This window comes from Schistocerca piceifrons, chromosome 2 (assembly GCF_021461385.2).
Source record: "Schistocerca piceifrons isolate TAMUIC-IGC-003096 chromosome 2, iqSchPice1.1, whole genome shotgun sequence".
Taxonomy (NCBI): domain Eukaryota; kingdom Metazoa; phylum Arthropoda; class Insecta; order Orthoptera; family Acrididae; genus Schistocerca; species Schistocerca piceifrons.
Genome location: NC_060139.1, coordinates 1,009,079,657 through 1,009,352,428, shown reverse-complemented (window position 1 = coordinate 1,009,352,428; position 272,772 = coordinate 1,009,079,657). Strand labels below are relative to the sequence as shown.

Here is a 272,772-nt window from a genome sequence, read left to right as displayed (position 1 = left end):
CTCCTTCATATTTGAAGACCACATACTGGCCTACAGTATGGACAACTTCGCCAAATTCTTGACCTCTCATCTTCGGCATGGTTACTAATTGGGTGTCATCCACTTCAAAAACTATGGGCGATGGTGACCTGATCTGAGATCTCCGACAATCCTCATCTTCTCGGTAGCATCAACTTAATGAACCACTCACTAAATGTTTTGCAGTCAAAATACCCACTAGGGCTATGTGAGTAAAGGCATCCAATCAGCCGATTTTCTGCCCATGTAGACCATAAATGTATTGATTTGTAAACAACGAATGGAGGGAAAAATTTTCCCTTAGCATTTGCAGCAATCATTACAGATGCGCTGAGTTACAAATGTTTTCTGAATATTTTGAACCTCTTTTCGTAAGAACTTTCTTTTTCCGAGGATCGTTGGTGAGATTGGTTTCATCGAAATTCTATATATTATTTGTTGATACATCTTTCAGTTCACTATGCAAATGTTCAATAGTTTCTTATCAGCGTCATCTCTACTCCTTTTAATGATGGTTGCAAAGCATACAGAAAGTTCAGGGTGCCATTTGATGAAACCCAAGAGCCATTCATGACCTGGAAAATTTTCTTTGGATCTAGAAACTAATAGTCCCTGTCTGGAGAGGTATGATTTCACAATCGTTTGGAATTCCATTGGTGTGACAGGAAACCCAAATTCTATATATTCTGCAAAATTATTAATTATGGTTCTTCTTGCGATATTAAAAATTTTTCAGCTTTCCTCTGTGATATCTCCTGCCTCCTAATGGCTTGTAGCTATTTATCCAGTGTGTCTGGGGTGTAATTACAGTATCGTCTATTTCTGACAATTCTGTTGTACTTCCATGGCATTTTCACCCATCTGAAAGAGATCACAAATATTGTTCACTGCCAGGAGTACACTACGCTGGTAAATTAAGACTCAAATGTTTGAATGTATGTAAGAAGTACACCCTGGTGATACTTGGCTCCACTTCCGTTGTGGTGTTTCCTCAAAATAAGGAATTCCATAACGTAAAAAAGCAAACTGACTATGACACAAACAATACTCCATTAAATGCAAAAGTGGACATTCTGAGTAACTAAATTAATAGTGACTGACCTGCAATGTGACCAGTCAACTACATGCAAAAGAAACATTTTTCCAGCTTGATTTTTTGCACACTTCAGCATATCTTTCCTTAAATACTTGCGAATAATTCAAAATGACCGACAATGTAACAGGCAAGCAAAGCTGCCAACCTGAAAGTGCTTCCATAGAAGAAAAAATTCACAAATATACATCAAGTTGGGCAGCATGTATGAACCAACAAATCTTTTTTTCAAATGAAGCAAAGTTTTACCCTATAGAGCAAAGTAACCCCAAATGATGGTAGTCTTTTACATAGAACAATGTTAACAGGACTTTGCAAAGTTAAACATTGTATATATCACTGTAGGATGGTAAATGGAGCTTTCTCTATGACACTGTATACTTTATTAATTTGAATTACATAGCAGTTTGGAAATACACTTCCACTTCAAAGAATATGCATCACATATCTGCAATGACTAGTAAGAGATCTACAAAATGCATGTCAATTTCACAACATTATCACAAGTTGTAACACATATTTTACGTTAACTGCCTGAACATATTATTGCCAGGCAGTTAAAATTGCTTTACAGATTCCACAGAATTGTCATACATGGCAGGACTCATCGTAAAATAATTTATAAAAACTTTTGAGTCTGTAGTTCTGATTTCAGCTTGTAAATAGTCGTGTGACCAACCAGTCACTCTTCTTTTCCAACATCTCTTGGAACAATTACATCTTTTTCGTTGTTTTCTGTTGCTTACAAGCTATAATTAATATACCTGCAGCACAAATTTTCTTTTAGATGTTCAACATCCTAACCTCATAAAAATGTTCTGAAAACTGACAATTTTTGTCAGTATTATTGATGGTATGTGGTCCCTTAATATATTGAAGCTTTGGTTAGATAACTAAGGGGATTGTAAAAGTGAACGTTGTGGTGGCAATCTTGCCAAATAATAGTGTATACGTAGTTATATAATTTTGAGAACTTATAAAGTGTACTCAAAGTCCCTGAAACAATAAGTGCTGCACAACGGAAATTACGTTCTACCGATGCACGTCATTTACATCGTAATAATACACTATTACTCTTCAATTCACAGCTAAAGTGTTTCATAAAGGGTTCACAAAATCGCTTCAAATCTTGACCGTTGCACTCAAATGCAAAGCTCAAGAGAAACGAACACCAAAATCTTTATGTGCGATTTCTGATTTCTCTTATGTTATTACAGTCATAATATCATCCTCCTGGAGCAGAAAGATGATGGTTTGAAAAGTCGTGGAAAAAACGTACCTCAGTGAAAAAGCGTTTGTTTTTATATTGCGCCCCAGCTCGTCCTTCTGCTCCCTCCCTCCTTCAAAATGAAGGAAAAAAAGAAAAGCATCCGTGACACCCTCTCTACTCATTCGCTATACTATAAAATCAACTTTCTTTCAACCTCTTCGATGTCCTCCATCAATCCTGACAGGTAATGATTGCACAGTGCTAACAATATTCCAGAAGAAGTCGAACAACCACAGCGCTGGCAGTCTTCTTAGTAGACTTCTTGGATCTTCTAAGAGTTGTGTCAATAACCCAATATTTGTTTCACCTTCGCCACAAAATATGCTGTTTCCCAGTCACATTGTTTATATTTGTAGCCCCTAGGACTTTCGTTGGATCTATAGCCTTAAATTTGTTTTACTTATCTTTTTATCGGAGCTTGACGAAACGTTCTCAGTCATAATTTGGAGAACCTTACGCATTTTATTGTTTAGGGTCAGCTGTCACGTTTTACACCATGAAGACATATCTTTAACATCATTCTGCAATTTGCTTTGCTGTTTTAAGGAGTTTGCTAGACAGCAACATTACCTGCCACAAATCTAAGACAAATGTTCTGATTGTCTGCTAAATATTGTATATATATTAGAAATAGTAGAAGGTCTACATCAGTTTACTCGCAGAATCACACTCATCACTTCCTTTTCACTAGGTGGCGTCCCATCAGGTACTACAAACTGTCACCTTTCAGACAGGAAATTACGAATCCAGTCGAACAATTGAGACGATAGTCCATGGGAAAGCAGTGTGGATGGAAGCCGCTTTGAGGGATAATATCAAAAGCCTTCTTGGAACTTTGTGAATACAGAATCAATTTGGGAGCCCGTGAAAGCAGTACATTGAATGAATAAAAAGTGCCAACCATGTCTCACAAGAGTAATACTTTCCAAATCCGTACTCGTTTGCTGCGCATAGGTAATATATTTTTGGGAGTTTCTTAACGTTGAAACAAAGTATTTGGTCACACATCCTGTTACACGTTGGTGTCAACGAAATGGATCTGTAACCCAGTGGATTACGTTTATTGTCTATCGTATGTATTGTGGTGGTCTGTGCAATTTTCCATTCTTCTCCCTCACCACAAATACTAGAATATTCCTCATGACATCGTAAGAAAATTAATTAAACCGTTGCATCGTGGATGCACAAGATGCACTCCTAAATTGATAGTCCACGCAAGAAAAACGTTACCTGCAGAAACATATTCTTCTTGCTACGACTATGGTAGGGTCGTGACAACATAGTGGAACATGTCTGGTGTTGCTTTGATAGTTTTCTTACTTCCAGGAATGACAGAGAATTATCTTGCAAGATTCACTTGATAAATATGTGGTATTCCGATCAAAATTCTGAATGAATTCCACTTTGGTGTGTGATCTACTTCTCAAATATATGTTTACAGACAGGAGAGATTACTTTTACACAGGCTAAAACTAAACTCATTGTCTACACTGCGAATTATCCGTTTTGGCCATCAGAAGGACAATGAGAAGACAGTGAACGTTGCGGTTGTCCCTTGCACTATGAAAATGTCGACGCACTGCAAAGAGCAAGAGGCAATAAATGTGTGTGTGTGAATTCCTAAGGGACCAAACTGCTGAGGTCATCGGTCCCTAGACGTACACACTACGTAAACTAACTTAAACTAACTTACGCTAAGAACAACACACACACACACACACACACACACACACACACACACACACACACACACACCCATGTTCGAGGACTCGAATCTCAGGTGGGAGGGGCCGCGCAGTCTGTGACATGGCGCCTCAGTCCAGTGCTCGAGTAACATTTCACCTCCTCTGTGACAGAGCTACAAACAGCAATATCGTATTCAGAACGACGTCTTTAAAAATTTTGTCAATATAAGACGTCTCGCTGTGTAGATCTAGAGGTAAGAAACACAAAATACTGAAAATATACAAATCTGTTAACGAAGTCGTATCACTGACCATAATAATAAATCACACAAATATCCATAACGCTTGTTTGTCTTCCTGAATGTGATGGTTAATTTATCCCACAACGATCGTACTTGAAACGATACAACTTGACTTTGTCGATAGCACTCACTCCATATAGGGCACAGATGTATCGAATGGCCTCCACTACTTTCACCCTTTTATTAAACACAAACAGAGCACAATGTCACAAATGTTGGGTTTTACTCCATTTTAGACTCCGTTTTCTAATGCATAAACAATCCTTCTCATAACATCAAAAACGAGAAATACAGTATTAAGTTGTCATGACATGATCTATACCACAAACTTGAACAGAATAAGATCGTGGTTAAATACGCTTATAGCAGCATGCCATACAAAATCGCTATTAAGTATGCTGAGACATAGTATTATATCATACATAATGCTATACTTCCTAATTCGAGTGCATAGGCTCTACGCGCTTTGCATCGCTATCACTTGGGCAGATGCCGGTCTGCATCAAGTGGCCATTGACAGATGGTGCTGAAATTGGTCTTACCATAACAGACTTCCACGAGCCTTTTCACAAATATGTTTCTGAAAGATTTTTCTATTACTGGCTGGTTAGAACATGAACGAAACTGTTGCTGTTGCTCTTAGCAGACAGATGTAATATGGCTTAAAAAAGATGGGTCTCATATCACAGCTTTGTGTTTGCACTGCATGACATTGACTACTTGACCACGAATAAGTTATTCACAACAAAAGCTCAAGTGGAAGTTAACATTTCTCGTACCATGTGCCACATACCCCATCATGACAAAATATGTGATGCTAACACATATGTAATTTGGTGGTTGGTTGGACTGAGGTTAGCTAGTAATGGCTACGGTGTGGGTTCGATTCCCACTGGGGGTACCAGTTTTGAACAGTCACAAACATACCCTATTTACGTCAGGTAACGCCAAGTAAAGTACGCAGGACTGTACCATGGTTCCAAATTAACATTAAACATGTCCATTCGCTACTGACAGAAACAGAGTTGCCTTTGTTTTGGCTGTCAGAGGCGGAAGTCACTGCTTGCGGATATTCTGTCTCTATTATGGCTCCTTACACTAGTAATAGTAATGTTCTTTTAGTTCATGAACCAATCTTCATGTAAGATCATAGGATCTTCATCTCCAATTTTAAGTGACCCTGAGATTTCGAAAATATTGACATTTGACTGGGGTTTGAGCTCCGATTTCAATTTCTATCTGGAACTGAACCCTTCGATATGATACTCTTCATCACTTCATTGTTTCCTCATGATGCCAAACGCCTCCTACTCTCTATGGAGAGAATTTGACAGTTTGCAAGCTGTCGCTTACTTTAATCAAAAATGTATGTCTGAGTGAAGCTACTCATGTACCACCACATAAAATAAAAACAATGAGTAGTAGAGGAAATATAACTGAGAGCAGTTTACAAAATAATGACAAATTTTAGTAATCCTTTTATAGCTAAAACGACCTAATATGTCTTACACAAAAAATGGCAAGCGAAGATCAGGAAAGGGATTGTGTTTAATTGGCAAAGCATACACTGGGTGGAAGCTATACAAACTCTCCCCTAAATTTATTCCTTTTTCAACGCAGTCTGACATTGTTTTCACGAATCCATTGTGAGACCCAACTCTGTTCAAGTGGAATCAATTACTATCAACTATATCACAAACTGTGGTTCACCTGAGAACAGGGAGCTGTGAATCTTATTTAACAACCCTACACTGGAGCAGCAGAAAACAGTGGGCTGTGGATGATGAGCAGTCACTGCAGCAGCTGCAATGTTCCGTTATGTCCACTAAAATATGTGAACCAAGCAGTTTGACGTTATGATTATCGGAATGCGGGAAACTTCCCTTTCAGAGCCCTGAAACCCCAGCAGATTTCAGTGTGAGGTGCACCTCTTCACTGATCTGCACAAACCAGTTTGACTCACATGCATGACAGTGGGTGCTGGAATGTCAAACCTCTGACAACCAACTCAGGACGAATAAGTTCACCCTCTTAGTCCACCATAACATACTTTCCGCAAGTCTCACCCACTAGCGAAAGACTTGATGTTCTCCGCTATGATAGGACCAGCAGACGTAGTGCCAAAAGAATCATAACCACTTTCTCCCAAGCCTCAGTACAGGAGCTGAATTAGCAAAACGAAACCGTCCCCACATTGCACAAATCAATCGAACTATCATCTACTCATTGAATCTCTCCTATTGACTATTCTGTTGGCCTGGCAACCAATCCAGACACAGCACTGGGGTTCGCACGCTGGGGGAGCTAACCTATACTTCCAATATCCTAAGAGAAGCCAATCATTGACTCCTAATCTCCCCTGTCTGAAAAAAGAATGTTTTAGGCTAGGGAGGCGTCTTCTTCATTGTAAGTATGGCCATACTGGACAACAGTCCCACATGTACAGTTGATCTAATCTTTCTCGGATGACCGTTTCCCATTTCTGAAAGAAGTCTGTTAAGCTTCCCAGACAGTCGTTCCTGTGAAATTTATGTTCTTGCCGCCCACTAAAAGAGCCAGATGACTTCTTGGCTTCAGGTGGGGCAGGGAGGTGGGAGGCTTACAGTCCTACCTCCACTAGACATGTGTGCCAGCCACTCTGCCCATATCGTCCCAGCTTCTGATATGAGAATGCATGTAATTTTATGACCTTCCCACCACTTACACAAAAGCTCAGTTTACAGCAGTCTCTTAAACGTCTTCTTCCACTAACTTGCAGCCATCCAGCTGTCCTCCAGGACATGCTGGCGCCTGACCCAAGTAAAATGTTTTGCAAACCAGCGCCCTTCTGTCTGACCCTAAGCGGGAGGAGAGAGCTTCTGCCAGAAGTTGCTCTGCAGATATGAAAGACTGAACACTGTTTCCCAGAATCACTCAGATGGCAATGTTGCTGTGCTCAGTATTTATGGCCTCCAGATCATCTTGTTGTCTGTTCTTGATCACCTCCACTACAGCGCCCTGGTTACAAGCTCTCTAGTGGTTACACATACAGTTCAAAAATTGGTTCAAATGGCTCTGAGCACTATGGGACTTAACATCTGAGGTCACCAGACCCCTAGAACTTAGAACTACTTAAACCTAACTAACCTAAGGACATCACACACATCCAAGTCCAAGGCAGGATGCGAACCTGCGACCCTAGCGGTCGCGCGGTTCCAGACTGAAGCACTTAGAACCACTCGGCTACACCGATCGGCTAGATATACAGTTACAAGAACATATTGTCCACAATTTCCTCATGAAGAAAACGTCATTAACGACGTCTAGCAAATGTAGTGCCAGGGAATACCGAGATCATACCCTAAAACATGAAAGTTAATCTGACTGACAATGTTAAAGTGAATTACCCAATAATTTCTGGATGGGGAGTGTCACACTTCAACAAAGAAGTTAGTGTGACATGGATAGAAGATACTATGACACTTTAACTGAGTCTTTGAGAACGATGTGCCTGACCATGAAACTTTGCCAGATAAAAACCAAAAATATCACACCCTGTCTTGATCTCATTCAATTGGGGGTCATAAACACAATCATTGCTGCATGCCTGCAAAAGTTATGTGATAAGTTGTGTGTTAGAATTGTTCCTGTGGACCCTCAGGTCTTTCACATTCACCCATAACTTTAAATACAATGATCGAAGGGCTACAACTTCATGTAGATATGTAAGTAAACCATTCACACTGAAGCCAAGGTCAGGGATGACTGGTTTCCCTAACCACAATACAATATCTTTGAGCACTGGGCATTCTCTGCCTCAGAAATATTGTTACCCTTACCAAGCATTCACAATGATTCAATGCTCCATAGTGTAACTGGGTAACCACTTTTGATGCTAGTCAGTTGTCAGGATGAGCATTACTACAAAGGGCATTTGATTCTAAAGCATTATGTCAGGGTGAAAAACACTAAATAAATTACTTTTTCTCTCTTAACAACATGTGGGCAGGGTGGGTTCTTCCTTGGCTTGGGTATGAGGTAGAATGAAATAGCATTTTTACATAAGATAACTTTTATTGAAAGATTTGAACAATGCTTTCCTTACTGGATTGTTCTGGCTGGGAGAGCAGCAGCTGTGTCGTTTGCGAAGCCTTCTGCTGCGTGAGCGGCGGCGTCTGATTATGCCTGGTGGTGTATATCTCGTGTCGCTGTTTCGCCCAGTTGACTGGAGACGCGCATCGTGAGGTGGCCCATTTCATTATTGAGAACGAAGTCGTGAATGAGATGGTGATACCTTGAATGTGGCGTCCCATTGTTTCTCTTCTCTATGCGGCCGCGTGTGTCAGTGTTGTGCGTCGGCCAAGGGAGCGGCGCGGCGGGCGAAGGCCAGTGTCCCAGACTCAAACAATGGACTCCAGCTTGCCTGTCTTCGGCTGTCAGATCTTCATCACCAGCTCACGGGTGACTGTTGATGTGAGGTCGTCTCCTTCCCGTCCTCACGAGTCACCCGAGTACGTAAAAATCAGTCTTCAAATGCCTTCTAGCTTCTGTCTCCTGGCAGCGAGGCTGCTGCTTGCTATTCCATTACAGCGGCGGATTTGGTGCTTCTGTGTACGATGTAGTCTCTTCCTGCATGACGGTCTTCATCGCCGACTGAACTGTACTGGAACTGCGTCTCGTGTATTTATTTACTTCAGTTCACTGGAGGTGAACGACTTCACGGTCATTGCCTCTTCTGTTACGTTGATAAGCTTCTCGAAGAATCTTCTTAACGTCAGTCATTGGCTCTTGGGATGTAGGGGAGGGCCTTTGATCACATGTGACAATTGAGAAACACATGAGCCGGTCGGGCGATGCCCTGACGGCTGAATCGACAGCTTCTGCTTATGTGGGGAGGGCGATGGCTTCTCCTGAACGTGCTGACTTGCAAGCGCTGGTCGTTGCCATTGCTGCTCTGCCCGCTGTTTGCCAGTGTGTAACTCTTGTAAACTAAACTAAGTTTTTCATTTATTTTCCAGTTTCTATTCACTTCACATTGATTTCACTAATTTATTTACCTATCTTAAGTACCACTCAACAATAGAAACAAATAACATGACAGATTCTATTCAAGCATTCAGCAAATCTAGGCAAATCAAGCGTTTGCTCCTGCAATATGTATCATCTCTTAACTTTATTTCATAATAAGATGTCTTCCTGTTCGTTTAGTACAAAGTTGTGTGTCAGAATTGTTCCTGTGGACCCTCAGGGCTTTCACATTCACCCCAGACTCTAAATACTATGATCGAAGGGCTAAAACTCCATGTAGATATGTAAGTAACCCATTCACTCTGAAGCCAAGGTCAGGGATGAATTGTTTCCCTAACCACAATACAATATCTTTGAGCACTGGGCATTATCTGCCTCAGAAATTTTGTTACCCTTACCAAGCATTCACAATGATTCAATCCTCCATAGAAACATATAACATGACAGATTCTATTCAAGCATTCAGCAAATCTAGGCAAATCAAATGTTTGCTCTTGTGATATGTGTCATCCGTTAACTTTATTTCATAATAAGGTGTCTTCCTGTTCTTGTAGTAGAAAGTTGTAAACTGCGTTAACACAAAATAAGTAATATGTAAATGACATGTGAAGCATTTTGAGACTCTTCACAAATGACAAAGACAAGATAAAAACATTGGTCAGCTTCAAAGAGAGGTTTCCCTATTAGTATATTTGTTGTGTGTCATCTTTTGTCAATCTCACAATTTACATGAGAGTGACTGTGTACCCCAGTACATAACTGAAAAGGTGTTGTCCCTCATAGGACACACAATAGGAAAGAAATGTGAAAAATCACATGTAACCCAATAAAATAAACACACCAAGGCACATAAAATAAGAATAAAAACCAGAAACATATCTTAAGTGTCCTACTGCTCCCTTCTGAAGAGTCTTTGGGGAGTCCATTAGTCTTACAAATAAACACAGCACTACACTCATGAGGTATGTATTAAGTTGGACAAAGAGCTATGGTGGGTGAGTTTGTGTTAAGAGAAGAGCTACTCCTTTACTTAATATCATCAGTGGTGGCAATGGTATCTGTGATAGGACCTGTCTCCTATCTGTGGCAACAGTCAAGAGATAAGCAGCACCATTGCCTTCAGGTTGGCTCACTCAAGACTTATGAGTCAAACAGTGGTGGCCTCAGGTGGTAGCATGACGTCAGGGGTGAGCGTCCATTACCTGCTGGCTGCAGGCGAGGCTCCACTGCTAATGCTTTGGACCACAGTGCCGGGAATTCCTTTCCCTATCCGTTGGCATATGTGAGAGGGAGAAGCAGGACTCCATGCGCGCCTCTATCGCCTGTGAGCCACCCCACTGTAGTAAAACCAACCAGCTTCCTGTCCTGTCATCTCGGGGTGAGAGCGGTGATGGGTGGCCTGTAGCTGACAGTTTTTGGTGTGGCTATGAGGTGACATCACACCAGCAGCTGTGTCCATTATAGCTCTCCCATCAGGCGAGGTTACACTACACTGTGCCATCCCCATCAGCCGTGTTGCAACAAGCACCGCATGCTCAACACTCGGCCAATGCTGGCGATGGGCCTGCATCTCACTCACCATTTGGAATGTCATTGTCCTCTGCACAATCCTTAGGGCATATTTTAGTGCTGTGTTTTTAAAATGAATGTTTACAAAAACACATACAAATAAAATCATAACAAAATTATGAACTGTTTGTACTTGAAACTTTACAATATGATTAATGCAAGAATTGAAACGTACCTTATTGCTTTCTTTTATAGATGAAAGATTATTTATCACAGTGATACAGAACACACGCTCTGACATGCTTGGGATCAAGCCACACAGCCTTCAGACCTGTAAACTACTCGTAAATTACAGAAATAATGCACCACAAACAAGTCGTAAATTACAGAAATAATTCAGTACACATCATACAGACCTGCAAACAACTCGTAAATAATGCAATAAATTTATGTCCAGAGAGCCAAACAACTCGTACATAGTCAAAATAGTAATCTATCTAAATACACTGCAAACACGCTTGCTAATCATAAAATGTCCAAATCATGCATCAGTCTTTATTTAAACAATTTGAGGCACTACCGCCATCCAGTGTGTTCGCCATGAGACCCAGAGTCAAAGTGAACTAGTACACAGTACAACCACCAGAGGGCGCTGTCGTCCATTCAGTGATGTGATCGAAGATGGCGCGGGGCAAATGGAGGGAGACAGTGTGTTTGCCATGAGGTCCGGGCCTAGTACTCAGTACCGCCACCAGAGAGCACTGTTATGCCTTTCATCTGTTCGACTGCTTTCTCTCTCACGAGTCTAACAGGATATGCATGATGTGTCTAGCCCTCACACACGTATAGTGATGCCACAGCTTCTAGCCCGCACTCGCATACTGACGTCACAGATCATGCAATAGAAATCTGCTCCACAGCCCGCGATTCTAACAGGACATACGTGATGTGTAGCTTACACATCGCCGCGAAAAGCGCGCATCTAACAAGGTTCTCAATGTTACACTAAATTCACATCACTGCGTAAAAATAAGAATCGTGTCGAATTTTCGGAAATTCTATAGTGTCCCACAAATACTCAACGTTCGCTTTATTTATGCCTCAGCTTTCTGCATAGAAAAAAATTCCTTCCCTAACATAAGCTGTTTACCAAAATAGCCTAGAATTTCGCCTTTTCCACTCTATACCATTCCTAAATACTAAAAAATATTCTCTATTTTACCATCTCAAGACTTTCTAAATGATTTGCTTCAGCTTTGACGAAGCTAAGGTAAACGTAAGAAACACTAGTCTTAATACCAGCAACCTAGAATTACCTGCATATAGCATTCACCTCGTAAAATCACTAAGCTTGTGGACTTCGAGTGGGATGCAATAAAAACTCCTCCCTTCCTTGATCAAGAATATATATAATTGCATTCTCTGCAGATGAGCTCGTAATATACACATAATGACTCCAAATGAAGGGCTGAATTCAATATCATCCAGTGTGTGTTCCAAAAAGCATCTTCACTCGTAGTATGAATTCTTTCATGGAAAATCTATAAATTATCATAGACTCAGTTCTCCTCGAGATTCTGGAAGCATCTGGCTAGTTCAGCTTTCAGTCACTAGGACTGCTAGTGAGCCCACCCCCCACCCCCAAAATGATCAACACCCATTGGTTCACACTGAGATCACATGATACTACATCATCACATCTATTTAAGGAATCACTCTCCAACAGTGTTTCTCACTCGTCCTTAGTTCGTCTCATCGTTTGTTAGTGTGTGTGTGTGTGTGTGTGTGTGTGTGTGTGTGTGTGTGTGTGTGTGTGTGTGTCTGTGTTCGCTATTTCTTTTATCACCACAAGATAAAGAGAGTTAACTGCATCAACACCTCAGAATGTAGTGGGAACAGACTTAGAGTCCAGGATACGGGACTGCCAAGTGAGTAAATAATTTCAATTTTGAGTGTTAACTTTCATGTTTATGTTAAATTCGTCTTATCAATTCTGTCTCCTTGTTACAGTGAAACTCGCGGATTTTGTCCTCGAGTGTGAGGAGCAGGCTGGACTGCAACAGGCTCTGGAAGTCCAGCCTCCTGTATTCGGTGCACAGTCAGAATTGCTTTGTGAGTGTAATTTTAATTATAATTTGTTCTTATTCTATAATAGACATTCAAATTTTTTTCTTATTTCATACTTCTTTTTTTCTAGATCACCTGAAACAAATTCATATTCAGCTGGAGGCAGAGCTGGGTGCTGTTCCACGTAGCATTGCTGCAGTAGATAATTGTTTTCAGCCCCCAGCTGTAAATAACCGAGAACAGCACACACGTAAGTATAGAGAAAAATATCCATGTGTGATCTTTCAGTGGAAATCGGCATTCAAAATAAATAAAATTATCTCTCTCCTGCTACAGGAACAGCTCTAGACAGATTTGCTGGACAGGCAGCTGGAGGCTGTTCATCAGCGGATGCAGAAACAGCCTCCAGGAAATAATGAGATGGCGAAGCAGCATACTTGTAAGTAAAAAAAAATATTATCTATCTCTAACAGTAGTGCTAGTAGTAGTAGTAGTAGTAGTAGTAGTAGTAGTATAGTGTGGGCTTTCGAAATGTGATGGCCCTCATCTACGTAACCTCAGACTCAGAGTTGAAATATTAAAAGTTTTGACTGATTTCGTTGTCTAGGGGCTGGGATACGTAGTAGCCACATTACAAGCCATATACTGCTGAGACTACAGTATACAATATGAATATACACTTGAATCAAATGGTCGAGGATTCCTATCACTCGGCAATTGCGAATTTTGAATGTGACATAGAAATTCATAAACGAAAGATTGCAATTAAATAAAATGTGCAGGTACTTTTTAACGATTTTAAATGATGGGTACAATAGCAGAAGCACCTTTAAGAATGCCATTTATTACTGTAAAACACTTACTGGTGTCGATGGTCCAGCAACTAAATAAAATATAAGTTGAATAACAGGGAAACAATAGATTCCTACTTCTCGTAATTCGTTATGAACAACAACATAGCTCGCAAGAAGCCACGGAAATCTCACAAGTGTACAAGTCGGCAATACAAAATATTTCTATCTCCTGCAACCACACGCAAACTCCTCCACTCTCCAAGTATTTCCTGCGACCGGCAATCACACCTCCCATTCAGTACTCCCCTGTGTCCTGTCCCACTCTCCTGCGTGTCCTGTGTGTCACGATGCTCCTCCCCAACTTCAATACAGTATCCCCATTAACGAGCACTGTGATTGGCTCGAGCACTCACGCCATTTCTCCAAGCCAACGCACACTCACAAACGTATTGAAACATGTACAAAATACAGGATTTACATTCAAATATCTTGAAATTAAACAAATAGTCCTATGGCTGGACCATAAACACGCTCTAACATACACTATTAAATACATGAGCAAATTAAATAAACATATATCAAAGGAATAGAAACAAAAGCATGCCAGTAGGCTAATGTCTCTGTGCTTTCTAAGACACAGTAAATATTTGACGAATTTCTTCATGAATAGTATATATCTGATATAAACAAAGACATAGTCGAATAAATATATAAGCATGCTGCTACCGTTTTTTCGTGTAACTGTGGAGTAATTATGGCCTGACGTGATCAGTAGTAACAAGCCACTTTGAACTCGAGTAACTTATGTACTATTCAAGTTACATGCCTGTAATTCATACCAATTTAGGTTTACACTAATAGCTTTCTAAAGACATGTCGATCGACAAAATCGGCTGAACCGTTTAGATTTTGGAAATTCGTTGCTGGGTGTTACGTGTATAATTTACAGTCAGATACTAAACTTTAAACTAATAAAGATACTGAAAATCTGATTACACCATCAGAAGCATTGTGCAAATAATGGTAACGTACATGTTTCTTTTTGAGGTATTATGATTCCTCTAGCTATTATTAATTTATACATGAACTGTGAAATGTCTGCCATTATGGTTTCACAAAGTCCGCCATCTTTGGCATTCCTGGCTTACAAAGCTCCTTCATAGACACAAAGCACCTTCCACGACACAGCATTAACATGGTATTCCTGGCCATGTGGTCGGCCTAGACCACACACTGAGGCTATCCCTCTTGCTCCGGGTAACATACGGCACCATGTGCTCACTGACGATCCCCAGCTCGCCGAGTGGCCCATGCAGCCATGGCAACTCTGAACTTAGAATATTTTCTGGGTGCCACAACTCTCCCGTTACCTCACAATAGAAATTTTTTTTCTCTAACAAATCGCTTTATATATCATGTTTGTTGGTGTTGTCCTAGGCGAGGACCGACAAGATTGATCATATCTGTCCCTCCTTTACAATAATTATGATGATTTTTTTGAGGGTGCGATCATATCTCTCCCTCCTCTACAATAATTATGATAATTTTTTGAGGGTGTGATGGAGTCACCTGAGGAAGTGTTTATGCCCCAGAGCCAGAGCGAAAAAGGTAATTACTCACTCTGCTTACAACCATGTGATCGTCAGAGTTCATTCTTTCATTGTGCCAGCAGTGGTAAACAATGTACTTAACTATTATTTATCTTATCTCTACTTGATCTTCTACAGCGTTGCGAGCATACCGGTGGTGGCTAAATCGTCCTTATCATCAAAGCTGCGCCCAGAAAGGCACACATTGGCTATAATGGCGCCTCTAGTCGCCATACGGGAAGCACGCGCCGCAGCTGCCACAGCCGCCACCGTCGCCGCTGCCCCAGTTCCCGAACCTGCCCCGGGCTGCTCTCACTGGGAAGCGGCCGCCGCAGCCACCTCCACCACCACGGCCCCCTCTGCCGCTGCCCCGGCCGCTACATCATCATTCTGGCCCCCACGGGCTGCCCTCTTGCAGTGGCTTGATTCAGCAGCGTCTCCTCCTGCACTGTCACGGAGGTAAAGAATGCATGCCAGTCCTCATCGCCAACTCCATCAAATAGTTCTACTTATAGTATTAGTAATAGAGTGGCTAATGGCAGTTCCCTCCTCCATCCTTTTAGTGAAGGACATCAGGTTAGTGATACTATGCAACAGTTACAGTACTTGTTGATTGCTGACACCTTTGAGGAGCGACAACCCCGCTGGAGGGTACCGCAATCCTTTTGGATTTCTAAGCACGTGCCTTCATGTCGTGCAAACAGAGCTCCTCAAGATATACCTCCATTAAATGCAGTGCAGTGGTTTCCATTGAATTATCGCACCCCTCCAAAGGGGAGTCTGGTGTTGAAGAGACGAGTGTTCATTATCTTGGAGGGAAAATGGTATGATAACGCAGAGCCCATCAATCGCATAGTGGTTTCGTAAATCCACCTTGAGTACTATATTGGACCGGTTTTCTGAGATGGAAGTGAGAGGCTCAGCTAAGGCACTCAGCAGAATTGTACACCTAGACAGCCACATACATGTCTATGATCCAGTAAATGTAGGGTCTAGCTATATGAAGCTCCCTAAAGATATAGCTAATAAGCAGGCATGCATTAATGTTGAAAATAGAAAGTATCAGGCTTGTTTTCCATGGTCAATTCTGGCTTTCAAAAGAAAGTACAATTACAGAGATCATCTTGAGCATCCAAGTACATACCATGTAGTTGATAATATTCATTCATATTATAACTTTGATGGTATAGAGTTCCCCATCAAGATCCAGGATATACCTAAATTTGAGGTGCAGAATACTGACGTATCGGTTCATGTTTATAGCCTGGAGATGGAAAGTAAGTCAGATGAGCAAGACAAGCATATTGTTGTTGGCCCCCTCCATTTCTCAAAATTTGCCAGTGAGTGTGATCTGCATGTAAACATGCTGCTCTTCTATGAAGGTGATAATTATCAATATCTTTGGATCAAAGACATGTCCTGACTCCTTTCATCCCAACTATTAACAAATTGTCATATCAAACACATTTGCTTAAGGTGCCTGAATTATTTCTTCTCAGACAAGTTATTAGCTGCGCATCTAGTAGACTGCACTTCCAAGGATCTCGTACGTGTTATTATGCCTGCTGAGGACAACAAATTCTTAAAGTTTAACACTGCTCACCGCCAAGAGCAATGCCCGTTTGTAGTGTACACTGACTTTGAATGCCTCCTTGCTCCTGTGACCCACTGTAAAGGTGACCCTACAGCCTCACACACAACCTTTACAGAGGAACATGTATCATATGTGGCAGCATATCAAATTGTATCGTCATATGATTCAATTCTTAACCAATACAATTCTTATGTCGGGGATGGCCCTGTGGTTTGGTTGCTCACTGAGCTCGAAAAATTTTCATGGGAGGTTGATAAGCTTTACAGCAGCAACGTTGCCATGACCAAATTGGAGAATAAAAATTTGTATAATAAAGTGTCTGAATGTCATATTTGTGGGCTGCCTTTAGACAGAAAAGTGGGAAATGCTCGTAGGGACCACTGTCATCTTACAGGTAAGTTCTGTGGCGCAGCTCAAAATGCATGCAATTTGAAGTACCAGCTACCTAGACACATACCCGTTTTCTTCCACAATTTAAGTAGGTATGACGCTCACTTTCTAGTTGAGCACATGGCTCATTTCGGTTTGGAGAACAATCAGGTCAATGTCCTACCTGAGAGTGCCGAGAAGTATATTTCATTCACCAAATGAATGACGCTAAGAATTATGCTCTGCTTCCTTGGTGCACTACGTTTTGTGCAGGCGCCACTCCAGAAACTCGTTGAAACTCTACCTCATGCGGATATGCATATATCTCGAGCTGCATTTCCCCATCAGGAAAAGTTTCAACTTGCGACTAGGAAGGCGGTTTTCCCATACGAGTGTGTAGATAGTATCGCGAAACTCAACAAAACCAGGCTACCTGACATAACTGCATTCTCCAGCAAGCTCACAGGCAATGCCATAACGGATGCAGAGTATGAGCATGCCGTGAATGTCTGGTGGGAATTCAGTATTTCCACTTTAGGAGAGTACGCACGGCTTTACATGGACACAGACGTGTGCTTGCTTGTGGACGTTTTCGAGAAATTCCAGACTCTAACGAACTGTAGCATCGAATTATTGACCGATTCTGACATACTTCTTTTCTTTGAGCGAAGGATCCATGGGGGATTTTGCCAATGTATTCATAGGCACGCAAAGGCAAATAACCTGCTGATGGATGACAGGTTCAACACATATGTTGATTCTAGTTATATAATGTACCTCAACGTGAATAACTTATACTGGCATGCCATGCAGCAATCACTGCCGATTGGCGAGTTTCGATGGGTGCCTGAAGACGAATGCAAGGGATTAGGTGGAAAAATCATGGGGGCTATGGCAGATGATTCTGATGTGGGGTATGGGGTAGAGGCAGAACTCATGTACCCTATTAGTTTGCATGATGTGCATACTGATTTGCCACTGTGTCCAGAGCAACTAGTTCCGTGAGGAGGCTCCACACCAAAACTGATGTCAATGTTGGGGGATAAGTGGAGATACATTATTCATTACTGTAACCTCCAACAATGCCTCAGCTTGGGTATGGAGCTGGTTAGAATCACCCTGGCTATCTCCTCCAAGCAGTCCCCCTGGTTGAAGGAGTATATTGATTTGAATACGAGACAGAGAGCTTCCGCATTGTGTGACATTGAGAAAGATTTTTATAAATCAATGAATAATTCAGTTTTCGGTAAAACAATGGAGAATTTGAGGGGTCGACGTGAAATTTTGATTAGAACCGAATGGGATGGGCGTTATGGCGTAAGAAAATGCATTGCCTGACCAAATGTTAAGCAGGTCACCATATGCAATACGAACTTTGTTGCTGTGGAGATGGCGAAGACTGCAGTAGAGTTTATGAAAACTACTTATGTGGGGATGGGCATACTAGACCCATCCAAACTCTGCATGTACCACTTTCATTATGAGTTTGTGAAAATTCATTTTGCAGATCCTGAATTATATGGATACAGATAGCTTCATCTATTGGGTGAAGAACTGTGATCCATATGAAGTAATTAGGTGCCACGGCAATGAATTCGACACTTCCTCATACACGCCCGATAATCCTTATGGTATTGTTCCACAGAACAAGAAGGTTATTGGACTTATGAAGGACGAGTCGAATAGATTTCTGTTTGTGGAGTTTGTAGGTCTACGCTTAAAAATGTATGTGTATCACACATTGGAATGGGGCCTACAAAGGTGGGCTAAGGGTGTGCGTCATATGGCATCGAGAGCCCACTCTATTGAAGACTGTTTGCGGTGCCTGTACAGTGGTTTTCACGGTGCTGCGCCACAACCACTGCATATGGTATAACAGACCAGTATTCGATCGAGAGGACACAAGGTGTACACTGTGCTACAGTCTGAAATCGGTTGGTCACCTCATGACGAAAAAATAGTCATTTGTGATGATGGGATTGAAACTCGCCCCTATTCACACTACTCACTTGTAGCGAGAGAAGGGGTTGGGGACTCTGAGTGATAGTGAGAGAGAGAGAAAGAGAGAGAGAGTAGTAGCATGACCCTTTTATCATAGTGTAATTTATTTTGTGTGTGTGTGTGTGTGTGTGTGTGTGTGTGTGCGCGCGCGCATGTGTGTTGTGTAAATTTTTTTGTGTACTATGTATGCATGTGTATATGTATATAATAGAAGGAAACATTCCACATGGGGAAAAAAAATATATCTAAAAAGAAAATGATGTGACTTACTATACGAAAGTGCTGGCACATCGATAGACACACAAACAAACACAAACATACACACAAAATTCTAGCTTTCGCAACCTTGCCTCGTCAGGAAAGAGGGAAAGAGAGGGAAAGACGAAAGGATTTGGGTTTTAAGGGAGAGGGTAAGGAGTCATTAAAACCCAAATCCTTTCGTCTTTCCCTCTCCTTCCCTCTTTCGTGACGAGGCAACTGTTGGTTGTGTATATGTATATGTATATATATAAAGAGAGAATGTGTGGAAAAGAAATATATGTTTATATATGCACACCATGTATGTGAAGGAAAGAAAAACGCATAAACAAAAAAGTTAAAAAACCGAAAAATTAGAAAAAATTATATATTGATTTATTTGCTGATACACAATGTATGTGTAGGCTCTAAATAGAATAACTTTTAAGTTTTTGACCTGCCACTAGCCATCCAAGTCAGAATAGTTTTTAAGTGTATATGTAGCTGACAGTTCATCAGAACAGTTATTATAAAAAAAACCTTTGCTATTGTGGACTGCTGAAATTAGATTCTAAGCATGTGCAGTCCATCAGAATTATTGTAAAGGCTATGCTACTTGGGCTGTCGAATTTAGTCACAGTAGTAAAGAAAGTATCTCTGCTTTAGTTTTTAGCATAGATGTATTAAAAAAAATATATATTTCTGACCTGTGTTACTGTTGTAGCATGTAAGTTAAAAGTATTTCTGCATGGAATAGAAGAGTCAATTTGTACCTCAAGCAAACTATATTACATCTCAAGAATACTATATTGTACCTCAAGAATACTATACTGTATTTGTGCGAAATGAGTACAGCAAGGAAAAAATTAGTTACCATACATCTTTGTTGTTATTTACAAAAAATAAACCCTATTCCTTTTACATTATGTATATATATGTATATAAAGGTTGTGCTTGTCTCAAATGACATTAGTTTAACATGGGAGATAACAACATATATACACTCCTGGAAATGGAAAAAAGAACACATTGACACCGGTGTGTCAGACCCACCATACTTGCTCCGGACACTGCGAGAGGGCTGTACAAGCAATGATCACACGCACGGCACAGCGGACACACCAGGAACCGCGGTGTTGGCCGTCGAATGGCGCTAGCTGCGCAGCATTTGTGCACCGCCGCCGTCAGTGTCAGCCAGTTTGCCGTGGCATACGGAGCTCCATCGCAGTCTTTAATACTGGTAGCATGCCGCGACAGCGTGGACGTGAACCGTATGTGCAGTTGACGGACTTTGAGCGAGGGCGTATAGTGGGCATGCGGGAGGCCAGGTGGACGTACCGCCGAATTGCTCAACACGTGGGGCGTGAGGTCTCCACAGTACATCGATGTTGTCGCCAGTGGTCGGCGGAAGGTGCACGTGCCCGTCGACCTGGGACCGGACCGCAGCGACGCACGGATGCACGCCAAGACCGTAGGATCCTACGCAGTGCCGTAGGGGACCGCACCGCCACTTCCCAGCAAATTAGGGACACTGTTGCTCCTGGGGTATCGGTGAGGACCATTCGCAACCGTCTCCATGAAGCTGGGCTACGGTCCCGCACACCGTTAGGCCGTCTTCCGCTCACGCCCCAACATCGTGCAGCCCGCCTCCAGTGGTGTCGCGACAGGCGTGAATGGAGGGACGAATGGAGACGTGTCGTCTTCAGCGATGAGAGTCGCTTCTGCCTTGGTACCAATGATGGTCGTATGCGTGTTTGGCGCCGTGCAGATGAACGCCACAATCAGGACTGCATACGACCGAGGCACACAGGGCCAACACCCGGCATCATGGTGTGGGGAGCGATCTCCTACACTGGCCGTACACCACTGGTGATCGTCGAGGGGACACTGAATAGTGCACGGTACATCCAAACCGTCATCGAACCCATCGTTCTACCATTCCTAGACCGGCAAGGGATCTTGCTGTTCCAACAGGACAATGCACGTCCGCATGTATCCCGTGCCACCCAACGTGCTCTAGAAGGTGTAAGTCAACTACCCTGGCCAGCAAGATCTCCGGATCTGTCCCCCATTGAGCATGTTTGGGACTGGATGAAGCGTCGTCTCACGCGGTCTGCACGTCCAGCACGAACGCTGGTCCAACTGAGGCGCCAGGTGGAAATGGCATGGCAAGCTGTTCCACAGGACTACATCCAGCATCTCTAGGATCGTCTCCATGGGAGAATAGCAGCCTGCATTGCTGCGAAAGGTGGATATACACTGTACTAGTGCCGACATTGTGCATGCTCTGTTGCCTGTGTCTATGTGCCTGTGGTTCTGTCAGTGTGATCATGTGATGTATCTGACCCCAGGAATGTGTCAATAAAGTTTCCCCTTCCTGGGACAATGAATTCACGGTGTTCTTATTTCAATTTCCAGGAGTGTAGAATGCTTACATGGAATTATGCCTATCATGCAGCACGAATTGGGTTATGGGAGCAGGAGGCACGTGAACATGTCCACTTCCAGAGATATATAGCAGACATGTCTAAAATTATATCTCCTGTGCTTGAAGAAAAGCACAGACATAGCATGTGGTTAAAAAACTGTACATTGTCACAGTGGTAACAGGGTTGAGAAAGAAGAACACAGACATTGTGATGTAAAAATTCATTCATTTCTCATCCAACTTAAAAGTAATCTTACATTTTCATAAGCAGATACAGCAACACTTTTTTCATACATGGTCTTGAGTCAATGTAGAGATGGACACCCTTAGAATTCCAGGTCTTGAATAGCAGCAAACTTAAAGATTCGGCACATCCATGAGATCTCCTTCCCCTTCATGTAGACTATGGTATCCGTGTGATCGAATAATTTAAACGCACATCTTTATCGGGTATGCCAGGATCATCCCAGTGAATTCTATGGTAGAAATGTGTTAACCACTTAGCACTCTTCCATGTATTAGCACACCTCACACACTTGAAAGACCTTCGTGATGCAGTGTTTGCTGAGAATGTCTCTATTATTCCAGCATCCTGTATGTGCTCTACAAATGCAACATTTTTAAATATGAACTGTCTATGCTCACCAACATAGAAACCCTGAGCGTTCGCAATGATGTTCACACCTTGAGACGCCATTGTGAAATACTCTAGGTGTCGTGCAGCACCTATTCATTGGTGAGCGGACAGTAGTTGATCACACAGTCATGTAGAACTAGAGCATATGCGGCAGTGTGTTCTGGGAAATTTGTCGGTGATTCAAATTCAATTCGTACATCTATAGGTCCAGACATAATTATCTCATTCTTTTTCGAGCAGTCTATTACGATGATCGGTGAAAGCTCCTTGAGTAGACATCCTCCGCCCTCTCCTTCGGCAATATCCTAGTAAGAAGCACGAAACCTTGCATACGTGTCATACGCTAGACTGTATACATTTTGATTCCACTGAAGATGTAAATTGTCATATGGTTAGAATTCTGGATTGAGGTAGACTTTGGCATTAGCTTACTTGCAGTTGTCAAACACAGTGGAATCATTTGCTATATTACCTCTTCTATCAGTCTGAAACCCAAGTATGATTAATCTAGGTGTCTCTAGATGGGAGGAGGTTTTAATAGCCCATGTTTTTCTGCTAGCAGTCGGTAACATTGAGTATGCGAAAACCTCCCATGAGCGAAATGTCAGCAACAGAAATGTACCGGAATTCAGGACTTTTAAAAGCTTCAAACACTCCTCGTCTGATACACTGATGCTTGGTATTTTCCATATTATCTTGCTGATTGTGATCACATTCTCCTCTTGAGCTCCTTGAATGTATGAGTTATTGTCCATCGCACTCTGTACCAGTATGAGTTCCTGTTTAGCGTTCGTAATAATCTGCCTCATGTCCTCAAAGTGTCCCATAAGCACTTTTAGAGGTATGCATGCAGTAAATCGCATGTACTCTGCAACTGTTCTATCCTCTGGATCGTCTATGAACCATCCCACATTTTCTAAACTATGTAAATCTGCGGGTGATGCAGAGACATATGTTTTAAGGGTTGATGTTATGCTGACATTGCATCTCAGACCCATGGAGTTCATAGCGTATCTCTTGGAACGGGAATGCTGAAGCGTTACATGTAAACTTGGATCTGACTGTATCACTCCTGTTGGTTTTCTATAATGACCCGTCTAGATATATGAAACTCTTGCATGGGAGCTTGAGTGCATCTTGGTGCTGGATGACAATCCTAATTACGTGATTCTTGTTAAATGTGGTTGAAGCATAAGGTTTATGAGAGAAGTATTCCTGATGTATAATCCTCTCATCTTACTCTGCCGGCCTGGTTATATTGAGTGAGGACGTCATTGCGTGGTTTCAAGACAAATGATTTGACAAACTCGTAGTTTGCACGACTTATCACTTTGCTCTTCGGTAGCTAAGAGACATGCTGTGGATTGGGTGCACTTGTTTTATACCGTACGAACATCATGCCTTTGATGTAATCGTACAATGATTTCCTCACCATGAAAGTCAATAAGTTGGTTATTCTGGTCCACAATACGCAGCTCCAAATAGTCCAATGTCTGAGCTGTCACTGAAAGGTACATTGCATTGGCAGGGGTCTCAACAATCTTATACCCCGTTGCAGATGAGGGGAAGAATCCGTAAATAGTGTGAATCAGACTAGCGTTGAAAAAGGAGTTCGTTGCAATGTTACACCTGACTCGGATTGTGCTGACGGGAAGTATGTCCACAGTCTGATCTGATTTGTAAAATTTACTTGGATCCTTCTTCAAAACCTGTCCTTTTGTGAAACCCAGCAGACGCGCTATTGAACCTTTCTGTTTAAAGTCAATCGTTGCATTTACAGTCCTTATTTCAGGTTTAAGTGTATTGTTGTTTGCACATAGTTCAATACCTTTTCCAGACTGTTTTAAGACTTTGTTTAAATCGTCGATATCGTATGAACCTGGTTCTATTTCCACAATATCTTTTTCACCATTAATATCTAGGTGTAGTTTGTTGTTAGTCTCAGTGACACTTGGGGTGCTGTTGTATGTCTCGAGTCCAATCAATGCAGTACTCCATTCACCAAATCTCAAATGAATTGGCTGGAAGTAAGTTGCACGCTATACAGATGATTGTTCTTTTAACATCAAAGTATACGACATTGCATCTGAACCTCAACTGATGAAGGAATGTTTAAAACTCCTCCTTATATAGCGTGCTTCTTCTTTGTAAATGTCAAGAGAAAGCATGATGCATAGATGCCCACAGAGGTATGTATTAAAGTCCTGATAGCGCCGATAATTATAGAACACACGTCTTCTGTGTGTGAAGTATCGTTGTAATTATTCTGGTGGTTGCAGGTCATCAAATGAATCGAAATAGTGGATGGTATCCGCATTTTTCATAACATATGATACCCAGTGGGTGCTGGGGCCTCCAGCAACATCTAAATTCACAATGCCACATTCACCAGTTTTCCACATAGTCTTTGGCAAAGTACCCCACATTAACAACCACAGAATCTTGGTATGTTGAATTTGCTTCTAACAAACTCAGGAATATCAGTATTTGTGAGTGATCGATCTGGTAGGACCGCTAATGGGCTTTTTTATGAATAGATCAAGCCCTTTCCTGTACTGTTTCAAGTATAGTCCTTTTCCAATGGCTGCGGCTTCCATCATGCAGTTATGTCTTCTTGCCTCTTCTAACTATGCTTGGGAGTTTTACGAGTTCTTGATCGTTCAACCGATAGCTGCAGCACCAACAGCGAGTGACCCTAACGCCGAGAGTGTGGAGAGGGCCGGGATGAGGAATGGAAGAAAACCACCAGATGTCTTGGGTATTGGCAGAACTCGAGGTGCTTTAACCGATCGTCTTCTTCTTCCTGCATCTTTATGCTTCATTGCATTTTTAGCCACATACACCGCTCCCAGGATACAGTTCTTCAAGCAGCTCTGCTTCCCGCCCTTGTCCTTCTTCTTGTTTAGTGCACAACGTGCAGCAGTCATAACTCACTTGAAATTCATCACTCCTAGACCCAACTTAATTTTTCCTTGCACGGTTTTATCAACTGCAAATGCTGAGATGCGTTGACCTATACCAATATCCTTTCTTCTCCGTATTGCCTTAGCCTTATTAGATAAAATCCTATCTGCAATGTGACAACTTGATAGGCCTTTACTTGCAGCATATGCAATGTCATGTTCCATACACGCTTCGTAGAGCAGATTAACCCCCGTAGCACCTTGTGCCAAGCGTTTCTGAAGCTTTGTCCCAGGTCCACAGTAGTTATACCCAGGGATGTTTAATTCCACTGTCAGTTTGTCTAGAATACCACCACCTCCTTTAATGCGTCTCCTAGCACGCATGTTATGCTACTGCAGTGGTTGTGAACTATGCACCCCTATTATATAGCAAATCGTCAGTATCAATCCAACTGTTTAGTGTAGCGGGAAAACCAAACCATTTGAGTAGTGCTTTATTTCCACGACATCTTATGACTTTCTCCACAAGAAAAACATCCGGTTCTGAGCTTTTCTGTAACTCCTCGGTGTAGAAGCAACGTGTAATTTGTTCACCTTTACTATCCTTCAATATATAAGTTCTAGGATTCGTTCTTTGCACCTTTGAAACTGTAAATACCACTGTTGACCAGTTCGGTAGGTATGATTTTTCAAATGCCATCTTATGTTTTGAGATACGTACCAAATCACCTACATTAAATTTCTGTCTGCGTGGATCCAGCATTTTAATGCGATAGTACGCCGTGTGCATGAGTCCATTATCAGGAACATCGATTGGTCTCATTTTTATTGTGGTATGTTTGGTTCGATTATACTGAGCAATTATTTCTGGGAGGATATCTGTCGATTTGTATGAGCCACAAAGGTTAAAGCAAATCCACATCCGACCTTTTATTGTTCTGTCCAGACTATCCACGATACTTCCCTCAGGTGAGTGAATGTTGGGAAGTGATGTATTCCATACTGCTGCATCGCGGTCTTGAAATACGTATTGTAAAACTCTCCGCCATGATCGGTTTGGAGGTTGTCTGGGCATCGATTAGTCCCTATCTGAAGCAAACACTCAAAAACATCCACGACATTTCTATCTGTTTTTGTTTTAACAGGTAATGCCTAAGCAAATTTGGAGTATGTATCAATAACCATTAAAATATATATGAATCCATTATTCTCATGTGAATATTCCCTCATATCTCCAAGATCAGCTTGCCATAAGTCATCCAAACCTTAAATCATAACATGGCTACGAGGGCATAGAGCGCATAGTGCGCTTTTGAATGACTTTATTGTGTCATTGGATTTGTTGATGAGCAGTCCTTGGCACCTCACTGGCAGTTTCATGTAGCAGTGTCCCATTATCTCCTTATCACTGTATGGTTGGTCCACGTAATGGTTCTTGTCGACAAGCATCTCCAAAAACTTTACCGGACTGTGGTACCCGATGCTTTGTACTCATTCCCTAATAATTTCCTGTTTCATGCTTTTTTGGGTGTCCTCTGACCAGTAGGTCCCTAGAAAAGCCTCTCTGAGTTCCCTGTGCCCTTCTGCCAGACCCTAAGTAGGGGGGAGGAGAGAGCTTCTGCCAGAAGGCCCTCTGCAGATAAGAACGACTGAACACTGATTCACATAATCACTCACATGGCGAGGTTGCTGGACTCAGTTTTTATAGCCCCCAGTTCATCTCACTCCCTGTTCTTGTTCACTTCCACTATAGTGCTTTGGGTACATGCTCTCTACAGGTTACACATACAGTTCACAAGAGCATTCTGCCCACAATTTCCTCATGTAGAAAAATTAATTAATAGCATGTAACAAATGCAGTACCAGGGAACAACGAGATCATGCAATAAAATATGGAAGTTAATCTGACTGACAAAGTTGTCAAAGTGAAAGAGTGATGTGCCACCTCTTATGTTGGCACCTCTTTGTGTGAGGTCAACAATGACCATATGTATAGTGTTGGAGTCCTAGGCAGCACCGAACTATTCGTACTTTACCTCTCGCTGAACATGTGCACATCTCACTACTAATGAAGTAAGAACAAATATTTCATGTCTGTTTTTAGTTATAAGGCGATAATGAAACGTGAATCCATGCCAGGCAAAAGTCATTTGTGTATCTAACATCTGATTGTGCTTAGTTAGCAATTCATATAGGTACTGGGTTCCAGTTCCTGTCCCTCACCACAACTTTACTTCATGGCTTTTACACTTCTGAATTTTTCTGCATTACATAACTTTATGGTTACTTCTCAGGGGCGATATAATCTTCGTAGGGTTCCCTGTACGCTGCTAAACATATCACCATTTATTTTCAGGTCTGGACATTAGGCCTTGTAAACTGATATTGGTGAAAACTTCGATATTTTGCGTCTCTTTATGCCTTGTCGAGTCTCGATCAGATATGAAACTTTGTTTGGTTAACAGTGGGTTCAAATTCAGCTCGCGAACAAAGCCTTATCATGTGACAAGACCTCTGAAATTTCGCTTAATGAAGTTTAATTTAGAAGCATTAGGGGTTGTCTCATCTCTAGTAATGTGTTTTTTAATATTTGTGGTATTGTGGTACTAGTTTTCATCTGAACTGACTGCCATAGTGAGCAGTGTTCTCTAGTGGCCTCTTGTGGTAACCAATGTGCATCGTCAAATGACTGTACGTCACAGTGTTTCGGCGTTTTGAGGACCTGCGAGAGAGCTAAGTTGTGTAAATTGTGTTCAGCAGTGGTCCACTTTTTTTGCTGTCAAGTGTACATTGTAGATGTGAATGTGCCCTCCTCCCCCTGCATCTTTTGCATTGTATCTGATTTCTCTCATTGTTCTCCTAGGTGCCCAAATCGAAGACAGTCGAAACTTTGATTAACTGAAGGGATGTACAGTGATATCTCACATCTTGAACCAAGGAAAGACACATATTGTGGGACATTTTGGGAATCAAAAGTTAATACACGGTAATAGTTTCACTGCATTTTCTTTGTTTTCCTTGAAGATCTTTTTTGACATTCTTGTTGCATTAATGACTTTTATTGGGGAAGATATCTCATCTAAAATTTCTTCTTCTGATATGTCTGTACGAATATCTTGTGTTAATCCCTGTTTGAAAATCATTTGTGACTGAATTGATGGAGTCATATTTTTGGATGTCGTATTTTTGGATATTTTTGGATTTTGGAGACTTCATTAAAAATTTTTGCTGTATCTCGGTTCCTAGTTTTGATTTTTGTTGAGTTCTAGCTGCTGAAAGTTGACGATTAGACCTTTCCTTTCTGGAAACGTAGAGTAAATCATTTTCCCTATTGGCATAGTATGATTTCAGCTAACATTATCTGTCACACTTGCAATATAGACTGTATAAGGCCTAATGCCTTTTCCTCTATATAGCTGAGATTTTCTTAAATGTTGGTTGGTACTACTCACCTGGGTGCAGTCCAAATTATAGACAATTTAGTACCAGAAATGTAAGTGCTGAGGCTGTGTGCTTATCTGAGATCGTCTTTTCAGGTTCTGCTTGCTGTTTTCTGGTTCTAACAATATCATGAATGTCCATAATAAAATGCTCATCATGTAAGGCCTGTACAATATCGTTAAGAGTCACTAATGTTTCCAGATTGTCAGAGAAATCCCGCTGTTCTCCCTCTCCATAATCTCTAAATCAATAGTGGAGTAGTCACTACAGTCTATTAGTGTTTGAGGAGTAGTCACTACAGTCTTTTAGAGAGTAAAATATAAGTTTTTTGTTTATTTTTGCTTTTAAATTCCTGGCACACTTGGAGTTTTTTCAGGTGTTGTTTTATTCTTATTAGGATTATGCTTATCTTAAAATAGTTACTGATTTTAAGATAGATTATTTTTACTTCCTTGGTTATGGACTAAATATTCTTGTATTCTCAACAGAAGATTCTACATGTATATAGAACTTCTCTGAAGCTATTTACTCCCAATAAGTTTCCTTTCCTATGAAAATTCGTAAAGTGTTTGCTCCTTGTATGAGAGTTTGTTTTTTGTACAACAGCCAGGCTTGATCTAGCCTCATGCAACTTATACTCTCGGATGGCAGATACAGCAGCTACCCAACATTTGTTCTGTTGATTAGAGCTGTTTACCCTATGGAGGTATCAGTCTTTTGCAATTTCACTGTCACTGGCAACATTGTATGTATGTTTAATTTTTTTATTTGGATTTTCATGTTATCTAGAGTTAAACTGTCAATATCTATCTGGTCTTTGATATTTTCGATTAATCTCCACATGTGCTCCATCATCTTTTCACCTTCCTTAGCTCTTCCTAATGGCATTCCTTTACTTCAGATTTGAATCCCTTCAATGAACTTCCAGACTCTTCAATTAATACTTCCACTCTCTTATTTATGCACCGCTGTACATCTTGAATTCTATATTCGATTTCCTACTGATACATACTCTTAAAATTACCTAGTTCCTTAACGAATTCGTCTATTTTATGATACATTTCTTCCTTCTCTTTCATAGACCCTTTAACAAGTGTTTTTCATCCTCCTGCATTGTCCTCCATTTCTCCCCAAACTCCTCACTAATTTTTTTCTGTTGTTATTTCTGTATTATTCACTGCTAAACTCTCATCTAATATTGTCTATGTAATCTGGTAAATATCCGACCTATCCCCCTGACACTTACATGTTCTAAATTCCAGTGATTAACTTATTCTAACAAATCTCCATTTTCACAATAAATTTAATTATTTTTTCTATTTTCCAATATTTATTCTTTCAGCACGTTTTTGGCAATGAAGACCTTCTTTCTTAAAGATGAGTTACACCAGGACATTTTTCCATGTGACATTACTGGAAAATAAGCAAAATATGTCAACTTACTGATTTCTCTCTCCCCAAAATTTGTATGATTTTAAGTGAAAATGTGGCTGAACTAAGTTGTTACCCCTAGAGGTGCAGAACTGAAAATGACATGTATTTGTCAAATTAAAGGTGAAACCATTCTCAGAAAATCAGTCAATGATAATTTTGAGAACTTTGTTCACCATTTCTTCCATTTCTGTATGTATACTGAGAGTGATTACAATACCGGTGTCATCTGCAAAAATAACTAATTCTGCTTGTTGTACATTAGACTGTAGATAATTTACACACATACGAAACTGTAGTGGACCCAAGATTGATCCTTCAGGAACCTCATACATGATTTCTCCAAGTCAGAATTATGTCCCTGGATTCTGTTGGTTGATTTACTACTAAGTATAACTTTTTGCATTCTTTTGGTTAGATATGGCTTGATCCATTGTTTGGCTATACCAGCAACTCCATAAAACTTCAATTTATCTAGGAGTATACTATGATCCACACAATCAAATGCCTTGGATACGTCACAGAAAATACCTACTGGTGCTATTTTGTTATTTAATACTTGTAATATCTGCTGTGTGAACATGTAATGGCATTCTCAGTAGAGCAATCATTCTGAAACCCAAACTGTTATTTGCTTATGATATTATTATTGCCAAGATGAGATACTATTCTAGAATACATCACCTTCTCAAAAATTTTGGAAAATAATGTCAGAGGTGAAATAGGTCAGTAGTTACTGATGTCTCTCTTATCACATTTCTTAAAGGTGGGTTTATCAATAGCATATTTTGTCTCTCTGGAAAAATGTCTTGAGTTAATGATACATTACATATTTCAGACAATACCAGAATAATTATATGGGAACAGATCTTTAGTACTCTATTGGACACATCATCAAAACCAGAAGAGCTTTCGTTCTTGAGAGAATGTATGACCCTACTAATTTCCAGAGTAGAAGTTGTTGGTACGTTCATATTATGTAATTTTATGAGGGTTACTTCTTCAACATATTGCTGTATCTTTCTCTTGAACTGTTGGCCCCTATGAGTTCTACTATGCTTAAGAAATGGTTATTAAATATATTTGCTACCTATGACTAGTCATTTAAACCCTTCCATTCAATTCAATAGTAATGTTAATCTCTTCTGTTGTCAATTGTCCTGCCTCTTGCTTCACTATATTCCATATTGCCTTAACTCTGTTGCCAGACATACTGATTTCTGACATGTGCATGTTTCTTGATTTCAATAACCTTTCCTAGTAATTTTGAGTAGGTTTTGTAGTGCACAACTGCTGCAGGTTCTCTACTTGTTCTTGCCAAAAGAGACATTTCCCTTTCTTTTCATAAGATACTTTAATCCCCTTAGTGATCCATGGTTTTTTACATGGCTAGTTAATGCCCCTTCTGATTACATTATGCAGAAAGCTATTTTCAAATACTTAGATGATTTTATCATGGAATAGATTAAATTTTATATTGACATTTGGTTCTTTATAAATTTCATCCCATATTGTTTCTTGTAAACTAATCTTAAAAACATTTGCCCTGTAGTAATTAATAATTCCAACTGACTTCCTCTGAGGTGTATCCACAGTGTAAGACACTATGTCATTTATCCTGACTAACTGTGCATCATGATCAGAGAGAGAGTATTAGTTACTGGGTAAACAGATATTTTCTTGCTTTGTGCCTCATCGAAGAAAACGTTATCAATTAGGGACCTTTATCCAACTGTGTTGGAAAGTTAACTACTGAGAGCAAATTGTACGATCCAAATAAGGTTTCCAGATCATTTTCCCTATTAGAATCCTTTAGAAAATCTGCATTGAAGTCACCACAGACTATTAACTGTTTGCTGATGTTTGGCAGTAAGCACTGTAAGGAATCCAGGTTTCTCATAAATAACTGAACATTTCCTAGTGGGAATCGATAAACTGTTACAGTTAAAAGTGAACTGTTTATCAGCATTAATTCACAAGCACGCACTTCTATGTGCTGATTACTACAAAATGTACCTGTGACAATGCATTTGAGCTTGCGTTCTGTCTTAATATATGCAACAACTCCTCCTTTTCCCACATTAGTTCTGCATGAGTAAGCTGTTAGAGTGTAATCTTTTATATGCAACTTATCTAACCCTGTGGTTCTGTGGCGTTGAGACAGGCACAGGATGTCTATGTTTTCCTCTAAATTTTGCAAGCAGACAGGAAGGTCTTTTGCCTTATTACTCAATCCTCTAATATTTTGGTGGAATAAGCTAACCTTACTTTTCTGTGCAATCATATGGGGCTCTTCTTTTATAGTGACTTCTTTCAAAACAGGGTGCCTGAAACTTGATTCTAACCTAAATAAGGTGTTCCTCTGACACCAGTAACCACAGGGATCTTGCATTGTATGATGGTGTCCCCCTGTACATTTCCTGCAAGAACTTCAGCCAACATATTATTCAAAGTACTGACAATATAAGCAAGTTCTTAGTTACAGAAGTTGAAGCATCTCAAATTCTAGACTTCAAGAACCGATGGACGAAACACTATAAGTAAGGTCACATTTTATGAAGAAACAAGAAGGACACATAGAACTTTGCAATCAACACTCTGTTCCACCTTGTTTACTAGCTTGAAAGGTGTGAATATATCAAAGATTCCATTAACACAAACGGATTAATGAATCACACATTCTTCATGGCATCTAAGAAATGATCTTTTCCTCCACCACCATCATTGGCATATCCTTCAAGAACAGTTAGGTCCCAGCGAAAAAGAATTGCAAGAGTTGAAGAAGATGAAGCAATATATTCCACATGAATGTAAGACATTTTATGAAGAACTTTTTAATTGGCCAACAGATAATAATGGTGCAAAAAGAGATTGAAAAATTCCAATTTAATTGTATATTTTTGTAATTCACTCCTATATTTTGCTTCTTTGTGTGTGATTCTGAATCACTTACAGTGTAATCGAATGTTGTAATGTTGTTAATTATCAACTATGTTTCTCCTTATTCTTAAGCCAATCTCTTTTAAATGGGTGGATTTTTCCGTTTTTAAAACTCTAACTACTATTAGGTATTACATATAGTAAGAAGTTTCTGTGAAAGCCGATAAATCTTCACTAAAACTAGCATTAATAAGGTTCAGTATCATATAGTTTCAGATAGTTTGCTTCTAAAACAGTTTTCTTTAATTTCCCACTAATTTATGTTTCTTGATGTACACCCTTTAATAAAACGATTCAAGTGCAGCACCTTGCTCTGTGACTGCTGCAACTCGGGGGGTGGGCTAGCTTGTGGCTCAACACCACTATCTGCAATGGCTCTGAATCAATATGTTGGCCATGAAACTATGTCTCCAAGTTCGCCCCAGATGTACGATTATCTCGACCCTCTTTTTCCGACCAAACTGTCCTCTTCTACTGTTCTTGTGGCTTTATAATAACTTGTTCTTCATCTTCTTGATTGCCTCTTGAATCTTTTTCTCCATCATGGGTTCCTTCTTCCCAATGTATCTTCGTTTCCCCAAAACTCTCTCGTTTTATTTTTAATTTGTGCCCAATACTCGAAGCCTTTTGTATTATTGAAACCGATGTGTGCCACACTTGCAGCCTGGTAGTGGACTCCATATGATTTCTTTTCATATTGTAGAACTGTTTATCGTTCAATCAAAGTTGTTATATGGTATAGTACTGTTGATTTTGATTGCTGTTACTACCAAAGGTAGCAAATTGCTGTTGCTTCAGAAGTGCAATAGTCTCTGACTCACTAACTACATTATTTTCAGGTAACTGCAAACTGTTATTTTCAAATTTATATCACCACATTCTAACATACCTTTCACAACACTCCATCTCGTTTTTGTTACCCTCAGCAATAGCAACAATCCAAGTGGACAGCAAGTGGCACTCCTGAATATGATATTGGATGAGTGCGAGTACTAACATTCCTATTAATTTTTTAAATAAATTTTACGATAAAAAGTATAGGTAGTGCCATAAAAATCGACAATAACTGTAAAATGACACCACATTTATAATTATTTAGTTTCCTAAGGATCCTGGATGGTATGAAGCGGTACAGTACAGCACTGTTTATTTACGACTGTCTTGTAACAAATAGACATTTACTGAAAACTGTCGTTTTCCTTTAATAACAACTAATTGCTAGACAATGCCAGGACACCTGAACTTTAGGGGAAAAACATCGTATACCAATCCAACAATACAAAGTTTTGTTTGCAACACTTTCAGCTAAATCAGTGAATGTGGAATGTAGGAAACCTAAAGGGAAAGTAATACCTACTTTTTTATATTGCCAAATAAGCCAAGACAACTGCAATGTAAAGGAAAATCACACACATGTGATAATCAATCGTGAAAAGCAATAAAATCATTTCCCAACACGGAAGAAGCCAATGCCATAATTGTTGTTAAATTTGAGGTGCAAACATCAAGAATATCAACACATTGGCTTTTTAAGCAAAAGTTCTTACATTTAAAAATTTCGTGTATTATAAAGTCGAGTGAAGTGTAAAGATGAGTGAATCTGTAGCCTTCATAAAAAATTTTCTAAGTGTCAAGAAAAGTACATACAGTCACTACACCCTCTGGTGGGAAAGTTGTTATAACACACAAAAGAAATATATGCTTGTTGTGCATGAGATATGTGTTTGTATTCTCTTGCTTTGAGCGGAATTGGCTGCAAACGTATTCGAAAGTATATATTTATAAATCAGTTGTAACCTGAATCATTGATCAGTGTGATTTGATAGCTTTTTACAAGTATTCCACGATAATTCACAGCTCTTAGTAAAGTAACAACACACAGAACACAAAAATATAACAACTATTTTGTTAATTAAGTAGAAAATAATTAAATACAAGGATTATCCTTTCGATGCATGTGTGTGTCTACTTCCTCACCGCTTGGAGTGCTAGTGTTGCTCCAGCTGTCAAATGGTAATAACTTTCCCACCAGAGGGTCTCGTAACTGTATGTATTAGACTGTGGTATCACTCTAATCACTCTCTGAATGAGAAATCCAGTCACTCTGCACAGACAATCATGTTGCTATCGTTTCCGTACATGCCAGTATTAACAGCTAAAATTACCAAATCGTCATATCCCCAAAACCAAAGATAAAGAAATTGCTTCCGTTTAGCATTGTAGTAGACTTTAGAACAGTACAATCATTTCATGGAATGGGCTACTAAAACAGTATTCCAAATATCTTCAATTAAGTACTTGCAAAATAATTAATCACACAAACACATCTATATTGTCTTCAATATTTCAAACATATTTATTTTTTGATGCAACATGCATATGACTACTTCATTGTGAAAATATTCAATGCGCATGATTAAGTAAGCATGGGGAATTAGGAACTGATACAAAACTTTAATAACATATTCATTTTTCTCATGGCAACAGTGGTATTCAGCGAAGTTTTAACTAGATTAAGGATATCTTCTTGCATAGTCTGGCTTTTCATGTGGTTGCAGACTTGTAAATCTCTCCAGCAAAACTGCACCTGAAAAGCCCCTTCTCCTCTCTCAAGTCACTGTGTAGATCACGAAACATCGAAAAAATCACACAATGTGTTGGTTGGTTGTGGGGGAAGAGACCAAACAGCGAGGTCATCGGTCTCATCGGAGTAGGGAAGGACAGGGAAGGAAGTCGGCCGTGCCCTTTCAGAAGAACCATCCCCGCATTTGCCTGGAGCGATTTAGGGAAATCACGGAAAACCTAAATCAGGATGGCCGGACGCGGGATTGAACCATCGTCCTCCCGAATGCGAGTCCAGTGTGCTAACCACTGCGCCACCTCGCTCGGTTCACACAATGTGTGTGTGTGTGTGTGTGTGTGTGTATGTATATATATATATATATATATATATATATATATATATATAAACACATTACAATATTAACAATGATAATTATTTATTAAAAAAGGAAAACATAATAGGGCACTGTACCATGCCTTGATGGAATAGCAAAACACTTGGTGAGTCAGCTTTCCAGATGAAAGAGTTCAAAGTACGATTGGGTTATGTACCTGGATACGACAACAGACGACGATATGAATGCTGATTTGGATCCTGCCAAGCCGAGGCTTGCTTCCCTGTTGCTACTCGTAAATGTAGCCAAAACCAGTAAAACAACCCTGTAACAGCGAGCGAGCTGTGTCACCAATGGAGCAGCTAGCAAAAAGTAATTAATCAAACACCGATGTGCAGGGCTTTCAGAAAGCGAAACACATATTAAAATCGGTTCACCTGCAGGCAGTCAAATCGCTTCAGACGAAGAACCCCTTTGCAGCAGAGGTTGAGGAAGATACCATGGTCACTTGGGAGGCGCCAACTGCACCACAGAAAGTCGTATAAGGGCTTAAAACACAGACACCGCCACCGCTAGTAATACAGTGCAACAGGAACTATCTCGCTTTATTACACAAAATTAACAACCTCTTTGCCAGACATGCCTTCCAAGTCTAGCCTTCAGGAAAGGGTCTTTACAGGATAGCATACGTTCAACAGTCTAATATCATAGAATAGCGGAATACTGTTTACAGAAGAAACGACCGTTTCACACCTACACAATGATTCCAGTAAAACTACTGATGCCTGTACTGTGGGATCTTCCACCTCAATATGGCCCCACAGTACGGTCAAAACGTTCTTGTCCAGTTTAGTTTTTCCACCTCAATATGGCCCCACATTACAGTCAAAACGTTCTTGCCCAGTTTAGTTTTTCCATCCAGATATTCATCTGAATCAAGTCTCCCGTCCCAACCAATGGACTCAACAGAACACTGTACAAAATCATCTATCTTGCAGCCTGTTGTGTGAAGATCGAAGACCGTCACGCCAAACTTGGATAAAGCAAGTGCCTTTGGTGCCAGTGTGTGCGATACTGCACCTTCCCAGCAAGTGCAATGATCCTCGCCAATGCACAGACTGCACTCTGAAAAAAGTAACTGACACACCGACGTATTTTGATTATGATGGCTCCCATGTTTCAAAGCAGCAAGGGATGTGAAGCATTCGAGTGCTGTGCTATAAAGCAGAGAGTGGTTATCACCACCCCTCAAAAGAATAGGTTGGTTCTACAGGTATGTCCTGGGATACGTTTCGTGGCAACATTAACTGAAAGAAGATCTTGGCATTATAGACACACACAGAGATGTCAGCAATACAGCAATGAACCAACTACACAGAGCCAGGTGCTAGCTCAGAACTGAGCGCCACTCCCTCCATCTCAATACCATGCAGACCAACAGCTGTGGGATGAGTGGCTGATCTGACACTAACTTCAGCAGCTCCATCAATGCCAACAAGGATGTGCCAATCATCAATGAAACACCATGGAGTAGTGTCTAAACATCCCGGTGAAACTACCTGTCTGATGTAGACTGCTAACGCAGTGACAACAATGCTCTTGGGCCTTGTCTGAGAGCTGAAAAAGCTCCTGAAACAGCTCAACACTTCCATAGAGCACGCCACTGAGACAGCCACAGCAGCCTGGCCATGGCTGTTAACCAGTGAGGATTCGTCGCTTGCACATGGAATATCAGCGTCATTCACAAGTGACACGGTGATTTCTGACAGTTTATCTACAAGCAAGCAATAGGCATCTGTCTGCAGACAGAAACATATCTAAAGGCACTGTCAAACACTACATAGCAAATTACTGATATTATCACTCTGACAATTGAACAGTAGGTGGCGGCATGACTACCTACCTGCGTACAATGATTCATCACCACCAGCTGCAGTTACCACCAGTCTAAACAGTGGAGGTTAAGAGGCTAACGTTTGACACAGTCAGTTTTATTTGATTTCATTTGTTTTTTATTGTTGTAGAGACCTCAGAGATCATCACAGGCATTACGAAAGTCAATATTACACAGTATAAATGTTACACAAATAATTACAAAAACAAGAAAAATATTACACAATGTAATTATTACCCAAGTAATTATAGTACCTTCACACAAATACAAAACAGAGGAACTTCTGGTACAAATTGATATTGCATAGTAAATTAAGCCAATTACAGACTTACACAGATATAGAAGCATATACAAACTGATCACATAAAGTGTAGTCATACAATATTCTTTGCCTCTCTTAACAATTCATCAGTTTCATAAATGCTGAGCTCAAGAAGAAATTCTTACACTTTTTTTGAGTTGTTGAATTGTAACATCCCTGTTACGTTGGGGTATGGCATTAAAAAATTTATGGACTTGTATAGGAACCCCTTTTGTGTATTTTTTATAGTTACATTGGAAAGAAACTATGTCCTACTTGTTTCTTGTGTTACAATTATGTCGCATGTCATACTGTTGATAACTGGAATAGTTTTTCTTAATATGCATTACGCACTGTAGTGTAAATATTGATGATAGGGTCATAATCTGTAATTTTTTAAAGCTTGGCCTACAGTGAGCTGTGGGTGCCAAGCTACATATCAGTCTTATTGCCTTCTTTTGTAGTTTGAAGACATTAGCTGCCTTTCTTTGGTGTCCCCACAATATTGTGCTGTAGGAAGTGTGACTGTGTATTAAAGCAAAATAAACCACTTCAAGTACTGGCACATTTAGACATAGACGAAGGTTCCTTAGAGCAAATGACCAAAACAGGTTCATTGCTAACAGCTCGCCACACCTGAGGGACTATAAAGCTGGTCAACTCAAACATCCTGTTATGGCTCCCTGGTAGTAGTTTCCCAAAGAGAGATTTTAATGGCAAGTATTTGGTCTGTCACTCCATGGTCACCAAACCAGCAGGAGGCGTCTGTTATGGGTGGTTGAGGTACAATAGGTGAAAGGCATTGGACCATACATCGATCATCTTCCTTCCAGCGCCAGGACGACTGCCTGACATCATCGACTTTGGTATCTGTGAGGGACTACCAAGGTTAGTGTATGTAAGCATGAAGGATGTGTTATCTTTATACCATATTCCCATCATGTCTGATCTTGCCACCAACTTCACCCTCCACCCACCAACATGGTATTAGCATGTGTAGCTTTAGCTGGGATGTATATTGCACATGACTGGAAGAGACACTAGAATAGATGACAGATCCTGATGTGCTAGTCGCAGTCAATGTTTTGATGATGTCAAAAAATGTTGACAAATTTTTCGACAATATTCAATATTCGGCTACAAGACAAACTGGAAGTTCCTGATCACTACAAACTCACAACAGTCTTTTCAACATTAGGCCATGAGTAAAAATAACAGTTTGGAGGAAAAGAAAACAATAACTAAGTAGTACACAATTTATTTTTACTTCCAGTGAGTGCATGATCATTTCAGTTTTTGTGGCAACACTATGAAGCTTTAATCTATATATTCTACGACTGCTGATCTGTTTCTTTCCCAGGAAGATTTTTACGGAATTTGTAAACTGTTTTGAGCTTTCTTCACTTAGATCAAGAAGGGGGCTCTCACAATTATATCTGCAGTCAAAAAATTTCGTGATTACATTCACGGACGTAAATTTATCCTCCTCATAGGCCAAAACCCTTCAGTGGCTACATTTAGACTGGAAAATACTGTTCCTACATGGATAGCTCAACATCACAACTCGGGGTACTTCATCTGTCGAATTAAGACAATGAAATTTTATTAATTTCCACAGCACAACACATCAACAGAGATTTAATTTCACATCTGCCAACAGGACAAGACAGAAAGCTTGGCTCATCAGCTGTCATTTGTTTTTCAGTGTATGTCAACACTCAAGACACTGCAGGAAATTTCACAATAAACTCAACTTTAGTTGCAAAACGTATGCCTTAGATCCTGTTTTGATAAGATCAATCAGCATACTCAGACAGAGTGAGCTAACGATAAGAGGTTACTTGATCAACCTGAGATTAAGTCGTATTGGAATATGAGACATGCACAGGTGTCATTCTAGTACATTCAGAATCAGGCAAGACACGATTAATTACTTCTGCAATGCATAAATCTAAAGTAACACAAACGCTACATCAATGTCATTGGAGCATTTTTTGTACCAAATACAATTTTGCAAAGCACTATTACTGGAACAATATTGATAAAAACATTGAAATGATGGTGATTAAATGGAACATATGTCAAAAATACCAATCAGCTCCATCTCAACAATATTTTCCATGGCCGCACGCATCAGAGCCCTGGTCATGTCTGCATATTGGTTTTGTACGACCATTTTTCGGAAGCTAGTGGCTCATCCTCGTAGATGCTTGCTCTAAAACTGAGCTCCTCCGGAACAGGCCCTGAAAGCTCAACGGTACCGACCACCCACACTGTTATCTTAAGCCCACAGGAATCACTGGATGTGTATATGGAGGGGCACACAACGCTCAACCGACCGTATGTCAGTTTGCTAGACCGAAGCCGCTACTTCTCAATCAAGTGATGCTTGCTCTAAATTTTAATTTTTGGTATAAATGTCACTGATATGTGCAATAACACTCAGGCTTAGCATAGTGTCTTCTCTATTGTAGGACTGACGAAATATATTGTCACTGACAACGGCACACATTTTGCCTCTCAAGAATTGATGCTTTTTTTGTGAATTGAACTGCATTTCACACTTCAGGACTGCAGTGTCAGCTCTGTTCAGTAACTGCAAAATCTAAGCCATTTATTACTTTAAGATAGCCTCTTATGGAGGAACATCCAACATAAAACATATCCAAATCGTTATGGAACATTTCCAATGTATCATGAAAACGAAGCAAAAGGATAAAAATAAGGACAAAGAGGATGCAAAAGCACAAAGTAAACTATCGGTAATATAATCAAAATATCCACGGGTGTACTGCCGGTCTACAGTGTCCAACGGGCACAATATTTCGGCGGTCATACACATCACCATCATCAGGTGAACTGACGTACTGAGCTCCTGTGAACGTGCCGGTACGGAGATCCGTACGCTATGGCTGCTCAGGGGGAACTGAGTTCGGTCGCGGCGACGGCCGATTTAAATACCCTCCGCCCGCGGCGCACTCCCTCCGCCGTCCGCGCCCCGGTCGCGCGGTGGAACAGATTGCGACAGCGTCTGAGATGACGTCGGTGTGATGGCTCTGTCCGCCGTGATCGTCACAACTATACGTTTGCTCGATTTACTCTTGATTAACCCAGTCGCTGGTTCCCAAGCCTTGCTAAGATTATAGCCACAGTCACGGTTTATGAGGTCGTCATTGGTGCGAATTTCAATGGCCTCTCTAACAACGCTGTCCCAGTATCTCGACGTCTGTACCAGAATCAGAATCCTCGTGCGTTCATACTCCGTAGCGTGATTTTCCGACAAACAATGTTCAGCGACCGCCGACTTGCTCGGATACATCAGGCGAGTATGCCTCTGGTGTTCACGGCATCGATCCTCGACGGTACGCATCGTCTGACCAATATGCGGCTTGCCACATTGACACGGAATCTGGTACACGCCGGCCTTCCTTAAACCGAGATCATCTTTGGCGCTCCCCACCAGTGCACGAGTTTTATTCGGAGGACAAAACACAGTTCCGACCCGATGTTTCTTCAAAATGCGGGCGATGTTCCCCGAGAGTGCGCCTGTATATGGAATAAACGCAGGGCCTACCTCCTCCCTCGTGATTTCATCCATCTCCACAGGTTGTGCTGTAGTGGTTGGGCGGAGAGCACGTTGAATCTGCCACTCTGAGTACCCATTTTTTCGAAATACAATTCTCAGATGTTCCAATTCCCGGGTTAGACTCTCTGCGTCAGAGATAGTGCGCGCCCTATGTACTAGAGTTTTAAGTACCTCATTCCACTGTGAAGGCTGGTGGCAGCTGTCTGCGTGCAAATACAGATCAGTGTGCGTTGTCTTCCGATACACCCCATGACCTAGGGTGCCGTCAGCCCTTCTCTTGACCAAGACGTCAAGGAAAGGTAATTTACCCTCCGTTTCAGTCTCCATAGTGAATTTGATGTTGGGGTGTATGGAGTTTAGATGTGTAAGGAAGTCAAGGAGTTTATCCATTCCATGTGGCCAGATGACGAACGTGTCGTCCACGTAACGGAAAAAGCAAGTAGGTTTCCATTCGGATGACGACACGGCTTCCTCCTCGAAGTTCTCCATGTACAAATTCGCTACCACCGGTGAGAATGGGCTACCCATGGCGACATGTATGATCGCCGAAATATTGTGCCCGTTGGACACTGTAGACCGGCAGTACATCCGTGGATATTTTGATTATCAAATACTCCGGGAGAAACTCAAGTATCGGTAATATAATATGAGTGAGTGAAGCGAAAATTTGTTAACGTCTGATGTTAGCAGACGACAGTACAGTCCCGCCCGAACCAACGTAAAAGTCGAAATTTTCTTACCACTCCGTTCTTATTTGAATGCTGCCATCTGAAAGGCATTGAGGAATGTTTTGGCGGTTTGTTCCGTATGATTCTGTTCTCCCAACTGTGAATCGACCTTTAGCTGGAAGCTGTATCTTGGTGTATTCTATTTAGAATTAACAAGAAAGTAACAAATTAATTGCTGAGATTAGTTTTCCCTTCTGTATGTAAGTGTATGAGAACAGGACATTTTAATTTTTGATGAATACAACCTGAATGTCGTCTGCATTTTGCACTTTTTGACTCACTCAGCGATAATGTAGATCAGGTAACTCAAATGTCCAGAGATAATAACACATACGCCAAGCTGTAGAGCCACGTTGGAAGGGTTGATGACTGAATTGTAAACTTTGTGGTGACAGTAGTGAAACATTGTTTATGTAAGTTTGTGGTTGTTGTTTCTGCTCACCGGTCATTTGTGCTTTCCACACAGAACCAAAATACATTAAAATAGACATCCAGCCTACCTGCTATGTCATGTCTTTAAACTGTCACAGACATCCCATTAAATAGGACTAATTCGCTGTATCTTGCACAACGTGGTAACATGACGTTATTTACGTAAATCTGTAACAGTATATTGTTTCAGAAACCCCAAAAAAAATGAAGATAAAAGAGTTAGACCGCACAGTAAACATATCATGGTCACCGGCATCGCATCATCCAATACTGTTGGCTGCCGGGACGGCAGCACAGCAGTTAGATGCATCATTCAGTACGTCTGCAGCAATGGAAATTTATTCACTAAATTTAGGGGAGCTCGGCCTGGACATGGAGTTAAGAGCATCAGCACCAAGCGATTACAGGTTAGTAAACTGTGCCGAAAAGGGCTGCATAAGTGAGGCTCTGGAAACAAGTACCGAAATTAGCAAAATACTTTATCTTGTCAATCCGATGGGAGTTCTTTTGACGTGTGGTTTTTCCTTATGCATTAGATATGAATGAAATTAGTAAACAAACGCACAGTTATACCAAACTCCTTTTATAGGACATGAAAGTACTCTGCGCATTAGTGCCTCCAAAATAAAAACAGAATGCACTGTAGTGCAGGGTAATACACAGATATTATTCCACCTGTTTCTTCTTACTTGTAATGTAGGAGAAATAATAAATATATTTCATTTTTCACTCTATTGCATGTAGTTAAGCAGCTGTCAAAATTGTTGGAGAGAATTGTCAGTTTAGATAATTCATGTTTGTATTTGATTTTACTCTAATGCTTATCAAATTTCAAACTTTGAAGTTGTAACCACTGGTGTAGTATTATAGCAAGAAATATTCTTGAACCTCAAAAACTATTGCAGTGATTGCCTCAAGAGCTTTTGGTAGTGCAAGTAACAGGGAAATACGGAAGCGTCCGATCCCACCCGTCTGCTTTGACCCATGATGTCACAAATATGGCGGAAACAAAAACAAACACACACACTTTCCACAAGAAGCCTAATGACACTAACGGGACAAGCGCGGGAAATGGGATGTTTTGGGTGGGGGCAAACTAAATATAAACAAATTTAGACGCCTTGCGTAGCTACAACGTGTAAGTGAAGAGAGCCATGCATGAATACCCACCCACCTCCCCAGGGGTCGTAACCCCTGCAACCCATAGAAGATAAAGATGCTTCAGTAGCTGATTAGTGTTTTTTGTCTTTTTTTAAAAAAAAAATCTCACGGGATACAACGAACAGATCAGAAAGATAAATATAATAAACTAAAACAGAAATTCGAGGAAACAGATAATTAAAATAAGTAATAAGTGTTTTTAAATTTAAAAAAATCTCACGAGATAGAACAAACAGATCAGAAAAGTAAATAAAATAAGATAAAACAGAACTGGAGACAGCCACACTCAAACCAAACTCCGCACCGTCATGACGTCACACACGACAACACCCTTACGTCACAGGTCAAAGCCGACGCGTTGGATCGGACACTTCTGTCGACCCAGTAACAGTAACTGATTTCTGCAGTGGAGTATTAAGAGTGATTTTGTGTTGCATGGTCTGGCATGTATTTTGGAGTTGGTAGGAGCCCTGGCTAATGTCACATAGGAAGTTTGCTCATTCACAAGCAGTTTGAAGTTTACTGATACTTATTCATTTAAAACAGTGGACCTCTCATCACAAGCATTAACTTTGTCTGATACCAGTTAACCATGTCTTTAACTGGCGATATGATTTTCTCACGTGTTGCAAAATCAGTGTCTACTTATTACTATGCTTCACACACATATAAGAGCACCTTTTTTGTTCTCTCGAATTCTGGTTGGACCCTAGCAACCTCCCCTCGACATATTTCCTTATTGTATGACTTATATCTTTATGACAAAACCAGCTGTAAAACTGTGCCAACAAACACTTTTTCCCATTATCTAGTATAGCTCAGTCACTAGTGAGATGTTCATCAAACTGAGAAATACCTATAAGACTGTCTATGTAATGTATCACCCAACATGTAATTGCTGTCAAGGTTTCTAGCGTCATAACACCCACGTAGCTTAGGATGAGTGGACACAGTGTGTGTACTGGCAAATGTATATATCTTGCCAAGGCACATGTCATGAAACCCAAAAACAGCTTCGCAAGTGAATGCAGCCCACGTTGTATCAAATTAATTCCTTTTTCGTAGCTACCTTCAAGTCTTCCTCATTTGCCTCATCTTGCTGCTCCTATTTGCTTTAAGCTAAGTTCAAGCTACATAGCTTCCTCAAACCCTGCTATTTGTTTCTTAGAGCCTGTGATTCTTGTTTTTGAGATTATTTTGCTTTTTATGGATCATTCAGCTTTACATCTGTTCTGGTAACTTTTGACATTCATTTCGACTTACTGACTGTTCTTACACTTATAATTTGTGTGATTTTCAAAAATCCATACATTGTAGGTTTTTTATATTAGTTATTTAAATTTCTAGTTTATCCTGTCTACCTTGACTCAGGATCTATTTGACTGCTTTACTTAATGATGCCTGAAAAATTTCCATTTCATTTAGATGTGTTTGGGTTTAAAAAAAATAGTACCTTTGTTAGCTGTTGTTGGTGAATGTCTGCTACTACTTGAGAATTAAAACATCATTTTTTCTCTTGATGTTATGTAGTCTCAGATTGGAACTCCTTCTCTGTATATTGTTCTTTTATAATTTGTTATTTTCAGATTTCACAAAATTACCTGGAGCTCATGCGGTGTGGGACCAGACAGAGAAACTGGTGTCATTGTTGGTGGTTGTGATGGAGGGCGTCTACAACTCTATAGTGCTTCCAAATTATTATCTGGAGAAGATGGACTCATTGTTTCTCAGGAAAAGCATACTGGACCTGTGAGGGCATTAGATTTCAACCCGTACCAGGTATGAAATATATACAGAAAGTGAATGTGCACGCGCGCACACACACACACACACACACACACACACACACACACACACACACAGGGATAATGGTTTGGTGCATATTTGATACTTTATTTATGCCTTTTATGTTGTTAATGTCAGGCCGAATTCAGCAGAAAATATTTATTTCTTTCTCATTACAACCAAAGTATTTTTCAAATTGGAATGTTATTTGCGCATTCTTGCAAAGTTTCGAGAACCAATGTTAAATGAAGCAATATTTTGAAAAGGATCGTTGCTACTCACAATATAATGGAGTTGCTGAGTCGCAGATCGGCACAACAAAAAGACTGTCAGAAAATGAGCTTTCGGCTGACAAGGCCCTAGTCGAAAATAGACAACATACACACTCACGCAGATCCGACTTGTACACACATAATCACAGTCTCTGCTTTTTGAAGCCAGATTGTTTGACTGTCTGGCTTCAGTGGTTACAGGTGGTTTTTTAACAAAGATCTTGTTGGCCGGAAGCTCATTTTTTGACAATCTTTTTTTTTTTCTGCCTGTCTGCGACGAAACGTCTTCACTATATGGTGAGTAACAACCACCCTGTCCATAATATTGTTACATTCCATCGTGGGTTTTCCATTGTTTGATATTAAGTGAGAAGCATGCAATGAAGCTACATCCTTGTGATGATTAATGTAAATGGAATCAAATTAATGACCAAGATCAAGTTTCCAACAACATTTCTTGACATGGAAACAGACATAATACAAGATATTACTACAGATAAACTAATGACTATGTCAGGAGATGACCAATACTGAACGTGGGCAGAGAAGTCGCCTGAGCAATATTGTTTTGAGACAGACTGCCATACACAACAGTGACTATTATTGAGTTATGTCGTAGCTTAGCAACAGGCCTTTTAGACATCCAAATTATTAATATTTACGTACTTTTTGGGGAAACACCAATCAGGTATACAAGGAATTTCGTACCACAGAAATAGCAGGACTTGAGAGCTACTGTGCCATTGATTGTGGCACTGCAGCAGGATCATTCACTGCTATCAGTCTCTCTGCATGTTCTCTGGCATTCACACACACCATTCAGTGGGAAGTGGTAGATTACTCCACCAAATGATGACTTCTTCGTCTTGATTCACCTGCCAGGCAGTGTGTCTCGGGTGCTAGTCAACTGTAGAGACCTCACAGTCTTGGGTAATGAAAATGAATTGTCACTGAATCATTAGGGACAGCAAAAAGAGATTGTAGCGACAGTTACCAACCACCATAAACCATTCCACAGAAAGTACACCAATAAGGGAGACCATCAGGAGGATTTCTGGGAGAGGAGGAAGGTGCCTAGTGGCTGCTGAAATGGGGAATGACAGTCTTCAGACCAGTCCACGAGACATTGCTTAGAAATGGCAACCTATTCTGCCAGTTTTTCCGTCACCAGTCAGGATGCAGCTTCCTGATGCTGCAGAGTGGTTGCTGGAAGGAGAAGCTGGAATTTTAGTTTCACCACTGATTAAGAATACAACTGTCTCTTCTCCCTGTGGGAGCTGGATTTTGCGTTATCTGCAGCTTGTGACTTGTCACCTGGTCATGAAGGGGTCCATTATGGTGTGCTACGGAACCTCATAGGGCAGAATAGACACCGTCCTAGCCCTCTTTTTACCTTGTTTGGGCAATAGAACCACTTTACTGACTCATTGTGAGAGGCAGTTTTACTTCCATTTTTCAAACGTGGAATTTACTGTAGACACCTGAGTAGATACTGTGCTATTGCCCTCACCGGCTGCTTCAGAAAGAACTTGGGGTGGAAAGTCAACTGCTGCCATATCTGGATCCTAGAATCCAGGTAGCTCCTTAATCACTTTCAGTATGGGTTCAGGAGATATTGCTCCACCTTTGATAAACTGATCATCCTGGAAGCAGCTATACAAGTTTTCCTGTGCCAGCATTGGCTAATGTGTAAATTTTTTAACATCAAGAAGGCATATGACACTACATGGGATCGTATTATCCTCGGGCAGCTCCATGAATCGGGTTTTTGATGTCTTCCAATCTTTATATGGTTCTTTCTCTCATCATGCTATTTTTGATACCATGTCAATACCGTCCTTTGATTGCTTTGAGCAGGAGTGGTGTCTCTCACGGTAGTGCTTTAAGTGTGACTGTCTTTGCCATCACTGTTAATGGCGTCACATTAGTTGCTAAACGTCATGTCCAGTTTTCTTTTTTTATTGACAACTTCTCTGTCTTTTGTTCCTCCTTGAACCTTGCAAGAGCTTGTCAGTTGCAACTTGACTGTTATATGGTTAGAGGAATGGGCAGAGGAGGGGTTTTAATTTTTCAACCAAAAAACCTGTGTGCATTCTTTTCAACCATTCACGTTCTGTTTTAAACTTTCTTCAGTTGCGGGCCAGGGAACTGTCTTATTCTTAAAGAAACAGTGTGATTTCTTGACCTCACATTTGACTCACAAATTACATGGATGCCACATCTTAAGGACCTGAAAAGTTCCCTAAAGTACTCAGTACATTATAATGTCTTAGCCACAAATTTTGGGAGATAACTGAACATGTCTGTCCTGTTTTACAGGGCCTTCATGCAATCTTGCCTTGATTATTGGTGTATGGGACTGCACAACACTCTTATTTAAAAATTTTGGACGTTGTACACAATGAAGCAATTTAGTTAACCATTGGGGCTTTTCAAACAGGTCCTTTACTGGACCTTTGCGCTGAGGCTAGTGAGCTGCAGCTTCACATCAGGTGACAACTCCTTATTGCATGACAATCGTATAAAATATTGTTCACGCGATACGCACTTGCACATCATACTGTTGCCCAGCCACCAACGCAAAGACTTTTCCATAAGCGGCAACGAGCTATTAGGCTCTGTGGGATTTGGGGAAGGATTGCCATTTAGTGATGCATGTGATTGGTTTCAAAGTTTTATGCCAAGGCTGTAGCAGATCGCCACCTCGAATTTTACAGATGCCCAGAATTATTTTACACTTGACAAATTATGAGGGGTATTGGACTCCAGATGTTATGTTTCAATCTCTTGTTTTTTTCTTTTTTTAATAATTTTAGATAGGCATCACAGTTTGACGACTGTGTAAACTGATGGTTCCAAGCAGGGGAGGCCCCTAGGCTGTTCAATAGTATAGTGCCGTGACCCAGTCTTTGCACAGAAAATTACTAATCTTTAGCAAAAGTAAGGAGAAGTAGTATGGGAGTCCAGTATGGGAGTCACTGCAGAGTATTGCATTAACAGCCATTGGTTGATAGCCACCAGTGTGGTGACTTGTGGATCACAGTAACAGACGTACCAGTGGATCGTGAAACAAGAACAGCAGCCCTCAGTGGTTGTTAGCGCGACATAGTGATAACTGTGTGGCAAGTGGGGCGGTGTCTCCACACCAGGGAAAGTATCTTGTTATGGCAACATGGCTGTGTGTTACGTTTTAGTGAAACAAGTGGTGTCCAGATGTAAATAAATGAACCTGAACATTAAGGCAAAGTGCACTTCTTGTCGCCAGAAACCAACAGCACCACCATCACATCAGACACCAGACAGTGTGTCTTCTAGGATCCAACAGTAGCAGCCATGGGCTTGAGACCAAGCTGGACCTGCTGTCTATGCTGAGTCCTTCATGGGACTTGGTTCCACACCCCCACTGATCTGCTGTCTGTGCCTGCCACCTCTGACGCAGATTTCCTAGTGGGACTTGGCACCACAGTGCGAGCTGCCATCTGACTCCTCTCCAAAGGCCACGGGTTGAGCAGCTTGCACACTCCACATGTGTCTTCATGGCCACATATGGAGCCAAGGAGCTGTTTCCAGAGTGGACGCCACTACAGCATAACAAGTAGCACCACTGGCATCAACAGCAGTGGTCTCCAAAGGCTGCTGGCTCAGCTTCTCTGTGCAGAAACTGCCGCTCACTCATCAGCCACAGCCAGGGACAAGGAGGAGAAATGTGGCTGCCTCACTACATCATGTACTGAAGTAATTAAGTCATTTGTGGCTGGTAGCAGTGTTTGCCCTGTGCTCCATGGCTTGTTGCCACCACTGACTCATCCCGTAGTTGACACAGCACTCTTTGGGATGGTGTCGGGTGCTGACATTGCCACAATCAGCAGCAGAGGGGATGCTGCCCACACGGTGTGACTTTCAAGCCTGACTCTGCAGTATCATCATCTTGGGTCAGCGAGACCACTTTGTCCTTGTGTAGAGACTGTCATTGGGTTACAGTTGAGGGGGTGTGATTATACGAGAGCTGCCTTTGTTAAACTGGATGAACCAATGGATTTGTTGCAGTTTAGGGGTAATGTTAGGGATGAATGGCTGGTGTCTGAGAGTTGTATTCAGTGTAATTTATTTGGGCATTCTGTCCCTTGTAGTGAATTGTTTTACTTGTAATCGTTTTGGGCACACAGCTAGGCAAGGTTGAGAGTCAAGGTGGCTCATGATTAGACAGAAAAAGTGGATTAATAGATTACTCTGTGATTACGTGCTCTATCTATGTTATTGTAGTTATTTTCCCATGTTTTTCTGGATCATAAAAATGAGTAGATTTGAGGCAATGGCAAAATCAGACACACAAGATGTCACCAGGGATGAGACCGTAGAATCATAATGAATCAGCTAGCTCAAATGAGGGCAGATGGGGTAACTTTATGTAGTGATTTGGCAGAAAAATGTGGTGATGCGGGCATTTTGAAATTGCAAAACTTAGGAGCAGATCCCCTTCTCTGGCAGGACATCAAAGGATGTATTAGCATTTGTTGAGGATCTCCACTCATCGGCTGAAAGAGGTGATTGGTCAGATAAACAATTATTGCAAGTTGCAAATTTATGTTTAATGAGGGAGATGAATTTATTAGCTGAGACGCACAGAAGCATTACGCAAAGTGGAAATTTTTGATCAGCTGTGGTAGGAGTTGGAACAACAGTATAGGAAGCAAAACAGTGCACAGCTTTTCTGTGGGGTAGGTGGATATGGTGTCGAGAAGGCCTAATGAGGCAGTGGAATACTTTGTCCGTAGAATTAGGAAAATGAATGTGCACATTTATGAATTGTCACAGAATGAGGACGTGAACAAAGTGGTACTGCAAGAAGCCAAAAATGGGCACTTGATGCACTTCTAAGGGGCTTAGCACAAGAAATGTTGAGGAGGTGTGCACAGGGTCACCTAAATATTTCCGTGCAGAGGTTAAATCGAGGATGGAGTAGGTGGAAATTGATAGGTTAGTGGGAGGTGAGGGATTGAAGGTGTGTTTGTTTAAAATGTGAAGTGTTGTGGCCAAAAGGTGCATGTGCAGAGGCAGTGGTAACAGCCACAAAGAAGTGATGGAGGTTACCAGAAATTTAATGGGAACGGTAGCAGAAGTGGTTTAGGCCGTTGACAGAGAAAAGAGATGGTAGTAGTAGAGATAGTCCAGGGAGTAGGAAGTGTCCGTTAAACTTAAGAGATAATCTCAGGGCTGCTGACAGGAGTTCCCAGTGAAAGTAAATGAGGGCTATAGGGTGATCCATGGGTTAGACTTTCTGCATCAACATCGTGCCACACTTGACCTTCGACGACGTATAATGGAGGACATTCTGTCAGGGGAAGCTGCCGTCAATGTTGATCTGCTGCAGGGAGCTTCTAGTATACGAGGCAATCCAGTTAAACCAGGAATAATGAAATTAAGGTCAATTCACATTATTGTGCGTCAGGAGGCACTGGAAAGTCGCTGTGGGTGAATGTGGAACCTAACTTACCAGTTTATGCATATTGGTACCCAAGAAGGATAATGAGGTATTGGATAAAGCATGTTGTTTAATAAAGCAAAGTATTGTATGCATACGGGACAGGGACAGAGGCAATGTAGTACCTTTCAATATAGACAATTTTGGTGCTGAGAAAGTGAAGCTATTGAAAACGAACATTGTTGGTCATGTTGAAGATTCCAGATGAGGAAGATTGCCACACAGAGAGTATAGGCCATGGGAGGGCACAGGATGCTACTAGAACTGCATTTTGAGAAAACTTGAAGCATTTGTAGGATGGAAGACATGTTGCTGGAGTTTAGAGATCGTATTATTTCTGCAAGGACCACTGCCTGCTTCACCAAGACTATATGGAGTGCCATGGTCCCTGTAGTTTGCATTGGAGGAATTTATAAATCGAAAATTGGCCAGTGGGGTAATAGAGGAAAATAAAAGACAGTGGAGGGTAGAAAATGCTGTCATGCCCAAAAGGCCTGTGTATGACACTAGGAAGTATTGCTTTTGTTGTAATTACCATGTCTTAATTAGTAAGACTGTGACAGATGCTTGCCCGATTCCAGACATCATGGAGATGATAGATAACATAGGGCAATGTTGATACTTCTCAACTTGAAGAGTGGACACCATCAATTAGAAATTGTTCAAGAGGGTAGGCCGAAAACAGCGTTTTCTGCACCTTAGGTTCATCACCAATACAGAAGGATGCATTTTGGGTTGCAGAGTGCACTGGCAACATTCCAACGGTTATTTTATGGGGTGCTGAGAGGTTTGAAACCACAGCAGTGTCTAGTGTGTCTTGACGACTAGGCTTTCCAAGGGATATGCAAGCTTATAGAGAGTGTCTGAGGGAAGTATTCAGTAGGCTAAGAGCAGACCTTTTGTCACTCAGCATAGAAAAATATCACTTTGCACTGGGCCATGTCATTAGTAAGAATGGTGTGAGGATGGATCTTAGGTTAGTGCAACAGTGCAAGATTTTCTGCTGCCACAGTCAACCAAGGAATTCAATCTTTTCTTGATCTTACAAATTGTTATAGGAATTTTTTTGAGTGGATTTGCAGATATTCCACATTGGTTAAACAAAAGTGTTAGTTTTGTATGGTCAGAAGTGTTGTGTTGTATTTTTGATACAACCACAGGAGGAGATATTACTCATTGCCTCCCTTGACTAGATATAGCATGCTGAGGGAAACATTATGACAGGAGAACCCTGAAACACAGATAATGATTAGTGACAAGAACATACACATTTATTGATGAATACTCAACTTTGTACTTATCAGCTCAGGCAGCAGATCCTGAAATTCAACTGCTATTCCAGAAGCTAAGGCTGGATAGTAAACTAGAATGTTCACTGAAGATGAGCTGGTGTGGACTCACTTGAAGCAGACAATGCGGTACAAAGTACACAAGTAGAAGGTGGTCTTCTCAGTAGTGGAGCTGACTTGGAACTGCCCGCTCTACTGTGACGCTGTCGCATATCAGCACTGCTTTGAGTTCTTGGTGTAGCAATCACTGGCCTATACACTGTCTCTGGAGTGGGTTGCCAACCTGTCGGAGTCTGTGGTGCTGCCTGGTGGTGTGTGCTGTGTGTACACCACCACAAGAAGAATGCCAGGAAGCATTTGTCAAATTGAAGAAGGTATTGACTTAGTCCACTATTGATGTTTCCAGATTTTCAAAAGGAGTTCATATTGTCATACAGTATGTCGAATCCTGCTCCTCGGTGTGTTTTAAATCAAGAAGTGGGTATCAGGAACATTCTGTTGCTTTTGCATCGAGGCAGCTGAGCAGAGTGGAGAGGCATTATCCCACAATGGAGAGAGAGATGCTTAGCTTGGTGTATGGAATAACATATTTTCAATGTTACCTGTGTGGTGGATAATTCAAGGTAGTAATGGACCATGCTGCTTTGAAGTGGTTATTAGGTTTGAAGCCCCATGCAGTAGATTGAGAAGTCACCAAGGAGTGCAGGAAGCTACTCAGGGCATATGCTCAGGAGGTAATCAGACTGGTACCAGCAGTTGGCATACCATGTGAAGCCAGGAGGGTAAAGAGGGGATGGATATCTGCAGGGGGCAAGATACTGAAACCTTTATTTGTGACGGTGGATGCAAGTGATGTGAACATATTGAATGAAACTACAGAAGCTGTGAAAGAATTGGCCAGGGTAAATAGAGCTACAGCAGAGTGACATTCCATGCAAATTACATAAAGGGTTAGAGTTAACCTTCGGGGAAGGCTTCCCAAAGAAGGGCCCAAGGGACTGGGTCTTCTCAATATGGAAGGTCAGTGTAGCACAGTGACCCAGTCTTTGGACAGAAAATTACAAGTCTTCAGCAAAAGTAAGGTGAAGCAATGTGGAAGCCACCATAGAGTGTTACATTAACAGCCATGGGTTGGCAGCCACCTGTGTGACATGTAACTGATGCACCAGTGAATTGTAAAGCAAGGGCAGCAGATCTCAGCAGTAAATGTGCCTCTCAGTGGCAAACGTGTAGCAAGTCGGGTGGTGTCACCACACCAGGGTGAGTATCTTATTATGGCAACATGACTGGGTGCCGGATTTTGGTGAAACAAATGGGCCCTAGAGGTGTATAAATAAGTCAGGATTTTAAGGCAGGGAGCATTTCTTGTCACTGGAAGCCTACAGCACCACCACACTGCCACAGCAACACCCATCAGAGAGATGACAGTGTTCCGCTAGCAGAGGCATGGGTTCGAGTCCAGGCTGCACCTGCTGTCCGTTCTAAATACTTCACAGAGCCCTGCTGGTCCGCAATCCTTCTGTGCTGCTATTGACGCTGAATTCTTAGTGGGACATAGTGCCATAGTTCAGCTGCCATCCAACGCCTTTCTGAAGGCTGCAGGTTGAAACCTACCCATAGCAGACTCCATAAGTGCCACTGCGACTGCCTGGAGAGTCAAGGAACTGTTTCCCAAGTGGAACACCATCGCAGCACATGTGGTGCCACTCAACCACCCTGGTCTCCAAAGGCTGCCAACCTCAGCAACTGGGGGCACTAGCTGCTGCCTGTTAATCAGCCACAGCCAGGGACAGTGAGGAGAGGCTTGCCTGGCTCACTTCGTCATGTACTGAAGTCATTAAAAGTAATTGGTAACTCTATGTGATCTTTCCCCAGCTTGTACTACCGCTGAATCATCCCCCAGTGTGCACATTGCTCTTAAATAGTGTTCTCTGATCATGTCTTCAGGGTATATGTTCTATCCAAGTTCTGCCACGTAGCTGTGCAGCTCAGTCGTGTAGCCGGAATCATACTTGTACTTGAAAATTATGAGAGACATACTTTTTGTGATGGCGTGACATCTCTGAAGGTTCAGTATGTTGGAATTGTCTTTTTTTTTTCAAAACTGCTACCGTGTCTACCAGTAGGAGACTGGGGTTGAGAAATCCATACCAGCATGCATGGCAATATGACTGAAATGGACAACCAAGATACTAAGTGAAGGCTGAGCAGCAATGCAGAAATGATCATCCAAATGTATAAACTTTCAGATTTAAGGTCGCCAGTTTGTTTTGATCCAGAATAGAAAATGTACAGGTCTGTATCTACTACATAGATGCAAGCTACAAAGGAGAAGATGCATAATGGCAGTCCTCTGCAAGGTTCTGTCATCAATTAATAAAAGGTGCAACAAAACATCCTGTGGCAAATAAATATCTCCACACACTTTGGTCACAAGCTTGGAGAAATATCTGGGCAGAAATTCTGCGTATAAATGTTGGAGCTTTTTGGATAGACATCACACTGAAATGGACCTAACTCTTGCTAACAAATATAAAATTAAACTGGTCCCCTCAGCTTTATGTGAAATGTGTAGTTTTGAAAGTGATCATCATTTTGAATTGCGTAAGAAATAACTCTGTCAACGTGAGGACTGCCGTGAATATTATAAATGTCAACAAAGTTTTGCAACCAGATTTGAAACTTTTTCCTGGACACTAACCACAATGTCTTTGCTTTATTTGTCAGTCATTTGATATTTTTCTTGGAAATCTTACGGGACTTGACGTAAAGGAATATATTGATCTTACATCTTTGCAACACTGGAGTCTCAGATCTTGTCTAAGAGCCAGATATGGACAATTATTGCACAGTTATTTGTGTGAGACTTCGAGACAGGTTAAGAACTGAAAATGATGAGCTTGCAGTGAAATGATTAACACCATCACCCAATGAAACAAGACAATTGGGAAAATCCTCTTGTGAAACAGCAAAGGAAATATACTTACAATGTAGACTGTGTTTAGACCACACATAACAATTCAGTAAAGACAAAAGCAGTATATTTTTAATATTGATTTTGTTCTTTCTTTAATTTCGGAAAGTGAAGAAAATAATATGAGTTGTATTTTATCTGTCTCCTTTACTTCCTTCATCTCTGGCAATGTTAATGTGAAAAGTGTCGTGGTGCCCCATGGCTTGGAATCTATGTTAAACTGTAGGTCCACGTATAAGTGGCTGGATAGGACACTGAGTGCAAAAGGCTAAGTACTTAAAAACGAATGGACTATTTTTAATATATTGTGATGTCATAAGAGAATAAGGACTACTAAAATTACAAAATATCTGATTGTTTACTTTTTTGCAATTTCAGGGAAATCTTTTGGCCACAGGAGCAGCGGAATCTGAGATATATGTGTGGGATCTCAATAACATGGGAACACCTATGAGTCCTGGAGCAAAGGCACAACCATCAGATGATGTTGTGTGGATTGCATGGAACAGACAAGGTGAATTCATCTTTAGAGGGTTTCAAATTATTTTGCCAAGGTCTCTCTCCCTCCCTTCTTCCCCCTTCCTCCCCCCCACTCATCTGCCCCCCCCCCCCCTCTCTCTCTCTCTCTCTCTCTCTCTCTCTCTCTCTCTCTCTCTCTCTCTCTCTCTCTTTTGTGCGACGGATCTCGACTGTAGGGTCAGTGGCTGTGAAGCAGGTAGTTGCTGTTTTTAAGAATTAGAGAACAGTTTAACAGGGTTTTGGTGGTTTTGCACCACAGAATAGAACATGACATTGTGCATGAGCAGCTTGGTTCAGATGCTGGAGCTCCACAATTTGGACTGATGGGTTGCACAAACTCTCTCTAAACATCCGAAGCAGTAACTACTGGCCAGATCTTTAAGGAAGTAAACAATCTAAACACCATTAAAATCCCAAAAGCCATTGCCTGTACTTTGCCTATTGACATGTAAAGTTTCAGCGTGGCTATACTCTGTTCATCATAAGAATAAACCTGATGTAAAGATTACGCCACATATTCTTCTGTGTTTGCTAGAGTCTCATTGAATTTCGTTTCGTGTGGAGCAGAAGCCAAGCTGTGCTCAGTACGATCATAAGGACACGTTTTACGCTGTATTATAAGCACATAGACTGAGCAGTAATGCGGGACACCGGCTTTACTCGTGCAGTTAACTTGGACAACACTGACCGGCCACTTGTCCGACTAACCTGCAACGATGAGAGCAGTTACAGTTCAGACCTAGAAAGGGATGAGCAAAGAGTATAGCTCCGAATGTCATTTAATTTTTAAAGAGAATGAAACAATATTCAGCAACACTCCAGCACTACTGTACCCTTCTTAGGCGACCAGACAGAAAGCATAAAATGCTCTCATTCTCACCTAACATAGTATACTAATTACAAAAAAGAGTGATGAAAATTCCTAACTTGAACACAGGGTAATTTTTCTGGGCAACTGTGTTTGATGCAAAAGCATACTGGAGGGATTTCACCATAATTTTGAATACTGAAGCCACTGAAGGTATTAATCACTGTCAGTCGTCTGTTGATGTCTTAGTTCCTTCCTCATCTGAATACGAGAAATACATTTCAGTTCTGCACTTGTCATCTGCTGCATTGATAATGAGCTGATCAACAACAGAATCTGTGAAGACCTGCAGGCACCATATTTCCTCCTCTTCTTGTACGATGTGCTTTTCTATATCCCACCAGGGTTCAGCAGTGACAAGTGAACAAGCGGCGTGAGTTAGTTCCAGTATGTCTGGCACCTTAACTGTCTTCTTATTTCTCATGTCAAATCCCGTAACTTGACTCCAGATCAGTTCTGTTGGGTTCATATTGTGATGGTACAGTGAAAAATGTGAAAATACAGGATTTGTATGGTGTGCTCGATGCTGTGAAAATGATTGTTTTTCATATTTCTATGACACTTATCACTCTGGTTCATATGAGACCACATCTGCGGTATAAAATAATGGACATAGTCCAAATAAAAAATACTTGGTTTTTCATTTTTGCTATAAAAAATTAAATTATGTTTTCTTAATTTAAGCAACCTTTGTTAACAATCTTTCAAAAAATATCGATAATTAAGAATTTATATTTGAAATGAAAACAGGAATTTTGCTTGCAATATGTAATTATAAACAAGAAGACTTGCATTATTCATTAAATAAATGATGATGAATTTTAAAACTATAAAATGTAGTTATTAAAAAAGAAGAAAAAAGGACTAGGGCGAGACTTGAACCAGTGGCCCATGAACTGCACTAAGTTATCATTCTCCTGTGTTACCAATTCCACTATATATCCAACACGTACAGGGTGTTTCAAAAATGACCGGTATATTTGAAACGGGAATAAAAACTAAACGAGCAGCGATAGAAATACACCGTTTGTTGCAATATGCTTGGGACAACAGTACATTTTCAGGCAGACAAACTTTCGAAATTACAGTAGTTACAATTTTCAACAACAGATGGCGCTGCGGTCTGGGAAACTCTATAGTACGATATTTTCCACATATCCACCATGCGTAGCAATAATATGGCGTAGTCTCTGAATGAAATTACCCGAAACCTTTGACAACGTGTCTGGCGGAATGGCTTCACATGCAGATGAGATGTACTGCTTCAGCTGTTCAATTGTTTCTGGATTCTGGCGGTACACCTGGTCTTTCAAGTGTCCCCACAGAAAGAAGTCACAGGGGTTCATGTCTGGCGAATAGGGAGGCCAATCCACGCCGCCTCCTGTATGTTTCGGATAGCCCACACGATCATCGAAATATTCATTCAGGAAATTAAAGACGTCGGCCGTGCGATGTGGCCGGGCACCATCTTGCATAAACCACGAGGTGTTCGCAGTGTCGTCTAAGGCAGTTTTTACCGCCACAAATTCACGAAGAATGTCCAGATAGCATGATGCAGTAATCGTTTCGGATCTGAAAAATGGGCCAATGATTCCTTTGGAAGAAATGGCGGCCCAGACCAGTACTTTTTGAGGATGCAGGGACGATGGGACTGCAACATGAGGCTTTTCGGTTCCCATATGCGCCAGTTCTGTTTATTGACGAAGCCGTCCAGGTAAAAATAAGCTTCGTCAGTAAACCAAATGCTGCCACATGCATATCGCCGTCATCAATCCTGTGCACTATATCGTTAGCGAATGTCTCTCGTGCAGCAATGGTAGCGGCGCTGAGGGGTTGCCGCGTTTGAATTTTGTATGGATAGAGGTGTAAACTCTGGCGCATGAGACGATACGTGGACGTTGGCGTCATTTGGACCGCAGCTGCAACACGGCGAACGGAAACCCGAGGCCGCTGTTGGATCACCTGCTGCACTAGCTCCGCGTTGCCCTCTGTGGTTGCCGTACGCGGTCGCCTTACCTTTCCAGCACGTTCATCCGTCACGTTCCCAGTCCGTTGAAATTTTTCAAACAGATCCTTTGTTGTATCGCTTTTCGGTCCTTTGGTTACATTAAACCTCCGTTGAAAACTTCGTCTTGTTGCAACAACACTGTGTTCTAGGCGGTGGAATTCCAACACCAGAAAAATCCTCTGTTCTAAGGAATAAACCATGTTGTCTACAGCACACTTGCACGTTGTGAACAGCACACGCTTACAGCAGAAAGACGACGTACAGTATGGCGCACCCACAGACTGCGTTGTCTTCTATATCTTTCACATCACTTGCAGCGCCATCTGTTGTTAAAAATTGTAACTACTGTAATTTCGAAAGTTTGTCTGCCTGAAAATGTACTGTTGTCCCAAGCATATTGCAACAAACGGTGTATTTCTATCGCTGCTCGTTTAGTTTTTATTGCCGTTTCAAATATACCGGTCATTTTTGAAACACCCTGTATTTGTTTATCAAATTTAGCAAATACAGTGCCTTGGGAAACTTCAGTGCCTATATTTTCCTGTAAATTAATGAAAAATTAAGAACAACCTATTTCTTGGGCACTTTTTAACCACATTTCACAAGCATGGTTCACTACAGAACAGGAAGCAGCCTCAGCCATTTTCATACTTCGTATTAACAGCACAACAGTCAGAGCATAACAGTACAGAGACTGTGACTGTAAATAATTTTTTAAAATAAAAACTACATAGCTACAGTGTGATTAAGAAAAACATTGATGGCTATTAATACATTAGAATATCCGAAACTTCCATGTAACATAACTTAGTAGTAAGATCTCTAATACGTGAGTAGGACCTACTTCCAAGAGCGTAACAAAACCAGTATGCATATGTCATGGCTTCTGACCAGTCATTGCGTTTGTGTTTGTTTACATCAGGTTTATTCTTATGATTAACAGAGTATAGACACTACTCCTCTTTGAAACTGCCTGGATGAATAAAACAGTGTGTTGAACTGGACCTAAACCTGAATTCTTTCCTTCTTTGGGCAATGCTCCTCCCGTCTCAGCTATCCGGGCATGACTCACGGCCCAACCTCTATTTTAATATGCCAGTAATTTTCAAAACAGCACACACACCACTGCAGAGTGAAATATTCATTATACTCATCTTTTGTTCACTTTTATTTCAACTCAGTTCTGTTAAGGTGCAGGTAGGTTGCACTACAGGTGTCAGTATCCTGCCCAAACTTTTTCCCTTACTTGCCTTTGGTTGCCAGAAGTCTTTAAAGATCTGATGCATTGAGTCTTTTCACCATCACTCAGCAGTTTGTTGATAAAAGAAGCATTTTTTAAAAATATTTCATCTTTTTTAGTAGTTCGTCAACTTCTTGTTGAATTTGTACTATTGGCAAGCAATGATAATCTTCAGTCAGACACCATGTTGTTTCTGTGTTGAGATTCTGTGATGATGACTTGCATTTACATGGCGTGTGGGTGTGCATGTGTGTATCTAGTCAAACCATGGCAAGGAAATTCCCTCTCTATCGTAATGACCTTGGCAGTTTTATTTTCCTTGCATGTGACTAATTGTCAAGTTCAGTTTGTGTGGTTCGCTTAACAGTTGAATTACAATTGGTGGGGATACATACCAGAAGTGCTAGCACTACATTTTACCTTCATAATGGATTGTAAGAGATTATCTGTAAAATCTAAAGAAAACTTTTTGGATTGTAAGAGATTATCTGTAAAATCTAAAGAAAACTTTTTCATTCTTTCTGAAGCGCAGTCATCAGCTCCATAACACTAGCTTAAGGATCACATTTACATAGTGTGTGGAAAATTTTGTAACAGTTCTGTTAAAATTGAGATTCTATTTGCAGTATGTCATTGAACACATTGTACTGTGGTGTAGTGGCTGTTCTGACTTTGGTGCTGCTACGATGTAGTATAGGCAGAAAGAGCTGTCATAAATTAATTGAGTAGACTTTGCACTGCAGCTGGTGTAGTGTAAGACACTGGAAAGGATAAATGTATTAGGAAAAGGTTGATTTGTTAACATTACTTTAAATTTTGAATTACCAGTCGCACAAAACACACTATCATATATAATAAGAAAAAATCTGTAATATTCTAATGTTGTTTATTAATGATTTTTATTTCTGAATTTTTTATGAAGGTCAGTTTCACATGGCTTTGGTCACATTAAGTCAGCTATGGATATGAGCCCATTAATTTTAGTGAGGGTATTTACACGTGGCAGTGGTCTGATTGATGTACCATAAGCCATTGTACAGTGCCTGTCCAGAAATTTTTGTGGAAGTTTGTCTATTGTGAATTGATTGTTAGCTTTCTAGAAACAGCAGTTACTGTTGTATCTGGAGAGTAGGGTGGGTGGTGGAGTGATACAAGTCCCCTGTTGGCCAGAAACTGCTGCTGCCAAAGAAAGGCAGAGAGTGGCTGGGCGTTGTCGTGGAGCCGGGTCCAGCTGCCTTGTTTGGTGTACTGGGAAGTGTACCCACTTGGTCCACCTAACTGCTAATTTCCACTTCCTTTGGTATCATTCACCCCAGACTATTGCACGACAGTCCAAGGACGAAAGTTTCTTCACTTTTTGTACATTGTCTGGGGTGCATGCAGTTGCAAGCCGGCACTTCGAGTGGAAAGTGGAAAGGGGGGGGGGGGGGGGGGAGGGGGGTTGTCTTCCATGGTGTCCCGCCCTTCTCGAAAGTGTTTACACCACTCATAGACATGCTTCAAGGTGACAGCAGATTCTTTGTAACTGTTGGCAGCATTTCAATCCTCTTTTATCGATTTTACAGTTTTGAAGCAGAACAACATATTTGTTTGCTGATCCATTTTGGTTTAGACCACGTGCACTAAACCTTCACTCTACAGTATACTGTTTACACACAAGAAGCACACTTCCAGTGCCGCTTGGTGACTTGTTCAGCCATGTTTTGACCTGTCCACTGCAGAATTTGGCATTGATGCATTCTTATGACTGAGACCAACATGACGTCATTCACTGAACTTTCTGGACAGAGGTTGTTGTTGCAATTGGCAGTCAGCTGCATGTGAGGTCTTCCATAACTATGGCCTGAGTGTCATTCATCACAATTGTTCTGGCTGAAGTTAAATTTTGTGTGGCATGACCGTAATAGCTGTTGGCATCAGTCATTTTTAGGGCCACCTTTCTTAATGGCTGCTAGCAGATACAAGCCTGTCTTCAGCATAAAAAAGGCATCAGTCTTATTTGTTGGTCTTCCTTGGTGGTTGTTGAGGAAGAATTTTCTGTTAATGGTTGCTGTGTGACGATATCCGTGTACCTGTTTATGTATTTAGCTAATCCCCAATCAATTACTTTTTACCTATATCCTCAATTAATTTAAAACAAATATACATCAAACTGTTCAAAATGTCGTCATCCTATTTTGATCGTTCTGATTAGTTTGATCAATGTACAAGTTATCAAGTAAATTCCTTTATGTATTGTGTAAGTTTGTGTGATATACAGACTCAGTCATATTCAGACATCAGTCATATTTTGAATAAACATGTTTGTTCCAGTGCAGCACATATTGGCATCTACGTTCACTCAGCGGTGTGTCGTCTGGGATTTGCGCAAAAATGAACCCATTATTAAACTTAGTGACACAACTTCTCGTGTAAGTATATGGCAGGACAGCTGAAACACAAAGAACATATTTTTGTTTTAAAATTATAACCTCAGAAGTACAACTGAATAGTGCAATCATTTCATCTCTAATGTGAGTTAGCAATTACGATACAGTATAGTTATGCTGTTGGATGACAAGAAGCTGCAGAAATGAATAACATTTTTTCTTTGGCTTTACTTTGGCTCATGAATTATTTGGGAAATTATATAGACAGAACAGTGCGTATAAATTGGAAGATTGCAGGTTTGAATTTGAGTAGTGTAGTTGGTGTTACATCTGTGCACGTGTCAAAGTAGATTATTGTGTTAACAGTAAAAAATAAAAAAGAACTATGCAATTGCAAACAAAGATTATTTTCAGGAACACAGTATTTGGAAACAGTAGGATAGTAGACCACTGATACAAGGTGAACATTAATAAAACTGACAAACTGCAGGGATGGGTTCCTGACTGGAAATGGAGACAAAAAGATCCTAAGAATATGTGTCTGGAAATGGACGGTGTGTGTGCAACAGCAACAAATTGTCCCAGAACACTGTATGTAGCTGCAATGCTTCCACATCACAACAGATGTTCAAAGTGGCCTCCATGGGATTGCTTGTGACAGGGATAGTAGCAGTTATCATACAGGATACATGTAATTGTACTCTGACTTCCACCATGTTGGTGGGTCACTTGCCTGGAGCTTGTACTGAGGTTTGTCTGAATATCCTGCAGAACCTGGTCCTCAAAATCTGATGTAAGCACAGTCCACTGCCTCCCTTCACATTCATCTCACTGAAAGGATCCGAGAGCATGCAAACTCACGAAAGGGGTTTGGAATGTTGTGTGATGTTGGTGTTTGTGACTGTACTTGTTTTGGTACGGCCATACAGCCTCTTGATTGTTTTCATCTGCATTGCCACACATCAACACCACCTTGGCCTGTTCCCAACATGAATACTGGCTCATTCTGCTGTTCAAAGTACGCTGCATCAATCTCACGCCCAGCACCGCACAAGGAACACATGGCATGTGGTCAGAGGAACTGTCAGTGCCATACACTGTGCCAATGATGACTTTCAGGACACATGTTCATAGAACCTTTTTTCCTCCATTTCCAGTCAGGAATCCGTCCCAGTGGTTTGTTGGTTTTATGAATGTTCACCCTGTATTTCAAGAGTGACTTACTTGCACTAGTGTTGGGTGATGAATCATGTCATTTTAGTTTCATGGATAGATAGTAATTATTGATCTTGTGATGCATTTCACTCCAAATGATCCTGTTTTGTATTTACACTTTTTTCCTTTCAGAGCAAAGATGTGATAAGGCATGCTAAGAAAGTACTTGTTATCTTTACCTTTTTTTGGTCAGTCACCAGAACTGAATTCCCGGAGTTGGTTTTTGTACGCTTATAGTTCTCACACTAGAAATTTATCATGGGCTGGCATGACATCTTCGCGGTATATTTTTCCTCTATTCCTCTGCTCTCCCTCCCCTCTCTCCCTCCCTTCTCTCTCTCTACCCTCCCCCTCCCTTTCCTCTCTCCCCCCTCCCCCTCCCTTTCCTCTCTCCCCCCTCCCTTTCTTCTGTCCCCCTCCCCTCCCTCTCTCCCCTCCCCCTACCCCCTCTCTCTCCATCCCCTCTCTCTCCATCCCCTCTCTCTCCCTCCCCTCTCTCTCCCTCCCCCCTCTCTCCCTCCCCCCTCTCTCCCTCCCCCCTCTCTCCCTCCCCTCTCCCTCCCTCCCCTCTCCCTCCCACCCCTCTCCCTCCCACCCCTCTCCCTCCCTCCCCTCTCCCTCCCTCCCCTCTCCCTCCCTCCCCTCTCCCTCCCTCCCCTCTCCCTCCCTCTCCCCTCTCTCTCCCCCTCCCCTCTCTCTCCCCCTCCCCTCTCTCTCCCCCTCCCCTCTCTCTCCCCCTCCCCTCTCTCTCCCCCTCCCCTCTCTCTCCCCCTCCCCTCTCTCTCCCCCTCCCCTCTCTCTCCCCCTCCCCTCTCTCTCCCCCTCCCCTCTCTCTCCCCCTCCCCTCTCTCTCCCCCTCCCCTCTCTCTCCCCCTCCCCTCTCTCTCCCCCTCCCCCCTCTCTCTCCCCCTTCCCCCTCTCTCCCCCTCCCCTCTCTCCCCCTCCCCTCTCTCCCCCTCCCCTCTCTCTCCCCCTCCCCTCTCTCTCCCCCTCCCCTCTCTCTCCCCCTCCCCTCTCTCTCTCTCTCCCTCCCCTCCCCTCCCCTCCCCTCTCTCCCTCCCCTCTCCTCTCCCTCCCCTCTCCTCTCCCTCCCCTCTCCTCTCCCTCCCCTCCCCTCCCCTCTCCCTCCCCTCTCCCTCCCCTCTCCCTCCCCTCCCTCCCCTCCCTCCCCTCTCCCTCCTCTCCCTCCCTCCCCTCTCCTCTCCCTCCCTCCCCTCTCCTCTCCCTCCCTCCCCTCTCCTCTCCCTCCCTCCCCTCTCCCTCCCGCCCCTCCCCTCTCTCTCCCCTCCCCTCTCCCCCTCTCCCTCCCCTCCTTCTCCCTCCCCTCCTTCTCCCTCCCCTCCTTCTCCCTCCCCTCCCCCTCCCTCGCCTTCCCTTCCTCTCCTTCTCTTCTCCCCCCTCTCCCCCTTCCTCTCCTTCCCTCCTCTCCCCTTCCCCCTCCCTTTTCTCTCCATCCCCTTCCCCCTCCCTTTTCTCTCCATCCCCTTCCCCCTCCCTTTTCTCTCCATCCCCTTCCCCCTCCCTTTTCTCTCCATCCCCTTCCCCCTCCCTTTTCTCTCCATCCCCTTCCCCCTCCCTTTTCTCTCCATCCCCTTCCCCCTCCCTTCTCTCTCCCTCCCTCCCCTTCTCCCGTCCCCTCTCTCCCTTCCCACTCCCCTCTCTCCCTTCCTTCCCACTCCCCTCTCTCCCTTCCCCCCTCCCCCACCTGGTCATGGTATTGCCAGTTTGTTTAGTGATGTATGAAAACTGTGTACTCCTTAAAGCATATGTTTCATGCTTGTCCTTCTGTACATATGAGTACTAGGACATTATGCATTTTCTGTTGTATTGATTTAACCCTTTCCACTCCACCATTGAGTGGTGTTCGGCACAATATTTGTAGCTCTCACATGTTTCATTCTCGAATCTGACTGTAATATGCATCAACGATGCATGTACTGCCATCTAGGGAAGTCTGTGTTAATTCAGTGTTGAACTGAGCATTTGTTTCGAGTTTAGGGTTGTAATTATTACATTAAAGTCAGTAGGTGTGAAATGGCTAGTTCTTTATGCCAAATCCTTTCTAAGGAAGAGATTGGAGAACTTTTAGAGAAATCTCTAAGTGACAGTGAAAGAGAGAATGATTTTGATGATGACAGCGATTAATTTGTAAACAGTTCAAGTGAAATGATAATGGAAAAAGTCCACTGTGAAGTGTTTCAAAAAAATTATGTGATAAAAAGTTTTGTATTGTAAACCTTATATAGTTGAACGAAAGTGCAATTTTTGTTTTAATATATACCCGAATTGTTGGTCAGTGGCGTCATTGTTTCCCCAAAGAGACTAGCACAAATCTGTGTGATGCGCTCACCACTTGGGTGGAGGCTGTTGAAATAAGAATGTATGGAGACGTCCTGTGTCTGCATTACAAAGTGCAAGGGTTAAGCCCAAGTTAAAATCCAGCATGGTACAGTAATGCAATTTATTTGTTTAATGTGTTATTTGGTTCACAGAAAGGTGGGTTATAATCTTGTGACAGATGAAATAGACTTTCTTGTGCACAGGCCCACCATCTTCCCCTACTACTTTTGGTTGCTGTTTCCCTTCTAGAATGAAACTGTTGGACATGCATATTAGTAACAGTAACAAATACAAATACAAAATTTATTTAATTACTTTCGTGCAATCCAAACTTCCATGAAGAATTAGTTCTTGTACCGAATTTTGGCCCACATTCAACAAATGTTTCCCATCTTCAGTGTACCTTTCTCTTAACTAATTGTGAGAAATGTACCACACTCTTTCTTACGATAACCATTTGACATCGGCTTTTCATATCCGAGTTCGGAATATGCGTGTTTCTCAATCTTTTGTAGTCATTGGGGGAGGCATTAATAATCCAACACTGAATTAGGGTGACAAGTTTGTAAGTGGTGGGTGTGATAAGCTGCTCCAGAACAATACTAAATACATTCTCCAAAAGCTACTTAGCACAAATAGTTTGGAAGCCCACTCATGACAGAAATATAATACATCTAATGGCAACAAATAGACATGACCTCTTAGAGAATGTCCATTTTGAAATGAGTATCAGCGACTACAAGGTGGTTGCAGCAACACAATTAACAAAGTACAGAGGATATCTAAAACAAGTGGCAAGATTTACGTGTTCAGCAAACTGTATTAACAGCCAGTTGGCAGTTGTATCATATCTCAAAGGGGAACTTGAAACATTTAGCTCTGGACTGGAGACAGTAGAGGATCTGTGACTCAATCTTAGTGGGAGGCATACTCTATGGTAGTCTTCATAAAGAAACTTCTTAAGAAACAGCATCTGTTGCAAAATGGGTGAGATACAAAGCATTGGGGCTGTATAGATGCTTAGTGAAGCAGCTACCGCAGCAGAATTGTATAAAAAGGGCTCCTATAAAACCAAAAGAGTTTCTGGCCATATCTAAAAACAGTTAGTGGCTCCAAAATTTTGAGCCTATACATTTATGCATGAACATTTTTTGATCACAATTTCCAACAACTTTAAAATATTTTTTTAAATGTGCGACACACACATTTTATTACAGTTAACCAGTTTTGGGATTATCCCATTATCATGGTGTAAAAGATCAATTATTAATCACTTGCCACAACACTTACCAGTGTTCTTGTCCCATCTAAACTGCAGAACATGAGAATGCAACTGGTATCTGTGCACAAAAGGTGATCCAGTTAGAAACCACAGTTGCAATTGGGTTGTAACTGTGATTTCTGATTGGATACAGCACCTTTTTTGCACAAATGGCTGTATTTGGATACATGTTCTGCAGTTTAAATGAGACAGGAATTATATGGATTGCTATATTGATAAATACTATGATGTGAGATTAACGACTGTTGTTTTCTTGTGGGGTAATACCAAAACTAGAAATTGAAATAAGACAATTAAACGGCTGTGTGTCATACATTAAAAAAAAAAAAAAAAAGAGAGAGAGAGAGAGAGAGAGAGAGAGAGAGAGAGAGAGAGAGAGAGAAGAAATTTCATAGAGGACTCATGCATTCATGCAAGCACATCCTCTTTTCTGATGAAGGCTTTGGCTAAAAGCTTAATGTGTAACAATCTTTTAATTGTACATGTTTTCAACTCGATGTGTCATCGTGACAGAAGTTAGCAATATATCCTTTACATAATTATTGATATTCCTGAAGACAGATTGTGTAAATGTTTGTAACACAACATTTATTTGTAGGTCAGGTGGAAAGTTGTAGCCTGGCATCCTGATGTTGCTACACAAATGTGTCTGGCTTCTGAAGATGACCAGACTCCAGTCATACAGCTGTGGGATCTTCGATTTGCTACTTCACCTTTAAAGGTCATGCAGAATCATCAGAGGTATTATTGCCTTCAGTAATTAATTTTTACATGTAAAAACCAAAAAATAACAAAGCTGTGCGTAAAGAACTAAAAAGAAATTGCCAAGCAAGGTGATACGCTACTTTACTTGTATCTGAGAATTCAGTTGTTCATATCCCTGTCTATCAGATATAGGTTTCTGTTGGCTTCTGTAAATCATTAACGGTTCCTTTGAAAACAATACAGCCTAGTTCTTTCCATTAAAAGAGTGTGTACTCTATCTGTAAAAACAAACAGTCATCTATATAGCGCATCCTGCAGTGGAGAGATTGTAGATGAACATAACATAAATGTGCTCTTTTATTTATTTTTTAATGTTAGTAATCTTGGTTTTTTTTTCAGTAATTTGGGTGTAGGAAGTGATGTTGCTGGTGGAATTCGAGGTACGAAAATAGAGGAACATTTGCAGACTATAGAATACCCTTGAAGAATGCGTAGGTAGAGTAAGGTTTCCCAAACTTTAGTCTGACAGAACAATTTGAGGATCCTGGTGGTTTGATGGAACACCTTGTTAATTTGAAGATTAACAAATAAAAAAACTTGTTTTATTCATTGCCAACTTCAATTTTACATCATAAGTAATAACACAGATATCATTAAAAAAATTTAAAAAATTACTATCTCAAAATATCAGAAACAATAATTAACATGTTATTAACAGCTTCTTTCACAGGACACTTATTCACACAGTTTGGGAAACCATGAGTTGGAGAACTGGCAGTAAAATGAAAATAAAGCATAAAGAGCTGTAGCAACAAATAAAATAAAGTCGCCACCTTCTAGGCACAAGAAAAAAATTTTTATCGTACATTTATTTGACGAGATCAGTGCCTTGAATGCTAATAAAATATTAATTGAGTGAGCGCAGTATTAGCATTGTTATTTGTTTTTGTGCAAGATGCATTCAGCAACGTGTTCTTGAGCAATTTTAGTTATGTATCAGCAGTTTAGTACTATTTTGAGAGTCAAATGACATTCTTACATCAGACTTCTGAAAAACCATACTGCTTTCTCCAGATGATAATAACATGACCACCAGCAACAGTCTGTATTTTTTCCAATGTGAGACTATTTTGAGTGCCAACAGTGTATCTTTGTTATCACCTTGAATTTCATTTGCTGTTTCTTTGTGTATTTACAGAGAACTAGGTGTTCAAAGTTTCTTTCATGTATGATTTGCTGCTGTTATTGTGGTGGTCTTCTGAGTGAAGACTGATTTGTTTCAGGTCTCCTCACTACTCTGTCCTGTGCAAGTCCCTTCATTTCTTTGTAACTACTGCAACCTACATCTATTTGAACCTGCTAACTTCATTAATTCCTGTCAGCCGATCCCTTCTTCTGTCCAAGTTATGCCATAAATTTCTTTTTGCTCCTGATTTGTTTCAGTAGCTCCATATTAGTTACTCAATCTACTCATCTAATCTACAGCATTCTTCTGTAACACCACATTTCAAAAACTTCTATTTTCTTCTTGTCTGAACTGCTCATAATTAACATTTCCCATTTGTACAAGGCTACACTACATACAAATATCGTCAGAAAATACATAACACTTAAATTAGTATTACACGTTTTATATTCCTCTTTTCCAGAAATACATTTCTGGAAAAATTAAATCATCTGTACTTTAGCCATCCTCATTTATTTTGCTGTCCAGATATCAGAACTTGTCTACTACTTTTAGTATCTCATTTCCTAATCCAATTCCTTCACTATCACCTGATTTAATTCAACTGCATTCCATGGCTTTTAGTGATATTCGTCATATAATCTCTTTTCAAGACACTGTTGTTCAACACAATTGCTCTTCCAAGTCCTTTGCTGTCGCTGACGCAATTACAATGTCATGGACAAACCATGCAGTTTTTATTTCCTTTCCCTGAACTTCTTCCTCTGAAATTTCTTCTTGTTTTCCATTACTTCTTGCTCAGTGTACAGATTAAAAACATAAGGAGTAGGCTACAACCATGCCTCACTCACTTTTCAATCACTGCTTCCCTTTCATATTCCTTCGATTCTTACAACCACAGTGTGGCCTTTTTAAAACCTATAAATAACTTTTTCTCCCCATATTTTATACCTGCAACCTTCAGAATTTCAAAGAGTCTATTCCAATCAATTTTCTCAGTTAACAACCCACATCTCTTTGAATATATTACTCGGGCTTTCAGTGACTTGCTCTGCCATTGTCATCAGGAGTATAAAACACTGACTGCCAGGAATGGCCCCCCCCTACAGGCCTGGGGCTTAAAATAGGCCCGAGGTATTTCTGCCTGTTGTAAGAGGCGACTAAAAGGAGTCTCACACATTTCGGCCTTTTTGATGGTCCCCTGTAGGGTTCGACCTCCATTTTTCAAAATCTTCCCGAAGAGCAAGCCAATTGGGGGAGGGTGCCTTGCATGGTGCATCGTGTCCATCATGCACCGAGACCTATCGCATCCTTCGTCGACATGGATCTGCACTTCTGCTCATTCTTCAACTGGGTGCACATTTTCCCATCAACTGTGCAGTATCTTTTCTTTGCTGATGATGATAATGGACTTGTTTGCTTGGTTGCACCTGATATTCAGCACGGTAGCCAGTCCATTGTGGTGGGGCCACCATGTACCCTGTTGGTTGTAGCCCCCTGACCACACAGGGATCGCTCTGCTGATGTTTGTGCGTTACTCCCCATGTATGCCAAGGGGTAGATGCCCATCCCCCTGGGGCATCGGGACTCCCAGCAATGGCCATCCTGCCAGGTGGTCTTTGCTGGGCCTGGCTAGCGCCTGTGGGGAGGGTCCCTGGTCAAAGTGGGTGGCATCAGGGTGGATGACACGCAATGAAGCATAGTACTTCATCTCTTGCTGGTGGTCAAACACCAGCAGTCTCTAAGCGTTCATGGGCTCAATTCAATGCACAGAAGAACGACTCCAAATTGTTCACCTCCCTTGCCACACCATGGGAGGATCGTTAGGCCAAGGATGGCAGCGGCTCTTATTCGCCTCGGTACCTTGTATGTTTGAGAGCTGATGGGAATCTTTCATGACGATGAAGCATCAGTTTTTTGTTGAGCGTTTAGAGGACAAGTTTGGGGAGGTGGAGGGCTTGTCCAAAATGAGATCTGGGTCAGTCTTGATCAAAACAGCATCCTCTGCCCAGTCACGGGTGTTATTCGCTTGTTAGAAGCTGGAGGATGTTTCTGTAACCATCATGCCCCATAAGAGCTGAAATATGGTCCGGGGTATCATATTTCACAGGGGCCTTCTTTTGCAGTCCGACAATGGGCTGCGCACCAATTTAGAATGGTGAGGTGTAAATTTCGTTCAGCGTGTCCACCAGGGTCCGAGGGATAATCAGGTTGCCACCGGTGCCTTCATCTTGGCCTTTGAGGGTGATACATTGCCTGAGAAGGTCAAGGTGATGGTCCACTGCTGTAAAACCTATATCCCTCACCCAATGCAGTGCTTTAAATGTTGGAAGTTCAGTCATATCTCTTCCCACAGTACTTACAGGATCACATGTCGAGATTGCGGACGCCCATCGTATTCCAATATTCCGTGTGCCCCTCCTCCGATCTGTGTCAGCTGTGGAGAGCACCATTCGCCTTGCTTGCCAGACTGCAGGATTCTCCAAAAAGAAAGGAAAATCATGGAGTACAAGACCCTGGACTGACTGACCTACACTGAGGCTAAGAGGAAATTTGAACGTCTACATCCTGTACGCATGACATTGTCTTACGCTGCCTCTAAAACAGTTCTAGCCCCATCAGCTCTGCCAACCCCAGTCACCTCTCAGAGCCAGAAGACTACAACTGCTCCCTTGATGGGGGGGGGGGGGGGGGGGGACTTCCCTCTCTGTTGCTCCTGCACCACCTACTACAGGAGCAACATCCCCCCAACCATCGGCGACGTCCATACCCACTTCTAAGCTCTAGAAGCATACAACTTCTTTAGCTGCTCTCGCTAGGAAGGGGTCCCTTGGGTCACTCCCTTCCCAGGTTTCTGCTAGTGGGAAAGATGACACCCGCCAGTGGCTGAAGAGCCCAAAAGCAGCTAGTCGCAGAGCTTCACACTTATCCTCGGTCCTGGAGACTGAATCAATGAAGTCCTCCCAGCCAGGGGAACCCAAGGAACTGTGAGAGAAATCCAAAAGAAGGTCCCCAAGACCAAGGGAAGTACAGTGGCACCCACACCACCGCTACTTCCAAGCTCTGTGTCTGCAGATGTGGTGGAGATTCTGGCATCCGCTGAGGACCTAGATCTCGCTGGACCCTCAAACACAATGGATATAAACTGCTCAGACAAGAAGTCGGTGGCAGCAGGTGACCCTGAGGTGTAAACTGCCTCATTGAATGTTCCATACCTTCCAAGTCTCATGATGATGTCGTCCTCCAGTGGAATTGTGGTGGTTTTTTCCACCTCCTGGGTGAGCTATGGCAACTGTTAAGCTTTACAACTGCTTTCTGCACTCTCTCCAGGAAACCTGGTTCCCGGCAGTGCAGACCCCTGCCTTCCGCGGCTATAAGGGATACTACAGGAACCATAGCGACTGTAATTGAGTGTCAGGTGGAGTTTGTGTTTATGTCCTAAACTCGGCCTGTAGTGAACCTGTGCCCCCTTCAAACACTTCTTGAAGCTGTGGCTGTCAGAATGATGGTGCAGTAAATAACTGTCTGCAATGTAAATCTTCCTCCAGATGGTGTAGTATCCCTGAATGTATCAACTGCATTGATTGATCAACTTCCTGAATCTTTCCTACTTTTGGGAGGTTTTAACACCCATAACCCCTTGTGGGGTGGCACCATGCTTACTGGCCGAGGCACAGATGTCGAAACTTTACTGTCTCAGTTCGACCTCTGCCTCTTGAATACGGGGGCCACCATACGTTTCAGTGTGGCTGGAGGTAGTTACTTGGCCATTGATTTATCCATTTGCAGCCCAGGACTTCTCCCATCTATCCACTCGAGAGCACATGACAACCTCTGTGGTAGTGACCACTTCCCCATCTTCCTGTCACTGCCCCGGCATCAAGCCCACGGATGCCTGCCGAGATGGGCTTTAAACAAGGTTGACCAGGAAACTTTCACATCTGCTATCACTGTTGAATCTCCTCCACACTGGAACATCGATGTGATGGTTGAGCAGGTGACTACAACAATTGTTTCTGTGGCAGAAAACACGATCCCTCGCTCTTTAAGGTGCCTCTGGTAGAAGACTGTCCCTTGGTGGTCGCCAGAAGTCGCTGAAGCAATTAAGGAGCATCGGCAAGCTCTTCAGCAGCATAAGCGGCACCCTTCCCTGAAGCACCTCATAGCCTTTAAACAGCTTCGTGCTTGCGTTCACCAACTTATCAAATGACGGGAGCAGGAGTGTTGGTCAAGATATATCTTGACCATTGGGTGCCATACGTCACCTTCCCAAGTCTGGGCAATGATGAAACATGTTTTCAGGTACCAGACCCCAACAGGTGTCCCCAGTGTTAAAATAAATGGTGTTTTATCTACCGACGCAAAAGCGATTGCCGAGCACTTTGCTGGGCACTATGCTTGAGCCTCTGCGTCGGAGATTTACCCCGCAGCCTTTTGGACTCTCAAATGGCGACTGGAAGGGAAAGCTCTCTCATTTACCACACACCACAGTGAATCCTATAACGCCCCATGTACAGAGTGGGAACTCCTCAGTGCCCTTGCACATTGCCCCGACACAGCTCCTGGACCAGATCGGATCCACAGTCAGATGATTAAACATCTCTCATCTGACTACAAGCGACATCTCCTCGTCATTTACAACCGAATCTGGTGTGATTGCGTCTTTCCATCGTAATGTTGGGAGAGCACCATCATTCCGGTGCTCAGACCCGGTAAAAACCCACTTGATGTGGATAGCTATTGGCTCATCAGCCTCACCAACGTTGTCTGTAAGCTGCTGGAACTTATGGTGTGTTGGCTGTTGGGTTGGGTCCTGGAGTCACGTGGCCTACTGGCTTCCACCAGGGTTGTTCTACCACTGATAATCTTTTGTCCCTAGAGTCTGCCATCCGCACAGCCTTTTTCAGACACCAACACCTGGTTGCTGTCTTTTTCGATTTACGAAAAACATATGATACGACCTGGCAACACCATATACTTGCCACGTTATACAAGTGGGGTCTCCGAGGCCCACTCCCGATTTTTATTCAGAATTTCCTGTTGCTTTATACTTCCTGTGTCCAAGTTGGTGCCTCCCATAGTTCCCCCCATACCCAGGAGAATGGGGTCCCATTGGGCTCTGTATTGAGTGTCTCTCTCTTTTTAGTGGCCATTAATGCTCTAGCAGCAGCTGTAGGGCTGTCCATCTCACCTTCTCTGTATGCATATGACTTGTGCATTTCATACTGCTCCACTGTACTGGTGTTGCTGAGCAGCACCTACAGGGAGCCATCCACAAGGCGCAGTCATGGGCTCTAGTCCATGGTTTCCAGTTTTGGGCACTTCTACACTTCTGTCGGTGTTGTACCATTCATCCAGAACCAGAACTTTATCTTAATGTCGATCCACTCACTGTAGTGTAGACATATCGATTCTTAGGACTGGTTTTCGACGCTGGATTGACTTGGCTTCCTCACCTTTGTCAGCTTAAGTGGAAGTGCTTTCAGCACCTCAATACCCTCCGCTGCCTGAGCAACACCAACTGGGGTGCAGATCGCTCTACGCTGCTACAGCTCTACAGAGCCCTTGCTCAATCCTACCTTCACCATGGGAGTCTGGTAATGGTTCAGCGGTGCCCTCAGCGTAGCGTTTACTCGACCCAGTGCACCACTGTGGTATTCGCCTAGCGACAGGAGCTTTTAGGACGAGTTCGGTGACCAGTGTCCTTGTGGGAACCAGAGTGCCTTCATTGCAGGTTTGGTGTGCACAACTGCTGGCCAGTTATGTAGCACACATTTGTAGTTCTCCTGCACATCTGAATCACTGTCTCCTTTTCCCAACCACAGCAGTTCATCTCCCGCATCAGTGGCCCAGATCAGGGTTTCCAATTGCAGTTTGTGTCCAATCCTTTCTTTCTGAACTGCAATCCTTGCGTTTACCACCTATACTTGAGGTCCATTCACGTACACCTCCATGGTGTACATTTAAGCTGCAGCTTTGGCTGAGCCTTTCACATGGCCCTAAGGACTCAGTTAATCCCGCAGCTCTCCGCTGCCACTTCCTCTCGATTCTTGACAAGTACCAAGGCCACGAAGTGGTTTACACTGATGGCTCGATGGCTGATGCTCACGTTGGCTTCGCGTATGTCCATGGAGGACATATTGAACAGCATTCCTTGCCCGATGGCTGCAATGTTTTCACTGCCGAGCTGGTGGCTATATCTCGTGCTCTTGAGCACATCCGTTCATGCCCTGGGGAGTCATTTCTTCTGTGTACTGTCTCCTTGAGCAGCCTACAAGCTCTCGACCAATGCTACCCTCATCATCCTTTGATAACAACCATCCAGGAGTCCATCTATGCCATGGAATGGTCCGATTGTTCAGTGGTGTTCGTCTGGAATCCATGTCACATGGGAATCCCAGGCAATGAACTTGCCAACAGGCTGGCCAAACAGGCTACGCAGAAACCGCTTATGGAGATTGGCTTCTCGGCAACTGACTTGCATTCAGTACGACGCCGCGAGGTTTTGCGGCTTTGGGAGACAAAATGGCATAACCTCAGCATGCACAACAAATTGCGTGCCATTAAGGAGACTATGAATGTGTGGCAATCCTCCGTGCGGGCCTCTCGCAGGGACTCTGTGGTTCTCTGCCGGCTCCCGCTTTGGGTACGCTTGGGTGACATACGGCTACCTCCTGCACCATGATGACCCACCTCAGTGTCGGTGCGGCACCCGGCTGCCCTTCTTTGGCTGCCCTGCAATGGACTCTTCAGTTACTGGACTCGTTGCCATTAATTTTAGCTGACAATGCCTCATCGGCTAATTTAGTTTTACGTTTTATACGCAACAGTGGGTTTTATCTTTCTATATAAGTTTTAGAGTGTGTCCTTTGTCCTTTTGTGTTCTCCACTCTAATGCTTTTAGGGTGGATGTTTTAATGTGTCCCATAGTGGCTGGCATTTCCTTTTTATCTTCTTGGTCAGCCTGCCACAGTCATCTGCTCTCTTGTTTTTATACCTTCTACCTGTGTCTTGCTTCTCTCTATGGTTTTATTTTCCTGTTTTTGTCCATAGTAGTGTTCGTTGTCCTTCTGTCGTACTTCTCATTCTTCCTTTCTCTTGTTATTGTGCTGTATGTCTCCTTTCTTTTCTTCTTTTCATTGTGTAATTATTTTAATGGGAACAAGGGACTGATGATCTTGCAGTTTGGTCCCTTCCCCCCATCTTTTAAACCAACCAACCAGTGCCTGGACTAGCATGGTATTCTGCTTATGTAGCTGCAATAGCAGCATCTGGAACCTTCTAGGGAGGGTCAAAGTGATCCATATGGGGAAGACGAATTGGGTAGCTTGTAACAACTTTGGTCTGCTGTGGGACAAGTGACATCTGGTGCCTTGGGCTGACAGCACATTTTAAACTGTCACTCATGTCTCCCTGCAAGTGTCAAGCACCCATCTACAGGTCTGAATGTGATCCTAACCCCTCTTTATGTCATCCTTTTTTTTTTTTGTTGAAAGTGTGAGGTGACACCCATAGCAAGTGAATATGCTTGTCCATAGTCCCTTTGCATTTTAATGACTCTAAGGGATCAGACCAATGACCTTGCTGTCTGGTCTCCTTCCCCAAGCAACCCAATTCTGGGGCATCAAATTATTATTTTCAGGCCATCATTTGACCTTTGGTTTTGCATTGATTGATCTGCCCTCCCACCCCTCCTTATGTTTCTAAAATACTCTTGGCTTGAAAAAGTCTTTTTACCTTTATCTTTAAACCTTTTTCTTTTTTCTGTTTAAACTTTTTATAAAATTCATTTTTTACAGAATTGCAATTTTAATAGAAGAGCTCAACTTCTAGTTTCATGTCTTCAAAACATATGCTTTTTCTATGCTAGAGAAATTTTTATTCCTTATCTCATGTGTATATGAACATAAAATAAATTGTTAAAATTCATTCTGTTATATATGTTCATCTAATGGGCATTTTAAATAAATGTACAGTTACTATTACCATATTTCAGAGTTAGATTTGGTTAGCAAAGTAAAACTGAATACCTCAGAACAGTTTAGCTGAATAAGGAGAATCACTCTGGTTGAATGTGTGCTGGTGTCAAAACGAGGATTTATGGGTAAAAGTAATCTAGACAGAGATTGCTGATTTTGGACAACTGTATTTGTTGAGTTATTATTAATACTATCATTAACCAACTCGCTAGATGTAAATTAGAAGCTCTGTAAGATATGCGTGTGTGCATAGGCATCAACTGTTTAACTGCCCCGTCCCTGTTGCATGCAATGGCAGTGGAACCCCAACACTAACATGATCCCCTACTCTGCTGCACATCCGGGGGGATGTCGGTTCAAATCACCATCTGACCATCCAGATTTAGGTTTTCTTTGATTTCCGTAAATCGCTGAAGGCAAATGCTGCGATGGTTCCTCTGACTGAGCATGCACAATTTTCTTTCCTATCCTGAGCTTCTGTACTGTCTGTAATGACTTTGATGTCAACAGGACATTAAACACTAATCTTTCTTCCTCCCTCTGCTGTGACTTCAACTCAGGTAAGGGGCAAGTTATTTTGTGTGCACTAGTGAATTCTAATTTCTCCACTGTTTATCTGGATTACAATTGATAAATACATGACACTTTCAGCACTATTTGTTGTACAAGTGTCCATTTAATTAGAAATATACATTTATTGGTTTATACACAATAAAAACCATTCCTAGTGTATTTGGGTGTGGCATGGTGTTCACTTTGTAATGCCTCATAAAACTTAACTGTCATATTCACACGGATAGTTGTTATAAGTGGGACAGTCTAAGAATTATCAGCATAATGTAGAAAGGGCAGGAATGTGGCAAATATCTTTGAAACGAATGACTATTACATAGTGCAGTATTAAACTACAGCAATTTACTTGTACTTTTTTATCATAGTGTCGAGGTTTATATAACGAACAGGAAAATTTGCTTTACGGGATGTGGTGAAGTCCCTTGCCTGTAACGTTTCGGCACAACAGGTACAGGACATGTGTCTCAACATCAGTTTTTAATCTCTCATTTTCGATGATTGTGAAGTGACTTGCTGAATTTAAGCAAGGTCTTACCTGCTGAAGGTTGTGTGTCCTCAGGGTATCCGGAAACCTGTATGACCAATGAGATTATAACAAAAATTCGGTCTTGATTTCTTTGCCTGGAGGGAACTTTTTGTACATCAGTCATGGATCAGTTACAGTGACAGTATTTTGTAAAAATCATAATATGTATAACATGGGATATTGAATTGATCCTGATTATGACCAGTACACTAAAATTTGAATTTAATCTTTATCTTTAATTATTTTCATCTCCATATCAGATGATTTTTCCTAATTTAAGCTAGAGGTGCAGTAAATATGACTTCGGTCTGGCAGAATGTAAATAATTTAGGAGTGCGGGTCACTGATTAGCAGAAGTGTTATCATTGACAGGCACACACCAAAGAGACAGAAAGTTGCTAGCTTTCGAGCAAATCTCCCGATTGTTTCAATTTCATTTTAGTCGTAAGTCATAACTGTTTATTTTTTATGCATTTTTGAAAGTGCTTCTGAGTTTCCAGAAACCACTTATGCTTAGCTTTCTGAATCATATTGCAATGTTTCTAAGAAGCTGAGGGCTTCCAGTATGCGTAGATGTTAGTAACTATAAGCATGTAATTTTCTTTTTCAGAGGAGTGTTGTCAATTGCGTGGTGTGCTCAGGACCCTGATCTGCTTGTTAGCTGCGGCAAAGACAATCGCATATTGTGCTGGAATCCAAACAGCACCCTTCCAGTAGGTATTACATTTGAGCTGCTGCTTTTTTGTGTATATTAGCTGCTTGTACAAAGAAATTTGTTAAATTTTCAGAAAACAGAATAACAGAAGTTCTAGAATTATAATATATGTAGGAAGTCTCATTGTTTTGTAAATAATTTTCACTTAAAATGTTTGCAAATATGTTATTTCTCTTCTCATTCATCGTTGTCATTGACACTAGTTTGCATGTATATAGCGTGCTGTCTACCTAAACTTTCCTTGAATCTCCATCAGCATGCAGTTGTCCATGTGATTTCTGTTCTTATACTGATCAATCATCTATAGTAGGCACCTCAAACATTTTAGCCTAAGGGTCACACTGGCTCTTCCACTAAGTCTCAAGGGCGAAGCTACAGTCTAAATTTTCTGGAACCTTTTAGTGAGGTCAATGTGACCTACGTTACATTCTAGGGATATTTTACACCCATCTTCAAAACTCTTCCAGTTCAGTTCCTTAAGAGTCCCTGTGACTCACTCTCATGGATGAAAGAAACCTGTGACGATTGGTGCTGCCCTTTCCTGTGTACTGTCAATATCCCCCATTAGTCCTACTTGGTATGATCTGTAAGCAATCTCATTTGTAAACTGATTGCACTTGGCCTGTATTATACCAGTAAACCAAAGTCTACCACCTGCTTTACCCACAATTGAACCTATGTGATCATTCCATTTCACATACCTACAAATACCAAGGTATTTGTATGAGTGGGCTGATTCCAATGATGACTCATTGATATTACTTCATTATAGGTAGCTGCATCATCTACAACAGTCTGAGGTTACTATTTCCAACGAGGTCATTAAAACACAACATGAACACCAAGGGTCCCAGCACACTTCCCCGAAGTTATTTCTACAACTGACAATGACTGTCCATCCAAGATTACATGCTGCATCCTCTCTACCAAAAAGTCCTTGATCCAGTCACAAATTTCACTTAATACCACATACAATCATGCTTTTGACAAAAAGTGTAGGTATGTTACTGAGTCAAATGCCCTTTTTAAACAAAGAAAAACTACTTCTACCTGACTGCTTGATCCAAAGCTTGCAGTGTGTCGCGAGGAAAGTGGGAATTGGGGTTCACATGATTGATGTTTTCAAAATCCATGCTGGTTGGCATTGAGGAGATCATTCTGTTAAAGATATCTCATCATGTTTGACTTATCGTTTAGCTAGTTTACTCAAAATATATACCTTTCTGCTTGTTTTAGTTGTCATTCGTACTTTGGTAATCATTGTTGCCACAACCACGTAATGGTCCCTGATATCAATTTAGATGTGGACAGCCTCAGAGAGGTCAGGTGTGTGTGTTTCCATTAGGTTCAGTATATTTCCATGTTGAGGGGGGTTCATAACTATCTGTTGGCGATTGTTTCAAGAGAAAGGCATATAGTAATGTTTCACAAGATGTCTTATCGTGCCCCTCCCCCCCCCCCCCCCCCCCTCCACCACCACCACCACTAACAAAACGGTAATTTTCCCGGTTAATATTTGGATGATTAAAGTCTCCACCAATAATTACATTATGATTGGGGAATTTACATCCAAGCCAGGAGATGAGTCTGGTGGACGATAGGAGGATCCAGTTATCATTTCACCCCACCCCTGATACCGAGTCTTGCACAAACAGTCTCACATACAGCTTAAATTTCTACCTCAGTGTGTTTTAATTTCTTGTCTACTGTGACAAATACACCATCTCCATTTCCCATTAGCTTATCCTTTCAATACACATGTAAATTTCCCCTAAAAATCTCACGTCAGGGGCTGGAAAAAAAAGTTTTTTGTCCATAATTCCACTCCTATGTGATATATCAAGGTTAATTAGCATTGAAATCATCCAGTCAGGTGGCTGCACATGCAAATTCAAGCAGCTTGCCAGATAAATTAATGTCAGTTGTTCTCGTAGTGTAGACGATACTGCATGAGACTGCTCAGCCTTTGGCTCAGGTTTGGTTCTTACTGCTGTCCCATGTCCAAATTTTGTATTGCTATCTTGTTTAGTTTTAGGAAACCAAATGAAGAACTCATTTTGCGACACCATCTCTGGTGGGCCACTTGAATTTGTGCATTCAATGAATTGGTTGGCTAACTTCAATTAATTAATTAATTAAAGTCAGTCATAAATGGTGCAAATTATTGAAATTTTTTGTCAGTAAACCTACCCTTCAACACCCATAAAAGTTTTTTCAAAGTGTATCTGGTGTGTGTGTGTGTGTGTGTGTGTGTGTGTGTGTGTGTGTGTGTGTAACTCCTCCCAAAAATCTGGATTGATTTCAGTCAAATTTTGCAAGCAAACAACACCCTTCATAAGTATCAGCACTGTGTGGATTAGAATCGGCTAGCTGCCATGGGAGCAGGGTTATGGGAAAAATGATTCTTTTTCAGCCCCTGATATGTAGCTGCCTTCCACAACAGGAATGTTGTATAAGAGCAGTATCAGCCTGACATAACAATCTGCTTTGCAAGGCAACCTGTGAATAAGGGGAGCAAGAAATGGTTTCTCCAGCCCACAGTGTGTAGGCCGCCCTGCACGGTAGGTGTGTTGTGGGGGCAGTATCAGTGTGTTTTACTGACCTGTTTTGCAGGGACTGTATGTGTGGATGGACATAGTTGGGGAGGGTTGAGATGGATGGAGGAGGAGGAGGAGGAGGAGGAGGAGGTGGATATGGAGAGGGGTAGCAGGAGGTTACAGACAGAGAGGGGGAAAGAGGGGAGGGTAAAGAGAAGGGGAAAGAGGGGAGGGTAAAGAGAGGGATGGAGGTGTAGGTTAGAGAGGGTGATGGAGGAGATAACGGGCAGCAAGAGGGGGGAGGAGAAGTAGATAGAGTGGGGAGAAGGGGATGGACAGAGAGGGGGGATAGGAGGAGATGGCAGATAGAGGGGAGAGGGGGAGATGCAGGGGCAGGTGAATATTGTTTGGAAGAGGAAGAGGGGCCAGAGGAGATGGATAGATAGAGGCAGGAAGGCGAGAAAGAGAGAAAGATGGAGAAGAAAGCGGTGAACACAAAGAGGGGGAGGAGGAGATGTGTACAATATGTGTGTTAAATGTGTATGGGGGAAAAGCTTTGGAGAAAAGGCTAGTATACCACAGAGTGACCCATGAAGTGGTTTACACTGTTTGAACTTTAATAACTCGAACAAAAGTTACAAAATTTTAAGTCGCATAGATGGTCATGGTATTACTGATGATGTTTTACTGTTAAATATGTTCAAAATTTCCTCCATCGGCAGCAACGCAGCTCTGTAACACTGCAGTACAGATCAACACACATGTATTACACATGGTGCTGGGATGAATTCACAGGCAGTCGCAATCACCTCTTATTTCATCCAGCATACATTACTTTGTCTCTTACATGTTGTCCTTCAGAATTCCCCCCAGAGAGAAGTCTAACAGCATTAGATCGGGAAATCTTGGTGGAGACTCAACACTTCCTCCTTGGCCAATCCAACTCTCAATAAATATGTCGTCCAATTATTGCCTCAGCTTGGCACAGTTGGTGAACATCAAGTACAATTTGTTGCTGCTACATGGTAAGGTACTTTACACCTGTCACTATTTCTTAAAAAAAGAATGGCCTTGAAAGTTCTCTGACAGACACACCACACCACACCACACCACACCACATTGACAACCCAGTTTGGTTAATGTAGGGATTCTCTCTTGCCCAACACAGACAGTTATTGCAATTGATGGTTCAATTCAGTTTAAATGTCACCTCATCAGACCAAACAATGACATCAGTCAGGTATTCATTAAGACCAAACCATTCAGAAAACTCGACATGCCTATTCGCATTGTTCTCATTCATTGCATGAAACAACTTAGGAAAATAGGGTTAGCACTTTGCTTGCTTGAAAGGGTGGTCAACATTTGATTTACTTACACCCGATTCATGAGCAGCTTTCTGTATGGACTACTTTTGGGATTTTGTGAAAGTGTGTACTGCTGCACCTGCCACTGTTTTGTCCAATACTTATTTTTTTTGCCACACTGTTGCTTCTTCAGATTGTGTATACTTCCTTCACTTTCAAATTTGTTGCATAATTTCGTTATTGTTACACGTGACAATGCCATTGTCTCTGCACTTCTTTCATGTTTATACATTTCCAGTAACACTTTAAAATCCACTTTCTTTGCTCCAAGAACAAATTTCCAGCCATGTTGTTGTTTATGTGTAGTTACTGGCAACTGAAAAGAAAAGTAAATGAATGGCTACTGACACTAGTCATGGGAGCCCCATTTAATCAAAATAAAGGTGATAAATGATTTTTCAGCCACTACCATGGATGCTGCCCTGCACGACAGGTGTTTTATGTGCGAATAGTATCAGCCTGCCGTATTGACCTGATTTGCAGGGGAAAATATATTTTTCAAGCTCCTGATGTGTAGGCTGCCATGTGCAACAGGTGTGTTGGTGTATATTTGGCCTACCATATCAATGTTTTGCAGGGGTTTCACATTACGGTTGGGTATGGCTGAGAAGAGAGGGAGTGTGAGGAGATGGATTGCGGGAGAGGAGAATTATGTAACAGAGAAAGGGGAAGGAGGAGATACACAGAGATAGGGACAAGGAGGGTGCGGCCAGAGATAGGAGGAGGAGGGGAAGATGTACAGAGAGAGGAGGGAGGAAGAGATTGTCAGAGAGGGGGGCAGAGGCACACTGTGTGGGCAATATTAGTGTGTCGTGCAATAGGTGCCCATATGGATTGGTCTGGTTCAGGAGATGGAGGGCATGAGAGAAAATGTATAGTGTGAGATGGTGGAGGATGAGGTGGACAAGGGGAGTGTAAAGGAGGGTGGGATGGACAGAGAGGGGGCCAGAGGAAATAGACAGAGAGAGAGGGATGAGAAGGACAGGAAGGACAGAGAGAGAGGGGAGGGTGGGGGGGTTGCAGATGAGATGTGAGTAGGAAGTGGAGAGGAGGTTGATGGTCAGAGAGAGAGAGAGAGAGAGAGAGAGAGAGAGAGAGAGAGGGGGGGGGGGGAGGAAGATTGATCAGAGAGTGTGGGCTGAAGTGATGGACAAAGAGAGGAGGCAAGAAGAGATGGATGAAGAGAGGTGATGGAGTAGTAAATGGACAGAGAAGAGAGGGAAGAAGAAGATTCTCAGAGAGGGGGAGGAGGAGATAAACAGAGAGTAGAGGGAATAGGAGTGGGAGGTGTAGGAGGCAGTTGGGAGATGGAGAGGGGTAGTGAGCAGATGGAAAAGGAAGAGGTGGGAAGAAGAGATGGAGATAGAGAAGGGGGAGGAAGAGATGTGTACAATATATGAGCTGTTCGCATTCACAACTGATGCTGCAAGTAAAAGGCTAGTAGCCCATGAATATTGTCCTCTGGTAGGTAACTCATTGAAATGGTGACTGCTAGCATGTTTTGGCACAGTTGTCAGCCTGCATTACTTATGGACTATTGATAGTGAGTAAGACAGTCGAAACCAGTATAAGCACTAAACAACTTTGCGAGTGTCGACTGAAATAAACTTAATTTTATTGAAAATTTCTCTGTGGTTATATCAGTAATTATTCTTTTGAGTTTTACATATGACAAGTAAGTTTCCTTAGTATCTGTGCTATACAGCATATTGATACTGCAACATAATGAAATTAACATCAGACTAAATATTGTGAACTGCTACATCCAGATTTTTAGATCATCATTGCTCATTTCTCTGCTGTTTGTGGATAGGCTAAATGGCATTTTCAGACATTATGATATTCTGTCTTTCACCTTCATATTTATCTTGCTGTTTCCTGATAATATCTGTAGTCGACCTTGTGTAATTTCATGTAGCTGGTTTCTCAACTAAACTCCATGTCCACTTGTCAGCAATCATTATGCAGTTTTGGAATTGATTGGGATTTATGTATGAATTTTTCCATTTTTATACAGCTCCTAATATGTCCATTCGATTTATTCTTAATGAGATACTAAATGTATTATTATCAGTAGTAATAGGAGTGATGTGTCTTTGCTGATATACAGCAGATCTGCTTCAAAATCTGTGTTTACTTGGTTTTTCAGAGTGGTGAGGTAGTGTGTGACATAGCAACAACAAACCAGTGGCACTTTGATGTTTCATGGTGTCCGAGGAATCCGGCACTAATTGCAAGCTCTAGTTTTGATGGACATGTAAGTGTGTACTCACTCACTGGAGGTACACAGCAAGCGCAAACCAGCACCAAGGTTAGTAAATGTTACTCATGTAGAGGCAAATTTGAACCTACCTTATTCAAAAGGGAATGAATACATCTGACACAGTTAAACCCCCTCTGCGGGTCCGGGGATTAGAATAGGCCCGAGGTATTCCTGCTTGTCGTAAGAGGCGAGTAAAAGGAGTCCCACCCCCTCAAGGGGGTCGTTAGTGCCTGCGTCCGGAGACGGACGGTTCCACGACCTCTATTTGCGGTCATTTTGCTTTTTCACTTCTCGTTTCTTCCTTCCTTTGGTTGGTTCCTTTCTTTGCTCTTCTCCACCTCACTGTCTTCCTTACTCTTTCCCTTGTCTTCTTCTCATTGCCTTCTTCTCCTTGCCTTCTCATTGCCTTCTTCTTCCTGCCTTCTCTGGTCTCCGCCTCGGCGTTTGAGACAGTCTGTCCTCTCTCTCTTCTTTTTCCTCTTCTTCCTTCCTCCCTGTGCGTGCCTGAAGGCCGACCCACGCGTTCGCACGCGTAGCCGGTGACGGGGTAACGCGTAATTCCCCGCGCTGGGTAGACATGTAAGGCACGCACGTACCCCCTGGTAAAGGCCAGGCCCAGGGAGGGGTGATCGCCTGAGCTGATACCTTCTGACCATGCCGATTGGTCCCTCCGTCTGTTTCTCGGGAGGTGTGACCTGAGGTGTAAACATTCACCCAAGGCGGGAGTGCCCTCTGAGAGGGTCCCCACAAGGAAGGAGCGCGCCATCGGAGACGCTGGCAATCATGGGGGATTCCTCCGCAAGGGATTTCACTCCATCTCTCTCGACTTCTGCCCAAAAACGGAAACATGACCAGCCACCAGTGACAAAAGTACTACCACCTGCCCCACAGTTCCTCGTCGTTTCTCGATCTGAAGACGGAAAGGATTTTTCCTCTGTCAACCCTTTCGTTATCCAGAAGGGCGTAGATGCCATAGCCGGATCTTTAAAATCTTGTACCAGGTTGCGTAACGGTACCTTATTACTAGAAACTGAGAGCGCCTTTCAGGCACAAAAACTGCTTCGGGCCACACTCCTGTACACGTTCCCTGTCCGGGTGGAGGCTCACCGAACTTTGAATTCGTCTCGTGGTGTAGTCTATACTAGCTCCCTCGACGGATTGACTGACGAGGAGATTCAATCTTTCCTCGCTGAGCAGGGCGTGACGGCTGTCCATAGGGTCATGAAAAAGGTCAACAATGACCTTGTACCGACCCGGACACTTTTCTTGACCTTCGATAGTGTTAAGCTGCCATCGCGCATCAAGGCGGGCTACGAGGTTATTTCTGTTCGCCCCTATGTCCCGACACCTACGCGCTGCTACCAGTGTCAGCGTTTCAATCACACTCGACAGTCTTGTTCCAATGCAGCTAAATGTGTCACTTGTGGCAGGGATGCCCATGAGGGTGACTGTCCACCTCCGTCTCCTCGTTGTGTGAACTGTCAGGGTGACCATGCCGCATCCTCCCGCGACTGTCCTGTCTATAAGGAAGAACGCTGTATCCAAGAAATTCGGGTCAAAGAGAAAGTGTCCACCTTGGCTGCTCGCAAGCTATTGGCTAGTAGGAAGCCCACGCTGCTCCCAGCGGGGAAATACAGTACTGTCCTCGCCTCTCCTCAGACTACCAGGGAGGTGGCAACCCAGACTTGCGATCTGACCTTCAGCACCACGGTCGTCCGTTCGGCCAGTGCTAAGATCGCGCGGTCGACGTCTCCTCTTCATCCCATCACCCCACAGACACCAGCCCCTTCATCAGCTTCTGCTAAGACGAAGACCCAGAAGTCTGATGCACGGGCCTTCAAGAAGGAACTGTCCCATGCAGACTTCCTACGTACCTTGACCACCCAGCCTTCGACCGGTACTTCCACCAAACGTCCTTCCAAGAAGGCTCATAGGAAGCACAGTTCTCCTTCTCCGCCACGGCGCATTTCTTCTCCTGCGCCACCCAGCAGTTGCCGCCCCAGGCCGTCATCCGTTTCGCCTGGCCGCACCGCTGGTAGCCGAACATCTGGCCGTTCACCGGCGGAGGAAGCTCCCCCTCCCGGCCATCTTCCCAAGATGGCCGATGAACCTATAGACCCAATGGACGATGACTGTCCGCCTACTGATAGCGGCGGCAGTGCTCGCTCGAAGCCAGGCCCTCAGCGGCCTTCGAGGTGACCCCTTCTTTCATCTTCCTTTTCTTCTTACGATGGCACTTATTCACTGGCATATTCGCAGCATTCGCTCCAACCGAGAGGACTTGAAGTTGCTGCTCTGCTTGCACCGTCCGCTCGTCGTAGCCCTCCAGGAAACGAAGCTATGCCCATGCAATCAAATTGTCTTGGCACACTACACCTCTGTGTGTTTTGACCTACCCCCTGTGGTAGGTATCCCGTCTCATGGAGGGGTTATGTTGCTGGTCCGGGATGATATTTACTACGATCCCATCACGTTGCACACCGGCCTGCAGGCAGTTGCCATCCGCATTACTCTCCCCACTTTTACATTTTCCATTTGTACCGTTTACACTCCATCGTCATCTGCCGTTACCAGGGCAGACATGATGCAACTTATTGCTCAGCTACCTGCACCATTTTTGTTAACTGGCGACTTCAATGCCCACCATCCCCTTTGGGGCTCTCCAGCATCCTGCCCGAGGGGCTCCCTGTTAGCTGACCTTTTCAACCAGCTCAATCTTGTCTGCCTCAATACTGGCGCCCCTACTTTTCTTTCGGACACATCTCACACCTATTCCCATTTAGACCTCTCTATATGTACTCCCCAACTTGCACGCCGGTTTGAGTGGTATGCACTTTCTGATACACATTCGAGCGACCACTTCCCATGTGTTATCCATCTCCTGCAGCATACCCCCTCTCCGTGCTCATCTAGTTGGACCATCTCCAAAGCAGACTGGGGGCTCTTCTCTTCCAGGGCGACCTTTCAGGATCAAACCTTCACAAGCTGCGATCGTCAGGTCGCACACCTCACGGAAGTCATTCTCGCTGCTGCTGAATATTCCATCCCTCACCCTACTTCTTCTCCACGTCGTGTACCGGTCCCCTGGTGGACCGCAGCATGTAGACGCTTTACGTGCTCGTCGACGTGCTTTACGCACCTTTAAACGCCACACTACAGTGGCGAATTGTATCAATTATAAACGATTACGTGCACAGTGTCGTCGTATTATTAAAGAAAGCGAGAAAGCCAGCTGGGCTGCTTTCACAAGCACCTTCAACAGTTTTACTCCTTCTTCTGTTGTCTGGGGTAGCCTGCGCCGGCTATCTGGCACTAAGGTCCACTCACCAGTTTCTGGCTTGACGGTCGCGAATGACGTCCTTGTGGCCCCTGAGGATGTCTCCAATGCCTTCGGCCGCTTTTTCGCCGAGGTTTCGAGCTCCGCTCATTACCACCCTGCCTTCCTCCCCCGCAAACAGGCAGAGGAGGCTAGGCCACCTAACTTCCGCTCCTCGAATCGTGAAAGTTATAATGCCCCATTCACCATGCGGGAACTTGAAAACGCACTTGGCCGATCACGGTCCTCCGCTCCAGGGCCTGATTCTATTCATATTCAGATGCTGAAGAACCTTTCTCCTGCGGGTAAAGGTTTTCTTCTTCGTACTTACAATCGCATCTGGATTGAGGGACATGTTCCCGCATGCTGGCGCGAGTCTATTGTTGTCCCGATTGCTAAGCCGGGGAAGGACAAGCACTTGCCTTCCAGTTATCGACCCATCTCGCTTACCAGCTGTGTCTGTAAAGTGATGGAGCGAATGGTTAACTCTCAATTGGTTTGGCTGCTCGAGTCTCGACGCCTAATTACCAATGTACAATGTGGATTTCGTAGGCGCCGCTCTGCTGTTGACCATCTGGTTACCTTGTCGACCTTCATTATGAATAACTTCTTGCAGAAGCGCCCGACCGCGGCTGTGTTCTTTGATTTGGAGAAGGCTTACTACACCTGTTGGAGGGCGGGCATTCTCCGCACCATGCATACATGGGGCCTTCGCGGTCGCCTCTCTCTTTTTATTCGTTCCTTTTTAATGGATCGACAGTTCAGGGTACGTGTGGGTTCTGTCCTGTCAGACACCTTTCGCCAGGAGAATGGGGTGCCACAGGGCTCAGTTTTGAGTGTCGCTCTCTTCGCCATCACGATCAATCCAATAATGGATTGCCTCCCAGCTGATGTATCAGGCTCCCTTTTCGTGGACGATTTTACCATCTATTGCAGCGCGCAGTGTACACGTGTCCTGGAGCGCTGTCTTCAGCATTCTCTTGACCGTCTTTACTCCTGGAGTGTCGCCAATGGCTTCCGTTTTTCTGCCGAGAAGACGGTCTGTATTAACTTCTGGCGCTACAAAGAGTTTCTCCCACCGTCCTTACGACTCGGTCCCGTTGCTCTCCCAATCGTGGAGACAACAAAATTTTTAGGTCTTACATTGGACAGGAAACTTAGCTGGTCTCCACATGTGTCATATTTGGCTGCCCGTTGTACCCGTTCTTTAAATGTCCTCCGTGTTCTTAGTGGTATGTCGTGGGGAGCGGATCGAACCGTCCTGCTTCGTCTATATCGGTCGATCGTCTGCTCAAGCTGGATTATGGGAGCTTCGTATACTCCACTGCACGGCCATCCATCTTACGCTGCCTCAACTCCATACAACATCGGGGTTTACGACTTGCGATCGGAGCGTTTTGTACTAGTCCCGTGGAGAGTCTTCATGCTGACGCTGGTGAATTGCCACTCACCTACCGGCGCGATATACTGCTTTGTCGGTATGCCTGTCGGCTACTGTCAATGCCCGACCACCCGTCTTATCGTTCCTTTTTTGACGACTCTCTCGACCGTCAATACGGGTTGTATGTCTCTGCCCTGCTACCCCCTGGAGTTCGCTTTCGTCGCCTCCTTCAACACCTTAATTTTTCACTCCCTGCAACCTTTCGAGTGGGCGAGAGCCACACGCCACCTTGGCTCCAGGCTCAGGTCCGCGTTCACCTTGACCTCAGCTTGCTCCCAAAAGAGGTTACCCCCGGTTCGGTCTACCACTCCCGTTTTGTTGAACTTCGTTCGAAGTTCATCAATATGACCTTCATTTATACAGATGGCTCAATGACCAATGACGGGGTCGGGTGTTCTTTTATTGTCGGGGCACAAAGTTTCAAATACCGGCTCCATGGCCATTGTTCGGTCTTCACAGCTGAGCTCTTTGCCCTCTACCAGGCTGTTCTTTACATCTGCTGCCACCGACATTCTGCTTATGTCATCTGCTCCGATTCCCTGAGCGCCATCCAGAGCCTCAGTGATCCGTATCCGGTTCACCCTTTCGTGCACCGGATCCAACGCTCTCTTCAGCAGCTGGTGGACGTCGGTTCTCCGGTTAGCTTTATGTGGGTCCCTGGCCATGTCGGTATCCCTGGGAACGAAGCTGCAGATGCCGCGGCCAAGGCTGCGGTCCTCCAGCCTCGGACATCTTTTTGTTGTGTCCCTTCATCGGATTGTAGCAGGGTAATTTGTCAGCGCATTTTATCGCTGTGGCATGCCGATTGGGCTGCACTTACAGACAAGAAGCTTCGGGCCTTGAAACCTCTTCCCGCGGCTTGGACGTCCTCCTCCCGCCCTTCTCGGCGGGAGGAGGCCGTTTTGGCCCGGTTACGCATTGGACACTGCCGGTTCAGCCATTGCCATCTGCTGACGGCTGCACCGGCGCCGTTCTGCCCATGTGGGCAATTGCTGATGGTCCGCCACATTTTAATGTCCTGTCCGGATTTTAACACACTGCGTCTAGATCTTAACCTGCCATGTACTCTAGATGCCATTTTAGTGGATGACCCACGAGCAGCTGCTCGCGTTCTTCGTTTTATCAATTTGACAAACCTCTCTAAGGACATTAGATGATGCTGTTTTTTAATCCTATGCCTGTCAGTCTGTCTTTTATCGTGTTTTCCCTTTTAGTTGTTGTTTTAAACTTGTGCCTTGCGGTGCATTCTTAACGTAGTCAGGGCGCTAATGACCATTGAAGTTGTGCGCCCTAAAACCACAAAAAAAAAAAAAACACACAGTTAAATATAAGAGACAAACCATTTTTTAAATGTACTGTTATGGGTAAGCTAAGGCAGTCTTCCAACTCTCATAATTACAGAAAAAAATGCCTGACTGATTTTGAAGGTTGTCTGTAGTGGCTTTGTGTAGCACTGAGAAATTACATTTATAAAGCTGTGTATTCTCTTACAGATAGCAGACTCATTTCCAGGGATGGACGCATATGTTCAGGCGCCAGTGCCAGCTCAGCAGCAAGTCACTGTTGACTTACGAAAACCGCCAAAATGGCTGAGAAGACCTGTGGGTGCTTCTTTTGGGGTAAGTCATATGGATAGATCACCATTTGTAATTGATTTCATCATTAAATTCTGTGTGTGGTATGGTTCTTCTCCAGGATACTCTGACCACAGCTAGCCACTTAATGAGATAATATATCAAGCTCTCCCTGATGTTGTATATGAGCTACAAACACTCCCTTGTATTTCATTTACCAATTTTGCTCAGTTTTTGAAATGATTTATCCATTATGAATACTGCAGCCATAAAATATGGATTTATGATCTTTCTGGCCAAGTTGTAAACTTTATCGTGAACTGTGACTATTTTGTGCACTATATTCATTATCAAGTGATAGGCATATGCATTCATGAGAAGGAATAACTCTTCTTGTCATTCATAAAATGGCCAAAGTAATGGCTCTGGTACATTACACTTATTAGAAAGTAAGGAGAAAACCAAATTATCCTTTACATAAAATTACACCAACATTTTTACAGAGAGACGTATGTCAAATAGACAGGCACTGTTCAGACATCTAGGAGAAAGAATTCAAGAAAACAGATACACAAAGAGAAAGAGAGTATGGAATATGACTGTGAAAATGGAATGCTTTTACCCAAGTGAATGCCTGTTACTGAAGTGTACATTAGGTAAACTAGGAATGTTAAAGAGAAGAATCACATGGAAACTTTTAGGTCCAACATGAAGCAAAGAAGCCGCAAAATTAAGGAGGAATTGCAAAATGTCAAAATACAAACCAACAAGGAAAAGAAGACTGACATAGTATTTGTGCGAATATAGGCAGCACTTTTTTTCGTAAATTTTGGCTCGAAAAATTATGGGACGACGTATAATAGATTTTTCCCCTTTCAGATCATAAATTGTCAATTGCAAAATAACATGTTCACCTATCTTGTGGGTTGAAATTAATACCATTGCAAGTTACTGTAGTTATTTTTATAAACCATCAAAGACATATGAAGAAAATAGCAGAAAAACCTGTATATTGTTTGCAAATTCAGTAACTATCCTTGAAAAAAGAAACCACTGCGGCAGTGCTTTTCAGCATCACATGTATGCTTTTCAGTGCCACATGTATGTATTTGCCCACTATACTCTGCTACTTAGTTTACTGCTGTTTGGCATATCAAAATAGACCAGTGGTGCTTCGTCTGAATTCCCTATTTCGAGATATAAATAACTTCTGCATCAAAGCTCACCACATAACACTGGAAAGATAAGAAAATATTTTTGTAACCTTGAGGCAGGTTTTGCGCAGTTGTAGTTCTGCAATGAACAGATAGGTCATTTTGGTGCATAAAGTGTCAGACCCATCCATCCAAAACTTTAAATACCATTGGTGAAATGTTTATTGTACTGGTATGTGCTATTTTGGAGCCTTCATTTTGAATCATTTCAGTTGTGGCAGCATACCCATATTTCCTGTTTTGAACTACAGAATCAAGCAAATTCTTTTTTTTTCGCACCTGGGTACTTGCAGTTTTGCCCTCGCAATGTACACCAACTTTTTGAACTATTTAGTGTATCTCTTCAGTTGTATACCACTGACAAATGTTTTGGTCATCTACATGAAATCTACATTCAGCTTCCTATTTCCCATGCCCCTTTGCATAATTCATAGCTGATAACTTGAAGTTGCTCAATTGTTAAGTTGGGTGCCAACATAATTTAGTGTCTGCATCATGTACTTAGTAGTAATACCTTGTAATTGGAGGTCAATGTAGTAGTATGGCATAAATTTGAGATTTACTTTTTACTGTAATCTTGTGTCAAAAGTTTAGATATGGCCTACATTTGTACACAGCCTATTTTGTACATGATAAATGCAAACAGGCCAAGGAAAGAGAATCTCTGGGAAAGTAAATTGACAACAAACTGGATCTGAGAAGTTAAAAGAAATGTATATCCAACACACAAGCAGAATAAGAAGTGGCAGAAAGAGAGGTTTTTAGTAGGGCCCTAAGGCAGAAGCACTAATAGAAAAAGTGTCAAATAGTCAAAAGTAAGAAAAAAGTGACTTAGTGTAAAGACAAAACAATGCTCTAGGGAAAGTAAACAGCAAATGAGAATGAATGGAAATTGTAACAGGGTCCGTTCTCGGAAAAGGATAAGGTTGGGGTGGGATTGCGGGGGGAGGGGGGGGGGGGGGGGGGCAGGAGATGTGGCCAAAAGGGCAAGAGTCATATCACCTTTATTTGTCAAAATGTAACACTGCTGACCACGCATATCCCACCAACAGCATGCTATGGATCTGAACTCTTGGTTTTGTATTTGGAATGTTAAACAGGCACCAACTAGCAGACTGTCAGCTATGTAAGAATGGCATGTCTTCTGTTTTCCTAACGGCTTTCTTAATTGATTTCCAGCTATTTTTTGTTTCCGTACTTGCTACTATTGGAATGTAGTACCTCATTTGTGACCTTTTTGAAATTATTTGCAGATCGGATGCATGCCATCATTAGTACCTTTTTTTAAAGTTTGTGATATGTTTTGAATTGATTGAAATCAAATGTGAATCAGCGTAACATGTGATTGTGCTTTCTATTTAAAGCTGTTCTCAGCACTCAATTTGAAAAGCCACAATGCTTTATTGGTGATGGTATGCCTTTGCCTTCCTTCAGTATTTGAACTGGCTGATGTAAGGCATGTTGCAAATATACAAATCATTGCCACATTACCAGAGGTATAAAAAAATCCAGAAGTCCCTAGGACCAACAAAGGATAACAACTGAGTAATATCTTCATTTCAGAATGAAGTTTCAACAAGCTTCTTGCTTTTCATCTGACCTAATGTCTGGATCTTGTTGGATGCTGCTATTTATCTGGTTTGGGTTTTATCTTCCTTCTCTCAGAATCACACTAGAAGGGCCAATGGTAAAAACTCTGAAGTGGAAGTTCCAAATGGTAGAGGATTGGCCACATGTCATGCACTCTTTATTTTTACTGCTTCTGTGATTAGAGAATCCCAGAAAGCCCTGGCACAATAGAGCATCTTTGTGTCTCGGAAGTTGAATGTCTGTTTCTTGAAGATGCTATGCTCCACTGTCACCAACTTGTGTACGTAGACAATGCAGAAATGCGTCACATGCTCTCCAAGCCTCTGTGAGCCTCAGTGTTGAGTTGGCCTACGAGTGTACATCTGTACTTTGGATATGTTGTCTGATATTTACCCATGTAGCGACTAAACATCACTTGGCTACTATTTTTTATAGCCAGTTGCTGTTCCTATACTCTAGTGTTATACCAGTATGCCTTGATTTCCAAGGGCAAGTTCTTCCAGAGTATAACCATCTCTTATCTTTTCCCACTGCTTCATTTTTTTCTCACATGATTGTGAGTTTGTATTCTCCTTCTATCTATTTTTCTTCTTCTTTCATTTTACTTTTCATCCACCCAGACTGAATGTCGATGATTTCCCAAATATCTTACAGTGAATTCTGGGATGATTCCATTGAGAACAAGCCTACTGGGTCTTCGATTCTCGCGCAGTGTTAGTTGGTGCTCTGTCTTTAATGGTTTTATCCTCGATGGAACTTTCATTCTACTTCTAGTAATACTATATACATGTCTTATACTTCTGTATCTGTGTAGGAGGGTTTGATTGTGTAAATTTCAATGACTTCTTTTCTTTTTGTTTTGGCCTACTAGGGACCATGGGGTTCATCTTAACTCTCAGCTAGGGTTTTCTGCTTTTCCTTGGCCTTCATCTTCTGGCTGTGAGCCTGCTTCCTCTCATCAGTCCCCTTAGGCCTGGTGGTGCGTGTACACTTCTTGCTTGAGAGAGACAGTGGGAAGACTACCTGCAGGATGGCCTGCCAGTATTGAGTTTGGTTCTCAGTTTTTTTAATGGGATGTGCAGTTCCTCTAAGTCCGATTTAACAGAAACGGTGCACTTGGCTTTGGACGCTGTCCCCCTACTTGTCACTGTGAGGGTCCTGTTGGTGAACCTGGATGATTCAGGTGGGTCATGTGCTCACAGAAGGTCAGCCGCCTTTTCCTCATACATGTGACTATGTTTTCCTGATCTTCGTAGAGCTCGTTATTTTGCCTGATTCTGTAGGTACCGTCTTCCTCTCTTATGGGTTCTAGTATTCTCCTCAGGATCTTCCTCTCTTTAAGTTATAGTTTCCTGAGTGGGCCCTTTCGATTCATCGAGAGAGGCACTCAGAGGCATAGAGTACAGAGGGTTTTATTATTGAATTGTGGTGCTTCAGCTTTATGTTCTTGGATAGGTACTTGGAGGTATAGATGTTCTTACAGGAATGACAGGCCCCCTCTAACTTAGTGCACCTGGCTTCTATGGTCTCACTTGCTGAGATCCATTCTCCCAAGTACTTGACTGCAGGAACTTTACAGATAGTATTGTTTCCTAGTGGGATTGTAGAAGCAGCCTCCTTGATATTGGTGATGAGCTCAGTCTTCTGTATGTTGACCCTCAAGCCGGTTTTTGCTACAATACTGTAGAATAGCCTCGTCCATGCTGTTGGTCAATAGTGTGACATCATCAGCAAAATTTGAATTATTGTTATGTCATTTGGCCCATTTTCTTCAATCTTTATCATTGTTTCCTCCATCTTCTTAGTCTTAATTTTCTTTTCACACATTTTTATCCATTATGGTTAGAGAACACCACAGCTGTTTTCATGAATTACATGGTAGGAAATCCAGCAACAGGCCACAACTTTTTTTGGAAATGATTTTACTGTACCATTACTAGTTCCAGGTCTGAGCCCATTGTCAGATGGTAGTGTTGATTTCTTGGCAAGGCTTACATTGTGTCCTAAAGTGTAACCAAGTTTTATTGATTACATAATTTACAAATGGTTTTACATTGTATATAAGCTCTGTACAGTGAACTTGTACTTAATTCATGAAAATCTCTCCTTTACATCTACTGAGTGGGGTAGTGCAGTGTTTAGCACACTGGACTCGCATTTCGGATGACGATGGTTCAAACCCGTATCCAGCCCTCCTGATTTAGGTTTTCCGTGGTTTCCCAAAATTGCTAAAGGCAAATGCCTGGATGGTTTCTTTGAAAGGGCACGGATAATTTCCTTCTCCTTCCTTCCCTGATCTATGACTGTGCTCCATATCCTTTACATGTTATGTAAGAGATAAGTTTGATTCTCAGTTTTGATCCATGCTAATCCATGAGATAAACTAAATATAAAAGAAGAGCTACCTTTGTTTACATTGGCTGGTGATTTGATGTGCCAAAGAATGTATGTGTACAGATACGGTAAACTTAAGGACCTACTGCAAAGATAGTTATTTGTAGTAAGATCATTTTAAAGCCATACGCTTAATTTTTTAAGTTTGAAAGCTGCTGGTAATGGCCACTGAAGAATATTTTCTCCATAATTTTTTTTTCTGTCACTTCAAATTATGAGTGGTTTGAAATTTTGGAGGTACATTTTGTTTCTTTATTCTTGTTGATCATTCAGGACATGGTCAGGTTTACAGTGAGTGTGGTTGTAATTTCTAATTATTCTAACAAATCAATTTGTACTCCTTTTTCTGCAAAATGTAATATTTCTAAGTATTCTTCAATGCTCATCTCTGTGTTTTCTGTGTTTGACCAAGTAAGCAGTGAAGGTTGATTTATTTGGGTTGTTGAGCTTGAGAGCATCGACATGTTCTCAGTATTATACATTGAAACTCCTACCAGTTTGGCCAGTCTAAAATTTGACTGGTTTGATGCAGCTCTCCATGCTACTCTATCCTGTGCAAGCTTCTTCATCTCCCAGTACTTACTGCAACCTACATCCTTCTGAATCTGCTTAGTGTATTCATCTCTTGGTCTCCCTCTACGATTTTTACCCTCCACGCTGCCCTAAAATGCTAAATATGTGATCCCTTGATGACTCAGAACATGTTCTATCAACCAGTCCCTTCTTCTTGTCAAGTTGTGCCACAAACTCCTCTTTTCCCCAATTCTATTCAATACCTCCTCATTAGTTATGTGATCTACCCATCTAAACTTCAGCTTTCTTCTGTAGCACCACATTTCGAAAGCTTCCATTCTCTTCTTGTCCAAAAAATTTATCATCCATGTTTCACTTCCATACATTGCTACACTCCATACAAATACTTTCAGAAATGACTTCCTGACACTTAAATCTATACTCAATGTTAACAAATTTTTCTTCTTCAGAAACACTTTCCTTGCCATTGCCAGTCTACATTTTATATCCTCTCTACTTCGACCATCATCAGTTACTTTATTCCCCAAATAGCAAAACTCCTTTACTACTTTAAGTGTCTCATTTCCTAATCTAATTCCCTCAGCATCACCCGACTTAATTCGACTACATTCCATTACCCTTGTTTTGCTTTTGTTGGTGCTCATCTTATATCCTCCTTTCAAGACACTGTCCATTCCGTTCAACTGCTCTTCCAAGTCCTTTGCTGTCTCTGACAGAATTACAATGTCATCAGCAAACCTCAAAAGTTTTTATTTCTTCTCTATGGATTTTAATTCGTACTCCGAATTTTCCTTTTGTTTCCTTTACTGCTTGCTCAATATACAGATTGAATAACATCGGGGAGAGGCTACAACCCTGTCTCACTCCCTTCCCAACCACTGCTTCCCTTTCATGCCCCTCGACTCTTATAACTGCCATCTGGTTTCTGTACAAATTGTAAATGGCCTTTAGCTCCCTGTATTTCACCCCTGCCACCTGCAGAATTTGATAGAGAGTAGTCCAGTCAACATTGTCAAAAGCTTTCTCTAAGTCTACAAATGCTAGAAATGTAGGTTTGCCTGTCCTTAATCTATTTTCTAAGATAAGTCATAGGGTCAGTATTGCCTCACGTGTTCCAACATTTCTACGGAATCCAAACTGACCTTCCCCGAGGTCGGCTTCTACCAGTTTTTCCATTTGTCTGTAAAGAATTCGTGTTAGTATTCTGTAGCTGTGACTTATTAAACTGATATTTCGGTAATTTTCACATCTGTCAACAACTGCTTTCGTTGGGATTGGAATTATTATATTCTTCTTGAAGTCTGATGGTATTTCGCCTGTCTCATACATCCTACTCACCAGATACATCTTGTCAGGACTGGCTCTCCCATGGCTGTCAGTAGTTCTAATGGAATGTTGTGTACTCCCGGGGCCTTGCTTCGACTTAGGTCTTTCAATGCTCTGTCAAACTCTTAGCGCAGTATCATATCTCCCATTTCATCTTCATCCTCTTCCATTTCCATAATATTGTCCTCAAGTACATCGCCCTTGTATAGACCCTCTATATACTCCTTCCACCTTTCTGCTTTCTCTTCTTTGCTTCGAACTGGGTTTCCATCTGAGCTCTTGATATTCATACAAGTGGTTCTCTTTTCTCCAAAGGTCTCTTTAATTTTCCTGTAGGCGGTATCTGTCTTACCCCTGGTGAGATAAGCCTCTACATCCTTAAATTTGTCCTCTAGCCATCCCTGCCTAGCCAATTTGCACTTCATGTCAATCTCATTTTTGAGACATTTGTATTCCTTTTTGCCTGCTTCATTTACTGCATTTTTATATTTTCTCCTTTCATCAATTAAATTCAATATCTCTTCTGTTACCCAAGGATTTCTACTAGCCCTCATCTTTTTACCTACTTGATCCCTTGCTGCCTTCACTATTTCATCCCTCAGAGCTATCCATCCTTCTTCTACTGTACTTCTTTCCCACATTCCTGTCAGTTGTTCCCTTATGCTCTCCCTGGAACTCTGTACAACCTCTGGTTTAGTCAGTTTATCCAGGTCCCACCTCCTTAAATTCCCACCTTTGTGCAGTTTCTTCAGCTTTAATCTACAGTTCATAACCAATAGATTGTGGGCAGAGTCCATATCTGCCCCTGGAAATGTCTTACAATTTAAAACCTGGTTCCTAAATCTCTGTCTTACCATTATATAATCTATCTGATACCTTCTAGTATCTCCAGGATTCTTCCATGTATACAACCTTCTTTTATGATTCTTATACAGTGCCTAACCACCATAATTCTCACCCTTATTCTCACTCTGTAGCTGAGATGTAGGGAAGGATGTGAGTTGTTGATATCAATGAATTGTGGCATAGTGTGTTTGCTGTTGTATTGGAAATCACCCTTAAGATTTCAGGCAAGGTATTAGATTAGCATTGTAATGTAGAATGTCAGTCCCCAGACCCGCCTAGGGGACAGTGCAGTAGGCAATGGCTATTTTTTCTGGAATTATTGCCAAAGCAATTCAACATCTAACAGTCCATCAGTGCCAGGTGGGAATGGAGCAGGGCACCTGAGACTTTGGCTCAGCATGGCCCAAGCATACAACTCTTACTCCTTCATGCTGGAGGTGGATTCTGCGTTGTCAGCACACAACATACAGTTATAGCAAGACTTTTTAGAACATGGTAAGGCACCTCATGACAGAATTTAAGAAAAATTCTAGTTACCTTCATTTAACCATATCAGTTGCCCAACTCTGGGAAGAAACCATCACAAAACTGAAGCAAGATCTTAGTGTTAACTTCAGTAGCTTTGTTGGGATGATACTGAAGCAAATAGTGAACTGCTACCATGTATAGATCCTGTAAGTGTTGGAGGATCAATGCAAAAAATGTGAATGAAGTAATTAAAGTAGGGAAGCTGAAATGTGCCTATAAATCAGTTTCGCATTTCTCTGAAAGTAGATGAATAAAATGCAGTGGAGTCCAAAATGAATATGGAATAGTATGAGAGTCATTCAGTAAATTCATATAAAAAGATAGAAAAACTGATTATTTTGGGATTTTTTAAAAAAATTTCAACATAAACTCATTTTAACTCTGTACAATTTTCCAAGCATTGTCGCAACTTCTTTAAGCCATCTGCAAAAGTAGGATCTTGTAAGGTCTGCAAAATAGGCATATGTGGGCAGTGACCTCTCGGTTCAACGTGACTGCCATCAAAACTGTACAGCTGTGCACTGGGACATTGTCATGATGGAAGATGATGATTTTCTTTTTCAAATGGGGATGGTTTAACCCCAACCTTTGCAATAATGATGCACTAAACTCTCCAGTTATTATTTGTTCCTTTTTCAAGTAATTGACATGGATGATTCTGTGTGCATCCCTCTGAACTGTGGCCATCACCTTGCTTGATCAATTTCCCCATCTTTGCTTTCATCGGAGCCTGTTTGCCTCCAAAAACCCACTGTTTTGATTCTACCTTTGTCTTTGGAGTATAGTAGTGTATCCATATTTTGTCCACAGTTACATACTGACATAGAAACTTGGCAGGATTGTGATGGAAAAGTTTCAAAAAACCCTCAGCGTGGAAAGCACGGTTGTATTTAATCTCCACTGAGAGCTAATATTGCACTCATCTTGCTGAGATTTTTCTCACACCAAATTTTTCTGTGCAGATTTGAAAACTCTGTACCTTGCCATAGGCCTGTGGCCTTAACTATTTCGTGCACTTTGATTTGTTGATCAGGCAAAACCATATTGTAGAGGTTGTCAACTGTTTTGGGGCTGGTAACTTCCACTGTATGTCCTGAACAATGTTCATCTTTTGTGAATGTGCGGCCACATTTAAACTCATCCATGTAATTGTAAATAGTTACAAACACAGGAGCTGATGTGCCGTGAACTTCATCCAACTCAGTTTTGACCTCTTTCAATGTTAATTCTTGTAAATAGAAATGTTTAATTACTGCTTGAAACTCACTTTTTCCATGTTGAGAAATAAACACTAGCTTGTTGCTTCAATTGATAGGAACAATGAAACTAAGTGATGGATACGGCTTCAACTTCATTTGCCCTGAAGCAACAGATGATGCTTATTACCACCAAATCATTTCGATACTGTGAGTGGCGTCTCTTGGATGTTCTAAGGTCTTATTGAACTACTCTTGTATTATATGAGCAGAAAGATGCAGTACAAAGATGACAATAATACTTTGAAAATCGATATGCAGGAAATAATGAAGATCTACTGCTGGAGAACACTGAGGAAGTTGATCTGGAAGAAGAGGGAGATTATAACTTGCGCAAAGAGTGTGACCTTGCAGTCATGGACGGTTAAAATCTGGGAAAGCTACTGGGGTTGATTATATACCAGCAGAAATCTTGAAGGCTACTGGAAAACAGCTACATGGAGAACTGTTCCAACTCATACAAGTTGTATAAAACCAGGAAGCTCCCAATATAATTTAAAAAAAGTTCTTACAGTGCCAGTACCAAAGAAGGCATCTGCAAATAAATGTGCATGTAATACAGCCATGTTTGGTAACTCACACCTCCAAGATCTTGACATCTATCATTCTAGGGAGGACTGAAGCCATGATAGATGCAGTATCATCATGGACAACCAGTTTGGCTTTAGAAGAGGTGTAGACACATGAGAACCAATACCTGCCTTATTATTAATTCTTTAGCAAAGACTAAAGAAGGCTAAAGATACAGGGCTGTTCATTTTCTCCTGTCTCGTTCAATGGATTCATTCAGAGGGAAACAGCTGAAGTTACCATCTGCATAGACAAATATCTTGGAAAAGACATAATAAAGATGTTTGTTTCGGGTGTGCTTCTGTAAGGAAGAAAGGAGGAGATCGAGGAGGAGGAGAATAAATGTGTACCCCTCATATCTTTTAGAGAGATCATGAGGTTTCGTCTGCTCTTGGTAACTGAACCTAGCAAGAAGCACTTAAACAGACTTTGTTGTTCAAATATCCCGTGATAAATGCCTTTCTTTTAATCTGAAGTTTGCCTGAGATGCTATTAGTCATTTTAACCTTGGATGGCTTATTGAATGGTTCTTCTGAACACATCCTCCTCCTCATTGTACAGGCTTTGCTTGTTCAGTTGTGAGTTTACAAGCTGATTTGCAGATTTATTGTGAGTTTTAAGTTGGGAGCAGTGACAAGCTGCAGTTATTGATTTCAGAATCTGATTCTGAATTTATCCCTCCTGAACACTGAGATGAGATGAAATGGCCTTCATCAGACTCTCCATAGGTAATTGCCATCTCATTTTTCTCGAGTAGAGGACCCACCATTGAGTGGTGTTTCTCGCACACACATTTCATAAGGCCAGATTTTAAATGATTCTTTTTTTCTTTTGTGGTGAGGGCAATTGCAAAACCTACCTCTTCAGTAAAATTTGTTATGTGGTTAATATCTGAGCAAATGTAGAGAAGTACCACACCTGATGAGTATTGAAACATTTTGCTGTGACTTGTTCTATGCTATATTACACTGCACTATGTAGTGAATGACATAAAATAGAGTAGCAGGCTACGTATGGTGCTCAGTGTGAAAATGTCATCTGTCTGAGATGTGGTTTTCTTCACTAGTACTGTATCAAGGAGAATATTTATCTTGCTGATAACACACACAGTCATGAGCAACTACACAGCAATTTCTGTCTGCAGAAAACATATCTAAATGTGGTTTCATTTTTGACACCATGAAAATAAGTGATTGATTTGTTAGCTGAAGCCTGCTGCCATGCCCGAGCGGTTTAGGTGCGTCAGTCTGGAACCGTGCGACTGCTACTGTCGCAGGTCGAATCCTGCCTCATGCATGAATATGTGTGGTATCCTTAGGTTAGTTAGGTTTAAGTATTTCTAAGTTCTAGGGGACTGATGACCTCAGCTGTTAAGTCCCATAGTGCTCAGAGCCATTTGAACCTTTTTTTTGGGGGCAGCTGAAGAATGTGATTATTTTCTTCATAATTTGTTGTAGTACAAATGACAAATGAAAGAACTATAATGTGCCCTATACTAAGTGTTATTTGCTGTGTACTCCCTAGGAATTTAGCTATCAGGCAGTGTTGACCATACTTACCAAATTTGTGAATGACAAATCAAGAATTACTTTAAGATAACTGAAAATAGACATTTGATACTTTACTTAAGTTGTACATAGATAACCATGTATGAGTAAAATAGAAAAAAATTATTGTTTTTGGTGCACTTCTGTTTCAGTTTGGAGGTAAATTGGTTACATTTGCAAATGAAGCTCTTCCAGCCCAGCAGCAACAGCAGCAGCCAGTTCAACAGTCACGTGTTGTGTACCTGTGCCGGGTGGTGACAGAGCCAGAGATTGTAGCTCGTTCCAACCAGTTGGAGGCTGCTCTGCAGTATGGGCAATTTGTGGACTACTGTAGGACCAAAGTGGCCAGCAGCAGCACGGCACATGAGAGGGCTGTGTGGAGCTTCCTTCGGGCTAGTTTTGAGAGCAACCCAAGGGCCGAGTTTCTCGACTTACTCGGTTTCAGGCCGGATGAACTTAATGTTAAGGTTTCTGTTATATTTTGACTCCATTGATATTCCATCAAGGAAAGCATTTTCTAACATATATATTTACCATTGCTTTTGAATTAACATTAGAAAACATGGAAGCATGTGCCCCTGCATGCTGTGATGCTGTGTGAAATTAGAGGCATTAAGGAAACATCGACATTTCACCAAATGTATTTGTAGTTAAATGTTTTGTAAATGTTTTTAATACCAATTTTATCCTTATTTTGGAAGTTACTTTCGTGCATAATTTTTTAAAAATTTGTTTCTATTTTGAATATGCTAATGCTGTACTAATTGTTGATTTTGTTAGTTCACTCCTTGTTATTTTATATTTGAAAATCAAAAATAGTTTGCAGCGACAACAATATGATCAGTACTTGTAAATTAAATGTGACACAGTGGGGTAGAGACAGTGTCAGTAAGGAACTGTCCTTATTGACATGAAATGTTGTAAATCATGACTGTACAGTAGGAAGAGGTTATCAGTGTAAAGCAGTTTGGCAGAAGTGGTAAAAATACAGAAGTTAGTGTGAAACTACAGTTTTTCCATTCAAATGATTTATCCCACATATTGGGCTACATTTGTAAAGCATGATACAAAATAAGTCAGAGGAAAAAAGGCACCTGTGCAGATTGTCATTGCTGCATTTTTAGATGGTTCTTCAGGACCCCATGTTTAACTGACGGGTGGTATTCATTTCTTTATTCTACTCAGGTACGTTAATTGAAAGAAGGTGATATGGCACACGGGTTAGCTGTGTAGTTTGTCATCAGATAGTCTATTTCGAATCCTCATCTGGCTGTCCTGAATTAGGTTTGCTAGAACATTCAAAATCGAGGACGACTTTCTTAGGAGACCACAGATAGCTTCTCTATCGTTCTATCTCACTAGCCTTCATCAAATTATTTAAAAACTGTAATTTAAGGCATCCATTTCAGTTCCTCATCAATATTCACAGCCAAAGATTTTGAACATTCCATTTTAGTTACTATGTTTGCCAACCTTATTTTCTGCTGTTTCTGATTAACGAGGAGGAGCCGGCCGGACCTTACAACCCATCAGTTTTGAGCATTTGTGAGATACTAGTTTATGAGCCCTCAAAAGTTGCCCCTGTGAAAATGTTTAGGTTACAATGCCTGTGCCATTACATGCAATCAATTTTGGATCAGATGGAATTGTTAGAACACACAACAATTAGGAAATTTTATTTATACCTATCAGATCTGCAATCTAATAGTTTCTAAGAAATCAAAGAATTGGTCATTTTAATGTCACAAATGTACATCATTAGAAAAGCCCACACTAACTGTTGTGGTTGGCAAGTGGTATGAGGCCTGCATTTAAATGTATAGGTAACACTCAGAGCACACAACTATGATCACACTTTTTACAATATTTTTTTATTGTTAGGCAAGAGGATATAAACTGTTGTGAAAGTTATAGATCAGCGTAGGCATCTGTGAACTTTTATGAGACATGTTTGATCATCTGTACATATTGTATTTTTTGTATTCTATATGTTTTTTCTCACAACATATATTACTCTTTTTTTAAGATGAAAAAATGACCAGAAATGTTACACAATTAAAATCTTTTTATTGTATTTTTTCAGTTTAGCTATCTAAATTGTATAACTTGAGGCTTCCGAAATGCAATGAAAAAGATGATCTCTGTATATCCTCATAGGGACTACTCCTAGTTTATGTACATTACACAGCTGCCATAGATATTTCTTTTTCTCTCTTTCTGACAACAAAATATGTTTCATATAGTGTTATAGCACATGTGGTATGTGTCAAAATCAACCACGAAGAGAAAGGTGTTCATGAAGGTAAACCATAATTGGCATAAAATATGTGCATGCAGGAAAATTGCTTTCAGTTAGAACGCTTGGTGTTAAGAATTTCTCAGCCTTCTGTGCTTTTATGATGAAATTTAACAAAATCGAGTTAAGAGATATATGAGCACTTGTTCATCTTCACTACTGTGGAGCACATCTCTTCTAACTGAACAAATGCTCATAGCTCTTAAGGTGTGCAAGGTAAATAAATAAATAAATAAATAAATAAATAAATTCTCTTGCCAAAGAGTTAAAAATATTGACAAAACTGTGTCCGAACCTGTATTGTGTGTGATCTGAACATGGCCCTTGTAGCACATGCCCATCTTCTCAGAATGGGATATCCTTATCATGTTTGTTTGCAACAGTTCAGAATATTTTACAGAATGCAATTAATCTCACACACACACACACACACACACACACACACACACACACACACACACACGATTTGTCCGAATGTGAGCTGTCTATTTTCATTCTGTTTTGTATGCCTGTCAACGTCTTTATGCGTCTATTATTCAGCGAGCTGCTATCCTCACTCCCGAATGATGTACGTGCTATCAGAACTTTCCATACCATATTTGTATTTTACAGAATGTTACTTCAGAAATTGTCAAATCAATATTTACTAAAACAGATGGGAAATGCATACCATAACTTTGACAGAAAAAATTGGTTTCTTATGGTAATTGAAATTCCTGGTGGACTGTGAATAATTTAAAGAATAAAGATAACAGCTCACTAAATAGCATATGTGTTGAGTTGGCAAAAGGCTCATAGCTTTTGGCCATATGTATACCATATAGCTCGAAAAAAAATTTGTCCAAAAGCTAGCAAAGTTCTTGGTCTTGTTGATGTGCTTTCAGATGACTCAGTGCCTTTGCTATTTGGCAAGTTGTTATTATTCTTAAATTATTTAAATTGTTTGCTTATATTTACTCACTAAATGTAGGAGTCTAGACCCATTTATCTGCTTTTGAATGACGTTCTTGTAATCCATTTTCCTGCATCTTCCGAAATTGCACAAGTGTAATGATTTTGACATAATTACACTATTTTAATCACATTAGGTTGCATTTGTACCTTGTAATGATACCTAACTGTATTTATGGTTCTTCAAGCTTCTAGACTTCTTTGAATGTGGCATGAAATACCTTTCTTCTGTAAATAATGAGACAAATGCTTATTCCACCTATTCTATTTAACAACTAAGAAGTTATTTTTAGAATTCTGAAATACACACAGTTTATTTTAATAGGCCACCAGGACTGTTTTTAGTTGTATTATAAGTCCATACAAACAATGTGCATGTACGTTTGCAACTGCTTAGACAAAGGTGCTGAAAATAATTATTTTGTTGCAGCTTAGCAAATTTGGAAAACCTGCTAATGCAAGATCCAGCCCGATGCTTGATGGCTTGAATGACAGGATGGCAGCTCTTGGACGAGAAGTAAGTATAATGCAACTTTGTTTGTTAGATGAAAACTGGATTTCATTAAGGTCTTCTTCATAGTTATTCTTCAGTAGCATGTAAATAGTGTGCTGGACCAGGACTCGAACTCGGAACCTATACCTTTTGCGGGCGAGTACACTACTGACTGAGCTACCCAAGAATGGCTCAAAACCTGTCCTCATGGCTTTACTTCCACCAGCACCTCATCTCCTGCAAGTTTTGCAGAAGGGCTTGTATGAAGTTTGGAAGGTGGAACTAGCACTCTGAGAAGAAAGGATATTGCAGAGACATGGCTTCGCCACAGCCTGGGCAGTGTTTCCTGAATGAAATTTTCACTCTGCAGTGGAGTGTGCACTGACGTGAAACTTCTTGGTGGATTAACACTGTGTGCTGGACTGAAACTTGAACTCGGGATCTTTGCCTTTCACGGGCAAGTGCTTTACCAACTGAGCTTTCCAAGCACGATTCATACCCCGTCCTCACAGCTTTACTTCTGCCAGTACCTCATCTCCTACCTTTGCAACTTTCACTTGCACACAAAAGGCATTGGTCCCAAGTTCGAGTCTTGGTCCGGCACACAGTTTTAATCTGACAGGAAGTTTAATATCAGTGCACACTCTGCTGCAGAGTTGAAAATTTCATTCCAGTAGCATGTAAATATTTTACTCTTTTCAGTGTTAAGTGTAGTAAGTTGTATAATCAACAGTGAAATGATACCAAGTAGAGGAGTCACTTAACAGTCAGTCACATTTAAAGTACCGTACATTGAAAAGTAAACTAAGCTTAGACTAGACATCAGCGTCGTACTTGCACGATATTTCAGTAGCGTAACTTGTTACCATCATCAGGTGCAACCTGAGACTACTACTCGAGTGGATCTTCTGGAGCATTGCCATTCTCTTTTCCATCCACTGCAGTCCTGGGTGTTCCCTTTGTGGTCCGCGCCTGCCAGACACTCTCCTGGGTGTTCCATCTTCGTTCTGGTGCATTTGGAATCCTGTCTGTGGTACCAGGCATTCCCCCTGTCGTCCTCTCCCACTCACTGTGATCTGCTGGAGCGTTACCATTCCATTTTCGGTCCACTGCAGTTTGAGATGTTCCCTCTGCTGTCCGCGCCTGTCGGTCCTGACCCTGGGTGTTCCATCTTCGGTCTGGTGCACCTGGAACTCTGTATGGGGATCGTTCTCCATGTTCACACCTTCAGTTCTTCTATTTGTGGAGTGCTGTAGCTGTCCTCGTTGCTTCTTCAGCAATTCCAGAGCAGGATCCCAGGCTCTACGTAGCTGGTACCCTGCGTCATGGTTCATGAGATTATCGGTCACTTTTATCTATATTGACTCCTTTATAACACTGTCCCAAAATCTGGGCGTCTGTGCTAGATACTTGGTTTCTTCATAATTCATGGCATGACGTAGTTCTAGGCAGTTTTCAGCAATGACTAATTTTGTTGCCTGTCTTAATTGGGTGTGCCTCTGATGATGTTCCTTGCACTTGATATCTACTGTTCTTGTTGTCTAGCCAATGTAGGACATGCCACATTGGCAAAGTATATTATAAATCCCTTGTTTCCGTAAACCCATGCCGTCCTTGACATTCCCCACCACAAAGAGAACACCCAGGACTGCAGCGGATGGAAAAGGGAACGGCAATGCTCCAGAAGACCACAGCGAGCGTGCGCGGACCTCAGAGGGAGTGCCTGGTGAAGGGGGAAGGCCACAGGCATAAATACTGGACCAGGTCCACTCGAGTGATAGTCTCAGGTCGCACCTGATGAAGGTAATGAGTTACGCTACCGAAATATCATGCAAGTACGATGCTGATATCCGGTAGAACACCCGACAACCCAAGATGTCGTTAGATTGCTGGGAAAGCCTGAAGAATTACAAGCTTAGACTAGCTAAGTTGACTTTTAAATGTGCCTGTCTGCTGCACAAAGCCTCCTCTATGTAGTGATAGCACTCCATTTCATTTTTGTTATTCCATCTGGGGTTTTCCGTTCTAAGGGGTAATGGGATTCATGTAGATAAAAGATAATTAATAATAAACTGCAATTACGTTAAAGTGGTTCATAATCTGTGCTGACTGGTGTGACCTGTTTACTCTGGCGAGTTCACTTTCTCATTAGACTTGTAATTGACTAAATCTTTATTTCTTTCTTTTTTACTTTCTATCGCATCTTGCATATTAATGTACTTCGTCCAAATTTGTGTTTCTAATGATTATCATATGTCTGTGAGCATTTACTTTCAGTTCAGCATATTTACAGGTGTTCTTTAGAGAAAACAATATATTTGGAAATGAAACTACATTGAGAGAAGATGATAAACTTGTGTCCTATGTTCAAAACAACCACTAAATATATTTAATGAAATCTTGGCTGTAAGTTATGTTTGAATGGTCTTTGTAATAAGGGTTGTTTGTATGAGAGTAAAAGTAATATTAACAATATTTTTGATAGAAGAGGAGTGTCTACTTCATCTACTGGCAAAATGTGTGAAACTGGAACAGGGCACCAACAAAAAAAAAAAAAAAAATTTTGGAGATAGGTATAGTAAGGCAACGGTCAGTTGACTCAGTTAAGTAAGGAGCTTCTTGGTGTCATAAGAGAGGTAGGCTATGATCTGTTTCAGATCGCCACACAATTGGAAAATCATGCGGGAAAATTTAGTGATGAAAATAATACCGGGAGGCACCATATCAACAATGTACAAAGTGATAAACTGGACAATAACAACCAACTCCAAGCTTTACTCTATACAGTTAAAACTGCTAACTGCATGTGTAAATTGCAATTTGGAGTACACAATCAAACAATGTTTTGAGTGCCCGAAATTTGTTGCAGTGTGACACACAGCAGTGGACAGGATTCGAATAATCAATAGAATGGACATACACAGTATACAAGTTTCTAATGCTATAACACCCAAATGGGAACTGTTTCCCAAAGCAAAGTGACACATGATGACATGGAGCATGATATAGGCAATTTTGGACTTAAAATTAATGGGTAGCTTACACTATCTGGCATACTTATGGGGTGAACATGCGAAAGTAACTTGTCATCCTAAATACAGCCTTATGTATGCAAATTTTCTCAAGATTCTCGTATATAAAGCTTGTGATAATATTTTGACATAAAACCTCATATAAAAAAAGAAATTTAATGTGAGTTATACAAAAGTGCCATCAATATAAGAAATAACTCAGTGGACAATTCTTGCAGATTTCCATACAAAAGACTGAAATGTGAACCTTTTGTAACCTATGTAATTATTCTTAAAATGAATTTGTTTTCTGTTGTTATGAGAAACTTAAATGGGGGGGGGGGGGGGGTCGGAGAGAGAGAGAGAGAGAGAGAGAGAGAGAGAGAGAGAGAGAGAGAGAGAGAGAGAGGGGGGGGGGGGAGAACAGTCAACACTTCATTGTCTAATTTCATGGTGAGTCAAAACTTCATAATTTTCTGGAACCACTGAACTCATTGTCTGTTGTGAGCAAAATGATATTTGTCCATAACCCATACTACGTTTGTTGATGTTGATCTGATGGAGATATGTACACTTTGTACACTATGTACTCATCACATAAGTCCACTAAATAAACAGCACTAGCTGTACTTTTGAGAAATGCTGCCTCCACAGTGTTAATTTGTTCCCCCCATGTAACCTTAGACTTAACACTAAATGTGTACTCTGATTCAGATGCTTTCAATAAGTTTACTTTCACTTTCCTTATACCCTTTCTGTACTGAAACTTCCTAGATGACTTGAGTGAGTCTTATTGTGAAATAACAGATACATTACATGAAATCATTCTATCAGCTAGAGAAATAGTATTCTGGGATCTACTCAATCTTTGTAATCCCTTTGACATTGCTTTGAACTCTCCTTCATGTAGATAGTCCCACTTTAAAACCCACCTTAATCATTTTCCCAGATCCATGTGCTTCAGTCCCTCCATTTGCAAAACTACGCAGTTAATTCTTTATTGAGGCGGGCTATAACTCACTTAATCCAGGTGCTAACAGCATCATTACAGGATGAAAATAATCCCAGTCCATTCACTGTATCTCCATGTTTCAGTGTGAGTTATCCACAGTTTGGTAAAAAGATGGCCCCCTCTATTTCAACAAAACAAAGCTTACTTCAACCTTTTTGTAGACACTAATCACATCCAACTTGGGGAAACAAACTTGTGCTCTCTGTTGCTGTAAAATGAGAGTTCACAAGTGAATTATGCACTGAAGAGCCAAAGAAACTGGTATACCTGTGCCTAATATCGTATAGGGCCCCTGCGAGTTTGCAGGCATTGTGGCATGGGCTCGACTAATGTCTGAAGCATTGCTGGGGGTAACTGACACCATGAATCCTGCAGGGCTGTCCATAAATCTGTAAGAATATGAGGGGGTGGAAATCTCTTCTAAAAAGCGGGCTGCAAGGCATCCCAGATATGCTCAATAATGTTCATGTCTGGGGAGTCTGGTGGTCATCGGAAGTGTTTACTCAGAAGAGTGTTCCTAGAGCCACTCTGTAGAAACTCTGGACGTGTGAGTTGTTGCATTGTTCTGCTGGAATTGCTGAAGTCCGTCAGAATACACAATGGACATGGATGGGTGCAGGTGATCAGACAGGATGCTTCCATACGTGTCACCTGTCAGAGTTGTATTTGGACGTATTGAGAGTCCCATATCACTCCAACTGCACATGCCCCACACCATTACAGAACATTCACCAGCTTGAACACTCCCCTGCTGACATGCAGGTTCTATGGGTTCATAAGTTTGTCTCCATGCTCATACACATCCTTCCACTTGATACAATTTGAAACGAGATTGTTCTGACCAGGCGAAATGTTTCCAGTCATCAACAGTCCAATGTCAGTGTTGCCTGGCCCAAGCGAGACATACAGCTTTGTTTCATGCAGTCATCAAGGGTACATGAGTAGGCCTTTGGCTCCGAAAGCCCATATTGATGAGGTTTCGCTGAGTGATTCGCACGCTGACACTTGTTGATGGCCCAGCACTGAAATCTGCAGCAATTTGCAGAAGGGTCACATTTCTGTCATGTTGAACAATTCTCTTCAATTGTCGTTGGTCCGTTCTTGCAGGATATTTTTCTGGGCACAGTAATGTCGGAGATTTGATGTTTTACCGGATTCCTGATATTCACAGTACACTCGTGAAATGGTCATGCGGGAAAATCCCCACTTCATTGTGACCTCAGAGATGCTGTATCCCATCCCTCATGCGCTGAGTATAACACCAGGTTCAAACTTACTCAAATCTTGATGATCTGCTGTTGTAGTGGCAGTTCCTGACCTAACAACTGCGCGAGACACTTGTTATCTTATATAGGCATTGCCAACTGCTGTGCTGTATTCTGCCTGTTTACATATGTCTGTATTTGAATATGCATGCCTACATCAGTTTCTTTGGTGCTTCAGTGTAAATACAAAGTGTATTAGTTATGACCACTGATCACTTATCAAGTTTTTGAAAGGCTCACAGAATGTTATAGTAACATCAGTAAGGTTTCAGGGTCTTGTAAGAGCCAGTTTGTGGCTGTGCAGTGGAGTACCAGGCTGCAGCAATTTAATATTGGCATCTTTGCTTGGACCATTTAAGATGATACACTGCATTAATAGCATTCCTAGAGTAGATTTATGTACTTGGGGCCTCAGCAGTTTGTTTGATGTTTTCAAATAGTAATTAAATAGATCCATTCGCTGTGATTACTGTAGCAGTTTGAATGCATTTTTAGAATGGTACTCTACCTGATGCTGAGGGATTGGAGGAAACTCAAGCAAATGGTTTGGTAAGAAAAAGTTTGTGTCAATTTTCAACAGTTTTTGAGTCATATTTATCACTTCCTTCATTGTAACTGGTTATCTTGCACTCAACCTTTTTAAATATTGTAAATAATGCTGCAAGGCTATTTTTTGTAGTTTAAATCTGGTACCAGTTTTTGTAGCTTTAAAGATTTGGTAGTGTTGTGATTTGCTGCTGTTGGCTGCATGAAACCCTGTAGAGTCTCTTTCTGTGTAGAAGCAATCGATCATATCAAACATATACTCACAAACCTAACAGATGAGAGAGAATTATTGTACATACATACTTCATATGGAGATATTCTCACAGCTATAGGAGCCTTTAGAAAAGAAAGGGGATTATGCCATGTGACTTAGTGACTGCACAAATCTTAAATTTAAGATCAATAGCCGTATTATCGGTATAGAATCAGTATTTGAGCAGTAGATAGTTCTTTCATACCTCGTGATACGAAGTCAAAAAGTTATTGGATGTATTATTGGAATGTGTACCATGACCCCTTGATTTAGGTGCACATTAATTGGTACTGATTACTGAAAGACATGGATATTCTAACTATTTAGTGTTATCATCATACATAATGAATCTATCATACGTCTCATGAGAAAGTGTCCAGAGCAAGTTCAATATCTACTGGGATCTATAAGGAGAGTTCAAAAAGAAACGAGCCAGAGGCATAATTACACAAACCAGTACATTTACATCTACATCTACATGATTACTCTGCAATTCACATTTAAGTGCTTGGCAGAGGGTGCATCGAACCACAATCATACTATCTCCCTACCATTCCACTCCCGAACAGCGCGCGGGAAAAACGAACACCTAAACCTTTCTGTTCGACCTCTGATTTCTCTTATTTTATTTTGATGATCATTCCTACCTATGTAGGTTGGGCTCAACAAAATATTTTCACATTCGGAAGAGAAAGTTGGTGACTGAAATTTCGTAAATAGATCTCGCCGCGACGAAAAATGTCTTCGCTTCAATGACTTCCATCCCAACTCGCGTATCATATCTGCCACACTCTCTCCCCTATTACGTGATAATACAAAATGAGCTGCCCTTTTTTGCACCCTTTCGATGTCCTCTGTCAATCCCACCTGATAAGGATCCCACACCGCGCAGCAATATTCTAACAGATGACGAACGAGTGTAGTGTAAGCTGTCTCTTTAGTGGACTTGTTGCATCTTCTAAGTGTCCTGCCAATGAAACGCAGCCTTTGGCTCGCCTTCCCCACAATATTGTCTATGTGGCCTTTCCAACTGAAGTTGTTCGTAATTTTTACACCCAGGTACTGCTGGGATCTATAAGGAGAGTTCAAAAAGAAACGAGCCGGAGGCATAGTTACACAAACCAGTACCTGTACCAGTACCAGTACCTGCATGTTAGAAGCATTGACCCTGGCTGTTGAGAGACTTGTCCCAATGTGACACAAGGCGGTGAATGGCTGTCTCATTAAATTCCCAGGGCTGTGATGTTAACCAGTTCTATACATATAGCTGGACCTCGTTGTCATTTGAGGTGAATCGTTTGCCCCTCAGAGCCTTTTTAAGAGAGCCAAAAATGACATAATCACAGGGAGAGAGGTCTGGACTGCACGGATGGTGGCCAAGAATCTCCCATTTGAATTTCTGTAGGAGTGCTGTGACTATGTTGGCAGTATGAGGCTTTGCATTGTTCTGGAGCAGAATGACCCCATGGGTGAGATTGCCTGGTCGTTTTGATTTGATCGCTTGGCGAAGGGTGGTCAAGGTTTGTGAGTAACACTGGGCATACACTGTTGTCCTGTGCTGCAGGAAGTGAATCAGAAGGGGGCTGTTTTTGGTCCCCTTAAAAAGGCTCTGAGGGCCAAACGATTCACCTCAGACGACGACATCCACCTGTATGTGTGGGACTGTTTACCATTACAGCCGCGGGAATTTTATGAGACAGCCATTCACCGCCTTGTGTCATAGTGGGACAAGTGTGTCAACAGCCAGGGTCAATACTTCTAATATACAGGTACTGGTTTCTGTAATTATGCCTCCAGCTCATTTCTTTTTGAAAGCCTCTTATAAAGAAGTGTGACATTCTGAACAACTGTATCCAGGCAATATGTTGTTGAAATGCAGTCCCAAAACTTTGCTGACAGCTATGACCATCATTGCAACTTAAGTCTTATGCACTTGTATTCACATATTTTGATGCATCAGAACACTTGCTGTTTAGTGTCACTAAATGAAAATATTAGGGTTTAGTGTGTGTTGTCATAACTACCATGTAAACATTTAGGCTTTTGACTGTTATTGTGAATGGACAGTAGGCATAGTACAGTGGTGTGGCATTGAGTATGAAATCACCATCCAAAGTGACATACAGATTTTCTCAGGAGAATCTACCTTGTCAAAGAAGCTAAAGAGGCCACAGTTATGCCTTTCCTCACACTGTGTCTTACCAGTAAAATAGACATGCACGTGTAGTACACTATGTCCAAACCATCTCTGTTGTGTCCTGCCTCCTCATCAAATATGGGGTGCCTAGGAAACCTGCTTCTTGTATTGCTGGACAACAATTCAAGCAAATCGTAAGAATGAATTTTTGTTACAGTAAGATAAATGACAATACTTAACTTTGAGAATTTACAGTGATTTGCCGCAAGCAATGGGCGACAGACAAAATAAGACAATCTCTCAGTATATGCAATTCCTAATACAAGAGAAATTATACAGTTCCTAAGTCGCTGCTGTAGAGCTCATAAACGGCTAGACTTCAACTGGGCTGTGGCCAGGTGGTGTGGCACTTATGTCCTCCTTACGTAGAGGCCGCTGCTGTCTCCGTGTCGTCCTAGAGAGGGGTCAGTCAGCGTACTACTGGCTGACTTTGTCTCGCAGCCCTCTCTGTTCTACGTTCCTAACTGTTGTGCCAGTGCTTGACTTTTACGCTGTAACAATCTCCTTATACAGATTAAATTTCTTACTTATCCCAACCTTTTTTTTGGACATATAGCTTATTAAAAGCAAGTGAAATATGTCATCTGAGCATCTGACCAGGCAACGTCGTACAGCAGTCAGTATCAAAAGTGTTTAACACTTTATCTCTGCAAATAATCGACAATGATGGTCAGTCTCTATTGAGACGAATAGTGCCCTTCCTTTCCAGATTCTCTCCAGTGGCACAAAGAATATGCTAAACAATTTAACACCAGACAATGAACTGCCTATGCTGGTTCATTCCTCTGGTTGTGTATCTGCTCACATGCTGTTAATATGCTAAAACATGACCCAGAATCCAGGCTGCTATGGTGGCCTATCACTTGAAATTGTTGCGTAGTTGAAGTGCCACTGATGTGGATATTGGCAAACATAATCACAAGTGCTTTTGGTGCTGTAATATTTATTTCCATTTGGGTGGCTGGAGGGATTTTAGTCAGCTGTAGTATTCAAATTGGCCTTCGGGTATGTGGCAGCTTTGTTTCTTTTGATAAATGTTTTGTAGTGTCTTAATTTATTTTCAGTTTTTTAATAGTTGATAGTTTGTGAGAGTATTTACCAAATTTTGCAGCTGCTTTATGAAGCTCATAAAATGATCGATCTTTAGACGTACTTGTTTGAAAAACCATTGCTCAACAACTATTTTTTTTATTTCTGTCTCCATTACTAGTCAGGGTTTGCGGATCTTATGCTTTTATTTGCCTTTATGAATTTTAGGCTCTTGGACTCGGTGAATACTATTTCTGCCTTGATTAGCTACTTATGGTTGTGAGAAAGAGTTATGACTACTCTCTGTCATGTATATAAGTATTATAATATTATTTTATATCTTTTGAACATTGTGCACTGATACTGATTAAATCATACCCTTGTGCTTTACCGCTTCTAGGTATGCCACAGTTACTTTACTACTATAGCTTGCTCAATTTGTTCAATTCAGTAGGAATGATTTTTCTTAAAACTTCTTTCTATTTTAACATTTTTTGTTTACAACTTTTTGTACTAGATTATGTACTCAATTGTGTGTAAAAATCAGTTCAGACTAAAATAATAATCGGCTTTAGTAATGCGCAGTGATCACTTATTTAGCAAATGTTCTAATCGTCAGTTCAAGTTGCTTGTTTTTGCATGAATGTTTTTGGGTTTGACAATAATGGGTCGCAACAGACCTTGTATCCAAAGAAAATTATTACATGGCTCATCAGAGAGAAAAGAAAAATAAGATTTTAGAAGCAGTATACTGAAGACTATGTAAGTCAATGACACAGCTTCTGTCAGACTTCATCAGGGTAGAGGAAAATAAAACTGAAACGAGTCAGATGAGGAAATTTCATATCACCAAAGCTATTCTCAGCAATCCTGGAAGTAATGTTCAGATCTTTAAACAGAAAAAATAAAGAAGAAATAATTGTTAAAGGAACATACCTGAACACATTGATGAGGGTGGTTTTTTCCTCCAGCTGAAGACATCGAAAGGGTGGACAGCAAAATAAATAAAGAGAAGAATAAAAATTGTGTTAACACCTTTTTATAAATTGAATATAGTTCAATATGAAGATTCCAGTTTATTAGAAATGTAAAGTTACCAATTTCATATAAGTATGCATACACAGAATTTCTAAATTTTCTGATGTAAGCTATGGCATAACAAATGACAGAAAGATAATGATCATAATAGTTTTTTGTATTAATGACCCTAAATGGGCCACAGGCATTGTGTGATACTTTTTGTCATCTTTCAGCCTCCAGATGGCGATGCAGCTGCTGCAGCCTTTGATGCTATCGCTGCAGCTGCCTCAAATACTACCAGCAGGCCTACACCACCGGCTTCACCATTCAAGATATCAGTTGGTGATGGTGAGCTGTTGTGCACCTATTTCACTTTTACATCCCTGTATAAATGATTGATTGAAGCCTGTGGACTGTTATTATTTGCTTTTTTCAGACATAAATGGATTGATTTCTCAAGCACTGTTGATTGGCAATATAGAAGCTGCTGTTGACTTGTGTCTTGAAGATGGACGAATGGCTGATGCTATTATTCTTGCCATGACAGGAGGAAGTGATTTGCTGGCACGGACACAGTACAAATACTTCCAGGCAAGCGTTGCAGTTGATTGGAAAGAAATAAGTAAAATTAAAGCAAAAAAAGATCTTTAGTGTTTTTTCATATTTGATTATTTTTATGAGTGTTAATTGTTCATATTGAAATAATATTGAACAAAATTATGAAAATGAATTTCTTGCTCTCTTAGACAATTTCAGTAAACTGAGGGCAATGAATTTTTTATGTTAACACTGATATTTTGTTTCTTTGTGTATTTATTTCTATACCTTCCCTTGAGGTGGTTAAAGATACAAGTTTACAATATCCTTTCAAGTTAGTGGTGACACTTGCCTTAATATCTTCCACCTCTTTGTGGGGTCAAAACTAACAGAGAGTAATGTGCTCTGTCCTGCCTTTTAAAGATTCTTCTCTCTAATTATAACATTTTTTAATCATAGTGAAGTGACATGTGAATTTTTCTTGCCAAGAGACCTCAGTATTATTATTCAGTGGCTTTTGTAGTTGCTGCCTCAAGGGAGGCAACTGTATTTCAAATCATAACTGTCCAAATTTAAGAAATTGTTTCTCATGAAGCTGAGAATATGTTACAGAATTTTATACAGAAGTAGTGTCCAATCCATCTTTGCTAAATAGGCTGCTTGCATTTTTTCTAAGTTTGTTTCGTAACGATTCTTTAATGAAATTACATCTCAGTGTATTTTAATTAAAAGAAATGCCAGATGCAATTGATGATTCTTTGGAAAAGAGATTTGCTGTCACAGATTTCTGTAAGAGCACAGGTCCTAGACCACAGATTGTAATATTTCAGAGTAGTATTGCTCAGTTACCTATGACATTTCTTAAGTTACACTCCTCACTCTGACCTACCCCTTCATCTTCCTGGGTGGGAAGTTGTCAAAGACTGGTTTTAGGTTTAGTCAAGCTGGGTTTCCAAAATTAGGGGCTGGTTGACAATGGCAAACTTTTATTACTCTAAGCTTTGGGCATGCTTTATCCAATGTCATTGGAGACCAAAGAAAGAATATTGAGTATTTTATATAGCGATGCAAGCATTAATACCTACATGTACTGGCAATCTGTTGTTTGTGTTTTCCTCCAAGCAGCCAATGTGGTCTTACAGGTATCAGCATTGCACATCCAGCAAGCAGATAAAGAAAAATTCAGTAGTATGTTGGTGATGGTCCGAAATCCTTACCCCTGAATAAAATAATGATAACTAAATACCAAAAATTCAATAACATGTTGAAACCCATCAGACCATTCAACATTGTGCATTATTGACTTAAACTGGAAAAGCCATATAGTACTTTGTAGATCTGGTGAAATGGTTCATTTTGGTTACTTCTGTCAAAGAATAGTTTCCAACTTTGGGGGCTAGAAGTCAGTAAGTTAACATATTTTTCGTATTTTCATTTACTGATATCTTACAGGATTGTATTCTGGCATAACACCTCATTTAGGGAAAAAGTAGTTATTGCACAAAAGAAAGTAATTAGAATTATGTATGGGTTCACACCTGTACAGTTGCAGGCATCTCTTTAAGCAACTAGGGATATTAACCACAGCTTCAGAGTACATATGTTATCTTATGAAATTTATTAGCTCTGAGTTTGAGAGTAATAAAGGTATTCACAAGTACAAAGCTAAGAAGAAAAAATTATCTGCATTATTCTTCAATGATTCTAACTTTGGCACAGAAAGGAGTGAACTGTGCAGTTGCAAAACTCTTTGACAACCTCCCCTTGGAAGTAAAATCAGTTGTAGATAGCAGAAGTGTTTTCAAATATTGATTGAATTTTTTCCTTAACAAATTTTTCTGTACCGTAGAGGGATTCTTGAACAGAAATAATTGGTCATTTTGACAGAAAAACCCTGTAAGTGGCCAACATGTAACCACATAAATGTTTTTTGGTAATGTGTGTGTTATGTTTTCTCATTTGGCACGTTTCACACCATAATGTTCATCATGAAAATGTTCTATAGAACATGTAACTAATTATCTGATTGAATGTAGTATTCTTGCTCGCATTTATTAGAATAATTTTGCGATTATTTTGCAATTTTTTATATTATTTCAGATTTGTTTTTGGAATGGGAGATACTAAGAAATATGATTGTTTCCCTCTGTTTAGCAGTCAAAAGGCCCACTATCATCACTCATTTCAGCTGTTGTTACTGAAGATTGGACACAAGTAATGCAGTCATGTCAAATTGAAAGCTGGAGAGAGGCTCTTGCTGCAGCTTTGACATACTCGAAGAATGAAGAACTGCAAGTCCTTTGTGGTAAGAAACCTCTGTTCCATTAGGCTTCAGTTTTTACAAATTATTTTTTAATTACTGGTAAAATGTGAATCAGCAAAGCACATTAGGAGCAATATGTGCATTTATTTTCTACCATGAGGCAGGACAATACGGTCATCTATGCAGAAATGAGATAAAAATGTGTTGATTTGAAGTACTATCATTATAGTAGGAGTAAAAGAAGGAAAATATACAGGTGGACAATGTGGGAGAAAGATAGCAGGTGTAAATTACAAGACAGCAATAATGAACAGACAACATGAAGATTAGGACAGAGGGGAGACATTTGACAACTGAAATATTGTGTGGAAAGTTCTGACAGAATATAAATAATTTATGAGTGAAGGAAACAACATACCGAGTAGTAGAGGTACAGGCACTGTTATAAGTGTGTGACATGGGCAGCAGAACTGGTGATTTCGTACAGTGCATGATGACATGGGGAAGTGGATTGAGAGGGGTGAACAGAGAAAGGTGTGGCTATTAGTGTAGGGATGTGGGTGCAGGGGGTTAGCAGAGATCGAGACCGCACTAGGAAATTGTACCCTTATAGTCTGGCCGTTCGTGGTTAGCAGTGAGGAGACTTCCCTTGCACAGTATGCTGAAGATATCAAAAAGGTCTTAACAGTTAGGTGCCATTTCCCCAAAACTAGCCACCAAACAGATTTCCCACACCACATGCTCACACACCCCTAATCCTCTCACCAACCCCTAATAACCAGGTGCAAAAGAGCACTCTCCTCACCACCCAGCATAATGCCAGGCTGGAGAAACATATTATAGTGCTTGGAAATAAGTAGTATTCTACTGCCTACCCAACCTACACAGTATCTTCATTCATCCCTATGCCATTCCCACTACCAACCCAATGCCACATGGGTCATAATCTGTGGTAGATCCAGGTGCAAGGCCTGCATGACATATCCACCCAGAACATTCTACTCTAATTCATCAATGGTTTATCCTATCCTATGAGAGGCAGTGCCACCTTTGAAAGCAGCCATGTCATATGCCAGCCCTACTACAGTTTCTACACAGCGTGTTGTTATACAGGCATGACCATCCTCCAACTTTCCACTTGAAAGAATGACCACGGAGAAACTGTGGCCAAGATCACAATTAACCACCTGGTGGAAGGACGTGCTGCTGAGCTGTATTCTCTGCTGTATCACTCTGCAATTCTTCAGTTGCTATAAAAGTTCTTACAGCTGAAGTAACAGAGTGCCTGAGGAGTTGTTGTTGTTGTTGTTGTGGTCTTCAGTCCAGAGACTGGTTTGATACAGCTCTCCATGCTACTCTATCCTGTGCAAGCTTCTTCATCTCCCAGTACCTAGTGCAACCTACATCCTTCTGAATCTGTTTAGTGTATTCATCTCTTGGTCTCCCTCTATGATTTTTACCCTCCACGCTGCCCTCCAATACTAAATTGGTGATCCCTTGATGCCTCAGAATATGCCCTACCAACTGATCTCTTCTTCTAGTCAAGTTGTGCCATAAATATCTCTTCTCTACAATTCTATTCAATACCTCCTCATTAGTTATGTGATCTACCTATCTAATCTTGAGCATTCTTCTGTAGCACCACATTTCGAAAGCTTCTAATCACTTCTTGTCTAAACTATTTATCATCCATGTCTCACTTCCATACATGGCTACGCTCCATACAAATACTTTCAGAAACGACTTCCTGGCACTTAACTCTATACTCGATGTTAACAAATTTCTCTTCTTCAGAAACGCTTTCCTCGCAATTATCCTCGTTTTGCTTTTGTTGATGTTCATCATATATCCTCCTCTCAAGACACTGCCTATTCAGTTCAGCTGCTCTTCCAGGTCTTTGCTGTCTCTGACAGAATTACAATGTCATCGTCGAACCTCAAAGTTTTTATTTCTTCTCCATGGATTTTAATTCCTACTCCGAATTTTCTTTAGTTTCCTTTAGTGCTTACTCAATATACAGATTAAATAACATCGAGAATAGGCTACAACCCTGTCTCACTCCTTCCCAACCACTGCTTCCCTTTCATGCCCCTCGACTCTTATAACTGCCGTCTGGTTTTTGTACAAATTGTAAATAGCCTTTTGCTCCCTGTGTGTTACTCCTTCCACCTTCGGAATTTGAAAGAGAGTATTCCAGTCAACATTATCAAAAGCTTTGTCTAATTTTACAAATGCTGGAAATGTAGGTTTGCCTTTCCTTAATCTATTTTTTAAGGTAAGTCGTAGGGTCAGTATTGCCTCACGTGTTCCAACATTTCTACAGAATCCAATCTAACCTTCCCCGTGGTCAGCTTCTACCAGTTTTTCCATTCGTCTTTAAAGAATTCGTGCTAGTATTTTACAGCCATGGTTTATTAAACTGATAGTTCGGTAATTTTCACATCTGTCAACACGTGCTTTCTTCGGGATTGGAATTATTATATTGTTCTTGAAGTCTGAGAGTATTTCACCTGTCTCATACATCTTGCTCACCAGGTGGTAGAGTTTTTTCAGGGCTGGCTCTTCCATGGCTGTCAGTAGTTCTAATGGAATGTTGTCTACTCCCGGGGCCTTGTTTCTATTTAGGTCTTTCAGTACTCTGTCAAACTCTTCACACAGTACCATATCTCCCATTTCATCTTCATCTACATCCTCTTCCATTTCCATAATATTGTCCTGAAGAACATCGCCCTTGTATAGACCCTCTATATACTCCTTCCACCTTTCTGCTTTCTCTTCTTTGCTTAGAACTGGGTTTCCATCTGAGCTCTTGATATTCATGCAAGTGGTCCTCTTTTCTCCAAATGTCTCTTTAATTTTCCTGTAGGCAGTATCTATCTTACCCCTAGTGATATACGTCTCTACATCCTTACATTTGTCCTCTAGCCATCCCTGCTTAGCCATTTTGGACTTCCTGTCAATCTCATTTTTGAGACGTTCGTATTCCTTTTTGCCTGCTTCATTTACTGCATTTTTATATTTTCTCCTTACAAAAATTAAATTCAATATCTCTTCTGTTACCCAAGGATTTCTATTAGCGCTCTTCTTTCTACCTACTTGATCCTCTGCTGCCTTCACTATTTCATTTCTCAAAGCTACCCATTCTTCTTCTACTGTATTTCTTTCCCACGTTCTTGTCAGTCGTTTCCTAATGCTCTCCCTGAAGCTCTCTACAACCTCAGGTTCTTTCAGTTTATCCAGGTCCCATCTCATCAAATTCCCACCTTTTTGCAGTTTCTTCAGTTTTAATCTACAGTTCATAACCAATAGATTGTGGTCAGAGTCCACATCTGCCCCTGGAAATGCCTTACAATTTAAAACCTGGTTCCTAAGTCCCTGCCTTACCATTATATAATCTATCTGAGACCTTCCAGTATCTTCAGGCTTCTTCCATGCACACAACCTTGTTTTATGATTCTTGAACCAAATGTTAGCTGAGGACCTAAACTGCTATATTCACATTCATATCCTGGAATTTGCTAACAGAGCTACTTATTTTGAAGGTTTGTTGGACTTCAGATATTTCAGTTTACAGGTCATTACATAATTTAGTACACATTGGCAGCAAGAAACAATTTAGTAATGAATCCAAAGTGCAATGTGTGCTAGTGTCAGGGTGACAAAATTTTTGTTCTGTCATGTTACCTTTCATTCACTACTGAGTAAATGCCTGTGAAACAGACAAGAAGTAGTAGTAAAGAATGGCAGAGCGCACTAACAAATTGCTCACTTAAACCCGTTTTCTCCCTGAGCGAGTGGAAGTGAACGAGAATTCTCTCTGGTGTAAATGGTGGGCAGGTATTAGAAAACATTTAGTTGTGTTCAGTACCCACTCACCGATCGTCGCTCATGTTCAGTTGCTTCTTGTTGGTCTTCTAGTGAAGCATCTAAGGAAGCTTGTGGGCTATCACCACAGAGAATAATTATCTGCCATTTTGTGTGTGAACTGTTTTATTTTATTCATTAATAATCCATGCTCTGCCTTTAAATATCCTGTTTGAGTGTAACGAGGAGCTAGCGAAAGGCATCGACCAAGTGCACAGTTCTGGAATAATGTTAAAGAAGGCTGGAGTTCAAAATTCAGTTTTAAGTGCACTGGCTCTGTGCTTTTCACAATCACATACAAATTCTGATAACACATACGTATTTTCCTACTCATTTTTGCTTGATGTTTCAAAAACAGTGGGCAAAATAATCCTGTCGCAGTCTCAGACTTACATCGGGGGGGGGGATATGCTGTGGTAATATGGTTGTAATAGAGTTGGCACGATACGCTCTCTTGTTCTCTTCTCTTCCCTTCCCTTCAGTGTAAATGCTTGCTCCCAGGCATAAATGAATGGTAGTGAAAGCTGACACATTGTCTGTGAATGCTTTGGTGTTTGTTTTTTCTTCCATTCACTGTGGTGTAAATGTGACTTTACATGCATTAACAGATATTCATTTCCATTTGCTCTTTAATACAGCAGGCCATAGAAACCCAGAAATGATATCATATGATGATTTTTTTTCCTTGGCTGGGAACATCAGTCATAATTTACTTTTTAAATGAAATCATTGTCAGTGGTTGACTATAAGTTTTTATTATATATTTATTTCACTATTGCAATTTTGGCAGTGGAGCCATTTTCAATGGTTTCAGTTTTCACCATGCAGTTGAAAATAGCTCTATAGTTGAAATCAAGGTAGTGAAATAAATTAAAAAAAGAACTTTCAATCAAATGGTGGCAATGACATATCAGATAGTTCCTGTGCAGGAAGTACGGTTCATTATATCAACATCTAAAATCGACAAAATTTAGACAGGATCGGTTGCTTAGGAGTCTTCATTAATTCTTACTCATCAACAAAATTTTCATTCACCTGAATTCAAAATCAACTTCTGTAACATTTCTTAATCTTTGACGGGAAATCTGACACTTTTAGTTCGGGTCTTGTTCATCTGCTTCTTCCACAGTTGTACTCGCAGGCCCTCAAAAATGACTCAGTCCATTAACAACACCATGTCAGAAACAGACAGTGGCAAGCGACTCAGGGCTTTTTGTCCTGAGGCAGGGTTGGTAGAAATTTCACTAAACTGAGTGTTATCTAGTCGCTGGTGCCACAAGTAAGGGTGTGATGCGTCACCTGGTGGCTGTTCCCTGCCGAGGGTTGCCTGCCAGAGCAAGTGCAAGGTCAATCTGTTTGTTGCATGATCTGGAGTGCTAGTCTTAGTTCATTTTGCTGGGTAATTAGTTCACTTTTGATTTGTATACGAGGATTATTTTATATTGTAAGACATTACTGGGCCATTCTGTCTTATTGTCCAGTATGAATACATACAATATTTCCATGTTGGTGTGAATGTTATCAAGGTGTTGAACAGTGGAATTTCCAGATTGGAATATCAACAATATTATGAATAGGATAGATTGCTACTCACTGAAAAGATGACACATTGAGTTGTAGACAGACATAACGAAAAAACTGTTACACACTCAGCTCCCCCCTCCCCCTCCCCTCCCCCTCCCCTCCCCCTCCCCTCCCCCTCCCCTCCCCCTCCCCTCCCCTCTCCCTCTCCCCCTCCCTCTCCCCCTCCCTCTCCCCCTCCCTCTCGCCCTCTCCCTTCCCCTCTCCCTTCCCCTCTCCCTTCCCCTCTCCCTTCCCCTCTCCCTTCCCCTCTCCCTTCCCCTCTCCCTTCCCCTCTCCCTTCCCCTCTCCCTTCCCCTCTCCCTTCCCCTCTCCCTTCCCCTCTCCCTCCCCCTCTCCCTCCCCCTCTCCCTCCCCCTCACCCTCCCCCTCACCCTCACCCTCCCCCTCACCCTCCCCCTCACCCTCTCCCGCTCCCTCCCCCTCCCCTTCCTCCTCCCTTCACACACACACACACACACACACACACACACACACACACACACACACACATTTACACAAGCAAGCACACTTCATACACACATGACCACTCTCTCTGGCTGCTTCAGCCAGAATGCTGATTATAATTATTGATGGGAAGAAGTTGGGCACAAGATGCTGCACCTACAATCCATGTGTTGTATGCATATAATGCAGTTTGGCTTGGATGTCATAGCATGTGTGGTTTGGAAGGCAATGAAAAGCCACAGGAAAGGAGAGAGAGAGAACGGGCATAGAGTAGGGATATACTTTCAGAATAATAATAAAGGAAAATGGTGGATGGAAGACAAGCTCTTAGGCAAACTCAAACAGTGGAAATTCCAAGCTGGAAAATCAGCAATATTGTGAAAAGGATAGATTGCTACTCACAGTAAAGATGACACACTGAATTGCAGATAGACAAAATGAAAAATTCTGTTACACATCAACTTTTGGCTAAAGCCTTCTTCAGAAAAGAAAACACAAACACAAGCACATTTGCACAAGCAAGCACAACTGACACACGCATGACCTCTATCTCCGGTCAGAATGCATTCTGGCTGGAGTGACAGGAGATAGTGGTCGCGTGCGTGCGCGTGTGTTGCTGCCTGTCTGCAAATCAAGATGTCATCTTTTCAGTGAGTAGCCATCTGTCCTTTTCATAATATTACAAAGATTTTGAGTATTTGAGTTGCTTAACTTTTATACCAGAAAAGTAGGCTAGAACATATTTTTGCAGTAAATATAGCTCAAAAGATATATATATATATATATAATAGAGGGAAACATTCCACGTGGGAAAAATTATATATAAAAACAAAGATGAGGTGACTTACCGAACGAAGGCGCTGGCATGTCGATAGACACACAAACAAACACAAACATACACACAAAATTCAAGCTTTCGCAACAAACTGTTGCCTCATCAGGAAAGAGGGAAGGAGAGGGAAAGACGAAAGGATGTGGGTTTTAAGGGAGAGGGTAAGCGCTTTCATTCGGTAAGTCACCTCATCTTTGTTTTTATATATAATTTTTCCCACGTGGAATGTTTCCCTCTATTATATTGACATCATATATATATATATATATATATATATATATATATATATATATATATATATATATATATATATATATATATATATATATATATATATATAAAATAGAGAGAAACATTCCACGTGGGAAAAATATATCTAAAAAGAAAGATGATGAAACTTACCAAACAAAAGCGCTGGCAGGTCGATAGACACACAAACAAACACAAACATACACACAAAATTCAAGCTTTCGCAACAAACTGTTGCCTCATCAGGAAAGAGGGAAAGACGTTTTTCCCTCTCCTTCCCTATTTCCTGATGAGGCAACAGTTTGTTGCGAAAGCTTGAATTTTGTGTGTTTGTTTGTGTGTCTGTCGACCCGCCAGCACCTTCATCTGGCAAGTCACATCATCCTTGTTTTTAGATATATATTTCCCACGTGGAATGCCTCCCTCTATTATAACCATATATATATATATATATATATATATATATATATATATATATATATATATATATATATAAAAAATAGAGGGAAACATTCCACGTGGGAAAAATATATCCAAAAAGAAAGATGATGAAACCCACCAAACAAAAGCGCTGGCAGGTCGACAGACACACAAACAAACACACAAAATTCTAGCTTTCGCAACCAATGGTTGCCTCGTCAGGAAAGAGGGAAGGAGAAGGAAAGGCAAAAGGATATGGGTTTTAAGGGAGAGGGTAAGGAGTCATTCCAATCCCGGGAGCGGAAAGACTTACCTTAGGGGGAAAAAAGGACAGGTATACACTCGCACACACACACATATCCATCCACACATACACAGACACAAGCAGACATTTGTAAAGGCAAAGAGTTTGGGCAGAGATGTCAGTCGGGGCAGATGTACAGAGGCAAAGATGAAGTTGAAAGACAGGTGAGGTATGAGTGGCGGCAAATTGAAATTAGAAATTAGCGGAGATTGAGGCCTGGCGGATAGCGAGAAGAAAGGATATGCTGAAGGGCAAGTTCCCATCTCCGGAGTTCTGACAGGTTGGTGTTAGTGGGAAGTATCCAGATAACCCGGACGGTGTAACACTGTGCCAAGATGTGCTGGCCGTGCACCAAGGCATGTTTAGCCACAGGGTGATCCTCATTACCAACAAACACTGTCTGCCTGTGTCCATTCATGCGAATGGACAGTTTGTTGCTGGTCATTCCCACATAGAACGCTTCACAGTGTAGGCAGGTCAGTTGGTAAATCACGTGGGTGCTTTCACACGTGGCTCTGCCTTTGATCGTGTACACCTTCCGGGTTACAGGACTGGAATAGGTGGTGGTGGGAGGGTGCATGGGACAGGTTTTACACCGGGGGCGGTTACAGGGGTAGGAGCCAGAGGGTAGGGAAGGTGGTTTGGGGATTTCATAGGGATGAACTAAGAGGTTGCGAAGGTTAGGTGGACGGCGGAAAGACACTCTTGGTGGAGTGGGGAGGATTTCATGAAGGATGGATCTCATTTCAGGGCAGGATTTGAGGAAGTCGTATCCCTGCTGGAGAGCCACATTCAGAATCTGATCCAGTCCCGGAAAGTATCCCGTCACAAGTGGGGCACTTTTGGGGTTCTTCTGTGGAAGGTTCCGGGTTTGAGGAGATGAGGATGTGGCTCTGGTTATTTGCTTCTGTACCAGGTCGGGAGGGTAGTTACGGGATGCAAAAGCTGTTTTCTGGTTGTTGGTGTAATGGTTCAAGGATTCCGGACTGGAGCAGATTCGTTTGCCACGAAGACCAAGGCTGTAGGGAAGGGACCGTTTGATGTGGAATGGGTGGCAGCTGTCATAATGGAGGTACTGTTGCTTGTTGGTGGGTTTAATGTGGACGGACGTGTGAAGCTGGCCATTGGACAGGTGGAGGTCAACGTCAAGGAAAGTGGCATGGGATTTGGAGTAGGACCAGGTGAATCTGATGGAACCAAAGGAGTTAAGGTTGGAGAGGAAATTCTGGAGTTCTTCTTCACTGTGAGTCCAGATCACGAAAATGTCATCAATAAATCTGTACCAAACTTCGGGTTGGCAGGCCTGGGTAACCAGGAAGGCTTCCTCTAAGCGACCCATGAATAGGTTGGCATACGAGGGGGCCATCCTGGTACCCATGGCTGTTCCCTTTAATTGTTGGTATGTCTGGCCTTCAAAAGTGAAGAAGTTGTGGGTCAGGATGAAGCTGGCTAAGGTAATGAGGAAAGAGGTTTTAGGTAGGGCGGCAGGTGATCGGCGTGAAAGGAAGTGCTCCATCGCAGCGAGGCCCTGGACATGCGGAATATTTGTGTATAAGGAAGTGGCATCAATGGTTACAAGGATGGTTTCCGGGGGTAACAGACTGGGTAGGGATTCCAGGCGTTTGAGAAAGTGGTTGGTGTCTTTGATGAAGGATGGGAGACTGCATGTAATGGGTTGAAGGTGTTGATCTACGTAGGCAGAGATGCGTTCGGTGGGGGCTTGGTGACCAGCTACAATGGGACGGCCGGGATGATTGGGTTTGTGAATTTTGGGAAGAAGGTAGAAGGTAGGGGTGCGGGGTGTTGGTGGGGTCAGGAGGTTGATGGAATCGGGTGAAAGGTTTTGTAGGGGGCCTAAGGTTCTGAGGATTCCTTGAAGCTCCGCCTGGACATCAGGAATGGGATTGCCTTGGCAAACTTTGTAAGTAGTGTTGTCTGAAAGCTGACGCAGTCCCTCAGCCACATACTCCCGACGATCAAGTACCACAGTTGTGGAACCCTTGTCCGCCGGAAGAATGACGATGGATCGGTCAGCCTTCAGATCACGGATAGCCTGGGCTTCAGCAGTGGTGATGTTGGGAGTAGGATTAAGGTTTTTTAAGAAGGATTGAGAGGCAAGGCTGGAAGTCAGAAATTCCTGGAAGGTTAGGAGAGGGTGATTTTGAGGAAGAGGAGGTGGGTCCCGCTGTGACGGAGGACGGAACTGTTCCAGGCATGGTTCAATTTGGATAGTGTCTTGGGGAATTGGATCATTAGGAGTAGGATTAGGATCATTTTTCTTCGTGGCAAAGTGATATTTCCAGCAGAGAGTACGGGTGTAGGACAGTAAATCTTTGACGAGGGCTGTTTGGTTAAATCTGGGAGTGGGGCTGAAGGTGAGGCCTTTGGATAGGACAGAGGTTTCGGATTGGGAGAGAGGTTTGGAGGAAAGGTTAACTACTGAATTGGGGTGTTGTGGTTCCAGATTGCGTTGATTGGAATTTTGAGGTTTTGGAGGGAATGGAGCTGGAAGTGGGAGATTGAGTAGATGGGAGAGACTGGGTTTGTGTGCAATGAGAGGAGGTTGAGGTTTGCTGGAAAGGTTGTGAAGGGTGAGTGAGTTGCCTTTCCGGAGGTGGGAAACCAGGAGATTGGATAGTTTTTTAAGGTGGAGGGTGGCATGCTGTTCCAATTTGCGGTTGGCCTGTAGGAGGATGCTCTGAACAACAGGTGTGGATGTGGGAGAGGAAAGATTGAGGATTTTTATAAAGGATAGGAGTTGATGGGCGTGTTGATTGGCTGAGTGGATGTGTAGGTGAAGGATTAGGTGGGTGAGGGCAATGGATTGTTTGGTTTGGAACTGGTATAGGGACTGATGGAAAGAAGGGTTGCAGCCAGAGATGGGAACTTTAAGTGTGAGGCCTTTGGGGGTGATGCCAAATGTCAGACAAGCCTGAGAAAATAAAATATGGGAGTGTAATCTGGCTAGGGCGAAGGCATGTTTGCGGAGGGAATGTAAATAAAACTTAATGGGGTCGTTGTGAAGGTGTTGTGAGGGTGACATGGTACTAGAAGGTGGAAAGTGGAACACAAGGCTGAAATGAAAATAAATATGAAAAAATATATGGGGAGAGATAAAGGTAAAATTAGAAAGCAAATGGAGATCTGGTGTGAAAAAAGGCGAAAAAGGGTTGGTTAGGGCTGGGCTATGTCGATCCTGTGGTGAACTTGTGTAGGTAGATAATGATGTGCATAAAGGTTAGGTGGTTGTGTTGCCGCCAAAACACGTTAAAGGGTGGAGAAATTCGGGAAAATTTCGAAAAAACTACGTGAGGATGTATTAAAAGGAGTGGTTTGGTGGTGGCAGATTATGGAAATGAAGCTAACAATTGTTTGATGAAGAAATAATGACGTTAAAACCTGTGGGAAGCGGCTAAAAATGATCGGTGATGTGAGAAAAACGGAAATGGAAATAAAGCAAAAGTTATTAAAACTGCCGAAAGGGTTGTTTAATAGCTAAAAGGAACTGTTTGTGGACTGGAAACGGTGGATTTTATAGCAGCAAAGCGGGGGGGAAAAAAAAAAAAAAATTTTTTTGGTTATGGTTTCGAAGTGATTTACGTATTATTACGTATTATTGAGTGTATATCGACGGGATAAAATTGTATACTGGATTACGGTAAAAAAGGGAGAAGGTGAATAGAAAGTGAAACTGCTGGCAAAAACAGAAGGAGGAAATAAGACGACAGAAAAGACTTCGAAATGTAACAGTGACAATAACAATAACGATAACAATAACAAACGTGATTGTTGGCTTCAAATTAATGATATGAATATAATAGAGGGAAACATTCCACGTGGGAAAAATATATCCAAAAAGAAAGATGATGAAACTTACCAAACAAAAGCGCTGGCAGGTCGATAGACACACAAACAAACACAAACATACACACAAAATTCAAGCTTTCGCAACAAACTGTTGCCTCATCAGGAAAGAGGGAAAGACGTTTTTCCCTCTCCTTCCCTATTTCCTGATGAGGCAACAGTTTGTTGCGAAAGCTTGAATTTTGTGTGTTTGTTTGTGTGTCTGTCGACCCGCCAGCACCTTCATCTGGCAAGTCACATCATCCTTGTTTTTAGATATATACTTCCCACGTGGAATGCCTCCCTCTATTATAACCATATATATATATATATTGCCGCCGCTCATACCTCACCTGTCTTTCAACTTCATCTTTGCCTCTGTACATCTGCCCCGACTGACATCTCTGCCCAAACTCTTTGCCTTTACAAATGTCTGCTTGTGTCTGTGTATGTGTGGATGGATATGTGTGTGTGTGCGAGTGTATACCTGTCCTTTTTTCCCCCTAAGGTAAGTCTTTCCGCTCCCGGGATTGGAATGACTCCTTACCCTCTCCCTTAAAACCCATATCCTTTTGTCTTTCCTTCTCCTTCCCTCTTTCCTGACGAGGCAACCATTGGTTGCGAAAGCTAGAATTTTGTGTGTATGTTTGTGTGTCTGTCGACCTGCCAGCGCTTTTGTTTGGTGGGTTTCATCATCTTTCTTTTTGGATATATTTTTCCCACGTGGAATGTTTCCCTCTATTATATATATATATATATATATGGTTATAATAGAGGGAGGCATTCCACGTGGGAAATATATATCTAAAAACAAGGATGATGTGACTTGCCAGATGAAGGTGCTGGCGGGTCGACAGACACACAAACAAACACACAAAATTCAAGCTTTCGCAACAAACTGTTGCCTCATCAGGAAATAGGGAAGGAGAGGGAAAAACGTCTTTCCCTCTTTCCTGATGAGGCAACAGTTTGTTGCGAAAGCTTGAATTTTGTGTGTATGTTTGTGTTTGTTTGTGTGTCTATCGACCTGCCAGCGCTTTTGTTTGGTAAGTTTCATCATCTTTCTTTTTATATATATATATATATATATATATATATATATATATATATATATTCCTCCATGGGATACTGCCAGTAAGAAAACTGAGTACTATATGTTCCAATCTTTTCTGTTTTAGAACTGCTTGGCAGCCGAATTGAAGCTGAGGGAAAAGGTTCACAGCAGCTGAATGCACAGCTATGTTATATTTGTGCTGGGAACCTGAATAAGTTGATAGATAACTGGAATTCTACAGAGAAGCCAACCTCTCTCAACAAGTTACAGGTACTCTCATTTTTATACTATGTTTGTGATGAGTAGTAAAATTATGTTGCCTCAGTTTCCAAAATTTGTACCTACCAAGAACTAGAAATATGGCAACCACTTAACCTGCAGGTGATTGATTCATGGCATGTTCTCAAAAGTACCTGAAAAATCTCATTAGTTTTCTTTTTGTTTTTTACATTTTGAAATTTGTGTTAATGTCAGACACTCTCTCCCTCCCTCTCTTTGCACATTCTATCTTGTGATTTATGTAAACAAATAGGTGAAAGTGTAACTGAATGATTACATTCAATTGAGAAATGTTGATGTGGTACTTCATATTTCTTTTGTCTGCAATACAGTGTTTGGCAAGAGGATTCACAAATATAAATTTGGCTTGAATGAAATGTTGCATGTGTTTTCAAAACAAATTTTCCACGCTGCAGCATAATGTGGTCTGTTTTGAAACTTGTTGTCAGATTGAAAGTCTGCTGGGTCAGGACTCAAACTCGTAACATCAGTTGAGAGCATAGCCAGCCAAAAGCAAGGTTCCAGTTTTGAGTATGAGTCCTGGATCACAGTTTTAATCTGCCAGGAAGTCTCAGCATACTTTTTGTTTTCTGTCAAAGTTTTCTGAAGTAATGCCCTGATTGCACAGTGTGATTATGTTGAATTTGTGCTATCAAACACAAAAGAGATTCCTCAATTTGTGCCATAGGGTGGTTGGGTTCTGGGTTCCTCTGAATAGATCAGTAGTCCTCTAGACGCAGGGGGTGGCTACACAGGTAGCAGGGGCTGTGTGGTGTGGACTGGGCAGTTTTTTTAGGTTAGAGGGTCTTGAGAAAACACAAAGGGCTTCAGTCTCAAAGGTTGCAGGCTGAACACAGGAAGAAGGTAGATACAGGAACCATCGGTATAACAGTTCTAATTTTTGTAGCTATGTTGGGAAAGTATCAGAGCTCCAAGCACTAATAGAAAGTACTGATGTTCAGCTGGCTAAAGCTGGAGATGAGTTGAGCCAAAATTTTTGCGAAGAACCTAATAGTGTTCGGAAAGGATAGGCAAACACAGTTGGTGGTGGTGTGTTTGTTGCTATTAGAAGTAGTTTATCTTGGAACAAAATTGAAGTAGATAGTTCCTGTGAATTAGTATGGACAGATATCATTCTTGGTAACTTGAATAAAATAATAATTGAATCCTTTTACCAACGTCTCAACTCAGATTCAACTCAGGTTCAAAGAAAACTTGACTTGAATTTCAAACATATACCCAACTTGTACAATTCTATTGGTGGGACTTCAGTTTGCACTCAGTATGTAGGCGAAAATTCATATTTAAATCTGGAGGTAAGCATAAAACATCATCCGAAATTGTGCTAAATGCATTCACTGAAAATTATTTTGAGCAGTTCATGAGCCCAGCTGAATAGTAAACAGTGAGAAAACAGGCTTGACCTCTTAGCAACAAATATTTCTGAGCTAATAACAAGCATCAAAATGGATACAGGGATTAGTGAACACAGCGTTTTAGTAGCGAGATTAAATATTGTAAACCCCAAATCCTCCACAGTAAACAAAAAATATACATATTCAAAAAAGGAGATAAAAATGCACATGACACCCTCCAGACAGACGGTCTCCACTCCTTCCAAATTAAAGAGGTAAGTGTAGACCAGATATGGCTTGAACTCAAAGATATAGTATCAAGAGCAGTTGAGAGATCTACAGCAAATAAATTAATAAACAACGTTGCTAATCCTTGGCACACAAAATAGATCAGAAGAATGTTGCAGAAACAACGAAAAAAGCATGCCAAATTTAAACGAATATTGGTGATCTTTCACAGAAGCTCGAAATTTAGGACGGACATCAATGTGAGGTGCTAATAATAGTTTCCACAACGAAACTTTGCCTCAAAACCTGGCAGAAAATCCAAAGGGATTCTGGTCATATGTAAAGTATACTGATTTCAAGATACAATCAATGCCTTCTTTTTGTGATAGCAATGGAAATACTACTACAGTACTGCCAGAGCAGAGTTACTAAACACAACCTTCCGGAATCCTTCACCATAGAAGATGAAGTAAATATTGCAGAATGTGAGTCAAGAACAGCTGCCAACATGAGTAAGTTAGAAGTGGAGATCCTTGGAGTACTGAAGCAACTTAAATCACATAATAAAGGCAAATCTTCTGGTCCAGGCTGTATATCAGTTACGTTTCTTTCAGAGTATGCTGATACAATACTTCCATACTTAATAATCATATACAACCGTTTGCTCGACCCAAAGACTTGAAATTTGCACGAGTCACACCAATATTCAAGAAAGGTGGTAGGAGTAATCCACTAAATTACAGGCCCATATTATTAATGTCGATATGCAGCAGGATTTTGCAACATATACAGTGTTAGAACATGATGAATTACCTCAAGGAGAACGGTTTATTAACACACACCAAACATGGATTTAGAAAACATTGTTCTTGTTAAATAAAATTCAGTCTTTCAACAAATGAAGTGTTGATTGCTATTGACACAGGATTTCAAATTGATTTTGTATATATAGAATTCCAGAAGACTTTCGATGCTGTACCCTACAAACAGCTTGTAGTGAAGTTGCAAGCGAATGGAATCTCATATCAGTTATGTGATTTCCTGTCAGAGAGGTCACAGTTCAGAGTAATTGATGGAAAGTGATTGAATAAAACAGAAGTGATTTCTGGGTGTTCTCCAAGATAGTCTTATAGGCCCTCTGCTGTTCTTTATCTATGTAAACGATTTAGGAGACAATCTGAGCAGCTGTCTTAGGCTGTTTGCAGATGACTCTGTCATTTATCATCTAGTAAAGTCATCCTAAGATCGAAACAATTGCAAAATGATTTAGAAAATAGTATCTGTATGGTGCAAAAATTTCCAGTTGACCCTAAATAACGAGAAGTGTGAGGTCATCCACATGAGTGCTGAAAGTAATCCATTAAACTTCAGTTACATGAGAAATCAGTCAAATCTGAAGGCTGTAAATGCAAGTAAATACTTATGAATTAAAATTACAAAAATGTAAATTGGAAAGAACACACAGAAAATGTTGTGAGGAAGGCAAACCAAAGACTGCATTTTATTGGCAGGACACTTAGAAAATGTAACAGATCTACTAATGAGACTGCCTGCATTATGCATGTGAGTCCTCTTTTAGAGTACTGCTGCGTGGTGTGGGATCCTTACCAGATAGGTTTAATGGATTATATCAGAAAGTTCAAAGAAGGGCAGCACATTTTGTATTATTACAAAATAAGGGGGGGGGGTGTCACTGAAATGACACAGGATTTGGGGTGTACATGATTAAAACAAAGGCGTTTTTCATTGTGGTGGAATCTTCCCACAAAATTTCAATCATCAACTTTTTCCTCCAAATGCAAAAGAATTTTGTTGACACTGACCTACATAGGGAGAAACTATCATCGTAATAAAATAAGTGAAACCAGAGCTCGCACGGAAAGCTACAGGCGTTTGTTTTTACCTACATGCTGTTAGAGACTAGAATAATAGAGAATTACTGTGAAGATGGTTGGATGAACCCTCTGCCAAGCACTTAAGTGGCTTTGCAGAGTATCCTTACAGATGTAAATGCAGATGTAGATGAAGAGTAACACATGACTTTTTCGTACCAAAGGCAGAAGCCACTGAAAAGATGACATTGTTCAATGTGTGGATTCTCATGTATGCACCTCGTTTGATAAGCTTCCTTGCTCAGAACTGGAATGGAACCAATAAAAGTTGTTTTTATTGATTGGTTGCTGTATGCACTTGTAAATTAGTATAATAAACACTTAATGGTCTAATATTTCAGCTTTGTTTGATATTATGCCTGCTCTTATGTTGAGGCAATGAATTCCATTGTTTCAGTTTTATTTTTATTTTTTTGTTATTACTGTCAGCAAGGCAACCTTGGAAATATTGTTGATATGCTTGGTTCATAGTAATGAATTATTATTTTATTATTTTTATGTAATTATTTTAGTTCTTATCTTAGCAGTTATGTATACATACATACCAAAATAAGAAATATTTCTTACCTGAAAATATGGATTTGTGCTACACATTGCTGGTTTATCTTTTAGGACTTTGTGGAACTTGTAATGATCTTACAAAAAGCTGCAGAAATTCAAGGACACCCTGTGACAATAAGTGGGTCACTAGCAGAATTTCTCTCGCGCTATGCAGCAATTTTAGCTGCACAGGGAAATCTGGTGGATGCTCTTACATATCTTGGCAATGCACAGGATGTAAGTATTACTTTGTGTAAGTGCATGTTGTTTCTTGATATTAATATCAAATCGTAGGGTACCAGTAATGTGGTCCTTGTGTTGAAGGATAACTCTGTTCTTACATCATCTCATTCCATTTACTCCTACTGTTTTTCTCTCATACTCATTCTCCTACCATTATTGATATTCTTTCTTGTATCTTTTATTGTTTGCTATGCCAACTACTTTGACTATTTTCCTTTCACTGCCTCTTGCTGGTCTATGTTATTATAATATTTTGTTTATCCTTTCCTGTTCTGCTTGTGGATGGTTTCCATACCTTCATTTACATTCAGACAAGATGATCTTCCTTTTTTAACATTACTGGTAATGTTGTTGTTTTTTTTTCATGTGAAATGCACGTCTTGCCAAATTGTAGCTTTTATTGTTTACATGTTATTCCTGTTTCGATATACATGTTCCAAACATAATGGTGTGGGAGCTGTACATGAATTGGGCTTATGTTTTACACAAATCATCAACAGTAACAATACAGCACGAGGGACAAGAAATATGTAAAACTGATTGTTCAAAATTCCTGGATGTGCATATTGATCAGAAATTGAATTGGAAATCTCATTTCATAGGCCTTCTCAAATGCATGAATTTTGCCTTATTTTGGTGAGGAAAACAAGAAAATTACCTTGCTTTACATACTTCCATTCTTTGATGTCGTATGAAATAATTTTCTGGGGCAATTCCATATGTAGACACAGTATTCAGATGCACAGAAACATTCTGCAAGGACAATATCTCCCCCGCCCTCCCACATGAACCATGGACCTTGCCGTTGGTGGGGAGGCTTGCGTGCCTCAACGATACAGATATAGAGGTGCAACCACAATGGATTGGGTATCTGTTGAGAGGACAGACAAACGTGTGGCTCCTGAAGAGAGGCAGCAGCCTTTTCAGTAGTTGCAGGGGCAACAGTCTGGATGATTGACTGGTCTGGCCTTGTAAAACTAACCAAAACGGCCTTGCTGTGCTGGTACTGCGAACAGCTGAAAGCAAGGGGAAACTACAGCCATAATTTTTCCCGAGGGCATGCAGCTTTACTGTATGGTTAAATGATGGCGTCCCCTTGGGTAAAAGATTTTGGAGGTAAAATAGTCCCCCATTCAGATCTCCAGGCGGGGACTACTCAGGAGGACGTTGTTATCAGGAGAAAGAAAGCTGGCGTTCTACGGGTCAGAGCGTGGAATGCCCGATCCCTTAATCGGGCAGGTAAGTTAGAAAATTTAAAAAGGGAAATGGATAGATTAAAGTTAGATATAGTGGGAGTTAGTCAAGTTCGGTGGCAGCAGGAACTAGACTTTTGGTCAAATCAATACAGGGAGGGTTATAAATACAAAATCAAATAGGGGTAATGCAGGAGTAGGCTTAATAATGAATGAAAAAATAGGAATGTGGGCAAGCTACTACAAACAGCATAGTGAACGCACTATTGTGGCCAAGGTATATACGAAACCCACGCCTACCACAGTAGTAAAAGTTTATATGCCGACTAGCTCCGCATATGACGAAGAAATTGATGAAATGTATGATGAGCTAAAAGAAATTATTCAGATAGTGAAGGGAGACGAAAATCTAATAGTCATGGGTGGCTGGAATTCGGTAGTAGGAAAAGGAAGAGAAGGAAACATAGTAGGTGAATATGGAATGGGTGTAAGGAATAAAAGAAGAAGTCACCTGGTAGAATTTCGCACAGATCATAACCTAATCATAGCTAACACTTGGTTCAAGAATCATAAAAGGAGGTTGTATACATGGAAGAAGCCTCAAGATACAGACAGGTTTCAGATATAATGGTAGTACAGGGATTTAGGAACCAGGTTTTAAATTGTAAGACATTTCCAGGGGCAGATGTGGACTCTGACCACAATCTATTGGTTATGAGCTGTAGATTAAAACTAAAGACACTGCAAAAAGGTGGGAATTTAAGGAGATGGGACCTGGATAAACTGACAGAACCAGAGGTTGTAGAGAGTTTCAGGGAGAGCATTAGGGAACGATTGACAAGAATGGGGGAAAGAAGAAGAATGGGTAGCTTTGAGAGATGAAATAGTGAAGGCAGCAGAGGATCAAGTAGATAGAAAGAAGAGGGCTGTTAGAAATCCTTGGGTAACAGAGAAGATATTGAATTTAATTAATGTAAGGAGAAAATATAAAAATGTAGTAAATGAAGCAGGCAAAAAGGAATACAAACGTCTCAAAAATGAGATTGACAGGAAGTGCAAAATGGCTAAGCAGGGATGGCTAGAGGACAAATGTAAGGATGTAGAGACGTATATCACTAGGGGTAAGATAGATACTGCCTACAGGAAAATTAAAGAGACATTTGGAGAAAAGAGGACCACTTGTATGAATATCAAGAGCTCAGATGGAAACCCAGTTCTAAGCAAAGAAGAGAAAGCAGAAAGGTGGAAGGAGTATATAGAGGGTCTATACAAGGGCGATGTTCTTGAGGACAATAGTGTGCAAATGGAAGAGGTTGTAGATGAAGATGAAATGGGAGATATGATACTGTGTGAAGAGTTTGACAGAGCAAGTCGAAAAAAGACCCTTGGAGTAGACAACATTCCATTAGAACTACTGATGGCCTTGGGAGAGCCAGTCCTCACAAAACTCTACCATCTGGTGAGTAAGATGTATGGGACAGGCGAAATTCCCTCAGGCTTCAAGAAGAATATAATAATTCCAATCCCGAAGACCGCAGGTGTTGACAGATGTGAAAATTACCGAACCATCAGTTTAATAAGTCACAGCTGCAAAATACTAACACGAATTCTTTACAGACGAATAGAAAAACTGGTAGAAGCCGACCACGGGGAAGATCAGTTTGGATTCTGTAGAAAGGTTGGAACACACGAGGCAATACTGACCCTACGACTTGTCTTAGAAAATAGATTGAGTAAAGGCAAACCTACATTTCTAGCATTTGTAGACTTAGAGAAAGCTTTTGACAATGTTGACTGGACTACTCTCTTTCAAATTCCGCAGGTGGCAGGGGTGAAATACAGGGAGCTAAAGGCCATTTACAATTTGTACAGAAACCAGAAGGCAGTTATAAGAGTCGAGGGGCATGAAAGGGAAGCAGTGGTTGGGAAGGGAGTGAGACAGGGTTGTAGCCTATCCCCGATGTTATTCAATCTGTATATTGCGCAAGCTGTAAAGGAAACAAAAGAAAAATTCAGAGTAGGAATTAAAGTCCATGGAGAATAAATTAAAACTTTGAGGTTCACCAATGACATTGTAATTCTGTCAGAGACAGCAAAGACCTGGAAGAGCAGCTGAACAGAGTGGTCAGTGTCTTGAAAGGAGGATATAAGATGAGCATCAACAAAAGCAAAATGACGATAATGGAACGTAGTCGAATTAAATTGGGTCATGTTGAGGGTATTAGATTAGGAAATGAGACACTTAAAGTAGTAAAGGAGTTTTGCTATTTGGGGAGAAAAATAACTGATGATGGTCGAAGTAGAAAGGATATAAAATGTAGACTGGCAATGGCAAGGAAAGCGTTTCTGAAGAAGAGAAATTTGTTAATATCGACTATAGATTTAAGTGTCAGGAAGTCGTTTCTGAAAGTATTTGTATGGAGTGTAGCCATGTATGGAAGTGAAACATGGACGATAGCTAGTTTGGACAAGAAGGGAATAGAAGTTTTCGAAATGTGGTGCTACAGAAGAATGCTGAAGATTAGATGGGTAGATCATATAACTACTGAGGAGGTATTGAATAGGATTGGGGAGAAGAGAAGTTTGTGGCACAACTTGACTAGAAGAAGGGATCAGTTGGTAGGACATGTTCTGAGGCATCAAGGGATCACCAATTTAGTGTTGGAGGGCAGTGCGGAGGGTAAAAATCATAGAGGGAGACCAAGAGATGAATACACTAAACAGATACAGAAGGATGTAGGTTGCAGTAAGTACTGGGCGATGAAGAAGCTTGCACAGGATAGGGTAGCGCGGAGAGCTGCATCAAACCAGTCTCAGGACTGAAGACCACAACAACAACAACAATAACAACATCTAATTTACTGAAGTACTGAATTTAATATTCAATTCATTCTCATTTTTTTAATGGCTTTCTGTGCTCACTCAACAGTTCTCTTTCTCAGGTAACTGATGATCAATTCCATGCATGACCTTTGGAACCCCTTTCTAGTATCAACTGATCAAAAACTTGGTTTTCTTTTCTACTGTAAAGATCTTTAAAGGAACAATGTGTGCTAAGTTGTCAAGGTTTAGGGGAAAAGAAAAAGAGAAAGAGAAAAAGAAAGAAAGAGAGAGAGAGTCTAGTTTCTTTTCACTTATAAAGTTACAAAGATCTTCCAACAAATTTATCTAGTTGCTGCCATTGCTGATACATAGCTTCTAACTGTCTCACGTCCAGAGTTGGAAGCTGTGATTTTTTCCAAGGAGAGGGAAAGAAGAAAGGATGTGGGTTTTAAGGGAGAGGGTAAGGAGTCATTCCAATCGCGGGAGCGGGAAGACTTACCTTATGGGGAAAAAAGGACGGGTATACACTCGTGCGCACACACACACATATCCCACCACACATATACAGACACAAGCAGACATATTCAAAGGCAAAGAGTTTGGGCTGATCTCTGGGATATGCTGATCTCTGGGATATGTGTGTGTGTGTGTGTGTGTGTGTGTGTGTGTGTGTGTGTGTGTGTGTGCGCGAGTGTATACCCGTGCTTTTTTCCTCCTAAGGTAAGTCTTTCCGCTCCCGGGATTGCAATGACTCCTTACCCTCTCCCTTAAAACCCACATCCTTTTGTCTTTCCCTCTCCTTCCCTCTTTCCTCACGAAGCAACCGTTGGTTGCGAAAGCTAGAATTTTGTGTGTATGTTTGTGTGTCTATCGACGTACCAGCGCTTTCGTTTGGTAAGTCACATCATCTTTTGTTTTTAGATATATTTTTCCCACATGGAATGTTTCCCTCTATTATATTCAAATATTACACACAAATATATTTGAAAAGCAAAAAGTCCACTGCTAGTGTAATGATGATAAATTTATGCATATTTCAGTCCTTTAATTTACCACAGAAAAGGGCATCAAAAAGTTGTCCATGAAACTCGTGCAGAATGATGTTTTAGTTAAATCATTAATTTTTTGTCTCTACGGTGTAAAGTAGGATCACTTTTAGTGGTGCATGTGTTATGATTGAAAACATTTTGGAAAAAAAGATTTCTTTTAATTTCTTTGCTGGCATAAGATAGATGATTGGATTATATTGACAGTTTTTGAATTAATTGTGAACTCTCTTCTCAAAGAACAGTCTTTCTGTGCTCTTAAGGGGAGCCATCATGCAAGATTGGTGACAATAGCCATTCATGTAATGAAAAAGTTTATGTTCCGTGATGAAGTTGAATTATGACCACAAGAACATACTGCAGTTCATTCTGTTTGTATTTCCCTTACCATTGTGCATGATGAAGTACGATCCTGTGCCACTTCAGAAGCCAAAGAAACATATTTGGATTTCTAATTCTTTCAAAACTTTAATCAAGTCATTGATAGTGGTATCCTGAGTGTGGCCTTATGAAAATTGGATAACCATTTATGGTCCCTGTCCACTGTTTGGTCCCCTTAATCATTTGACTAAAAAATGAAAACTACTCTGAATCGTGAAGCAGAACAACAGATGAAAATATATAAGGATCCAAGCAGGAATCGATCAAATACCAAAAACTATGAATAATAGGACTGAACAGTTTGTTTTTAATAAAATGAGAATATCTTCAAACAGATTTGATTTGTGTGACAAGTTCTGTAAGACAGTGGTATGAAAATGATTTCATCAGTGCTGTGCATCAGTTACTAAACTAAAAGTTGCAAATGATCCATCTGAGACAGGCTTCAAGCTCATGTAATACTCTACCAAATAATGCATAAAAAAAAGACGAGGAACAGAAGCTATATGATGTTGCATATGAGTAGCCCCATAAGGTTGTGACTTTAACAAAAATATTTTTAAAGGAAAATGTGATTTTTTGAGGTGAAAAGTGGATATGATTTTATGCCATTCTATAATTTTTCAAATGGAGGGAGACTTTTCCCCTTCCCATACTGAGTCGAAATCATTCACAAAGAAACCAAACTTGGGGGTATCACAAAGAAACAGCCAAACTTGAAAATAATAGCCTTATTATTGGAATAAATGTGAAAATCACAATTTTGATGTAAACTTTCTTATATTACAGTTTTAAAAAAATATTTGAAAGTAATCTAAAAAACTAGTTATTAACTCAACCAGCCAAAACAAAAAAAATGTATTAACAAAAAAAAAAAAAAAAAAGAGTTGCCTTGTGATAAGCACACATTGCTCAGTTAATCAAAATGATGAATAAATAATCAAAAAAGTGTTCGTTGCTTGAAGAAATATATGTTACATACAACTTATATAAAAAGTAATATAAAAAAGCTCTAAATTACTGATCATGGACATTGAACAGTATATGCAATGAATTAAAACTGAGATTTTGAGAACAGTTATAAACATAATGAAGACAGGTGAATGCAATGCAAAAGAATGACGACACGGCCGCGTGCGTGCGCGTGTGTCTATTGTTGATGAAGGCCAATGGCCGAAAGCTTTGTGAGAGTCTATTTGTTGTGCCTGTCTGCGACTCAGCATCTCCACAATATGGTGAGTGGCAACTTTCCTTCTCATAATATTGTTACATTCCACCCTGGATTTTCCATTGTTTGATTCAAACCAACTTATAGTTACATATAGACAGCTGCCACCATCTGGCACAAAGAAATGGTGTGCTCAAAACACTGGTACATAGGGCTTGCCGCCTCTCCAACAATGAGAGTCTCAACAGAGATCTTGAAGATTTGACGCACAGTGTTCCAGGAGAACGGCGACACAGAATGGCAAACTGGGAGAGTGCTATGCCCTACACCAGCTGCACAACTGGCAAAAACAGAAGAGGAACCTCAGAAGGATATGACCATTGTATTTATTCCATTTTGTGGCATAGTATCAGGAAAGATGAGACGAATTCTTCGGGAAGAGTGGTTGAAGACTGTTCTCCTCCCACCAGGTAAAACTAGGGCAAGGGCACTGTTTGGTGTTGTCAAGGACAAACTTGGGCTATGGAAGTCTGGGGTCTATCGGATATCTTGCCAGTGGGGTGTGACATACATAGCTCAAACGGTCTCTACTGTCGAAGATCGTTGACTGTAACACCAATAGCACACCAGATTGCAACCTCCTAGCAAGTCACCAATCATGGAAAAGTTGCCTATCAGAATTGAATGCTATGAATTATGGCCTTGCTAAGGTTTGGACACTTTTTGAACTGTATAATTAAAGGACCTACCAAGATTCAAGTGAGGGAACTGCTGATTAGTCATGGTAGTGATTGCATCCTTCAGCAGAGCGTGGGAAGCGGTTTTTAGATTAAGAAAGAAGAGACATATACCTTATACAGAGTGATGTTTCTAGGGAGGATGCTATACTCGCGCAACACACAAGCATCTGGGTGCGAACTGTGGAGAGAGCACAAACTCAGAGGAAATGGGGGAATATGTAGGAGTTCACCAGTGCACCTGATGATGACAGTGTGGTCCCTTGCCAAAATATTGTGCCCATTGGAACTGACAACCAGCTTCACCATGAATAGTTTATCGTTACCCATAATAGATAAGGGATAGTTGTCATGGATGAATCAAGTGAGCAGATTCTAACAATCTATATTCAGATGTCAGTATCGATGTCTTGCAGATAAGTTGAAAAAGTGAATCAATCAGATGCTTGTATCAGTGAGTTCGGATTATTTTCTAATGATTGCATATTAACTGATTGAGGTACTCCACTGGCATTCAACTTGAATTTGAGAGGAGCATGATATAGGCTCTGTTCAGTCAACCAGATACTCCCTGAATGTTATCAGGCAAATGCCAAAATGGTTCCTTAAACAAGACCACAGAATATTTGCTAACTTTGAGCTGGTGCCCGATTGTTAATAACATGTGTGCAATGTGATGTTTAGCTCTAACCTTCTATCAACTGCATGCTGGATTTGATTGCATTTACTTCATTGAACATTATTTGTTTATTCATATCGAAAGCATCAAACTTCAGCATACAAGATACATGCATAAACAAAAATAATAACGTTTATAAACTAATTGCTACTTTAAAATTGGAAGACAATCATACCGCTTGTAAGAAAAAGCCTACACTGGTGTAGTTTGTTGATCTACACAGTCACCTATAAATTGATACTTAATTGGAATTTGACGACTACATTAAAGGAATATGGAAACGAAAGAAATAAAGGCAAACATGGCTGTCCAAGCAACTTAAGCCTAATATTTGATAGTTACTACGTACAGCTTCATAGTTTAAAGATATCAGGTCATCAGTGGTACATCTTGCAGGACATAGTCTACTTTGGGGTAAGTGCTCTGTAGTTTGTTAAAATCCACAGTCACAAAAGATTAATGATGTGAGATAAAGCATTACTGCTGATTTTCTTTTGTCTTTGCTGCCTGTGTTCTGAGTGTGTTCAGAGTTACCACTTGGGACATTGCTCAGTGAAACCAGCAGCTACATTTTCCAATGGTGTCACCCAGTAGTCAGTAGTGTTCATACCTTATCATCCACATAGATAACTGGGAACAGATCTGTTGGACAGTGTCATCTGTTGTCCTTATGAAACATGTCCTGGATATCAGTTGTGAAAAGGGGAGGGGGTGACCATATAATTGGTTATTAATGGAAATAGGTACCGTATATCGTTTTCTGCATGCAGCTACCACATGCTTGATGTCTGGAGGGGGAATTCCAGTTACATTGTGGATGTTATGCTTTGGTGTGTATTTCGGATATCCAGTAATGAGTCTACATATCTCGTTAAGAGCAATATCCACTTGTTTAGTATGGGCAAAATTGTATCAGGGATGGGTAGCAAGCTACGTAAAGTGAGGTAAAGTTGTAGTTTTTTAACTGTTTTTGCTGCTCCACCTCATGATGTTCCTATAATTTTGTGCAGTATGTTATTTCTTTTTAGATACTCTTTGTTTTACTTCCTGACATTGCAGCTTGAAAGTTAATGTATGACCCCAAGATATTGGGGCTGGAAACTGTGTTCCAGCTGCATTCCTCTCCAAGCCACTTGAAGTTTCCTAATGACATTTCTGTTCCTCCTATGGAATGTGCACACATGTGTTTCGCTGGGATTTGGATGCAGAGGTCTCTGCCTTGGAAGAGAGAGCAAGATCATCAGCATAGATGTAACTTCATATATTATTGGGCAGGGGTTGATCATTGGCATAAATATTAAATAGCAGGAGTGTCAAAATATTGTCCTGTGGTAACAAGTTCTGTTGGATGCTCAATCAGCTGCACTGGTCTTTGATTATATGAAAAATCTTCTATTTTGAAGGAGGTAATCTGCAGTTATACTGTACATTTTGCACAGGAGTGACTGTTAGATCAATAGATGCTACCACAATGGCCTTTCTGTCTCAAAGTTGCCTGTGATTGCTAGGTTAGATTTAATAATTGTACTGTACAGTTCTCACCTGGCCTAAATCCAGCTTGCTGTGGAATTATGAGGGGTTGAGCTGTTTATGCCATCAACTTGCTTGCTGGTTTCAGAATGGTAACTACACGACACTTCCTCCATAATATTGGGTTCCACCATTTACTGAGACAGTTATGGAAGAAACATATGAGCCAGTCATATGTTTTTCTTTGTATCTATGATATGAGCCAGTAGCTTACCTAACTTTAGCAACTTATATTGTCCTTCCCTGTTCTTCTTGAGTAAACTGTTCAGGAAGGTCAGTCAGATCCCTTTCCAGAGATAGGCATATTGTAGTTGAAGACTTATGAAAGCAACAGTGTGGTTTACTGTTCTTAAGCAGGATGCTAACTATTCGATCAGCATAAATGTCAGATGTACAGATCTTTTCAGTAAGAACACTGTTTAATCTCTTCAGCAGTCTCTATACGTCTTGATTTCTTCTGGACGTGTCTAGTTCTTCCACGAGTTTGATCCATGTCTCTCTCTCTCTCTCTCTCTCTCTCTCTCTCTCTCTCTCTTGACTTCAGTGATTAAGTTGTTGGCCAGCTAGTCATTTCTTCACTCTGCAGCTCATCCTCAAAATGTTGAAGGTACTTCTATAGTTGTTCCATGGTTATTTCTCAAAAAGTTGAAGGTTACTTCTTTAGTTGTTGCATTGTGCTCATAGTAAGTCCCTGTATGTAGTTGGTTCTGCAACGTCGAGTAATAGTCATCCATGAGCATTATTTCAACAAACTGGTCATAGGACTCAGGTGTAAGGACTATTTCAGTTATCTTCTGATACAGCACGACTTTGGATTTCTCTCTGTGAGCTATTCTGAAGTTAAATCTTTGACAGAATGGTGCAACATGTGGCCTTTTGGCTGACACAATTTGGCATATTGTTGGCTGATGGTGAGTGTTTGAGTGCATATGAACTTTGTACAGTGTTCAGCTATGTTATTGTCCGTGAACAAAATGTCAAAATTGTAAACACAACCTCGTCTGCAGCTACTGAACAGTGTAGGTTGTTTGTTGGTATGAATTAATGTTAGATGATCAGAGTCTGCGCATTGGAGAACATTTTCTCAATTTCTGTCATCAGTATTGACGTCCTGTTCAGTACAATGACTAATGAAATCTCCAATTATGAACTTCATCTTTCCTTTAAGAAAGTTCCAAAGCTGTATCCAGTTTGGCAAACAGTGAACTACCAAACTGTCGATTGGGCCTCTTAGCAATGAGAAATGTACCAGGGATCCTGAGGTAGGGTTGACAATTCTCTCTTTGGATTTCTTGGATACAAAAGACATCACATTTATGATCTATGGATAGCTGCTTCAACATATCAGATTTGGTTGGAGATAAACCTCCTCATCTTTGGCCCTAATAAAGGCTGAAGTTTAGCTGAAAGATTATCCTTCTTTTCAAAGAATGCTTTTGTATTGAAAGCATCTGCCAGTAATTTTACAGTTGACTAAGGGGTGCCCAATTACAAGTAAATGTTACAATTTTCTGGAAAGCTCCTTTCGTGTGCATCATTGAACATGATGGATTTGGATGCTTTTTTTCTGGATCTTATTGTTTAACTCTTGAAGTCTAAGTACGCAGAAAAGACCTCTACCACTGTACAGGAATGCAAGAGAATGTGGAAGTGAAGTAAGTACAAATGGGAGTAAACTGAATAAAGTATCCAGTATTGAAGTTCTAGGCATTACATTTACAATTAGGCAGATGGGTTGGGAATTACTTCTTGACATTGATTTGAATCTTACTGTGGCTTTCAATCCCATATATGTTCTGGCTTGGTGCCTTAATCAATACCACATTGCTCTTTAATGGATGTCTGATGATGTGGTGTTATTGGTAATTGTAACGGTGACCTGTACCTCTCATACCCCATTCAACAGGAACTGCGAGTGACTGGAAAAATTCACTTTTAACATCTGTTTTTATCTACATTTATAATTGTAACAATATAGCACTATAGTTGTAGAGGATATTTAAATTATTTAAATTTTTATTTCAAATACAAAATTTGTAATAATTTCAATGTTCTTTCTGTTTTATTAATTCTTGTTATTGTTTTGTTTGTGTAGGAGCAAGTTGCAGCTCTTAGGGACAGGATTGAGAAGGCCTTAGGATACAAGCCTGTGTATGCTCAGCCAACTGCACAGCCAACCACCAGGGCAACAAGAGGTTCAGTGTCGAGGTCTTCAGCAGGGTTTTACCCTGGTCAGGTGGGTAAACATTCACATTCTGGGAATAATTATGACATAGGTGTAGCGGGAGAATTTTAGGAAAGTGTAGCTTACCTATAAGGGATGTCGTATACATAACACTTGTGCAACCTGTTGTTGGGTACTGCTCATATGTTTGGGATCCACACCAGGTTGAATTAAAAGAAGACATTGAAATAATTCAGAGACATGCTGCTAGATTTATCATCAGTAGGTTTAATAAACATGCGAGTATTATGGAAATGCTGTGTGAGCTCAAATGGGAATCCGTTAAGGAAGAAAGACTTCCTCATTGTGGAACACTTGTGAGAAAGCTAAGAGAACCAGGATTTGTGATAGATTTCTGAGCAGTTCTTCTGCCCCCAATGTACATTTCTTGTAAGGACTGTGAAAATAAGGTATGAGAAATTAGTGCTCATATGAAAGTGTATCTACAGTAATTTTTCCCTCTTTCCATTTGCAAGTGAAACAGGAAAGGGAATGAGTACCTGTATTACAAGGTACCCTCCACCATGCACTTTATTGTGGCTTGCTGATTGTGTATGTAGATGTAAAAGGCTTTTTAATTGTTAAGCAATATAAACACTATTGAATATTTAAATATTTTGTATCTCTTCAGGCATCTCGGATTTTTTTGGGTGCTAGATCTGTTGAAAGAGTCTCTTTAACTGCTCTAGTTCTTTTCCACCAGCATATATAAGAATCTTAGCAATAAATGGTTGTATTTTAAACATTTATTTTCGTTGTTGAGTGGGTTTTATATACTTTTAAATGAAGTTTATGAATGTTGTACACCAAGTTTTAACAGCCATTACAGTATTATTGATGGAAAGTTTAAAGACAATATTTTGAAGTCATGATTCGGGTTGCAAGAGACTGTATATTAATTGAATTTTCGTGATGAGATTTTGGTACAAAAGACAAAGGAAAGTGGCAGCTTTCTTGTGTGATTCTTTCTAGGCAAAAGAAAAGCTGTGTGTGTATTGGTACAGCACATAAGCAATATTACTATTCTGTGTTATATAGAGAGCAAATTTACTAATATTTCTTTCTTGGGAATGACACTTGACATAAAACAGAAACTATTGTGACCATGGTGTCATTTGCTGGTGGTAATTGAATTAGCCAGTTAGTTAATGATAGAACATTTTGTTTAAATTCCTTGTCGGCAGACAACATTGAAGAACAGTTTGTAGGAAATTTTAAGGACTAACTTTTATTGTGTTTAAGGTTTGTTTAAACAGCTCGTACTATTTCCCAAATTCAATTAATCTGAATTCATGCATATTCCACAGTTGGAAGTAGTAGTGCATTCTTGCTGTCTCATTAACTGTTTGTTCCACAAAGTCATTTTAAATGTCAAATCCACTGCCTGGACACTCAAAAGTCACATATTGTCACACTTTAGTCAGCAAGTCTGTTCAAAAGTGACATAATTTGCTCAGAAGAAATGATACAAGAACTACAGTGTTCAACATGTGGCATAAACATGATAAATCTCGTATTCATAGACATTTCCTACAGAAATAACTAATTACAGTCAGAAAATATATTATAATTAGACAGATGAAAAATCTACTCATGAAGTGGCGGCAGGAGAAAACACACACAAAAGTTAAGGATATGTGCAAACTTTCGGAGCCAGTGGCTTATTCTTCTGGCAGAAGGGTTGAAACGGATGGAAGAAGGATGAAAGAAAGGGACTGGCCAGGTTTACAAAATAGTGAGCGGTATGGAAGATTTGCCCAGAAGCCTGGGTCAGGATAAACTTACCAAAAGGGATGAGAACGAAAGACTGACTGACTGGGGACTGCAACAGATGAGATTTGGTAACCTGAGAGCTTAAAGGTGGAAGATAGGGTAATAAGAAATATAGAGATACTGATAAGGTTTCACATGAGAGTTGATAAGAGTAGAAATATAAGTGTGTTATATGTGCTAGACAGGTGACGGTGAGGGGAGGAGGGGGGGGGGGGGGGGTAAGGAGAAGTAGACAGGTCAGAAAATAAAATATATAGACTGCTAGAAGGAGGTGAAGAAAGAAACAGTTACTGAAAAGAAATGCTGAGACCAAAGAAATAAACGTTAAGTTAAGGCCAGGTGGGTGGCAAGAACAAAGGTCAAGTTGTAACGCCAGTTCCTGTCTGCGGAGTTGTAAGAAACTGGTGCCAGGTGGGATGATCCAGATAGTACATGTGGTGAAACTGGCTCCAAGATCTCGACTGTCGTGTTGTAAGGTATTCTCTGCAACAGAATATTGTGTGTTACCAGTAAGTATGCACCCTCTGTCTATGGCCATTCATCCTAACTGATAAATTGGTGGTAGTCATAACGATGTAGAAGGCTGAACAGTGTTTACATACCCTCACCCCCACCCCACTCCTTCTCATCCTGTCTGGTAAATTTCCCCAGACACAGAGTCCTGGATAACTTCTGTGTAACACTCTCCATTTCCTAAATCTTGGACAGTCCTTTTCCTACAGCCCTCTCTTCCTTCTTGTTCAACCCTTCTATAAGAAAAATGAGCCACTGGTTCCGAAAGCTTGCACTTTCCGTAACTTCTGTGTGTTCTCCTGCAGCCGCTTTGTGAGTAGATATTTATCTTTCCAGTTACATTATATTTTGAAAATTTGATTATTTTCGTTTATATATTAGCTCTTGTGGCCATCATTCTCTTGTCAGTCTTTGTTATCATTAGCCTTGTTCAAACTGTCATCGGTTTTCAATCTTTTATGGTAGTTCACCCATTCATTTAATTGTACCACCCTTACTAACCGACATCTTACCCTACATCTTTTCTAGTACTGATCTCTGCATGCTTAGATGGGTACTTCTTATTTATGAAATTGCATACAACTCTTTGTTTACGGTTGACTATACATTGCAGGGCCTTCTCTGATCATCTTTTAACTCCTGTCTTTTCCATGATCTTTGTGTGAATTTTTCTAAATTTTTCTGATTTTTTGATCTTTTTTGTTGCTTGTCTTTCTGTCTTGTCTTCCTTTTTGTCTCATTTTACACCCTCTGCTTCTTTTTCACCACTACCACCATCTCTAACACTCCAAACCCCCTTACCTTGTGATGAAGTCTATCACACATTACATTTGGTCCTTCCGAGTACATTCTTTTGCACTATCTAAATTATAGTCCCACATTCTGTTTCTTGAACCTGCTTGTCCATGGGAGGTACCCCAAAAGCCCGAGCATTGAACATCCCTTTTTCTGGATGTAATCCCACTCTACACCATCCTCTTTTACACTTTCAAATTAACCGTCTCTTGCAGTTACCCAGCTGATCTGTGACCTAAGTGCCTCATCTGCCAGTTTCCACTCCATCAGACTTCTCTCATACTTTGCCCCTCATGTTTCCTTGGCTGGTATAAATCATCAAGTCAGCTTCAAACGCAACAACAGTCTTTCTTTCTTTCTTTCTTTCTTTCTTTCTATTCCCAATCCTCTCCTACAAACAGAGCTTGTCCAACATTCTAAATATCCCTCCACCTTCACCACTGCCTCCCCAAGCAATGATAATGTGTTCTCAACCTCTCAACTAAGGCACTCTTCTCTCTTAAATTATCTGTATTATCTAAGGGCCTCATTTTCTGCCGTGAACATGCATTTGATCATGATGCTTTGGTTAGCAACCTGCTCTCCTTCACATGTCATGTCAGCTGCAAATACCTCTTTGCAGCCCATTCCCAAAATCTATCCAACAGAGAGCCTGACACTGAACCCTGCCTTGAACAGTTACGCCATGACCTCAACTTAATCCAACACCATTACCTCAAAACCACCTCTTAAAAGCCTTCCAAGAAATTCTAACATGCTGCATTGCTTCACAATTCTTTGTGAGATCCCTACTGTAACCTGTGCTCTGCAGAAATATAGGTACATCTTTTCACAAAAACTGATGACTCCATCATTATCCTCCCAGTGGACAAAGGATCTACCATTGCTGTACTTCACTAATGGAAGTATGTAAGTGAGAATCCACCCAAGCTATCTGACACTTCTATGTACAGCATCAGCCATTAAGATCCCATCCCTGTGATTCAAACTGAACTGCAGGCCCTCCTTAAAACCTTCTGCTCCTCACAAGGACTAACACTTCAGTCTATAGAATTTCTTACTCCACTCAAACCCCATACTCTCACCTTTCACCTTCTTCGTAAGATCCACAAACCTAATTACCCTGGCCATCCTGTAGTTGCTGGATTCAAAGCATTCATTGAATGTATATCTTCATTAGTTGATCAACGCCTGCAACATATAGTACGATGACTCCCCTCCTTTGTTAAAGACATCAGCCATGTTCATGCCCACTCCATTCACACACTTTGCTTGTCATCATTGATGCTGAAATTTTCACTCTTCAGCAGAGTGTGCACTGATATGAAACTTCCTGGCAGGTTAAAACTGTGTGCTGGACCGAAACTCGAACTCGAGACCTTTCGGGGGAATGTGCTGTACCAACTGAGCTACACAAGCACAACTTACGACCAGCCCTCACAGCTTCAGTTCTGCCAGTACCTAGTCTCCTACCTTCAAAACTTCACTGAAGCTCTTGCAAACCTTGCAGAACTACCACTCCTGGAAGAAAGGATATTGCGGAGCCATGGCTTAGCCAAAGCCTGGTGGATGTTTCCAGAATGAAATTTTCACTCTGGAGCAGAGTGTGCACTGATATGAAACTTCCTGGCAGATTAAAACTGTGTGCCGGACCGAGACTTGAACTCGGGGCCTTTTGCCTTTCACGGGAAAGTGCTCTACTGACTGAGATACCCAAGCATGACTCCTTTCTTCCAGGAGTGGTAGTTCTGCAAGATTGACAGAAGAGCTTCTGTGAAGTTTGGAAGGTAGGAGACGAGGTACTGGCAGAACTGAAACTGTGAGGGCAGGTTATGAGTCGTGCTTGGGTAACTCAGTTGGTAGAGCACTTACTTGCCTGTGAAAGGCAAACGGTCCCAAGTTCGAGTCTCGGTCCGGCACATAGTTTTAATCTGACAGGAAGTTTCACATCATTGATGCTACCTCCCTCTATACCAACATTTCCTGTGTACACGGTCTGTGTGCTGCTTGATGTTAGCTCAGCCAGTATCCGGCTGATTCTAAGCACATTATGTCCTTCTTGCTTACTTGAATCAACTTTATACTTTTACAAACCCCTACTTTTCCTTTGAGGGACAGACATACAAACAGATTGGGGTCCCCTCAGCAGACTCAGCATTCATTTGCTGGGTACGGGCTTGGCGAACCTGGGGTCCCCGAGCTGTGGACTGGTGTGCGCCGCCAGTCCTCTGACACCGTAAGTTCTGGACATGCTTCAGCGACCACCATGTGGCGCAATGGTGGAACGTTGTGTGTCGCAGGGACTGGGGAACTTGGCTTGATTGCCTGGTTTGCTCTATAAAAAACCCTTCTATCTTAAGGTGTGCTGCGTGCCGATAAGATGCATGGCTGTTGGAGGTGGAACAGTCGCTAGTGGGTGACTGAGGAACCTACCGCACCTCCGTTGTATAAGGCTTACCCAGCCATGCAGGGCTCTGTCTGGGCGGACGTTTAGTTCCCTAGCTGCTCGTGGGGCGCACATGGCAACCACGTATTTCCCTTCACCTACTTCGCAATCAGTAAAGCATATGAGGGAGGCTAGTCCTTCAGATGAGCAGATAGAACAGAGTAACAGGGCTCATGGAGTCATAAATGACAATGTTTTCATCATGACTAAGAGGAACGAGGGCTCATTTGAAAAAGTGTCTCCTTTCTATATACATAAAGGTTTAGAAGGACTTGCAGGTACGCTGAAATCTATCAAACGCCTGAGGAATGGTACCCTGTTAGTTGAGACTACTAGGGCAAAGCAAGTGGAGCTGCTTCGAAAGTCAACCAAGTTAGGCGAGTATGATATTACTGTCGAGTTGCACAATTCCCTCAACTCCAGTAAAGGCGTTGTCACCTGCCGGGATTTAATGGATATTGAGGTAGAAGAGCTGAAGCAAGAATGGGCAACACGGGATTGTAGACGTGGAACAACGGACATGTAGGAATAATGGAGTTGTTGAGAAATCTGCCACATTCATTGTGACTTTCAATTTGCCTGTCTTGCCTGAATACATTCTGGCTGGTTACCACCGACTTAGGGTTAGGCCTTATATGCCTAACCCTATGTGATGTTTCAAATGTCAACGATTTGGCCGTACAATGATGAGTTGTGGGGGTGAACTGACCTGTGGTATATATGGCTAGGCAGCTCATGAAGCTGGGACCAACTGCACATCTCCAGTGCTGTGTATCAACTGCTCTGGGAGCCATCCTGTTTGGAGCAGAGACTGCCCCATCTTTGCGGAGGAAAGAAAAATTCAGGAGATAAAGGTGACAAAGAGGATACGTTATGTGGAAGCCAAAAAAGAGTATAAGGTGACAAAACCCACTGTCTTTGCCACATCCTATGCCTCCTTGGTGCAAAAAAGTGCGTCAAAAGTAGACGCTTCGATGCAGACCATGTCCAGTGTAGCAGTATCCTCCACCAATACCTGTACCTGCGTTTGTACCTGCCAGAGAACAGCCAATAAAGATATAGCTATTCAGGCTGCTCCGACTGAACCAAAAGCTATTGCAGAGAAGGCTACAGTGAAGACTTCGAAGGCTCTCCAGAAACGGAGTGCCTCTCCACTTCCCCCATCCCCGACTTCCATCAAGAAAAAGGGACCAGGGATAGGGGCACGACATTTGGCGTCAAACCTGCCAAAGGCAGCATCGGATATCGTCATGGCATCCCTGACTGATGAGGAGGAAATCGTCATCAAGTTTGACACCTCTTCCCCAGAACCTGGCAGCCCGTCTGCTGCCACTCGCTCCACAAGTGTCTCACCAGCGCAGCACAAAGACAGGGGGAAATCTACACCGAAACGCTGATATGGCTCCCATACTTCAGTGGAATCTGAATGGAGTCAGAACTCACTTTGAAGAATTGCGGCTGTTAGTACAGGAAAACCCCTTTTGCATCTCTTTGCAAGAGACACATTTTAAAGAGAATGACACACCTGTACTTACAGGATATCACTTGTACAGGAAAGACGACCTGACTGGTAATAGAGCGCAGGGTGGGGTGGCAGTGTTCATTATGGACACATTACAGTCTTCACCTGTGCGCTTAACCACAATGCTACAAGCGGTTGCAGCTCAGATCCTGGCCCATGTTAATGTCACAGTGTGCTCCTTGTATTTACCACCCACTGAGCTCATTGAGAGTGAAGCCGTCGCACAGCTCATTGATCAGCTACCCTGTCCCTTTCTCATTTTAGATTTTAATGCTCATAATGCATTATGGGTTCCAACAAAACCTGCCCCAGAGGCCAGATGATTGAGCAGTCGATCAGGACTTCCGACATCATACTGCTGAACACAGGTCAGGCCACGCATTTTAGCACCACTTCAGGTTCGTCCTCTGCCATAGACCTCTCTATTTGTTTGCCTGTGCTTGCGGACGTTGCTCAGTGGATCATAGACGACGACCTTCATGGCAGCGACCATTATCCTATCTGGCTCCATCTGCCAGTTGAAATGGGTCGTGTCGACAAGCCGCTGAAATGGTTGTTCCAGAATGGAAACTGGACACTGTACAGGCAGTTGGCTGTTTTTGAACAGTGTGAAGGCGTCCAGGATTGGATGGATCACATTACGGCAGTGATGCTCCATGCTGCTGATGTATCCATACCAAAGTCGAAGGGAACACCTGTGAGGCAGCCTGTCCGTTGGTGGAATGATGACTGTCGTACCGCAGTCAGAGACAGAAGGGCAGCTTTGAGAAGATTCCATCGGTGCCCTACTGATGCGAATCTGGCAACTTTCCGAATAGCACGGGCGTGGGCGAGAAGAATCGTTAGAGAGAGTAAACGGAGGTCTTGGTGAGAGTTCCTGAACTCCATCAATAGGTCCACATCTTCAAGCAAAGTATGGGAAGCTGTTAGGAGGATCTAAAAGCGATACTCTTGGCCGCCAATAGCAGCTACACGTGAGCATGGATGTCTCCTAACATCTCAAAGAGACATCGCCCGGGCAGTGGCAGAATCATTTCAAACTATTATGGCCGATTCTGGCCAGGACCCAGAATTTCATCGCTATCGCGGTACACAGGAGCGGGCTGGTTTTGATTTCCATTCAAACAACACTGAGGAATACAATCAGCCTTTCTCTTTGTGGGAGTTGGACTCTGCACTGTCAGTATCTCGGGATACTGCACCTGGTCCAGACCTGATATTGTATAGCACGCTGCAGCAGTTGGATCTACGGTCAAAGGAAGTCCTCCTTCAACTTTTTAATGAAATTTGGAAGACAGGTGACTTTCCTAGTTCATGGAAAGAATCAATTTTAATTCCACATTTAAAACCAGGGAAGGATCGGACCGATCCCAGTAGTTTCGTAGCATTAGTCTCACGAGCTGCGTAGGAAAGACATTTGAGCATATGGTCAATAGGTGCCTGGTGTGGGTTCTCAAATCCAGATCCTTACTTACCCACTGCCAGTGTGGGTTCAGGAGGTATCATTCCACCCTAGATAACTTGATCCTACTCGAAACAGCGATACAAGATGCTTTCCTATGTAAGCAACACCTTATCGGGATTTTCTTCGACCTGGAGAAGGTGTACGATACTACCTGGAGGCATAACATTTTGCGGCAGTTTTATGAGTGGGGTTTCCGTGGGTGTTTACCCACAGTCATCAGATCCTTTGTCGGACAGGTACTTTAGGTATAAGGTTGGGAATGTTCTGTCTGACCGTTTTAAGCAGGAGAACGGTGTCCGTCAAGGAAGTGTCCTCAGTGTGACAGCTTTCGCAATTGCAATCAATAGTATTGCGTTCACAATACGACAGCCCGTACAGTGCTCCTTGTTTGTGGACGATTTCTGCATTTTCTGTGTGTCTTCCTCCCTTACAACTGCTACATGCCAATTACAGCTGACGATCCTGCGATTGGAGGAATGGTCTACAACCACAGGCTTTAAATTCTCTTTGGAGAAGACTGTTTGTGTAGATTTTAACCGTTCCCGTACTCTTTTTAATCTCCCTGTTTTAAAACTAGGAGACACTGGTCTCACCTTTATGGAACAAGTTAAATATCTCGGGCTTATTTTTGATGAGAAGGTCACATAGTTGCCACACCTAAAGGATCTCAAAGTCCGCTGTTTCAAGGCTTTAAATGTCCTTAAATGCGTCAGTCATAGGTCCTGGGGCACTGACAGGGCACATCTGCTCCAACTTTATAAGACCTTTGTGCGACCTCGACTGGAATACGAATGTCAAGCTTATGGATCTGCAAGACCTTCGTACCTCAAAATGTTGGATGTGATTCACCATGAGGGTATTAGGCTTTCAACGGGGGCTTATCGCACGAGTCCAGTTGCTAGTCTATGTGTCGAGGCTGGAGAGCCTCTGCCGTCCATTCGGCATCATCTCCTCATGGTACGGCTAGCATACAGGGCCAAGTCCACTCCTCTTTCATTGGTGTCCAACACCATTTCACAGCTGGCACTGGAACGTCTCTTCCGCCACCGTCTGAAGGCAACAAAGCCGTTTGGCATCCGTGCAAAGGAGAGTCTCAAGTTAGTACACCTGGAGGGCATTAAGGTCCTCCACCAGGGATGGGGTAGGGGATCTCTCTGGCTGCTACAAAGGCCAAGATTACTTCTTGATCTGGCTGCGTACTAGAAGTATTGTACCCCGGACCACCTTTTTAAAATTAAATTTACTGAGATTTTAGACCGCCATTCAGATTTTATTACTGTTTACACGGATGGGTCTAAACAGGGGGATTTTATGGGCTGCTCTGCTGTGTTTCCCGATACTGTCTGTAGGATAGGGCTCCCAGAGCAGTTCTCAGTTTACTGTGCAGAACTGTTTGCCATTCTGCAAGCGTTAGAGCATATGCGACGACATCATGGCACGAAATTCATCATCTGCTCCGATTCCCAAAGTGCTCTACACACTCTTGAACAACTGTACCCAGCCGATCGGATGGTGCAAGTAGTGCAGGACGCACTCCTGCTCTTGCAAAAGCAGGGTAAGGATGTAATTTTCTGCTGGGTTCCAGGGCACATAGGGATTCTTGGAAATGAACTTGCAGACGCAGCTGCCAAGGAGGCTTGCTCCATCCCACCTCCTGCTCGCTGTTCTGTCCCCCTGCAGGCAATAACATCATTCGTGACTCGGAAGGTCATGTGTTGGTGGGAGGCTCAGTGGCTGGAAGTGAGGGATAATAAGTTGTGAGTAGTGAAGGATTCTGTCCGACCGTGGCTTACCTCCTTCCGACAACAACAAGCTGAGGAAGTAGCCCTTACACGGCTTAGAATAGGACATTGTCTGTTGACACATTGTTTTCTGTTACGTTGTGAGGAGCCACCAACATGTCAGACATGTGGGACACAGCTGTTGATACGACATATTTTAACTGAGTGTGTTTTAAATGCGGGTTTGAGGGAAGACTTTAGTGTCCCATCAGACCTGCCCTCTATTTTAACTAATAATGAGGCGAGTGTCGCGCTAGAGTTTTATGTTTTTGTGTGATGTCTGGACTTCTTCCCAACATATTGAGATTGAGATCTTAATGTGCTGTAAAGTGGTTTGGTCACCCATTATTTGTAAGTGGTCACTCAGCCACCGTTAATTATTTTCACCTGTTTTGTACTGCTAGCTATTTTATTTTTAGTTTTATCTACCTGTTTTGATGTGCTGTGTCCAATCTTGCAATTTGAACATTTACAATTCTCGCAAAGATTGGCTCTGAATTGATCATTGTTTAACAGATCTTGGCTGCACTCGTCAACATTTCTTTTGGGAACGGACGCTGATAACCTCGTTGTTGTGCGCCCTAAAACACTAATCATCATCAGATTGGCGGCATAGCGGTGGCAACTAGGAAGTCTCCTTCCTATGCCAACCTTTTCATGGGTTGTTTGGAGGGGGCTTTCCTGGGATCCATAAGCCTTGAGCTTCTTGTTTGGTGTAGATACATTGATAATGTCTTTGCCATATGGACACACAGTGAGATGGACCTGCTAAAACTTTTGGCAGATGCATATTCATTCTCCCAATAAAATTCGACATGGTCCTGTTAAGAATCCCATGCCACTTTGCTCACCAAATATATAAAATAGCTTTCGACCCCCCCCCCCCCCCCACCAAATCTCTGCACTTTTCCTGGTCAGACCCTATCTCCTTCTGAACCCATTTCCCTACCCTGTGGCCCCTACCATGCTATAAGTCAGCAGATGTATCCACTTACCATCACCTATACCATCACTGTAACTGATGAAACATTTACTATCAAAGGGAGAGCTATCTGTGAAATGACACATTGTGTACCAGCTGTTAGGTAAGAGCTGTTAGACCTTTTAGTTGGTATGACTACTACCAAGTTATCATTTAGGATTAATGGGTGTGGACAGTGTGTGTGTATTGGCAAACACAATATCCTGTTGCAGAGCACACTCTACAACATGACAGTAATGACCTTGGTGCCTGTCCCATCACAACGTGCCATCTGGATTTTGCCCCCTGACAGCAGTTTCTAAGAACTCTGCAGGTGGCAACTGGCATTACACGATGTCTTTCATTGTCGCCACCCACCTCGCCATAACCTTACGTTAATTTCTTTGGTTTCAGCATTTCTTTTCCTTAAATATTCCTTTCTTCACTCTCCTCCTAGTTTTCTATGAAATTAATTTTCTGACTTGAGTAAAAATTTCTCGGTGTACATTCCGCGTCAAATCAGGATAAATCTCCAAGCTTTCGACCACTACCTCCATGGTCGTCGTCAGGGCTAAAACTGACTGTCGTGAACTAGCGAGGTTCCCAGTTTTATATGCAAAAGACGGCTTCTTATTGGCTGGAATATGTCAGCGATATGGCGCATAGCGAAGTGGTGCCCTCTACTTCCATAGATGTAGTTGCTATCCCGCGTTGCTTGCAGCGCCATCCCTTAAATCAGGAGGTAAAGTGCGAGAAGTTTTTCTCTGCGATTTTTCTTTATCCAGTGCACTCTTCCAAATGTTGCTAAGTGCATAGCCGTTGTCTCTATTAAAGTTATTATCGCTAAGTCTAATTTCGACTGCTTCCCGGATCACAGAGTCCCAGTAATTCGATGTGTGAGCTATTACTCTAGTTTCTTCAAATAAAATCTTATGCTTGTTAAGAAGGCTATGTTCAGCCACCGCTGATTTTTCCAAATACCTATATTTAAGGTGGCGTTGGTGCTCGATGCAGCGGTCGGCAACGGTTCTTACAGACTGGCCCACGTAATTCTTGCCGCATTCGCAAGGAATAGTATAAATTCCCGGCACTCTTAAGCCGAGACTATCTTTGACTGGTCTCAACATTTCCTTAATTTTCCTAGGTGGTCGGAAAACTGGTTTTATTCCTTGCCTCTTCAGGACTCTGGCTATCTTGCTCGTTGTAGCACCGCAAAAAGGAAGCCGCGCTATGTGTTGGTCCTCTTCTTGTATGTGGGCGGCATCGTGTCTTACTTTCTTGGACAATACTGATTTAATTTCACCGGCAGAATAACCATTCCTCTTGAAAACAGTCGTCAAATGGTCTCGGTCCCGAGATCAACCATTTGCGGTGCTACAACGAGCAAGATAGCCAGAGTCCTGAAGAGGCAAGGAATAAAACCAGTTTTCCGACCACCTAGGAAAATTAAGGATATGTTGAGACCAGTCAAAGATAGTCTCGGCTTAAGAGTGCCGGGAATTTATACTATTCCTTGCGAATGCGGCAAGAATTACGTGGGCCAGTCTGTAAGAACCGTTGCCGACCGCTGCATCGAGCACCAACGCCACCTTAAATATAGGTATTTGGAAAAATCAGCGGTGGCTGAACATAGCCTTCTTAACAAGCATAAGATTTTATTTGAAGAAACTAGAGTAATAGCTCACACATCGAATTATTGGGACTCTGTCATCCGGGAAGCAGTCGAAATTAGACTTAGCGATAATAACTTTAATAGAGACAATGGCTATGCACTTAGCAACACTTGGAAGAGTGCACTGGATAAAGAAAAATCGCAGAGAAAAACTTCTCGCACTTTACCTCCTGATTTAAGGGATGGCGCTGCAAGCAACGCGGGATAGCAACTACATCTATGGAAGTAGAGGGCACCACTTCGCTATGCGCCATATCGCTGACGTATTCCAGCCAATAAGAAGCCGTCTTTTGCATATAAAAGTGGGAACCTCGCTAGTTCACGACAGTCAGTTTTAGCCCTGACGACGACCATGGAGGTAGTGGTCGAAAGCTTGGAGATTTATCCTGATTTGGCGCGGCATGTACACCGAGAAATTTTTACTCAGGAAATACGTCGCGAAAGACTTCGTAGCCAATTTTCTGACTTGTCTTATCTCTCTCTCCCCCCCCCCCCCCTCCCCCCCTCCCCAACCTTCAACTGTCTCTACCACATATAGTACACTTAACTTTCCACCCTTATTAACTCTTGCAAAATGTTTTGCAGTAATCTTTATCTTGTTTATTATTCTGTCTTCCACTTCTAAGCTCTCTGGTATTCAAATCTTGTCTGATGAAGTTCCCAACAGTCAATCTTTCCTTCTCATTCCATCTGTTAAGTCTCCCCTGACCCAAGGTTCTGGGTGACTTTTCCCTGACTCTCCCCATTTGCTAAACCTGGCCAGTCCTTTTCCTGCATCTGTCTTCCTTTCTCTTAAACCCTTCTGCCAGGAGGAGGAGCCACTGGTTCTGAAAGATTGCACACTACCTTAACTTTTGTGTGCGTTTTGTTGGGCCGCTCCTTGGTGAGTAAGTTTTTTGGTTACCCACTTATATTATAAAAATAAGTAGATACATTTTTATTTCTGTTTGTCAAAGAGGTACTTCCTGTAACCAACTGATACTGGACCAATGTGGTTTCTTCTTGAAATGGCGTATTTCACGTAGTATATGGTTACTTCTGTTCATGACACACAGCAGATGAGTGTCAGTTCTTAAGCGACTTGCTTGAAATAGACATTTAATATTACAGAAATTTTAAGGTTTAGAGCTACAAACTATAGATGGAGACAGCTTTTAACAAAAAAATGATACATGGTATCATTATTCAGTGACTTCTGACATTCAGCCTTAACGTAGCAGTCAAACAATCAGAGTTCACATCGTTATTCGTACCAATCAAATCCTTACTGGGTCCCAGAGATGATGCTCATCAGTTTTAAAAGTAACTTACATAAGCTTAAATTGACTTTTTGTAACCAACTTAAAAGTAGTAAACACGTTTTTCTTTCTCTTTCTCCAACAGTTACAACAACAACAACCACAACAGCATCAGCAGCAACTTGGCAGCGCACCTTCATATCTGGGAACCCCTGTTCAGCAGATACCCCAGCAGTCCTATAACAGCCCTCAGGCCCAGGCATATACACCCACTGCTCCTGTACCTCCTGTTCGATCTTTCACTCCAACTGTGCAACAGCAGCAGCAGCAACTTGTTCCACCAATACAATCCTCTTATCTGCCTGGACAACACCAGTCACCTTCTGCAACTTCACCATACAACACTGCAGGACCAGTCATGACACAGCAGCATTATGGGCCTCCAAAAACATTCTCACCAGCTCCACCTGTTGCTCCTGTTCCACCTGTGCCTGTTCAGCAGTCACCACCAGTGGCAGCTGTTCAAGGTAAGTAACATCCGCTGTCAAAGGCAAGTGATGTAATGTGTCAGAAAAATCAAATATGTGTGTAACATAAGAAGTAGATTCCATAAGTTTCCAGCATGACCTTGAATATGAGCTCGAAGGTTAAAATTCCTTGAAGGGCTGCTTGCGACATCTGCAAGTAGATGCGCACATGAATTGTAGCCTGGTACTTGCCTCAGCTGAATGAGGATACTCGTTAGAGTAAAACATTACGAGCTGCAGTGGAAAAAATAGAGTACCATGCAGCGATGAAGTTCCTGACAAAAGAAGGGTTACATTAGTGAAATGAAATGAAAGTCCATTTGGGTGTTGTTAATGATGATGCTTCTACTTCATACTCCACAGTGAAGGAATGGTCTAAACAGTTTTATCTAGGCAGAGAGAAAATTGTTGTTGATCCACGTGTTGGTCAACCTGTTTAGGCGGTGACTGAGGAAACCCTTGCTGTTGTTAAAAGTGAAGTTGTGAGTGACAGGCAGTTGAAACTTGAGGAAATTCCAGCACTGTTAAGGTTATCTAAAATAACTGTTTTCTGGATAATGAATGATCATTTGCACTTGAAAAATGTCAGTGCAAGATGGGTGCACAGACGTCTCTATGCAGTGCAGAAGGAGTAGTGTGTGACTTGTTGCACCAAGTTTTTGGAGCTGTACTGTGGCAACTAGAAAGAAGTACTGGAATCCATTGCTATAGGGAGGAAAGTATAGTTCTTTATGATGATCCTCTGTCGTAAAGAAAATCGCTTGAATGGCACAAACCAAGTGAAGCTCCACCAAGAAAGGCACAGGTCACTCAGTCCACAAAGGAGGTCACGACAACAATCTTCTGTGGTTACAGAGGAATTATCATAGTTCTTTTCAAAGAAAGGAATATCATTGTGAATGCACAATACTATGCTTCACTTCTGCACAAATCATGTGACTCCATCAAACTAAAGAGGCGAAGAAGTTTGTCACATGGTGTTTGTCTTCCCCACAACAATGTGTTAGTGAAAATGGTGGCAGCTGTGTAGTCTGCAGTAAAGTAATGTGGCTTCCAGGAGATTGACCACCTACTCTGTAGTCCAGATCTAGCCCTAAGTGACTACTATCTCATCTCCAAATTTCGCAGAAGGAAATTTGGTGATGACGAAGACGATGACGACGATGATAATGTGGTGGTGGTGGTGGTGGTGGTGGTGGTGTAGTGAAAGCTGCTGTAATGGACATTTTGCAGATAAAGAATCAGATTACTTTTTGAAAGGCATAGAGTTGTTAATTCACAGATGTGAAAATTGTATTGGAATAAAGGTTGTTTACATTGAAAAATAACATTATTGTTTTGTTTTTACAACTTTAAAAATGTAGTCAGGCCAGAAACTTTTTTAACCTAGCTCGTAGACAAATAATCCATGCACAACATTCAAAGTGAAAATCAAGCAAGAAATGTCAGTGTACAATACAATGCTTACATCAAAGTAGATAAGCATTCAACAGCTTAGTCCTATGATAAGATTGTCAAAGTAGTTACACCATATGGAAAGCAAGAGTCTAGTGGCTAGCAGTGCTGTGAAGTGTGCAAGATAAGTTAATAGCCACTGGGTGGCAGAAACAGTTGCACTTTATTTACTTTACACAAGATGAAAACTTTGTAGGATTTCATGTTAAATCAGTAAGCAAATTTTGATGTTCAAATCCATGAAATTCCCATTCATTAAAACTTTACTAAGCACATATAAGTTTAAAGCATATTGCATAACTCTCTTCAATTATATCCATGGAAAGTACCAAAGCTTCATCCAAAGAGATAAATGTTTGATGATGATTGTTCAGGTAATCTGATTTCCTGTTACAGTTTCTAAGCAGAAATATACTTTTCTTAAGCTTCCTTTTTAACATGTCATTAATTATGCTATAGGAGTCATACTGTGTTAACTGAATTGAGAAGTTCGGTATTATTAAGTATTAGGAGATATGAGACAGTGCTCTCATGACGCAAGTTCTGTAACTAATTACTCAAGGTAACTTTCAGAAAAGACATTCCAAACAGTGTCTCATGAATGTCTGTCCCATGAATCCTATTTTAATCATGTGAGCCTCAAAGTCTATAGGTGGTGAGCAGAAATACCACATAAACATTTTTTCTTTCTGATCTGCAAGACCAGTGTTCTCTGTGATTAATACAGTTTCATGTTTGCAAAACACTAGACTTGAATGAGAAGAAATAAATATAATGGCTGAAAAAGTACTTTCGATATGATTCTCAAGTTTTTCAGAGCATGTATATCATACAGTGAGTTCTTGGAGGAATAACCAGATTATTGCTGTAAACATGCACAATATTTCAACAACAGACTTGCTAGTCATAATCGGGTCTTTCGTCAAAATACTGTGCGCGTGTGCCATGACAATTGAGCCATTTGCCTAATAACTCTTTGTACAGATTTTTTATGCTCTATTTTTGTTACTGTGGACTGTTATTTTGTTCAACTTAACTTGCTTGGCATTTTTATCATAGAAAACCCATTAGCCCCTTTGTGCTACTTGGGAATTGATACATCCAGAATTGTTTAATATTTGCTGTTAGCATCTATAAACACTGCTAAACTATTATGAGCTCATGCATAATTGTATCAGTATGGTAATATAATCTCATGGCTTTTAGGTTCAGTTAGATCATACCCTTCAGCTGATCCCAGTTTTTGCCAGAAGCTTTCGGAATCGCCTCATATGGCTGATAGGGTCAACAGCTGTGCAAGGTGGAGTAAGTAACGCTCCACAATGCGGTACATTTGCTGTTGTAGTTTCTGGTAGAAGTTGTAGTTTCTGGTACAAGTAGTAGTTGACTGTAGTGTGCAAGAGTGATATGCACATGTAGATTTACTTTTATTCATAAGTTAGATAGTGTCATTTGAAAAATTAGTTCTCTCTCTCTCTCTCTCTCTCTCTCTCTCTCTCTCTCTCTCTCTCTCTCTCAGGAAGGATATTACCCCATTGGACATGTTAATTTTACAGGTGAGTACAGCTGTTGTAGTGCTATTTTGGGCGTGTCAATTTTTTTTCATTGACACAAATGTTTGTGTGTATGAGTGTTAATTCTCAGGCACAGCTGGGCTCTAAGTGCTGTAAACTCTGTTAAAAATTGAATGTTGCTATGAGAGATTACTATCTCAAACCCGATATAATGCTTCATGTGAAAAAACTTTTTGGATAAAGGAGACCAGTCACTGAATAAGTGAATAAGTGTTGAATCACTGACAGGCATACATAAAAGAAAATGAAAACTTTAACCATGGAAAGCCGAGGATGGAATAACAACAGTATTATAAAAAAGATTGCTACCCAGCACATAGAAGAGGTATTGAGTTGCAGACAGGCACAATGAACATATGTTGCTTCAATGTTTAGTAGTCTCTTCAGTGTGCCTGTCTTTGACTCAATGCCCTGTCAGTGTGGTGAGCAGCAATCTATTCTTTTAATAATAGGGTCAATTGTCCACAGTAACTGGGAACTCAAAAAACTTGGATAATCGAATTTCATGGATAATCTGCAATTAAAGTACACAGTAATGTGTTAGTTGTTCAAGCACAAAAATTAACTACAGTGTCCTAATAAAAACCACTTAACCAATATTTGTAATAAATTCTACTTAAGTTGTCATAGTCCATGTGAAAATGCAGTACTTACAAAGAATATAGTACAATCCAATTTCACATTGAATTGATTTATGTCTCAGTGACGAAGCTTGTCTTTCGCATATCACATTATGAATTTTAGACATCACCAACTTGCCAGAAAGGGAGTCCAGTTACCCTTCGGCTCATTGAAGTGCTGATATATGGCCCATTACTGTTTGTGGAATTAGAGGAATGTTATCATCTTCATCAGTGTTGTTCACCACCTCAGATTTCTCTTGTACTCGCCGAACAGTAGCACTGTCACTCAACGTTTGATGAGGTGGCTCTGTGTACTTGATATCAACCCATTCACAAATAATTTCTTTGACAACAGTTTCATATCCTGGAGTACTTTCAAAAACAGCAGCTAACAGTGCTAATGAACAGTCTTGGTTGTCATCGGAATTACAGATTATATCAATTTTAGGGTTAATGTGTTTCCATGACTTGGCTGTGGTTGACTGTTTTACCCTACTTTTGACACTGTGAATTGGGTCTAACACAGTTAATTGTTTCCAAAATGTTTAAAGATTGCTGCCTTCTTTTGTAGAGATTTCCTTTATAAATTTTCTTCACGGCAGCAATGACAATCTGATCCTTTGGCTGGAATGAAGCTGTCACATTAGGGGATAAATATTTTGCAAGTTCCATTCCAACAATCAAGTTCAGAACATTTTTGGTCATATGCGTTGATGCATTGATCCAGTAACTATACAACTCTTGTAAGTAGGCCCTTCGACATTAAATGTTCTCACACCTGAGACACAAAGCAAGCCTTGTTTGAAATACTGTGCGGTCCATCCATGTCCCTTTGTGGCGGAAATAATAGACAGCTGAATTGTGTGCTTCTTTTCCATTGAAATAGTTTGTTTCTTTTAGTGTTAGCTATTAAACCAAGCTTAACTTACAACACGGGTAACCTTTCCTAGCTTAATTCATAACTAGGCACACAATTCTCTGTCTCGGAAGCTAAATTCTTTGTTGATAGATCCTTCCAACACAATCCGGTTTCATCCTCTGTATATTTGCTCTAGCTTTAAATTTTCTCATACAATAAACATGGAAATCATTAAAAAATTCAGAAGCAGCCGTATTATCCCCACTTAACTTTTCCCATTGGATGACAGTCTTCCAAATACCTTGATGATCTTTAAATTTTGTTAACCAGCTGGAAGATGCATTAAAAACTCCTCAGTCCACAAGGTTTTGAAGAACAATTGGACCTGTTTACCACATATTGGGACAGATGCTTGTGTGCTCTTTGCTCTTCACTGTTGAAACCATTCCAACATTGCTTTGTCCTGTTCTGCTTACGTAGATATTTTCAGACGAACTATGAGATGCAACAGAACTGCTAGCAAATGAGCTAGTTTGTCTTTGTTTTTCCTACTATCACATGTTGTAGTTTCACCTACACTGTAAATCAATACCAGATTTCATGTACCAATACTGCCTCTCTCAGTTTGTATATTATTTCCAGTTTCTGCTATATCGCTAACAAAACACATTTTTGTATTACAAACATTGTTTGGCACAAACAGAAACCTGCGACTATCTTCTGCAACAATGACAGTTCAGTGCTTACAGTGTTCGGGCAGCACATTCTTTGCTACATTTGTGTTGTAATGTGACATTATTGCTCACCCATGACCACTTCTGAATTAAAGAAAAATTTTCCGCAAATCAGACATTTGCGGACAGATAATAAAGAGTTTACAGTATTGAAGTTTCCGTGCATCACACACAATTTTTGAATGCATGGCATTGGAGAGTAAAAGATACAGACTCTTCGGGACAACTACATCTGAAGAAATTGTGTCTAACAAAAACTGGTAGAGGGACTCCATGCACTAATTAAGGGCACTGGTTGGCTTTACTAGATGTACAGGGAGCGATACCGCACAATAAACCTAGTTTCAGTGCGGGCAGTGGCAGCTCAGACCTAAGCTGTTTTACCTCTCCTGTTAAATCAATCAATCAATCAATCAAAAGTTTCCGTTCTCTTTTATGTATGCCTCTCAGTGACTCATTCGCCTGCTATTCGGTGAGTGGGTCTCCTTTACTTCTGAATTATTTTCATTCCACCAGAACTTCCTGTACTTTATTGATGTGAAAATGTCACTTTCAAAATTCACAGTATAAGACAAAAACTTAATGACAAGGTACCTCAAAAAAGTTAGGCATATTGACTGATATTTAGAAGGGTGGACAAAAATATGAAAACTCTGTGAGTAGTGCATGCTTGAACATGAATGCAGATCCTATCCAAACACGCAGGTTGTCCTGTTGTATTTGTCCACTTTTCTGTGTAGTTGAGTGAGCGTTATGTTGGAGCTCAGTGCATCCTAAGGTGGGAAAATTGTTGGTGCTTATATGGTGGGTGTTTCCATAATGATGGTTGCTTGAAGTATTTGATGTTTCAGAAGGCACCGTATTGAAGATTTATACAGAGTACAGGAAATTTGCTAAAAGATCATTCACTAAGTCACAACGTGTACAAAGGTGTGTATCGAGTAGAGTTGTAAAACTATTCTAGGTCACCATAGACTGTCATAAGTAAGTGTAAATGTAGTTTTCCTAGTAGCTTTGGTCAATTAAGATTACCTGCTTACATGTACGTTCGGTGTGTGGTGTGCCTGAGGTGCCCGCTAAACCCGCTGGGCAGAACAGGTAGTTAGGATTGTGGAAAGGGCCAAATAAGGTTGGGGTCAGTTTCACCTTCTAATTGTAATTTATCGTAATTTAATAACATTTTTACAACGAAAGTGGCTCATAACCGGACCTTTACCGAATGCAACTCTTTCACGGCTGAAGGCCTCCAAACAGGAAATCTTAACAAATCAACAAGATAAAATTCCAATTAAGACAGAAAAAAAAAAAAAAACATCACAGCAAAGTAGATAGAACAAACATATGCAAGGTGCAATACCAAAGGCTGAAGGCCACAATTAAGTTTTAAAATTTTAGAGTGTATTACCATAGACTTTTAAAGGCAGAAGGCCGCAATGTTTAAGCTTGAAAGATAAATTTAAGAATTAATTTTGCAAACATTTTTTAAGATAAAAGGAAATAACCATAAGCCTTAAATTTTAAGCAGCTAAAAACAGTTAATTAAACACTGGTGGCACTCGGAAGCCTCCAGGGAGGTCGGTCTACTCTCGTTCACTTAGGTGAGACAGGTGGTGAGGCCAACTACACTTGATCCGTCGGAACCCAACCATGGGACAGCCACAGACCGACCGACACAACAGCTTGGTTAATTGCACCGCATGGCAGCTAAATTTCAGCAATACAAACACTCGAGGTTGCTGACAGGAAAACCTTCCCAACAGCGAACCATCGAAACGAATCACACAACATGAATGGATGTGGCTTGGGTAGTTGAAACCACTACTCAACTTTGACATCCTGGGTCGGTGAACCACAAAGCTCGTAGCGATCGGACATCTCCACACATGCTGCGACACTGTGCAGGGCCCGGCAGCGGACCCAACCATGCAGAGCAAAAACGCCTACTGGCTAAACGACATCCCTGCACCAGGAAAGGACTGACCCAAGTTCCACAAGATGGGCCCAGAAGCGCTCGGAGAACCAATTACACCTCGCCCGATGAGACGACTGACCTCTCAGAGCCACTACGCCAACAACATTTAAAGTAACTTGTCAAAGGAAATAACACCAACTACATACAGAACCTGAAAAACACTTCCACGAACACCTGAACGGTATCCGACAGTAACTAAGCACGCACAAAGACAAATCAGGAGTTGATGCGCACACTCCGCACGTGCACACACACACACACACACACACACACACACACACACACACACACACAGCTGACTCATGAATGATCGGTGAGCCAAAACGGGTCATCTGGTAGGACGACTGACTGACGATCCACCAAGACCATGGCCCACCTCGCTCAAGTGATGCATGGCGGCAATGGTCGGGCGAGCCATTTCGGCGCAGACCTCACTGCTCCAACCCGACTGCACTAGTGCCACATTGAAACTCCCTGACTGGCAGGTCCGGGGTGCACTCCAGATGCGTTCCAACTGACTGACGGACCCGATGTTGATATCCGAACTGGCTTACAACAGACAACGACCGGAAAGGAATAGCAGTCGAGCAAAGATACGAGGTGCATTCAAGTTCTAAGGCCTCCGATTTTTTTTCTAATTAACTACTCACCCGTAATCGATGAAACTGGCGTTACTTCTCGACGTAATCGCCCTGCAGACGTACACATTTTTCACAACGCTGATGCCATGATTCCATGGCAGCGGCGAAGGCTTCTTTAGGAGTCTGTTTTGACCGCTGGAAAATCACTGAGGCAATAGCAGCACGGCTGGTGAGTGTGCTGCCACGGAGAGTGTCTTTCATTGTTGGAAAAAGCCAAAAGTCACTAGGAGCCAGGTCAGGTGAGTAGGGAGCATGAGGAATCACTTCAAAGTTGTTATCACGAAGAAACTGTTGCGTAACGTTAGCTTGATGTGCGAGTGCGTTGTCTTGGTGAAACAGCACACGCGCAGCCCTTTCCGGACGTTTTTGTTGCAGTGCAGGAAGGAATTTGTTCTTCAAAACATTTTCGTAGGATGCACCTGTTAACGTAGTGCCCTTTGGAATGCAATGGGTAAGGATTACGCCCTCGCTGTCCCAGAACATGGACACCATCATTTTTTCAGCATTGGCGGTTACCCGAAATTTTTTTGGTGGCAGTGAATCTGTGTGCTTCCATTGAGCCGACTGGCGCTTTGTTTCTGGATTGAAAAATGGCATCCACGTCTCATCCATTGTCACAACCGATGAAAAGAAAGTCCCATTCATGCTGTTGTTGCACGTCGACATTGCTTGGCAACATGCCACACGGGCAGCCAAGTGGTCCTCCATCAGCATTCGTGGCACCCACCTGGATGAAACTTTTCGCATTTTCAGGTCGTCAAGCAGGATTGTGTGCACAGAACCCACAGAAATGCCAACTATGGAGGCGATCTGTTCAACAGTCATTCGGCGATCCCCCAAAACAATTCTCTCCACTTTCTCGATCATGTCGTCAGACTGGCTTGTGCGAGCCCGAGGTTGTTTCGGTTTGTTGTCACACGATGTTCTGCCTTTATTAAACTGTCGCACCCACGAACACATCCATAACTCCATCACCACGTCTCCTTCAACTGTCGATGAATTTCGATTGGTTTCACACCACGCAAATTCAGAAAACGAATGATTGCACGCTGTTCAAGTAAGGAAGAAGTCTCCATTTTAAGTATTTAAAACAGTTCTCATTCTCGCCGCTGGCGGTAAAATTCCATCTGCCATACGGTGCTGCCATCTCTGGGACGTATTGACAATGAACGCGGCCTCATTTTAAAACAATGCGCATATTTCTATCTCTTTCAAGTCCGGAGAAAAAAAATCGGAGGCCTTAGAACTTGAATGCACCTCGTACTGTGAAAGGGAATATATCGATATGCACTGCTAACGCCGCTCACGGTCAGGCAAAGCAGCAACTCAGTGATAGTAGTAATTTAATATGTTAAAAACAGGGTGTAAAATACATGATGGCAGGAACACGAGCCACGCACGGCTCACTGCCTATCGGGCATTACTTTGTAATGATCGCTTTCTTTACATTTGTGATCAGAGTCCTACTAGATTCCCTTAAAAACTGGAAGTGATAAACCATCTAGAAACTGAATGTGGATATATAAAAGCCCGCATAACCTGCCGAACATTTTTATTTTACATAGTTATCCCCCTGTCTGATACTCAAAAATAAATAATTTTTATAGCAAAACTGAACTAGTCAGTGTTAAATTAGCTTTTATTTGAAACTTCTTGATTTTTAACACGAAATAGAAGTATTTTATAGTAATAAAGAAAACAAATACAGGTTTATAGTATAATGCTCTCTCTCTCTCTCTCTCTCTCTCTCTCTCTCTCTCTCTCTCTCTCTCTCTCTCCCCTATTCGTTTAGTCGGTTCCGACTCTTCGTGACCCCATGAACCAAATCACGCCACTTTTTCCTGTCTTGCACTTTCTCCCGTAGACCTTCCAGTCTGGAACACATTGCTTCTGTGATGCCATCGATCCATCTCATCCTCTGACGTCCTCTTCTTCTAGTTCCTTCAATCTTCCCCAGCATTAATGTTTTTTCCAGTGAGGCATGCCTTCGCATTGTGTGTCCAAAGTGGGTCAGCTTTTGTTTTAAGATTAGACCTTCCAGGGAGAAGTCTGGTTTAATTTGCTCCAATATTGACCTGTTGGTTCTCTTTGCAGTCCATGGAACTTTAAGAAGTTTCCTCCAACACCACAATTCGAAGGAGTCAATTCTTCGCCGTTCAGCCTTTCTAATGGTCCAGGTTTCTCATCCATACATCACAACTGGAAAGACCATAGCCCTCACAATACGGATCTTTGTTGCTAGTGTTATATCTCTGGACCTTATAACCTTGTCAAGATTTGACATCGCCTGTCTACCGAGCAACAGGCATCTCCAGATTTCATGGCTGCAGTCACCGCCAGCAGAGATCTGGGAACCGAGATAACTGAATGTGGTCACTACCTCCATGGTTTCTCCTGCTATATCCCACGAATTGGTAGGTGTAGTTGCCATAATTTTCGTTTTCTTCACATTCAGCATAAGACCAGCCTTTTCACTTTCGTCTTTCACTTTCAGTAAGTGTGTTCTCAATTCTTCTTCACTTTCTGCCAACAGGATCGTATCATCCGCGTACCTGAGGTTGTTTACATTTATTCCAGCTATTTTAATTCCTGTTTCTCCTTCATCTAGCCTCGCATTCCTCATGACATGTTCTGCATACAGATTGAATAAGTACGGTGACAGTATGCAGCCTTGCCGGAACCCTTTCTGAATCTTTATCCATTTCGTTGTTCCATACATAGTTTTCACCGTGGCTTCTTGGTCAAGGTATAAACTCCGTATCAGATGAATGAGGTGATCTGGTACACCCATGTTTTTCAGTCTGTTCCATAATTTGTTGTGATTGACGCAGTCAAAGGCTTTGGCGTAGTCAATAAAGCAGAGGTACACATCTTTCTGGAATTCTCTCGCTTTTTCCATAATCCACCGAATGTTAGCAATTTGATCTCTAGTTCCTCTTCCTTTCCTAAATCCAGCTTGTTCTTCTGGCAGCTCTCGATCTAGATATTGGTGAAGTCTATTTTGTAAGATTTTCAACATAACTTTGCTAGCATGTGAAATAAGTGCGATTGTTTGGTAATCTGAGCATTCTTTAGAACTTTTCTTCTTTGGAATGGGGATGAATACTGATTTTTTCCAGTCTTCTGGCCACTGCTGCGTGATCCATATTTTTGACATATTGAGTGCAGCACTTTCACTGCATCCTTTCCAGTGACTTTAAACAATTCTGCTGGTATTTCATCATGTCCACTAGTTTTGTTATCAGCCATATTTTCAAGGGCCCACTGGATTTCGCTCTCCAAAATATCTGGCTCTAGTTCTAAATTAACATTAACATCAGCAGTAGGAGCCCTGTCATGATGCAGTTCTTTCTTGTATAGGTCTTCTACATATTCTGTCCATCTTTCCTTAACATCCTCTGCTTCACTCAGATCTTTCTCATTTCTATCTTTTATCATTCCAATTTTTGCCTGGAATTTTCCTTTAATTTCTCTAATTTTCTTATAAAGATCTCTTGTCTTCCCCATTACATTACTATCTTCAACTTCCTTGCACTGTTCATTAAAGAATATATTTTTATCTCTTCTAGCTAATTTCTGAAAATCTTTATTTAATTCAAACATAACTAGAAAAGGCAATTTACTCAACAGAAAGGTTAAATGAAAAACTGGAAAATGAAAATGTATCAAACCTCTCTTCCTTTGTTGAACTTATATAAAACACATTTCTGTTATTCATAAACAACTTTCACGTTTATCAAAAATGATAGGAAACTCTTGCCTTTGATCAAGATGATGAATGTTCTCTTGAGTGCAAAATAATAATAATAATAATAATAATAATAATAAACTAAATTATTTAACAGTTACATTGCAGACCCATACACATTCCCTGATACACTTACACACGGAATAACATATCTGAAACCTAAAGATCAAGCAGACACAGCGAACCCAGCTAAATATCGCCCCATAACATGCCTACCAACAATATACAAAATATTAACTTCAGTCATTAAACAGAAATTAATGACACATACAACACAGAACAAAATTATAAATGAAGAACAAAAAGGCTGTTGCAAAGGAGCACGAGGATGTAAAGAGCAACTGATAATAGATGCAGAGGTGACATATCAAGCTAAAACTAAACAAAGGTCGCTACACTACGCATACATTGATTACCAAAAAGCTTTTGATAGTGTACCCCACTCATGGTTACTACAAATATTGGAAATATACAAAGTAGATCCTAAATTGATACAGTTCCTAAACATAGTAATGAAAAATTGGAAAACCACACTTAATATCCAAACAAATTCAAATAATATCACATCACAGCCAATACAGATTAAGCGTGGAATATACCAAGGAGACTCATTAAGTCCTTTCTGGTTCTGCCTTGCTCTGAACCCACTATCCAACATGCTAAATAATACAAATTATGGGTACAATATTACTGGAACATACCCACACAAAATCACACATTTGCTATACATGGATGATCTAAAACTACTGGCAGCAACAAATCAACAACTCAACCAATTACTAAAGATAACAGAAGGATTCAGCAATGATATAAGTATGGCTTTTGGAACAGACAAATGTAAGGAAAATAGCATAGTCAAGGGAAAACATACTAAACAAGAAGATTACATATTGGATAACCGCAGCGACTGCATAGAAGCGATGGAAAAAACGGATACCTATAAATATCTAGGATACAGGCAAAAAATAGGAATAGATAATACAAATATCAAAGAAGAACTAAAAGAAAAATATAGACAAAGACTAACAAAAATACTGAAAACAGAATTGACAGCAAGAAACAAGACAAAAGCTATAAATACCTATGCCATACCAATATTGACCTACTCATTTGGAGTAGTGAAATGGAGTAACACAGACCTAGAAGCACTCAATACACTTACACGATCACAATGCCACAAATATAGAATACATCACATACATTCAGCAACAGAAAGATTCACATTAAGCAGAAAGGAAGGAGGAAGGGGATTTATCGACATAAAAAACCTACATTATGGACAGGTAGACAATTTAAGAAAATTCTTTCTAGAACGAGCAGAAACTAGCAAAATACACAAGGCAATCACTCATATAAATACATCGGCTACACCACTGCAATTTCATAACCACTTCTACAACCCTTTAGATCACATAACATCAACAGACATGAAGAAAGTAAATTTGAAAAAGAAAACACTACATGGCAAGCACCCGTATCATCTAACACAGCCACACATCGATCAAGACGCATCCAACACATGGCTAAGAAAAGGCAATATATACAGTGAGACAGAAGGATTCATGATTGCAATACAGGATCAAACAATAAACACCAGGTATTACAGCAAGCATATTATTAAAGATCCCAATACCACAACGGATAAATACAGACTTTTTAAACAACAAATAGAAACAGTAGATCACATCACAAGCGGATGTACAATACTAGCAAATACAGAATACCCCAGAAGACATGACAATGTCGCAAAAATAATACATCAACAGCTTGCCTTACAACATAAACTTTTAAAACAACACGTTCCTACATACAAGTATACACCACAAAATGTACTGGAGAATGATGAATACAAATTATACTGGAACAGAACCATTATAACAGATAAAACAACGCCACATAACAAACCTGACATCATACTCACCAATAAAAAGAAGAAATTAACACAACTAATCGAAATATCTATACCCAATACAACAAATATACAAAAGAAAACAGGAGAAAAAATTGAAAAATACATCCAACTGGCTGAGGAAGTCAGACATGTGGCATCAGGATAAAGTTGACATCATACCAATTATACTTTCAACTACAGGAGTCATACCACACAATATCCACCAGTACATCAATGCAATACAGCTACATCCAAACATATATATACAGCTACAGAAATCCGTAATTATTGATACATGTTCAATTACCCGAAAGTTCCTAAATGCAATATAACACATACCGTATAGTTAAAAGGAAGTGACGCTTGATCAAGGTCCGTGTCACTCCATTTTTAACCGGACTTAACGTCTGAGAAAGTGAAGGAAATAATAATAATAATAATAATAATAATAATAACAATAATAATGTATTTTTTAAGTGTATGCATGTAAACTGCACTTGCATCAAAAGTAATTGCTTTGGTTACATAAAAGTGCAGAAGTTACTCAATCAACTACGTTTTATTTCTTATAACATGCAATTTATATTTTGTAAGGATATAAAATACACAATGGACGAACACTGAATGGTGTGCAGTTCTAGTTGTGCGCAAAACACACAACCAAACAAACAAAAGACAAAGAGAAGTCATTGGCTCCCAGTTTCTCTCTTATACATCACTCACGTTTCTTTCCCTACCAATGCTAGTGTCAATCCTACCGTTTGCTATGTCATGTATGTAGTGTACCAAAACTGTCAAACCGTAGTTTTGGTAGAATGCAACTCTACTCTTAAATGATCGAGACGGTCATTGAATAGGATTGCAACAAAAAATAAAAGAACAACTGCAGAAATCACCGCAGAGCTGAACACTGTGCTCTTGAACCCTGCCAGCACCAAAACAATGTGAAGAGAGCTCCATAAGTAGGGTGAGGCTGGTATTCCAAAACCACTCATCAGTGGTGCAAATTCCCCTAACAGGAAACATGTTGCCGAAGTCATAAGTCCATGGAACAACGGAAGAAAGTAAATCTGTTGTGAGGATGAGAGAAGTTGGAATTGATGTTTTACCCCCTCAGGTGTCCTTCTCAGCTTGTGGTCAGAGTGACCCGTTGCTCCTTTCCAGCCTCTCCCAGCATGTCCCTTTAGTCTCACTGAGGAAAGAAGTAACTATTACAAAAGCTAGGCGTAGGTGCTGCCTACTTTTGTATGTTTCTATTGGCTTATTATAAGAACTGTTGAACAAAGATCTTAACTATTACAACTGACACAAGCTGCTAAGGTACTGGTTGCTGAGCACTGCCTCATTTGTGAGCAGGAAATGAAATATGATAGTACAAGCAGGCACCAGGCTTAAAAGATAATCCGTTAGGAGATGTTCAACATTAGTGTGTCCGATTATTTGATCAGTGGCAGTGAGGGCTTTTGTTTAAGTAAATTGTGAGATCTGTGTTTCGGTTTTCTTGGACATCAACAGAAATTTTATAAATTTGATAGGAGGTCCACCTCAGTGCGAGATGCATAATGGAAAATCATTGTTGACATTACTTTAGTCCTTAAAAGGTAACATATGACTTGTCGGCATTTCCAGTTCATCTGGAATACAGAGAGTGAGCATATGAAAACTGTTTTTGATGCAGTTGGAGAATACAGCTAGGAAAGTTATTAAGCTGTTCCAGAAATTACAATCTGAGCTTGCCTGCAAATATGAAAAGCTGGAGGTTGTGAGCTTTGTCAAAAAATCAAATGTATATCTTCCAAAGACTTTGTTTGTCATGGCATTTCCTGTCCAGTACTCTTCTTCCTCTGTGGGTTTTTTTTTTCTTCTTCTTTTTTCACTGGGATTTTTGGGCTACTTTGTTATTCTGCCTGTTGAGAAACAGTAATGTTTTTCAGTTCTATTTTGTGTGTTTATTTTCTGAAAGTTTCATATTTTGAATTACCATGTGTGTTACATGTGCACACAATTATTTTTTAAATACCATACTAAATTCTGCTGATATTCTTACATTACTCCTCATTGAGTTCTTGTGTTGCAAGTTTGTTCTTGCTTGTTCTTTTACTGCATGTGCATCTTCATCAGATCTATCGGGTGGCCAGCTTTCAACCTATTTTACAAATGCTCAATTAACCACACATTCCAGAAGTCTATTTTTCTGTGTTTTAAAACATTTGTTATTACTTTTATATACTGTAGAAATAATTTTTGCATTACCAAAAATCTGCAGCAATGTCTCCTGTGCAAGCTTATTTTGTATTCTATAGTTAAGGTTGCTTGTGAACTAAAAGTAAATTTCCAAATTAACACAGCATTAATAGTTACATTAATAGACTGGAAATATTACTTAAATGAATGATGAAAATGCAATAGTATGTAAAATATAATTATAAAGAATAAATGTTGACATATTGTTCTCATTAAGGTTATGAACTACTGAGAAGACTTTTGTTATTGTTAGAGTCCCTCAGTGAAGAGACGTCAGGAAGACTTACTTTTTTAAAAAACTATGATCCTTACTGTGTCCTGGTTTTGTAAGGCTTGTCTTTTAGACTGGTAAAGATCGTAATATTTAATTAAAATAAAGCATTCTACTATATTTTCAGGTAGCAATACTGGTGCTGGAACAGGACCAAGAAATAAGCCTTATGTAATTGATCCATCCGTACAGTCTGGCAACCATGTGTCATCATATGGGATGCCAGCACCATATGGAGGTGGACAACAGGTTTATCCAGGGTCACCTGCTGCTCCTCTCACCACACAGCCGGTTGCCTCCTATCCTCAGGCAGATGTCTACAATCCTCAAGGTTACATATGTTATGTAATGGTCATGAACTGTAGGTGATTTATTTGCTGCTTATATTAAAGCAAACTTTCAGAAAGAGTAGTAGCAGTTCAAAGAGAGAGTTTGTCAGACAAATCTTTATCAGTGAGAAGTGAGTGCACTGCTATGTATTGGCACATATATGCATACACATCCATTTGTAATAGATTCCTGATAGTTGCTGTGCCGTGCTGAACACTCTGGGCTACATGAACTGCATTTCCACTATTAGAATGTAATTCTCCCTCACCCCTCCTCCCTTCCCCCCCTTTTTTCCCCAACAACTCCTGCTGCTATTTGCCTTTATAGCCACCAGTTGAAGTTCATCACATTACTTACCTATTAATTGTTACTAATTGCTTACATGGTGTTGCCCGGTTACTTCTTTGTGTGCTCCCTTCTTGCTTCCACTTCCCCCATTCCTTTTGAAATTTCCAACCTCCATACTAGTGATTTTATGTGTATGTGTAGAAAGGATTTATCAGAATGTAAAGACTGGATAAACGAATTCCTGCACAAACAACTCTTTGTAGCTCTATTCTTTCTATTTCATCAAATATGAACTTAAAAGTCAACAGGATTGTAACAAATTAGTCTAACTAGTGCAAAAACCACAAGTTCCATGTTAAAATTGGTTGTTCTAGGCTATGTTTTCAAGTTGCACTGCTCCAGGCATTCCAGAGTTATGCCAGAGCTGCTGTTGTGACTGTAGTAATAATTTTAATTTGCTTCCTAGGCACTACATAATTTGATGTCTCTGCAGCAGTGAACGTCTTGATTTTTGGATAGTTCCTTTCTCTGTTACTAAATTATGGCTGCAACAAAGCTGCAATTGTGTTGACATTAGGTACCTAGGTTAAAGTTTTATTTTGGGTAATTTTATATGTTATGAAACGTGTTCATTCAACACCAGAAAAGGAAGTTAATCCACTTACTTTGGCCCTGTTTGAACACACTTGTATTGCAATTCTAAACTAACTCACTTGTTCAACAGAGTGGTGACAGATCACAATATGATCCATGGAACATGCAGAAAACTGTCTATTTTGCCACTTATCATTAATATGCTTATTAACCCCAGGGCAACAAATGTAGATGGCAAGAGTTGGTGTGGAATCTTTGGGTATTACCTAACATTAGTCAGGCATGCAGAGCTCTGCCTAGATAAGCAGTTTAATTCTGTAGTTTTGTGTGACAGGAATTCATGAATTGAGAAAATTACCAGCAGTTTATGTACAGCGTATGCATGTTCTTAGTAAATGGGTTCGTTAAGGGGTGCTAAGTGAATGAATGTTTTAAGAAAAGTTTCATGAATAAATGAATTCAGTAACAATGTTGAGAGCTGTTGGGCATTTTTATGTCAATGGAGAGAGCAACAGGAAGGGAACTCCACAAGGAAACTGTTCCCATTCTTATTTTGTGGGGGATAGTGAGGGTCACTTGCAGTCTAACACGTCACAAGAGGCTGTAAAATAATAAAATATCCTCTGTGGTGAGAGGTTATCATCATTGCTTGCAGTAATGTATATTTAGCATTCACAATTTTTCAATATTAATGAAACACAACTGAGCAAATAGAAATAATTTGCTTTGCAAAACTAGATCTACTATGACAATATAAATGGTGAATGTAAGGCACTAAACACTATTCCCTTTCACCACTTACAGAGCCACCAGCTTCAAAGACAGTATTTAATCCAGTTCAGCCAATCCCTGTCCCTCCAGGTGGTGCTCCACCAGGGTGGAATGACCCACCTGTATTGAAAAACTTTGCAAAAAGCCAGGTAAGTTCTGAAAAGCCTGTGTATTGAGAAAGTAAGATTCAGATCTGTTGTAAGTTATCTGGATTTAGGTTTTCTGTGGTTCTGCTTAATCACTTACAGCAAATGATGTGCTTGTTTGTTTGAGGGGGACACATCAAATTCCTATTCAGTCATTCCCCAGTCTGAGCTTGTGCTTCATCTGTAATGATCTAAATCCTGACCTTTCATTCATTCTGCCCTCTGTTTTCTCCTAGTATCTTTCCGTCTTTCAAATCCAAAGTTGAGTAGCTTTTGAGTCTTTTCACGGAATACTAAGAAAAGTTTTCCACATGTTATTTGATAATGAAAAACTAAGTAGGTATTGCTTTTTCTCTACCCCTTCTTCTTTTTTCATGCTTATTCTCTGGGCAATAATCTAGTTCTACATAATACACCTATATTTCCAGAAAATTTAAACTTTTCTACACTAAATACAAATGTTACAATTGTTGTCTACTGTCCTATATTGCATTCTCCATTGGTTTCTCTATGAAGTTGACTAGTGCCCTTGATTATCTCATCACCATATGTAATTTTGTTTGATATAAGTATTATAATTTCACCTTAGCCATCTGCTTATTCCTTCATCACACATGTAATAAACACACATTTATTTAACAAAGATCCTTTCAGTGACTTGCATTGTAACATTAGTGTGCTCTTATGAATTTTATTTAGCTTAAAACACATATGCTGTTAGCATTGGTTTGTCACATTGGTGACAGGACTTAAACTATGCAGAAATTATGTATGTGGGTGTTTTTGATCGGTGTGTATATCTATCAGTGGTCACTTACATATACCCATCCTATTTAGTGTTGTCATAGAGGAGTTCATAGTGGCTTTGCAATGTGTGTAGTGAAATGATTTTTTGATTTAGTTGAGCACTATGTTGGATGCTATTGAAGTGTGATGGCTCTAGTAAGACACTAGGCCAGGCACCACTGAAATGTGTTCAATAAGCATATGTGTACTTCTTAAGTAACAGATCCCAGTATATTGCCCTCAACAGTGAGTATTCATCAGAGATATGGGTATTGTCAGGAGTGCCCCAGGGAAGTGGGGTAAGGACCACAATTTTTCTCTACATACATAAGTGATCCGATGGACAGGGTGAGCAACAGTCTGTGGCTGTTTGCTGCTGATGCTGTGGTGTACGGGAATGTGTCATCGTTACATGACTGTAGGAGGATGCAAGATGATTTAGACAAAATTTCTGGTTGATGTGACGAATGGCAGCTAACTCAACTGCAGAAAAATGTAAGTTACTGCAGGTGAACAGGAGAAACAATCCTTTAACGTTAGAATACAGCAATTAGTATTGTGCTACTTGACTCACTCACATTGATGAAATATCCAGGTGCAATATTGCAAAGTGATATGAAATGGAATAAGCATGTAAGAGTGGTAGTAGGGAAGAGCGAATGGTTGACTTCGATTTGTTGGGAGAGTTTTAGGAAAATGTGGTTCATGTGTAAAGGAGGCCGCACATCAAACATTATTGTGATTCATTCGTGAGTACTGCTTGAGTGTTTGGGATCCCGATCAGGTCAGATTAAAGGAAGACATTGAAACTATTTGTAGATGGGCTGCTAGATTCATTACTGGTAGGTTCAGTCAATATGCAGGTATTGTGGAGATGCTTCAGGAACTCTAATTGGAATCCCTGGAGGGAAAGTAACATTCTTTTCTGGTAACACTAGTGACAAAGATTAGAGGATCGCCATTTGAAGTTGGCTGCAGAGTAATTGTAGTGCAGCAAACATACATTTTGCATAAGGAAATTAGGGACTCTTATGGAAGCACATAGATAGTCCCCCCCCCCCCTCCCCCCACTGCCCTCCCCCTCACTTTATTTGGAGTGGAACAGGCGGAGCATGTATGTAAATGTATATGTAATTGTAAGCAATTGCCGTTCTTGGTTTCTTTAAATGCTGTGTGCCAGGTGGCTTGGAATGGTGTCAATAAGTTTATCCTTCTCTGGAATGAATGTACATGCATTCAAACAATAATCATAGATGTCATATGGTGATGGTGGTGACATACATATTCTGAATGTGTTTTCTCTAAGTGATAAAAGGACCATTTTCTCTGAAGGTGTTTATTCAGTTACACATAATCTGACTGATTCTTAGTTTGCCTCTAAGTGCTTTTCATTGTTGGTTCCCATTACTTTTGTGCTATTTCCCACCAGCACACAGAAATTTACAGCAGCTGCAAACATTAAAGTTTGTTGCCATGAGGAATCTCCCACTTGAGTAATGCCAAATGTGTGGCTCTGAAACAGGACTCGAGTTGGCTGGTGCATCTCCTCATCATGGCACGTGTCAGAAGCTTGCAGCCGTCTCAAACTTGTGAAGACAGTCTGTTGTTAATACTAATTAAGTCTTGGCTTCTTACTCATATCCTTCTCATGTTACCCTGCAGTAACATACTATTAGAGTTTCAGTTTCATTAAGAATATATTCTTACCATTCTGGTTAGTCCTTGATCCACATCTCCATCTATACTTTGCAAGCCACCTTTCAGTGTGTGGTGGGGAGTACTTATGGTGCAGTTATGATTTATCACCTGTCTCAGTGATGAGTGGGAATGTTAACTGTTAGTGGATCTCTGGATGCATTTTTTGTCATGGTCATTTTGTGAAGCAGGTAGGAAGAAATACGCTGTTTAAATCTTCTTGCAACATATGCACTTGGAATTTTAACAGTAAATCTCTCTGTGATGAACAGTGCCCCTCTTGTAGTGTCTGCCTTAGGGGTTTGATGAGCAACTGCACCTTGCTCTCGCATTTACTAAACAAAATGTTCCAGTTTCCACGGGATCTTCTCTATATCTTGTATTAATCTGGTGTGATAAGGGTCTCAAAGTGCGTGACACTACTCAAGAATTTGTGAAACAAAGAATTTGGAAGATACCTAATTTATGCGTGAATGATTTTTCTAAGGAAATGTAAAACAGTGGGAAGTCCTGGATCGATTAACAGCAATGTGGAAAGAATAGATTTCTACTCACTACGTAGAAGAAGCGTTGAGACAGAGACAGGCAAAATGAAAAAGACTGCTAAAATATTAAACTTTCAAATGAAGTCCTTCTGAAATAGAAAACACACACACACACACACACACACACACACACATTCATACAAGCCCAACGTGTACACACATGGCCACTATCTCCAGGTGCTGGATTGTCCCATAATCTGTCTGGTATCTGCTTTTGTTATAATTATTTTCATGTAGTCACTCAACTGTAAGTTTCTCCAAATGGCCACTCTCAGATAGTTTATTGTTGTTAATGTTTCCAGAGAGATGTTGCCAGTAATATAGACAGACCAGAATTATTAGTTATTGTGCAACTGTCATGCAAATATCACAATTATGAAAAAGTAAGTTTTATAGGAAGGAACATCTAGAAAATGGTTACTTCTGAAAAGTTAGTATTTAGTGAGCTCCATTGACTTTAGCATCAGAAGTGAGTTATACAAAGAGTAGTGCCTGTAAAGATATTCCCATGAATGTATCTGATTACTTTATTTGTGAACTGAAGAAGGAAATGAGTGACAGTATTAGCACTGAATATATTTCACCATTTTTAAGCAGTAACTGGTAAGTTATAGATGTATAACATGGTTGCTAATCACTACCATGAAAAATAATGCAAAAAGATATATTGATTTATTTTAGAAAGTCAGTGTGATTTATGTAAGAGAATTTTGCTAAAGAAAGAAAAGTTTTTCCTTTAAATTAGTATTGAATTTCTTGTTAATCCTATTCTATTTAACAAGAAGGGAGATTATTAAGTAAATATAAAAAGCAGTAAAGTGGAAATGAGCCATGAAAGAAATGGGTTTTTTAAAACCATATTTTCAGGAGTGTTTACATTGTATTTTTTATTGATTTTATCCCAATTAATTATACTACTAACGGGTTCCTTCTTTTAAGCAAGCTTACTTTGAGGCTGTTCCGGTGAGTCAGATACATATTTTTAACGTATGTCAGATATATATAACAAGCTAATACTTCATGAACTTACGTGAAATCTGTATACAGTATTATAAGGAATTCTGAAATTCATGTTTGCCTTGTACACATCATTGTCAAGAGACAAAAAAATTTGTTAATTTTCTACAGAAACTTAAGAAACACTAATGTTATGGTATAAAGTTTTTGTCAAATGTTGGTTCATTTGTTTTATAGTTTCAGTTGTGAATGTGCCACTTATTTCTGGTTTTAAAATTTCTGAAAGCTTGTACTGTCTCCTTCAGCTCTGTAATTCTGACTGATGGATTCTTGCTTTCAAGAGTTTATCAGTTTCATTGGATTATATGGATGCGTTTTGGCAAAGTGGTGTCTTTTCTGCAACTGATGCGCAGGAATTGTTTTTTAAAAGAGTAAAAAATATGTTACTCGCTGTGTTGTCATATCCCCCCCCCCCCCCTTCCACTTTCTTTAATTCTTCATTTCTTGTCCTCAGTTTTGACGTACTGGCTGAAAAAAAATAGGGGTTGGATGTGCAACTACTGTCTACTGTAAATGATGTAGCTGACAGATACACAGTTGCGTTTCACATGTTAACGTCACTTTTCACAACCCCCTGGCTGGCTGCTGTGACCGAGTGGCTCTAGGTGCTTCAGTCTGGAACCATGCTGCTGTTATGGTCACAGGTTCGAATCCTGTCTTGGGCATGGATTTGTGTGATGTCCTTATGTTAGTTAGGCTTACGTAGTTATAAGCCTAGGGGACTGATGACCTTAGATGTTAAGTCCCATAGTGCTTGGAGCCATTTGAACCGTTTGCACAACTCCCTGATAATACACAGTTATTTGGCCAGTGCACTATTGTTATAACTTCCCGTAAGCCTCATTAATAGTTAGCAGGCGAGCATCCACATACTGCTACAATAGTTTCCTGTTGAACATCAATGAGCAGTAAAAACATAACCCCATAATTCACAGTTCTTTCAGAATAATCAGTTATTATGGAACAGACATTATCACTGCTTTAACACACGGCCTATTGGTGTAACACTTATTTCACTGTTAGGTTGATGCATTGTTATCATTCTAACCAACATAGGTTCATCGTCTGAAACTCGGTCATGGACTGACTGTCTCGTGACCAAAAACCGGGTCCTTATATATCCTCACAATAATATGTGCTGAAACTACACAGTGTTCGAAGTTAAATTTACAGAAATTAAATTAAAACTTAACTCATTAAATTAACTAAATACATCAAAAGATTCCGTCTTTTTAACAGTTTCTTCTACTACAAGAGTTAAGCCAAATTATTTGTTTAAATGATGAAATTAACATACATAGTTATATAAACAATACTTTTGACAAAACTGTTAATTACTTTGGAATTAATGAGGGGCTGGTTTCGCTAACATGTTTTCGAATAGAGCCAAATGTATCCTTTAAGAATGCTGTTGTTTCATCTACCAAATCTCTATAATTAGTACAGAATTTATATTTGTTTATATGCCAACAGTAGAATTTAAGTTATGAAACAATTACTGATTTAACCCTATAAAGAAAGATACGAACTGGGAGTAGTCGAAAAAAGTAGAAAATCAATTACATACATAAAACTAAGCACAAAATTGTATCTGGTGTTTATGTTCTTTTAAACTGGGGGCCAACCTTTTTCGTTTATGAAAATACAGATTATATTCACATACGTCAATGGTAATTAATTAAAAAATGATGGCAAAACAAGAGGGGAAGTAAAAATATCCCAGCTTGTTTCATCACAGACTCCACAGACTGACCTCACAAGCAAGCTGATGTTTCTGCGGACCCCATGGGGCAGGATCATCCTGCTTCTGTGCCCTGTAGTAGTGACTCATCCCCAGCCGTCACTCGGCAGCCATCGAGGTGCCACCCCTACATCTCATCCTCATCATGACTCTCCTCCAATGGAATGTTCACAGCATTCTGTCCCACAAAGAGGATTTACGGCTGCTTTTAGAATTGCAGTGTCCCCTTGTACTCTGCCTTCAGGAAACAAAATTGTGCCATCACGACCACTTTGAGCTTTCACATGTCTTACCGATTCGTTTTGACCTTCTCCCTGAGGATGGCATTCCATCTCATGGGGGCATCATGCTGCTCATACGGGATGACATTCATAGTCCACCCATCTTCCTGACTACCAATCTTCAACCTGATGCAGTTTGCCTTTTCCTTCCCCACCTGACTTTTTCCCTCTGTACCATTTATGTCTCTCTGTCATTTGCTGTCACCAGGACAGACTTCCTTCAGCTTATTCGGCAGCTACCTCCCCATGTTTTTGCTACTCAGTGACTTTAATGTGCATCAACCCATTTGAGGTTCTCCCATGACCTGTCAGAGAGGTGCTCTCTTGGCTGACCTTAACCAGCTTAACCTCAACCAGCTTAACCTCTTCTGCCCTAACACTGGAGCACTCACTTTCCTTTCCGACTCCTCGCACACCTATTGCCATTTGGACCTATCCTAATGCACTGCCCAGCTTGCCCGTCGTCTTGAGTGGTCTGTTCTTTCTGACACCTATTTGAGTGACCATTTCCCGTTTACTGACTCCTACCCCATTCACGTGCACTCTCAAATGGCAGTTTCGTAAGGCTGACTGGCAGCTTTACTTCTCCCTGGCGATGTTCGAAGAACAAGATTTCCCCAGTTATGATGACCAAGTGGACTATCTCACAAACATTATCCTTACTGCTGCGGAACGTTCCATTCCCCACACTTCTTCTTTACCACGTCATGTCCCAGTCCCTTAGTGGACTAAGGCATGCCACGACGCAATTTGCGCACGGAGACATGCTGTCTGCCTTTTTAACCACCATCCTTCGATGGCAAACTGCATTCATTACAATTAGACGCATGCAAAGTGTCGTTGCGTTCTTCAGGATAGCAAAAGAGCTAGCTGGATTTCATTCACTAGTTCCTTTAACAGTTCCACACCTTCCTCTGTTGTGTGGGCCAACCTCAGATGGCTCCCTGGGACCAAGATCCATTTCCCAATTTCTGGCCTGACAATGTCATCGTGGACCCTATTGCTATCTCCAACACCTTAGGCTGCCATTTTGTGGAAGTTTCAAGCTCTTCCCACTATCATCCTGCCTTCCTCCATTGGAAGCAAGCAGAGAGGCTCGGGTGATACCCTTCTCTTCTCCGAATAGTGTGTGCTACATTGCCGCCTTTACTATGAGGGAGCTAGATCATGTTCTCAGTTCATCCCAATCCTCTGCCCCAGGGCCAGACGCCGTCCACATCCAGATGTTGCAGCACCTTTCTCTTGTGGGCAAGCACTTTCTCCTTAAAACGTACAACTGCATCTGGGCAGAGGGCACATTTCACAGATGCTAGTGTGAAACCACTGTCATTCCCATACCTAAGCCCAGTAAGGACAAAAACCTTCCTTCTAGCTACCAACACATCTCTCTTACCACCTTTGTTTGTAAGGTGATGGAATGTATGATCCGTAGCTGGCTGGTGTGGTGACTCAAGTCTTGCAATGTACTAATGAATGCACAGTGTGGATTTTGAGTGCGGCGTTCTGCAGTTGACCATCTCATTACTTTGTCCACCCTTGTCATGAATGGTTTTCTATGGAAATCCCAGACTGCGACCGTGTTTTTTGATTTGGAGAAGGCATACAACACCTGCTGGAGATCTGGTATTCTCCGTACTCTTTACACGTGGTGCTTCTGTGGGCGCCAGCCCTGTTTCCTTCAGGTATTTTTAAAAGACCGAGTTTTCAAGGTGCATGCGGGTTCTGCCTTGTTGGACACCGTTAGCCAGAAAAATGGTGTGCCTCAGGGTTCCGTTTTGAGTGTCGTCCTCTTTGCTATCAGTATTAACCCTATAATGACCTGTCTCCTGCCGGGCATCTCCGGCTCCCTTTTCGTTGACAATTTTACCAACCATTGCAGTTCTCCACAGACCTGTCTCACTGAGTGACGTTTTCAGTGCTGTCTTGATCATCTTTACTCCTGGAACATCGACAATGGCGTTCGCTTTTCCACTGACAAAGTCATCTGTATGAATTTCTGGTGGTGCAAATGGTTTCTCTTGCCGTCTCTACATCTTGGGCTTGTTGCCCTTCCGTTCATTGAAACTATGAAATTCCTGCGGCACATGCTCAATAGGAAACACTCTTGGTCCTCCCATGTGTCTTACCTGGCAGCTCGCTGTACTCAGTTCCTCAGTGTCCTATGTGTCCTCAATGGTACTTCCTGGGATGCTGATCAAACCACCTTCCTCTGTTTGTACCGGTCCCGTGTCCATTTGAAACTCAACTATGGGTGCTCTGTTTATGCGTCTGGATGTCCATCCCTCTTATGTTGTCTCAACACCATCAACCATCATGACATCCATTTGACCAGGGACGCCTTTTACACTAGCCCGGTTGACAGTCTGTATGCTGGGGCTGCTCAATTACCACTGTCCTATCACCATGACTTTCTCCTCAGCAGGTATGCATGCCGTTTGTATGCCACGCGTGGCCACGCATTCTGTGCCACCTTCTTCGATGATTCCTTTGATCACCAGTATGGGGTGCATCCTTGTTCTCTGTTACCTCCTGGAGTCCGCTTTCGGCACTTGCTACAGTGGATTAACTTCACACTACCTGCAACTTTCCTGGTGGGTGTGAGCCCTTCACCACCTTGGCTTCGTGAAGGGCCCATGTTAACTTTGGCCTTCATTTTCTTCCTAAGGACACTACTCCATCCTCGGTCTATCGCCTACAGTTTCACAACATTCGCATGGAACTTCGCGATAGCACCTTTGTACACACTGATGCTCTCGGACTGACCATGTGGTTGGGTGTGCCTTCGTCATTATCACCCATTGCTTCGATATCGGCGTCTGGCAAACTGCTCAGTCTTCACAGCCGAGCTCTTCGCCCTGTATCAGGCCACGGAGTACATCTGGAGACACAGCCTTTTCAATCGTGTTCTCTGCTCAGACTCACTCTTCGCCCTTCAAAGTCTGTGCGCTGTTCCTGGTCATGTCGGTCTGCTAGGAAACGAGGCTGCTGATGCTGCTGCCAAGGTTGCAGTCCTCGTTCCTCAGCCTGTGAGTTCCTCTGTTCCCTCTGATGATCTCCGTGTTGCTGTGTGTCAGGAGGTGGTGTCCCTTTGGCATCGCCAATGGTCCTCCCTTCATGGGAATAAGCTCAGGATTATGAAGCCTCTCCCACCGGCTTGGACAACCTCCTCTCGGCCCTCCCGCCTGGAGGAGGACATTTTAACTAGGCTGCGTATTGGGCACTGCTTTTTTAGCCATCATCATTTGATAAGTGGCACTATCTCAGCACTTTGTACACATTGTGTCCAAGTTTTAACTGTTGGCCACTTCCTGATGGAATGCCCAATTTTTTAACTGCTTACGTTCCCACTTGGGTTTGCCATCTGAGTTATCAGCCATTTTAGCAAATGACACACGGGCTGCCGACCCCATTTTACTTTTTATCTGCCAAAGCAATATGGCGATGGCCATTTAATTTTGAGTTATTGACCTCCATTTCAGTATGATGTCTTTTTTTTAGCCCTTTTTCCATGTGCCTGTTTTTAGCTGTCTTCTATTATGTCAATAGGGACTGACATATAATCATTTTTTAAACTCCTCTCTGTCTTCGTGTTCTATATTTTTGAGTTCGGCGTGTGTGACCCCAGTTGTTTCTTGTGCCCTAAAGCAAAACAAAAGCAAATATCCCCTTGCTCCACACTCCCAACATTTCCCTTTTCTCACCAGGATCACATCACTCAATTACACAATGATGTAGCCCTGTAATAGCAGAATTATTGTGCAATCATTGTTTTTAATATCTTTTTCATTGTAAGTGATGTTTACCTTGGGATTAGTAGGTATCTAATATTACCACAGTTTGCTATTTCATCGTTATAATTAGAGCACATCATCATCATCATCATCATCATCATTATTATTATTATTATTATTATTATTATTATTATTATTTCAATATTAAAAAATGCAGTCTAGTGAAATAATGAAGCAGTTAGACAGCCATCTAACACGCATTTTGTAGTGCATAAAAGTATTCCACACACAAATTAGTAAGAAGTTGGAGACAATAGAAACTTCTTTGGTAGAGCATACAGGAGGCCAAATACATTGTGTAATTGCTGATGTCAAACTAACTCTTTCCAACTCTTGACACATTCCACATACCATGGGGTTGCATACATAACAAACTAAATTTGTTACAGTTTGGGTCTCTCATGATTTTTAACAAAAATTTCTGTTTTGTTTGTATTTTAAAGATACTTTTATTTTGAATATGGGAATTCGAGTTTTTAGTTTCTTTACAGTTAAGTTGGGTGGAAAGATAAACTTTCATAATTCATGATAGACAGAAGAAAATCCTTACTCAATGCACTTAAATTTACAGAAAACTGGAACACGATGCAGCTTGTCTCATATCCAAGTCACATGCTCATTTCCTAATATTTTGTGTATTAAAACAAACAAACAAACATGTTACCAAGAAATTTCACATGAAAGTATTCAATAAGTTGTTCAGTCATCTAATGGTTGATGAAATAGATAATAGATGTTATGAATAATTACTCTTCAAACACTACATATGAGAAATTAAAAAGTTTTTCAGAGACAAAATTATGTGAGTAGTCCTTAATTTATTTAGGGCTTATTATAGTACAACTAGGCAGCCAAAGTACTCAAATACTATATGTCAAGGTTTTCTGTTAATAACTATTTTGAGAAAATTATTTCCTAATTTTGACAAACATGCTGAATTCCACTTAACCTGGTTCGTGTTGGAAAAGGTAAGTATGTGTGCTTTTTTGAGTCAGGTCAACAATACATGTTGCTCTCCTGAAAAATGATGAAATATTCCATCCACTGGGAAAACTTCAAGGCAAAATATGCATGCTTGTACTCTGTTGTTTGGGGTCTCTTGGCAGGTACTGCTTTTATCTTGATCAGCTACTCCAGTTACCAATGAAGAGTGTATGTTGTGAGGCAGCTAATTAGTCGCAATGAAGCAATTGAAATGGAGCCTCTGTCAGATTGATCCATCACTAGATGTTTAAGAACTGTTGTAGCTTATAGAGACAGCTTAATGAGAACTTTGTTTCAATCCTGTGAAGTTTCTGTTTACCATGACTGTGAATGTCCACTCTTCCAGCCTTTCTTTCTTTCTTGTCTTGAGATTTGTCCGTGTTCCCAATAAATGGTGCTGAATGCACTATAGTGTCTGACTCGTAAGATGATATGCACATTTTCTGTGTTGTCCTCTCCTGCTCTTTCTAGTAGAGTACATTTTACTTCTGATTTTTTTTCTCTTTTCTATTTACTATACAGTTCGAATATAACATACTTCCTCAAATGTCTGCTGTGCATTCTGGTACAAGGCAATGGAATAGTGTGGTCAACCATTTACAGGTATTCATCTGTAGTGTAGATTTATGTGCACCGTGCATGGGGTTGAGCTTTAATTTTCTCCTAGAAAGCCCTGGCAGTTTTCTTACATTAGCTTGCTCTCCTTAAATTTTGTATTTCATGCTGTTGAGAGGTTGTAATGTGCAACTAACAAAAACCACTTTTAACTTAGTAATTGAAGTGCTGAGTCATTAATAGGTACATATACAAAACTGAGATCTTTATATGACTGTTGACGGCTCATCACTTCAACTACTTGGTGAGTTTTCACCTTTATGCCCAGATAATTAAACTTATTTGTATTCAATCAAAGACTTTCCATTACCACGTTTAAAACCACTTTTCCATTTTAGACATTTTAGAAAAATTTGTTCCCCAGTTTATACAAGGTGTCTCTGGAAGAATGTGCAGTATTCAGGGGGATGACAGGGACGATCATTCAAAGCAAAAAAAGCCTAGTAAACAGAGGCTCTAGTATGCATACCTTAAGAGTTGTGTGCCCTTCTTCATCTTTGATACTGTGAAACAAATCTCTTCTACTGGAAGCTCTTTGCTTTGCATATTTTGAGAGTTTGTAGTATGGATCGAAACAAGGAAAAAAAAGGCCCATTAAGCTTCTACTGAACAAGGGCTCATAGCTCCATTTTAGAGTCTATGTTTTACGAGGTCTGTTCAAAAAATTCCGAAACACTTGTAATTTTGTATCAATGGTGTGTTGGAGCAAAAAGCTATTGGCATCCCTGCACATGCCTGTGTTTAATGTTTAACTGCTCAAAGTTTCACTGCTGTATGTCTGTTAATTATTGTTCAGTGCTATATTGAGTAGAGCATTATGTCGTACAGTTTGCAAATTTCAAGATGGTGGAGTTAGAGAAGCAACACGTCTGCATTAAATTTTCTGAGCAAGTTGAGGAAACCTTTACAGGGACATACCAAATGGTGCAGGAAGCCTATGGAGATGAGTGCTTAAGCCATACTTATGCATGGTTCACACGGTTTAAAATGGCCAGACAGAAGTTAAAGATGACCCTTGTTCAGGAAGCCCTTTGACATCTGTTGGCAATGCTCAAGTCAGGAACTTCAACGAAATTGAGTGTGCCAGTCAAAGACTGGATCATGTCATGAAATCCTGACATAGCATCATGGAATACATCGTGTTGCTGCCAAGTTCGTCCCATGGCTCATGAGTCAAGACCAGAAAGATCTTTGCCTCACAATCTGTGAAGAGCTTTTGTATCGCGCAAATGAAAACAAGATGTTCCGTAAGAGAATTATAACTATTCATCCTTGTTGATGCGTGACTATCGCCCAAAAAATGAAATCACTGTGCTGCCTCATCCTCCATACCTGGCCCCTACAGACTTCTTCTCCCCCAAAGTTGAAAACCCCATTGAAAGGATCAAGATTTGCAACGATAGTCAAGATAACAGAAAATTCTCAGATAGCGCTTTGCGTGGTCCAGCAAGGGGCATACCAAAACTGCTCTGGCAGTGGAAATGGCATTGGGAGTGGTGTACCATTTGTGGAGGAAGGTATTTTGAAAGAGACAATGCACTATAGGAGAAGCAAATTCTTCCACAGTATCGAAGGTGGAGAATTACTCATACCTCGTAAGGTATGCATTTTAGAGCCAATGTTTACTAGACTTTTTTGCTTCGAATGATCGTTGCTGTCATACCCCTGAATATTAACCATTTGTCCCAGGACAGCCTGCCTACTGGTTGTATCAAAATTTCTTCAGTTTGCTGTTTGTATGTTTATTTTGCTCCAACCTGATTGACGCGTTTCTTGGACTTTTATTTTCCACACACCCGACACTCACGTCATGACTTGGTGTCTATTTGTGCTTTCGTGTAGCATCCAGAAAAGTGAGTACTCACTCGGTGCTTGTACACTGTTAATGTATCCTCCTATTGATAATAGGAGTGAGCTGTTATGAGTTTCTGTAATTGAATCTCCCTAGTATTTCATCAGTTTAGAGTTTGAGAGAATTGGTTTGATTTCAAACACCTAACGTAACTGTTGTAAGCTTTTGAATCATATGATTGCTGAAAATAAAGATCAGTGATAAGTGCAGATGAACTTCAGACTAATTGTTAAAGAATATTCACAAGAACTGCAGCATCATGCACAATATTACGATGAAAAGAATATATAAGTATGAATTTGCATGGTGATACATTGTGCATGACATAGAAAATAAAATTAGTTGGAAACAGGAAGTTTGTTAGTATAAGTTTAATTGAGAGTCAAACTATTTTGTCTTATGAACTAAAAATTTTTTTCTCCCACAGCCAAAGCCAGAATATGCTCCTCAGAACCCAATAACTCACCCACTTTATGGGAGTGCGCAACCAGACCCTCCAGCAGCAAACTTCCAAAATGTGAGTATTTTTTAAGTAAAGCACTATAAATAATGGGTTTTTTATTTTATTAATGAAGAATTAGGATGGATTGCTGCTCACAGCATAGAGAAGGCAGACAGGCACATTTATGAGCAGATTGTGGATATTACTAAGCTGTCAGCACAGGTCCTTCATCAGATGTACGTATACACACACACACACACACACACACACACACACACACTCGAATTGACATACACGTGGCCGCTGTCGTCTCCAGGCATTGTGACCAGACATTTGCATTGTTGCGGTTTATATTATGATTTAGGAAGTTGGATATTAAATAAACTTGTTACTGTTAAAATCATATGTTAAAATATAATGTACAAATTTACTTTAGCAGTAAACATGAAAAAAGTTAGTAAAAAAGTGAATTATTCCATAGTGGCCATATACACAAAGTCAGATTATTCCAAACATAAATTATGGAAAAGGTAAAATAGAGAAAAACCACTTAAACTAGCTCAAAAATTTAAATACTTGCCCCTGACACAAAATGACACTCAACTGTTCTCAAGCTGCTTACATGAAACAAATTATTGATGCAAGCTTGCACATGCTCACTAAGGCTTCTGTTATTGACACCATCAAACAACAAAAATTAATATTGGACACTGCTTCAACATAACAAATAATCAATACACACACTACACTAAAACTAAACTGCGAACTAACTACTGTTTAGTGGAAGCCTTTTTATACCAGTTTACAATCTGTCGACGTGTGCGACTTCAACTAGCACTTGTCTTCACAGAAGTTCAGTATTGCTCTTCTTCCATTACTTTAAGCTCTTCTTCCATTACTTTAATGCTCATCTCTTTTCCTTCTTGACAGGTTCTAGGTAACTTTTCGAGCATGAAACACAGGTGCACAAGTATTAGTAATATGTACGAGGGTCACTCCAAAACAAATGCACAATTTTTCTTTTTTTTTTTTTTAATCCATCTTTTATTCTACATGTTTGAAATTTTACAGTGTGTAGATACATCCTTTAGGAACAATATTTTCATTTCTCCACATAATTTCCATCCCTTTCAACTGCCTTACGTCATCTTGGAACCAGCGCCTGTATACCTGCACGGTAAAATTCTGGACCAGCCTGTTGGAGCCACTGTTTGGCAGCGTGCACAAGGGAGTCATCATCTTCAAACCTTGTTCCACGAAGAGAGTCTTTCTGTTTCCCAAAGTGATGATAGTCACATGGAGCCAGGTCAGGACTCTAAGGCGGGTGTTTCAGTGTTGTCCATCCGAGTTTTGTGATCACTTCCATGGTTTTTTGACTGACATGTGGCCGTCCGTTGTCGTACAACAGCAAAACATCCTGCTTTTGCCGATGGTAGTTCCACTTGGCATGATGTCCATAAGCAAGAGTCCTTCAGAATCGAAAAACACCGTAGCCATAAATTTTCCAGCAGAAGGTGTGGTTTTGAATTTTTCTTCTTGGGTGAATTTGCATGATGGCACTCCATTGATTGACTCTTCATCTCTGGTGAAAAATGTTGGAGCCATGTTTCATCACCTGTCGCAATTCTACCAAGAAATTCATCTCCACCATTCTCGTACTGTTCCAAAAGTTCGCTGCATACCGTTTTTCTTATTTCTTTGTGAGCCACTGTCAACATCCTGGGAAGCCACCTAGCACAAACCTTTTTTAACGCCAACACTTTCAGTATTCTGCGAACACTTCCTTCCCCTATCCCAGCGCAGTGTGACAAATCGTTCACTGTGATGCGTCTGTCAGCAGTCACCAATTCATTAGCTCTCAGCGCATTGTCTGCAGTGTGTGCAGTACCAGGCCTGCTGCTGTGAGGACAATCCTCAATATTGCCGTGCCCACTTTAATCACGTAACCTGCTTGCCCAGTGACTAACCGTACTGCAATCGACAGCAGCATCTCCTTACATCTTTTTCAACCTCTTGTGGATGTTTCCCACTGTCTTGTTTTCACAGCACAGGAATTCTATGAGAGCACGTTGCTTCTGACGAACGTCAAGTGTAGCAGCCATCTTGAAGACATGCTGTGATGGCGCCACTCACGGGAACAGGTTGAACTAAGTTTGAAAACAAGTGAGAAGGATGTATCTACACACTGTAAAACTTTCACACATGCAGAATGAAAACTGTATTTTTACAAAAGTAGTGTGCATTTCTTTTGGAGTGACCCTCGTATTACTACTAATATTGTACATTCAAAATATGTCTTCAAAGAGACAAATGTAGTTCTGTTCTTGTACACTAGTTGCAATTTTATGATGTCCAACACAGGCTTTGCTTTTTGGTAATTCAATATTGATCACACAACAATATTACATGTAAAGTTAGAAATTCCTGAAAATGCATCTGCTTTCTACAGGATTCTAAGCCACACTCTTTTATTCAGTATTATTTGCTTTTTCTGTCTTTGCTTATTTCAGTGGTTTATAAGCCATATGAATGGAGCCAGCATAAACAGTTTCTCTGCTTTACTGCCTGTTGGTAATACAAAAATAACTATACTTACAAACTCAAACATTCAATTAATTGAATTTTCCTAAGGTTCTGCTGAATTTTTACCATGGCAAAAGGACTCTTGGGCCTGACAGAAGTGATATATTAGGAAAACAGAATAGAAAGATGAAGGGGAAGATAATAGAGAGAGGAGGATATCAGAGATAGTATATTGATAAGTGCTTGACAGCTTCAGTCTGGAAGTGATAAAATGATACAATGTGTGTGGGGGGGGGGGGATGAGAGGGGGAGAGGGGGGGGGGGAGAGAGAGAGAGAGAGAGAGAGAGAGAGAGAGAGAGAGAGAGAGAGAGAGAGAGAGAGAGAGAGAAGCGTCTATCAATAACAGTATAACAACAGTGAGATGTTTGTTGCCTTTGCAGGCAGCGGTGAATGGTGTATATGGAAATATGGGTCAGCAACAGCCGTATGTACCATATAATGCACCACCTCATGCGCAACAGCAGCAGCAACAACAACAACCACCAGCTGCAGGCCCTGTGGTCACTGCAAAAGCTGTGGAGCCTCCAAAGCCAAAGGGACCTATACCGGAAGAGCACATGTATCTGCAGACAGTTTTTGATGAACTGAGGAATAGATGCTACAATACCGCCACAAATCCAGTAAGGAAACAGTTTCTCTTGAATACCTCTCAGTATTTATAATTTAGCCAGAATGTCACAATTGTTGATCTCTTGAAAATTGGCATTTTTTCCGGTCTGTTGATCCATTGTCTCATCTGATTTATTACGCATTTTTTCTGGTTTTATCAACTAGATATTGGAATAGGAATGTAACAAATCCAGGATTATCTATTCTGGATCACACAAAAGAAATTTAGTTTACCACCTGGATAGATTGATAAATTTATCCTCATTTTTATTATAGTCTACCTAGCAGTGAAATTGTGTCCATTTCCTACCTGCTCATCAAAGCTGGAAGATTGTTTATAGTGGAAGTCCCCCACAACTTCACAATGCAAGTGAGAACTAGTGATTGGTAGGTAAGATACATATTTACACAATCAATTGTATAATTAGGTGATACACAATCAACTGTACAATTAGGTGAGAGGGTATGGACTTCTTTTCAGACAGTACATGAAGTACAGATTGCAAGTAGATTTTATGTATTTGTTCAAATTATTATTGAATATTATCTCAGAGGGACGTGGTACCCAAAAAAATTTAACATCCAATGCAAGTAAAGGACAGTATTCTAGTTTTGTAGCCAAAAGTATTATTTTATTGCACAGATTCTGTCACAATGGTTATGGAATTCTTTTAGTTGTGTGTATTTGTTTTTATCATGCATAGAAGAAGGGAGAGAAAGCAGCAAAGATAACGGATAAAAAGCATGTCGATAATGTTACTGTAGATGCTAATTCCAGCCAAGTAACAGGTTTTCCACATAGTCCGGGAAGTACATTGAAACTAGTGAAATAATTCATGATAATGCAGTGATGTTTTCTAAGTACGTGTGTGGTTAAGCAGATATTTTAAATTTTGGCTTATTTTAGCTTAATTGAAAATTCGAAACAGCGTATTCATGTATCCTTCAACAAGTAGTAGTTCACATTTAATAACAGAATCTCTTCAACTTTTTAACATGTTTTGTGCACGAGTACAACAAATATTTATTATGAAGCCTGTTCTGAAAATTGCCTCTCTTTGTTGGAAAATCTTGAATGAGCTTTTGTGGATTCAATCCGATTTCTTTGAGGTGCACCAAGTGTTCCCATACCTGATGTATGACATTTCAAATAAGCAACCAGTTTTGCTTCTTCCAACATATTTTGCACAATGAGATTCAGTATGTGAGCGAATCAGTTGGATTCATTTGTTATTTCATTTTTCGTGTTTGTCACATTATGAGTTATTACAGCCAGTAATCTTGCCCCCCCCCCCCCCCTCCCATAAATGAATTAGGTATAACCCTATATCGAGGCATACTGTAGCAAAACTCGCTGGAATTCAAACTCCTTTGTTATGAAGTGTGATGTTACGGCTACATAGCTTTCATTATTTCAGATATCCATGTATCTGTGATCGACCAGATGCTTTCAGCTGTAAGAAGCAATTCTCATACAGCATTCATACACTTTTCGTATTCTGGTGGAAACATATTTCCAGATATTGTGTTTCTGCTCAGCGAACAATATGTTTGCCAAATGCAATAAAACTTCCTCCTTGGATTACTGGAAAAGGCTGGAAGTCCATTGTGAATAACTGTGAAAGAAGTTTGTTTAGATTCTTCTACCAGACTGTTGGATTACTTTCGTAGTTAGAATTTTTGTGGATTATGCCACATATTCATGTGACTTGTAATCATCAGTTTGTGCAGAAGAGCTTTGAGTCTGTTGATTTATATTGTCTTTTGGTATCATCAGTAGTGCCACAAACAAAACTTGTCATAGTTGATTAAGCAGTCACTGTATATTTTAACTGAGCATGTCTTTAACACTGTTGTGGATGCTTTTGCTCCAATTTTTTTTTCAGTTTACTTACAGCTGTTTTAAAACATAATGCTTGACCACAAATGCTCACTGTGTAGTTTTGTTACTTGAGTCTCATGCAGAGAAATGACTGTATAAGTAACTAAATTTCTATCTTTCGTTCACTGTTGACAACCACAACTAAGCACCATATTATAAAATTTCTGTACTGCATTTTCTTATAGTACATTAGTTTTGCATAATATGCCAAGACAGGAATGCAGCAAAGAATGCACAACACACTAGTACCTGTAAAAGTATCATAGAACTGACATTAGAACGAAGCTGTGGAACAATTCTGTAATCGGAGAGTGCTCCTGTCAACTGTTACCGAAGGAACAGCCACCAGTTACGGTTATATTTTAGTTATATTCTTACCTGTCATTCCTAAAGATTTCTTTTATAGAGGATAGTAAGTCTTAGAGTTAATTTCCACACAGTCGGAAATAATTTTAATATGTTACAGCAAACCAAAAGGAAACTGGAGGAAGTTGCACGGAAACTGGAAGTCCTGTATGATTGTTTAAGGGAACATAAGGTAAGTGGAAATTATTAAGGATCAGAACTGAATATTTCTGATTTTATAGATAGTGAAAAAAATTCCGTAATTAGATTATTACTGTCTTTACTCCTTTCATTTTGTGTACTGTCACACACTACCTGTAAGTGTTTCTTTCTATTTCTGGTACAGTTATATTTGTGTGTGAATTTACAGCAGGTTAGGTCCTGGTGACAGAGAACTATTTGAAACTGATTGCATCCACATGTTGCTTGTGTGTGTGTGTCAAGACTAAATCACCATCTGCACGTACTGCAGTGACACAGATTTTTGCGTTACTTCCTCCCCTGCCAGTAACACTTATCAGGGCATCTCTTCGATTGGGTCATTTAGTACAATCTATTTAACTTTAAATCTGTTAGTGCGTGCCTATATACGAGAATGAGAGAGAGAGAGAGAGAGAATGAATTCACTTGAGAAAATTATGAAATTACAAGAAGGCCTTCAGGAGGTGAAATTCTAAGTACTGACAATACCTATACTAGCTTTCAGGACTGTTAGTTGCTCCCTTGGGAGAAAAGGAGGACGGGTTGGGGAGCGTTAGAAAGGAGAAGCAGGACACTTAGTGCATTCATCCTACCTTTGAACAGACTTACGTAGCAAATCATATGACGTTGTACAATTTAACATGCACTTTGTACTATGGTGCAGCTTGGTATTTTTCACATCAACGAATTATTGCCGGTGATGAAGGAACTAATAAGTGACATTAGGAATTCTGTGTCCAACTGGGGATCGAGCCCAGGATCTCTGGATTTGTAATCTTGCACGCACTTATTGTATACTCCCTCGGCCAAAAGAAGTGCAAAAAAGGCTTAGTCACTGCAGGACAATTAAAACTGTGTTCCCAGTCCAAAATGTGGTTTTCCTACTCAGTTGTTATCAAAAGATATAACATTATTGAGGAAACTTATCGTTCAGTTCTGATAGTCTCCTCTGTCACCCTCTTCATTCCCTTGGCAGAAATGTGTTCTGTAGCATTGAACAAAAATTATTTTATTGTGAAAATTTTAGGTTAGGCTTTACTGTGTCTGTTACTGACATTAAATGAAACAATAAGTTTACTGTTATCAGTCACTGTCCATTTATCTCCAGGATGCATTTCAATGGTTTAAACCTCATCAGGTGGATTTACATTTGTTAGTATGACATTTGTATGTGTGTTGTATTACAATTTTTTTGGAGGTACTTGGGGCATTGTCTAGTGGAGAAAACAAACCACTACTTCAGAACATGGTTTTGGGTTTCTTTGGACAAAAAATTAAATGTATATCAACTGGTAAACATAAAATAAGTAAAATAAGTAAAATAGAGTACCCCCAGTGGTCACAGGTTCCTTTCGCTGTCATAACACATCACATGTGTACTATCATACTGGAAACTATTGGGTGAAAGGATCATATAGCAGAAGAGAGAACATTATCGCAGAATACAAAGAATATGCATCATGACAACATTATTACAGAATTATTATTATTATTATTATTATTATTATTATTAGTTTTTAAAGGATTTGGAGGTGTTTCTGAGGTGTCAAATACATGCGTTGGAATAAATACTTCAGGTGGTATATAAATCCGATTTTGAAAAGTTAAAATAGCTTAAATTTTACAAACTTTAAGTACGATAATCATATTGGCTACAGCAGTAAAACTGTACACAAATAACAATTTTGATTGGGATTAATAGATAGATATGAGAGGCTTGAGGCCGAAGGAGAGAAAGAGAAAGCGAAAATGACACAGAGAGAGAGGGTGGAAAGAGTGATTGTATGATAGCAATAACTGCCTAAAGGCAGCCATTCATATCTATCTATTAATCCCAATCAAAATTGTTATTTATGTATAATTTTACTTCTGTAGCCAATATGATTATTGTACTTTAAGTTCCTAAAATTTAAGCTATTTTAAATTGTCAAAATCGGCTTTATACACCACCTGAAGTATTTATTCCAGCGCATGTATTTGACACCTCAATCAAAACAAACACCTCCAAAACCTTAAAAAAATTCTGTTATAATGTTGTCATGACATATATTCTTTGTAATTTGTGATAATGTTCTCTCTTCTGCTATATGATCCTTGCACCCAATAGTTTCCAGGCACCATATTTGTTTATAAAGTGTGACAGTATACATGTGATGTGTTAGGACAGCGAAAGGAACCTGTGGCCACTGGAGGTAACCTGTTTTACTTATTTTATGTTTATCAGTTGATATACATTTAATTTTTTGTCCAAAGAAACCCAAAATCATGTTCTGAAAAAGCGCTTTGTTTTCTCCACTAGACAGTGCCACAAGCTCCTCAGAAAATTCGTAACACAACACACATACAAATGTCATACTAACAAATGTAAATCTACTTGATGATGTAGGTTTAAACCTTTTAAACGTGTTGTGCAGATAAATAAACACTGACTCGTAACAGTGGACTTATTGTTCCATTTAATTATTTTATTTTGTTTGCCTGTAAGAATCCTCTTAGTGTAGCTTAGCTGATTGACCGAGAGATGTGACTGAAACAGTGGCAGCCCTTTTGCTGACTATGCAAGAGTGTAGTAGCTCAAGATCTTTACAGATAATTTAAATTGTTGCCAATAGTTTATGGTTGTACTATATGCCGTGTGTCTTTCTTATAAATAGTTGTTTTCATATCACATTTATTTTCAGCTGTCTCCCACAACTCTAACGGACTTACACCAGATGGTACAAATGACGCAGATTGGTGATTACACTGGTGGCCTGGGACTCCATACAAAACTGGTTTCAGGACCAGACTTCTCACAGATTGCTGGTTTCATGCCTGGATTGAAAGTTTTGCTTCAGTCAGCATTGCAACTGAATGTGTACTTGCAGTAATCCTAAAATCAAGCAACAGAATTAAATGAACTGTAGTAAAGCTACAAAGCCATTATTTTTCTCCACATGTATCTATCTGCATGTGTATGCAAAAGTAGGGGGATAAAATGGTACATGTGTGGAACTGGAGGGAGTTAATGCCACATGAAGTTGGGCTGAGAGCAGCAGACTTTTAGGACATTTTCAATTGTACTAGGTGTTAAGGAAAAGAAAAGAATTTTTTGTGACTACCATCAGTTTGTAAATATGTGTTACATTTTAATGGTGCTGCAAAATATTTTGTATATTGATGAAAATGAAATCATGTTTACTTCACTTCACCAATTCATTTAGATTTATATTTATTTCCATTAGTCTGTGAGTTTTTGGAATCTGTAAGACAAAGCAAAGTTACACAAAATGCATTCTTGTCACAAAATTAAGCTGGGTTTAATTTTGACACTCGAATTCTTTGGAATTTTATTCTAACTTTGCCTAAAAGCTAGTAAATTGTTTTTCCACCAAACATAGAGATGTAATATTGCCTCTTTCATTGTTAGAGATTTGTGGGTGAGAGACATCATAAACACTGTACATGCTTTCTTGGTATATGGAAACGGTGGAAGACTGTTTCTTCGTACCAGTAGATCTGTATACAATGTGTATCATAAATTTTTATGGCAGAATTGTGTTTTCAGAATTGTGCTTGTCAGTGTTCTGACAATTTCCATTGAAGCCGTTGGTAAAAATAAAAGCATCAGATCAGCTTTTTGTAATTGTTTGTAAAGTAGCCAAAAATTAATAATTTGTATTATTGTTATATGGTTGTCTGTCTAATTGTGAAAATCCTCAAAAGTGTGTTACTGTGGGCATAAACACAACAGGAATATGTGATTTGTTTTAGTAACAATGAAAATTTGATACTGATGAATAAATTCTGATAAAATACTATGAGGCTCACAATGTTTCAATAAAATTAAGTTACAATAGCTGTAATTCTTTCAGTAATCACTGGCAAAATTTGACAGTGGTTGTGGCCGTTTCACATTATGTCCACTGTTAGGAAGTCATGTCTTCTATTCCCCCTTGTCTTCACACTTGTATCAAACGAACATTCACTCGATAAAACTAATAAATTATGAGTCAGAATTGCTGACCATTACTTATCTTCAGAATGCAAAATTACGCATATATGAAAGTGTGTGTGTGTGTGTGTGTGTGTGTGTGTGTGTGTGTGTGTGTGTGTGTGAGAGAGAGAGAGAGAGAGAGAGAGACACTACGTAGCTTTCAGAATGAATAGTTCCATTGTCAGAGAGGAGGGATTGACAGGTTTTTGGAGGTTAAAAAAAGAAGGCCAGGTCATTCAGACCATAGGATGAGAGGGACTGAGCACATGTCACGTGTGGTCTTCAGAGCATGATACACTTGAATACTTGTGGATACACAATACAAGTCTTTGACAGAATATTTTTGTAACAGATTTATGTACCATTCACACAATTTCAGTTAAGTTTAGCAAGTGTGTCCGTCCCTAAATCATATGGCTAACTGTAATTGGTTCAAAATTTATCTCTAATCTCTACCTGTCAGCGTGTCATCACAATGTATAGTGACTTTGGGAGAAGCATCAAGACATTTTCAGCTGAATAATATATTAATACAGCAAAATAAATCCAGGCAGGTTGAAAGCAGAAGGTACACAGTACTCCAAGACCAGGGGCATCACAACAGCCTCATAAAAAAAAGCCCCAATAGATACTTAATTATTGCCTTGCAGTATGAAAATGTGTTATTGTTTGTAGTAGTAGTAGTAGTAGTAGTATTGGTATTTGTGATATTACAGTTGTTAAGATCATTAAAAAAGTAATTATAATCATTCACAGTTTATAGAAATCAAGGGAATAAAAACAATTCCTGTGATTAGAAATTTATAATAAGCAGTGGTTGATTATGTATAACACTGTTGGCTGCAAACTATAAGGAATTTGTCAAGTGCAAATTTCATTAAAGTTTATGAATAAGCTTGATATTACAATTGCAAAATTTGTAAATGTGTGTTTGGTGCTGCAAAACTCGTAAGAATTTGTTAAAATATATCTTACTCTACTTCACGAGTGGCATGTAAAATCATTTTTAGATGCAGTTCATGGTGTACAACAAGATGTGTCTTAACAATGCAAGAAGATGGCATTAAGTCTTTATTTTGACCAAGACTCACTTTATTTCAAAGAATCATGAGTGATAACAATCATGTTATCTGCAATTTCCTTTAAAGAGACCATAAGTAGTTCTCATGCCTATGTTATGGCTTTGCTGTAGGCCGACAGCCATAAGTTTGGATCATTTAACTCTCTAAAATTAACACAAATATTAATGTGTAGTGCTAGAGTGGGAGCAGGGAAGCGGATAGGTTAGTGGAGGGCGGTGAGTAGCGAAGGAGAATTAACACATATATTAACGCGTAAAAAGGTTTGCAGGAAGTGTGATCTTGTTTGTTGTGTGTAATCTCATTTTCAACTAATTGGACTTAAGCTTAAGAACATGAAATATTCATTTATTGCAGAACTAGCTACCACAGCATCACTTAACTGCTGCAGAATGTTTTTATACTTCCCTGTCAATCATAATATTTTTTACTGGAGCTAGTTAATTCTCATTTTTAGTTAATGTGTTCACATATTTGTGAGGGATTCACATACAGTTAAAGTTGTTGTGACTTACAGCTATTTGTAAATTAATTGTCCCCCTGAGATAGCTTACTGATTGTAAATTCACATTCAACTTTATTTCTTGCCAGTTTCAGCTTTAATGAACGTAATTGTTTAACAACTTCCTTCATGTGACTTATGGATTGATTGTGTGGCTCTGAAAAATTGCATTTTCTCCTCCATTACCTTGAAAACTAATCTACTCAGATATTTTGTTGGTTCGTGGCTTCATTGGAAGAGGTTACACATGCTCCAGTCTCTCTCTCTCTCTCTCTCTCTCTCTCTCTCTCTCTCTCTCACCACCTCCGCTACCCCCTCTGAGTAAATGTGCCCGGCCACAAACTCTGGCTTCTGCCAGGACATAGTTTAGTTGCATCCTGATAGCTTTACTATTTCTACTTTATTTTGGGTGATATTACACACATCTAAAACTAATTATGTTGCCATACTCTGAAAAAAATTAATGACAAACTTTGCAGTTGTTTTAGAAGTATGGCATGTCTGTCATTGAGAACCAACTGGATCACTGTTCTGTGCATAATGTGAAGTTTCTTGAGCAATTTTTTTCATTATGTTTTCCAGATACCAGGTTTGTAATAGAGTTCAACAAAATGTTTGCATAATAATTGTTGTACACAAGTTTTGCTATGAATCACCCAAGACTTGTAAACTTACAGTAGTTCCTTTTTCTAGCACATGATTGAGTAAAACAGTAACTGCTCTTTTACTTATTGATTTACAGATGTGTGCCACTTAATTGAAGATTCATCTATGAACACAATTAATGTTTTTCAACAATTGAGATGAAATTTGTTTCTTCCAAAAATAAATTATCCGTATTATGTATTTATTTGAAATTCTATGTAGATACAGTTTTTTTATTTTGTTTGATGCTGTGGAAACACTTGGTCCCAGAAGGTAGATTGCCATGAGTGAATGTGGGATCAGGAATAGCTTTCAACATATTAAAAATGTTTAAGGACACTTAAAAAATAGTTCGTTGCATCATCATCATCATCATCATCTTCTTCTTCTTCTTCTTCTTCTCCTCCTCCTCCTCCTCCTCCTCCTCCTCCTCCTGCTTCTTCTTCTTCATGCACCATTCAAATAGGAATTCACAGATGTCCGTCTCTAAGACATTTATGTCTGTGGAGGAAAGCCTTTTCTGCTGGCTTTGTCTTCCATTTGTAGTAGGTGCTCATACTACTGGCGTGTTTGTTATATTTATTATTTATATTAAAATAGCAATCTTCCATAGTTTCACAGAGGTAACACTAAGTATCTATGCCTGGACATCTTATCTGGTGAAGTGGTATTAAATAATATACACAAACCTTCCTTGTGAACCAGTATATCTGTTGGTGAAATCCATATCAAAATCCCTAAAATATGAAATTTTCATTCTGCAGTGGAGTATGAGTAGCTGACATGAAACGGACAGTTTAAAACTGTGTGCATGACCAAGACTTGAACTCTGAGGCTTTGCAAAGGTCCTGAGCTCAAATTCTGGTCTGCACACAGTTTTGACCTGCCAAGCAGTTTCATCCTTAAAATATTTCCTGAAATCAGCCTTCACTTATAGGCAGATAAAATGGTGGTGGATTTTAATTTAGTAATAAGCATAGATATTTTTAATTCCTGTCTGATGTTTTCATTTCTTATTTTGTCTATGATGGTATATCCAACTGTTTTTCTTAGAAATGTAACAATATTATGAAATCGATTGTTGCTACTCACCATGTAGTGGAGATGCTGAGTTGCAAATTGGCACAACAAAAAGACTGTCACAAAATAAGCTTTCGGCCAATAAGACCTTTGGCAAAAATAGTGCATGTACACACACACACACACACACACACACACACACACAAATGCATCTCATACACACACATGACCACCGTTTGTGGCAGCTGAAGCTGCAATGTGTGTGGCTTCAGCTGCCAGAAACTGTGGAGGTCATTTGTGTGTGTGTGTGTGTGTGTGTCATATATTTCAACAAAGGCCTTGTTGACCGGAAGTTTATTTTCTGTGACAGTCTTTTTGTTGTGCCTATCTGCGCATCAGCATCTCTGCTATATGGTGAGTAGCAACTATCCTTTCCATAATATTGTTACATTCCATCCTGGATTTTCCATTGTTTGTTCTTCTTAGGGATTTCAATTCTGCCATTTCAGTACCTCTCTTCTCCTTTCTCTCCCTATCCCATTTCTCTCAACTAACAGCAGCATAGGCACTGCCATCACTGCATAAAATTTCATTTTTTGTGTTGTTACTTGTTTTATTGGTAAACATTGTGTCTATAATGCCACGGATCAGTTCAATTTTGTTAAACTTGTTTTTTAGGTCTTCATATTGATCACAGAAAATAAAGCATCCCCAACAGTTACATTTACTATTCGGATTATTGATCCAGTGGTTTAGGAGGAGATATGGAGCACATATACAACCATTTTTATGGTACCATCAAACGGGGTGATTTCGGGATTGTAACTTTCGTATATATTGTTAGATCAAATTGATTGTTATGGAAGTGGTAGGGTATATGTGTAACGAATAAAATCACAGAACCAGAAAGTGTATGTGTAAGCAGTTAAGTAAAATGTCCGGAGTCACCCCATGGATTGGGGTGATTTCGGACACGTATTTTTTAAATCTCTGTCCGAAGTTACAGTATGTAGAGGCCGAATTCGGACAGTTACTGCCTTTTTTAAATTCTACATGCATTTTATTTGATTTTGGTGACATTTTACACATTTTAAGGCAGTCCTTTGTTACAAGTAAGTGATATGGAATGATATAATGAATTTTATATATTACAGATAAGTTTTTATTTTGCAAGAATTTAAATAAATTTTTTTTACAGATTTTAACTGAAGTATTAGAAACAGACAGAAACAAAGTAATTTAACTAAAAGGTCAAAATAATTTTTCTCACTCATCATTCTAAATTAAGTTGCAAACACTTTAAATAAATGATTGTCTTCGAGTCTACAGCACATCGTCTCGGAAAATGAACATTCCTCTCTTCTCAACTGGTGTGGGAAGTATTCTCGAAATTTGCAATTTTTGTATTGTGTCTTCATCTGGGACATTAGGAAACAACTGTTCTCGTGTGGGCGCAAGAATTTCACCCTTACTTCCATAGCACCAAGATTTGTGGCCACTCCAACATACTGCCTTGTTTGCTCCTTGTTTCCATGTTTATATTTGTAATCTGCAACAAGAAAAGCCTCTTCTTTCAGCAGTAAAACTTCATTGGATGATGTGTCGTTTTCACTTTCACTACTGCTAGAAGTACTGTTACTTGTTTCAGCACTGTTTTCGTTTCCTTGAAAATTTCAGCTAGTGACTGATTTTCCAGGTTGAACGTCTAGTTTGCGGTGGAGGCGGGAGCTACCAAGCTTATTTGGAGGATAACGAATTTCTTTGAGCATTTCTTCAAAAGTGGAAGACCATGCGTCTGCGTTGCTTTGCTGGGTCTCCTCATTATCAGGCAATTTTCCTAAGACATGACCTGGATCAAAAGGGATTAGGCCCATGGCGCAAAATCCACCCTTTATTTTTTCCTTGGAGTTTGCCGAAATCTTAGTCAGTGTCTGCTTCAGAAGAGATGGGAAAGCAGCCTTGGAACTGGTCCCATGAGTGTGTTTCTTCCAATAAGTTAATACTGCTCGCCACGCTGCTTTCATTGGCCTGAAGAAGCTTACATCGAGTGGTTGGAGGAGGTGCGTGCTATTGGGGGGAAGGAGAATGAATGAAATATTGTTCTGCTCACACTCTTCAATAACACATAAAGACACGTGACTGGATAAGTTGTCTCCAATCATGACTGTTGGCCCATTTTGCCTCTTCAAATAGGGCAAAGCAATTGTAAAGAATCAGTCTTCAAATACTGGCAGGTGAAACCATCCACTTTTGTTTGTATTGAAATGGGTTCCTTGTGGTCCACCTTCTTGCCACGTGTCCCACAAATGCTCGGATTTGTAAAGGACGTATGGAGGAAGCAGTTTACCATCAGCACTAGCTGCCATCATTATTGAGACACTAGATTTTGATGAGTCCATTACTTTTTCAGCATGGTTACTCCCTCATTTCGTAATTATCTGCTGCGTGCCTGGATCATCTGACATGTTGGTTTCATCATAGTTGATCATGTTGCTAGGTGGGAGATTTTCCAGCTTTGCTTTGATATTGGAGAAAAACATCTTAACAGCCTCTTTGTTCACTTCTGCACGAGCTTGTTTAATATTTGTGCTTAAGCGAATGGAAAGATCTTCTGACTGTCATTTGAGGAATAAATGCACCCATTCTTCTCCTGGCAAATTATTACGAAATTTCTCAAGATACCTTGCTTCAACATTTCTTCTTCTTCTTCTTTTTCTTCATTTAGCACTGGCTGTCCTCTCATTTTTTTCGGATGTGCTTCCTGCAATTTATTTTGTAGGGTTGGTTTAGGTATACCATACAAATCATACAGTTTTCTGTATGATAATTTACCACTCTGAATATCACGAACGGCTTTATCTAAAAGTTGCGGGTCATAATTACACCGTACTGCAGCACCTCTCCTGCTCTTATATGTTCTTGGCATTGTCCGAAATCACCCCACACAGTACACAATTTTACAAAAACGGTCATTATTTTATAACCTTGCATGAGAAACTCGACAAACTTGTACAGAAATTGTCTCAATGCTGTTAGCTACTGAGTGCGTTGACAATTACGGTTACAATAACTTCCCGCTCAGCACTACAATAGAAAGTTTCCACTTTACAATAATGCATGGATTTTTAACACTGAGACTGTTCGTCAGTTATTCACCAAGGGAAACAATTGACGCAAAATAAAAGTTGTGGAAAGCAATAAATGCAATCTTGCACTTAAAATAACTGGCGCACGGATGTTAAAATACGTAACTCTTTGTTTCTATGCAGTGGCAAAGAGCAAATAAGCCATACTGTCCGAATTCGCCCCGGTATCCGAAAACACCCCGTTTGATGGGTATTTGTATGTTCCAAACATGCAAGAATGAACTAGAAGTAGAGATCAATGTGCACACATGGGATGAAGCTCCACGTGTGAAATTACTCGGCATCCAGATGGATAATACACACAGGTGGCACCACCACATTGATAAGTTAACCAAGTAACTCAGTCGGTGTGTGCTTTACAATTAAAAATCTCTGTCGTTGCGCATTGACCTGCAGACAGGATTCCTACTGTACCTTGCTCAGAAGTAACACTGCAGTGCAGCTGAAGTTCAAAATTGTTTATTCTATAGAAATCTGCAATAATAAATGGTAAAGTTGATAAATGAACAACTTGCAGTTACCTCTGCTTGGAAGTAGACATTGTTAAACTTAAAAATGCCAGTTATACACCCCTTAATATTTTTTGTGGTTAATAGAGAGAATGAATTTATGATGAATTGGAAAAAGCACAATCAGAATAGTAGAAGTAAAAATAATTTCCATTTGCAGGTTGAGTCAGGAGGAAAGGTACAGGCTTCGAGGGCTGATAGTGTTGACTATTCTCCATATGGACATATGCCCAATTCCTTTAGTTTATGAGTTAGAACACATTTAATGTGCTTGGCGTATTTTCCATGTTATTCAGTTCATTGTCATTGTTTGCAAAGTACCACATGAGTGTACAAGAATTTGAGACAAACAATTTGGTATAAGACATTTTTGATCTATCAAGTCAGGAAACTATCACATATTGGCCTACAAAAACTTAAGCTACAGCCCAAGTGTGGCATGTGAAATTTTTGATTGTTCTCTCCACGCATACTATTAACCCCAAAGAGAAAATGAATAGGACCTTTCTTGTAGGAAAGTTAACATAGTTAATTTTGTATACTGATGGGTGTTCATTAGAGGCTACAGTTTAAGAGTTATTCAAGAAAAATGAACAAAACTGACATAAAGGTGTTCTATCATGAAAATAATTTGGAATAGGGCATATGAAGTTTCTTGTTCAGTATCACAAATACTTACACTCCTCAAAGCATGTACCTTTGCTGCTGATGCACCCTGTAGACTCTGAATTCTTATCTAAGGTCCAGAAAGGAGTTGTCTATTCTGGCATAAAAGTTTCAAACAGGTTGCCAATAGCCATCAGACAGGAAACTGAAAATTTTCATTTTTGAAAACACAGTAAAAGAGAACCTTATGACCCATTGGTCATTTCTACGGTTTTAATAGTAATTCACATTCCCAAATCCACGTATTCTGGTGAATTAATATTCGTATTAAACAGGTTATTGACTTCTTCAGTGTATAAATACCTGATAGTGATCTCTTAAATCAGTTAAGTTACACTATGAAGTAGCAGATAAAAATAGTAACTGAGATCAGGAGGAGGAGGAGGAAGAAGAAGAAGAAGAAGAATTACGAAGTACTATGAAGTAGTAGTTTCTTTGTTGGCAGCAATTGTGAGAACAGTACGTACTGAAGTGTCAAGTGTGTCAGATCTCAGAGACACACATATGTTAAATTACAGTGTAGCGGAGATGCTGAGTCGCAGATATGCACAACAAAAAGACTGTTACAAATAAAACTTTCAGGCATTAGGGCCTTCATCAACAATAGATGTGTGTACATGTACAGTCTCTCTCTCTCTCTCTCTCTCTCTCTCTCTCTCTCTCTGCAAGCAGCTGCACCAGTGCATGATGGGAGTGGCAACTGGATGGGAGTTAAAGCAGAGGCTAGGGTGGAAAGGAGGGAAGTAAAATGACTAAGTGTGATGGTGGAATGATGGCTGTGTAGTGCTGGAATGGGAACAGGGAAGGGGCTGGATGGGTGATGACAGTGACAAATGAAGGTTGAGGCCAGGAGGGTTATGGGAACATAGGATGTATTGCAGGGAAAGTTCCCTCCAGGCAATTCAGAAAAGCTAGTGTTGGTGGGAAGGATCCACATGGCGCAGGCTGTGAAGCAGTCACTGAAATGAACGATGTCATGTGTGGCAGCGTGTTCAGCAACATGGTGGTCCACTTGTTACATTCCATTAACAGTATTATTGTTACATTCCATCCTGGATTTTCCGTTGTTTGATCAAATTACAGACTGTAATTTTGAAAAACTAAGGAACTCTGAAGTGGGTTTGCAATTTTTGTATACTTGTATAACGCTTGTTTGAGGTTCAGTTATTGGAAAATAAGTTAACATTAGGCAACCATAAGTGTATTGTTTTCTACATAGCATTTATGAGTCACAAGTATGAAGCCTGCTTTTACGTGAGCATCACCTAGAAATCACAGAAAATAATGTAATCATTTTGAACAACAACAAATAATAATAATAATAATAATAATGATAATAATAATAATAATAATAATAATGATAATAATAATAATAATAATAATAATAATGTTGTTGTATTTGAAATTAATTATAAAACAGTCTAGACCACAAGGCATGTTTATTAAAATGCACCTCCTGGTTTGATCATAATGAGACGATCTTCAGACCTACAACAATACTGATGGACAATGGGTGTGCATGGAGCATGGAACTATTGTCATTCAGCGGCCATTGCCCATCATTATCGCCGTAGGTTTGAAGATATCATGCATGATCAAAACTGTTTAACTTTTAATAAATGTACCTTGTGATCTACACTATTATATAATTAATTTCAAATATTATGTAGTGATCACTGATTTCTCCAACGATGTTTTCAAAAATAGATAATGTTGTGGGACTAGTCAAAAGAAATAGAGAGTGGTTAAAGACACACAAAGTAAGGCAGGGAGGAGAGGCAGAATAATGCCGCAGTTTTTATGTGATATTATCACATTATAACAACAAGAGAAAGAAAATTGGCGTTCTACGAATCGGAGTGTGGAATTTCAGGTCCCTTAATGGGGCAGGTAGGTTAGAAAATTTATAAGGGGAAATGGATAGGTTAAAGTTGTATATAGTGGGAATTAGTGAAGTTCAGTGGCAGGAGGAACAAGACTTCTGGCCAGGTGAATACAAGGTTATAAATACTGAATCAAATAGGGGTAATGTAGGAGTAGACTTAATAATGAATAAAAAAATAGGAATGCAGGTAAGCTACTACAAACAGCATAGTGAACGCATTATTGTAGCGAAGGCAGATACGAAGCCCATGCGTATCACAGTAGTACAAGTTTATTTACCAACTAGCTCCGCAGATGACGAAGAGATTGATGAAATGTATGATGAGATAAAAGAAATTATTCAGATAGTGAAGGGAGATGAAAATTTAATAGTCATGGGTGACTGGAATTCGGTAGTAGGAAAAGGAAGAGAAGGAAACATAGCAGGTGAATATGGAATGGATTTAAGGAATGAAAGAGGAAGGCGCCTGGTAGAATTTTGCACAGAGCATAACCTAATCATAGCTAACACTTGGTTCAAGAATCATAAAAGGAGGTTGTATACATGGAAGAGGCCTGGAGGTACTAGAAGGTTTCAGATTGATTATATAATGGTAAGACAGAGATTTAGGAACCAGGTTTTAAATTGTAAGACATTTCCAGGGGCAGATGTGGACTCTGACCACAATCTATTGGTTATGAGCTATAGATTAAAACTGAAGACACTGCAAAAAGGTGGGAATTTAAGGAGATGGGACCTGGATAAACTGTTGGAACCAGAGGTTGTACAGAGTTTCAGGGAGAGCATTAGGGAACGATTGACAAGAATGGGGGAAAGAAATACAGTAGAGGAAGAATGGGTAGCTTTGAGAGATGAAATAGTGAAGGCAGCAGAGGATCAAGTAGATAAAAAGACAGGGGTAGTAGAAATCCTTGGGTAACAGAAGATATATTTAATTTAATTGATGGAAGAAGAAAATACAAAAATACAGTAAAGTAAGTAGACAAAAAGGAATACAAAAGTCTCAAAAATGAGATCGACAGGAAGTGCAAAACAGCTAAGCAGGGATGGCTACAGGACAAATGTAAGGATGTAGAGGCCTATCTCACTAGGGGTAAGATAGATACTGCCTACAGGAAAATTAAAGAGACCTTTGGAGAAAAGAGGACCACTTGTATGAATATCAAGAGCTCAGATGGGAACCCAGTTCTAAGCAAAGAAGGGAGAGCAGAAGGGTGGAAGGCGTACATAGAGGGTCTATACAAGGGCAATGTACTTGAGGACAATATTATGGAAATGGAAGAGGATGTAGTTGAAGATGAAATGGGAGATATAATACTGCGCTAAGAGTTTGACAGAGCATTGAAAGACCTAAGTCGAAACAAGTCCCCGGAAGTATACAACATTCCTTAGAACTACTGATAGCCTTGGGAGAGCCAGCGCTGACAAACCTCTACCATCTGGTGATCAAGATGTATGAGACAGGCGAAATACCCTCAGACTTCAAGAAGAATATACACTCCTGGAAATTGAAATAAGAACACCGTGAATTCATTGTCCCAGGAAGGGGAAACGTTATTGACTCATTCCTGGGGTCAGATACATCACATGATCACACTGACAGAACCACAGGCACATAGACACAGGCAACAGAGCATGCACAATGTCGGCACTAGTACAGTGTATATCCACCTTTCGCAGCAATGCAGGCTGCTATTCTCCCATGGAGACGATCGTAGAGATGCTGGATGTAGTCCTGTGGAACGGCTTGCCATGCCATTTCCACCTGGCGCCTCAGTTGGACCAGCGTTCATGCTGGACGTGCAGACCGCGTGAGACGACGCTTCATCCAGTCCCAATGGGGGACAGATCCGGAGATCTTGCTGGCCAGGGTAGTTGACTTAAACCTTCTAGAGCACGTTGGGTGGCACGGGATACATGCGGACGTGCATTGTCCTGTTGGAACAGCTAGTTCCCTTGCCGGTCTAGGAATGGTAGAACGATGGGTTCGATGACGGTTTGGATGTACCGTGCACTATTCAGTGTCCCCTCGACGATCACCAGTGGTGTACGGCCAGTGTAGGAGATCGCTCCCCACACAATGATGCCGGGTGTTGGCCCTGTGTGCCTCGGTCGTATGCAGTCCTGATTGTGGCGCTCACCTGCACGGCGCCAAACACGCATACGACCATCATTGGCACCAAGGCAGAAGCGACTCTCATCGCTGAAGACGACACGTCTCCATTCGTCCCTCCATTCACGCCTGTCGCGACACCACTGGAGGCGGGCTGCACGATGTTGGGGCGTGAGCGGAAGACGGCCTAACGGTGTGCGGGACCGTAGCCCAGCTTCATGGAGACGGTTGCGAATGGTCCTCGCCGATACCCCAGGAGCAACAGTGTCCCTAATTTGCTGGGAAGTGGCGGTGCGGTCCCCTAAGGCACTGTAGGATCCTACGGTCTTGGCGTGCATCCGTGCATCGCTGCGGTCCGGTCCCAGGTCGATGGGCACGTGCACCTTCCGCCGACCACTGGCGACAACATCGATGTACTGTGGAGACCTCACGCCCCACGTGTTGAGCAATTCGGCGGTACGTCCACCTGGCCTCCCGCATGCCAACTATACGCCCTCGCTCAAAGTCCGTCAACTGCACATACGGTTCACGTCCACGCTGTCGCGGCATGCTACCAGTGTTAAAGACTGCGATGGAGCTCCGTATGCCACGGCAAACTGGCTGACACTGACGGCGGCGGTGCACAAATGCTGCGCAGCTAGCGCCATTCGACGGCCAACACCGCGGTTCCTGGTGTGTCCGCTGTGCCGTGCGTGTGATCATTGCTTGTACAGCCCTCTCGCAGTGTCCGGAGCAAGTATGGTGGGTCTGACACACCGGTGTCAATGTGTTCTTTTTTCCATTTCCAGGAGTGTAATAATTCCAATCCCAAAAAAAGCAGGTGTTGACAGATGTGAAAATTACCAAACTATCAGTTTAATAAGTCATGGCTGCAAAGTACCAACACGAATTCTTTACAGACGAATGGAAAAACTGGTAGAAGCCGACCTCGAGGAAGATCAGTTTGGATTCCGTAGAAATGCTGGAACACATGAGGCAATACTGACCCTACGACTTAGCTTAAAATGTAGATTAAGGAAAAGCAAACCTACGTTTCTAGCATTTGTAGACTTAGAGAAAGCTTTTGACAACTCTCTTTCAAATTCCGAAGGTGGCAGGGGTAAAACACAGGGAGCGAAAGGCTATTTACAATTTGTACAAAAACCAGATGGCAGTTATAAGAGTCGAGGGGCGTGAAAGGGAAGCAGTGGTTGGGAAGGGAGTGAGACAGGGTCGTAGCCTATCCCCGATGTTATTCAATCTGTATATTGAGCAAGCAGTAATGGAGACAAAAGAAAAATTTGGAGTAGGAATTAAAATCCATGGAGAAGAAATAAAAACTTTGAGGTTCGCCGATGACATTGTAATTCTGTCAGAGACAGCAAAGGACCTGGAAGAGCAGTTGAATGGAATGGGCAATGTCTTGAAAGGAGGATATAAGATGAATATCAACCAAAGTAAAATGAGGATAATGGAATGTAGTCTCATTAACTTGGGTGATGTTGAGGGAATTAGATTAGGAAATGAGACACTTAAAGTAGTAAGAGTTTTGCTACTTGGGGAGCAAAATAACTGATGATGATTGAACTAGAGGGGATATAAAATGTAGACTGGCAATGGCAAGGAAAGCGTTTCTGAAGAATAGAAATTTGTTAACATGAAGTATAGATTTAAGTGTCAGAAAGTCGTTTCTAAGTACTTGTATGGAGTTAAGCCATGTATGGAAGTGAAACGTGGACGATAAATAGTTTAGACAGGAAGAGAATAGAAGTTTTCGAAATGTGGTGCTACAGAAGAATGCTGAAGATTAGATGGTTAGATCACATAACTAATGAGGAGCTATTGAATAGAATTGTGGAGAAGAGAAATTTGTGGCACAAATTGACTAGAAGAAGAGATCGGTTGGTAGGACATGTTCTGAGGCATCAAGGGATCACCAATTTAGTATTGGAGGGCACTGTGGAGGAAAAAAATTGTAGAGGGAGACCAAGAGATGAATGCACTACGCAGATTCAGAAGGATGTAGGTTGCACTAGGTACTGGGAGATGAAGCAGCTTGCACAGTATAGAGTAGCATGGAGAGCTGCATCAAACCAGTCTCTGGATTGAAGACAACAACAACAACAACAGCAACAACAGTAAATTCCAAATTGAAAGCAAGGTCGTCACTGTAATGCAATACTTGGCATTGAAAACTGTTTATTACAAAAACCATTGTACAGCAGAGGTGACTGTCACTGGCATGGTTACAAAATTCTGTATGCAATATAAATGTTAGGAAATGGGTTTTCAATGTCATTCAAGTATTTCAGTGTTAACATAGGAGTTTTCACATTCTTGGGCATCATTTTTCTGAACACTTTGTCAGAAGGGCTGATGCAACACCATCTTTCAAATATTCACCATTACATTTACACTTAGTTCCTCCTGAAGGTTTGTACATAGCATTTTGAGTTCATCATCCTGTATGTATTTTAAACTTTCTGGAGAAAACAAAAAGTCTGATATTTTGAAATACTTAGCTATTTGGCCAAATCTTTCTTTCACACATTTTAGCATTGTGTCAGTGACAGGGTAGAAAAAAAAAAAAATTTGTATTCCTCCTCTGAAGGTTGATATCTGCAAACCATGCTGTCCCCTTCATAATGAAATTGCTTTGCCTTGCCAATTCTCTTTTTTCTAGGTTTTGGTTTAATCCATGAACTTTCAGTTACCGGTATCTCTGTTGCTGTTATCTGTGCCTTAATGAAACCTACTTCATGGAAATTCTCAATAAAATTCGCTGGATTTCTGAGGGATTTAGTTGCTACTTTCACATCCATGTTTTCTGCTTGAAGTGCCTTGCTTGCTGCATTAATGGTAAAGAGGAGGTCATAGCATATGACAATGCCTACAGTAAACTCAAAGCTTTCTAATTCGTTCGCAGCAAGCTAGTATGCTTTGCTGTTTGCTTTTGATTCAACAGCGCATCTGCTCATCTCAAGAAGGGCATCTCTGGCTTCTCTTGTCTGGTACCTTAGAGCTTTGACACTCTCCACCCTATTTTCCCATTGAGTATATGAAAACTTATTCACTGTTGGTATCCTGTTCAATAATATTTTCCATCTCTGTGTGGATGCAGTGAAAATAGTGCATATTATTTGAATTACATAAAAAAACGTGAGTGCTTTCACTGTAGATTTTGCTGCATCCAATAATACAAGATTAAAACTGTGGCTGGCACATGTCATACATAATGCTCTTGGTTTGCAGTTTAGGATTCTGACTTGAACACCACTTCGATAACGTTTCATATTTGTGCCATTATCATAACTCTGATCTCTGCAATCATGAATATCGTGTTGTAGTTGATCTAGTTTTGACAGAAGGGTTTCAGTCAAACTTTCTCCTGTTGTTGACGTGATGTTCAGAAAGAAGAGGAAGTGTTCTTCTACAGTCACTGTACCTTATGATAAATTTATAAACCTGAAAATCACTGTCATTTGTTGATTGTGGCTTGTATCAGTAGTACAATCAAGTATGACAGAACAAATTTACTTTCTGTTACAAAATTAACAATGCTGTTTTTTGTTTTATTGGCAAGCAAATTTCTGAGTTCATTTTAAATGTTTTTCCCAAGATAATGCTCATGAATTTCTTGAGTTTTTGCCCACCTTAAATGTTCCTACAAAACAAGGGCAAATTCTGCTATCGTTTCTATCAAACCAAGAAAATTACCATTATTTTCTTGATATGAGCTGGTCGCTGGTTCCCCTTAAGGCCATATTGGGTTGAACTGGGTACCTGATGGTGAGAATAATTCTTTTTACAACCTGATGCCAGTGTTCCTTCTCTTTTTCCAGTAGCTCAAGATCAATTTCATCAGTACCACTTTTTTTGTTTCAAACTATCTAACATTCTATCCATTTTTTGTACAGTTTTTGTGGTTAAATGATTGTTCATGCTCTTGAAGCAGATTTTTAAATGAACCTAATCACAAAGTCACTCACTTGACAGCTTGTTTGAAGGAGATCCAAAACATATACTAAAAAGACATATAACTTTATCGGTAGATTTTGAATAGTGCAGGCCGCTGCCAATCCCTTTTTTCTCCATTTGGTAAAGTTCTTATGTAAAAAATTTTCTTCTGCTCTCATGTAATGGATACTCAAAATTTAGAATTTTAGTAGCACCTTTCTGTACAATTTCATTTATCATGGAGGATGTTAACACATTAGGCCAAGTGCATGGGTCCAAATTTGTGATTATTTCAAAACTGCTACTACTAGGTCTGCCTGAATGTGGGATAGCAGGAGGTCCACATTCCAATTCTACATGTTCACTTGTATCTAAAGTATCATATGATGAGAGGCTACTGTTAATGACATCATCCTTTAGTCTGAAATTGTTGGTCGAAGAAATTTTTTGTAAATGCCTTTTAGTAAGTTCAAAAATTGTTCATGTTGTAGCTTTTTCCTTATCTACTGAGCATCTGAATCATATTTTCTAAATGACCCTTTCATGAGACATTTCCCTACTGGCACTTTGAACTGCATAGGACAGGCAGAAATACTATTTCTTCACACAGAGTGCACACACAACATGTGAAATTGTGTGAACTGGAAAAGTACAGTACATTTAAACTGACAACAATGAACAAATCATTCTGTGGGAAACACCTGCTGGCAGAGGAATGTAATGCTTGATTATTAGTCACAAAAATGAGTACAAAGGATGTGGAGAGGTGCTGAGAAACAATGGCTTACAAACCTCTTAATTTACGCTTGAGCCATAGTCGTATTGACAGTAGTTATTACTGTAGCACATCAGTATCTTAGCCCCTGATTCCCTCGACTCCAATGCAGGCACAATTTTCCAAGATATACTCCAGTGGCCATAGTCACGTCACAATGGGTATATAATTGAATTAAGTTACACCAAAAGTGGTTTCAGGAACATCTTACTTTTTTTCTGTAATAACAAAATTTCAGGTGACTGTTTTAAAAATACCTTATAATGTTTTATGTGAGGCCCTAGAAGTGCAGGACCCGGTGTAGTTGCTCCGTTTGCACATGCCTAAGGCTGGCCCTGGTTGTACAATCTTGTAGTGGGAAACTAATGAAAATCAGTCAGATGATGATGATTCTAGCATTCCAGTACAAATGATAGTTTCATTAAAATTAAAATCCAGTAATATTCTATTTTGGTTCTTTTGAGTTTAAAAGTTTATCACAGATTCCAATAAAATAGTAGGAGAATGTTACACAATGGATATATAAATTTTGATAATTACATTAACGGTGTGTTGGTGGTGGTGATTTCACTGCAAATAGAAAGCCTGAAAGTTCTTGCATCTAGGATCTCTTCCATACACGTCACTAAATGATGAACACAGTTTTTTTTAGCCATTTTGTCATTTCAATTTAATTAAAACAATATTTCTTCATTATACAAATCCATACATCTTTCCAACTACATTGCACTTAACACTCTCTGTATTAACTGCACTAAATTTGACAGGTGCAAGAAGAATAATGTACTCATACAATACAGTAGTTAGTACCTAGTGCTTTTGTTGAAATATATAACATGGCAATAAATCAGGTATTATATTACATTGTTTGAGTTCACAGTTAACTGGACTTATAATTACAAATTATAGTGTTACAGAACATGAGTTACAGTGATACTTTTTACAAACCATCTGGCAAAGTTTATTACAAAAACTGTTTTTGAAGGCAATTTTCTGTAGTTTAAAATTTACAAAATTAGTATGTTTAGCAATATTTTCAATTTAGACATAAAATACATTTTAATTACATGAATATATAATTTTCTGATATATTTTTGAAGACAAAAGTGAATATTTAATGTGTTGTAACCTTTACTTTCTAAATAAAAAAATAAAATAAAATAAATTGGTTTTGAATGTGTAAGAAAGATCACGGTATTTTTTCAACTGAGACACAAATTTAGAATAAATAAAATGCATTATAAGTTAAATAATGATTTTTGCAGGTAATTATAAAATTGGGTGCTGACTTATAAAGCACTTACCATAAGTTTGCGAAACTGTGGTGTTTACAACACAGGATCAGTTGCTTCAGTGTTGATATTAAGCGATAAACTGAAGGAATCTGTCTGGTATGTTACAGTATGTTATTTGATGCTTCTTCAACTATTTGTCAGAGTTCATTAATTGTAGCAGCTGGTGAGTTGTGGCATGCCGGTATCTTGGCAACCCATGATTGTCTAGATGTTTTCAGTGTGTGTGAGGTCCACAGAATATGCTGGCCAGGCCAAAAGTCAAACATGCTTGTCTTGAAGTAGGTAAGGACAGCACAAGCCATGTGGGGTCTTGTGTCATTGTAAATCCCACAGCATACCATACCATCATGACTGCTGCAAGGACCATATGAATATGACGAATGTAATCTGCCATGTTTGTCCTCCCCACAGCATGACACTATTGCAGAACCAGCTCATCTGAAAAGATGAAATGTTGTCACATCAGTGTACAGTGTTGTCATTAAGTGCAACTGTCTGCACACCTGTCTCTGCTGCTGTGTTGTGGAATGCTGCAACAGTGGTCGCTGTGCTGACAATCGGCGGTGATACAGACATCACACTGTCCAAGTGGATGCTTGTCTGCTGGTAGGACTTGGTACGTGACATGGCTGTATGATCCTGCACAGCTGAGTGAACAATATGTCTGTCCTACTGCGCGCTAATCATTTGCAGCTATTGCGATCCTGTGTGGCATAGTGTGTGAGCCTCTTGAACCCACCAATTGAATATTTGCATGGCATTTGTGGGTTCCTGACTAGCTCAAGCAGCAATACTGCAGTCTTGATAGGCCACGATCCTGCTGCTTTAGGAGTCTGACACATGCTGGTAGTAGACGGTTTGCCATCTTACACAAGACATAACACTATCCCTTCACAAACAACCAACATTTTGTAGTGCTAGATGAAAAACCTATTGTGTGATCATTCCTTATATACAGAATGCACATGGTGTTACTCTTATCTGTCCTATCTTCTTTGTGGGGCTGCAGAGCATTGCCAATATTTGCATATCCAAGTACTTTCTGTAAAGGTTCATATCCATGTAGACTGCAAGGGAGTGTTACTATGTGAAGAAAATGGCATGCTATGTTGACGGATTGCACGCTGCATTTATGGTGTGACAATTTTAAGGGCCAGCAACATAATAGTAAGTGTTGAGAGAAGGTAAGCATTTACTGCTGCTCTTTGTCAAATAGTGTAAATGATAGTGGCAGACAACATAGGGCCCAAAGTGGCATAATGGCCACAGGCGATGAGACAGTTGTCTGGTCTTACGTAATTCACAATGCCTCTACACATGCGCAGGTCAAGCATATGTGTTGAGATTTGTGGAGGCTAGTGGTTGGCTATCCGTTACACGTTGAGAGGTGCTGCACACAAAACTTGTAGAAAACTGTCATTGCGATTGTGGGAGACCCCAGAGAAGTATTCATGACAATATTTCTTGTGGTGTGAGCAGTGAATTCCACGATGAAATGGAGGGGAGTGGAGGGGGTGCATGATGTTGGCCACTTTTGTCCCCCATCATCAATCGATTATTCACTATACAGGGTGATTCTGAGATAATGATGGAAACTTCCATGGATGGTGGAGAAGGGTGAATGTATGAATTTGAGGTAAGGGACCGTGGTGTGGAAATGACTGAGTGGAAGTTGTAAGTGAAGACTGTTCTGATACCTTTGACAGTGAAATACAAGCAATGGTACTGTTGTTTCTGAGATTGTAGGGTAGATAACTTTCAGAGGTGGTAGTATGGACTAAAACAAGAAAGTCCTGTAAATATATGCTCTAAATGCATACCTTTAAGGGCTATGGGCACATGACGTGTGAAAGAGATGTGTTTCACATGCAGGTATCAAAGGTGTGCAGGCATCAAAGGTGAACAAGTGATCATTGCTCTTACAGTATGCATTGTAGAGCCCATTCAACTGTTGCCAAGTGGACAAATGAATTTAAATTTAGTCGGGAGAGCTTAAATGACGATACGCGCAATGGTCGCCCAAGATGCGTCACTACTCCAGAAATCATTGCAAAAGTGCACAAAATGGTTATGGAGGATCGCCAATTGAAAGAGTGTGAAATTGCTAACGCTTTCCAGATGTCATCTGAAAGGGTATATCACATTTTAACTGAAGAACTGGAAATGAAAAAGTTATCTGCAAGATGGGTGCTCCGACTCTTGACGTTGGATCAAAAAAAAAAAAAAAAAAAAAAAAAAAAAAGAGAATGGACATATTGCAACAATGTTTGGCCCATTTTAGGAGAAGCGAGCAAGATATTTTGCTCCAGTTTGTGACCACAGATGAAATTTGGGTGCACTACTACACCACAGAGACAAAACAACAGTCAAAGCAGTGGAAATATGCTGATTCTCCGCCACCAAAAGAAACAAAGACAATTCCCGCCCGCACACATGTGCCATCGCGATGCCAAAATTACACGAACCAAGGTATAAATTGTTGCTAAACCTGCCTTATTCACCTGATACGGGTGCGTCAGACTTCCATCTCTTCCAAATACTGAAAATTTTTCTTGGTGGACGAAGATTTACTTCAAACGAAGAATTGATTGCCAGAGTTGACAACTATTGGCCTGGAGGAAACCCATAATCGAGATGGGATCAAGGCACTGTAACATCATTGGACCAAGTGCATTACTCTACAAGGAGACTGCATTGAAAAGTAAAAAAAAAGTTTCAGTGATATAAGTACTTTTTTTCTATTCCGTTCCGATAACTTTTCAAACCACCCTCGTACCTCTATTAACATGATCAGATGCAAAGTTTTGTAAGCAAACATAGTTATAGACAGCTTCAAAGCTGAATAAGCTTTTGCTGAAGTTCCTTTCCTGTCTCTCCACTGTGAAGAGTGTTAATCAGAAGAATCTTCTGATGTTTATTTTTTTTGATATCCAACAGGATTTCATGAATCGGATTTTCGGTGTCGATCCAACATTGTCAGTAATCAATAAAATATCTTTGTGATTGTTTTCTAACTTAATTTAATAGCTCGTTGGAATACACTGCATTGAATCAAATGAGGATATAATTTTAGTCCATTGACAAAAACAAGTGTCTTCCATAATCACATTAATAACATAAAAATGTATTTTGCATATACAAGGAAGTAATTTAGCTTCAAAGCCATTTTGAATGTTTAACTATTACTTCTTGGGCACGGCACATTCTCAAAGGCACTGAATCAATTAGACAAAAAATGGCAATTTCAAAGTCTTGCCCGCTCTGGAATAAAATACTGCGGACGCTCACCGGTTAGAGTGAGGGATCTGAAAAATAGAACGAAGAAAAGGCGAACAGAAATAAACGTGGTTCTTCATCGACTAATTTTTGTTGATTAATAGTGCTTACCTAATACACGACGGGCTGCCGTCATTGTTACCAGCTATACTGACGAAGTGAAAGAAAGGTATGGACTGGTAAGTTTTGAGATTTGTAGCCATGAACAGTACGACACACAGACAATATTGGTCCAAAAAGTTACAAGTCTTCATAACATAATGACCGATACAACTTTTGTGAAGGAAAGGACTTGGGGCGTTATGGAAGAGAAAATATCAGAACAAGAAACTCATTAATGCCCTCGATATAGTTATGCGTCTGAGAGGGAAGGAGGGAGGGGGGGGGGAGGTGGAAGATGAATATTTAAAGCGACTCTAAAAGATCCATGAGGTAGATGGGAGGATGGGGTAAGGGGAGGATTTGTGCACTGGAGGAACGACAGTTGTGGGGAAAGTTGCTCCGGCCTTTCATTTTTCTTTCAGTCGGAGCTCACGACCCTCGTTGCTTTCATAGAACTAAAAGACACTCATTAACGGCAGACAGCGCTTCCTTTCCTCATTCCGTGAAATTTCTCATTAATGGCAGTAATTTGCCGCGAGAACTACACACTGAACTTCTTATTTTCCCGTCAAGCCTTTTGTTGCACATTCTTTGAGTTACACGAGCTTTTTCGCCTATTGAGAGGAAATATAACGTATATTAGAACTGCCACCTCCATCTGTTATCTGTTCGAGTAAATCTGGCAACATTATACGATTCAGTGATGATGAAGTACAAAATCGGAACATAAAGAAATACTCCTGGGAGAAAGTAGCGCCAGTTCAGCAAAATGTACAGGACCTTCTGTGAAGTTTGGAAGTTAGGTAAGTGATTTTCGCAGAATTGAAACTGTTAGGCCAGTCACGCATGGACTGTTCAATTCATAAGAGAAATGCTCTTGAGAGGCAAGATCCTTGGTTCGAGGCCCCGTCCGTTGCACAGTGTTGATCTGCCAGGAAGCAGGCCCGGATGTATGGTGGTGGTGGTGGTGGTGGTGGGTGCAAACCAGAGTATTTGCCCCGAGCGGCAATTTAAGGGTGCGCCAAATTCATATTCTCGAAGAAAAAAAAAATAAAATCTTGATGCACAAAGGATATGGCATCCAGCACACGTGTGTCTATTGATTATTCATATTATTTTGAAACGCATCTCTGTTGGTTTCTGAACATTTTTGAACACATTGTAAGCTGATTTCTGAACGAACCATAAGACGATTTTTCAATGCGTGCTTAGTGTACGTGATGTCTCTGCCAGGGGAATCACCGTCGCATCTTGAAATAACAAAACTTTACCGCAAACAACACGGGACGGGACTATATACGAACTGAGGCGAATGCTGATCGCTGTTTGTTTATGCGGTTGATTGGGTGTGCAAATGATCAGCGTTGTTATAACAACTCACGAAACCCATGAATTCAGACTATCAGAGTGAAACTAAACGACTAACAGGAATAACGGGTAAGAAAGATTACATATTATCTTCTCGATGTGTCCAATAAAATGAAATCGTGACAGAAAATTTTTGCCAGATAGCTACACTGCTAAGGGCTAGTCCTTGGTTGGTAGCAGCTTAAGTTCTGTTCTAGGAATACGGCGGAAAACGCTTTGTACGAACACGTAATAACGCCTAACCGGAGGGTATACACAGGATAATTAAACCGATGATTTTCGCAGGGTTAGTGAAGTTAACTGGAGAATAAGTTTTGTCAATGGAATGAATAGTTACAGAATGAGCGACGAGAAGATTGTTTGTTAGAATGAGGAAGGAGAAGAAACGGGGACATCACAAAACTTATATAGAAGAATATGATGATTTCAAATTTATATAAAAACTTCGTACTCTTTACGGTCTTCACAGATTTGCGAGGCGAAGATCTTTTTGGTCTTGACTCTTGAGCCGTGGGACGAAGTAGGCGGCAACAGCGGCAACATGATGCATTCCAAGATGCTGTGTCAGTACTTTATGTCATGATCCAACTGAAATGTTACATTCTTCTGCAATCTCTCGGACAGTCAGTCTTCGATTGGCACACACAATTTCGTTGATGTTCCTGACGTGAGCCTCATCTGTAAACGTCAAAGGGCTTTCTGAACGAGGGTCATCTTTAACTTCCGTCCAGCCATTTTAAACCATGTGAACCATTTGTAACACAGAGTAGGGCTTAAGCACTCATTACCGTAGGCTTCCTGCATCATTTGGTGTGTCTCTGTAACGGTTTTCTTGAGTTTCATGCAAAAATTTGATGCGTTGCTCCTCTAACTCTGTCGTCTCGAAAATAGCAAACCGTGCGACACAACGTTCAATCCAATACAGCACTGAACAATAAGTAACAGACATACATCGGTGAAACTTCCGGCAGTTATATTAAACACAGGCGTGTGCAGGGATACCAACGGCATTTCGCTCCAACACACCATTGGCGCTAAACTACGAACGTTCCGCTATTGTTTGAACAGACGTCGTACAAGACCGGAAAAAGATTCAACATCCTCTAGGACAAGGTCAACTTTCACACAAGCGAGGTGACATAGTTCATCATTGTAGGAGTATACCATGGCAAATTCAGACCTAATGAAACACACACATCGAAGTAAAGGCTGTCCAGACAGTCGCATCAATAAAAAATGAATCCCCCTTCCCTTTCCTCCCCTGACGCCAACGCAGGCGTGTATTCTCGCATGAAAATGATCACAAAAATGCCGAGTGGCATCCTGCGATAGATTGTCCCACCACCTTGCAAAAAAATGGTTCAAATGGCTCTGAGCACTATGGGACTCAACTGCTGAGTGCATTAGTCCCCTAGAACTTAGAACTAGTTAAACCTAACTAACCTAAGGACATCACAAACATCCATGCCCGAGGCAGGATTCGAACCTGCGACCGTAGCGGTCTTGCGGTTCCAGACTGCAGCGCCTTTAACCGCACGGCCACTTCGGCCGGCTCCACCACCTTGCACCTTCTGTTGCAGTTCGACATTGGTTCTTGCAGGCTCTGGAGAACAAGTAAGTTCCTGCTTTATAATGATCTGTGCGTGTCAGTTAGCGAGAGATCTGGTGATCTTGCTGGCTAGGGCAGTCTAAGCAATGAAGAGCACATTGCGACGAAGCAGCCGTATGTGGGCGTGCATTGTTCTGCTGAAAAAGCACAACACGTTCCTCTCGAAGAAATGTCAGAAGCAGGGGGATAACAGCCAGTGCAGTGTAATTCGCACTGTACTTACTTTACCTAACAGAAACACCAAAAGTGACGGCTTGTTGTAACTGTTGGCCTGGTTTTTCTTATCTGATTGTGAGTTATAAGTACATATACGAATACTGTTGTTGCCTTCTTGACAATGGCGTCAACGTCGCTGACATGTGCTGAGAATTACAGCTCTAGTGATTTAGCCATTATTTTTCAACTTCTTGTTCATCGTACAGTGGAGTATCCAGTCAAATACTCAACTATCGAGTTCACATCAATTTCAGTCTGCAGCAGTAGGATATCCTCCGGATGTTCTTCCTCCAGTGGTTTATGATTTGTGTTTTCGACACCCTCCCGGCTCCATCTTCTACACTGGCTGAGTCCAGAACGACCGGATTTTGATCGGAATCCATCCCATAGCGCACATTGGCTGCTGCGTCTAAAACCAAACATTTTCTCACGAAAATACCCGAAACGTTTGGATTTTTTTTTCTCGAATAGAGAGGTATGCGTGTAGGCTCATCGGGCGTAATGACGTCAAAAGGTGGCACGTCTCTTGACAAGTCTAAACATCCTCCGTCCACTTACAGTCTCTGAACGACAGCCCCACGCTCTATTTTTCGAGTTAAGGCATCGCCAATCGTGTAATCATGGGACGGATGTTATGAATGCACGATTGGTGTTGCCTGAATGTTCTGTTCTGATATGGCTGTACTGCACGATAGGCCGAAGTGATTTTCCAGATACGTTAATTTCTGTGCAGTGTAATGGAATTTTACCATTTTTACTTATGCCTAAAAATGTAGTTTATGATAAATTCCTAATGGTTGACACTAGCTAATTATTTGTATTGACGTTTTAATGTCTGCAATTTCAGTGCCGTGACACACTTTATTTACATTTGTCATTTTGTCACTCGCGATTATTTAGACACAGATTATTCGTTTGGGACCAAAGTTATACTGATATAACTTTTCATTTTGAATACTTCGACTACAATAACTGCTCTGTCAACAATGATTTCATGTTACACCGTTTATAGCTTGTTATGGAGCCGTAGTGGTCTACGCGGGTAGAGTCGAGACCTACGTGCAGGGAGGTCTATGACTGCCTCCAGTGACGTCACGGTCTGAACGCTACGCACAGGCACAGAAGCTACTGGGCTAGCGGTTGGCTGTGCGATTTTAGTGTGACATTTTGGTGCAAACGTCTAAACCATCGTACATTGTATATTTCATGCAGATTACGTAATAGTTGTAGAGGAAATGAGAAAAATAGCTTTAACAAAAAAATGGTTCAAATGGCTCTGAGCACTATGGGACTCTACTGCTGAGGTCATTAGTCCCCTAGAACTTAGAACTAGTTAAACCTAACTAACCTAAGGACATCACAAACATCCATGCCCGAGGCAGGATTCGAACCTGCGACCGTAGCGGTCTTGCGGTTCCAGACTGCAGCGTCTTTAACCGCACGGCCACATCGGCCGGCTAGCTTTAACGATGTTAAGAACTGCATTATGCAACACACAGCTTTAACGGTATATTTGATTGGAGAAGATCGATTTCGGTCAAGGATCGGATCATCATCGAGTCCAAAAACTATCTTAGCTATGCTCTGGCGTAACTGGAACAACAGTTGTCGGATGAACATCGTTCCATCATTAATATTCGCCGTATTTACGTAACATTTTGCCCATTTAACTTGATAAACGTCTATGAGGATAAATGGACATGATGTTATGCGTAAACAGCTAACATCAACGATGAAAGAATTTACATCTGATAACTTTTATTCCAGTTACGCCAATGCATAGCTGAGATAGTTTCCGGACCTGGTGATAGTCTGATCCTAGACCGAAATCGACTGTCCCTAATAAAGTATACCGTTACAGATGTGGACTGCATAATGCAGTTCTTAACTTTTATATTAAAATTACCTGAAAGGGAATACGTAACTTTACACACATGTGAAACATATTCAAACGATATTTATTGCTATAAGAAATTTACATTTAAAACTTACATTGTACAAGCAGTCAAGTTTTCAAGAGTGCCTATGAGCATGTATGATGATTGAACTCATTTCTAAACACTGTGTGGTAGGGACATCTACGTCTTGCACTCTATGTTATGATATTTAAGAATTTATGAAGGTTGGCAACAGTATAATTTGATGTTAAAATGAATAATAGTTCGATAATTGGATAAATAAATTTGAATGTGAGATAATAGAAAATGTATCAGCAGTTTATTTACAAATCGATATTGGAAAAATCCAGCCCCGTACCTTTTACAACAAGTGGTTGTTCTCCTAGACAAAAAATTATCAATAAATTTAAGATAAACACTTCTCTTTTTTATTTTAGTCAACTAATTTGTAGGATTATTCAGGCGTGTTACAAACACAAGTAGGACAGTGCTGTGATAACGATTGTATTCTCCGAAGAAGCATTATATGCTGTTGACAAGTAACATTAGAAATCAATTTATCAGTCTTTGTTTGGAATTCTCGCGAGGGAATAGAACGTGGTATGTTAGAATGGCTGTGTTGTGTGACTGTACCTGTGGTAGGTCTAGAGTGCGAAAGCAGGCCTTGCCCTACCGCAACATCTCTTCTACACAGGCAGATGTGCAGACCACTTAATACCACAAAGAGAAGTGATTTGTAGACTTTAGGCGAGTTTCGGAAAGACATGAAGTATCGATGGGTTACCTGTCTCGTCTAACTAAATTTTCTGGTTGAATTTTAAATTTTCATGAATCTGGATGTAGGAGGGTCCATGAGATTGGAAAGGATCACCATGATTTAGCCCTCAAGAATCATTGTTTTGGATGATTATCAGTCATAGGTCCTTCCTTTTCCACGGTTTTTATAAAGTTTTGAAAATAATCCTGGTAAATGTATAATAAAAATCCTACAGGTTACAGAACATACATTCCAAAGTACTAGAAGTAATCATTGACATCTGATACGTAGGTTAGTGCATTCAAACAATGTATGAGGGTCGTGCTGAAAGTAGTGACTAAAAGTTTATAAATATCTTAATTTTTTTTTTTTTTTTGGAGAAAGCAAGTAGATCATCGTAATCTACAGACTTTTCTCTCGCTTTTCAACATAGTCTCCATTTCATTGCACACATTTTTCCCATCGTTTTGCATGTTTGCACAGAGACACTGATGCACTGCATTCTGAATATGCTCCACCGTGTCGTAGTGTTCGCCTCACATCTGTTCCTTTACAGAACCAAAAAGAGAGTAGTCGGTGGGTGCCAAGTCGGGATTGTAGGGAGAATGTCGGAGAGTTTCCCACCCAAATGTTCTGATCTTGTCCCTTGTGACACAGGCAGTGTCAGGACGCGCTTTATCGTGTTGCAGGATTGTCTTCTTTCTACGGCACTTATCGCGCAATGCACAACTAAGCTCTCTAAGTGTCTGCATCCAGCGGGCAGCATTTATGGTTTGACCAGGTTCAAGAAAATCGACCAGAATGCAGCCCCGTGTATCCCAGGAGACACTACCCATAGCCTTTCCAGCAGAATGCACTGTCTTTCCTTTCTTCTTCTATGGCGAAGCCAAATGATGCTATTCCATAAAAAAAAAAAAAAAATGGTTCAAATGGCTCTGAGCACTATGGGACTCAACTGCTGTGGTCATAAGTCCCCTAGAATTTAGAACTACTTAAACCTAACTAACCTAAGGACATCACACACATCCATGCCCGAGGCAGGATTCGAACCTGCGACCGTAGCGGTCGTGCGTGCTGTTCCATACGCTGGCGTTTTGTATCAGGTTAGTAATGATGGAGTCAGCTTTCATCGCTTGTCACAATTCTCATCGAAAAGCCATCACCTTCATTTTGAAATCTCTGAAGAAGGCTTTGGCTGATGGTTCTTCTCTGAAGTTTGTGGTATTCAGTCAATAAACGTGGGACTCAACTGGCACAAACTTTTCGATTACCTAAGCTTTGAATATCTTGCTCTGCCCTGTGTCCTATTTAGCGGCGATTTCATTCAATGTGATACACCTGTCATCTCTAATGAGCTCACTCTTTTCTGGTTGCATTCTTTCGAGGAAGCTCGCAGGCGACCGCTACGAGGCCCATCTTGGATATCCCCGTATTCCTATCTTTGAAACACTGCTAGCATCAATTCAGACATCACCATAGGAACGTTGAAGTCAGAGGTGGGTTTTAGCAGCAAACTTTCCTTCTTCATTAGGAGATTCAATGATACCGCGTTGTCGAAGCGAATCATCGATATCCGCCATTTTGGAAGTACTGTCTGTGGTTCCGTGGTAGACGCTAATGAGATCACAATCTGGCAACATGTGGCGGACAAGCTGTAGATTTCGATCCTGCAATCGTTTTTGTTACATTGTTGGAGTTGGTATTTTAACAACGGACTTCTTACTATTTTCAGAGTGACTCTCGTATTGTCTTTAACAGATTCTACACTGTGCATCAGACCTTGGAAAAATCAACTTTAATAAATAAATAAACACGGTGTTTCGCGATTCGTATTGAGTATTCTTAAATTTTGATGCCATAATTTCGTATTGCTGCAATCAGAACCGGTATCAGACGAACCGGTATATTTTGTATAACTTATGTGCGGTAGATGCGTAATAAAGTTTGATTTGATAGTTAAACATACGTTAAAATTTCATGAGAGAAACAGTAGAAATATAAGGGCGACTGCTCTCAAGGATAAAACAGCGGAAGATCTTCTTGAACTTAAAAACTTAAACAGTGTTCCAGGCAGCAGTTCAATTTTTACGAAGCTTATAAGCCGTTTTGTTCTCATTAGAAAAAGACTGGGCAGATTTCCACATCTCTTACAGTATGAAATTTATTCTGGTGAGCTGTCACATTCTTAAACACATGTGCCGTCGGCAGAAGAACAGGAGAGGCCTCTCTCCTGCTTTAAGCAAACCTTATGTCGGGAGGAGAATGCTACCACTTCTTCCCCGTTTCTGTAGGGAAGGAGGCAACAGCTGAATACATCCTTTCCCCGAGAGAAAGGAGATACATCACAAGCACCTTACACTTCAGTACTTTCTAGATGAAAACGAACTCTACTCTCTAAGATTCCACGGTTGCTCAGAGAGGCTGCGCAAATCCTATAGAGCAGTGTTTTTCAACCTATGGGTCGCGATCCCCTGGGGGTTGGCAAAGCCTTGTTCAGGGAGTCGCAGTCGCAGTAGAAAGCAGTTGCACCATGGCTGCTGGTAACGTATGTTTCATGACTATCATCTGCTATGGTATAAATGTCACACGGAAGTGACAATGTTTTGTGAAGGCACCTTGCAAATTCGCTCAGGTCCAGACCTGGTACTTATTTATAATAATGAATACGAATTGAATTTAAACCTGTGGAAGAGTTCAAATACGCAAACACTTGCAGCAGTCAGAAGCAACACGATGTCTATCGATCTCTTACCACTCTGCGGAATGGAACTAGGGCGGCAAGAGTCACTAAGTCTTGTACAGATAGTATTTACCTCTGAGAGGTTTGCAGGGAGAGGGAAAGGACCGTATTAACTTCCGGGCTGGAACGGCGGTGCAGTGGCAGGGTTTATGTGTTACTGACAACTTAATTTACGTGTAAATCACATGCTGTGATAAAAATATCACACGGAACGAGAACAATTTATGAAAGCGTATTTAAAAGATGCTCACGTTCAAATGTGATACAAAATGGCTGCAACAACACTCATACAGCTCACTTGCAAGATTTGGCACCACGGTTACTAGAATGCCTTTCAGTAACAAGCTTCCAACCAAACAACAGATCGCTAGGATTGGCAGCAGTGAGGAAGGCACAAAGTACAGCAATTTCTACCGAGCGGATCTAGGATGCCTGAGCTCAACTCAGACTTAAATTCACGCACTACATGTTGACGTTGTTTCTATTTTCTTAGTTCTGTGGCTTCATCAGGATTACCACAAAATCGTCGTTGCTGGTCACCTGGTTCATTTCTCATTTCTTTCATGTAGTTGATTTTTTGATAGTGCCTTATAAATGAGCTGAAAAATATCTTACAAACAATTTTGTACCATCATTTGTAGAAATATATACTACGTATTCTCGCAATCAATTAAAAAGAAATGTTGTCTTCTTTTGAAACTGAATGAAAGTAAATGAAATAACCATCCCGCTACATGTCTCAAAACAAGGGGTTCTGTACTACAAAAACATAGGCGTATGGAAAGTGGTATTTGTTTTGTATTAAAATTGTACTTCCTTGTTTAACATTAATTCTCAATTAAGCATAATGTAGATTGTTTTATAGTAAATACATCGTGTTAACGATAAATAAACGCAAAACTGGAAAACCGTTTTCAGGAACCGATTGATAACTAAATGAGGAACATCCCATAAGTAACTGTGAGAAATTCGAAAAAAGATCTTCTTGTTTACAAACTGACTATACAGTGGGACCTCATTTAACGAGGACAATTCATTTCTGAGTCTTACCAACATTGCGAAACACTCGTTATGCGAAACACATTTTTGTGTTGGAATTCACGTAAAAAAAAGGATAATGCATTCCACTCCGAAAAAATACAAAAACGTTTATAAAACGTTCATCCGTTTTTAAAAGAAGTCGTCTAAAGACATTCGTTTTTACCTTCTCTTCAAAATGAGTCATAAACACAGAAGACGGCTAGCTGAATGAAATACCTGCCTACGTATTGGTTAATGGGCAGCTTCATTGAATTCGTGTGGGTTAACGACGTCATATCTGAAATGGAATTCATGTAGATGTATATCAAGGCCATGAAGTAACACGAGTCTCGCTTGCAACACCGTCACAGAGAATTTGGCAACATCGTCGAGAAGACCCAAGCGGAGGTGGTTGTTGTTGTTGTGGTCTTCAGTCCTGAGACTGGTTTGATGCAGCTCTCCATGCTACTCTATCCTGTGCAAGCTTCTTCATCTCCCAGTACCTACTGCAACCTACATCCTTCTGAATCTGCTTAGTGTATTCATCTCTTGGTCTCCCTCTACGATTTTTACCCTCCACACTGCCCTCCAGTACTAAATTGGTGATCCCTTGATGCCTCAGAACATGTCCTACCAACCGGTCCCTTCTTCTTGTCAGGTTGTGCCACAAATTTCTCTTCTCCCCAATTCTATTCAATACCTCCTCATTAGTTACGTGATCTACCCATCTAATCTTCAGCATTCTTCTGTAGCACCACACTTCGAAAGCTTCTATTCTCTTCTTGTCCAAACTATTTATCGTCCATAATTCACTTCCATACATGGCTACACTCCATACAAATACTTTCAGAAACGACTTCCTGACACTTAAATCTATACTCGATGTTAACAAATTTCTCTTCTTCAGAAATGCTTTTCTTGCCATTGCCAGTCTACATTTTATATCCTCTCTGCTTCGACCATCATCAGTTATTTTGCTCCCCAAATAGCAAAACTCCTTTACTACTTTAAGTGCCTCATTTCCTAATCTAATACGCTCAGCTTCACCCGACTTAATTCGACTACATTCCATTATCCTCGTTTTGCTTTTGTTGATGTTCATCTTATACCCTCCTTTCAAGACACTGTCCATTCCATTCAACTGCTCTTCCAAGTCCTTTGCTGTCTCTGATAGAATTACAATGTCATGTGCGAACCTCAAAGTTTTTATTTCTTCTCCATGGATTTTAATACCTGCTCCGAATTTTTCTTTTGTATCCTTTACTGCTTGCTCAATATGCAGATTGAATAACTTTGGGGATAGGCTACAACCCTGTCTCACTTCCTTCCCAACCACTGCTTCCCTTTCGTGCCCCTCGACTCTGATAACTGCCATTTGGTTTCTGTACAAATTGTAAATAGCCTTTACCCCTGCCACCTTTAGAATTTGAAAGAGAGTATTCCAGTCAACATTGTCAAAAGCTTTCTCTAAGCGTACAAATGGTAGAAACGTAGGTTTGCCTTTCCTTAATCTTTCTTCTACGATAAGTCGTAAGGTCAGTATTGCCTCACGTGTTCCAGTATTTCTACGCAATCCAAACTGATCTTCCCCAAGGTTGGCTTCTACTAGTTTTTCCATTCGTCTGTAAAGAGTTCGCGTCAGTATTTTGCAGCTGTGACTTATTAAACTGATTATCCGGTTTCACATCTGTCAACACCTGATTTCTTTGGGATTGGAATTATTATATTCTTCTTGAAGCCTGAGAGTATTTCGCCTGTCTCATAATCTTGCTCACCAGATGGTAGAGTTTTGTCAGGACTGGCTCTCCCGAGGCCGTCAGTAGTTCTAATGGAATGTTGTCTACTCCCGGGGCCTTGTTTCGACTCAGGTCTTTCAGTGCTCTGTCAAACTGTTCACGCAGTATTGTATCTCCCATTTCGTCTTCATCTACATTCTCGTCCATTGCCAGAATATTGTCCTCAAGTACGTCGCCCTTGTATAGACCTTCTATATACTCCTTCCACCTTTCTGCTTTCCCTTCTTTGCTTAGAACTGGGTTTCCATCTGAGCTCTTGATATTCATGCAAGTGGCTCTCTTTTCTCCAAAGGTCTCTTTAATTTTCCTGTAGGCAGTATCTATCTTGCCCCTAGTGAGATAAACCTCTACATCCTTGCATTTGTCCTCTAGCCGTCCCTGCTTAGCTATTTTGCACTTCCTGTCGATCTCATTTTTGAGACGTTTGTATTCCTTTTTGCCTGCTTCATTTACTGCATTTTTATATTTTCTCCTTTCATTAATTAAATTCAATATTTTTTCTGTTACCCAAGGATTTCTACTAGCCGTCGTCTTTTTACTTACTTGATCCTCTGCTGCCTTCACTACTTCATCCCTCAGAGCTATCCATTCTTCTTCTACTGTATTTCTTTCCCCCATTTTTGACAATTGTTCCCTTATGCTCTCCCTGAAACTCTGTGCAACCTCTGGTTTAATCAGTTTGTCTAGGTTCCATTTCCTTAAATTCCCACCTTTTTGCAGTTTCTTCAGTTTTAATCTATAGCTCATAACCAATAGATTGTGGTCAGAGTCCACATCTGCCCCTGGAAATGTCTTACAATTTAATACCTGGTTCCTAAGTCTCTGTCTTACCATTATATAATCTATCCGATACCTTCTAGTATTTCCAGGATTCTTCCATGTGTACAATTTTCTTTGAGGAGGTATCGGCTACAATAATTGCAATGTGAGGGTTGTCGCTAACAGTACAGCTGAATACTGCATTGACGGAGGCGATGTCTTTGTCGGAACGTCTAATGTTCTTTGTTCGGAGTAATAATAATAATTATTATTACTATTATAACACTGATGTAAAACATTACACGCTCTTGTTTCCTCCGCGTTTTCCGTTATTTCAGTGTCATTTCTTTCCTGCGTAACATAAGCCATACCGTCAAGAGTAAAGTCAATAACAATAATGTTACGATCCAGCTATTATACGCAAATGCACAGCGCTTTATCTGCACAACTGCAATTTGATGCCTGATGATTAATGTCTCTCATTTGTATTATTGAAAAGCATACTTGACACCTAATAAGATTTTATTGTTTTGAACAGTTTTCGTTCATTGGGTGACACCAGCGATATCTGCAAGGGTTCCACTTAGCCAGATGAAAGTAAGCACGGGTTATAGGTACTAGACTACAATGAGAATACAACAGTTTCAATGAGAAGGCTGTGCCTGTTTATTTATTAATAATTTGTCAAATCGTGGTTCTATTTTTGAGACACAGATCACCAAACAATTTTCTAGTTGATGTGTATTTCACTTCTTAGTTTTTGTGTTCACCTTTGAAGAGAACGCTGATTCACAAAGGTAGGAAGTGACAAATGGCACTTATAATTTCAAAGCTTCCTTTGCCAGCTGTGGATACTCTTCTTTTCTCTTCATCAGGAAGACGTCAATTTTTTTCGAATTAAATTCCATTTTAAGCATCCATCATCTGCTAAATCTACAAGTGTTTCTTTCGTCATTGTGCTCAGATCAGCCAGTTGTACTGATACATCTATAAAAGGATTTAGTATCTATCTATGACCGTTGTCAGTGTCAGAGTTCGGCTCTGGAAAGTAACTTAACAGTTTCTCTTCCAAATTTTGCAAGCTCTGTATCATGTAAGGAATGTGAGAACTTAATACCACCGACTGGTCCATTGCAATTTCTTCGACAATCGCATGAATACAAGGGAAAGAGTCAAACATCATCTTTTGTAAAAACGTTGACCACAAACTAAGTTTTGCGAGGAATCCTTTGATTTCAGCCTTAGCTGTTATAATGTTTTCTTCTTTCCCTTGGAGGCTCTTGTTTAAAATATTTAGGTGGTTAAAAAGATACGCGGGAAATGCTAGTTTTAATAGCCAAACAGGGCCACAAAATTAATTCGCATATCCAGATTTAGAATTTTGTGAGAACATTAAAATTCACCTTTTGCAGTAGTTCCAGAACTGGTGTCAATACCTTTCCTTTGGAAAGCCACCTGACCTCTGTCTGATAAAGGAGATTTAGATGGAGCGAACCCATGTCTTCACAAACGATCCTGAACAGTCGAGTGTGCAATGCTTTACCTTTAATACAGTTTACAACTTTGATCACCTCGTTAAGCACATCATTTAAACCAGAAGTTAAAATCCCAATCAATTTCGTAGTTGCGAGTGCTTTCTAAAAACACGTCGCACAAACAGTGGCCAGTAGTGTTCGCAGGGAGTGCTTTGCAAAATAAAATGTCCTCTGTGATACTTTCTTCTGCTTCAAAGCGCACAAATACTATAAATTGAGTACAATCTGGCCGGCCGAGGTGGCCGAGCGGTTCTAGGCGCTACAGTCTGGAACTGCGCAAACGCTGCGGTCGCAGGTTCGAATCCTGCCTCGGGCATGGATGTGTGTAATGTCCTTAGGTTAGTTAGGTTTAAGTAGTTCTATGCTCTAGGGGACTGATGACCTCAGAAGTAAAGCCATTTTGAGCACAGTCTGAAACATCAGTAGATTCATCAAACTGCAAAGCAAAATGTGGGCTCTTCTTTAATTTTTCGACTAACTGTTCTCGAATCTCACCGGCCATATCGTTTATTCTGCGTTCAGTGGTATTATCAGAAAGTGGTATGATTATTAGCTCGCTTGCCTCTTGTTACCTCACATAATTTCAACCATATCCAGGGCTGCTGGCAAAATAAGATTCTCTGCATCTTTATGCGACTTCCCTGCCTTAGTGACTGGGAATGCGACTCGGTAGCTAGCTAGGAACGCTTTCTCGTTGACATTCGATACGCAAAACCAGATCAAAAAATCGTTAAATCAGAAAAACGAATAAAAACTCTGAAAACTTAATACTTTTTTAAATAAACAAATAACATTACTATTTTATTACCTGAATCATAGTAGTTTGCTGCTGGATAGGTGTTTTCCGGTTCCTTTAGAAGAAATGCAACGGTTTATCAGCTTCCTTGGAATGTTTAGTTGAGAGGAGACGCAGAAGCTTTGATGGTTTCATACTCTCACGTGACAATACTTTGCCGCAAATCACATATTGAGGTTTATTGTTCATGACAGTAAAACCATACTTATAACTGTCGTCATAAAGTCTATTTTTTCCGATTTTGATTCGCTTCCGCCACTGCCACTTGCACCAAACGTGGAGGGTTGCACAGATCTTTTAAGAACCTTGTTCATTTTATGCTCGCTCAGAGCGAAACACAAAGACAATAATCGCGTCCGTCCTTGCTGGCGTACTAGGACAACTGATTGTAGTGACCGAATACGCGCGACTATGACCCCGCTGACCTCTTCTCACCCCCACGCTTCTACCGCGGCAAAGAATATAATTATATCTCTGCCCGCAGAGCACTGTGACCTTTTTTCACATTACACTTGATTTCTCGATCAGTATAGTATCAATAGAAAGATAATTAAATACGTTGCTTTTGAAATCGCTGACATATTTTTATTATGGTTCTGGGAGTCGCCAGAGAATTTTTACTTGGAAAGGGGTCGCGTATTCAAAAAGGTTGAAAAACACTGCTATAGAGCATCAACACTATAATAATACAATGCTTGACAACTGCTGAGGGACAACCGATACTTGCTAAGGAACAACAGCCAGCTACATCTACATCTACATTTATGCTCCGCAAGCCACCGAACGGTGTGTGGCGGAGGGCAGTTTACGTGTCACTGTCATTACTTCCCTTTCCTGTTCCAGTCGCGTATGGTTCGCGGGAAGAACGACTGCCGGAAAGCCTCCGTGCGCTCTCGAATCTTTCGAATTTTACATCCGTGATCTCCACGGGAGGTATAAGTAGGGGAAAGCAATATATTCGATACCTCATCCAGAAACGCACCCTCTCGAAACCTGAGCAGCAAGCTACACCGCGCTGCAGAGCGCCTCTCTAGCAGAGTCTGCCACTTGAGTTTGCTAAACATCTCCGTAACGCCATCACGCTTACCAAATAACCCTGTGACGAAACGCGCCGCTCTTCTTTGGATCTTCTCTATCTCCTCTGTCAACCCGACCTGGTACGAATCCCACACTGATGAGCAATACTCAAGTATAGGTCGAACGAGTGTTTTGTAAGCCACCTCCTTTGTTGATGGACTACATTTTCTAAGGACTCTCCCAATGAATCTCAACCTGGCACCCGCCTTACCAACAATTAATTTTATATGATCATTCCACTTCAAATCCTTCCGTACGCATACTCCCAGATATTTTACAGAAGTAATTGCTACCAGTGTTTGTTCCGCTATCATATAATCATACAATAAAGGATACTTCTTTCCATGTATTCGCAATACATGACATTTGTCTATGTTAAGGGTCAGTTGCTACTTCCTGCACCAAGTGCCTATCTGCTGCAGATCTTCCTGCATTTCGCTGCAATTTTCTAATGCTGCAACTTCTGTGTATACTATAGCATCACCGTGAAAAGCCGCATGGAACTTCCGACACTATTTACTAGGTCATTTATATATATTGTGAAAAGCAATAGACGGCCGGTGTGGCCGTGCGGTTAAAGGCGCTTCAGTCTGGAACCGCGTGACCACTACGGTCGCAGGTTCGAATCCTGCCTCGGGCATGGATGTGTGTGATGTCCTTAGGTTAGTTAGGTTTAATTAGGTCTAAGTTTTACGTGACTGATGACCTCAGAAGTTAAGTCGCATAGTGCTCAGAGCCATTTTTGAAAAGCAATGGTCCCACAACACTCCCCTGTGGAACACCAGAGGTTAGTTTAACGTCTGTAGACGTCTCTCCATTGAGAACAACATGCTGTGTTCTGTTTGCTAAAAACTCTTCAATCCAGTCACACAGCTGGTCTGATATTCCGTAGGCTCTTACTTTGTTTATCAGGCGACAGTGCGGAACAGTATCGAACGCCTTCCGGAAGTCAAGGAAAATGGCATCTACATGGGAGCCTGTATCTAATATTTTCTGGGCCTCGTGAACAAATAAAGCGAGTTGGGTCTCACACGATCGCTGTTTCCGGAATCCACGTTGATTCCTACTGAGTAGATTCTGGGTTTCCAGAAATGACATGATACGCGAGCAAAAAACATGTTCTAAAATTCTACAACAGATCGATGTCAGAGATATAGGTCTACAGTTTTGCGCATCTGCTCGACGACCCTTCTTGAAGACTGGGACTACCTGTGCTCTTTTCCAATCATTTGGAACCTTCCGTTCCTCTAGAGACTTGCGGTACACGGCTGTTAGAAGGGGGGCAAGTTCCTTCGCGTACTCTGTGTAGAATCGAATTGGTATTCCGTCAAGTCCAGTGGACTTTCCTTTGTTGAGTGATTTCAGTTGCTTTTCTATTCCTTGGACACTTATTTCGATGTCAGCCATTTTTTCGTTTGTGCGAGGATTTAGAGAAGGAACTGCAGTGCGGTCTTCCTCTGTGAAACAGCTTTGGAAAAAGGTGTTTAGTATTTCAGCTTTACGCGTGTCATCCCCTGTTTCAATGCCATTGTCATCCAGCTGCTACGGAACAATCTGCAATTGCTACAGAAAACCCGACCAAGGAAATGTAAAAGACGGGATGTGTTCATTGCGGCGAAACCCGTGCACAAATACTCCTTATGCATCCGACAGTTCATGCCATACGGTGTGTGACGAGGGTTATTGTGGAACCGATTAGTGCGACATTTTGCGTTGTACGGCAAAAAGTGTGTACGACGTCTTTTGAGTGCTTACATTCATGGACGAGTAGGTGAACTTCTCTGAAGCCGGTCAAAGTGGCCGGTAGTCGTAGACGGATCACCACACCTCAAGAAAGTCGGTATGTAGTCCTAGTGGCGAATAGTAACAGACATCTCACCCCTAGGCAGACCGCTGCAACCTTGAAACTGCTACAGGTACCCGCGTCTCTGCCAAGACCATTTCGCGGCGATTATATCAGGCTGGTTTGCAAGCTTCAAAGCCAGTTAAATGTATCTCACTTCAACCTTACCCTCGTCGAGAAATAGTTCGTTTGTGTAGAGAGCATAGAGGATGGGGTCGACAACTATGGGCCATACGAATCCCGCTTCATTATGGCTAGGTGATTCTGGCCACCAGTTAGAGCGGAAAGAGAGGGGAATACGTCACATACCACAAACAATTCATGATTTCATCGTTATGGCCTAGGCGTTGTGGTGAGGACAGTATGCACAATGGCCGAACACTGCTACCTATCTTCCCGCGAGGTACCGTTACAGCACAGTGGCATTACAGGGAGACTATTCTCCATCATGTCCGTCTGTTTAAGGGTGCGGCAGATCCCGACTTTCTGTTTATGGAAGACAATGCCCGCCCATACAGGATCGCTGAGGTAGGTGAAGATACTGAACGTATGGGACGTCCTGTGTACTCCCAGAACCTAAACCCTATAGAGCATTTCTGGGAGGCTCTTGGCAGACGCGTTTGTCAACGAACACCTCCCCCTGAAAAGCGCATGCATTGAAATCGATTTGAGACGGGAGTGCGACAATATCCTCAAAGGACTCAACAGTTTGGTAGCCAGCAGACTAATTTCTGCAAAATGTGCACTAGTGCCCCGGAAGAAAGTATTCCTTACTGGGAGTCCGATATCGAACTTCATGTTGGCAATGATCTATGTCTAACATGAACGTTGTAAATGCTTCTTATTCTGCTTTCACAAGTGGTGAATTCTGTACCATTTGTCATTATAAATATACCAGTCCACCTTTATTACGTATGTAGTATGTTCCATGGCGCCCGTCATTGCCTGTGATTATCCTCGTCCAACGATGTCTCTATTCCTCAGCAACTGTCAAGCAGTGTATACAAGGTGGTCCATTGATCGTGACCGGGCCAAATATCTCACGAAATAAGCGTCAAACGAAAAAAACTACATAGAACGAAACTTGTCTAGCTTGAAGGGGGAAACCAGATGGCGCTATGGTTGGCCCGCTAGATGGCGCTGCCATAGGTCAAACGGATATCAACTGCGTTTTTTAAAATAGATACCCCCATTTTTATTACATATTCGTGTAGTACGTAAAGAAATATGAATATTTTAGTTGGACCACTTTTTTCGCTTTGTGATAGATGGCGCTGTAATAGTCACAAACATATGGCTCACAATTTTAGACGAACAGTTGGTAACAGGTAGGTTTTTTTAAATTAAAATACAGAACGTAGGTACGTTTGAACATTTTATTTCGGTTGTTCCAATGTGATACCTGTACCTTTGTGAACTTATCGTATCTGAGAACGCATGCTGTTACAGCGTGATTACCTGTAAATGCTACATTAATGCAATAAATGCTCAAAATGATGTCCGTCAACCTCAATGCATTTGGCAATACGTGTAACGACATTCCTCTCAACAGCGACTAGTTCGCCTTCCGTAACGTTCGCACATGCATCCACAATGCGCTGACGCATGTTGTCAGGCGTTGTCGGTGGATCACGATAGCAAATATCCTTCAACTTTCCTCACAGAAAGAAATCCGAGGACTTCAGATCCGGTGAACGTGCGGGCCGTGGTATGGTGCTTCGACGACCAATACACCTGTCATGAAATATGCTATTCAATACCGCTTCAACCGCACGCGAGCTATGTGCCGGACATCCGTCATGTTGGAAGTACATCGCCATTCTGTCATGCAGTGAAACATCTTGTAGTAACATCGGTAGAACATTACGTAGGAAATCAGCATACATTGCACCATTTAGATTGCCATCGATAAAATGGGGGCCAGTTATCCTTCCTCCCATAATGCCGCACCATACATTAACCCGCCAAGATCGTTGATGTTCCACTTGTCGCAGCCATCGTGGATTTTCCGTTGCCCAATAGTGCATATTATGCTGATGGAGAATGACGCTTCGTCGCTAAATAGAAAGCGTGCAAAAAAATCTGTCATCGTCCCGTAATTTCTCTTGTGCCCAGTGGCAGAACTGTACACGACGTTCAAAGTCGTCGCCATGCAATTCCTGGTGCATAGAACTATGGTACGGGTGAAATCGATGTTGATGTAGCATTCTCAACACCGACGTTTTTGAGATTCCCGATTCTCGCGCAATTTGTCTGCAACTGATGTGCGGATTATCCGCGATAGCAGCTAAAACACCTACTTGGGCATCATCATTTGTTGCAGGTCGTGATTGACGCTTCACATGTGGCTGAACACATCCTGTTTCCTTAAATAACGTAACTATCCGGCGTACGGTCCGGACACTTGGATGATGTCGTCCAGGATACCGAGTAGCATACATAGCACACGCCAGTTGGGCATTTTGATCACAATAGCCATACATCAACACGATATCGACCTTTTCTGCAATTGGTAAACGGTCCATTTTAACACGGGTAATGAATCACGAAGCAAATACTGTCCGCACTGGCGCAATGTTACGTGATACCACGTACTTATACGTTTGTGACTATTACTGTGCCATCTATCACAAAGCGAAAATAGTGGTCCAACTAAAACATTCGTATTTCCTTTCGTACTACACGAATATGTAAAATAATGGGGGTTCCTATTTAAAAAAAAAAACGTAATTGATATCCGTTTGACCTACGGCAGCGCCATCTAGCGGGCCAACGATAGCGCCAACTGGTTTCCCCCTTCAAGGTAGAAGAGTTTCGTTCTCTGTAGTTTCCTCGTTTGATGCTTATTTCGTGAGATATTTGTCCGGTCACTATCAATGGACCCCCCTATAAAGCAAATCAGCAGAAGTATACTAAAGGTATTGAAATGTAGTCAAATTAAATCAGTCGATGCTGAGGGAATTGGATTAGGAACCGAGAGAGTTAAAGTAGTATAAGAGCTTTGCTGCTTTGGCTCTGAAATATCTGATGATGCCTGAATTAGAGAGGACGTAAAATACAGCCTGTAAATAGCCAGAGAAGCGTTTCTCAAAAAGAGAAATTTTTTAACATCGAATATAAGTTGACAAGTAAGCAGATCTTTTCTCAAGGTATTTGTACAGAATGTTGTCTCGTATGAAAGTGAAATGTGGGGGATAAACAGTTCTTACAAAAAGAGACTACAAGATTTTGATATGTGGTGCTACTGAAGAGTGCTGCAGATTAGATGGATAAATCAAATAACTACTAAAGAGGTACTGAATCGAACTGAGCAAGAAAGAAATTTAGACACAAGTCAAGCAAAAGAAGGGATCCGTTAACAGCAGACATCCTGAGGCGTCAAGGAATCGACAGTTTGGTTATGGAGGAAAGTTGAGGGAGACCAATGCACGGCCAGCCGGTGTGGCCGAGTGGTTCTAGGCGCTTCAGTCTGGAACCACGCGACCGCTACGGTCGCAGGTTCGAACCCTGCCTCGGACATGGATGTGTGTGATGTCCTTAGGTTAGATAGGTTTAAGTAGTTCTAAGTTCTACGGGACTGATGACCTCAGTCCCATAGTTCTCAGAGCCATTTGAACCATTTGAACCAATGCACGAATAAAGTAAACAAGTTCAGATGAATGTATGTCGCAGTAGTTACTCAGAGATGATGTAGCTTACATCGGGTAGATTGCCGTGGGGTGCTGCTTCAAACCAGTCATCGGTCTGAAGACCACAACAATATCAAGGACAGCGTTGGTATTAGCAAGATATCTCCTGGGGTTGATAATTTTGTATCTGGTGTCCTTATCTTACTTCTTACTGTATTTAATTGTACAATCACATATGCATTCTATCAAAAGATATATGTAAGTTCAGAGGTTCATGATATTTTATTCGCTCATTACACAGGGGGATAGCGATATGCGCATATACAGATGACGTTAGTACCGTGTACACAAGGTATAAAAGGCACTACATTGGCGGAGCTATCACATGGTCATGGGTGATTCACATGAAAAGGTGATTTTCGCCGCATGACGAGATTAAAAGACTCTGAACGCGGAATGGTAGTTGGCGCTAGATACATAGGACATTTCGTTCTGGAAATCGTTAGGGATCCACAATGTGGATACCAAATTTCAGGCATTATCTCTTACCATGGACAACACAGTGGCTGACGCCTTCACTTAACGACTGAGAGCAGCGGCGTTTGCGTAGAGTTGTCAGTGCTAACAGACAAGCAAAACTGAGTGAACTAGCAGAAACTGATGTGGGACGTACGACGATTGTATCCGTTAGGACAGTGCGGCAAGATTGGGCGTTAATGGGCTATGGCAGCAGATGACCACAGCGAGTGCCTTTGCTAACAGCACGACATTGCCTGCAGCGCCTCTCCTGGTCTCGTGACCATACCACTTGGACCTAGACGACTGGAAAACGCGGCCTGGTCAGATGAGCCCCGATTTCAGTTGGTAAGAGCTAATGGTATGGTCCGGGTGTGGCACAGACCCTATGAAGCCATGGGCCAAAACTGTCAACAAGGCACTGTGCAGGATAGTGGTGGCTCCACAATAGTGTGGGCTTTGTTCGCATGGAATGGACTGGATACCCTGGTTCAACTGAACCGATCATTGACTAGAAATAGTCATGTTCAGCTACTTGCGGACCATTTGCAGTAAGCCGGCCGGAGTAGCCGAGCGGTTCTAGGCGCTACAGTCTGGAGCCACGCGACCGCTACGGTCTCAGGTTCGAATCCTGCCTCGGGCATGGATATGTTTGATGTCCTTAGGATCGTTAGGTTTAAGTAGTTCTAAGTTCTAGGAGACTAATGACCAAAGAAGTTAAGCCCCATAGTGCTCAGAGCCATTTGAACCATTTTTGAACCATTTGCAGTCATTTCATGTACTTCATGTTCCCAAACAACGATGGAATTTTTATGGAGGACAATACACCATGTCACTGGGCCACAATTGTTGGCGACTGATTTGAAGAACATTCTGGGCAGTTTGAGCGAATGATTTGGCCTCCCAGATCGCCCGACTTGAATGTCATTTATGGGATATAGTCGAGAGGTCAGTTCGTGTTCAGAATCCTGCACCAGCAACTCCTTTGCAATTATGGACTGCTATAGAGGCAGTATGGCTTAGTATTTCTGCAGCGGACTTATCGAGTCCATGCCACATCGAGTTGCTGCATTGTGCTGTCCAAAAGAGGTCCGACACGATATTAGGAAGTGTCCCATGACTTTCGTCACCTCCGTGTACTATAGCATTAGCAGTCTATAAAAATTCACACACAGAACAGCTCGTTGGTACTGAAGCGAGGACGAGCTGATGCCACCGCAGGTAGAAGGAAACAACATTTAATGCGGCGTAAAACTCGTTTCGGTCTCGGCAGTTTCTTTCTTCTGTCCTTCCGCAGCGGCGTCAGGTTTCGCGTCATTGGCGGCGCTAAATCGCCCCCTCCGCAGCGTTCGTTTCCCCGGGGCCTAAGCTCCAGCACCCCTTATCGCCCTCGTCCCCCACACTTGCGGCGCGCCCTTTATGCATTCGTTCTCGGCCGTCCTTTGTTCTTCCAACCCTGGCGCCCCCTGCCGGCAGGAATCTGGCAATTAGGGGTTCTCCCTACACAGGGGCGCGCGACGGCGCCTCCGCCTTCCGCTCCTGTCCACCTTCCCACAGGTAAAAGTCCGCCAATAACCGGAAACCACCACTCTCTGAACTTGTTCTTTCCTCCCGGCCCCCCAACACTGTGTCTTAGCAGCCTTTCAGTTTAGGCGGAAGGCGGGCGAAATTATTATTATTTTTTTTTTTTTTTACCTTTCACCCTTAGTCGAAAATTCCTCAGACTAATCACACTCAGGAACATTTTGGAACAGTTTTATCTCCTAGATGTAAATTCTGCGTAAAGAAATAACTAAGACTGAAAATTTCATGACAACTGACAATCTGAGCCCCACCGGGTCACGAACCCGGATTTCCTCCTTTTCGCGTGAAGCTGACTTGAGCATTAGGCTCTCGGTTTATGTAAAACTACCGGCGTTTCGGTAACTATTGCAAGTGACCTGCCCGCCGATGTGGCCGAGCGGTTGTAGGCGCTTCAGTCTGGAACCGCGCGACTGCTACGGGCGCAGGTTCGAATCCTGCCTCGGGCATGGATGTGTGTGATGTCCTTAGGTTAGTTAGGTTTAAGTAGTTCTAAGTTCTAGGGGACTGATGACCTCAGATGTTAAGTCCCATAGTGCTCAGAGCCATTTGAACCATTTTTTGCAAGTGACCTTATTCAGGCTGTGTTTGTAAACAAAAACACTCTGAAGGGTCACTTGCAATAGTGATCAAAACGTCGGTAGTTTAAATATTGACAATGCGGTCACAAACCCATTAAAGTTTTATTGATTGTGACAATGGCCACAGAAGCCTACGTTTATACGAGGGTAATCCCAAAAGTAAGGTCTCCTATTTTTTTGTAAGTACATAGACCTGTTTATATCTACAATGGTTTACATCAGTTTACAGCTTGAACAGTTAGCTATTTTTCGACACAATCACCATTTCTGTCGATGCATTTTTGTAGACGCTGTGGCAGTTTTTGTATGCCCATGTCATACCAGTTCGCCGCCATGCTGTTCAGAAAGTTATGAACCTCTTCTTTCACCCCGTCGTCGGAGCTGAATCGCTGGGACCACAATTAACGCTGACGTGTACTGTGAGACTCTGAAAAAACTCAAACGGGCAATTCAGAACCGGAGAAGAGGAATGTTGAGCAAGGGCGTACACGTTCTCCATGACAACGCTCGCCCATACAACGCTCAGCAAACCGTTGCTCTCCTGCAGTGGAACATAATCAGCCACCCACCCTATAGTCCTGCCGTGGCGCCATTGACTATCACCTGTTCCCTAGGTTAAAAGAATATATGGCCGGAATGCGATTCAGCTCCAACGACGAGGTGAAAGAAGAGGTTCAAAACTTTCTGAACAGCATGGCGGCGAGCTGGTATGACATGGGCATATAAAAACTGCAACAGCGTCTGTAAAAATGCATCGACAGAAATGGTGATTGTGTCGAAAAACAGCTAAATGTTCAAGCTGTAAACTGATGTAAACCACTGTAGAAATAAACAGGTCTATGTACTTATAAAAAAATAGGAGACCTTACTTTTGGGATTACCCTCGTAGTTATTGACTACTTTATTACAGAGGAAATTTTGAATTTTCTCCCTGTTTAAGGGGACTACTCCAACATTCGGTCTCCCACTTTGTAAAAGAAATAAGAATAATGTTTAAAATTTAAAATCAGAAATGTTTTGCTGCTGTATAAATGAATAATATTGGGTTGTTCTAATAATTTCCGGGTATGCAGCCGGATCCCGTCGACAGTCTGCCACGATATTTCGGCCCAGAGACGTCCGGCCATCATCAGGTGAGTACACAACTACTGAAGAGCCCAGGTGCAGTCGCGGTATTTATGCCGAATCTTGCGCATGCGAAATGTACTGGCATCCTACAGCGCATGCGTCAGGTGTTGACATGCGCGGCATAGCCAAGTTGTACGTGCTGCCCTCGGTGGTGAAAATAAAGGTTCATCTAGTCATTGAGTATCGAATGACACTGTCGATTCCGCTGTGATTGTATAATTTTAATAACAGGATTCCAATTTTTATCCAGCTGAAAGCCGTTGTCACGATTTATAAGATTATTGGCAAGACGTATTTCCACTGATTCCTTGATTACGGAATCCCAAAAACCGGAAACCGGGGCTAAAATGTTTGTTCCATTGTATTCCATTGAATGTCCCAATGAAATACAGTGCTCTGCTACCGCCGATTTTGACGGTTGCCGCAGACGGGTATATCTTTCATGTTCTGTACATCGTACATGGACAGTTCTTGTCGTCTGGCCAATATATGCAGAGCCACATTCACAGGGAATTTTGTAGACGCCTGCTTTCTTCAGTTGTAAATCGTCTTTAACGGATCCAACCAGGGCCCGGTTCTTTGCTGGTGGACGGAAGATAACCTTGATTTTATTTTTCTTCAGTAATCGGCCTATTTTCGATGACAAATTCCCGGCGTATGGAAGGAATGCAGTTGATTTAAAGTCGTCATCCGCGTCCTCAGTGCGTTGCTTCTTGTTATGATAGTTTCGCATGGTCTTCCTTATTTGGCGAGAAGTGTAACCATTCTCTTTGAAAACCTTCTCCAAGTGTTCTAATTCTGCGTGGAGGTTTTCATCATCCGATATTATATGCGCTCGATGTATTAAGGTACTGAGAACACCGGCTGTTTGTGCTGGGTGATGGCAGATTGACGCCTGGAGATACAGATCTGTGTGAGTCGGTTTCCTGTACACAGAATGTCCTAAAGACCCATCATTTTTACGGCGTACTAGCACGTCTAGAAATGGTAAAGTGCCCTCTTTTTCAATCTCCATCGTAAATTTGATGTTCTCATGTAATGAGTTTAAGTGATGAAGGAATTTCTCCAGTTCCTGTCTGCCATGAGGCCATACAACAAAAGTATCATCTACGTACCGCCAGAAGACCGTAGGCTTTAAAACAGCAGACTCAAGTGCTTTCTCCTCAAAGTTCTCCATAAGAGATTACTGAAGAAAAATAAAATCAAGGGTATCTTCCGTCCACCAACAAAGAACCGGGCCCTAGTTGGATCCGTTAAAGACGATTTACAACTGAAGAAAGGAGGCGTCTACAAAATTCCCTGTGAATGTGGCTCTGCATATATTGGCCAGACGACAAGAACTGTCCATGAACGATGTATAGAACATGAAAGATACACCCGTCTGCGGCAACCGTCAAAATCGGCGGTAGCAGAGCACTGTATTTCATTGGGACATTCAATGGAATACAATGGAACAAAAATTTTAGCCCCGGTTTCCGGTTTTTGGGATTCCGTAATCAAGGAATCAGTGGAAATACGTCTTGCCAATAATCTTATAGCCGGCCGTGGTGGCCAAGCGGTTAAAGGCGCTACATTCTGGAACCGCGCGACCCCTACGGTCGCAGGTTCGAATCCTGCCCCGGGCTTGGATGTGTGTGATGTCCTTAGGTTAGTTAGGTTTAAGTAGTTCTAAGTTCTAGGGGACTGATGACCTTAGCAGTTAAGTCCCATAGTGCTCAGAGCCATTTGAACCATTTTTGAATAATCTTATAAATCGTGACAACGGCTTTCAGCTGGATAAAAATTGGAATCCTGTTATTAAAATTATACAATCACAGCGGAATCGACAGTGTCATTCGATACTCAATGACTAGATGAACCTTTATTTTCACCACCGAGGGCAGCACGTACAACTTGGCCAAGCCGCGCATGTCAACACCTGACGCATGCGCTGTAGGATGCCAGTACATTTCGCATGCGCGAGATTCGGCATAAATACCGCGACTGCACCTGGGCTCTTCAGTAGTTGTGTACTCACCTGATGATGGCCGGACGTCTCTGGGCCGAAATATCGTGGCAGACTGTCGACGGGATCCGGCTGCATACCCGGAAATTATTAGAAGAAGAAATACGCCGGGAAAATTTCAGAAGTCACAATATTGGGTTGGTCCACAAGTTCTTAGCGTCTTTTCATAAACCCAACAGGTACAAGTAACAGAGGCTTTAGTCATCAATAATATATACTCCTTCAATATTTACAACAATCGGCTGATGCTGGGGTAGCTCTTCGATTACACGACAGTAGAAATCACGTGGTTTTGAACTCGTAGAGCCATATTCGGAGCGCATTTTCATCCCGACGGCAGTTCCTTGAAGGTTTTCTATAGAGATCAGTAAAGCTGAAAATATGAGGGCGAAAGATCAGGTGAATAATGTGGATGCGGAATGACTTCCCAAACCAACTACAGAACAGTGTTTTTTTGTCAGTCTAGCAAATGGTTCAAATGGCTCTAAGCACTATGGGACTTAAAATGTGAGGTTATCAGTCCCCTAGACTTAGAACTACTTAAACCTAACTAACCTAAGGACATCACACACATCCATGCCCGAGGCAGGATTCGAATCTGCGACCGTAGCAGCAGCGCGGTTCTGGACTGAAGCGCCTAGAACCGTTCGGTCACAACGGCCGGCTCAGTCTATCAGAGTGTGGGCGGATATTATCGTGGAGTAGCACCGCCTCAACCAGTCTTCCTGGCCGTTGTTCTTGGAACGCGTTTGCAAGACGTCTCTTTATTTGTAGACAATAAATGTCAGTAGTGATGGTAACATCTTGGGGGGGGGGGGGGGGGGGGGGGGCAATTCTTAGTACAGCACACAGTCGCTGTTCCACCAGATGCACAACATTGTCTTTCGTGGATGCTCGCAGTCTTTGTATGGGATGCTGGTGCTATGTTGGGGCTAAACTACTCCTTTCTCTTCCTCATTTTAGCATAAAGATACAATTTGTCCTGTCCACTAACGATGCAGGCTGGGAATGGTCGGTGTTGTTCACGAGCCAATTGACGACAAGCAAGAAAAAATGCTCAAATGGTCACCTGCTGATTTTTGTGATTTTGGCTTAGAGCATGCAGTACCCATACACCCGATTTTTGAACCTTCCCCAGTGCATGCTAATGTTGCACAATGGTGCAATGATCACAGTTCATCACATTTCCCAATTCACGAGTACAATGACGTGGATCATGATAGATTAATGCATCTGAACGATCTTCATCAAACCCCTAACGTCTTCCTGCAGGTGCAGAGTCACTAATGTCAAGATGATTCTCCTTAGAACGAGAAAACCATTTTTTTTTTTGCGGTGTACTACCCAATGGCATTATCCCCATATACTGCGCAAATGTTTCTGGTTGCCTATGTCACCCATCTACTGATCTCAAACAGGAGAATATGTCGTAAATGTTCAGATTTTTTCACTTGGCACTCCATTTTCTAACACCCACAGCTCCACTCACTATTTCCAAACGACAAAATGACAGTATGTGAACTCAAACAGCAACACTGAACTAGAATAAAAATCCATAGCAACCGGAATAGCAACAGGCAAAACAAAATCGCCACGAACTAATTCTCCAGCCTAATAGATTCATGAAGTTATGTTTATAAGAAAACGTAAATGAGAAAATGTAGATAACAAGTAAAAGGAACGGAACAGGAAAGATTTGATACTAGTAAGTTCTTAATTATGTGGCTCCCAAACAAGAGCTCCAAACTGCCTAACTCTTCTTTGCAGTGGCTAATCTTGTTCTTACTGCTGGTGGTCCTTTGCAGCAATTAATGAAAAATTGTTAATGGTAATTGGCACATCTTATGAGATCTTATACGAGTACAACCTGTTAGGTTAAGCATCTCTAGGTCCAAAAATTAAGCTCTGTTGCTTTACTTTGGGCGTATACCAGCACAGCAGTCGTTACAGTGGGGTCAATAGATGTGGACAATCATGGAACAGTCGTCGGGAGGAAGCATTCCAACGGTAGCCGAGTAGTGTACTGTATATTACGGTCTCATGTTGGAAGAATTCCATGCAGTGAATGTCGTCCAAGATTGAAACATTCACAAAAGTTGAAGTTCTTTTTTCGAATCTTGCGGCATGGTTGTGTTACTATAAGCCAATAGAAACTTTCGACAAAGGATATAGTAAACTAATTACGACATCTTGTAAGGAGGCTGTTTAGGTTTTTATTTTGGTAACGCCACGTAGCGCTCTATATGAAAATCACTGACTGTGCTGCGTGCAGTCTGAGGCTGGTCGGCATTGTTGCAATATTTGCTATTGTAGTGTTGGGCAGTTGGATGTGAACAGCGCGTAGCGTTGCGCAGTTGGAGGTGAGCCGCCAGCAGTGGTGGATGTGGGGAGTGAGATGGCGGAGTTTTGAGAGCGGATGATCTGGACGTGTGTCCATCAGAGAGAGTAAATTTGTGAGACTGGATGTCATGAACTGATATATATATATATATATATATATATATATATATATATATATATATATATATATATATATATATATAATGACTTTTGAATGCTATTAAGGTAAATACATTGTTTGTTCTCTATCAAAATCTTTCATTTGATGACTATGTCTATCAGTAGTTAGTGCCTTCAGTAGCTAGAATCTTTTATTTAGCTGGCAGTAGTGGCGCTCGTTGTATTGCAGTAGTTCGAGTAACGAAGATTTTTGTGCGGTAAGTGATTCATGAAAGGTATAGGTTATTGTTAGTCAGGGCCATTCTTTTGTAGGGATTTTTGAAAGTCTTGAGTGCGTTGCGCTAAAAATATTGTGTGTCAATTTAGTGTTGATCAGGATAGGTAAAGAGCGAAATGTCTGAGTATGTTCGGTTCTGCTCGGCTGTTGGAAAATCAAATAATGTAAGAGGTTTATCAGCACAGTCATTCATAAATTTTTCTAAGGGGACGTTTCAATCTTAGTTCTGGGCTTAATTAACGCCACCTGACCAGTCATCAAACAATGCTAACTAAGAAACAATCCATAAAGGACAAGGTGAGGATTAATTATCAGCAAGCGAGAGAGCTCACAATACCTTGGTATGTTATAAATTCCTTCAAAAATTCCATCTTCTTCATTGTCCTCGCAGTTTTCTGGTGTATGGGGATGCAGAGCCTGGCATTCACGTTTGTATGGTAGACTGGGACTGGCATTCCCTTGTTATCGGGTACAAAATTCGTTTTGCATCGTTTCAGGATTTTGTTAACATTTTCTTCAGCCTCGGTTTCTCCTTCTCCGTCTATATGCGTGGTCAACATGATGTCAGTGAACTTCCGTGGATCCGACTGCTAATCCTTTTATACTGCAGGCAGAGCCTATAACGTACCTATTCTAATCCACCAGAACATTACGATCACCGACTACTATCGATATAAGCCCGTCCAGGCGATAGCAACGTCACCTTGCGAGGGATGACTGTTAGTCAGACAAGCGAACAGTCAATGTAGTACGAGTGTGCTGTCCGTGAGTAGAATGAAGAAGGCGCGCGATCTATCTGAGTTTGACCTGGGGCAGATTGTGATGGCCCGGAGGTTTGGTACGAGCATTTCGGAAACGCCACGACTCGTCGGGTGTACGAGGACTGCTGTGGTGAGTGTCTTCAAGACGTGGCGAAACCAAGATGAAAACACGTCCAGAAGTCCTGTGTTTGGGCGGCCACCCCTCATTACAGAAGTCGGACGTCGTAAGATTGTCAGACTGATTAAACAGGACAGGCAGTGAACTGTGGTGGAACATCAGACTTTAATGCTGGGCAGAGTACAAATGTGTTTGATCACACAGTGCACAGAACACTCCTAACGATGGGTCTCCACACCTGACGACCCATGCATGTGCCAATGTTAAGACCACAATGTCAGCAATTACGGCTGAAATGGGCACGTGACCATCGGCACTGCGCTTTGGTGCAGTGGCAGAGCATTGCGTGGTCTGATGAATTCCAATGTCCACCCCCGAGAGCTGAGTGGTCAGCGTGATGGACTCCCGTCCTACGGGCCCGGGTTCGATTCCCGGCTGGGTCGCGGATTTTCTCCACTCAGGGACTGGGTTTTGTGTTGTCTTCATCATCATTTCATCCCCATCCAGAGCGTAGGTCGCCCAATGTGGCGTCGAATGTAATAAGGCTTGCACCAAGGTGTCCGGACCTGCCCTGCAAGGGGCCTCCCGGCCGATGATGCCAAACGCTCATTTCCATTTCCATGAATCCTGATACCTTCTTCATCATGCTGATGGGAGCGCGCGAATCCGTCGCCTCCCAGGGGAGCAGCTCCTTGAGAGCTGTACTGCGGGACAGAGACAAGCTGGCAGCGGCTCCATTACGCTCTGGAGAACTTTCACATGCGCATTCATAGGTTCAGTGGAGCTCTTGCAGGGCACCATGACGGCTAAGGAATATCAAACACTGGCAACAGACCGCGTACACCCATTCATGATGACCATGTTTGCCGACGGCAGTGGCATTTTTCAAGAAGATAATGCGCCATGCCATAAGGTCAGGAGTGTGATAGATTGGTTCGAGGAACACAGAGGCGCGTTCCAATTGATGTGCTGGCCCCCCAACCCGCCAGACCTGAACCCGATCGAACACATTTGAGATGTGATGGAAAGTTGCGTCATAGCTCATCGCTCCCCTCCCCGGAATTTACGGGAACTAGGTGTATAGTGTGTTTAGATGTAGTGTCAGCTCCCACCATCGACCTACTAATGCCTCATTGCTTCCATGCCACGACGCGTCGACTATTTTATCCGGACCAGAGGTCAACATGCCGGCTTTATTACGTAGGTGGTCATAATGTTCTGGCTGATCAGTGTATACTCTCCGTTGGATAAAAGGCTTTTTTGATATGTGTACCTAACATTCCGCGATTAATGGAAACAAGGCTTAAGTTCCGAAGAAAAATGTTTAACCAAAGAATCCAAGCAGTTATATCCTGATATGAAACTTCCTGGCACATTAAAACTGTGTGTCCGACCGAGACTCGAACTCGGGACCTTTGCCTTTCGCGGGCAAGTGCTCTACCATCTGAGCTACCGAAGCACGACTCACGCCCGGTACTCACAGCTTTACTTCTGCCAGTATCTCGTCTCCTAACTTCCAAACTTTACAGCAGCTCTCCTGCGAACCCTGCAGAACTAGCACTCCTGAAAGAAAGGATATAGCGGAGACATGGCAGAAGTAAAGCTGTGAATACCGGGCGTGAGTCGTGCTTCGGTAGCTCAGATGGTAGAGCAGTTGCCCGCGAAACGCAAAGGTCCTGAGTTCGAGTCTCAGTCGGGCACACTGTTTTAATGTGCCAGGAAGTTTCATATCAGCGCACACTCCGCTGCAGAGTGAAAATCTCATTCTGGAAACATCCCCCAGGCTGTGGCTAAGCCATGTCTCCGCTATATCCTTTCTTTCAGGAGTGCTAGTTCTGAAAGGTTCGCAGGAGAGCTTCTGTAAAGTTTGGAAGGTAGGAGACGAGATACTGGCAGAAGTAAAGCTGTGAGTACCGGGCGTGAGTCGTGCTTCGGTAGCTCAGATGGTAGAGCACTTGCCTGCGAAAGGCAAAGTTCCCGAGTTCGAGTCTCGGTCGGGCACACAGTTTTAATGTGCCAGGAAGTTTCATATCAGCGCACACTCCGCTGCAGAGTGAAAATCTCATTCTGATATATCCTGATAGTTACCGTATAGGTTCTGTTAACTACAACAACGATCGAAATATGTAATTAATGATTAACAGTGTGTATCAATAATTCTGAATAATTTAGGTTGCAGAATTACTGCTGTCGTCAACTCAAAAATGAGCAGAAGCAAAATTTGGTTAATGACTGACATGACTTAGAATCCGCTTACTAACTGGGAGCGAATAATAATGGAACCACGGAACAAAAAAGCACTCGTGCAAGCTCAGATGTTAAAAACACTGGTAACATGAATAAAATGATAATGATTTACGAGGGCAACTCAGATAGTAGGGAACGTTTCCGTCTGACGCCGCTAGGCGCGCGCCGATCGCGTATATTTTGGTATGTGCGTGCTCGGCAGCTCAGTCGGCATCCATCCCTGACAGCAGGAACGTCTCTGGGCGTCTGGTTTTTTCGATATTCGAATTTGAAATGCGCGCTACAATCGAAAATCGCGCCAATTGTGAGGTGCGGTCTGTGATATGCGTTTTTTTTTTGGCAAAAAACCTAAAACCTATAGAAATTTATCGTGAACTGTGCGAAGTGCACGGAAACAATGTAATGAGTGAATGTTCCGTCCGAAAATGGTGCATTTGGTTTAAAAATGGCCGAACCAACGTTCATGATGAAGAGAATGGTGGACGCCCGAGCATTGTGACTGACGATCTTGTCGCTAAAGTTGATGAATCGATTCGTGAAAACCGCCGCTTCACAATAACGGAGCTTTCGCTTTCTTTTCTACAAGTTTCATGGACTTTGTTATTTGAAATTGTCACTCAAAATTTAGGCTACCACAAATTTTGTGCACGATGGGTGCCCAAAATGCTTAAGAACAGCGAATGGTGGCAACATTGACATTTCTGGAGGCCTACCACAAACATGGTGATTCATTACAGGATCGAATCGTAACTGGTGACGAGACTTGGGTGAAACACATCAATTGCGAGACAAAATTACAGTCCATGGAGTAGGAGCATACATGGTCCTCCCAAAAACCAAGAAAATGCTTGCAAACCTTGTCTGCAAGGAAGTTGATGGCGACGGTGTTTTGGGATAGGCAAGGTGTGCTTCTTATTGATTTTCTCGAACTGGAGCAACCATAAATCCTGCCAGGCACTGTCAGACTTTGCAGAGCCCTAGAAGAGCAGTTCAAAACAAACGCCGAGGAAAGCTGACGTCCAAAATTTTGTTGTTGGACGACAATGCCCAACCTCACACGGCAAACCGCACTAAAGAACTCCTTAATTCATTACAATGGGAAATTTTCCCTCATACACCCTACAGCCACGATCTTGTACCAAGCGACTTCCACTTGTTTCCCAAGATGAAGAACCGGCTTGCAACGCAGCGCTTTGATGACGACATGGAACTCCAGGCGGGCGTGACTCACTGGCTGAACTCTTAGGCGGCAGAATATGGCGACGAAGGTCTTTCAAAGCTCGTCCACCGCTATGATAAGTACCTCATTGTGTTTGGTGATTATGTGGAAAAGTAGTACGTCAGTCACTGTTTAAGATGTATATAATAAAAAGTATTTCTAGCACTCAAAGACCTGAGTCGAAATAAGGCCCCGGGAGTAGACAACATTCTATTAGAACTACTGACGGCCTTGGGAGAGCCAGTTCTGACAAAACTCTATCATCTGGTGAGCAAGATGTACGAGACAGGCGATATACCCTCAGACTGCAAGAAGAGTATAATAATTCCAATCCCAAAGAAAGCAGGTGTTGACAGATGTGAAAATTACCGAACTATCAGTTTAATAAGTCACAGCTGCAAAATACTAACGCGAATTCTTTACAGACGAATGGAAAAACTAGTAGAAGCCGACCTCGGGGAAGATCAGTTTGGATTCTGTAGAAATGTTGGAACACGTGAGGCAATACTGACCGTACGACTTATCATAGAAGAGAGATTTAGGAAAGGCAAACCTACGTTTCTAGCATTTGTAGACTTATAGAAAGTTTTTGACAATGTTGACTGGAATACTCTCTTTCAAATTTTAAAGGTGGCAGGGGTAAAATACATGGAGCGAAAGGCAATTTGCAATTTGTACAGAAACCAGGTGGCAGTTATAAGAGTCGAGGGACATGAGAGGGGAAGCAGTGGTTGGGAAGGGAGTGAGACAGGGTTGTAGCCTCTCCCCAATGTTATTCAATCTTTATATTGAGCAAGCACTAAAGGAAACAAGAGAAAAATTTGGAGTAGGTATTAAAATCCATGGAGAAGAAATAAAAACTTCGAGGTTCGCCGATGACATTGTAATTCTGTCAGAGACAGCAAAGACCTGGAAGAGCAGCCGAACGGAATGGACAGTGTCTTGAAAGGATGATATAAGATGAACATCAACAAAAGCAAAATGACGATAATGGAATGTAGTCGAATTAAATCGGGTGATGCTGAGGGTATTAGATTAGGAAATGAGACACTTAAAGTACTAAATGAGTTTTGCTTTTTGGGGATCAAAATAATTAGTGATGGGAGACCAAGAGATGAATACACTAAGCAGATTCAGAAGGATGTAGGTTGCAGTAAGTACTGGGAGATGAAGAAGCTTGCACAGGATAGAGTAGCATGGGGAGCTGCATCAAACCAGTCTCAAGGCTGAAGACCACAACAACAACATTTCATGTACTTATTTTTTTTAATGCCAAAACGTTCCCTACTTTCTGAATAGCCCTCATAGCATACACTGATATCGTTACGATCACCAATAATAGGTAATGAGCAGCAACACTTTATGAAAACTATACCGATTTACATAACGCACTGTAATGCTGTTCGTTTGAAAATTTTCAGAAACATGACTGAGCAGTGATGGCTCGTTCTGTGTTTTACGTCCTTGCCTACTAGCACATCCGCCTCCGTCTAGTCGCCAGGGAGCGCCTTGGAGGCCCCGTTGGTTGTATAAATTTCCTTTGCTTCACGTCTGTGGTTACAAATTTTTATGTCATCAGACTACAGGTTTCGTCCTATAATGACCATCCTCAGATCTGCAGCAAAATATGTGAAAAACACAAATACAACTAGCAGATTTTCTACGGCTTAGAACAATAAAATAGTTGAACAGTATTACTGACATAGACGTGCATTTGTGCCTGTAAATATGATGAGGCATACCTATTTTGTAAAAACATGTCCTAATCTACTGGAGCCATAGTGGCATCGTCAAATGCTAAACACATAATCTGCGCCAGCATCGTCAAACATACATAAATAATGATATACACAAGAGTCATCTTGCCAGCAGCACTACTGTTCAAAACAAACTGCCGTACAGTGGCCACAAAGTGTTTATGTTGCAAGTTCGCCAGATGTCGCTATTGTAGGCGTACACATATTCTTCAGTGATAATTGTGCGAAGTATAATAAAGGGGGATACAATCAGTGGAGCCTGTGATGGTCTTATAAGATGTAAAAGGCATTACATTAAACAAAAGCAAAGAAATGAAGCACGACGGAAGTTAGATTGTTGAAAAGGAAAAAGTGAAGAGACAGTAATTGACATACTCTCAAGTGGCGATATTCTAGATAACGACATAAATAATAAACAGCTTTTCCGAGTACACAGAATAATATAAAGATTACAAAACAAATAGCTAAAGAAACCCAATGAATGGAAACAGACTGCCACACGTAATCAGTGCCCTCTGTTGGCGCTAACGCCAGAACGCCGCATAGGCAAGAAGTGGTTAGAGGAACTTGACCGCCAAAGGGCCCCTTGTACCATGCGACACGCCGTTCCAAGAAAAGAACGATAAAACCCCGTACGAGTGCATGAGAAAGATTATCTAGTTAAAGAAGTATATTATATAAACAGAGAAAGAACAAGAAAACACTAGAGTTATGTGACTACGTAAGAAAACAAAGTAAATATGTAAGGTACTCTATGCTAGGTAAAACTATCAGCAAGATACATAAAACAAAAGCGTTCATGATTAAAGTCTCCTCTTTTATGCCAGTCCCGCCTGGATATCCGCCCCCCCCCCCCCCCAAATTCTATAAGTCCCTCCAGCTCCTTGAGGGTCATGCACTCTGGCTTGCCTTCGGTATATGCCTCACGTCCCCCACGTGGATCCTCTATAACCTCATTCCTTTCTTCCATCGGCTCCTTTCCCTCTCTCCCCTCCCCCTTCGTTTTTCCTCTCCTTCCCCCCTTTTTATTTTCGCATCATGTGTCCAGTTTCCCCACACCTTCCCTCGGCTGTGGTATGTCATATTTGACAACTTTTTAGTGCAGTGTTCAAGATAATGTTCAGTGTTGTTTGTCTTTCCGAAGTGTTTTGAACAGAAATCATGTTGTCACTGGGTGTGAATTTTATGTCTTTTGTGAACAGAAACCAGACTGTCGCCGTATTTTTTAATTGTCTGTCTATTATTTTACCTGTCTGCTTCATATGTATTTTATTAGCATCATCATCCCTTTGTTCTATGTTTTAAGTTCCACGATTTTGTCGCCATGTTACCATTTAAGTCTCCGATTTTATCGCCTGTTTTTATTATTTATTATCTTCATTTTTTTAAAACAAATTCTGTAGGCTGAAGAGTGGCATACTAAGCTGCTGCTAGCCCACCTCCTTCGGGGGAATCGAAACTCAATAAAGAAAAAAAAATTATTAAAATCCAGCAGAAAGCCATTCCCACCTCTGCCTCCTGAAACTCCTGTCTGGCCAGACATGGGGATTGCATCCTTCCACCATCCTCCACACCTACAAATACCTCATCCATCCTATCCTATGTTATGCCAGTATTGCCTGGATCTCCACCCCACACCCCTTTTATAAGGCCCGCCAATCCTGGAATGCCACATGCTCCGCCTTGCCTTCTGTATCCGCCTTCTTTCCCCCACACGGTTCTTGTATGACCTCATCCCCATCCCCTACCTCCTCCTTTTTCTCCAACATATCCTCATTCTTTACACTGTCCGCAGGTTTGATCCCCCCACCCCCTCGTTTCCCCGTTACTCTCCACCCCCACCTGTTGCCGCGCCTCTACCACTGTATCCTTCCCTCTCTCCACCCCCACACCCACCATCTCCTTCATCAGGGAAATTTCCAGAACCTCCCCCTCCTGGATGTTGAACTTTGCTGTGACCTCTATCCTTCCTTCCAAGTATAACCTGGCCTTGTTCCCCTCCTCTCCCCAGGGCCCCCATTTTCCTCTCCCCTCCTCCTCCCAGAGCAGATTTCCCTCCCCCTTCCAAGTGTCTTTGTTCCCCCCCCTCTCCCCAGGGCCCGCATTTTCCTCTCCCCTCCTCCTCTCAGAGCAGATTTTCCTCTTTCCCCCTGAATCCCTGCACCCTCTCCTCAGCTGTTTTCTTCTCCCACCCCTTCTTTCCCCAGCCCTCCTTCGGAATGCCCCCCACCTCATCTCCGTTTCTTTCCCCTCATCCTTGCCTCCTTTTCCTTTTCCCCTTGTCCCTCCCCTGACAGATCCTCCCAGGTTTTTATTCGTTATCGGTGTGCTGCATTCATGTCGTGTTTTGGTTCTGTTATACATTGTCATCTAGTGATGTGGTTTTAACTGTGTGTTTGACCTGTTTATTGTCCATGACTGTTCAGTGCTACGACGTCCGTCAAGTGGCTGTTTTAATCACTCTCCGACTTTTTAATGCTCAGGTCATTCTTTGCCTGGTGCCTTTTAATCTAGAGTGTGTTTTTGTGTAGAATAATTTTTTTAGATTTTTATCTCCGATTTACAGTCACCATTTTGTATGCTTTCTTTTCTCATGTTCCTCCTTTTTTGTTTCTATATTCCGCCATGTTTTCTTCATTATATTGTTTTAAATGCCGCACGGGATTAGCCGAGTGGTCAAGGCACTGCAGTCATGGACTGTGCGGCTGGTCCCGGCGGAGGTTTGAGTCCTCCCTTGGGCATGGGTGTTTGTGTTTGTCCTTCGGATGATTTAGGTTAAGTAGTGTGTAAGCTTAGGGACTGAAGACCTTAGCAGTTAAGTCCCATAAGATTTCACACACTTTTTTGTTTTAAATGTCTTCCTGTCAATTTATATCTCTTGGCTGAAGAACAGCACTTATGCTGCTGCCAACCCATCCCTGATGGGGAATGACAATTACAATAAAGGACAAATAAGTGAATAAAGTACAACATTGTCACACAAAGCAAATTAAGGGGATGTAATCATTCTACCAATTAAGCACTTTTGTTGGTTCTTGCTTTTTCGAATTATGGATATCAAGCTCTTCTAAAAAATGAAGAGCATGGCTCTTTTCACCCTGTGGAAAACACGCGTACTATTCTCAGTGTTCTCTGCAGGATGGCAAGCTTCAGAGAAATGCAGTCCCAAAGCAGCTCTGTTCTGTGGCTGTGAATGTTCTTTAAGCCTTACATTAAAAGAGCGGCCAGTTTTACCGATATATTATTTGTCACAGTTACTACAACCAATCCTGTATACTCCAGAGCCATTAGATTTGTCATACATCCTTTACAGTTTATATTTTACTCGCAATTTTTGGGTGTTGTTAACCTGGCAGGGACATTTTGTCGTTTAATTTCATGGGAATGGCTCTCGTTCTTTCTTTGCTGATTCTATTTTCTCTGTGTGTGTGTGTGTGTGTGTGTGTGTGTGTGTGTGTGTGTGTGTGTGCCTGCTATTTGTTATACGTTTCTTTAGTCTACTGTAAGGGCGCTTGACGGCATTTACACAAAAGCCATTAGCTACAGCAGTTGGTTTTAAAATGCTGAGCTCTTCACGTATTTCGCTTTCGGTCAAAGGAAGACGAAGGAGCTGGTGAGTCATGGAGGTGAAAAAGGCCATTTTGTATCGGGAGGAGGGCATGAACTGGCATTGATCTGTACAAGTATGTTCTCTGAAAATCGAAAACATACGTTTGTTGTCAATTTTCCTAATAGTAACATCAAGGTAGTTAACGGATGTCTCTTTTTCAGCTTCAGTAGTAAAAGTTATTTTTGGGTGCATGCTACCTATTGCTTGGACAAGTGCGTTGACCTCACTGGTGTCGTCTTCTATCAGTAATAAAATGTCGTCAACATACCGTTTATAATAAATCGTTTTATCTTTTACGTGGAAACTTGGCAAAAAGTTTACATTCTATATCAGTTAGACTATTACCTATCCCAATCCCATCTTTTTGATAATATATTTTATCATTGAAGATAAAAAATTGCAAGCTAATACAAAATCTAGAAATTCAATTAATTCTGTACACTCTGCAGTACTGATCTTGTTATGGGATAGAAGATTACGTCTAATAATGCCAATAGTTCCTTTTATTGGGACAATATTACAGAGATTTTTTACATCCAAGGATGCTAATGTCACGTTATTTGGTATATGTATATCCTTGATTGCATTTGCTAGCTCAGACTTGATTTTGACCATAAATAATTACCGAAAGTGTAAACTGATTTAAGTTTCTTGTTAAGAAACTTATTTAGTTTATAGCATGGAGCTAACATATTGTTCACAATCGGACGAACCGGATTTCCATCTTTGTGAATCTCATCTTGAAATATAAGTTGGAGAAGTTTAACATTCATAATTTTAAGCGGTTTCTTTTCATATCCCTTAACAAGCGACCGGAAGCTGTCAATCTTTCTCCGGGAACCGGTCTGAAGCTTCTCAGTTGAATATTTGTGAATTTCTATAGTATCGTTCTCTGCAAAAAAAAAAAAAAAAAAAAAAAAGCTCTTCCATTTTCCTAACGTAGTCATCTTCATATACACACATCAAAAAGGTTTTGCATCACCCCTGTTCCCAGAACTCCTAAAGATAGACATTGACTCTGGGTATTGTAACACAGACACAGTCCCTTTGACTGTTCAGAGATGTCACTAAACCCGCCCAAACATGTAAACAAACACGCGTCCACAGCGCCTATTACACGGAAGGGGTGAAACGTCCCCTTTGAAAAATTATTGAATTACTGTGCTGGTAAACCCCTTACATTATTTGAACGTACTCAGACATTTCGCTCTTTACTTATTCTGATCAATACTAAACTGACACACAATATTTTTAGCGCAACGCACTCTGACTTTCAAAAATCTCTACAAAAGAAAGGCCCTGACTAACGATAACCTATACCTTTCATGAATCACTTACCTCACAAAAATCTTCGTTACTCGAACTACTGCAATACAGCGGGCGCCACTACTGCCAGCTAAATAAAAGATTCTGACTACTGAAGGCACTAACTACTGATCGGCATAGTTAGCAAATGAAAGATTTTGATAGAGAACAAACAATGTATTTACCTTAATAGTGTTCAAAGTTCATAATATATAGCAGTTCATGACATCCAGTCCTACAAATTTACTGTCTCTGATGGACACACGTCCAGATCATGCGCTCTCAAAACTCCGCCATCTCTCTCCCCACATCCACCACTGCTGGCGGCTCACCTCGAACTGCGCAACGCTACGCGCTGTTAACAGCCAACTGCCCAACACTACAATAGCGAATATTACAATAATGCCACCCAGCCACAGACCGCACACAGCACAGCCAGTGATTTTCATACAGAGCGCTACATGGCGGTGGCGTTACCAATATAAAAACCTAAGCAGCCTACTTACAAAGCCCCCATGCTCCCCACAAAAAATTTTACAAATTGTTTTGGGCACTGGCCAATACATATTTGTAAAAATTTTTTCACAGTTACAATAACAAAGAAATTGATGTTGGTAAAAAGTTAAAATTTTCTCACAGTCCATAAAGACAGTCCTGATCGTTCATCACAATAAAATTGCAGTTTTTTTCTCAAAGTCTGAGCAGTAAAAGAAAATGCACATGGATGTAGTGGATTTCCATGCAGTCTTGAAGAAGTAGTGCTGTGCTTCCAAAGGAAAGACAGTGCTGACTCTTGTTATGCAGACAGGTAATGGGCCACAACAGAGCAAACCCACAGCAGAGTCAGTCGAAGTTTTGAAGAATATTGATAGGTAGGTCATCACAGAGCAGACCCACTGTAGTCCTGGTAGAGATTATGGTATTGGTGGGCTACCAAAGATGCAGACCCACTGTAGTCCTTGTAGAGACGGCCAGCAGCCATTTGTTGCGACTGTGCAGGTGCACAATCACCATCGAAGAGTCTTGCGGACAATATAGCAAGTCCATAAACCACCACTTGTGCACTCACATAGTTTTTGGAATTGTCCTTAGAACCAGCAGTGCTGTTAACCAGCCCTTGCTGAATTATCAACACATGTGTGAGCACTAACAGTCCCTTTTTTCATATATTGTGCATATACTATGACCACCAAGCAGCAGTATATTTAAATTAGCTGAGCAAATGCAACATTACAACTAATATAAGGCAATATGCAGCAAACAAGAAAAATAAATCAGTAGTAAAACTGGCTTAACACAAGGTAAAATTCGGTAGGACAATGCCTGACAAACAGCAGCAGCAAATGCAGTAACTTATACCTAAACATGACAAAGCTCAAGCAGAAAAAATATTACAGTAAAGATAGGAAATGTGTAATACCTATGTCAGATCTTAATACTACAGTGATGCATCACCTTGACTTACTCTACAAAACAAGTTACCCAGCCATTGACAAAAATTATGTATGCAATTCTTGTGAAGGGAAATGTCTTTTTGTGCTCCCTCGTTTTTTTTGGAAGTAGATCATAAAATTATTATTTACTGGATCTGTAGGCATAAAATATCTATATTAGTACATCTATTAAATTTTACTTTAACCAATGCTGCAGTGCAGCTAGAATCTAGATATTAAACAAAATTGGCAAAGCAAGGCGTGAAACCTCATTCACATGGCATTTCATAATGCAGTAAACTAGAAAGACAATAGACGTGCAATGTTTCTCATCATTTCATTTCAATAAATATCATAAATTAAGAGCTCTACAGGGTAATCATGTTTTCAAGTTTGAGCGTGTCGTATTTGCGATGCTGTCTAGAAAGAACTGTCAATATCGAGGTTAATGGCCTCTTTTTTCTCCACCTAATGGCTTTTTCTCCAGGCGACGCACAGCTGGGAGTCAACGATGCATTAAGTCAAGGTCACTTAGCTTTCTTACCGAAATTTACAACAGAAGTTTCCGCTACATTGACAGTTTGATACAAATAAAATTTCACAAGTCGAGAAATTACAGTAGAAATGTATAGAAACAAAATCTTATAAATATAACAGTGTCCAAAAAATTTTCGCCGGCATTGTGATACATTCACGCATTTACACACATTTAATAACTCTTAAAGTACGATTCTTGGTTTCCAACATCCTTTTTCTCAAATCAGGTCCCTAACCACTACTCATTATTCCTTACCTTATTACCTATATACATATTCGTCGACACTTCAATATTTCATCATATAGCATCAGCTTATTGATCATAAACATACCTCAACAGCTTAATACACATTGTCATCGTAATAATAACGTCATAAAACCTCAGCCAAATCTCAAAATCGTCGTAGCTTCCTCCAATAATTTCAAAATCTAAAAAATATTCTCTGCTCATTTCAATAGTGTCATCTACCTCAAACGTTCTTTAAAAATCATGATCTCATACCAAATACATCATTCAAAGCTCTCATAGTATCACAATGGTTCCGAAAAAAAAATGAACAGTTCACAAAGTACAGACAAAATACAATTTCATAAGTGTGAAGTTATCCAACTGCGTACTTGCGTAAACATGTGTCACTGATGTAGTAAAAAAAAAACTGTTTGTCTCTCTCTGTTAAATGATCAGATAACTGTGTAATTTATGTGTTAGAGGAATATGGTACCGATGTGTAAAGTTGTATAAGCAAATACCATATTAGCTAGGGCTCCTTGTGCTTGCCAAACACATGGTACACAAAGTAAGCGTGTACCCCCCTGAGGATTAATGTAATTATACCCTCAGGTGTTACAGATTACAGCAATCGAATGAAATATGTCACAGAAAACCTTTGTATCATTCTAATTCAAAAACCTTTAAAAATAAATGTTTTAAGTAAAAAATTAATTACTCAAATACGTTTCCTTTAGCGCTAAATGTGCGTCTTGCTGTAAGATAATTCTGTGGAAGTGTCGTAATTATCGTCCTCCGAAATCTAAGTTCTGCAAAAGTCAATTTACTTACCTCATCATAAACACAAGTGAAATGCTGTGCGTATACGTAGATATCATAGTTATTACGTACATTACCGTGATCAAGAAAGTACTACACTGCAATGTATTGTTGTGCTACAAAAAAAGCTGTCTCATTGTAGCTATACCACAAAAGTTACTACTAAAACATGTTTTACTTTCCAGAAGAATTCAGAAAAACTGTGAAGATATAAAGCAGATACACCGTAAAAGCAACAATTGTAAATTGTGTCACACATTAGTAGCGTCATGATATAGTCGTGTAGCTGTCAAATAAACTAACCTCTGTGTCATCTGGTATCTCTCAGAAAGCACTTTAAATCCATAGCGTATTTTCAAGTAAACCAAAATGTTGCATAAAAATCTCGTTAGCAGTACTGGTATATGTTCTAAGTATGTCAGCCTTATAGTCGTTACGTAATCGTGCAAATAACAAGCAAGAATGTACACACACAATAACACTGTGTCGTCTGTTCAATATAACAATGCATTCGTAATTACTGTCTAAATATGTTCCCTAGGTTCTTGACCGGATATTTAACTTCAAACATGGTTGCATGTTTCTATGTCTGACAAAGCATACTAGTAACGTGAAGTGAAACGTCTTATGGCAAAGACAAAGTTAAAAAGCAGATTATCTTTCAATAAACTGTTTTACATGTGAAAAGTGGTGTAAACCTTTACTCTTCCTAGTACGCAGAGTTTCAACTTCAGCGGCATTATCATGTGGTATATGGTACATCGATAAAGAATGCTCAAATTTTTCTCAAGGTTAGCGTCTATGTTATTTTTCTCTGAGCCAGCCAGCGCACGTGGCTGCCTGTGGTGCGAGTCATTGTCTGCTATCTCTTTGTTGGCGTGCGTTGTTATTGGGATTAGGAGACCTAACTTCTACAAATTCACCTTGCCGAGAGGGGCAGCCCTGTTTGAATCCCGCCAGTTCTGATGAAATTGAGGTCTGTCGTTATGATTATATCGTCTGTCGTCATGTCGGTAGTTCCTGTAGTTTCTTTCTTGTCGGTTAAGTGGTGGAGAATTTCTCCCTGAATTATCACTGCACAGTGGACCGTTGCATCTGAAGTTATTCTGTCTCCCGTGATGATAAAAGTTCTGGTTGCCATATTGTCTGTTTCTATGATTGTCTCTGTCATATTCATTACTACGGAAATGCGTTCTTTCTCTGTAACTATTACTCTGCCAGTGATTGTCATATGGGTGGTGTCTGTTTTTTCACGATTTGCGTTGTAAGAATAGCCTTGTCGTGCCCATTTATTATTTCTGTCATCGCGGAATTGTGAGGGATGTGACCTGTAATTGTTGTGCTCCTGTTTTCGCGTCCCGCGATTGTCAGTGTCAATTTCCAATTCTTGTAACAGTCCCTGAAAAGCTTCACTGTCGTCTTTGCAACGTCCCGCCAAAATAATATGTCGTAAATGTTCAGGCAATTTGATTAAGCAAATGCGGATGAGTTCTGAGGGGCTGTATGGGTTTGAAAGATACTGATTCTTATGTAACATGTCTTCGAAATATTTGACAAGACTGGAAAATTCAGATTGTTCGAAATGTTTCATCATTATGATGCTATGTTTTACTCGGTCTTGTGTAGCTTGAGACTAATATGCTGAGAGGAAGGCATGATAAAATTCTCCTTCACTGTCACAATCGTGAATGACCGATCGCATTCCGACAGCTGGTTCATTCTCTAAGTAGCCACACATAAATTCTAATCTGTGCTCTAATGACCAGTTGGGAGGAAAACAATGAGAGAATTGATGAAGCCACGCTTGTGGATGAATGTCGTTGCTGGAATTCTTAAATGTTTTGAATTTATGTGTAGTAATGAACAGCTTGTAGTCAATATCATCATGTCAGCGAGTCGCATATCGGTCATTGTTACCGCGTTTCGGCGGTTCCATCTCAAAATTCGGCGTACCTTGCCAATTTCTTTCATAATTTCCGAAGTGCCCTGTGTTATTATTTTGTGGGTGTTCCGTATTTCTATGTCCCTCTCCCCGTGTTGGAGCACGAGTGTCCTCTGAAATATGTAATTCTTGTATTACCTGTATCAACTGATCTTGTACTTCGCGGATTTCTCTTTGGTGTTGCGTATTAATTTGATTCTGATTTTGTTTGAATTTCCTAATTTGTTCGTACTCTTCTGTATCATTAAAGACTACCGGTCTTGTGTCATTCAGATTATCATCTACCTTCGTAGATAAATTATTTAGCTGATCCGAAAGTTCGACTACTTTCTCTGATAATGAACTA

General features: G+C 41.0%; 1 protein-coding gene across 3 annotated transcripts; it reads left to right on the top strand.

Annotated features, from left to right (window-relative positions):
• Positions 1 to 43,043: 43,043 nt before the first annotated feature.
• LOC124777989 (protein transport protein Sec31A) lies at positions 43,044 to 205,733 on the top strand. 3 transcript variants are annotated; one of them, XM_047253555.1, is made up of 26 exons: positions 43,044 to 43,134; positions 43,344 to 43,560; positions 45,901 to 46,093; positions 56,495 to 56,630; positions 63,065 to 63,162; positions 68,556 to 68,698; positions 79,537 to 79,639; positions 85,695 to 85,856; positions 92,059 to 92,184; positions 104,097 to 104,411; positions 107,622 to 107,708; positions 118,251 to 118,365; positions 118,454 to 118,608; positions 120,709 to 120,859; positions 133,536 to 133,681; positions 137,778 to 137,942; positions 149,601 to 149,741; positions 164,041 to 164,422; positions 167,084 to 167,182; positions 180,562 to 180,765; positions 182,451 to 182,566; positions 193,926 to 194,006; positions 196,298 to 196,387; positions 199,277 to 199,516; positions 201,854 to 201,925; positions 204,615 to 205,733. In XM_047253555.1, the coding sequence occupies exons 2-26, from the start codon at positions 43,358 to 43,360 to the stop codon at positions 204,801 to 204,803; spliced, it is 3,912 nt and encodes a 1,303-aa protein (XP_047109511.1). In that variant the 5' UTR covers positions 43,044 to 43,134; positions 43,344 to 43,357; the 3' UTR covers positions 204,804 to 205,733. The 3 variants fall into 3 exon arrangements, with proteins under 3 accessions (XP_047109511.1, XP_047109513.1, XP_047109512.1); XM_047253557.1 differs by lacking the exon at positions 167,084 to 167,182; XM_047253556.1 differs by lacking the exon at positions 193,926 to 194,006.
• The last annotated feature ends 67,039 nt before the right edge of the window (positions 205,734 to 272,772 follow it).

Bases quoted from the DNA above. Each gene is read 5' to 3' on its own strand.
- LOC124777989 (XM_047253555.1), top strand. From the start codon at position 43,358: ATGAAGATAAAAGAGTTAGACCGCACAGTAAACATATCATGGTCACCG. The intron at 118,366-118,453 runs GTGAGCTGTTGT...TGCTTTTTTCAG, and splicing joins CAAGATATCAGTTGGTGATG to ACATAAATGGATTGATTTCT. The intron at 194,007-196,297 runs GTATTCATCTGT...TTTCTCCCACAG, and splicing joins GTGTGGTCAACCATTTACAG to CCAAAGCCAGAATATGCTCC.